We start from the raw sequence: 288358 nt of genomic DNA on the forward strand, positions 1-288358 counted from the left end.
GTGCTTCCTCTGGGCGCAAAAAGGGCAGCCCGATCATGTTCCCTATTGAGTAAGTAGTCAGCCATTGTTTCAAAACAGAAATAATTAATAATAAGGTTGTCAGCAGCACTGGCAAGTAACAAAAATTACAACTGTAAGAAAGGCTGGGGGTCGTAAGTAGCAAGTGCGCTAGTTTAGACCTAAATTAGCTATAATATGATGGCCTGCTGCTCTGGTAACCTTCCACTGATGTCCCCTAACAAACACCAGTACAAATAAACATGAGTTAGAGAATGGAAGGTAATAACAGTGCACAGATCCCAAAGTTCTTATTAAAAAGTCCAATAATTGGCAGATATAGCTTCAAATCAATTTATTGGTGACTGAACAGCCACAGCCGACACGTGTTTCGACCTATCTGGTCGTTCTCAAGGCTGTGAATTAATATACAAATGATGCATTCAAAATAAAGATAACAAAGTATAAACAATGATTACAAGCAAAGTAAAACATATAACAAAATAAGATAACATACCAGTATTTCAGTATGAGGTTGTGGCCAAATAGAAAACAAAATGGAGCTTCTAGACATTGGCATCTGCTCAAACTGGATCCAGACCTTACACCATATGTCTCAAACAGGCCCAACTTCACTTTTACCAAGGCTAATACTTCGCTACAGACTTAGTCCTCCCTTTCTGGATCCACCCAATATTGAAAGACAAACGACATGGTTGCAGAATAAAAAAGGCTTCTTAAAATGTGGTAACTGTAATCAGTGTCAACCTGCACATCAGAATTGCCAGACTTTTACAGATTGTAATGGTATTCAAACTGAAATTAGAGATTTCATCAATTGCAAAACTAAATTTGTGGTCTATGCAATCATATGTGTCTGTGATAAACTTTATATAGGAAGCACTATCAGGCAACTGAGAATTCTAATTAGGGAACACTTATCCAGTCTCAACAAAAGTAGTGGTATCTTACCATTAGCCTCACATTGGCAAACAGAACATCAGTTAGCCAACAAATTAGACATACGGTTTTTGGGTCTGGCCAGGGTATCCACTGGCAAACGTGGTGGCGATCTGTGTCTGAAACTAAGGAGACTAGAAAGCAAACTTATTTGTCATTTCAGATGCACCACATTTGGATTCAATTCTGATCATGAAATGCATGTCTTTTTATGAATATTTATCAGATGTCACTGTACTGAGATCAGCACTTTGCATAAATTGTGTGTTTGCCTTGCCAAAATATTCTTTTGTGATTTATGTTCTGATACCATGCTTTTGAATTGTGTTACTCTTAGTATTTGTAATTTTGGATACTAGTACTTGGGTACAGTGAAGTTTAACGTGAGCAACCAACATTACAATTCTTACCTAGCATACTGTGTAGATTCTTACAATGTTTAGTATTTACATCTAATAAAAGCTACATACTGCAAATGATCTAACAATTTGAGATCCCCAGTAATTGCCTTAGCAATCCCTGCTCTCCACATTCCGTATCTATTGGTACCATTGTGATTTCATTAATTAATCAGCAACTTATAATGTGCGGTGGGAACTTTCACTCTAACCATGCAGTACATGTTTTTTACTTCCAATCCAATTATAAGTATATCAACCGCCATGATTTAACTTTGACCCAATTATATGGACATTAACCATTTTCGTAACTAGTCAGTACACAAAGTTAAAAACATAAACGCAACGCGCGTACTAAATGACTCTCTCGTAATAATCTCTCCATTACGAGCGCTTCCATTTTTCAAGGTTACATCAGTCGATATCACACTGCCATCACAATACATTTAATGCAGAACTGCACATGATTTTGTGGTATTTGATTCCACTTGATGACACCGACTGACGTCAATGCAGGTGCATTCGCGCGTAACGTCCCTTGCAGAACATGCATGTGACGTCACGCACGCAGCCACATTCTCGACGGATTCCTATCATTTTACACAGCGCTTGCACAGCGGCAGTTTCAACTTGCTGAAATTCTAAAAGGTGATGGGGATTTGACCCCAGTACTATTTTGGAGCTACCTGCATGAGGTAAAGTCTAATTTTGGGGCCATTTGGCTGTTAAAGTCTGAACTGATATTTAAGCCATTCCTCACATATGGAGTTATTTCTATTTACTTTTAGATAATCCGCACTAGTACAAAGACTTATACCCATTGGAGGGTAAGTTATTTTTTGCCTTATAGATTTAACAGGAATTCTGCCTCACATGGATCTCATGCATTGCTATTCTACCATTAATAGAGATATACACTAAAAGGGTGACTTTATCATTATTTCAGGCAGCAACTGCGTTGCTTGACACATTACTCTGTCCATTATACCACTGGAATTACGGTATGTTGCAACTTCCCACAAGCACATTATATATCATATATTTAACTACGATATTGCTTTTTACATGCTACATTAGCTCATCCTAATTTTCATTTCTTTTTGTTTCATTTTGGTGCTCCATTTTGTTTTCTATTTGGCCACAAACTCATACAGAAATACTGGTATGTTATCTTATTTTGTTATATGTTTTACTTTGCTTGTCATCATTGTTTATGCTTTGTTATCTTTATTTTGAATACATCATTTGTATATTAATTCAAAAGCATGGTATCAGAACATAAATCACAAAATAATCTTTTGGCAAGGCAAACACACAACTTATGCAAAGTGCTGATCTCAGTACAGTGACATCTGATAAATATTCATAAAAATACATGCATTTCATAATCAGAATTCAATCCATCTGTGGTGCATCTGAAATGATAAATATGTTTTCTTTCTAGTCTCCTTAGTTTCAGACACAGATCACCACCACGTTTGCCAGTGGATACTCTGGCCAGACCCAAAAACCGTATGTCTAATTTGTTGGCTAACTGATGTTCTGTTTGCCAATGTGAGGTTAATGGTAAATTAGCACTAGTTTTGTTGAGACTGGATAAGTGTTCCCTAATTCGAATTCTCAGTTGCCTGATAGAGCTTCCTATATAAAGTTTATCACAGACACATATGATTGCATAGACCACAAATTTAGTTTTGCAATCGACGAAATCTCTAATTTCAGTTTGAATACCATTACAATCTGTAAACGTCTGGAAATTCTGATGTGCATGTTGACACTGATTACAGTTACCACATTTGAAGAAGCCTTTTTTATTCTGCAACCATGTTGTTTGTCTTTCAATATTGGGTGGATCCAGAAAGGAAAGACTAAGTCTGTTGCAAAGTGTATTAGCCTTGGTAAATGTGAAGTTGGGCCTGTTTGAGACATATGGTGTAAGGTCTGGATCCAGTTTGAACAGATGCCAATGTCTAGAAGCTCAATTTTGTTTTCTATTTGGCCACAACCTCATACTGAAATACTGGTATGTTATCTTATTTTATTATATGTTTTACTTTGCTTGTAATCATTGTTTATGCTTTGTTGTCTTTATTTTGAATACATCATTTGTATATTAATTCACAGCCTTGAGAACGACCAGATAGGTCGAAACACGTGTCGGCTGTGGCTGTTCAGTTACCGATAAATTGATTTGAAGTTATATCTACAATTATTGGACTTTTTAATAAGAACTTTGGGATCTGCACACTGTTATTACCTTCCATTCTCTAACTCATGTTTATTTGTACTGGTGTTTGTTAGGGGACATCAGTGGAAGGTTACCAGAGCAGCAGGCCATCATATTATAGCTAATTTAGGTCTGAACTAGCGCATTGGCTACTTACGACCCCCAGCCTGTCTTACTGTTGTTCTTATGCGTAGCTTCTTCAGAGACCTGTAAAGAGACATATTTGTATTACCACTCTACTAATTTACTTTAGTGTATGAAACATGGAGTTTTTGTGGGAACAGGCACAAATTTGCACTGGGTACAACTACATACCCCTCCTATTTAGATGGTTCTAATCTGTACTTATTGAAATTCTGTACTCACTTGAGTTTGTGTCTTTGTCACCTCTGAATGTACTGGTTTGTGCAGGCTCCTGTTCGCCTGAGGATCTGAAATGAGACACATTAAGATGTTACCGAAGTATCTATTTTTTAATCAACTTAAAGGGAGTTAAATTCATACCTGGAAAATCAGATTGTTGAGCGTTCCAGGGTGAGTCCCTTTCGACCGTTGTGGATCAATAGCTCTAATTTCACTGTTGTTTATACAGGGCAATGTGATGTATATCTCTCTCCATTACCCGACTGCACCTGACATAAATAATAAACGTTTTGATTTAGCAACATTATTTTGTTCAAATGTGCAAATATATTCTGCCATGGAGTGCGTCTCTGAGAATCCCCTTACCTTTCCTCATTAGGTCGCGTGTGATGCGTCAAGGAAATACCATCTTTAACACTTGCGCTTGATTTAAATCCACTCTATCAGGCTGTGCGTACTCCTCTGTCTCCTTGGCATTCCGTGCTGTAAGAACTCCTCTAACTTTTAATAGTTACTCTCCTGGGCGCGCGACAAAACTCGTGGTCGCTTGAAAAATACACCGTGTGTTTCTTTACCCAAGTGAAGTACACAATGGTACTTACGGGGTAATATGATTTACTTCCTGTTTACCTGCGTCTATTCCGATTCGGGATTGCGGTCATTACTACCCGTTATCTTGGATGAGTATAAAGCTATTCCATGTGGTCACTGGCCCATACCAAGGCTAAAGAAAACATTCCTTGTGGGTGTCCTATTTAGATCATATTACTCCGAATTGGTAACGCTCTGCTTAAAAGTATGTTTACATTCTATTAAGCTAAAAAAAAATGGGAACTGTACCGTTTTAAGAATATAATGATTATTCATAATCAGCAGAAACCGTGTGTTAATTCACATATACCTTGGACTACACCTAAGACATTTATGATGTTATAGTTGAACATAAGTTATGTCATAGACAGAGTCTGACCTGTGAATGCATCAGAAACAGATAAATTCCCATTTTTTACAATCTCATGATTTCACCACAACAGTAACTTGTATGAACAAACTTGACAATTGTATCAGTAGATTTAAACAGATTTCACAGTGGATCTACCTTCGGCGCTAAATGTCAACATTGCTCTTATACTTGACCAATTAGATACAATAGATTTCTAACAGGCATATTTAGTCCTTCATTGGGATATTAAGTGAGTCATTTCACATTACTCTATTGTTCCAGAATTTACATTTTCTATAAGTAACAGCTCAAGTCCCAATCTAAATTCATACCCCTGGGGTACATTGAATCGAGTTTGTCTTTCCAATATAATTCTTTCTGTTGTAACAATTTGGTGAGGTCACCGCCTCGTCTAGGCAAGTTCACATGTTCTAAGATGATAAACTTAATCTGTGCGACTGTGTGATTGTATTCTTCAAAGTGCGTGGCTACCGGGAATCTTGGTGAGGATTGTCTGATGTTTCATTTATGTTCTCCCCATTTAATTTTCACCTTTCTTCCAGTAAGACTCACGTAGAACAGACCACAGGGGCATTTTATCCCGTAAATGACATTGGTTGTGCCACACGTAGATGTATGTTTCAATGATATAGGTGATCCTCTATGGGGATGGTTAACTTTGTTGCCTTTTATCACATTGTGACAACAACTACAGTTGTTGCATGGGAGTGTACCTTTGTAGTTGTTTAGTGTTTCTTTTTTATGGCTGAAGTCCGATTTGATCAAGAAATCATGTATACTCCTACTTTTGCTGTATGCAAAGAGTGGTGTTGTTGGAAAAAGTCTCGCAAGTGTCAGATCAAGAGATAATAATTCCCAATTTTTCTTCACAACTTATTTCACTTGACTACTTTGTTGTGAGTAGGTAGTCACATACACTAGTTCTGAGCCCAATGTTTTGGTACTTGGCTTTAAAGCTAATTCTCTTGACATTCTTTTGACTTCTTTCGATTGTGTTTGAATTTTCTGGGAGTTATAGCCTCTTGCCAAGAACTTCTTGGTGAGATCCACTGACTTTTTTTCAAATTCTTCTTCTTCTGAGATTATACGCCTGTATCTGAGTAGCTGACTTAAAGGAATGCTCTCAATGGTATTTTTAGGGTGGAAGCTGGATGCCAATAGTATACTGTTTCTGTCAGTACTCTTTGTGTAAACCGTGGTTTCCAATCGGTTTTCTTTGCAATATACAAGGACGTCAAGGAATTCCAGTTGGTCTTTACTTGATTTGTGTGTTAACTTGATTCTAGGAGATAAGGAATTCATACCTTCAAAGAAATTATTAAGTTCATCGTTAGTACCTCTCCATATACCAAACAGGTCGTCGATGTATCTCACAAATAATTGTAGTTTACCACTCCACAAGGGGTTATTGAGAATTGAAGTTTCTTCCATGTGTGCCATGTAGATATTAGCATAGCCTGGTGCCATTGCGGCCCCCATTGAGGTGCCTGACGTTTGTATGAAAAAACGGTCCTCAAATTTAAAGAAATTGTTGCTCAAAATGATCTTTAACAGTTTCAGGATAAACAATTTATCCGATCTCACGCTTTGCCTTGTGTTCAGTAGTATCTACTCCACTGCTTCTAACCCACTTTGGTGTGTAATGTTTGTGCACACACTTGCGACATCCATAATGAATAGGATGTCAGTCTCCTTATTAAATGGAGTTGTACTTAGTTTCCTCAGGAAGTCATTTGTATCTTTGATGTAAGTTGTAATTGTTGGTACTAAAGGTTGTAGGATCTTGTCTACATACTGGGCCAAGGGTTCAAGCAGACAATTAGTTGCTGCTATGATTGGTCTTCCTGGGGGGTTATGTAAGTTCTTATGGATCTTTGGCAGAATATACATTACTGGCATGATTGGGTGCATATTTGTGAGAAAAGCTTTCATTTTGTAAGAAATGAGTTCATCATTCTCTGTCTCGTCCAATGTAGCCTTGATTACTTCTCTAACTTGTGCTGTAGGATCATTGTAGATTTCAAGGTAGGTGTCTTGATCGGAAAGTTATCTCTCCACTTCTGATTTGTATTTTTCTGTGTCCCAAATTACCAAGGCCCCTCCCTTGTCGGCTGGTTTTATAATTATTTCCGGATTGTTCGACAATTTCTTCAGCACTTGCTTTTCTCTGTTAGTCAAATTACACCGAGATCTGCTTTGAAATTTTAGTTTTTTCATATCGTTAAGTACTGATTTCTGAAAAGCATCCATAATATTGTTCTGAATGGTTGGCAAAAACATACTTTTTGGTGTCATCTCAAGGTATTCAGATTCTGGTCTAGTGTCTGTTATTTCTATTGTGTCTAGGAATAGTTTGAATTTCCTTTGTCTTGTTAATTTGAAAAAGGAAATGTTCTCCTTTAAAAGGGAGCTATTGTAGTGCGGAACAAAGGATATACCTTTCTGGAGAGTAGCTTTCTCAAATCTGCTCAGATTATATGATGAGATGTTGAACACTAGGTCTTCTTTATCGGTTGACTTACTTTCCTTGGTGGATTTTTTCTTTTTCCCTCGTCTCCACGGACCAGGTTTAAAAAAGAATAGCTTGTAGGTTCTGTTAAAGGTGTTTGTTTTGATGTGCTCGGTCTTTGATCTGTACTCTTTGACTCTCCTCTTTTTTCGGGTTGGTTTCTCGGTGTTGCTTCCTTATTGTCCGCCTCTGTACTGGAAGCGTCAGATGTTATGGGGGGCGATGATGGTGTTTTTCTCCCTGTATACGGTTGTCTACTGTTTGTTTGATCTTTCAACTGATAGTACTCTTTCCAACTGTGAACGATATCTAGTTTGTGGTCGAGAGTATCGCGTCTGAATTTCCTTATCTTTTTAGATTCAATTTCACTTTTATAGTCTTCCAATTTCGTGTTGACCTCTTCGAGTAGTTGTACCAATTCTTCTTTAGTTATGAATGCTGAAAGGGCCTTCTTAGTATTCTCTAAATCTACTTCCAATGTGGTCAGAGATTTTGATAACTCCTCAATTGTTAATATAATAAAATCCAACGAACATTTATTAAGTATTAACCTCCACTTTTTCACAAATTCTGGACTATCCTTGCAAAGCGTTGGTTCTAAATCGATTTGTAACCCTCTGGGAATGCGTTGGGCTCTATGATATTGAGATAAAGTGGTAGCGTGTAATCGTTGATTGATTTCTCTTCGTGTAAGTCTCTCTAACTGAAAGATAAGATCTTCTGGTTTGGCTGATGCTGAGACTTCTTTTTCAGTGGTTTTGATCAAATTTAATATTCGATTTGCGTCCTCCTGAGAGAACGCTAATGTTTCTGCTCTGTTAGTAGTAAAAGACTCAATTTTGGAAAAGGACATATCTAACTGATCTTAATGTCACTGATGGTGCAACCTCTAAAGTTGGTGTAGCACCAAAAGAGAAAAACCTGACACAGCTAGGGATAGAGGTGCACTCATTGATATTTAAATGTAAATATTGTAAATAGCACTTTATATAATTCAACAGATTCCAGGTGCTCCCTAGTGGGTCTGTGCTACCAGGCCAAAATATTGTGCAAAAAATAGGTACCTGAAATTGAGTAAAATTGATGATTTATTTGTTTAATTGAAATTTATAACTTGAGAGTTATTCTGTGTGCCCCTGGTTGTATCTTGTTTTTTCAGACAGGGTTTTATGAGCATAATGTCAAATAAGACCTGAGGGATGAGTCTAAAAAGCTACTATCACCTGCCTCACACTTGATGCTCTATTGCATGGTTACTGGTTATGTTGCTCCCCAAATGTTTTTGGAATTCTACTCCTATGATCCCTAGCTGGCACAGTCAATCTAGAAGTATCATGGGAGTTGTAATCCTAAACATCTGAAGGACCAAAATGGTACGAAGGATTTTTCTACATCACCCAAGACTTGTGAACGAGAATCACCATTCTCATCCCATCTTGGACAAGGGACTAGCTCAGCGATGGTTCCTTGTGTGCACAGCTGATGCTGTGCTGTAAGTCTGGCGCCTCAGATGCAGATCGTACCCCAAGACTCCAGGTATGATGTGATCTGCGAACGGTGTGTCGCCGCTTCCTGATAGAAGTGATGAAGCAGAAGCAAGATTGCTCAATGATGCAGAAAGATCCGAAGAAGAAGTTGAAGGCAAAGCAGCAGTCTCCCCAGGCCCCACAGGCTCAGGAAGAGTTTCCAGGACAACCTTGGTGTCGGTTAAAACTGATTTGTGAGGCGTATCAGGGTGAACAATCTCCTTCTCTTCCCCTTCGTCGTGTGGCAGAGGAAAAGGTATCTTCTTGATGCGAGCTGCGTGGATCCAGTGTCGCTTTCCTTCTACTCGTACAGCGGTCTGTGTGGCCAATAGGACGTGGAATGGTCCTTTACAGCGAGGTGCGAGACAGGATGTTCTTTCAAATGCCTTTACGAGCACCCAGTCACTGGGTTGGAGTAGATGACCTGGCCCCTCGTATTTTACTGGGAGGGCTTCTCGCATCTGTTGATAAATCAAATACAAGTTTTAAGTTAACTGGTCACAGTACTCAGAAAGGAGCAAATTCTCTACATCTTTCAGCTGCTTAGGTTTATGATTATCTCATAGGGAGAGAGCCCAGTTTACATTTGTGGGGTCATCCTCATGGCGAATAGAGCTATCGGTAAGGCATCTGGCCATTCAAATTGCTACTGGCGCAGATCTTCGCCATTTTGTTCTTCAATATACCGTTGTGGCGTTCTACAAGTCCGGCACTCTGAGCGTGTCTGGCCGAAAGGAACCATTTAATTATCTGAAATCCCGTGCGTACCTGCAGGATAACAGCAGTGATAAAATGTGGACCATTGTCCGACCAAATGACTCTCGGCAAACCAAACCTAGGAAAATATTTCTTCAGCATGGTTTTCGACGTCTTCATTGCTATGGCATCCTTCAAAGGGAAAGCTTCGATCCATTTGTCAAAGGCACAAATGACTACCAGGCTATATATGTAATTCAGACAATGCTCCATTTCAATGAAGTTGAAATGTATAACTTCAAAAGGCACAGAGGGGGGACCAAAACGACCCCTTGGTGTCGATGTACCTTTCCCCACATTATGCTGTAAGCATACCGTACAATTTTGGACCAAACGCTCAGCAGTTTTTGAGATATTTACATTCACCCAGACAGGTTCTAAATGTTTACAAATCTTTCTAGCACACATATGAGTTGGACCATGAGCCATTGTAACCATAGCAGTGACATAAGCATCGGGTAGCATCCATCTTTTCTTCTCCGTGTCTACCCAACAACCTTCATCGTCTAAACTTACTAAACCCTCAGCCCATTGCTTAAGCTCTTCTAAAGTGGCATCAGCTGAATGTCTTTTATACAACCAATTCCTTCGTCTATTACACATGTGTGAGTGGTTTCTTTTGTTATATACATTTCAGAATACAAATCGGTGGCAGTCTGTTTGGCTATCCTGTCAGCAAAAGCATTTCCTCACCGCACATCATCTGTTACTTTCCGGTGTTCTGCACACTTCATTATTGCTAGTTGAGTAATAAACGCAGGTACTGAGAGTAGCCGCACTGTCAAAGTACCATGTTGTATCTTAGTTCCATGTGAGGTCAAGAAACCTCTCTGCCCATAATCTACCGAAGTTGTGAACCACCCCAAAGGCATACTGACTGTCTGTAAATATACTCACATTAAGCCCTTCGGAAAGTTCACAAGCTCGAGTCAATGCAATAATCTCTGCAGCCTGCGCAGAGTTATGTGGAAGTCTTTTGGTTTCCACAATAGTGCTTAATGTAGTGATGTAGTAAGCAGCAGTGGATGTACCATCCGGAAGTTTGAAGCAGGAGCCATCGCAAAACAGCTCCCCTCGTGGATTTTTCAATGGTGTATCATTTAAGTCAATTTTGCCTTTAGTATCTTGTTCTGTGGTATAGAGGCAGTCATGTGACGACTTGTCACTGCAAGCAATTTCTTGCGGGAGAGGCAATATTTTGGCTGGATTTAATGTGCAACATCTCTTAATTTGGATATGCGGTGCAAATAGAATCAGCGTGTATCTTGTTAATCTTGCTGATGTGAGATGTTGCGTTTGCGTTCTGTTTAATAGAACATCTACAGAGTGAGGTACCATCACGGTTAAGGAGTGACCCAGAACCATACCCTCACTTTGTCTTACAAATGCAGCGGCAGCAGCAACAGCTCTCAAACATCTCGGCAAAGCGCATGCAACAGGGTCAAGCGTGGAGGAAAAATAACTGCACAGTCTATTCTTCCCTCCATGTTCCTGCATCAACACAGCCAAAGCGCATCCATCACAGTCATGCACATACAAAACGAAGGCCTTGTCATAATTTGGTGTGCCCAAAACTGGTGCTGAACACAACGCAGCCTTGAGCAGATCAAAAGCTTTCTGGCAATCCAAGTTCAACAGTAAAGGCAAAGAAATGCACTTCTTTGTCAATGCCAACATTGGTTTTATCATTAATGAGAAGTTAGGGATCCACTGTCTACAGTACGAAACCATGCCTATCAAGGCTCTGACTTCTTTCTGTGTATTTGGGACAGACATGCTAGAGATGCTTTTTATCCGTTCAGGTGTCAGTCTTCTCCCCTCCTTTGACAGGCGATAGCCTAAATAGGCGATCTCCTGTCGACAATATTGAAACTTTTTCAATGAAGCCTTTTGCCCATGTTCCGCTAGATGAATAAGCAGCAACACGGTGCCCTCCTTACAAGCAACTTCTGAGTCTGCAGATAAAAGAAGATAGTTGACATACTGCTACAACGTCCAAGTGGAAGGCAATTCAAGTGTATTGAGCTGTTCCTTCAAAGCTCTACTGTAAATGCTTGGACTCTCAGTGTACCCTTGCGGCACACGAGTAAATGTAAACGAGCGCCCACCTAGGGTGAATGCGAACAAATATCGACTGTCAACATGTACAGGAATGCTAAAGGAAGCATTCTTTAGATCCACAACACTAAAATGAGTAGCTGAAGCTGGAATCATCGTCAATATAGTAGTCACATCAGGCACAATCAGAAATTGTGGAGCAATGATCTTGTTGATAGCGCGCAAATCAATAATAAAATGGAAAGGAATTGCATTATCCCCTTTCTTATACACTGGTAGAATCGAACTATTGCACAAACTTCCTGCAATTTCCTCAATCACTCCTCGATGTACAAAATCAGAAACTATACTCTTTAAAGCTTGCTCGCCGTCAACTGAAATCTTATACAGTGGAATACGTGGCAATTTAACACCTGGTTTCAACACAATTTTAACAGGTTCAATTTGCAAAATACCAGCGTCATTATCATCAACAGCCCATAAACATGCCGGAACCTTATACAATTCAGTCGGTAAAGGCCTAATCAAGAATCGTGAAGCGGAAGTTCGTTGAGGTGAAATCGTTAAATGCACTGCATCTGGAGAATAGTGAATTACCGCATTCAATTTTTTCAAAAGATTCAACCCCAACAAATGTTCCCCACAATTCGTAGTCAAAAGAAATGGACATGAATTGGTGAATGGCTCCAGTGAAATCGGTACCGGCTCAGAGACCGGACTAACCACTGGCGTACCAGAGGACCCTACAGAAATGTTATTCTGCCCTGACAGTGGAAAATCTGGAACCTGCAAATGATCAACGGAACACTTCTGTGTTCCTGTATCTATCAAAAATAGATGCTTCCTATTCCCCACCTTCATTTCCATGTAGGGCCCTTTCTGATCGACGGGAATATGTACTGGTTCCAGACTCTGCTTTGGGCTGTCCTAATGGAACAGTACATCATCAAATGCAAGATCCTCAGAAAAATATACAGTCGAAGGATTGTCAAAAATGTTCCCATTATTCGCACTATGCTGCTGACTATCCTGTGAAAATGACTGTTGATGCTGAGCAAACTGGCTTCTACCAGGACCCCCTATCGCAGGACGGCCTCTGGATCGTCTACCCATAATATCATATTTGTTAATCGATAGCTGCTGAAGGATCAGGCATTGTGCTCGCCAATTACCTTCTTGTCTGCAATAAGCACATTGGTTCATGTGTACAGGACCCATCTGCGTATTACTCTGTGGAGCAAACTGCCCTCTAAACTGTGTACTCCCACCTCTGGGTCCTCTTACTATTTGCTGCAATAATACTTTGGTTTTCAAGTCTCCCTTCTTCTTTTCTATATTCTCTTTTTCAGAGTTGACTATTTTCATAATACTGAGCCATGTGCAATACTTCAGACTGCGATTTAGCTTGCCAGGTGCTTTCAGAAGTCATAATTTGTTATTGGGCATCAGGCAACAATCCACACACAAATGTGTCCACGAACAGCCTTTTCCCTCACTCTTTACTTAAGTCCTGACCGCTAAAATCTGAAAACACTTGTTTGAACCGATTAAAAAATTTGGTAGCACCCTCAGATTTCCCCTGGATGCAAGCTGAAAGCTTGACCCAAACTATTCTTCTCTCCGGAACCAAAGCCTTCCATTTTGTTACTATTCTGTCTGGCAGTGTCATTATCACCTGTGGCGGTTTCTCACCAGCTTTCCTTTCTCCATCTATCTGTACTAAGTTAACCAATGTGTCACCCAGGCCTGCCAGATCATCTATAGTTCTAATCTGTTTCCATAAATCAGCAGGTGGGATCACAGGGAACATCAAGTCTATATCACCCAGCCTGACAACTGACGAATGCAAGACAGATTTGATTTCTTTATAAAATCCTGTGGGATTCTTTCTAATATCTGGGATCGTCTGTCTAATGGTATTCCCTTCCTGTCTAGAAAATGGGACATGAACAAACTGCAAGACATAATGAGCTTCAATAGTAGCGGCTGCTGCGCCTGTTGCGGTATTAGCTGCAATCTCTACCTTAGGAACAAATGTCGGACTAACCTCCCTCATTGGCATTTGAGACGTAGGCAATTCTGAACGTTCATTAAGCAACAGGGCTAAATCAAGAGACAAAGCAGTTAAAGCAATATCGGGCGAAAATGCTCTCTTATAAATGACCATCAAATCTGTGGGACAACAAACTTTTTTCTTCATACACTCATCCTGCAGGTACTCTACCATTAACTGTAACACTTTCCTTTGCAGAGCCGAAGTATACTGACTAAACATGTCATATACTTCCATGGGAGAAATTGAAACATCCGAAATCCATCTAAGCGCGTCTCTTGTGCAAACACATGTGTCTTCACTGATTGGTTTACGAGAAGGAAGAAATAGTTTCTGCACATACTAAGCGTCTAATCTATCGCCATCCATATCATCATTCTGTAATCGATCTAACTCCCTCTTAAACTCAAAAACCCTCTCAATATGCTCATGTACTTTCTCCGCAGTGCCCCTTGAGTAAGCTAAGGCATTTGAATCCCTCAACCCTTGTGGGACATCCATGTTTGTCAAATCACTCCACATTTCAGCCAAATACATTCCCATCCCCTCCATCAAAACATTCTGTTCGGGAATACTTTCTTGGTCAGAAATCACAGTTAAGTCTTAGCGCATGCATACAATTCTCTTTTTCTAGCTTTAGAAACCGTACTACGAGTCACTACTTTTGAATCAGCACTAACCCCTTTAATTGCTACAAGTGGAGCAAAACCACTTGGAAATGAAAGTTCAAACAAATCTTGTACAACGGGTAGTGGAGATACTACCGCTGGTGGTAAACACGGAATTAAGGGAACAGCGACTGGCGGTAAGGGCAGAGATTCAGAAGGGGGACAACAACAGGAAGAAGAACAACAACTGGAGGAGGAGGAACTACAGGAGGAACAGGAACAACAACGGGAGGAGGTGCAACAGCGGGAAGAGGTAAAACAACAAGGAGAGTCACATAAGGAGGTGGTGCAGTAGCAACAGTCCTACGTTCATTTAAAAGTTTATCGATTAGTTTATCTGAGGCATGAAAGTCCTGAGACAGATATATTTTCTGTACCCCAAGTTGAAAGGCCCTATCCATGCTTCTAATAGATTCCAACTTTTTCTGTTGATCATACAATAATGCTTTCTCAGAGTTAGACATATGTCGACGTGCATGTTTCTCTTTACTCTTAAGTTGCTGCATAGCTTCCTTTCTCCAATTCCTAATTACATCAAATGCTGCAGGCCTAGCCTTTTTCTTTAAATATATAGGCCCTCATTAGGACCCTGGCGGAAAGGGGTTTACGCCGGCGTAAACCATGGCGTACCTTTCCGCCTGACTACGAGTTCCCGTAGCGCCATGGTGATTTTTACGCCTGCTTTTTGCAGGCGGAAAAATCCATGGCGCTACGGGACTTGTTGTTAATTACGCCACCGTAATTTACGGTGGCGTAATTAACGCCTTCCCCACTCCCATTATACCCTATGGGGCAAAAATGGGAATGGGGAAGGGTAAATGGGGATTGGGGACTTACCGCCCCGCCAAGGTCGGAATGGGGCGGTAAATCCGCCAACCCCCATGGCGGAGTTGGCAGCTTAGCGCCATGGACCACGGTGCAAATTGCACCATGGTCCTCCGCCAGGGTCGTAATGAGGCCCATAGACTCCAAATACTCTATACGGGCAATATCAATACTGCCATGAACTGGCCACTGAAATTTGGAAGCATGTCTAATTTTTCTGTGCCAAATATCGTATCGTTGAATACTATATTACCAAGGCTGTACTTACAGTACATAGTACAAGCCGGCGATCCCTCCGGTGGCACCAGTCGACCGTATTCCAAAGATTTTCTGTCTCTGCGGAATATATCCCTGAAACAGGCAGACAATTTCCTAGGCAGATCAGGTTACCTGGCGTCGTTTGAACCCGCGGGTGCAAATCTACAACCAAATATCAGGATACTTAGGAATCGGAGCACGACTCACCTGATTGCAAAGTCTGAGGAGGTCCGATTGGATTACAAAAGATCCTCGTGGTTGGCGATTTCAGCAAAGAGCCCGTCTCGATATGGGGACCCCCGTCAAGATGCCCTCTCAAACCGCGTGCTCACTGTTCAGGGATCGGATTGTGCAGTACTTTCGAGGTGTCGCATCTCATACAAAGGGGCCCCCTTTTTCTCACTCTCTGATACCGGTCCGATAGCGGCGTCTTCTTTTCAGCGAGGTGACATCAATCTTGAGGGTCCCTATTCGGGCGCCATCTGAAAGACCAAAGAAATATCGAGGCTTAGTACCACAAATGAAATATGCCAACCACGGGTCGAAAAGATACACGTTTTATTTTATTACTGTACAGTATTAAAGCAAAACAGATAGCTATCGGGCTACCCACAACTCGCAGTGTGTACCAGCAGACACAGTGAGGTGTGAGAGTGCTGGACATCTTAACTCAGACCTTTTTATACACTTCTCAAAACATTGTCCAGCCCCTCTCCGAACGAATAAGTTACATGCTAGTGTTTGTACCCAGTTCACATGTAAAATATTACAATATTGTACAAAGGATTAGAAAAGTTTGCATGTCCATGAAGTTAAAATGGTGCCGTTGGTTCTCTGATTCATAGTAAGCCTTGTTTCAAGAATCGCTACAATGCAGTTTGGCAAAAACACAAGATCTGAGTTTGCTCAACATCATTTCGGTGTTTATATGAGGATGAGGCTTGTGAGCGCAGACAACACTTGGATTGCAGTTCATACGAGTAACAAGGTTTCTTTGCATAGAACGAACAGTCTGCTCTTGGTCAGCCTAAATGTTGATACAACTCAAAGGTTGTTCGGCTCGGCTGCAAGTTTAAAACACAGTCCACCATTTTAGAACATGAAACAAGAGTAGAAATCAAAATGGCGGACGATTCTTAAAATGGCGGCGAAGTTGATCAAAAATCGAAACATTTCAGACGCGGTTTTCCATGCAACGCAAATGGGCTTAGGCCAATATTCATAACAAGGCGGTATTATGCAAATACAGTTTAATAGTCCAATCAGAAATCTCTTTAATCATACCAAATCATTGTTAGTTTAGAATATTAGCATACTCTTTTTTTTTTCTTGCAACTTTTATTAATTTTACCATTGGATATGAACATACAGGTGGGTACATGTTATATATTAAGAGCTATTTCACGAGAGTGTTTCAGTCCACCTTAACAACATTTATCAACATTAACATTCATTGTTCCAAAGAGGAGCAATACAAAACAAAGAACAAAAAAGGGGGAAAAGAATGAAAGCCCCGGCCCCCTCCCCCCACCCTCTCTCCCGACTCTCGAGTCTTCTTCCTTTGAGGCATTGCTATTCTGAATCGTAGTTGGCTGCGTGACATTCATCTTCGATCGTCCTGGGGTCATAGATCTCCAATATGGTTTGTGACAGGCCAGGCATTGCTGGCAATGGGTCCGTTGGCTTTCCGCCAGTGGTGGCTTAGGTTCAGTGCTAGTCTCTTTGCTGTGTTGAGTCATCCGTGGTTGAGCATGGGACATATTGTGCAGTGAAGTCGCACCAGGCTTCCTCTTGTTGTGCAGCTTTGTCATGTAGTATTGCCGTTATTTTTTCCATTGTGTAAATGTTCGTGGCGATCTGTATCCAGTCCTTTTTATCTGGTAGGCGTGGGGCTTTCCACTTTATCACGAGAGCTGCTCTCGCCGCGAGTAACAGAGGGGCTATTAGACCTTTTACCCTGACCATTTCGTCATCTTCTTCTAAGAGGCCATATAAGATCAGGACGGGTGACATTTTCCTCTCTATGCCGTCCAGCTGTTTGATCCACCCCAGAACTTCTTGCCAGTAAATGCGGACCTTGGGGCAGTCCCACCACATGTGCCAGTAGTCGGCGTTACTTCCGCATTGTCACCAGCATCTCGGGCTGGAGGCCTGGAACATTTTGGACAGCTTGTATGGATCTTACTGCCATCTGTGGAGTAATTTTATGGCGTGTAACTTATACTGGGCCGCAATTGATATTTTGGATGGCGTCTCGCAAATCTTGTCCCAGGCCCGCTGGTCAAACTCTCTGGCGAAGTCTGGTTCCCATCTTGCTTTAAGGCGGTGGTTTGGTGCGTCATCTTTGGTGATTAAAGCCCTGTACATTCGTGCTATAAGGCCTTTGGAGGTGGTAGTTGTGTCTAGGATCGTCTCAAAGGGCGTTAGTTCTCTCTGTGTGGTGGCCTTCCATTCCTTTCTGGATAAGACGCCTTTCAGTCGCAGGTACAGGAAGACTGGTATTGGCTAGATTTGGAGGGCTTCTTCTAGTTCCATTATTGAGATGAATTTCCCTTTTCTCCACAGCTGACCGACTCTCTCGAGGCCAGCATCAAACCAAGATTGGTATCTCGTGTGTCCTGGGATTTCTTCTCTGATCCCAGGGGACCAGAGATGGCTCAGGGGCGAAGGCCACGTGGTGACTACCAACATCGCTTTCCCCTTCCTCCATATGTTCCACGTTGTGCCTAGTATCGGATGGTTGCGCAGTTTTCTCAAAAGTTTTGGTCTGGGGACCCATAGCCGTTCTGCCAGAGTTACGTTGTATAAAATGTTGTTGTCCAGTTGGACCCATTGAAGGTCTTTCCTATCTCGCAGGTGTGGGATTAAAATTCTGAGCTGCGTGGCTTGATAATAGCGTTCTATGTCCGGCAAGCCCACTCCTCCTAGGTCCTTTGGCAATATTAACACATCATAGGGGATTCTGGGTTTCTTCCCGTTCCACAGAAATTCTAGTATAGCCTTTCTGGCTTGTCTGAAGAAATGCTCCGGGATTGTGATGGGCAAGACCTGAAAGGGGTACAGGAACCATGGGAGGGTCACCATTTTGATTGCGTTTAAGCATCCCATCCAAGAGATTGTCAGTGGTTTCCATTTTTTGAGATCAGTCTTGAGGGCTTCGAGAAGCGGATGGGAAGTTGGCTTCGTAAAGGTCGTCGAGGTGTCGCGTTAAATTAATCCCCAAATATCTCAGTGTTGGGCCTCCGATAATCAGCCCGAGGTGTTCAAGGGCGATTTGGTGTTCCGGGGATGGATCATGAAGTGGAAAAAGAATGGATTTAGATTTGTTGATCTTGAATCCTGAAAGTGTGCCGTATTCCTCTATCAGCTGGATCGCTCGGGGAATGGAAGACATTGGGTTCGACACATGGAGCAGAATGTCATCTGCGTACAGGGCTAGCTTGTATTCTTTGCCATTCACCCAAATCCCTTCCACTGCAGGATCCGCTCACAGTATTACGGCAAGGGGCTCCAGGGACAGCGCGAAAAGTATTGCCGAGAGGGGGCAACCCTGCCTCGTACCCCTGCTGAGGGGGAACCAACGGGAGAATTGGGCGTTCACTGCGACCGATGCTCTTGGAGATGTGTAAATTGCTTTGATCCATCGATGGAGTGTGGGGCCTAGGCCGATCTTCTTTAGTGCGGCCTCCAGGAAATGACATTCGACTCTGTCGAACGCCTTCTCGGCATCAATAGAGAGTAACGCTGGTTTGCTCAACGACGTTTGAGCCTCGTGGATTAAATGTAGGGTTTTCCGGGTGGAGTCTGCTCCTTGTCTGCCTAGGATAAAACCCACTTGGTTGTTGTGGATTATTGCGGGCATGTGTGACTCCAGCCTTGCAGTGAGGATTCGCGTATACATTTTGGCATCGATATTTAGAAGGGATATTGGGTGGTAGGAAGCACACAGCTTTGGGTCCTTACCCTCCTTGGGGATGACTGTTATCAATGCTTCAGAGAAGGATTCGGGCGCTACTCCGGATTGCAGGATATTATTGAACAGGTCGACTATGAATGGGAGAAGGGCTTCTTTGAAAGTTTTATAGAACCCTGCCGTGTACCCGTTGTTTCCGGGGGCTTTTCCAGTTGGAAGTCTTTTGATTGCTTCCTCAATTTCTTCTCCTGTAATGGGGGCTTCCAAGGCAAGTGCTGTATCGGGCGGGAGAGTGAGCAGGGGTATCTTGTCCATATATTCACTTATCGCTTCTGGATGCGAAGCAGCACGTGACGTGTATAACTCTTCGTAAAAGTCGGCGAAGGCTTTGGGGACACTGGGGGGGAGCGGTTCGCTGGAATTCCCTTCTGTTTGGATCGTGGGCAGCCACCTCTCTTGGCGTTGGCCTCGCAATCTTGCGGCTAATAGGGCGCCTGCTTTGTCTCCATGTTCATAGTGTTTCTGCTTCAGGCATTGAAGCTTGCGCGCGATGCTACCCACCTCCAGTTGTCGTAGTTCATCCCTCTTGCCGTTGGCCTCTTTAATCTTTTGTGGTCTATCTTGGTCCGCTGACTGTGCCATAAGGTCAAGTTGGGTAATTTCGTTTCGGAGCCTAATTTCTATCAATTGTCTTTCTCTTTTCTTCGCTGCTCCCTCTTTGATAAGTAGCCCTCTCTAGGTCGCCTTGCCTGCTTCCCAAATTGTGTTCATGGAAGTTTCGTCCGTGTTATTAATCTCAAATTATTGGGTGATGTCCTGCTCTAATTGGTCCCGAAAAATTGGGTCCTTAAAAAGGGTTTCGTTGCAGCGCCATTTGGAGCATCTTCGAGGAAGGGCCATCTGATAGAGGGTGACCATGACCATATCGTGATCTGACCATGAGACAGGAATTATATTGGCTTCAGTCATTGCCGCTGTGAGGTCTGCGGTTAGGTACATGTAGTCTATTCTGGAAAAGGTCACATGTGGCACTGAGAAGAAAGTGAAGCCAGATCGGTTGGGATTGGTATGTCTCCACGCATCGGTAAGATTGTAGGCGGCCATCATATCTGCAGCCGGAGGGCGTCTGGCACCCGCGAAAGGGGGCGTAGAGGTGCGACCTGATTGTCTGTCCTGTTCCGGATCCATCCACGTATTCAGATCACCTCCAAGTATTACGTCGCCTTCTGCTTCGCTCATGACTTTCGGGATTATTTTCTGCAGGAATCTGTCTTGTCCTGTATTGGGGGCGTATATTGCCGCAAGGGTGACGACAGTGCCTTGTATCCTGCCAACTAGGACTAGTGCTCTGCAACTGACGTCCATCCATGACTTCAAGAGGTCAAACTGGATCGTTTTGTTAATTAATATGCCGACTCCTGCCTTCTTCAGCAGGCCAGAGCCCCAGTATTCAGAGCCTAGCTTAGCATTTAAAACCTTCCTCTCTTCTCCCTTGCTATATCGGGTTTCTTGTAAGAAGAGTATGTCCAGTTTGGCCCTCTTGAACTCTCTCGTTACCAGCGATCTCTTGGTAGCGGAGTTGAGTCCCTTAACGTTCAGCGTACCAATTTTGAGTGTGCCCTGCCTGTCACTTGACTTGTTATGTCTGTGGGACATTGATATGTTCATGAAAATCGTTTGCAACGTCACGCTGTCCATTGTAGGAGATTGCCATGTTGGAAGTAATGTCGTAGGTGCCTCTACTTTTGAACACGTCATTTCGATCTATATCATGCTTCGCCGTGTTGGAAGTATTCTGGTGATTGTCCCACACCCAAAGGGACTGCTGAGACTGTCGGATCCCCCCCCCCCTTTCCGGGTATTGAACATTATACCCGTTGTTTTCAGTTCCAATAATCTGCACCACATTTTCCTTAGAAGGAACTGAATCCTGGATTGATGGCGTCCGAGTTAAACCTGGTGGTTACAACTGGTCTACTATCGGACCACCCATGAGGGTCGTGACCACGTGACCCCCATCACGAGTAACATCTCGTCAACATGAAGAGCCCCCCCATTCTAAAAATACACACACCAACAACTGTCATCGATAAGTAACAGATATAGTGATACATGCGGTTTCAGGGTCCTTTGGTCACCAGTGGATCGTGTGTTCTGGCTCTGGAGCGAGGTTCCTTCCGGGCCGGCTCTGTTGGTTGTAGTGTGTCGGTCTCCAAATCGTTGGAAGGTCCCTGAGCCGTAGTTCTTGAGTATGTCTCGGTGGATCTAAGAATCTGCGTGTACCACATCAGTCGGCATGTTCCGGTGTGTCGTTAGGCCGCCTGTATTTTCTGCGCCCTTTGACTTTCTTCCTTCTCGGGCCTCGAGGTCGCCATTGCGCCCCATCTCGTGATGTTTCCTCTTGTGACCCCTCTCTGGGGCTAGCACCGATGAGATGCGCAATGCATTCCCGGATCTCTTCTTCAGAGCGTAGTGTTATTTTCCTGCTGCCGTGTTCGAACGTGAGGGAAAAGGGGTAACCCCACCTATATCTCGTGCCCTGTTATTAGAGCCATTTCGTTAGAGGGCCACATAAGCGTCGCAGGGCCTAAGTGAGCGAGGATAGGTCCTGGAAGATGGTTATTTGGGCTCCTCCAAAGGTGAGTGTATCGCCTGACCTGGCTTTTGCGAGAACTCTTGTTCTTTCTTGACATCTATGAAATCTGGCCAGGACTGACCTCGGACCTCCTGATGGACTCCCCGCTCTGTGTATTCTTTCTATTGCCGGTTCATCAATGTTCTCATCCGCAGTCAGGATTCTGATGATGTCATGTATGGTGTGTTTAAGGTCCTCCTCTATTTCGCCTTCCCGTTCGGGAATTCCAAAAAATCGCAGGTTATTACGCCTTTCCCTATTTTCCAGATCGTCAATCTTCAGACGGATATCTTCCTCTCTTTTCTCTATATTGCGCATGCGGAGGTCTAGCTGGGCCTCCAGTGTGTCGATTGAAGCTTGGTTGTTCTCGACCCCTTCTAGTCTCTCTTCGATATTGTCTACCCTTTGGGTCATTCTGTCGATTTTGTCGCCTAAATTGACGCCCATATTTCTGATTTCACTCAGGAGGGCAGCGATGTCCCCTTTGATGGCTGCTGCCCCCGTCTCGGAGGGGTCCGCCGACATCGTGCCGTTAGGTCTGGGCTCTGGGTGCGACGGGATGAAGGCGTACCTGGCTAGCTTGGATTTGGTGGTCATGCGATGTATAGGTGCGAGGAGGCACTCGCCCCTAGAACGGGGGCACTACCCTCAGCACTGATGCAGTAAACTGGTCCAGGGGTATGTTATCACGTGGTCTCCGGAGTGTCTTGGTTAGAGTAAGTCTAGCATTGGAGGAGGCACACGCCGTGGGATCAGGGGCTCTACCCTCCGGCTGCGTCACCTTTCGTTCACTTTAGTGCCAGGCTCCGGGTTCAGTGCGGTGTCCGCAATGGGCTGCTGCAAATGAGGGGCAAGCCGTGGGCCTTTGTAAGTTTGCGTAAGGGAAGTCTCGGGTTCCAGGCGGACCTCAGGGGAGGCGCGCGGAGGAGGGCACACGCCCCACAAGTGGGGGCCCAACCCTCTGGATTGCCTCTGGTGTAAGGGAGAGATTTATCCTGATGTCGGAGGCACAGTGAGGGTGTCCCTTAGAGGAGGTTTAGATAATGTCCAGGGGCCAGTTCCTGTGGCCAGGGGCAAAGGTTGTGATACTCAGGTCGGGGAGTGTGGTACTCGGTCGTCTCAGTCAGCCAAATGGGGCTGGTGCCACCGTGTGGAATTCTCAGAGGGGGCGGCAGGTTCTCCCCAGGAGATAATAGGGTCGATTTATCTAGGCATCTAGATCTTGGTGCTGTGGCCTGCCCTATATCTGCTAGGTGGGGGTTGGGTCTATGGCTGTGTGTCACCAAGAGATAGCACCGGGGCATGTGAATAGCACCCTACGGTGGGGATCTGTATCTGCTGCAGTTGAGGCGTGGGACTGTGGAGCGTTGTGCTTGGCCGCGCCTCCTTTACAAATAAGTTTCTGTGGTACATAGCATGAGGGTTTTGTGGCTGCCTCGGGGGTTGCCTTAATGCTATTTATACTTTTGCGGGCATTGCGTTGGGAGTGCGCACTTTGAGCAGTGTGCAGAGGCCTGCGGGCAAAGAGGAGCCGGGGGTTCCCGTGCGGTCGCTGACGTGCGTGTGTCGCACTGTGACTGGGCCTGGGCGAGTGGGAGAGAAGGGGAGATTCCGCGCCCGTCTCCGCTTGCGTGCGGGAGCAAGGTCGGGTCTGGCTCACCAGAACCAGGCACAAAGTCGTGGGTGGGCAGAGGCGATACCGGCGGGGGGGCACTTCACCGTGTGGGATGGGCCACAGGCCGTGCCGGGCGCTCAAGTGTTGCCGCGTAGGCTGTGATGTTGGGAGGGCCGACTCCTCTGTGACAGTCCGGGGTCTCTTTACTTCGTGTGGGCTCACGAGTTGCGTTGAGGGGCTGCAGCCGTTGCTGGGGGCCTCAGCACTGCTCGATGGCCCCGCATAGAGGCGGGGGGCGGAGTCGATAGCCTCAGAGTTTTCACGGGTCGCAGTGTTCACTCGGGACTCCGCAGGCCTGGAGGGGCAGGCACGTACCAGGAGACCTTAACCAGGCCAGGAAGCTCCGATTTTCTCTGGGCTTTTGCTCGCTGCATGGGGGTTTGGTTCCCCCACCCTTGTGAGACAGTTGTTGTGTGTTGGTGGGGTCAAAAGTGGGGGCTCAGGGCACTTTTGAGGGTCGCAGGTCGGAGCTCACACGGAGGATGTCTGCATCCGTGCGCCCCCTGGTGGCCAGTACCCCATACTATTTTGTTTTTAATTGTGTTATGGTCAAAAACATATTTTGACTTTTCACAAAACAAAACAATTTACGTCTTGACATAAAAGAAAACATTGCAGATGATACTCAAAAAAGTTTTTCTTTTAAAAGAAATTAATCAAGAAAGTTTCAATAGAGGCCCTTCCATAAACATTAACATACAATAAAAACAAAACGTAGGATAGACAGAAGATGTTTTTCAGCATTATCTGGTCCGAGGTATCCTTTCCGTTATTCATGAAATGCCAATGGGATCTTAGGGCGATCTCACCAAACTCCACTCTTTGAGCAATTTTACCACTTCAAACGTTAGAAAGGCTTTGTTATCCGAAGCTTGCCTCTTCCAAAAACAATCTGTTTCCAACCACCAGTTATGACAAACAAATCTTGCTAGCCTTTGCACCCTCAGCTCTAAAGTCCCTGGACAATCGACCAGCAAGTGTCTCAGAGACTATGATTCTGCCCTATCACATTTCTGTCAGATCTCATTGGTTATCTCTGCTCCGTATCGAATTTGTTGGATTGAAAGAGTTGGCAATAAGTTCAAACGAAATCTTAGAAACTCTGCTCTACTAGTTGGGTCTGGAAACTTTTCTTCAAATAGGTGGGAATAGAGGATCCTCGGTTTGTCCGTTGGGGTCATGGAAGCAAAAATCCTAGAAGATCTCTAAATGGTTCTGATCCAATCCATCCCTTTCATGGATTCCTTTACATTTGATGGATTTTGGATCAGAACCTCTTCCGAGCACTCCGACTCCAGTAAGATAGCAGTGCATACCCCTTTCAGATTGTTCATATATGTATTAGAAAGCCCCTGCAGAGAGACTAGCACTTCTTCATAAAGAGAAGACGACGGGGGAGCCAGAATCAGCCTTAACACAGAGATCCACTTCCATTCCAAGCATGCTCTTAGTGATGGGAGTCCCAACTCATATCTCAGGCACCCTATAAGGACACAGTTGGGGAGACCCAAGACCCGTCCCCATAGTTTTCCCTCCAAACTATCCCAGTATATTAAATGGGACTGGGGATTGGTATCAAAAACATACAATAATGTTGAAATTATTTTACCAATGTAGTATCTGATAATTGAGGAATGGAGAATTTGCAAAACTTGCTTAGTATTTTGTGAGCCTAATTGCAATATTTTAGCCTCCACACTGGATATTACAAGCCCCTTTGTTGGGAAAGATGTAACCAATGAACCTAGGTAAGTTAATTTTTTCACTATGGGAATTATTTGGTGTCTAAACACCGAGTGAAAGGTTTAGTGACTCTTAATGCATGTTTAAAGACCACGATTTTAGATTTGTTAGGATTGATCTTCAGGTCGTTCAACTCTGCATATTTCTGAAGAGCAGAGAGAAGCCGTTGAAGACCAATCTGAGTGTCATCTAATAAGACAATATCATCAGTGTAGGCCAACCAATTGATTTTAGTACTGCCAAGTCTGGGACTCGCTAGGGCCAAATATTGTATCCACTTAGCCAGATCAGATAAGTAAAGATTAAACAGAAAAGGAGCTACCAAGGACTCCTGCCATACGCCCCTTTTTATTCTGATGGGTTTAGAGAGTTTCCTGGTCCTGTTCAATCTGACTTGGAGGTCTGAGTTCTTGTGCAGCTCTATCAATATGGTTAGGAGGTTTTCTGGTAGTCCCCAATCTCTTAGCTTACCCCAAAGGTGATCCCTATTGATGGTATCAAACACTTGGGACAGGTCTATCCAAGCCGCAAATAGAGGGGGACCACCTTTGGAGAAAGACCCACAGCTCACACTGCTCAAAACAAGACCGTTCAGGGATGTTGAGAGACCTCTCCTAAAGTCTATCTGCTGTTTGGTAATAATGCCCTCTGCTTTTGCCCATAATTCTAGATCACGCAGTACTATGCCGGCAAAGATTTTTCCATCAGCATCTAAGAGAGAGATTGGGCGATAGTTTGATGGAGCCAAACAATCCCCTCTCTTGTATATAGGAATAATAATCGCCCTTTTCCATGACTCAGGTATTTGTTTTGTATATATTATTCTGCCAAACAAGGCTGCCAAAACCCGGCCCCAGAGATCCGGATCCTATTTTAGGATCTCATTGCTTAGGCCATTGGGTCCAGGAGATTTGGAAGTCAAAGATTTTATTATCAGGGTTTTGATCTCCCCTTGAGATATATATTCAGGGACAACACTATATCATTAGCGATTAACAGGACACACAGCAGCATAAAGCTCAGAAAAGTGGTCTACCCAAACTTGTTCCTGGATAACTCCATCCTGAACTATATTAACAGACTCATCTAGCGACCCAATAATAGACCACAAATTGCATGAGTTCTTTTAGCCCTCCGCAGTGCGTTAACCAGGGCACGTCTCTTGAACCTGACCACTCTGTTGCCACCATTATTCAGGGTCAACTCGTGTGCAAAGCGGTCATCAGGAATCACTACTTTCATATCAAAGACTGCTTCCAGAATTGCCTGTTCACTCGGGATCCTATTAGTAATGGAAAACTGAGCACAACTATTAAACAGGGTCTTCGATAAAAAGAGGTAATCTATTGTTGAGAAACTTTCCTCCCTCTTCCAAGTGGGGGCGAGGGGAATATTCCCTTTGATATTACCGTTGACCATTAACAAGCCCCATCCCAACAAAAAATTACGCAACATGACCCCATTATTTGAGGGTAGCTTATAAATTGAAGATCCCAGGGCTCCCTCTTTTTATACATTGTGAGTTCAAGTCACCCATGACCAAAAGTTTGTGAGCGGGAAACTGCCCAGACCAGAGGAGAAACTGATCGACTAAAGTATGATGAACATTTAACAAATCAGAACTCAATGGATTTCAGTAGATATTTACTACAATCCATTTGAGGCTACACCACTCCAAACCAGATTCAACTTTCACTGCCAAGATACCTGTGACCCTATCAGACAGCAAAACAGAGTGGCAGAATACTTCATTTCGATGAGCAATGCATAAGCCCCCGAAGGCCACCCCGCCCCCTCCCCAGAGGCCAGTTGGTGAAACACTGAGAACCCATCCAAGCCATCCAACCCAAAAGCAAATTTCAACCATGTCTATTGGAAGAATATGAAATCAAATTTGTCAAAGATATAGACCCTTCTATTTTCAGTACCGAAAGATCTATGGCCCCTTGTGTTCCAAACCAACATTTTAACAGGCTCTTTCACTAGAGCGGCTTCTTAGGTAAACTCAACTTGAGAAAAAAGTTGTATTAGCATACTATTGTGAACAAGGGGTCAGTAGTGTGTTAACGCTTAGCAAAATAATGGGTTCTGCTTTCCTCCCAAAAATGCAACATGTCTGACACTTGTTTATCTTTTGTTCAATTGCTTAGCTTGTCACAATCGTATACTGCCTTGGCACTGGGTTCTAACTCCTTGCAGTTTGTCATATGCAGTTGCAAGCACCATGATTTCAGTGAAATAGGCAGGTCATTTGTGAAGCATCAACTGCTCAATTTCCCTTTGCCCTCTGTTCCCTGGTAAGCTGATGGCCCTCAGCTCTGTGAACTTGGTTTCGGTCTGCTAGTAGCATGGCTCTGAGGCTGATCTTTGGCTTCTGCATCTTTCTGATGCAGGGTGGATTGATCCATTAACAATACAGATGTTGAATGATCAAATAACTACACATATATGCCCGGAAATCCAATTTCAGAGTTTCAACAGTTTTATGGCATACACTGAAAACAAGCAGGCATTAAAATGAATAAGATCATGTGCATATTCAAATATAAATTAACAGAACAATACTCTTGGTCATGGAGAAATGTTCCATCAATCAGGGAAATTGGCAATTTTTGGCATATCAGTTTCACATTTTTCTATCCATATTTATATGAACATCTACATGACAATTCATCTCCTGGCCTCATCTATTCTCCCCTTTTTCTTCATTATGGTGAAAATAACTAAGCCCCATAACCAATTTTGTAAACAAATAACCAAATAAAATGTACATAATCTGAAGGCAATACTTTTTTAAACTTGTTCCTAAACATTTGACCCTGTCCCTTCTGGATTAATTCTATATATCTAGAGATAGCATCCTTAGTATGCTTTATAAGGACATCTCACCGCAAGACACTTTCAGGGTAATTCATAGAAATTCGCACAAAAATGGCGCACGCGGCTGGCGCATAGTGTCCCCGTGCGATACACTGCGCCAGCCGCGTGTGAAAAAATCCTTTCCATCGCACAGCGTATTCATGGATTTCAGCCTCCGAAACCAGCCGTGGCTCAGAGTGGCGCAGCGACCCTGCAGCAGCGCCAGTTACGCCCCCAAGAACGCCCTCACGCAAGGAAAAGCCTTCAAAATCCCCAAATCATCGCAAAGGGCTGCGCTAACCCTGGACCAGTTCACAGGGCTGCCAAACAGCAAACGCCAAGCGGGGAACGTGTATTTCAGTGGTTTGCGGGGAGTTCCACACGCGAATGTCCTGGGTATGTGTACATCAGGGGTGCGTGGGAAGTAACACACGCGATTCCATCAGGGCACGTGTATTCCAGGGGTGCGCGGGAAGTATCACACGCAAAAACAGCAGGGTACGTGTATTCCAGGGGTGCGCGGGAAGTATCACACGCAAAAGCAGCAGGGTACGTGTATTTCAGGGGTGCGCAGGAAGAATCACACGCGATTCCATCAGGGCACGTGTATTCCAGGGGTGCGCGGGAAGTATCACACGCAAAAGCAGCAGGGTACGTGTATTCCAGGGGCGCGCGGGAAGTATCACACGCAAAAGCAGCAGGGTACGTGTATTTCAGGGGTGCGCAGGAAGTATCACACGCGATTCCATCAGGGTACGTGTATTCCAGGGGTGCACGGGGTGCACCACACGTGAATTGCATGTGTGGGTCCTCCCAGGTGTTCCCTCTACACCCTCCATGGCCCCTGCAGGTGGCTCACACGACAGGGGCCTACCCTGCACATGTCCCACAGGCACCCCATCCACCATGGCAATGCCCCCCAGCCAACCCACATGCCACCTTGCACTACTGCCCACCAACGCATGTCCCCCTGCACCCAGCCACCAGGGGCACCCTCCACCAGGCCCCCACTCATGTCTCCCACCACCCCCACCCCCCAGCATCCAGGGGCACCCTCCACCAGGCCCCCATTCATGTCCCCTATCACCCCACCCCCCAGCAGTGCAGGGGCAGCCTCCACCAGGCCCCCACTCATGTCTCCCACCACCCACACCCCCCAGCATCCAGGGGCACCCTCCACCAGACCCCCACTCATGTCTCCCACCACCCCCACCCACCAGCATCCAGGGGCACCCTCCACCAGGCCCCCACTCATGTCTCCCACCACCCCCACCCCCCAGCAGTGCAGGGGCAGCCTCCACCAGGCCCCCACTCATGTCTCCCACCACCCCCACCCCCCAGCCACCAGGGGCACCCTCCACCAGGCCCCCACTCATGTCTACCACCACCCCCACCCCCAGCAGTGCAGGGGCACCCTCCACCAGGCCCCCACTCATGTCCAACTCATGTCTCCCACCACCCCCACCCCCCAGGGGCACCCTCCACCAGGCCCCCACTCATGTCTACCATCACCCCCACCCCCTAGCCAACAGGGGCACCCTCCGCCAGGCCCCCACTCATGTCTCCCACCACCCCCACCCCCCAGCATCCAGGGGCACCCTCCACCAGGCCCCCACTCATGTCCCCTATCACCCCCACCCCCCAGCAGTGCAGGGGCAGCCTCCACCAGGCCCCCACTCATGTCTACCATCACCCCCACTCCCCAGCAGTGCAGGGGCACCCTCCACCAGGCCCCCACTCCTGTCTACCATCACCCCCACCCCCCAGCAGTGCAGGGGCAGCCTCCACCAGGCCCCCACTCATGTCTCCCACCACCCCCCAGCATCCAGGGGCACCCTCCACCAGGCCCCCACTCATGTCTTCCACCACCCCCACCCCTCAGCAGTGCAGGGGCAGCCTCCACCAGGCCCCCACTCATGTCTCCCATCACCCCCACCCCCCAGCCACCAGGGGCACCCTCCACAAGGCCCCCACTCATGTCTCCCACCACCCCCACCCCTCAGCAGTGCAGGGGCAGCCTCCACCAGGCCCCCACTCATGTCTCCCACCACCCCCACCCCCCAGCAGTGCAGGGGCAGCCTCCACCAGGCCCCCACTCATGTCTCCCATCACCCCCACCCCCAGCAGTGCAGGGGCAGCCTCCACCAGGCCCCCACTCATGTCTACCATCACCCCCAACCCCCAGCCACCAGGGGCACCCTCCACCAGGCCCCCACTCATGTCTCACACCACCCCCACCCCCCAGCAGTGCAGGGGCAGCCTCCACCAGGCCCCCACTCTAGCCTCCCCTCACCCCCACCCCCCAGCAGTGCAGGGGCAGCCTCCACCAGGCCCCCACTCATGTCTACCACCACCCCACCCCCCAGCCACCAGGGGCACCCTCCACCAGGCCCTCACTCATGTCTCCCACCACCACCACCCCCCAGCAGTGCAGGGGCAGCCTCCACCAGGCTCCCACTCATGTCTCCCGCCACCCCCACCCCCCAGCATCCAGGAGCACCCTCCACCAGGCCCCCACTCATGTCTCCCACCACCCCCACCCCCAGCCACCAGGGGTACCCTCCACCAGGCCCCCACTCATGTCTACCATCACCCCCAACCCCCAGCCACCAGGGGCACCCTCCACTAGGCCCCCACTCATATCTCCCACCACCCCCACCCCCCAGCATCCAGGGGCACCCTCCACCAGGCCCCCACTCATGTCCCCTATCACCCCCACCCCCCAGCAGTGCAGGGGCAGCCTCCACCAGGCCCCCACTCATGTCTACCATCACCCCCACCCCCCAGCAGTGCAGGGGCAGCCTCCACCAGGCCCCCACTCATGTCTACCATCACCCCCACCCCCCAGCCACCAGGGGTACCCTCCACCAGGCCCCCACTCATGTCTACCATCACCCCCACCCCCCAGCCACCAGGGGCACCCTCCACCAGGCCCCCACTCATATCTCCCACCACCCCCACCCCCCAGCAGTGCAGGGGCGGCCTCCACCAGGCCCCCACTCATGTCTCCCATCACCCCCACCCCCCAGCAGTGCAGGGGCAGCCTCCACCAGGCCCCCACTCATGTCTCCCACCACCCCCACCCCCCAGCAGTGCAGGGGCAGCCTCCACCAGGCCCCCACTCATGTCTACCATCACCCCCACCCCCCAGCCACCAGGGGCACCCTCCACCAGGCCCCCACTCATGTCTCCTGTTAGGCGGAAACCTGTGCAGTTCCCTCTGGGACCACTGCAAAAGATTTAGGACTACAGGTGTTTGGCAGTAAACCCACTTGGTAGCAGTCTGTACCACACAAATTCACTTGGTAGCTGTGGCTGAGCAGTCAGACTTCCCTCAAGAAGAGTTAGGCAGTATGTGGAGTATACAGCATAGGGCAATTCTACACCGTAAGACAAGCAAACACGCAACAAGGCTTCAGTGTAAAGATATAAGGTATTTATTTATAACGACACATCTATAGAAAACACTCTGGCACTATTACGGCAAACACTTCAATTACAATTACTCTACGAAGAAAAAGATCAATCCCCCTAACAATAGTTCGACAAGTCTAGGTTTACCAGCATCACTTATTTGCAGACAGAGGTGTATGCTTCAATCTAGATGGCACTCTAGTATTTGTTAGGACGGGAGAGAAAAATAAGCAGGTTACGAAATCAACACGGTTCCAGTACTTTTTACGGATAAATGCAAGGCAAGAAGGCAAGAACCACGGTAGATCATAAAGTTCAGAGGCCAGCCCCACTCGTAGAGAGGCAAGGCGATATGTCCCAAAAAGTATCTCAGTGGAAATGCGTTTGAGTCTTTGAAGCAAATTGTTATCGGCAGTGTTAGGGAGAATTCTCTGTTTAGGCTGAATTTCCTAACCTAGTGAGTCCCCCAGCAGCTTTGCTGGATTTCTGGAGTTTGTTTTTTTTCCATCCTGCCAAGAGTGAGACACTTTTTCTCCCACTCTTGGACATGAATGTGTGTAATTCCTTTGATTATGTCAATGTGTTCTATGGGCTATGGGGTCTTTTACACCATAGGGTCTCATGTTTTGCTATGTGTGTTACACCGCACCCCCCGTGCCATAACACAGGGGCGTCCTAGCGGACCTCCATCATAGACTCCATACCCGGGGACTGATTACTGTCTCCCCGGGCATGTAAAGTCACCATTGGCTTTACTAGACCTAAATTTACTAACATAACTAGTACAAACCATCCTATTGTGGACGTACTAGTAGGGGTAATTCGATTACTCCTGGGTCTGTTATTCGAGGGGGCACTGTCCCGTCCCCCCTCGTCAAGTTTTGGCTGGTGGCAGTGGAAACTACTTATGTTCGACCCTGAATATAACCCTATGGGATTCTTCCCATTGTTAGAGATTGATACTGTTTCTCGTTAATCTCTAACATACCTCCGGTCTACCTATCTTAAATAAGTCTATCGGATGGTATTTTCTGCAAGAACTCGGCTTTTTAAAATGTCGTTTGTGTTCGTCTCTGTGACTCCTAAACCAAAGGTTGAGCCCTTTGTTCCACTTTTGGCGGGCTTCTGTACAGAGACCCTCCAAAGTGGTGCCATTCTGTCTGGGTTACCACAGGGGTGTGGGAGGGGGTTTAGGCACCCTGGACCTAGTTGCCTTGCCAACTCCAGTCGCACTCTGGTGTGATTGGCCCAAGTGGTGAGCCTCCCCGCTCACCACTTAGCGTGTTTTGAGTGACAGCTAGGCTGAATGAATGGGGGTTTTCTGCATAAAAGCAGGGCTTTTGGGACTGGATCTTCAGAAGTCGCCACAGGACCTAAGAATCCGACGAGGGTAAAGCTGAGGCGACCTGCAACGACGACACCTCCGGTGGAGCCCTGCTGAACCGACTCACCACTTCCCGACGACAGAGGAGATCTCCCTGCCGGAGAGTCTCTTCCCGTGCAGAGCACCTCGGCAACCGGATAGCCACTACCCCTGTACCGCGACCAAAAGGTGGTGCCTTGTGACGGAGCACTCCGCGGCTGGTCTCTGCCCTGGTGGTGCAACGATCTTCAACTTTCCTTCGACGACGAGATCATCTCTTCTCTTGGCAAAGACCGGACGTGCATCCACCACCAGGAACAACTGCCCCCGCCGGAGCTGTCTCTCCACAATCAAGGTACTGTGTCCGCCTGGCTTCCCTTGTTGCCAGATAGAGTGAGGTGTCTTAATCCTCGCCTCTCCATAGGGTCGCCTCCAAGCTTTCTCTAGCGTGTTGTTCTGAACTGGTCCAATCTGCCGATCACAATTTGCTTCAAAGACTCGAACGCATTTCCACTAAGATACTTTTTGGGACATATCGCCTTGCCTCTCTCCGAGTGGGCCTGGCCTCTGAACTTTATGATCTACCGTGGTTCTTGCCTTCTTGCCTTGCATTTGTCCGTTAAGTATTGGAACCGTGTTGATTTCGTAACCTGCTTATTTTTCTCTCCCGTCCTAACAAATACTAGAGTGCCATCTAGATTGAAGCATACACCTCTGTCTGCAAATAAGTGATGCTGGTAAACCTAGACTTGTCGAACTATTGTTAGGGGGATTGATCTTTTTCTTCGTAGAGTAATTGTAATTGAAGTGTTTGCCGTAATAGTGCCAGAGTGTTTTCTATAGATGTGTCGTTATAAATAAATACTTTTATATCTTTACACTGAAGTCTTGTTGCGTGTTTGCTTGTCTTAAGGTGTAGAATTGCCCTATGTTGTATACTCCACATACTGCCTAACTCTTCTTGAGGGAAGTCTGACTGCTCAGCCACAGCTACCAAGTGAATCTGTGTGGTACAGACTGCTACCAAGTGGGTTTACTGCCAAACACCTGTAGTCCTAAATCTTTTGCAGTGGTCCCAGAGGGAACTGCACAGGTGTCCGCCTAACACTGGTGTACAGCGGTGGGATTTGTATCGAGTATACAGTTTAGAGTGCTTTTCGACACTTTAGGATAACTAACCACAAAGCTTAGCACTATAAAGCAACTTTCAAAAACATGTCTACTATGGAAGCTTACAGTCAAGAATCCTTGTCAGGTGAAAATACAGAGAGTTTGCGAGCTCTCTGTAGACAAGAGAATCTTTCTGTAAGGGGCAAGAAGTTAGAACTAATAGAGAGATTGCTGGCGAACCAAAGTCTGGGTACTGGTTCAGAGGAACCAATTTCTCTAGCAAATGTAGATAACAGTGATGGTGTTGATCTAAATCATAATTCTGATGATAGCGATGAAGAGGCTGAAGAGGAAGGAGAGGCTTAACGAAACTGTCTCCCCTGCTCCTCTACCTGCCTTACTAGCTGTACCTACAGGGCCCATACCAGGTCCCACATGTAACCCTGCTTATTTTGAACTTGAAAAAATGAAGCTCGAATTAGAATACAAACGGTTCTTGGCTCAATTATGAACGAAACCAAGAGCTCGAGTTCAGACGGATGAATGCCCAGGCTGAGCAGAAGCAAGCTGAGTTGAGACTCAGGGAAATAGAACTTAATCATGAGTTAGAGATGAAAAAGTTGTCTATAGAAAATGCTTCTCTCACCTCTGGTTCCTCTAGGAGCTCCAGTCCCAAAAGACCCTGGATGCCGAAGGAATTAGTGGGTATGTATGAACCGAGATTGGATGTGTTGGATTGGTTAAAACTGTTTGAGTACAATCATGAGCTCCAGGACATCACCGGGAATGATTTACTTCCCTGGTTGTTCTCTAGGCTCCCTCCTGTTGCGACTGATGTGGTAATGGAGTTGGCGGAGGCGGATAAGACGGAGTACGAAAGTGTGAAACTAGCTTTGATAGCTAGATTCGGGAAGACCCCTTCCCAGTATCTTAAGAGGTTTAGAACCCTCAAAAAGCATGATGGTACCCCTTGGGCTACCTGGGTGAGTGAAGGGTTGAAAAACTTAGAGGGATGGATTAAGGGTTACAAAGTGAACACTTATGAGGGTATGAGGAATCTTTTTATGTTGGAGTCTATTTATGATGCCTGTTCTCCTGAGCTCAGACAGCACTTGGCTGATTCAAAGGAATTAGATTCCCGGAAGCTAGCTAAGGCTGCTGACTTGTGGGTTGCCAACAGGGCTACTCATAAGGATTCTGGGGCAACTCAGAAAAAGGATGAGGGAAAACAGCCTAAAAAAGACTCAAAAGAGAATTTGAATAGCTCAAATTCCAAAGAGGGCCCCAAACAAAACCAGAAGGTTAAGCCACCGGGAAAACCACAGCAGAATAGTGTGTCTTCTGGTGCCAAACTGGAAGGAGGCCAGAACAAGCCACCATTCCAGAAAGAATTCGGTAAATGCTTTGTTTGTGGCTCAACTGACCACGTGAAAGGAGATCCCAGATGTAAGGGTAAACCTTCAGGGGTCCAGCTTGTCTCCTTAGCCTTCGCTCCAGAGGAGGAAGTCCAAATGGCAAGTGGAAACTTTCTACTGCTAGCTGACAAACCCATTGGAGTCTCAGCCAGCGTTTCTTTAGTATCTCTGGGGTTATGGGAACAACAGAATTTAGATGTCTATAATTCTATCCCCGATAATACTAAAGAGTATTATAAGGACAGTGTCCAGGTGAATGGTCAGGAGACTCCTGCCATTAGGGACACTGGGGCCAGCATAACTGTGGTGGATAAAATCGTTTTTTCAGGCTGAGGATGTTGCTAAGGCACCCAAATGCCTCACCAAGTTAGCTGGAGGGCCTGTGCAGATGCTTCCCCAATTACCAGTTCTGATCCAGTGTAACGACATGACTGTGAAGATACCTGTCAGCATACAGAGTGAGGTACCAGGACGCGTACTGTTGGGTAACGATTTGAAAACTCTCAGAGTTGTATCGCATACTCCCAGACCTCCTAGTAAACAGTTACAGGAGCTAACCAGACCCGCAAGAGAGAGGACCATGCGCGGTACTCTCCAGGAGATGATGAAGAAATAAATCACTCCTGCTCCACTGGAATTGTCGGCAGCTGTCTCCAAGAAACCAGAAGCGAAAGGGAAACCTAAGACTTCTGCCCCGAAACCAGCAGCCAGCATTTCAGTGCAGCCAACACGGACTTCCCCGCGGTTGTCCAAAGTTACACCCGTAACTCCACCTCCAGCTGAGGCTGAGAGGGAGGTACAACCCTGTGTGGTAGAGTTAGACTCTGAGGAAGAGCTAATGGAAGGCCAGGAACTCATTGGAGATCTGGATCCTGTTGACCATCCTGAGCTGCAGTCTTTACTGGCAGAAGGTGGACCCAGCAGGGCAGACTTCAGTAAGGGACAGAGAGAATGTCCAACTCTGGAAGGTCTTCGCCACCAGGCAGAAGCTCAGGCTGAAGGGCAAGAGCCTGGGAAATACAGGTTGCACTGGGAAGATGGCCTCTTCTACAGTGAACCAACCGAGTCTGCACCTGGAGACTACAAACGACTTGTAGTACCCCAAGAGAACAGACCACAGTTCTTGCAGCTAGCCCACGAGATTCCTTTGGCTGGTCACTTGAGTTTCAAGAAGACTAAGGAAAGGCTCTCTCTCTACTTCTATTGGCCAAAGATGGGGGCCGAAGTGGAAAAACACTGCAGGAGCTGCCAAACCTGCCAGACCTCTGGTAAGGTGGGCTCCAAGAATGTGGCACCTTTAGTGCCTCTCCCAGTTGTGGGAGTCCTGTTTGAGAGAGTAGGGATTGACATTGTTGGTCCCCTTGATCCTCCAACCTCCTCAGGCAACAGGTTTATACTTGTTGTTGTAGACCATGCTACTAGGTATCCTGAGGCAATTCCTATGAGGACTGTTACAGCTCTGGCTGTGGCTAAGGCCCTCCTTGGTATTTTTACTAGGGTCGGGTTTCCTAAGGAAGTAATCTCTGACAGGGGGTCAAACTTTATGTCCCAATACATGAAAGCCATGTGGAAAACCTGCAGAGTTACTTACAAGTTCACAACAGCTTACCACCCACAAACCAATGGGTTGGTAGAACCGTTCAACCGAACCATGAAGAGCATGATAGGTGCTTTAGAAGAACCCCTTAAGCATAAGTGGGACCTTCTACTGCCATGCCTTCTCTTTGCTTATAGAGAAGTCCCTCAGGAGGGAGTAGGTTACTCTCCCTTCGAGCTTCTCTATGGTCATCCCATCAGAGGTCCATTGGTCCTGATTAAAGAGGGGTTGGAGAGTGCACCTTCCCCCAAGCCAGTCAGAGTGACTGACTACGTGATATTTCTCCGGAGGAGAATGTCGCACATGATGACGGAAGCAAGCGATAACTTGAAAGCTGGACAAGCATTGGTCAAGCACTGGCACGATCAAAAGGCTAACATGGTTGAGTTTGCTCAAGACCAGCTTGTTCTCGTTATGATCCCAACAAGGCAGAGGGCCTTACAAGACAAATGGATGGGACCCTTCAGAGTTGTGGGTAAACTCGGAGAGGTCAACTATCTGGTGGACTTGGGCAATCCCAAGGAGGCTCCGACAGTCTTTCACACCAACCGACTCAAAGCGTATGTCTCAAGACCCGATGTAGGAGCATTGCTTCTAGCATCATCCGAGGAAGAAGAAGAGAGTGAAGCTCTTCCGGATCTCCTCAGAGGCTTACCTTTGGACGAAAAAGTTGAAGGAGTAAATCTCTCTTCAAATCTGACACCCGAGCAACAAGAAGAGTGCAAATCTATGTTGAATCAGTTTGCCTCTCTGTTCTCGCTTTCACCAGGTTTGACCCCTTGGGGCCAGCATGACATACTCACTCGTGACTGTCTGCCGGTCAAAAGCAGAGGATACCGAATGTCAGAGAACGTACGCACCCACATCAAAGGTGAGGTCAGCAAGATGCTCGATCTCTGGGTAATAGAGCCCTCTACTAGTCCATGGTCTAGCCCAGTTGTGTTAGTACCAAAGGCCGGATCTAAAGAGCTTAGATTCTGCATGGATTATAGAGCTCTTAATGCAGTCACCAAGACTGATGCCCACCCTTTGCCAAGAACAGATGACTTGGTGGATAAATTTGGCGCTGCCAAGTTCCTCAGCACATTTGACTTGACGTCAGGCTATTGGCAAATAGCCCTGACAGACCATGCCAAGGAGAAAACTGCATTTTCTACCCCTGTTGGCTTATACCAGTTTAAGGTAATGCCTTTCGGATTGAAGAATGCACCTGCTACATTTCAACGGATGGTAAACCAGGTTCTGAATGGGATGGAGGACTTCTGCATGGCATACTTGGATGACATCGCAGTGTTCAGAAAATCCTGGGAAGAACATGTAACCCACCTGAGAATTTGTTTTGCAGGCTCTTGGACGAGCCAATCTGACCATAAAGGCGAGTAAATGCCAAATTGGACAGAGTAAGGTAGTCTATCCTGGACGTGAGGTAGGAGGTGGAGAAATAAGGCCTTTGCTCAGTAAGATTGAAGCTGTGCAAAATTGGACAACACCTACTACTCAAACCCAAGTGAGAGCCTTCCTAGGCCTCACTGGGTACTACAGGAATTTCATAGAGAACTATGGGACCATAGCTTCTCCACTGAATGTCATCTCCTCGCCCAAATTTCCTAAAAAGGTTAGATGGAACGAGGAGTGCAATCAGGCTTTTGAAAACCTGAAAAAGGCTCTTTGCCAAGCCCCAGTACTCAGAGCTCCTGATTACCGCCAACACTTCATTGTGCAGACAGATGCTTCAAATGTAGGAATAGGTGCCGTACTCAGTCAACTGGATGGGAAAGGTAGGGAGCACCCCGTTTGCTTCATCAGCCGCAAGCTGAAGGATCCTGAAACAAGGTGGGCAACAATCGAAAGAGAGTGCTTTGCCATCGTGTGGGCTCTGAAGAAGTTTAGGCCGTACTTGTATGGTTCTACTTTTGTCATTCAGACTGACCACCAACCCTTGAGATGGTTAATGCAAATGAAAGGGGAAAACCCGAAACTATTGAGATGGTCGATCTGCCTGCAAGGGTTTGATTTCACCATTGAGCACAGGTCAGGGTGTCACCACCAAAATGCTGATGGTCTCTCTAGGATGTATGTCATCGACTGGAGTTATGAGATTCGTCCAGGAGTGGATTAAATCCTCCTGTCCCTTAGTCTGGGGGGGGGGGGTGTTAGGGAGAATTCTCTGTTTAGGCTGAATTTCCTAACCTAGTGAGTCTCCCAGCAGCTTTGCTGGATTTCTGGAGTTTGTTTTTTTCCATCCTGCCAAGAGTGAGACACTTTTTCTCCCACTCTTGGACATGAATGTGTGTAATTCCTTTGATTATGTCAATGTGTTCTATGGGCTATGGGGTCTTTTACTCCATAGGGTCTCATATGTTTTGCTATGTGTGTTACACCGCACCCTCCGTGCCGTAACACAGGGGCGTCCTAGCGGACCTCCATCATAGACTCCATACCCGGGGACTGACTACTGTCTCCCCGGGCATGTAAAGTCACCATTGGCTTTACTAGACCTAAATTTACTAGCAGAACTAGTACAAACCATCCTATTGTGGATGTACTAGTAGGGGTAATTCGATTACTCCTGGGTCTGTTATTCGAGGGGGCACTGTCCCGTCCCCCCTCGTCGAGTTTTGGCTGGTGGCAGTGGAAACTACTTGTTATGTTCGACCCCGAATATAACCCTATGGGATTCTTCCCATTGTTGGAGATTGATAATGTTTCTCGTTAATCTCTAACATACCTCCGGTCTACTTATCTTAAATAAGTCTATCGGATGGTATTTTCTGCCAGAACTCGGCTTTTTAAAATGGCGTTTGTGTTCGTCTCTGTGACTCCTAAACCAAAGTTTGAGCCCTTTGTTCCACTTTTGGCGGGCTTCTATACAGAGACCCTCCAAAGTGGTGCCATTCTGTCTGGGTTACCACAGGGGTGTGGGAGGGGGTTTAGGCACCCTGGACCGAGTTTCCTTGCCAACTCCGGTTGCACTCTGGTGTGATTGGCCCAAGTGGTGAGCCTCCCCGCTCACCACTTAGCGTGTTTTGAGTGACAGTTAGGCTGAATGAATGGGGGTTTTCTGCATAAAAGCAGGGCTTTTGGGACTGGATCTTCAGAAGTCGCCACAGGACCTAAGAATCCGACGAGGGTAAAGCTGAACCGACCTGCAACGACGACACCTCCGGTGGAGCCCTGCTGAACCGACTCACCACTTCCCGACGACAGAGGAGATCTCCCTGCCGGAGAGTCTCTTCCCCTGAGTGGTGGGAACAACCAGTCCCCTTTGCTTTTTCTTCCCCTCAGGACGCAGTGGTCGAATTGCCCGTGCAGAGGACCTCGGCAACCGGATAGCCACTACCCCTGTACCGCGACCAAAAGGTGGTGCCTTGTGACGGAGCACTCCGCGGCTGGTCTCTTCCCTGGCGGTGCAGCGATCTTCAACTTTCATTCGACGACGAGATCATCTCTTCTCTTGGCAAAGACCGGACGTGCATCCACCACCAGGAACAACTGCCCCCGCCGGAGCTGTCTCTCCACAATCAAGGTACTGTGTCTGCCTGGCTTCCCTTGTTGCCGGATAGAGTGAGGTGTCTTAATCCTCGCCTCTCCATAGGGTCGCCTCCAAGCTTTCTCTAGCGTGTTGTTCTGAACTGGTCCAATCTGCCGATAACAATTTGCTTCAAAGACTCGAACGCATTTCCACTAAGATACTTTTTGGGACATATCGCCTTGCCTCTCTCCGAGTGGGCCTGGCCTCTGAACTTTATGATCTACCGTGGTTCTTGTCTTCTTGCCTTGCGTTTGTCCGTAAAGTATTGGAACCGTGTTGATTTCGTAACCTGCTTATTTTTCTCTCCCGTCCTAACAAATACTAGAGTGCCATCTAGATTGAAGCATACACCTCTGTCTGCAAATAAGTGATGCTGGTAAACCTAGACTTGTCGAACTATTGTTAGGGGGATTGATCTTTTTCTTCGTAGAGTAATTGTAATTGAAGTGTTTGCCGTAATAGTGCCAGAGTGTTTTCTATAGATGTGTCGTTATAAATAAATACCTTTATATCTTTACACTGAAGTCTTGTTGCGTGTTTGCTTGTTTTACGGTGTAGAATTGCCCTATCTTGTATACTCCACATACTGCCTAACTCTTCTTGAGGGAAGTCTGACTGCTCAGCCACAGCTACCAAGTGAATCTGCGTGGTACAGACTGCTACCAAGTGGATTTACTGCCAAACACCTGTAGTCCTAAATCTTTTGCAGTGGTCCCAGAGGGAACTGCACAGGTTTCCGCCTAACAGGCAGATTGGACCAGTTCAGAACAACACGCTAGAGAAAGCTTGGAGACGACCCTATGGAGAGGCGAGGATTAAGACACCTCACTCTATCTGGCAACAAGGGAGGCCAGGCGGACACAGTACCTTGATTGTGGAGAGACAGCTCCGGCGGGGACAGTTGTTCCTGGTGGTGGATGCACGTCCGGTCGTTGCCAAGAGAAGAGATGATCTCGTCGTCGAAGGAAAGTTGAAGATCGTTGCACCACCAGGGAAGAGACCAGCCGCGGAGTGCTCCGTCACAAGGCACCACCTTTTGATCGTGGTACAGGGGTAGTGGCTATCCGGTTGCCGAGGTGCTCTGCACGGGCGATTCGACCACTGAGTCCTGAGGCGAAGAAAAAGCAAAGGGGACTGGTTGTTCCCACCAGTCAGGGAAAGAGACTCTCCGGCAGGGAGATCTCCTCTGTCGTCGGGAAGTGGTGAGTCGGTTCAGCAGGGCTCCACCGGAGGTGTCGTCGTTGCAGGTCGGCTCAGCTTTACCCTCGTCGGATTCTTAGGTCCTGTAGCGACTTCTGAAGATCCAGTCCCAAAAGCCCTGCTTTTATGCAGAGAACCCCCATTCATTCAGCCTAGCTGTCACTCAAAACACGCTAAGTGGTGAGCGGGGAGGCTCACCACTTGGGGCCAATCACACCAGAGTGCGACCGGAGTTGGCAAGGCAACTCGGTCCAGCGTGCCTAAACCCCCCTCCCACGCCCCTGTGGTAACCCAGACAGAATGGCACCACTTTGGAGGGTCTCTGTACAGAAGCCTGCCAAAAGTGGAACAAAGGGCTCAACCTTTGGTTTAGGAGTCACAGAGACGAACACAAACGCCATTTTAAAAAGCCGAGTTCTGGCAGAAAATACCATCCGATAGACTTATTTAAGATAAGTAGACCGGAGGTATGTTAGAGATTAACGAGAAACAGTATCAATCTCTAACAATGGGAAGAATCCCATAGGGTTATATTAGGGGTCGAATATAACAAGTAGTTTCCACTGCCACCAGCCAAAACTCGACGAGGGGGGACGGGACAGTGCCCCCTCAAATAACAGACTCAGGAGTAATCGAATTACCCCTACTAGTACGTCCACAATAGGATGGTTTGTACTAGTTCTGTTAGTAAATCTGGTCTAGTAAAGCCAATGGTGACTTTACATGCCCGGGGAGGCAGTAGTCAGTCCCCGGGTATGGAGTCTATGATGGAGGTCCGCTAGGACGCCCCTGTGTTACGGCACGGAGGGTGCGGTGTAACACACATAGCAAAACATATGAGACCCTATGGAGTAAAAGACCCCATAGCCCATAGAACCCATTGACACTCAAAGGAATTACACACATTCATGTCCAAGAGTGGGAGAAAAAGTGTCTCACTCTTGGCAGGATGGAAAAAACAAACTCCAGAAATCCAGCAAAGCTGCTGGGGGACTCACTAGGTTAGGAAATTCAGCCTAAACAGAGATTTCTCCCTAACACTTGCCCCCCCCCCAGACTAAGGGACAGGAGGATTTAATCCACTCCTGGATGAATCTCATACCTCTAGTCGATGACATACATCCTAGAGAGACCATCAGCATTTTGGTGGTGACACCCTGACCTGTGCTCAATGGTGAAATCAAACCCTTGCAGGCAGATCGACCATCTCAATAGTTTCGGGTTTTCCCTTTTCATTTGCATTAACCATCTCAAGGGTTGGTGGTCAGTCTCAACGACAAAAGTAGAACCATACAAGTACGGCCTAAACTTCTTCAGAGCCCACACAATAGCAAAGCACTCTCTTTCGATTGTTGCCCACCTTGTTTCAGGATCCTTCAGCTTGCGGCTGATGAAGCAAACGGGGTGCTCCCTACCTTTCCCATCCAGTTGGCTGAGTACGGCACCTATTCCTACATTTGAAGCATCTGTCTGCACAATGAAGTGTTGGCGGTAATCAGGAGCTCTGAGTACTGGGGCTTGGCAAAGAGCCTTTTTCAGGTTTTCAAAAGCCTGATTGCACTCCTCGTTCCATCTAACATTTTTAGGAAATTTGGGTGAGGAGATGACATTCAGTGGAGAAGCTATGGTCCCATAGTTCTCTATGAAATTCCTGTAGTACCCAGTGAGGCCTAGGAAGGCTCTCACTTGGGTTTGAGTAGTAGGTGTTGTCCAATTTTGCACAGCTTCAATCTTACTGAGCAAAGGCCTTATTTCTCCACCTCCTACCTCATGTCCAAGATAGACTACCTTACTCTGTCCAATTTGGCATTTACTCGCCTTTATGGTCAGATTGGCTTGTCCAAGAGCCTGCAAAACATCTCTCAGGTGGGTTACATGTTCTTCCCAGGAATTGCTGAACACTGCGATGTCATCCAAGTATGCCATGCAGAAGTCCTCCATCCCATTCAGAACCTGGTTTACCATCCGTTGAAACGTAGCAGGTGCATTCTTCAATCCGAAAGGCATTACCTTAAACTGGTATAAGCCAACGGGGGTAGAAAATGCAGTTTTCTCCTTGGCATGGTCTGTCAGGGCTATTTGTCAATAGCCTGACGTCAAGTCAAATGTGCTGAGGAACTTGGCAGCGCCAAGTTTATCCACCAACTCATCTGTTCTTGGCAAAGGGTGGGCATCAGTCTTGGTGACTGCATTAAGAGCTCTATAATCCACGCAGAATCTAAGCTCTTTAGATCCGGCCTTTGGTACTAACACAACTGGGCTAGACCATGGACTAGTAGAGGGCTCTATTACCCCGAGATCGAGCATCTTGCTGATCTCACCTTTGATGTGGGTTCGTACGTTCTCTGACATTCGGTATCCTCTGCTTTTGACCGGTAGACAGTCACCAGTGAGTATGTCATGCTGGCCCCAAGGGGTCAAGCCTGGTGAAAGCGAGAACAGAGAGGCAAACTGAGTCAACATAGATTTGCACTCTTCTTGTTGTTCGGGTGTCAGATTTGAAGAGAGATTTACTCCTTCAATTTTTTCGTCCAAAGGTAAGCCTCTGAGGAGATCCGGAAGAGCTTCACTCTCTTCTTCTTCCTCGGATGATGCTAGAAGCAATGCTCCTACATCAGGTCTTGAGACATACGCTTTGAGTCGGTTGGTGTGGAAGACTGTCGGAACCTCATTGGGATTGCCCAAGTCCACCAGATAGTTGACCTCTCCGAGTTTACCCACAACTCTGAAGGGTCCCATCCATTTGTCTTGCAAGGCCCTCTGCCTTGTTGGGATCATAACGAGAACGAGCTGGTCTTGAGCGAACTCAACCATGTTAGCCTTTTGATCGTGCCAGTGCTTGACCAATGCTTGTCCAGCTTTCAAGTTATCACTTGCTTCCGTCATCATGTGCGACATTCTCCTCCGGAGACCTATCACGTAGTCAGTCACTCTGACTGGCTTGGGGGAAGGAGCACTCTCCAAACCCTCCTTAATCAGGGCCAATGGACCTCTGACGGGATGACCATAGAGAAGTTCGAAGGGAGAGTAACCTACTCCCTCCTGAGGGACTTCTCTATAAGCAAAGAGAAGGCATGGCAGTAGAAGGTCCCACTTACGCTTAAGGGGTTCTTCTAAAGCACCTATCATGCTCTTCATGGTTCGGTTGAACCGTTCTACCAACCCATTGGTTTGTGGGTGGTAAGCTGTTGAGAACTTGTAAGTAACTCCGCAGGTTTTCCACATGGCTTTCATGTAGTGGGACATAAAGTTTGACCCCCTGTCAGAGATTACTTCCTTAGGAAACCGACCCTAGTAAAAATACCAAGGAGGGCCTTAGCCACAGCCGGAGCTGTAACAGTCCTCATAGGAATTGCCTCAGGATACCTAGTAGCATGGTCTACTACAACAAGTATAAACCTGTTGCCTGAGGAGGTTGGAGGATCAAGGGGACCAACAATGTCAATCCCTACTCTCTCAAACGGGACTCCCACAACCGGTAGAGGCACTAAAGGTGCCACATTCTTGGAGCCCACCTTACCATAGGTCTGGCAGGTGTGGCATCTCCTGCAGTGTTTTTCCACTTCGGCCCCCATCTTCGGCCAATAGAAGTAGAGAGAGAGCCTTTCCTTAGTCTTCTTGAAACTCAAGTGACCAGCCAAAGGAATCTCGTGGGCTAACTGCAAGAACTGTGGTCTGTTCTCTTGGGGTACTACAAGTCGTTTGTAGTCTCCAGGTGCAGACTCGGTCGGTTCACTGTAGAAGAGGCCATCTTCCCAGTGCAACCTGTATTTCCCAGGCTCTTGCCCTTCAGCCTGAGCTTCTGCCTGGTGGCGAAGACCTTCCAGAGTTGGACATTCTCTCTGTCCCTTACTGAAGTCTGCCCTGCTGGGTCCACCTTCTGCCAGTAAAGACTGCAGCTCAGGATGGTCAACAGGATCCAGATCTCCAATGAGTTCCTGGCCTTCCATTAGCTCTTCCTCAGAGTCTAATTCTACCACACAGGGTTGTACCTCCCTCTCAGCCTCAGCTGGAGGTGGAGTTATGGGTGTAACTTTGGACAACCGCGGGGAAGTCCGTGTTGGCTGCACTGAAATGCTGGCCGCTGGTTTCGGGATAGAAGTCTTAGGTTTCCCTTTCGCTTCTGATTTCTTGGAGACAGCGGCCGAAAATTCCAGTGGAGCAGGAGTGATTTCTTTCTTCATCATCTCCTGGAGAGTACCGCGTATGGTCCTCTCTCTTGCGGGTCTGGTTAGCTCCTGTAACCATTTACTAGGAGGTCTGGGAGTATGCGATACAACTCCGAGAGTTTTCAAATCGTTACCCAACAGTACGCGTCCTGGTACCTCACTCTGTATGCTGACAGGTATCTTCACAGTCATGTCGTTACACTGGATGAAAACTGGTAATTGGGGAAGCATCTGCACAGGCCCTCCAGCCAACTTGGTGAGGCGTTTGGGTGCCTTAGCAACATCCTCAGCCTGAAAAAACGATTTATCCACCACAGTTATGCTGGCCCCAGTGTCCCTAATGGCAGGAGTCTCCTGACCATTCACCTGGACACTGTCCTTATAATACTCTTTAGTATTATCGGGGATAGAATTATAGACATCTAAATTCTGTTGTTCCCACAACCCCAGAGATACTAAAGAAACGCTGGCTGAGACTCCAATGGGTTCGTCAGCTAGCAGTAGAAATTTTCCACTTGCCATTTGGACTTCCTCCTCTGGAGCGAAGGCTAAGGAGACAAGCTGGACCCCTGAAGGTTTACCCTTACATCTGGGATCTCCTTTCACGTGGTCAGTTGAGCCACAAACAAAGCATTTACCGAATGCTTTCTGGAATGGTGGCTTGTTCTGGCCTCCTTCCGGTTTGGCACCAGAAGACACACTATTCTGCTGTGGTTTTCCCGATGGCTTACCCTTCTGGTTTTGTTTGGGGCCCTCTTTGGAATTTGAGGTATTCGAATTCTCTTTTGAGTCTTTTTTAGGCTGTTTTCCCTCATCCTTTTTCTGAGTTGCCCCAGAATCCTTATGAGTAGCCCTGTTGGCAACCCACAAGTCAGCAGCCTTAGCTAGCTTCCGGGAATCCAATTCCTTTGAATCAGCCAAGTGCTGTCTGAGCTCAGGAGAACAGGCATCATAAATAGACTCCAACATAAAAAGATTCCTCATACCCTCATAAGTGTTCACTTTGTAACCCTTAATCCATCCCTCTAAGTTTTTCAACCCTTCACTCACCCAGGTAGCCCAAGGGGTACCATCATGCTTTTTGAGGGTTCTAAACCTCTTAAGATACTGGGAAGGGGTCTTCCCGAACCTCGCTATCAAAGCTAGTTTCACACTTTCGTAATCCGTCTTATCCGCCTCCCCCAACTCCATTACCACATCAGTCGCAACAGGAGGAGCCTAGAGAACAACTAGGGAAGTAAATCATTCCCGGTGATGTCCTGGAGTCCATGATTGTACTCAAACAGTTTTAACCAATCCAACACATCCAATCTCGGTTCATACATACCCACTAATTCCTTCGGCATCCGCGGTCTTTTGGGACTGGAGCTCCTAGAGGAACCAGAGGAGAGAGAAGCATTTTCTATAGACAACTTTTTCATCTCCAACTCGTGATTAAGTTCTATTTCCCTGAGTCTTAACTCAGCTTGCTTCTGCTCAGCCTGGGCATTCATCCGTCTGAACTCGAGCTCTTGGTTTCGTTCGGATTGAGCCAAGAACCGTTTGTATTCTAATTCGAGCTTCATTTTTTCAAGTTCAAAATAAGCAGGGTTACATGTGGGACCTGGTATGGGCCCCGTAGGTACAGCTGGTAAGGCAGGTAGAGAAGCAGGTGAGACAGTTTCGTTAGCCTCTCCTTCCTCTTCAGCCTCTTCATCGCTATCATCAGAATTACGATTAAGATCAACACCATCACTGTTATCTACATTTGCTGGAGAAATTGGTTCCTCTGAACCAGTACCCAGACTTTGGTTCGCCAGCAATCTCTCTATAAGTTCTAACTTCTTGCCCCTTACAGAAAGATTCTCTTGTCTACAGAGAGCTCGCAAACTCTCAGTATTTTCACCTGACAAGGATTCTTGACTGTAAGCTTCCATAGTAGACATGTTTTTGAAAGTTGCTTTTTAGTGCTAAGCTTTGTGGTTAGTTATCCTAAAGTGTCGAAAAGCACTCTAAACTGTATACTCGATACAAATCCCACCGCTGTACACCAGTGTTAGGCGGAAACCTGTGCAGTTCCCTCTGGGACCACTGCAAAAGATTTAGGACTACAGGTGTTTGGCAGTAAACCCACTTGGTAGCAGTCTGTACCACACAGATTCACTTGGTAGCTGTGGCTGAGCAGTCAGACTTCCCTCAAGAAGAGTTAGGCAGTATGTGGAGTATACAACATAGGGCAATTCTACACCGTAAGACAAGCAAACACGCAACAAGGCTTCATTGTAAAGATATAAGGTATTTATTTATAATGACACATCTGTAGAAAACACTCTGGCACTATTACGGCAAACACTTAAATTACAATTACTCTACGAAGAAAAATATCAATCCCCCTAATAATAGTTCGACAAGTCTAGGTTTACCAGCATCACTTATTTGCAGACAGAGGTGTATGCTTCAGTCTAGATGGCACTCTAGTATTTGTTAGGTCTGGAGAGAAAAATAAGCAGGTTACGAAATCAACACGGTTTCAATACTTTACGGATAAATGCAAGGCAAGAAGGCAAGAACCACGGTAGATCATAAAGTTCAGAGGCCAGGCCCACTCGGAGAGAGGCAAGGCGATATGTCCCAAAAAGTATCTTAGTGGAAATGCGTTCGAGTCTTTGAAGCAAATTGTTATCGGCAGATTGGGCCAGTTCAGAACAACACGCTAGAGAAAGCTTGGAGGCGACCCTATGGAGAGGTGAGGAATAAGACACCTCACTCTATCCGACAACAAGGGAAGCCAGGCGGACACAGTACCTTGATTGTGGAGAGACAGCTCCGACGGGGGCAGTTGTTCTTGGTGGTGGATGCACGTCCGGTCTTTGCCAAGAGAAGAGATGATCTCGTCGTCGAAGGAAAGTTGAAGATCGTTGCACCACCAGGGAAGAGACCAGCCACAGAGTGCTCCATCACAAGGCACCACCTTTTGGTCATGGTACAGGGGTAGTGGCTATCCGGTTGCCGAGGTACTCTGCACGGGCAATTCGACCACTGAGTCCTGAGGCGAAGAAATAGCAAAGGGGACTGTTTGTTCCCACCAGTCAGGGAAAGAGACTCTCCGGCAGGGAGATCTTCTCTGTCGTCGGGAAGTGGTGAGTCTGTTCAGCAGGGCTCCACCGGAGGTGTCGTCGTTGCAGGTCGGCTCAGCTTTACCCTCGTCGGATTCTTAGGTCCTGTGGCGACTTCTGAAGATCCAGTCCCAAAAGTCCTGCTTTTATGCAGTGAACCCCCATTCATTCAGCCTAGCTGTCACTCAAAACACGCTAAGTGGTGAGCGGGGTGGCTCACCACTTGGGGCCAATAACACCAGAGTGCGACCGGAGTTGGCAAAGCAACTCGGTCCAGGGTGCCTAAACCCCCTCCAACACCCCTGTGGTAACCCAGACAGAATGGCACCACTTTGGAGGGTCTATGTACAGAAGCCCGCCAAAAGTGGAACAAAGGGCTCAACCTTTGGTTAGGAGTCACAGAGACGAACACAAACGCCATTTTAAAAAGCCGAGTTCTGGCAGAAAATACCATCCGATAGACTTATTTAAGATAAGTAGACCGGAGGTATGTTAGAGATTAACGATAAACAGTATCAATCTCGAACAATGGGAAGAATCCCATAGGGTTATATTCGGGGTCGAACATAACAAGTAGTTTCCACTGCCACCAGCCAAAACTCGACGAGGGGGGACGGGACAGTGCCCCCTCGAATAACAGACCCAGGAGTAATCGAATTACCCCTACTAGTACGTCCACAATAGGATGGTTTGTACTAGTTCTGTTAGTAAATTTAGGTCTAGTAAAGCCAATGGTGACTTTACATGCCCGGGGAGACAGTAGTCAGTCCCCGGGTATGGAGTCTATGATGGAGGTCCGCCAGGACGCCCCTGTGTTACGGCACGGAGGGTGCGGTGTAACACACATAGAAAAACATATGAGACCCTATGGAGTAAAAGACCCCATAGCCCATAGAACCCATTGACACTCAAAGGAATTACACACATTAATGTCCAAGAGTGGGAGAAAAAGAGTCTCACTCTTGGCAGGATGGAAAAAACAAACTCCAGAAATCCAGCAAAGCTGCTGGGGGACTCACTAGGTTAGGAAATTCAGCCTAAACAGAGAATTCTCCCTAACATCTCCCACCACCCTCAATCCCCAGCAGTGCAGGGGCAGCCTCCACCAGGCCCCCACTCTTGTCTCCCATCACCCCCACCCCCAGCAGTGCAGGGGCAGCCTCCACCAGGCCCCCACTCATGTCTACCACCACCCCCACCCCCCAGCCACCAGGGGCACCCTCCACCAGACCCCCACTCATGTCTCCCAGAACCCCCATCCCCCAGCAGTGCAGGGGCAGCCTCCACCAGGCCCCCACTCATGTCTCCCACCACCCCCACCCCCAGCATCCAGGGGCACCCTCCACCAGGCCCCCACTCATGTATACCAGCACCCCCACCCCCCAGCCACCAGGGGCACCCTCCACCAGGCCCCCACTCATGTCTCCCACCACCCCCACCCCCCAGCATCCAGGGGCACCCTCCACCAGGCCCCCACTCATGTCCCCTATCACCCCCACCCCCCAGCAGTGCAGGGGCAGCCTCCACCAGGCCCCCACTCATGTCTACCATCACCCCACCCCCCAGCAGTGCAGGGGCACCCTCCACCAGGCCCCCACTCATGTATACCAGCACCCCCACCCCCCAGCAGTGCAGGGGCAGCCTCCACCAGGCCCCACTCTTGTCTCCCACCACCCCCAGCATTCAGGGGCACCCTCCACCAGGCCCCCACTCATGTCTACCATCACCCCCACCCCCCAGCCACCAGGGGCACCCTCCACCAGGCCTCCACTCATGTCTCCCACCACCCACACCCCCCAGCAGTGCAGGGGCAGCCTCCACCAGGCCCCCACTCATGTCTACCATCACCCCTACCCCCCAGCAGTGCAGGGGCACCCTCCACCAGGCCCCACTCATGTCTACCATCACCCCCACCCCCCAGTAGTGCAGGGGCAGCCTCCACCAGGCCCCCACTCATGTCTACCATCACCCCTATCCCCCAGCAGTGCAGGGGCACCCTCCACCAGGCCCCACTCATGTCTACCACCACCCCCAACCCCCAGCCACCAGGGGCACCCTCCACCAGGCCCCCACTCATGTCTCCCACCCCCCCCACCCCCCAGCAGTGCAGGGGCAGCCTCCACCAGGCCCCCACTCATGTGTCCCACCACCCCCACCCCCCAGCAGTGCATTGGCAGCCTCCACCAGGCCCCCACTCATGTCTCCCATCACCCCCACTCCCAGCAGTGCAGGGGCAGCCTCCGCCAGGCCCCCACTCATGTCTACCATCACCCCCACCCCCCAGCCACAAGGGGCACACTCCACCAGGCCCCCACTCATGTCTCCCACCACCCCCACCCCCCAGCAGTGCAGGGGCAGCCTCCACCAGGCTCCCACTCTTGTCTCCCATCACCCCCACCCCCAGCAGTGCAGGGGCAGCTTCCAACAGGCCCCCACTCATGTCTATCACCACCCCCACCCCCCAGCCACCAGGTGCACCCTCCACCAGGCCCCCACTCATGTCTCCCACCACCCCCACCCCCCAGCAGTGCAGGGGCAGCCTCCACCAGGCCCCCACTCATGTCTCCCACCACCCCCACCCCCCAGCATCCAGGGGCACCCTCCACCAGGCCCCCACTCATGTCTCCCACCACCCCCACCCCCCAGTCACCAGGGGCACCCTATACCAGGCCCCCACTCATGTCTACCATCGCCCCCACCCCCCAGCCACCAGGGGCACCCTCCACCAGGCCCCCACTCATGTCTCCCACCACCCCCACCCCCCAGCATCCAGGGGCACCCTCCACCAGGCCCCCACTCATGTCCCCTATCACCCCCACCCCCAGCAGTGCAGGGGCAGCCTCCACCAGGCCCCCACTCATGTCTACCATCACCCCCACCCCCCAGCAGTGCAGGGCTACCCTCCACCAGGCCCCCACTCATGTCTACCATCACCCCCACCCCCCAGCAGTGCAGGGGCAGCCTCCACCAGGCCCCCACACATGTCTCCCACCACCCCCACCCCCAGCATCCAGGGGCACCCTCCACCAGGCCCCCACTCATGTCTCCCACCACCCCCACCCCCCAGCAGTGCAGGGGCACCCTCCACCAGGCCCCCACTCATGTCCAACTCATGTCTCCCGCCACCCCCACCCCCCAGCCACCAGGGGCACCCTCCACCAGGCCCCCACTCATGTCTACCATCACCCCCACCCCCCAGCCACCAGGGGCACCCTCCACCATGCCCCCACTCATGTCTCCCACCACCCCCACCCCCCAGCAGTGCAGGGGCACCCTCCACCAGGCCCCCACTCATGTCTCCCATCACCCCCACCCCCCAGCAGTGCAGGGGCAGCCTCCACCAGGCCGCCACTCATGTCCCCCAGCCAACATGTCACCACAATCTAGATCCCTGGCCCTTATGGTCAGCCTCCAAATGCCAAACACCCACCTGAGTATTGCATCCACCCACTTAGAAATGGCAAAAACATGATAGAACCCCAATTGCAAGTTTGGAAATGAACACATGTCCCTCACATACACCCAATGGGTGTCAGTGAATGTCAAAACTCATATCACGATATGCATGAAACCAATGAGATGATACTACACATTGAAGTTTGAAGAAAAAATATGTATTAAACGCAACATAAATTGAATAAAAAATAAACAAATAATAATGGATTTTTTTTTTTAAAACCATCAGGTACGTGAAATAATGCAAAACCACAAATCATAATGCAAACGAAAGGTGTCCAAAGTCACAGTCCACAAAAGTAAATCCATTGGAAAATTAAAATCGAAAACCATTGCTCCATGGTGAAATCATTAAAAAAAATGAAAATCCAAAAGTCAACTATATACAGATAAACAATCTAGGATCCATGATCCCAACCGAAGAAATTAAACCTATCGAATAACACTACCTAAAAAAAAAAAACTATATACAAAAATGTGGCCCATTGTCCAAAAGGTCCGAACTACACTAACTACAGAACTATTTACAAGGGCAGCGGGCTAGTCAGACGGCTCACTTCGGGATGTTCCAGGCCAGGGCATCATCGAACTCCTGCTCAATGTCCCGGAGGCACTCCTCCGCCATGGCCCCGAGGGTCCGCAGGGCCGTCCACATGTTCCCCCCAAACTCCATGCGGATTGCCTCGAGGCACTCGGCCCGCCTCAGGGCCCTCCGCATGGAGTTTTCCGCCCTGACCATCGTGAGCCGTGCCTCTTCCGCCTGCTGCCGCTCCGCATCTATGGCGTGGCCCAACCGCTGCCACACGGAAGACACTTCCCGTCCTGGGTCTTCCTGCCCTCCGGCCGATGCCTGCCCCTCCGATGTCGAAGGCTCCGAGCCATCATGGCTCCCACCACGTTGCTGCTGCTGCTGCGCCTCTGCCCGTGCACTGCCTCCTGCTGCCTGCACATCCTCCGCTGGCTGGGGTGCAGTCGTTGATGTGGCCACCCCTGCTGGAAGTCCGACTCCTGACTGTGGCAGGGATGCTTCCTCCACCAGCCTGGCCGCACCGTCAGAGGCAGCTCCACAGGGCACCCAGGTGACTGATGGGTGGGAAGATGGCACAGAGGACGACTGGCGCATCTGGGGTTCAGTTGAGGAGGGGGTCGTAGCAAGCCCCATCAAACGGAGGAATCCGGCCTGGGTGACCTGTCCCAGTAGGCCGACGCGGTCAACGAGCCATTCGAGATGACGTGCAGTCTCCTCATGAAAAGACTGCAGGTCACCTCGCATGGCCCGTTGACGCAACGCCACACCAGTCAGGACAGGCTCAACCCGGACCCGGATAGCCCCGTCCGCAGGCAGAGGGAGGCCAGTTGTCGTGAGCTCATCCCCTGCTTAAAAACAGGCCTGGACGTAGGCATCCCTGCTGGTGCAAGATGATGCAGTGACAGGATCAGGGACAGGATTGCACACAGGCACCTCCGCGGCGACCTGTGCTGCCTCCTGTCCCTGGTCCTGCACTGCACCACTAGCACCAGTGGAATCGCCACCTCCAGACCCTGTCTCTGTTGCTTGCACGGCCTCCTCCTCCACCAAACCCCCCACCAACCTGGATGACTCCATGCCATCTTCCCCCGTTGGGCCCTGTGGGGTCCCAGCTGCCCCTTCTGCTGCCGAGGAGTCCAACTCCGACCTCCGCCTCTTGGACCTCCCCCCAGCAGCTGCGGCCTGGGACGTGGCACCGGACTCCTCACTCCCCGACGAGATCACAACCTGGGGGGGGAGCCGAGCCTTGCGTCTCCAGCTGGCAGTGCGATCCCCGCCGCTGTGCTCCACAGCACCTTCTCCGCCCTCTTCATCAGTTGACGCTGCAGACAGGGAGAAATAAAACACAGGCATCAGGGCACTGTACAATGGACAGATACACACATGACAGTTGCACATGAATGGCATTGGCAAACCTCAGACATGGCATCACAATTGGCAACACACATGTCATTTCTACATGCACACATGAGCCATAGCACAGCCACATCGCAACTGCCAGCACCATCCATACACATACAACAGCATGAGCAGGCAAATGTGAGCCAGACATCACATGCAACACAGGGAGTGCACTACACATGCACGCACACCACCACACTTGCATGCATGTGTACAACTCAGCCAACTGTCGCAGTGTTCCGATGGGCATCCATGTCATATCTGGCAATCAGGCTTCCACATCCCGCTGTCACATGCATCCATGTTGCATCACTGTTGCACCCTTGTCAAATACACACACATGCACATGTACACAATGCTGATACATGCAGCTGAAAACAACATACATGCGTGACATCACGAACATGCCTACTTACATACACATTCATCCAAACATGTGTGCCCACACCACTGCATTTGGCATGCAAGCCTACACACACAAGCACCATCCATGTCTCACACATGACAGCGCTCGTATGTGCTAGCCTCACGGTCCTGTACACCCCCACCCATACTCGGCCCCATACAAACAGATGTTCAACCGGCACACTACTGGCACATCACCACACGCACAGCTTACAATCATGATGCATGTACACTTACCGCTCGACTCCAGACGGGTCTGCCTCTCAAGGACCTGGACGTGGAGCGCTAGGGATATGCATTCCAGGACCCTCATCTGATCTTCCGACAAGTGGCCCCTTAGCATCCGCTGCCTTCAAGAGGCCCCGGGCCTTGTTCAGGGTCCTGGACCTGAAGTCCTTCCAGCGCTTCTTGACATGTTGGAAATCGCGGACTGCCACCCCCTCCGCGTTGATGGCAGTCACGATGTCCGTCCAGATCCGAGTCCGTCCTTCCTTGTCGGCGCGCACCCTTCCGTAGAGGGCATCATACTGCCCCAGGACTTGCTCCACCAGGACACCAACTTCCCTGGCACTGAAGCTGGTGCCCCTCTGCCTCTCTGGCCGGGGGTTGTCAGTGGTGCCAGATGTTGCAGTGCCCGACATGACAACCCCAGATGCAGGAGTGGGTGGGCAACTGGGTCCTGGGGCTGGGCTGTGGAGCGCTGGACTCCCAGTCGGGAGTCTTCGGTTCCAGCAGGGGTGGTCACAGCAACAGCACCCGTGGCTGATGTGCAGGCAGCAAATGGCAGGGCACGTGGGCAGCAGGCAGTCAGGCAGCAGCAGATGGCAGGTGGGAGCGTGCTCAGGGCTCTGGGGGGCAGTAAATCGGCCTTCTGGGCAGGAGCGTGGTCTTCCGTGTGCTTACGCGTGGCCAGCTTGATACGGAGTGATTTGGCACGTGAAAAGTCCTGCACGTCTGCGTGTAATTCGAGGAAAGGCCCTTAGCGCGTAAGCGCGTCTGCACGCATACACAATTTCATTGGCCCAAAGGCCCCCATGCGCAGCTATGACGTCACGCGCATGGCCGTAGAGAATGGCGCGTGTAAAAAAAAAGATACACGTCCGAGTGTCAAAGCGTGTAATTGGTGGAAATGGCCTCATCGCGTATGCGCGTCTGTGACGTGTGTATAAAAGGTACGTGTAGAACGCCATTTCCTTGTATGTGCTTTTCGTGGAGAGCGAGTGGGTGAAATCTGTACTTCTTGTCGGTTCACACGCGATTTACTTCACAGCGTTTCAAGTTCGTACTCCCTGTTACCTCTGACAGCTTTTTCTCTTGTCCTCTTTTTCCTGGGCCTGTTTCCTCAAACAGCGTTCCCTTCTACTGTTGTCCTGTCTCCTCAGACAGCGTACAATTCTTCTTTTGGCGGGGGTGATGCCAACGCGCACATGCGCATATTTTTCATGCTTTTGTTCCTGGCAGACGGTGAGTTGCACACGTATTTAACATCTGTGCTTGCCCCGTGTGTCGCGTACCCCTTCAGAGGTCATTCTAGGCTGCGTGTGACACGCATACGTTCATTCTTGTGTTTCTGGGTGCCACAGCATAGTGCAGGTTTATTTTTCCACGCACGTGGTCTAGGAGGGGTTGCGTGCACTTTGCTTCCCTTTTTTGGGGTGCCTGTGCGTTGCGTGACCTGTCATCTTTCCCCAGGGGTGACATACAGCCTTGCTAGAGCACTAGGGTACGATTACCATCTGGTACCCAACCCCTTTGACCCCCAATTGCCCAGGACAATAGTTCACATCAACTCCCATACGCACAATAACATCAGTGCCATGGCTGGGAGGCGAACAAGCCGTAAGGGTGGCAAAGGTGGCCGAGCCCCAAGTGGTGGCCGTGGTGGATCCGGTAGGGGACGTGGCCGTGACTTGCAGGGTGCCCCTAGCCCCCCATGTGTGGAGGAGCAGTCATGGACACCCATGCCCCCCCCCCCCTGGTTGAGGTTAACATGGCTGACACCATCCATGCTCAGCCCTTGTTGGACCAGCCCACTGTGGAACCAGACCTGGCACAGGGTGACTCCATGGCTAACTTCCAGGTCAGCAGGTCTAGGCCACGTGCGCCGGTGAACATTGGTGTCATCAGGCCACGTGGATCAGGGGCAGCTAAGTCATCTGCTGCTCCGCGTAGGCAGGCTGGGGAGGCTGCAGGAGCAGCTGCGGCTCCATCCACCCCACCTCTCACACACCCAGCCAGGACAGTGTCGGTCCAAGTCCATCAGGCTGACATTCCCCTGGACACCATCACACTTGAGCAAATGCCTACACCAACTCCCATGCTGAGTGTGCAATCCCACACTCCTAGTACTGAGTCCACCGGGGCTCCTGCCCCTAGTGTCCAGAGCGGCGTAGGACACTCAGGATCCCCACCACCTTCCAAGCGGAAGAGGAAGAGTGCTGGTCCAGTAGAGGCTGATGCCCCAGACACGGCTACACAGTCCGGCCCGTCAAGGAAGCCCAGCTTCAATGAGGCCGAACTGAATGCACTTGTAGAGTACGTGTCCGCACATTACCGCAAAATGGTGATTGTTGCAGGATCCAAGACCACACCTGCACAACGTCAGGCACACTGGCAGACCATTGCGGACATCATAAGTGGCCTTGGAATCGTGAGGCGCACAGCTACTGAATGCTACAAGCACTGGAATGACCTGAAGCGCAGGGCAATGAATAAGCTGGCCTCAAGTCATGCCGCAACTCTACTGACTGGAGGTGGGTCTCCAGCAGAGGACATAGAACTCACTCCACATGAGCAGGTTGCTGGGACCTACATCACCGAGGAACAGATCCAAGGCGTGGGAGAACTGGCAGATTACGAGGCATAGTCCGGTGAGTGCACATGCATGTGTGTGTCATCCATGTGCATGGTGTGTGTGGGAGGGCTTCTGTTTGGGTGCCAGGTGAGGGTGTGTGTGCCTGAGTGGTTTGGGTCACCCATGTGCCTCATCCTATACATTCTGTGCACCAGCATTTGGGTATAGCAGCATCCCTTCTGCCAACATTAGACATCCAGCCCAACACCACGCCAGTTGCCCTTGAAGTGTCATCTTGCCACAACATTGTTGCTTATTTACCTCTATTTATTCAGGCAGATTGTTTGCATACCACCACTTGTACTCGGGATTTCTCAGTCCTATTGTCACATGTCTGACATGGCTATGGTACAGTGGACTGGCTTATTTTCCTGGACATGATTTGTTTAGACATGTCCCTGTGCTATAGGACCATTTTGGACTAGCAGCTCCAGGTTAAACATTTGAACCATTTCAATGAAAAAATCAATTTCATGAGCAAACTGGACTGAATGATCAATTGGTGACCTCCTCGCCCTCTTCACTTTATGGCTAGGGTACATGCCATCTGTGTGATGGCATGTGTATTTGACCTGCCAATCACTGGCCAATGTGTGATGCCACTGCTAGGCAGCATGCAGCAAATGTGTTCATCTTCCATCTTGGTGTCATCAATGTTTGCCATCTGCCTACCCTTCACACGCAGTGACGGTGCATGCATGGGAGTGTTTTAGTCATGTGGGACATGTGTCAATCAAGTACTGTTTCTGTAGCCTCTCAGCCCTAATTGTGTGCCATAGTGCTAATGCCTGTTTCCATTTGTTTTCTTTTATGTCTTTGCAGGGGAGGACGCACTTGATACTGCTGGGGTTGTGGAGATGGTGCAGACCCAGGAGGGGTCTGAGGGCCGACCGACCACCAGTGAGGGACGTGGTGTGGTGGTGGGTGAGAACCCACTACTGCTACAGGTCGTGCTCTCAAGGGGTGTCTCTGGCTGCACCTCCCCCGAGCTGTATTCAGGTGTCGATTCGGATGATGAGACCTATGTGCCGTCGCAGGTGAGTGTTCCTGGGAGGGATTCTGTTCTGTCCGACCCACCTGCACCAGGGTTAGAACCCTCAATGGGGATGTCAGTGTTGGCAGGTACGCCTTTGGTGGTTACGGATGCAGGGTCACACTCCGCGACATCTGATCCTGTTCCTGGGCCAGCAGATCAGAGGGGGAATGCAGTCCTGCAGCCTCAGGCAGTGCCGGCACAGCAAGGCGCAGTTCGCCTTGCCTCAGACAGGTGTGGTGCCCGCCGACGTGGTGGCCGTCCGCCACCTGGCAATACCGCATGGGAGCAATCCATATACGGTATGGCAACCCAACAGGCAGTATCATCAGAGATGATGGCTCAGGCAATGGATAGGGTGGCCACTTCCATTGTCCCCCCCGAAAGGCTGATGGATCGACTACAGCAGGCAACAGACTCCATCTGCCAGTCACACAGGGAGGACATGTTGGCGTCCGACAGGGACAGGCGGGCGGCACTGGCGACTCTGCGGGAAGCCATTTCCATAGAGTCCCAGGGCCACAGGGAAGCCCTGAGGGTGGAACTCCTTCACCTCAGGACGACTCTTTTTGAGCTTGAGGCTTCAACAAACAGAAGGACAGAACAGCAGCTGGAGCGTCTCACACGTACGCTCTCAGCTGAGATGCAGGCAACTAGGGCGGAGGTCTGGGCATCCCGTGAGTTGTTGCATGGGGACCTCCGCACAATTATACTCCAGAACGAGACCTACCACACCCGCATGCTTGCTGCCATGGACCAACAGACTAGGGCTTTGTGTGGGCTGCCTCCCATAGTGCCACTACCTCCTGATGCAGCTGCAGAGGGTGAGGAGAGCGACAGCAGTGATACTCCCACAATAGGGTAGCCGTGTAGGCCATGAGCCCATGGAGGTGTTTTTTTTCCGCAAGATCCACACAGGTGGGTTTTGGTGTGCACCCTGTCCTTGGACCTCCTGGGTGGTCTCCCCCACCCCCCCCGGGACCATTAATGGCCATTTTTGTTTGTTTTTTTTTGTTTTTTTTGGGACAGTGTGTTGCCTTGTGTGGCTCCCGTGGGCATACACTGCATTGTGGCTGGGCACATGCAGGCTTGTCATGAATTTGGTTCAGATGCTTGGGTTTTTGTGACCACACCCCTCCTGCTTCCCGTTTCCATGTGCTTGCAAAGGGTGTGCCCAAGTGACATTGATGTACATGGTGACATTGGACTCCCATTCAATGTGTGGGCAGTCTGTAGTCAATACTGTGTATACATTCATAGTGCATATTGTTGTTGTATTGTACACTGCATGGTGTATTGATATGTGCCTCTGCATCCATCTCATCCTCCAAATTTGCAGCTCCATTTCTCATGTCTTCACAAGGCGGTCCACCTTGGAACTGGAGTCCCTGTTGTAAGCAGTGCACCTACACTCTTGCGTGGCGCTAACACTGTAAACTTGGAAGTGTTTGAAGTGCTGACATCATCAGGTAGTGAGGCTAGCACATTTCTAAGTCTGTTATGTCATGTTTAAGGTAGGTTGGAGGTTGTGTAGGTGATTGGTATTCTTGGTAAGTATTTGGTAATGTGTGTTGTAGGTCCTACATTACTGTGAGCATTTCATGTGTGGCCATGTTTCCATTAGGCACACTGTAGCTGGTGACACTTAGGACATGTTGTGTGGATTAATTTGTTTGCTCTCACATTGCATGACATGCCATGGTGTGTTGTGTGGCCGTGCCGGGGAGGGGTTGGGTGACATGGCACTGTTTTCATGTAGTATTTTGGAAGTGGGTATTCATTTCTGTAGCATGGAAGTGTGTCTTTTGATGACACTGCATTGGTGGTGTTTGTGTAGGTAGGGATGCACACATTGTGACACTTCCAGATGAACAATCTCAGGCTGCTATGGTTCTGACAGTTGACTGTCCCTTTGTTGGACATAATTGTCAGGTCGAGTCATCATTGCTTATCAGATGGTATGTGCCAGGGCTGTGTGCACTCCACAGGGGTGTGATTTCTATGCGAAGTAATTAGCCACCAGCTGCGTACGGGCTGCCTCACCCGTGCCCTCTCCCCTCCCATGCGCAGCGGGCGTGCATGTGGTTGGGGATGTGGGGGCACCACCATGTCCACAGCCAGGCCCCGGCGTGTTGCAACATTGTGCAGGACACATGCTGCCACTATGATCCTGCACACTACTGGGGTCGCATATAACAGCTGCCCGCCAGAACAGTCAAGGGAGCGAAAGCGTGACTTGAGCACTCCGAATGTGCGCTCCACTATGCCCCGGGTTGCAATATGGGCTGTGTTGTATCTTACCTCTGGAGGCGTGATGGGGTTCCGAATTGGCGTCATCATGTGGGTGCTCAGAGGGTAGGCACTGTCCCCTGGTGAGGAGGTGATGGGTATCATTAGTGGGGTTGTGACATAACTCTGCATCTGACATGCATGCATGTGCAGTGGCATTCATACTCACCAAGCAGCCATGTATCGCCATGCCGCCCAGCTTCTAGGTCCTGGCTTAGGGTAGACATTCGGTAAATGAAGCTGTCGTGGGTGGACCCTGGATGGTTGGCATATGCTAAGGTGATGATTCCCTTGGCATTATATACTACCTGCACATTGGTGGAATGCCAGTGCTTGCGGTTCCTATAGATGTGCTCAGATGCCCTGGGGGGACGTAGTGCCACATGGGTGCAGTCAACGGCACCTAACACTTTGGGGAATTGTGCCACACCATAGAAATCGAGGGCGGCAGCCTGCCTTTCTGCAGGTGTCCTGGGCAGGTATATGTGCCTACGGACTGATGGGAGTGCAGTGATGATGTTCAAGACCTGGTTTAGGCAGCGTGACTGCGTGGCCTGTGACACCCCACCCACTATGGCACTTGTCCGCTGAAATGATCCTGTGGCCAGGAAGTGCAGTACATTGAGGACCTTCTCCAGGGGGCTGAGTGCTTGGGAGCACAGGGTGGGTGATGTGAGGTCATCCTCCCACTCACTGACCAGGTCCAGTATTATGTGTGGTGGAAACCTGTACCTCCCATACACATGGTCATCAGGCATCCCAAAAAGGCTGGTTCTGGGAGTGAAAATTCGGGCCCTTACTATCCTCCTCCTCCTCCTTTGGTAACCCACGGCCACTGCTGCTAGGAACGGTATATTCATCCTGGCGTCTGAGCTTGTTTGTTGTTTGCGCGCACTTTTATGCTGCGCGGGTCGACGTACACCAGCAGGTGTACGTGTTTCAGGATTGGACCATTTATTTTTCGGCGCGTCGTAGGCGAACGTGTGAATCTTCCTGCCCACCCCAGGAATACACGTAACACGCTCTCCCAGGCCCATTCGCGAGTGAATATTCCCGCCCACCCCTATAATACACGTACCCCACTCACAGGCCCAGTCGCGTGTGGAAGTTCATGCGCACACCGAAATACGCGTACCCAGGGCAAACGCGTGTGGAACTTCCTGCGCACCCCGGAGTACACGTACCGAGGCCAATCGCGTGTGGAACTTCCCGCGCACCCCGGAGTACACGTACCCAGGCCAATCGCGTGTGGACCTTCCCGCGCACCCCGAAACACACATACCCAGGCAAATCGCACTGCTGGGGGGTGGGGGTGCAGGGAGACCTGAGTGGGGGCCCGGTGGAGGCTGCCCCTGGTGGCTGGGGGGTGGGGGTGGTGGGAGACATGAGTGGGGGCCTGGTGGAGGCTGCCTCTGGTGGCTGGGGGGTGGGGATGCAGGGGGACATGAGTGGGGGCCTGGTGGAGGCTGCCCCTGCACTGCTGGGGGGCGGGGGTGGTGGGAGACATGTGTTTGTGATCAGTAGTGCAAAGTGACATGTGGGTTGGCTGGGGGTCATGGCCATGGTGGATGGGTTGCCTGTGGGACATGAGCAGGGGTGCAGAGTAGTCCCCTGTGGTGTGGGCTGCCTGCAGGGGCCGTGGAGGGTGTAGTGGGAACACCTGGGAGGACCCACATGGCCAAATCACGTGAAGCATTCCCCGGCACCACCGAAATACACGTACCCTGCTGAAATCGTGTGTGAATCTTCCCGCACACCTCGGAATACACGTACCTAGGCCAATCGCGTGTGGAACTTCCCGCGCACCCGAAGTACACGTACCCAGGCCAATCGCGTGTGGTACTTCCCGTGCACCCGAAGTACACGTACCCAGGCCAATCGCGTGTGGTACTTCCCACGCATCCCGAAGTACACGCACCCAGGCCAATCGCGTGTGGTACTTCCCGCGCATCCCGAAGTACACGTACCCAGGCCAATCGCGTGTGGAACTTCCCGCGCACCCCGAAACACACGTACCCAGGCCAATCGCGTGTGAAACTTCCCGCGCACCCCGAAGCACACGTACCCAGGCTAATCACGTGTGGAACTTCCCACACAGCCCGTAGTGCACGTACCCAGGCCAGTCACGTGTGGAACTTCCTGCGCACCCAGGGACACACGCACACGCTATTTTTCACACAGCGGGTGTCTGTGTTTGTCGGTACCCCTTTGCACCTCATTTGTCCTAGAGGGCCACTGTATGGACCATTCATAATGGCTGTATATGGGTGCTTTTTGTTATCGCACATTTTGACGCACATTTTTTTCATGCGCAGGGACGCTACCGCCTGCTTTCTTGTGGCGTACTTGTTTGGCCCTTTGCGCGTCTTTGACCGTGCGCTGGTTTGCCCTATTCGATTTCATGAATGCGTGTTGTAGGCGAGCGTGTGGGCGTTCCGCGCACTTGCCTCCTGTACTTCCCCCGTGACGCCCATATTTTCACGCGTTGTTCCCCATTCCGAGTGTTACGCCCCGTGTTCCGCCTACTTTTGTGATGTGCGCCGCGCTATGTGTGATTTCGCAGTGGCCGTGGCGCACGCTGTTGGATGACCTGTGCGCCGGCGTGCGCGGCGCACATTTTCAGCGCACATCCAATGTTTTTCTCGCGCACGGACTTCCATGAATCGATGTGCGCTGGTTTCCCTGCGATTTTCGCACTTGCACTGCGATTCGCACGTTTTGGCACCTCTGCGCAGGAATTTTCGGCGCACATTAATTCCATGAATCAACCCCTAAGTGTGAAGTCACTAATACTCTTGTTTCACTAAATGTGATTGCTCTGTATACTTCTATTAAAAACATATCTGCTATCTCAGCTGAAAATCATTCTTTAAGCACAGAGTTTGGTGGTGCTCTTCTTTACAATGAGACGATTTTAGAATTGTTAAATTTCAATAAAACACAACATTTTCATGTTTAATAATAACATATCAAAATGATTGTATAGCAAAAGGTGCTTAATATTCTCCACCTCTCGCTAATATCTTCACATCCTAATTGGAATAAACATATTTCAAAACCAAGGTAAGAAAGATGTTACAAGAATATGTTAATCTCTATTTAACATACATATATGACATCTAATATGGAATGGTACTACTGACAAATGAATGTGAATGACCAAGGAAGTGGATTGATTTATAACAGCAGGGAAACTAACATAGAGTATTTAAATGTGGACATTTATATTGAAAAACACACTTTTAAAAGTAAAATCTGGCCCAACTGAGAGACCGCCAGGGGGCGCGGAGCATAAAGGACCTGTGAGCTCGCGCTCTGTCTGCACCGCAGGGCCTAGTGCGCTTTTAGGATCCCCGGCTGGGATTTCTAAGCGGCCCCGGATGAGACCCCAGTCCTCCGACCAAGCCCCACCCGCCCAGCAGCCCAAGAAGTCAGCCTCCCCCGGCGCAACCCCAGAGAGAGCCACCGTGAGGGGGAGAGACACAGCCCGCCTAACGTGACCGCGTTCAAGGCTGGGGAGACACTTTCGCGCCCTTTCCGGGCGGGCGCTCCGGAGGTCCACAGGAGCCGCCAGCGGGGCAGGAATCACCACCCCCTGCATCTACCAAAATAGCGTGGTAGCCAGGCGTTGGGGAAGGCACCCCCACTACCGTTATCTGGAGGGAGACACCAGGTGCCAACATCAAGCACACAGGACCCCGCGACATGGGGAGAAAAGTCGAGCCCGTCCAGGACCCACAGCGGCCCCCCTGGCCAGAGAAGATGGGCCAGCTCCGCGCCGTTTCAGGCGCTCCTCGTCCGTCCCCCGCATGAGCTCCCAGGTGCCCGGACCACAGAGGACCCAGAGAAAGCAGGCCCCGGAGGGCCGCGCACGTGAGGGTACCCGCCCCAGCTGACCCCAGCCTCACGGAGGGGCCCGACCCGACGCCAAGATAAGGTGAGGAGCCGGAGGGGGAAAGCGATTTGTTGTCGTCGTGGTCTCTTGAGCCCCCCTCCCGCCCTCAACCCAACCGCTCAGCTTCACACGGTGCACGGACGGTGGGGCCCAGTGGGGAGACGGCGAGGCGAGGGAGCGCGGAAGTGAAGGTGGCAGGGGAGAAGTTTAATACCGGACGCCCAGGCTTTGGCACCAAACCAGGGCCCCTGAAAAGAAAGCCCCGGCCCTGAACACAGAATTCCCTTGGTGTCCCAGAGATAATACCACCTAAAGCCCCGACCTGAGCTTTTAGGTCTATACAGGGGGAACCGGCACAGAGACACCACCTCCCCGGTGCCCGGTCTGGCCTTGATCCGGGAGCAGGCCCCACTCCCTGGAGCGATCAGCTCCCTGCAGCAGTTTCGCCGTTGGCCCCCACCCCAGTCCAAGCCACCATGCCTGCCGTAGGGGATCCACGCCCAACCCCACTCACTAAGGACGACCTCAAAGACATCCTCCAAGAGATTAAGGCGATCCGCACAGATATACAAGCCTCCATTTTAGACCTCAAGGGGAGAGTGGAAACCCTGGAAGACAAAATGGAGGGAATGGAAAACCATCATCTCCAGGTGGACCTCCTAGATATGAAGTATGAGGGCAGGTTAACAGACCTGGAAATGAGAGAGGAGGACATGATTCTGAAGATGGACGATTTAGAGAACAGGGAACGTCGAAATAACCTGCGCATTATGGGGGTGTCCCAGGAAAGAGGGGAGACACCTGCGGACGTGGGGAGAAAAGTTCAGGGCCTGATTAATCAACTCTTCGCACTGGAGGGGAGCAAAGAGGTCCAGCTAGAAAGGGCGCACCGGGGTGGAGGAGGCGCCGGAGGTGGCCCAAGGTCCATCGTGGTGAGGTTCCTCCGCTATAGGGAGAAAATTGAAGTTTTGGAGAAGGCAAAAAGGCTGGGGAGCTTCGTCTTTGAAGGTTACACCATTAAGATATACCAAGATCTATCTGCTCTTACGCTCACACGCAGGAGAGAAAGCCACCCACTCACACAGTGGCTAACAAGCCAGGACATGCGATACAGATGGTCCTTCCCGTTCGCCCTATCCTTCGAACGAGCGGGGGTGGACTACAGAGTGATTAGCGGTAAAGAGGCAACACAAGTCCTACAGGTGCTTAAAGGAGACCCTCCGGAGGAGCGAGAAGGAGCAGGAACACAGCCTAGAACAGAAACTGATAGGGGACCGGTTGGCCCCTGGTCGACAAAGAAGAAAACAAAGGGCAGGAGAAAATTAAAAAAACCTAACACCCCTCTGCCGGAAGCGCGAGGTGACTGACGGAACGAGAACGAGTGGCTGGAACGCATCAGGACTCTAGCGACGCAACCCCAGCCGGGGACATGATTTTCGACTAGGAAAACTGCAGTGCACAACCATGCTTTTGCCCTGGCGGCTTGCCTGTTGGCAGGCGTCACAAACAGGGGGGGAGGGGGAGGACGGGTTGGGGGGAGAAGGAATTCTCAGGCTCTCCTCGGATACAGCGTTAATGGGGGACAGGGCAGCCCCCGCCGAATCAGGAAACTAATGGATTCCAGGCATATGGGTAATGGCAGACAGTGAAAGAAAGGGTCGGGTCGAGACAATCAGACTTGGTTCACTCAACGTCAAAGGACTTAACTCCCCAACTAAGCACTCCCTTCTGGGGCGAGAAATGAAGAAATGAAGAAATGAAGAACTCAGGGGCAGATGTCCTCTTCGTGCAGGAGACCAGGTGTTCTGGGCGTCCAGCTCCACCAAGAAAGCCGGGGTCGGGATCTTGCTCCACAGGCACCAAAAACTGACTGAGATTTTGCACTGGGAGAGGGAGAATGGGAGGGTTCTGGTAGTGTCCGGTAATCTCCACAACTCCAAGGTCTCCCTAGTATCCATATACTGCCCCAACATAGGTCAGAAGGAATTCATGCAAGAGGTTATGGGAGAGGTGATGTCCAGGTTGGAAGGTCTCCTGTTATTGGGTGGAGACCTCAACATGTGGGCTGACTGGGATTTAGACCATAGCGGGGGGGGGGTTACTCGACCAGGCAGTGCACAGGGAGGTCAGGGATGGGGCCTCAGGGACCTGATGTGGGAAAAGGGTCTGGTGGACATTTGGAGGGAACGCCACCCGAGGGCAAAGGGGGACACATTTTATTCAGCAGCCCACGGAACTAGGACAAGAATAGATTATCTCTTCACGGGTCACCAATTCATGAGTAGAATAGACGTGTGTGATATTCGTCCCGTCAGTTGGTCAGACCACGATATGGTCTGGTCAGACCTAAGCATCTCTGGTTTAAGGGCCAGGGAATCCCTGTGGAAGTGCAACGATTTCCTATTGAGGGACACCGTCTTTAGAGAAGAAATGTCATCAGCAATTAGAGAATTTTTTGATCTAAATGACACGGGCGAAGTGGCTCAGGAAACTGTATGGGAGGCGGCGAAGGCAACCTGGAGGGGTAGGCTGATAAGTGAAGGAGCCTAAAAAAAAAGGGTAAGGACCCTCCTAGCTCACAGGTTAAGGTCAGACATACTCTCCCTAGAAAGATCTGAGGGGAAGGGAGAAGGAGAAAAAAGAGAGAGACCTAGATTTGGCGAGAGAGAAGAGACAGGAACTCAGGGACCTAGAATTGGGCAAAATAGTAGCCGGCCTCCAACACCTGCGCCAGAGGTACTACAAAAAAGGGGATAAGGCCGACGCCATGCTGGCGGCCACACTCCGAGGCCAGAGAGCGGACAGGTGGGTCCAACGAATTGCGAACGATGCGGAGGAGGAGAGTACAGACCCGGAAGGCATAGCAGAGAAATTTGCTAGTTTCTATGAGACCCTATATGGGAGAGAGGGAAAAGTGGAGAGGGAGGCGCGGGAGGTATACCTCGAGGGGGTCTCTCTCTGGACCCTGGGAACGTTGGAGTCCGCAGCCCTCGATGCCCCATAACAGAGAAGGAGGTGCTGAAAGCCATTTCGGGCCTGAAGGTGGGAAGGGCCCCGGGGGAAGATGGATTTACCACAGGCTTCTACAAGACCTATTCGGGCCTACTGGCGGGCTTCCTAGCGGGCCTATTCTCGAACATAATGAAGACAGGGAAGGCACCCCCATCATTCGGTAAAGCATTGATCACAGTGATCCCGAAGGAAGGGAAGGACCCAGCAGACTGCCGCTCTTATAGGCCTATCTCCCTCCTCAACGTGGACGCAAAGCTATTCACGAGGATTATAGCAACGAGGCTGGACGGCCATATGCCGAACCTAATCCACTCTGATCAGGTGGGGTTTACACAGGGGAGGCAGGGGGCTGATACCCTGCGTCAAACTCTACACCTCATGCGGATCGCAGCCCCGATGGGTGAGAACCCAGTCTTAGTGTCCATCGACGCCGAGAAGGCGTTTGATCGGGTCGACTGGGAGTTCCTACATGGGGTCCTAGAAATGTTGGGGTTTGGAATAGGGATCAGACAGGCCATCAAAGCCCTATATGTGTCCACATCTGCCAGAGTCACAGTCAATGGTCGCCTGTCACATACTTTTGGCCTCCAGAGGGGGACGAGGCAGGGTTGCCCCCTCTCACCCTTCTCTTCGCTATGACCATGGAGATCCTTGCAGAGTACCTCAGGGGTTCCCCTATGGTGCGGGGCATAGTGGTGGGAGACCGCACCTTTAAACTCGGCCTGTACGCTACACCTGAGGGAACCCACGCGCTCAGTCCCGGCAGCCCTTCAGATAATCGACCAGTTTGGTCGTTTCTCAGGCTTTAAGGTTAATGTAGGCAAGTCGATGATCTTCCCATTTGCTACAGACGCCGATAGGTGCATAGCTGAACTGCCCCCTCTAGGCCTCCAGGTCTGCGTGGGTGGGATGAAATACCTAGGGATCAACATTGTAAGACCTAATGAAGACCTGACCCAGGCAAACTATCCCCCCCTGTTTGAGAAATTGTTCAGGGAAATGGATGGTTGGGGGAAGGGGCAAATCTCATGGATGGGTAGAATAAATGCTATAAAGATGAACCTGCTCCCTAGAGTGCTCTACCTCTTCCAGATGCTCCCACTGGAGGCCCCTGAACAGGAGGCGCATAGTGAGGTTTGTATGGCAAGGCCAGAAACCCAGACTAAGTTATGAGACCCTCACCCTTCCCAAAGAAAGAGGAGGTGTTGCACTCCCAGATCTCGATACATATCATAGGGCCACCCAATTCAGAGTTCTTGCCCCCCACCTTAGAGAAGACCCCAACAAACAGTGGGTCTACATAGAGAACTCCCTCATAAGCCCAGTTACCGTAGGTGAATGGTTGTGGGTCCCACTAAAAAAACTCCCGAGAAGGATTAGGGACCACCCGATTATGGGCAGTATGTGGAAGGCACTAGCAGGGAAGGGACACAAGGAAAGAGTCACAACATGGCCCTCCCCACTCAGTCACATATGGTCCACACCAGTTCTGGAAGAGATCCCAGGACACGAGCATTACCAGTCCTGGTTTGAAGCGGGGCTCTGCAGAGTTGGCCAACTGTTTAGGGTGTACTCCTTCATACCTATCCAGGAACTAGAGGAGGCTTTAGGTATCGGCAGACTTTCGCCACTCCTGTACCTCAGACTTAAGGGAATCCTAATAAACCCAAAACTGAAGGAACGCATACAGAGGAAACTCACCCCGGTGGAAAAAATATTGGACTCCCACACGGAAATGAAGGGCCTCGTCTCCGTCCTGTACACTGCTCTTCTGACCCTCCGTGAGGGAACCACCAGAAACCTCAGGAGAAAATGGGAAAGGGACCTAGGCTGCACCATTGGGGATGGTCATTGGGGGAAACTCTGTACTCGGGCCTTCAAGACGTCGATTTCATGCCAATACAAGTCCCACGCTGTCAAGCTCCTCCACAGGTGGCAGTACGACCCGATCTCTCTTTCTAGGATGTTCTCAGACATAGTCCCAATGTGTTGGCATGGATGCGGGGAGAAAGCCGACTACTGGCATATGTGGTGGACGTGCCACAAGGTCCAGTCCTACTGGTCAGAGGTGCTTAGTTGGATTAGGGAGGCGGGGGAGGGGGACTACAGTTTGGACCCCATACTGGTGATTTTCGGCCTGCAACACAGAGATGAACACTGGGAAAAGTTACCAGACGTGACACACTCGCTATTGCTAGCAGCTAGAGCGGCTCGAGCCAGGACCTGGAAAAGACCAGCCCTTCCAACAAAGAGGGAATGGGTGGCAGTGGCCAAGGACATCTACTTTATGAACAAACTATCGGCCGCAATACAAGGCTCAAGTGCGCAGATTGAAACCGACTGGCTGCAATTCATGGAGGCGTTTGCCAACACAGAGGACAAGCCCTGAGGGTAGCCGAACTTCTCCACCCGGCCCGAAACTATTTTTTTTGGTGTTGACCCCTTTGCATGGGAATCATAGGAGGCGATTGTATATAGTTGGCCACTGGCCCGGCCGGTGCTGCCCGAAGAGAAGACTCTTAAAATGTGATCACTGAGTCCCGAGAATGGGGGGAAGAGGGGGTTGAAAGCATTTAAGCCTTATGACTCCGTTATATTTTGAAGTTGTTATGGGCGTGCGCCCAATGTATACTATATGCATAAGCTTGCTTTTCTTTTTCTTGAAAACGAATAAAAACTGAATTTAAAAAAAAAAAGTAAAATCTGTCAAAAAACAATTGCAGTAAACTCTATTGTGCATGCCACAAGTGGACACCTAAAACGTGTAGTTAATAACATGCTCAAAGGTGAACTTCTAAGAGCCAAAGGAAATTGCAGTAATTCATCAGATTTTGAAGCAGAAGCACATAACATGATTGGGAAATTCAAATGTAGAGATAATCCATATAAAATACTCAAGAATGCATTAACCAAAGTCAATAATACATTTAGGAAATAACTATTACAACCCAAAAGAAAAGACCCTAAATCTCATTCATATCGCTCACAAGTATAAGGTAAGAAAACAATTTCATAAATATAAAGATATATTATTAATGGATAAAGAGCTAAAGAATTATTTACAAAACAACCTGCTGATGCAAAAGTTCAAAAATTGAAATCCAAACAATTTTTTAATTTATTTAACATTTATAAAGCGCTCACACAGCCCACAGGCATCGAGGCGCTGTTACAGGAATTGTTTGTTTTTCTTAGTTGTGTTGTTTTTTTTGTCTTAGTTACGTATTTATAACACGCTTAAACACCCAGAGGTTTCTAAGCGCGGACCCGGGGATCGAACCTGTTGTTGCTTCGTGTAGTCTTGTTTCCAAGACGCGCAGGCTGCCGCTGAGCTATCCTCCCGGGACAATGAAGAAGAGCAAGGGATTCTATTGCTTTCACAATTGTAGTGTGTATCAATTTGCACTCCACAAACAATTGATGTGAGTATTGCCCCAAACTTCAAGAATTTACTAAAAGAATGTATCAGTTGTAGAACATTATATGTGTGTTATTTAATGCCTCTGTAGTAAAAGATATGTGCACAGTACAATTAGAAACCTTAAAATCAGAATTCTTGAACATGTCAGAAATAGAGAAAAAAAATATCCATTGAAGAGGCATTGAATAGAACACCATGAAAATTAAAGATTGCAAATTAACTTGTTTATATGAATTGAAATACATTCAACAAGAACAAGGGGGAGGGAATCAAGAATTGAGACTGGGGCAAGCAGAAGCTAAATGTATAGTTAAAATGGACACAATGAAAATTGGACTTAATTTTTTTGATGAATTGACAGTTTCTTTACTGATGATTTTCGGAGATGCATGCTTTTTCATTTTTTGGAAATAATATATCCTTTTGAAAACACGTTTTTTTTGCTGACTGGCAGAACTGTTGCTTAATCAATTAACTCTGTTTTTACAATAAACATCCTAAATGAAATATTATTTGCTCTAACATTAACACAATTGATTAACCAATCATGCTTGGATACACAAAGGAGTCTGTCTATCCTTGTTCTCCATAGCAACAACAGAGGAAATCTAATTGAACATTATGGGAAAAAAATTAGAATGGGGATCACGACAATATATTGTTAACAATATATACACATAACATAAATACATAAATAATGATGAGATGATTCTTGATCCAAAATTTATTTATCCCAAACCAATATCGTAGGCAGATTAAATACATGACATATAGTTATATAATTCGGATTTGAAATTAAATAATTTCAGCAATTGTCATCAAAGGTATGAATACATATACTGAATATGTATTTCCATCTGTGTATATGTAAAAGTAAAACATACCTTTGATTTATATATTTATATTGGAATGATTCAAACTCATTCAATTGAAATTCATTACCAGTACGTTTAATGCTATAGAATCTACAACAAGACGATATAACTCTCACATTTTGTTACATAAACATACTAGATGAACGTTGCATGTCCAATTTCATTTTCTACTGTTAAATAAAAGCAAACATTGTGCTGCATGAACCCATCCTCGTTGCTAACATTAACACAGTGCTGAAAAACTGCATCACAAGGTATGGGGCAAGCCAAATACCAAAACTGTCAGTTAAATTTTCCAATTGAATCCTTTTGGAATCATCATAAATACTTATAAGCGCCCTTGATCTTTATTTGAAGCTATTTGAAGCTGTGAACAAAATAAGTGTAACATAAAAGACACAGCATGGAAAAAAAACTAATTTAGTTTCTGAAGTAAGAATAACAACAGTGCATTTATCAGCCTTTAAAATAGATAAGTGTGTCCTTTGTAGGAGGATCAAAGAAAGAGAAAAATAAACTATCCAGAGGAGGTTTGCTGAGGAAGTGATACTGTACAGAAAAAACTAGTGAACGTTGTGGCGGTAATAGCAGTACCGCCCCTGGAGCAGAGAGGGGAGGAAGGGGGTGTCTCTGTGGCCACACAGGCGAGAATGGCAACGGTGTGGGCAGACAACGTGCAAGAACAGTGGGAGGAGGGCAACAATGCATGGGACCCCAGTGGCAAAGAAGACCTACAAGAGGACGAGGTGGGTCCTGGGGACCAAGGGGGAAGGGGATTTGGAGGACAGGACTACAGACGCGGGAACCAAGGGCAATGCTGGTCGTACGGGGGGTGGGGGCAGTTTTTGCAGGAATGCCGCAGCAGACAGAGGGGAACTATCAATAGAATCAACCTTATTAAAACCAGCAGCTAGCCTTTAACAACAATTCTTAACCGAAACATGGAATCTTTGAGTATTATAAAGTGACAATGAAAAATTGTTTTCGCCATTTTTACCAGGTATACAAAGTTCAAACGAAAATGTCAAAATACCATTTACATTATTGAAGGATTTTAGGCCTAGGTGTAAACGAATGGTGAGCATTAATATGAAAACCACTCAGAACTGTGAAATGATATTTGAAGCAAATAGAAATTGAATTAGAGACCTTGGTTGATGGTAACAATCAAATGAATTTATTATTTTTAAAACAGTTCTTAAGTATAGCTTCTTCTCTCTATTTTGGCCTGAAGAACAACACTTGTGAAATATATTTGAATATACATTAGCAATCAGCTCATATATTTGAACAGAGTTTGGACTGAAAATCAAATAGTATATTATTGTGTGTAAGAAATGTATAGACAGCTATGCACAAGTAGTTAGTTATCTTTCTATTTTCTATCCTCTTGCTTCATGTGATCCAAGGTCACACTGTATCCAATTTTGATGACGCATGTTTTATATTCTGATTATACAATTCCTTAAGTGATTTGAACGTACTTAATTTGTAATTTTTAAAAAGGCAAACACTTCAGACTTGAAAAAAGCATTCATGCGCAAAACACAGACCACATGTCGGCATACAGCATATACAAACATTTCATTATTAAAGTGTGAAATACATTCAAGTCTTGTGCTTTACTTTACTTTTACTTTATTGCATTTGTACTGCGCAGCAATGAACCCGTGGGCATGATGACGCAGACGAGACTAGACAACAAGAAACATATAAGCGCAGAAAGAGCTAGGGGAGAGAACCGAGGAATCAACTGGCATTTATTAAACATGTATGACAAAAATGTTACTGTTTACTAAGTGCATGTTCACAAATGAGCTTGATACAAAGTTGTGATATTCATTCCTTACTAAATTTTGTTTTTTGTTGAATCAAGCATAACACTTCTGCCACAAAAACGTATGGGGAAAGTGTTACAGGTCAGTATGTAGTGGTCCACAAATGTGCTAGATACATTCGTATATATGTGTTCTGTTTAAAAATGCCGTTTTGTGCAATTTTGAATTAGTATTAGTATGCCCTGATGCCTGCGTGCTATGGCGTGTTACATAAGAAAAATACATTTAAAAAAAATGCATATTAGAATAAATAGGTGTATCTTAAAAAGGTGGGTTTAATCTAGTTTGTTTTTATGCTCTTTCCAGGTAGCCTCTGCCACCAAGATATCTTCTTGGAAGCATTGTGTTTCTTTCCACTCACCATCAATGAAATATACAAGAGACTGAAAGGGGCCTAAATGGCATCTGTTTAAGTTGAAACACACCTTCGTGGGTTAAAGTAGTTAACCTTGTTTCATGTTTTTAATCAGAGGTTAGGAGTATCTGGTGGTACACAGATGCCAAGTCCAACTTGATTAAGTCTTTGCAGTGCACATTTGTGCATAGCAACTCATTAATGTTTTGCAGTGGATGTCTTTCAACTTTTGCACCCTTGATTAGCTATCCAGTGTCCACATGTAGCTGCACAGCACCATTTGCCTTTTGAGCGACCACTGATGGTGACAACTCCTCAACCCCATTGGTTCTTTAATTATTAATGCCTTCATCTCACAACTATTGTCGTTCTTTTTTTTTACCATACCTTTCAATACAAAGGGGGCACTTCTTTTGACATCTCTCTGTCAGTTCTGGCAGACGCTTCAATACACTTTCAGCCTAATGAGCCAAAACAATACATCAACCATGCTGCCTTACTGTCAACGCTGAAGTTCCGCCTATGAGCTGTCTTAACAAAATGGAGAAAAATGTTTTGGTTTGGGACCTAAACTCTGCAAACAATAGACTGGCTTTGCAGAAGGCAGCTGCAAAGGCTGTACCCAGCAAGGATGATGTTTTGCCTCCACACTCCCTCCCTGTCGATTTTGAGGGTGCCACCCCTGCGTCCCCCACTCACCTCAGCAGACTCCAAAGTCTTCCGGTTTCCCTCCAGTCCACGCCACCTACAAACAGACATACAGGATCTTGCCTTCTATACTTCTGTATGCAGCCTTCCATACTTTGTCCTGTAGGTTACACGCTCTGGAGACCAGAATTGATATTTTTCTAGTGTCCCCTCATAACGAGCAACATCAAATAAAGTAAAAAATCTTTCTGTTTCCAGTTGCGGGTCTGAAATATTACCCTCCTCTTCCTGAGCCTGCACAATAGTACCAAGCTCACTACACATGTGCTTTTATGGCTATTTTGGCGCAGACTCGTTCACCTTCTGCATTCCTCAGGCTCACATGTAACAGTGTTTTCACACTAGCAGCATGTCTGCCTCTCCTCCACACTGGGCATATTATCCCGTTGCGAGGGCTCTCCTGCACTTTGGGCGTTTACTCTAGCAAAACGATGCTGATCCACCTAAGATGGCTGCATGTTGAGATCACATAGATGCTTAACCCAGTAATGGGACATTCCTTCCTTTTGATAGTAGCATGTAAGCGTCACACAAGCAGTACTTTCATATGGCTTCGCACAGTAAAATGGCGGCATTCCCATGTGCTCGACAGCATCTGTAGGTCATTTCCTTCAATTTAGCAGCAGATAGGACTTGGCATGTGCTTGTATCCCACCATTATCTGCACTGTTGTAAAGAAACTCGAAGGCTTCCTGAGACTTTAACCAAGTAGGTTCATTTTTGAAGGCACAAGCGTACAGGCAATACTCTCACACCTTTGAAGTGGTGTGATGCGACTGTCATAACTGGCTACAGAAAAATGCCATGGGTACACCGTGATGTTCCAAGCTAGGTATCTCACAGGATCAATCAGAGATCATAAATCAGAGGGGAGGTTTGGTGGCCTGTTAAAAGGCCCACCCCTTTATTCTCTGTGCGTTGTGCTTGGCTGTTCATGGGAGGAACATGGATGATCAAAAATAGGACAGCACAGGAAAACTGGTGCTATAGCCACAGAGGGCAACACATGTATCTATCACACTCTGTGATAAATTTGTTGTGCAATATACTTGTATTGTGAACGTCATTTATAGTAGACCATTGAGAAACCTTTTGTGATTTTTTAAAAATCCCTTTACCTTCCATGTCGTCCGTTCGTCCTAAATGGAACAAACATTCTCTGAAAACGAAAACCCTTTGTGAATCCGTTTGGCTTTTTTAAAACATGATTTAAAGAAAATCAGGAAAATCTTTTGGAAACCATTTTGTGAAAACCTTAGCAAATGTTGCTTTACTGCATCCATTTCCCTTGCTCTACTACAAAGACAGAAAAAGGGAAACATGCTATGAAACCCTTTGTAGAAAACATTGTGAACACCTTTCCCTCTGTACCCCGTGCTACTGGTACCATGAACAAAGGAAAGAAATCAGCAGATTCCTTGGAGCATATCACCATTGGTTATGGAGGAGGGTCCGCGGGTGTTGAACATGACAAGACAGAGATGGGGGACCTTTGGAGATGCACGTGGGGCAGGAAGAAGAGGAACAGGAGGGGGTGGCTGCAAGGCAGAAGGGAGAAGACATGGGTCAGGATGATGAGCAGGTAGGGGAAAGGTACCAGGCGGTCGGAACCAAAGGTAGGCAAGATTGTTGCATGGCAGTAGGAAGAGGTGAAGGAAGAGGTGAAGAAAGAGGAGGAGTTGCATCCAGAGGAGGAGGAGGAGGAGTGGGCAGAATGAGCTGATAGTGACGGCCCCTGTACTCTAGAGGCAGAAGAAGGGAGCAGAAGATGGTGCAGATGAAAGGCTACTACTCTAACACTTTCTGAGCAGCCCCTCCTGGGTGTGGGAGTACTTTCCCATGACTGAGCAGAAGGTACAGGCAGAGGGACATGCAGTTGTGGGGTGGGGCAAAAAGAGTCAGGATTGGTCACTGGGCACAATAGCAATGTATAAGCACATTTCGTAGGGCCACGAGCCAACGTTTTGACCCTATGTTCTATCTGCCTTGCCCACCGCCAAGGAAATAACCTCTAGTGGTGCCCATCGATCATCTGCCATCACGTATTTATTTATTTATTTATTTATTTGGATTTGTATAGCGCACATCTGCCCAGGGGCATCGTGGCGCTGAAAGCAATCTTACTTGTTACAGGCATACATGGTATATATATGGATACAATGCAGAACATATTTGCATATTTACATACAGTTATGCTTATTTACATACAGTTGTGAAAATACAGTAGGATAGGTAAGGTAGGGTGGAGTTAGTTAAACAGCGTGGTTTTGAGTATTCTGCGGAAGGCATGGTATGAGTTTTCGTTCCTAAGCGCGGTGGGGACTGCGTTCCAGTTTTTGGGTGCTAGGAGTTAAAAGCTAGACCCCCCCGGCTTTGCTTCTTTTGAATGTGGGTACGTAGGTCTGGTTAGTCATGTGTGACCTAGTGGGTCTAGTGGATGTGTTAAGGGTGATTCTTTCAGAAAGATAGGGCGGAGCCTTGGCGGAAAGGCATCTGTGGGTGATGGCCATGGATTTGAATAGTATCCGTTCTTTTATTGGTAACCAGTGGGCTTCTTTTCTGGCTTGGGTGATGTGCTCCCTTTTAGGGATGCTTAGGGCTGCTCTTAGAGCATTGTTTTGTGTGACTTGCATTTCTTTTAGGTTTTGTGCAGACGTGCCCAAGAAGAGAGCATTGCAATAGTCCAATTTGGTACCTACTGTGGCTCTAGCTACTGCCAGGAAGTTTTTAGTGGATAGGAAGGGTTTAACAGCGTTGATTATCTTAGTGGTGAGTGCGGCAGAGGAGGCTATGGCATTGACTTGCCGTGTCATGGAGTGGAGGAAGACTGCTTCCCACCACAATGTAAAAAGAGACAGTGACACTGACTGCATCTATCCTGCCTGTTTTGCCTCTCTTACCTCAGCTGGTGCCTAACCACCCTGTGGTAGAAAGGTTGGCAGAATTATTTCAGGGACAACAGGGAACTCCGACAGACCCAGCTGTTTACCCGTCAACCCAACTTCCTTCACTAATAGAGCAAGGGGAGAGAATGACTGAGTAACATTCCATATGTTTACACTAACTCATTCTTCAATCCAGAACCACCCACAAACTATCTGTCCCTCACTCGCCCTGTGCATCCTCTTGCTTCTGCTCCTTTTCCCTTCTTCCACCAGACCACCCAAACGCTGTACAGCACCACCTATATATTTGCATTCCTGTTGTACACCAAACCTCCTACATTTGGAAGGAGGGTGCACACTTTCCCAGCACACCCTTGCCCCTGATCACCTCTGCATGTGTATATTCTTAATGGCATCTTCCTAAAATTACACTTCATTGTTACTCTATCTCTTCTCTGTACCCAGTTCATGTCGTAACCTTTGCCTAGCAACACCAGGAAGAACCAGAGAAACTTGTTATGTCTCTGACCCCCTTGCAGGAGGGAGAACCCAAACAGTTCTCATATTGGTGGGACTCAGGCAATGGGGAGAACACACACAATACTCATGTTAGCAGACATTAAACTGTTTGGACAACCTGAAACAAATCTCATGTTGGTGGGTCTCAGAGAGCAAGGCGAGACCAGACGATTCCCACATTGGCAGCTTACATATAATGGGGAGAACACACCAAAAGAATTCTTGTGTTGGCAGCTTCCAGTTTGCCAGGAGAACATGAAAAATACTCACGACGACGGCTTGCAGTTTGCAGAGAGAACCATTAAGCTTCTCTTGTTGGTGAATCTTGCAACCTTTGAAAGGTAGCACTCATCTCCACTACTGCAGATTTGAAATAACAGGAGCAGCGCTTAACATCAGAATACTAGTATCTCAGTGGCTAATGGAATCTTGTCATGACATGACTGTCGCACCATACCGACGAGCAGTTAGACAGGGTCTATTTCATGGCCAGAAGTCCCACTAAACAACCCTATCCACCCTTTCATTGTGTGATTCAAAATGGAAAAGCTAATGTGTGGGGTTACATGTGATTTTAACGAATCACAAAACAACGAATGAATTTTTAACGAACCAAAACCATCTAAAAAATAAATATCACATTTTTTTCTTTGTTTTTGTTTCCCATTCAAGCCCCCCTTTTCAATTAATGTTTTGCCACGCCCAAAACTACTATTCCCATTCCCACCTACATATGTATAACACAGTTGTTATTTTATTTTAGATGTTTTCGGTTGGTAAAAAAATCCATTTGTTATTTTGTATTCGATAAAATCACTGCATACCAGTGCAGTGTGTTGTCTATGGTGATGTGTCTTGCTAAAGATTTCACCAATTTCGCGCAGGTTCATTTAAATGAATGTTGATTGTTCAACATGGGGAACTGCCAGCCTTCTTCTACATTCAGATATAATGACCCGCAAAGCACTGAAGACGTCTCAGACTGTGCAGTGGAAAGGGCCAGTTAAGGATTTTATGGCAATTCTCAATTGTGCTGCTGGCCAGACAAACTGCTTCATGAACCAGCAGTGTATGGAATCACCATCTACCCATGTGGGGTGCATCAAGCAGACATGCCTCCACCACCTGCGGTACCAAAGGTCTGCTCTATGTTCTTGTAGACATATTTGATTGAGTAAAGAGTCTATCGCACAGGCTCCGTGTCTCCAACATATCACCATAGCGAGTATTGTTCACAGAAGATGTGTAATGTGGTGGTCTCACGAAGCGCATTGTACTTCCTGATGGTGAAGAAGACAATGTTCTTAGCATCTCAGGATGTGTATTGAGCACAGGGGTTGTTGAATGTTATTCCTGGCTCTGATATTTATGCAGTTTCATTTCCATGCACTGCATAAGTGCAACTTTGCACATTTTAACTGTGTCTCAGTTCCCATCTGACAGAAAATCATCCACTTCAATTGTAAAGCATGGGTTTAGAAATGACACCACCAAGTTTTCAATGCTACCTCTCATTGAGGCTATGTGTGAATCACACATAAGGCCGAGAGCTCATCCCTCACTAGCTGTGCTGCATTCACCTTGCCAACTAAATCATGGGCACTTATCATATTGGACAGGTGGAGTTCTAGCAGGTTCATCAGTGGGGGTGCCACACTGAGTGTTGCACTGTTCTGTCTAACAACCTTGATGGCCTCCACAAAGGGCATATAATACACCAGATATTAGACAGCAAGTGCCACTGTAGTGGCTTCGAAAATGCACCATCTAATGCTCGGCTAATGCTCGGCTCTGACTACTGCACTAATCAGTGATGAAACTGCATTGTTAAATTAGCTGATCCAACATGTACAGTATGTGGCAACTGTAGTCTTTAAGTTGTGCCTTGCCAACTTGTGAAGTACCTGTAACTGGGGCACTAAATTTCTGCTGAAGTGTGAACTGGTCTTCTGGGCCATGGCCATCTTTTCCTTTGCATGCTGGCAATTGCTAATGAATAGGTGAAGGACATGTGCAAAGCAAAGAACACACATTGTCTTCATAGAGCAACAAGGGTATTCCACCCATTGCCATCAGCAACACATCTCTGCTGTAGGTGTTGCAGGCTTAGCAACTTCACCACTATCTTCCCCACCTTCTTCTAGATGTCAAGTTTCCTGCGGCCTCTGCCTTTAAATGTTTGTATACACCTAGAGGTCTGGTTTGAACAGCACATGGCTTGCTGTCCTATGGGTTATTTAGGGATCAAGACCCCTCTTGGCTGGCAAGTGAAGAGAAGGTCATCTACACTGTGGTCCTAGCTATGCAGTTAATGCTCTGTCCTCTGGTCCACATGTCCAAGAAGAAGAGGACTTGCTACCCCTGAAGCATCAAAGATACAATGCAATGCCACCACAAATTATTTCATCAGTCACAGCCGAACACCAGCACAACTTTTTTATAATTGTCCATTGCACACTTAGGTGTCTGTGTGACTGATGGGAAAGGTGAGCTATAAACTGGTGTGATGCTTGAAACCCTGAACATGTGATGCATGAGGGAGTTATAGGAGTGTCAATTGGAGCTGAATTTGAAGATGAGATGACGGTCCAGTGACTTATAATTTATAACCCGCAACCTGATGAACCAACCATTAATAATGAAGAATAACGCATTGAATACTAAGTAAACCTGTTCTAACGTATTCACTGTGAGGCACAGACTTAACAGCATTCTTTACTACAATACACTAACTCTAACTGCCGGCCTGACGTCTTTTCAGTGCTATGGCCTATTGAGTAGGCCATTAAGCTTGCCAGATGGCCCAAGGCATTACCCAGTGACCTGCTGCACTGATATCCTTCTACATCTGGAATTGACCAATATGCTAAGGGTGAAGAAAATGCAACACGTCTGTTGATGGATGGGCCCTCGACTTTGAGCAGTTGTCCATGCGTATCATCAATCAAAGGCAACATTGATTGCCTCCTGGAATCATTTCTTAACACGTTTCGAGAATAAAGAGGCTGCTTTTCAGTTACGTGTGGACAATGAGGACTCAGAGAACATAAACTCACTAGCATAAAATACTGATACAATGCACAAAGATGAACTTATGCAGTGCTTGGAAAAAGAAAAGAAATTGCATGAGGCACAGAGATAGGGATACAATGCAACTACCCCTATACTGAACACACTGCCAGAGGTGTGAAGAACACTGCCTATTCCATAATCAAAAACTATAGTACCTTTACCTTGTCACTGCACCATGTTGGCCATCTTCTGTGAGCAATACTGGCAGGATGGCGAGTATGTGGACACACTGCTCACTGAGCCAGTAATTATTTATAGTTTGTGTTTTTTTACTTGATTTCATTGTAGAAACCATTTTTACAAGTGTACAAGAACATGTCTAAGTACATATGTCCCTGTCCGATTAGGGCGAACCGGTGAACGGCGTCACCCTTCCCTCTTTTTTAATTTTTTCAAATTTTTTTTTCCGATGTTACAAGGTCTTCGTAGTTAAAAGAAATGGCTCCAAGTGTGACTATTAGATGCCCTCTCCCGACCTTTATATTTCAAGTTCCTCTGTAGCCACCTGGGGTTTGGCAAGTCTGTCTAAGCCAAGCTTTTCAAAGAAGCGAACAGCGGCTATCACCCAACTGTTTTTTTCTGCACTCATTAATCTGGCCCACCATTCGTCCTCGTTGTAACAGTGAATGTCCTTGAAGAAATTACCAAGATAGGTAATGCGGTTCTCTTTGGTCCCTGTGCATGATAATAAGAGGTGCCTTGTTGTTTCCACTTTGCCCATACCATTGTAGAATCGACACTTGTTCGAGCTGGATTGGTTTCTTATGGCTAGTGTTTCGTTTGTGTACAGCAAGCTTAGACGCATCCGTAGATAGTTTTGTCACATTTTTTTATCTGGACACTTTGCCAGATATATTCTTGTTTGATTTAATTTCATGATGTTTGGTGGGAATTTTATGATGAGTTTGGATTTAGCTGCTCCTTCCAGTGTTTGGATCCAATCGTGCTCAAGAAGGCGCCTTTTTACTTTAGATGGATTTGGCGTCAGTTCCTCTTCCGTACTTCCCAGAGATTTCAACAGGAGCCTGTTCTTTGTTGACCATTTTGTTAGCATCCTACACTTTCCTCTATTTCTTTTTTTATAGTATCGAGGATCAAGGGTGGAGAGGAGAGGATAACTTTTCTTTACAACGTGAGGCTGTTGCATGCGACCATCGTGGTCAGTGACGTTAAATTTAATTCACGCCAGATTAATATTGCAGGTAGTGATTGTGGCAGGGATAATACTTTCCGCCAGAACAGGCCTTCTAGTTTTAGCCAGAGATCTTCAGGAATGTTGTGCATAGCTTACGCTTCGTTGATTAGACCAGGAACAACATTTGTTTTGTAGAAGGTTAGAATTGGAATGAGTGAAAAACGACCAAACTTTCTATCGATGGCTTTCGTCTGGGCTATTGATGTTTTTATTTTTGTGTGCAAACTTTCCTGCATTGGAGTTTCAGATGGGCTGTTATTCAAAGTAATGCCCAAGTATCTGAAGCTTTTCACCGTTTCAAAGGGACTCCCTAAATGCTCCAGTTTAGGTGTTCTGACCTTTTCGTTGTTTTTTCGAACAACATTATTTTAGTTTTCTCTTTGTTTAATTCGAGATGGTTTTCCTTTAAGTAGGCTAACAGGTTGTTTAATTGCCTCTGTAGGCCTATAGCTGTCTGATCCATTAAAATAATGTTGTTGGCATAAAATAGCCTCAATAGTTTCAAGTTACCCAAAGTAGGTGGAAAAGCTCTTGTTTTCCAGAGTTTTTGAAGTCTGCTATGTAGGAGTTGTAGAGAGCAGGAGCCAAATGGCACCCCTGCTTGACACCTTGTGCTGCGTTGATTAATTTAGATTGCTCCATAAGATTTCACGGTTGACCTGTTCAAAAGCCTGGACCAGGTCAACAAAAGCCATAAAGGCACAAGGTTTACCTTCCGCGGCCTTCAAACTGCTCAGGGTCAAGATGTTTGCAGTGGTTCCCAGATTTATAACGAAACCCGCTTGAAGATGATCGTAACAAGTTGTCCGTTTAGTCCATTCTTGTAAGTTATCCAATGTGAAGGAGCCAAAGATTTTCCCAATTGTGTCCAAGAGAGCTATTGGTTGATAGTGGTATGGGTTGTCTTTGGCTCCCTTTTTAAAGATGGGTACAACTAGGGCCATTTTCCAGGAGGGAGGTATGGAATTCTTTCTAAGGCAATTCTGGAAGACTTCACTTATAAATGCCGCCCAAGCTTCCGGATGTTTTTTATAGGTCTACATTCGTTGTCCCGTTGGGGCCCGGAGTTTGTGAGCAATTAAGGTTTTTAATGTTTGTTAGTATGGATTCCATGTCGTGTGGAATTAGCAAAGAGTTGCTTGGATGTTGAGCTTCAATTTGAAATGACCCCTCTGGTTTTTTGTATAGTTCCGTGAAGTGCTCCATCCACCTGTCTTCACCCACGTTATTCTGTAAAGTTGTATTGACACCTTTTGCGCTACCCTTTATCAAGGACCAGAAATCTCAAGATTTTTTTCCCCACAAACCGCGCGTAGCGTTGTCTCAGAATCTTCTTGGTAGAGGTGATGTGTGTAGTGTCGTACCCAGGATTTGTAATTTTGCTCAGCCTCCTGTACCTCTATTTTCTTTGCTTTTGAGTGAGAGTTTTTTGCGGCTTGTTTGTCTTGCCTTAAAATCCTGCTTTTGTCGATCATTTTCTGATTATACTCGTGGGTAGATGGTTTTGCTAGTTGTAGGGCCTTGCCCTTTGTCACTTTATATACAGAGAGCAGTGTTAGATAATCCACTCCTTTCGGGATCTCCTGTTGGTATAGAGAGTGGTGACCCGAGTATTGCTTGGTCAGGCAATCGATCACTTTTTCAGTTAGTCTAAGGCGGGTGCCACCGTCGCAACTATCAACCTCTAATGTCATCAGCTTGTCTGGCGGCCGGAGGGTTTTCCAACTTGTTATCAAGATGTTGTGGTCGCTTTGATTAGCTCTTTGGATTGCAATGCTCTCTACTAAAGACAGAAGCTCTCGTGACACGTACGTGTGGTCAATTGTGGCACCACATCCATCCCTCTCCCATGCAGGAATGCTTGGATGCATTCTGTGAATCATCCAATGCATGTTGTATGGTCTCTAGAATCCATTAGGGTGGACCATTGGCACACTCTCTCTCTTGATTGGGCCGAGCCCAGGTGGCAGTGCTTTGTGAGGCCTATGTCACTGCAGGTTGCGTTCAGGTCTTCATTGATGATGACATGTTTTATCGAATGTTCGTCGTTCGCCTCTTCAATGGTTGTTTCCATCAGTCTCAAGAAGTTCTCGTTAGTTATAAATCTGGGGTTCCAGTTTGTGTTCACCAAGAGCATTGTTTCTATTGAATCCTTATTTTCCTGATGATTTGGACGGTTCCAGATGACCAAGAATGCTTGGACAAATTCCGTTGATAGCAGGATATTTTTCAGATGTAAGTCGCTGCCTGACCGTAGTGCTGTAAGGAGTCTAGACACGGGGCGGCCTTTGAGGCCTTTTGACGCTTGAGTAAAGACTAATTCATAGCCGTCCATGGCGGGTTTCGACCTCAACCAAGTTTCCTGCAGGCATAGGACATCAAAGTTGTCCAGGTTGACGTTACTCTGAGAGGTAAGGTGGCCGGAGCCTCGAGTGTTCCAGAAACCCATAGTTACCTTCGCTGCTTGGAGTTGGAGTGGGACAGGAACCTTCATTGCAGTTCGAAAATGTGACCAGTTGGTCGTTGGTGGCTAGTTAGTTGACCGGGGCGCAAGGGCCTTAGAGATCCAAGTCAATTTTCTTTGCTCGGATTTCTCATTTGGGGGCTCTCCATTGTCGAGTCCCTTGGCCAGTTTCTAGTCTGCTAAATTTTGGGTAAAGGTGGTTTTTAGATGAGGCAAACGGACTTTGGGCAGCCTCTCCAGGTCCCTTCTAGTTGGTGAATCAACCTTGTCCCTCAAGGTGAAGGAACCAAACTTTCCGGGGCCGGTTTCCTTTGCATCCTGGTTTGTAGACTGTTTATATTCCGATCTTTTTGGATACTGCGGTTGACTTGTGGGACGGTCGGCATGAGGTGTCTTATGTGTGGAATTTTCGTGTCTGCCGGCTGCTCCAGCACGGAGCTCAAGCCCCATATAGAGTCTCCAAATTGATGGTTGTGTTCTTTTTCAGGTCGAGCTTTCTTAACGGCGCCATCAGAGTTTGTGTCTCTGAGATCGAATCCCAGAGCCTGGAGGTTCTCTGTTGCCTCTAGCAAAGTACTTTTGACCTTCTGGGAATCGATGTAAAGGAAAGAACTGTCATTGCGCACATTTGGGTTCGGTTCCACAATTTTAATGTCCATCAAGGACAATCTTCTCAAGCTGGGACGTGCTCAAATAATTTTGTTCTAGTTCTTCAGTTCAAAATCAGATTTTGCTCGAGGTCCAGAATTCTTTCCAGCTTGAGGGTTCGACTTGAGTGAATTTTAGCTGTTCTTTGCATTTGGGTCTCTCTGGTCATTCTTGTCTTGGTTCCAGGAGGCTCCCGTGAGGTTTTTCCATTGTCTCGTGACTTATGGTGCTTTCTTTCGCGTGATTCACGTAAGTCAAAGCTTTTAGTGCGCTGTTTACATTAATGAGATGTATATGCTTTCCCATGGTAGGGGGAGTCCTGGGCTTTGACTGTCTTCCTCCCCAATCTTTTATTTGGTGAGTCGCTTTGGTTGTAAGTCGGTCGTCTTGGGGTTGTAGATCTTTCCCGAGATTTGCAAATAGGTGTTTTTGTCATGTTATGAATCAATTTACGTTTCTCATCCAATGTTAAAATTGTAGGGAATGGCAAATCGATTATCATATTTTCTTTCTTTGGTTCATAGGCTAAGGACTCGTCATGCGGGTCATTCACTTTTCTTTTTTGGTTCTGTAGGTGGATCAGTTCCGATTCTGAGTCTTCTATTGTGTAGAGGCTCGGGTTCATTAAGTCAGTAGAGTTATCCGAGGGCACGTCATCCGCTGAAGTAATGTGATCCTCTACTCTTTCTAGGGATTTTGAACTAGAGGGCTCTTTAATTTGTAAGAGTGGGGGAGGGGGCATTTTTCTAGGAATATTCAAAGCCACGTCCCTCTTTCCCTTCGATGGTGCCCTTATCAGAGCTTCTGGCTATTTTGAATGAGTCACTTGCTTGGCTTTTTTCTAAGTTCTTCCCTCCTGGGTCTTATTGAGTTTCTGCAAGAAGATGCCAAAGGTAGGTGGATAAATACCTTCTAACCTCGCTCGATCGTATTGATTTAAGTCTGAGGGGAGTAGAGTTGGCATTTGAACTCTTGTCCACGGAATCCGGGTCGATGTAACCGTTTCGCTTAATTTTGTCGAGGGTCTCTTGCTTTACCACAGAGGTAATATCTGTTTCGCCATTAAATCGATTACTTGGGTTAAGATGGACAAAGAGTTGGCGGAACATTGTGAGTCCATGGTGTGGTTAGCTTGTACTTCCAAGCCTGATTCCCTTTGATTAACAGGAGTCGTATCCTTGCTGAGTTTTGTGTCCAAGGTCTGTGTGCTGACTGAGGTTAAAGTCCCTTTAGATACTTTCAACGTTTTAGTGGGAATCGTCGGTAAAGGTATTACCCATATTGGACCGTCCGTGGCTTGAAATTTAGTAGATGGCTTTTCAGTTATTTTGGATGTGACATAGCCTTCTAAATAAGACAATTTTGTGTGCATGAGGGCTATCATGGTAGTGTGATCCTTTAAGGTAGCGCTTCGTACAGCTTGCTAAACGCTTGCTAAACGGAGCCAGAGCTATGGTTACTGTTGACATTATTGTTAGTAGGTCAATTTTTTTTATGGAGAAACCTTAGGAGTTGAAATCTCACTTAACTGCCCATTCTAAGGTGGAGTTTTCTGGAGTAATCATATTTTGAAGTACTGTCAAAGTTAATCGTGGACTTAACTGGTGCAGGACCCCTTCTGGGGCTTCCGTGGAGGTGGTGGTGTTTCTACACTGAGAGCCCATGCAACCGTGTGGGATGTTATACGGTCAGAGCGCAGGAGCCTGCCTGTCTCCTGGGGGGCTGGTGTAGAATTTGTCCACCAAAGATCATCACAATCTTGGTTGTTTGGTTGTTTGAGTCGTTAAAGGAGGATTTCCGTGGGGTGTGATTCAAACTCTTTAATCCTGCGGGCAGATCTGGAGTAGCCGAGGGACCTGGTCGAGGTCTTATGGGATCTAGATGTTTCGCCAGTGCATTTCGAAGAATACTGGGCGGTTTGCCAAAGTGCCATCTTTGGGGAGTCAAATCGGCCACCATCCATTTTCGAGTCCGGTCTTGTTCCCCCTCCAATATGGCTGTTGATTTTTGAAGTTGAGGTGTAGCCAAATCGAATCCTGTGGTGCATTCTACTTCAGCCAAAATGTCAGCGTACGAGCTTTTGTCCACAACTCGACCAGGGGGCAAGAGCTTTTTCTTAAAGAACTCCTCCAATACGTTTGTTCGAAGCGGCAAATGCCATGATTGGGCTGGTGCTGCTTTCCTATTGGGTCCTTTTAGTCTTGGGACTATTCGCACTGTTCTTCTCTGGTTTTTGGATGTCATTTGGGATTGTAGGTTAGGGAAATGTTGCCCCCCTTGTCTTTGGAGATCTGTTTGTAAATGTTTTAGAGAGGTATGCTGAGTCTAAAGATATGGCTGCCAATTTTGGTTTTGAAGAAGTGGAGGTTTTGTGGTCAGCTGTGCTTGACACCAATATGCAGGCAGTGGTTGTAGTTTGTAAGTGTATGTCCATGTGGAACAGTCCAGATGTAGTGGTACTGCATTGGAGTGCTGTCCATTCGGGATACATCGGTGCTCCTACTTTGTTGAGTGCTCTTGAAAAATTGGTTCAGGCAGTGATGGTGGTTCTTCCAAGTGCCAATGTTATTTTTTCTTAAATGCTAGGGTAGTATGGGACAATTGTAATGTTTTTTGTCCCCAGCAAAATGGGGCAAGGTGTTTGGTTAACAAAGGCATGTCTGTTTTCTTGTTTAGAGCTGGGATGTTGTCTTGTAATTATGAGAATATTGATTCTATTAATGTTCATTATTTCAAAGCAGATGGCATTTCTTTATCCATACTGTGAAATACCATGTTATTTAAAAATATAACAAATGCTTTACAGAGGATAATGTAAAGAAATCTGGAGGAAAATAAGTGAAAAAACAAAAAAAAAACAAAATGAAAGGTGTTTCTCTAGAAGCACCTTTTTTTTTAAAAAAAGGCTTGTTTCTGAGCCACCATCAAAGAGGAAAAGAAGTACTCTGATTGCAATTTCTTTCCCCACCCTCACAGATTGCATGATATGTCCACGGACACCGTGGTAGTCCGCGGAGTGCATGTGTCACAACCAGGGATTTTGAGGCTGGCAGGCATTGAAATGGGACTGTGCAGGCCAGGGGATTGGTCAATAAGGTTTACTGGGTGTGATGTGTAAGGAGAGACTTTGGCAGAAGGTCTGTTTGCTGAAAGGAGAGCAGATGGCTATGGCTCTGTCTTTCAGGAGGCAGAGTGTCTGGATTTTGGGTGACTCCTGGATAAATTGGTTGGAGGTACATGCAGAGCACTGTGGAGTGGCTGCACATCTTGGATTCCCTCATGTGGATGTGCAGTGGTAAGGAGTATGCGGAATGAAGTGGGTGGATTTGGTTCCTCTTTGTGCCACTTTGATGACACAGCATCATCCAGACATTATTATTATTCATTGTGGAGGGAACAGTTTAAAATATATTACTGGAATCTCCTTGCAGTTTTCAATGAAAGAAGGATTTGGGAAATCATGGACATGTTTCCAAACTGCAGAGTAATTTTTTCTTGTATTGCGCAGAGACAAATGTGGCTGCGTTCTTCTTCATTTGGTCGGCAAATGGAGAAAGCGAGGCGCAATGTCAACAAGGCTGTTTGTGCTTTTTTGAGAGATGTTGGCATGTCCTCATTTCACAATGAAAATATTATGTTTCGTAGCACAAACCTTTTTCACAGAGATGGAGTCTATTTTACTGATGCTGGGAATCAGATTTTTCTGCGAAACATACAAAATGCATTGCGACCCTTTTTGGAAGTATAGCAATCCTTTTTCCAGTAGGTGTTGACCACTTCAACTTTTCGAAAAAAAACAAAAAAAACACTACAAAAAGGCTCTTTTCAGAGCCACTACTTCCTCCCAGAGAAAAGTGCAACGGTTTTGATAGCGCAACACCACAAAATGTTTAAAAGTCCACAGACTTCTAAAAATACCCCAGGCCCTGAACTATTTCAATAGCACTTCTATTTTTAAAACGTGAAACGTGGCTCTGAAAATAGCCTTTTTGTTTGGTTGGTTTTTGTTGTTTTGTATTTTTGTTGGGTTTTTCAGACATGACACATAAGGAAAAGAAGGCAAGGCAGGGGAGGGGCCCCAGGGAGGGCCCATCCACAGGGATAAGAAAGGGCAAGTGGATAGAGGAAGATGTTTGGTGGGCCTCACTTGGGTAGGTGGCACTCTTTCTTATGCTCCCGTGACCGAAGCTTAGAAAACACTCCGAAATTGTTCCCCACTGCAGAGCATCACATTGCAGTACATACACAATACACTGACCCCCGAAAGGTAAGGGTCTACTGCTTCGCGTAAGGCCTGCAAAGCTGGCTCTGGGATGCGCTGTCCCACAGGAGTGTCTCTTGTGGTGGCAGGAGCAGATTTGGAGGAAGTTGTAGAGGAACTCAACCTATTACTTTCTACAAAGGGGATGACCTTCCGAACTGCTGCCTTGTGGTACGACGTCAGGTGTAGCCGCATGGATGTGGTCCCGTAGCTGTACAAACCCGGTTTGCCATGACTGAGCTCCATGTGGCACTCAGTGCAGCGTGCCTTGTGTGCATGTGCCTTGGATGCCACTCCAACGGTGGTAAAGAGTCTCCACACCCAGGACTCATGCTGGCTGTCAGTAGTAAGGACTTCCACTATCTCTTCATCCCTCTCTACATCTCCAGGCCTGTTCCCCTCTCCAGGCCCTTGGGAAGGTGGTGGTGGTGGAGGGGGTGGGGGTGGTGCTGAGGCAGAAGTAGCAACAGCAGCAGCAGCCATCAATGCCATCAGAACAGCTGTCAGGAATGAGGAATAGCAAAAGCTGAATAGTCCTGGTCAGCAGAAAGGAGCCAACAGAATTCCTGGTAGTTTCCAAAAGGAATTAATGTAGGAGCAAAAACAGGTTCAGCAAGGATTGGAAGAACCACCAATGTGCACTAGTGCTCTGTCTTGGACAGAAAGACAGAATGAGGAGCAGCTCTGGGGTGTGTCCTTTTATAGGGGTTCTGGGGAGCACTTCGCGGACAACCGCACCGTCAGCTGACACTTCAAGCACCAAAAAGGCCTCAAAAAGTTCTGAAAAGTATCCCGATCGGTAGGGGCATAGACTGGACCTCTTCAATGGTGAAGTTTCATAGAAAAACATCTTGGATTGCTCAAGAAAGTGTTTTTTCGGTGTCCAGGGCCCGAACCCTGTCCACGGTCAAGGGCCTATGCTCAGCGTGGGTGCAGTCACATGATGACACCGCGTACATGTTCACGAATGGGACAGCTGTCCTTAGGACACCTATTGCGCGGGATCGGTTGTATGCATGCGGACAGGGTTTGGGTTCCCAAACTAATTAAAAGTGTGACACACATGCGACGGACAGTTCCAGACTGGTGCAATGTTCGTGGGACCTTGAGGGTGGGATGCGCATGGGCACAAGTGTCTGCCGGACTGGGCTGGGGTCCCCTAACTAATTAAAGGTGCGTCACAAATTTGCGAACATGCGGACAGGGCAGGTGTTCTGCAGACACTTCCATTTTGATTGCGCACAGACCAGACAGGTTAAGTGTCCGTAGGACACCCCCATTTTGGTGAATTGCGGACATTCTGGACAGTCGCGCTGTCCGTGGACACGCAAAGGGGCTGTTAAAAAAAAGCAGACAGATACAGCCAGGGGCGTTGCTAGGGGGGGGCTAAGGGGGCTATAGCCCCTGATCTTTTGGTTGTAGCCCCGGATAGAATCTCAGGAGCTACAGCCAAAAGACTAGCTAGCCCCCAGTCCCAACAGTTCTGACATCAGTTTAGCCCCGGGTCTTTTCCAGACCTAGCAACTCCCCTGGATACAGCAACAGTATACATATAACTTTATTTATATACAAAAATACACAAGAAAGGGAAGCAGAAATGGAGACATATACAGGGGAATTAGGGTTTTCTAAGGTGTTAGGGGAGAAGGGATTGAGGTCTCAACGTAACATTTTTGGTGATGGGGAATCTTTGGGGGTGGTTGACTAAGACAGGGAGAAGGGGTACAGGTGTACGTGGGGCAGTGATATTTAATTTTCTCCATGATATGTCTTTGTACAAAGTCTTTCAAATCAAGGAAATGTTTTAATAATTGATCCATTTTTTCTTCTAAGTGCACTAGATGATTTTCCACAATGTCAGTTTGTTGTTTCATATATTGTTGGAGTGCTACATGATGCTCTGTTTTTGGAGCATTGTTGTTATTTTCCATATGTAGTGTTAAAGAAAGAAAAACGTGTTAAGTACATGTGCAATAATGTGTATTAATTGGCTTACTTTGGAAACTGCAGTGTGTACCAGTAGTATCACTGTCTTCAATCATTTCATCCCAGGGAAAATTTTCTTCAAGCCACTCCAAGGTGCTAGCCATTTCTGTGTAAAAAAAAAAAAGATACATTATTTTTTAGTGTATCCTACTAAACAAAGTGTATAGCTATTGGTTAATGTAGTGTACTTACCAGTTTGTTTTTCAGTTTTGCTGTTAGTGCTTTGTAGATGTGCTGTTGATATTTGCTGTGCAGTTTCTGTATAAAGCAGCAGTGAGGTAATTCTGCTGGAGGCATAGGTTATATTTGTTTTTGGTATGATCCATTATGCTGTACATCCTATAGAACTGCATTGTTGGTTTCTTACGTATACACTTTGTACTTCTAGTTTATTTTTGTTTGTAGTTCATTTATGTGCTGCTCTTTGAACATGTTTAGTGTGTTTGTTGTATGCTACAAGAATGTAAGATACTCCCTGAGCTTTTGGACTGTGTGGATGTTGCCATGTCCACAGACAGTCGCATAGTCCGTGGACCTTATAGCTAATAGCATGGGCTAGGGGATTCAGTATGTGGTATGGTATATGTATATAAAGTAAGGGCATACTGGTAAAAACCTATGAAATTCAGTCAAAAAACATTGTTAAAGGGACGTTATGGTTACAAGTAAAACCGAAAAAACCCTGAAATTCGCCAGTTATGGTAAGCTAAGCAACCATAACTCGTGCCACCACCGTGCACTGCTAAGACTAACACCCATGACATCAAAGATGACATCAGAAATGTAATTATTACATCACTGATGACATCGCATGTGCATTTAGTTTTTATGCACAGCCTCTACAAGAGATTCTCATTATAATGTTGGTAGACAAATATCAAAAATCACTGGAAGAATTGTCATGCGGCAAGTAGTTCATTAGGTGATGCATTGCTTTAAACATCATTGTGTTACTGACTTCAATCCAGTACATGAACAAACTCTTATACAAGTGTAGGCATTCTCTGCAGCATGCGCCATAGAGCTACAATATTCAAAACCTTATTATGTTGAATAGTAAAATGATGAATCCTTTTGTTTCAGAATTTTGTGTACTGTGAAACATGTAATAAGTACCTAACAATGTCTCGCTTACTGCATAATTGTACTATTACACACAAAACATAAAGAGACCACAATGCATACAAATACGAGCATATACAGGGAAAGTAAAGTACACAAAAAACTAGCAGCATTACCAGAAAGTGTTCATAACCTATTTAAGTTCATGCACAGACATGATTGCTGGGTCTCAAGGCTGCTTCTTCCCCTATGTATTGTATGATGTGAGTGGATTCTAAGGAAAGTAGTGTAAGTACATATGAGAAGTGTAAGGTCTACGAACAAAGTACCTTTTGCATTTTTACTTCCTGACTGTCAGTGAAGAAAACAACCTAACCTAGATATGTTAGTGAACAAAAAAGAAGGGGTAGTCAGACATATGATGTCATTAGTGATGTCATGAATGACTTTTGTGATGTCATCTTTGATGTCATGGGTATTAGTCTTAGCAGTGCACGGTGGTGGTGCGAGTTATGGTTTCTTAGCTTACCATAACTGACGAATTTCAGTTTTTCTTTGGTTTTACTTGTAACCATAACGTCCCTTTAACAAGGTTTTTTCCCTGAATATATACATGCGTCTCGTAGTACAGTGTGCAGTGTATCCCTGAAGCTGCAAATTTGTGTGTTTTGCGCAAGAGTGGTAATCTAGGTGGGCCAAGAGTGAGCCGCGACCCATGATTTGTTGCTGTGCTGGGAGGGGGGCGCTCAGCATGGCTCAAAGGGCGATGCCCAAATTTTGTCTTATGTCACTGGCTGGCTGATGCTCAAGAGGAGAAAAGGTGCAGAAAAGCACGTCCACAGAATTATGGAACTGATAGAGGGTTATAGCAGATCTTTGGGGAAATGGGATAGTTGGTGAGAGTGGGGAGGAATTGCTGGAAAGGTTGTCTGATGGTTGTGCTGAGTGTTTGAAAGTACATGAGTCAGCCGAAAATGAGGATGGAAACGAAGGAGGTCATCCCTGACATAGAGCAGGCAGGATCACATGCGGGACCAATCCTTCAAAGGAGGAACGGAATGGCCTTCATTCAGTACAGGGGTAGTCTACCTGTGACCCACTCGATATTCCGGCCTGCCGCATTCCAACAGAACACCGTCCTCGTCGCTATGGCGACGTTGGCACTTTCCTCGGCGTGTTGCTCCTTCACATTTAGGATGAATCCGCTTTAGCAGTCTAGTACTCTATTCAATATGGCGCCTTCCTGCAATACACGCCACTGCATATATCGTGGAAAGAGACGGCGAGCAGACGCGTCTCAACTTCGTGTCTACCGGCGCTTTGTGGAATCTTCTAATTGCTTGTTCCTTCGCTCCTTTCCAATCTCATGTTTTTCTTGGAATTCCTATTTCCACTCTTTTGTCCCTAGTTCCTGATTTTCTTGACTTCTTTCCATGTTAATAATTTTCTTCCACAAATCGGATCTGCTGTTTTGTCTTCTTCATTTTTTTTTGTTGCCCAGAATCATTGTCATCGATCATCCACATTCTGGAACTGTTTTGCCTTCTTGAACACGAATTACTGCAAGGGTTTTTCTGCCATTGCCGTTTCCCTCTTCTCTTGGTTCCACCATTGTGTCTTTGTATCTGGTACTCTGTTACCATCCAGAGACCAGAGCAAGCACCAATACGCTGGTTCTCAATCATCCAGAGCCATCATGATATTGGAGTCCGGCGGTAAGTGGGTTTACATGGTCTTTAACTGGGAATCTGACACATTCAATGATCCTTCACCACTGACTTTGCTGGCTGGGCAAGATAGGAATTGAGGCGGCCCCCAGAAGGTGTACGAAAGGTTTGATGAAGACCTACGGCCCATGAGGTAAAGGAAGTGGCAGGAGTTCAGGGAGTCTGACGTGAGATGCAGAGCTCAGGCATTAAATTAAGAGGCCCACATTGCATGCATGAAACCCAAGGGTTAAGGGGAGGGTCCGATAGTCTAATGAAGGAGTGTTGCCATGTTCCTAGAGGGATAGGTTGAATGGTTTTCTGCATATGGGCAATGTTTGAGGCATCCTACTTTATAAGACTTAAGGGCAGAGTGTACAGATTGTGTATATTACAAAACATCGCTCATTAAAATACGATTTTTTATTAACAACAATTTTGTGTTTCCATCTTTTGCCCTGCTCCTTACCAAGAGCCCTAACAGTGCAATATATTTTGCGCCTCATCTAACTCTCTTTTCTTAGTCTAAACCAGTATGAAAGACAAACATGCAACATAACGCAAATAGGAATTAAAATGAGTATTTTACAAGCATGGTCTAGAACAGGTTGTGTTTGTTACTTTAACAGCTGATACCTCGTGCCCCTCCAGAGCAGGAGAGTGCTACGACCAAACGTAATGTTATATGAATGTGTGTTTACAACAAACTAAAAATATGTAGAGGGGTTTTATTAGCTTTAAAGAACAGTAACGTCGGCAAACGGTTATAAAATGCGCCAAGGTGATGCGGACTGTCTGTGCTCCAGTTGAAATTACATTTTTGTGACGGCTGGCTGCTATAAAAACACTCTGCGTACTCTTATGCACCTCCTGCCTGAATGCAAAGCCCATACAAATGTGTTTTATGATCAACGTCGTTTGTATTAGAAACTCTACTAATACAACCAATTTGGTGCGCAAAAATGTAGGAGGCGTAAGAGATAGAAGCCATTTCGAAAGCAGTTGGAAAAATAATTATATCGTTCAAACTATTTGCATGGCTCGCAGACATGTCGGGAAAATCTCTCCAATTGGAATTATTGACCCATTTTGGTAAAGTTAATCTAGGACGTGCAATTTGTCTCAGGGCTTTTGGCAGCAAGGTAATCATTCCCAGCTGCCTCGGCCCCTAATAAGTGAATCTGAGAGACAGGTTTGATCCATTGATGGGTGCTACCTCATACGTTCCCCGAGGCACCGTTTCCCTAAATCTATTAGACGTTTACAGTCTTTCAGGAAGTGCAGGCCGCGACGCTCCATCACACTGTATTAACTTGACAAGGTAATATACAGCTATCTTTTATTTTCATCGAAAGCACTGTGGTTGACCTTGAAACTACAGTACTTAAAGCAATTTATTGTCCAACACACCCCACCTTTACTATACAGTTTCCTTCTGTTTGTGAGAGATACTGGCTATTTCCCTGACAGATCCTCGCCGGCTATTTTGGTGTTCAGTGTTCCAGTTTCATCAGCACCTCACTCTAACTTAGTCTTTATTGTTCAAACAAGCCAGGCCGTGCTATTTTGTTTGGCTGGTGGCATATTTCATTACATATGCTTACCTGTACAACTTAGTCAGCTAAGAACAAACCACTAACATAGAGTTTCAACAAAGGGGGGTTCTTTAGCACCAGTGGCGTATTTAGGATTTCTGCTTCCCTAGCCCCAACTAAGTGCATGCGCACCCTCTTGCAAACTTTACTTCACGTCTGCCAGATTCTGCACCGTCACCAGATTCTGCCCCTTCAACAAACTTTATCTGTCTTGACCAATCTACACCCAGTCACCACCATCTATGCAGATGCTTACCCACATGACCACAGGCACTTGTCCCGTATTGGGATTTTGTTCTCTAATTATATATATATATATATTATTTTTTCACACTGAACGGTCATAGCTAATGTCTCTACCTCTATGCACATGCTGTATCCCACGTTTTCTACATCCACTGGACCTCCCCAACCCTCTGTACCCCAACCACCCACCATTCTCCCTCCCTCTTTATTCTCTCCCATCTTACCTAACCCTGACTACCCTACCTAGATCGCTTGTGCCACCGTCGTATCCCCACTATGTCTTTCCCCATCCAGAGACTCCACCCACAACCTCTCTACCCTTACCCAGCCTACTCCCAGCTTCTTGACCCCTACCCACCCACTGTATCGCTGCAGAATCTATTCATCCTTCTGCACCGTTCTCCCATTACCTCTTATACTGTATATATCTCAAAATACAACTTCCAAGGACTACTGAATACACACACATGCATACAAATTAACAAAAGATTATATTGCAACAAAACCCTGGAAATTCAAGAAAAAAACATTAGTTGGAGTGCAGAGACATTAAGGTGAGAACAATGCAAGAAAACCCCTGATATTCAGGTTAAGCCACCTTAACTTCGCTCCCCTGTTGCACAGCCCATGACCACAATGGTGTTTTTTTCCTTGTATATAAACTCTAGATTTTCCTTGATATTATTATGCATATATATATATATATATATATATATATATATATATATTACACGGGCCTCTGTAGTGGCCGTGTAGTTATGGTTAAGTTGCTAAACCCATAGGAAGAGCACTTTTTGGGCGGCTTATAACTTCGCTCCCCCTGGACGAATCCACACCAAACTTAAAATAAAAAGTATATGGCCCACTCTGAATTTTTTCTGCAAAGTTTGGTGAGGTTTGGTCCGGGGGGGGGGAAGTTATAGGGGGGTCCCAAAAGTAATTTTTTTCCCATAGACTGAATGGGAAAAAAACATGCGCCTACAGTCCAAAACCGCTGGACGGCTTTTCACCAAATTTGCAGCAGGAGCAGTGGTTTGGTCCCGAAATTTGGTGAAAATCCATCCAGTAGTTTTTTTAAAACAACCAAAAAGTAGGTCACAAAAAATGTGTGATATCTATGTCTGCTCCACCGACACACCTCCCCGTTTGCTCCGCGGACAGGACACCGATTGGTTAATCGGCTTGCGTCATGTCCACGGACATGCAACGTGTTCGCTGATTGGATGGTGAAGAGCGTGAAGTGCATCAGATGTTTGGGAATGCTGGCCATCTTGGATTCGCAGACAGCGACCGGTGTCCGCGGACATTGCGGTAAAAACATATTAAAAAACACAACATTGCACTTGTCAAACTGATCAAATAATCTCTGGGAGGTGAGGGGTGATGAGGATGGGATGGATATGGCTGCAAGAAGCAAAAAAAACGGGTGTTTTTTGCCGCAAACAGTTCGGATGTTCGTGAACAGTCCTGTAAAGTTCGCAAACACCTCAGCATTACAGGGTTGGTGAAATGCAGTTCTTGGATGGCTTATAGCTTTGGCGCCACTTAATGGAACTGCATGAAATTTTGCATGTATATGTCTGACCTGATTCTGAGTGAGCATGCACAGTTTGGTGGGATTCTGTCATGAGGGGGCAAAATAAGAGGGGGGTCCCAAAATAATGTAAAGGCTTATAAATGAGGCGCCATCTGACGAATCTACACTTAATTTGGGAAACTAATAATAGATTTAGATATGAATGTTTTTGCGAAGGTTGGTGGGATTTTGTGAAGAGGGGCAAAATTAGAGGGTGGTCTCAAAATAATGTAAAGGCTTATAAATGAGGTGCCATTTGACGGATCTACACTTCATTTGGCAAACTGATAATAGATCAAGATATACATGTTTTTCAAAGTTTGGTGGGATTCTGTCAAGTGGGGGATAGGTAATATGACGATTGTATGTGCATACATTTGACACTTTCGAAAAAATAAAAGATGGGTGGATTTCCAGCAAACTTGCGTAAGGAGCATTGGCAAGGACCTACAAGCATGGTTTTGCAAATGTGCCAGTGTTTTATTATTTAACAAGTATCATAATGTAGCTACAAAAAATAGCGGTATACCTTAAGTCACTGAGGGGTAGCCATGGGCACTGGCCAGATTGTCAGGGTCATGGAATAAGATCATAATCCGGACAATCTGGCTACTGGCCATGACCACAAGGTACAAAACATAGGATGAAAGTGGCCATGTCCAGCTGGGACTGACTTTGTGGTAAAGTTATTCGAAATTAGGATAGATCTGAAAGGGAAGAACAATGTGCTCATGGTAATATGGTCATACAGTTCTCTTTTTGTCTTCTGCAGACTGCCATGGAAAGCAAAGAGGGGCCCTGTATGGAACCCTCGCCTTCCCTTTCCATGGTGGACATCTTGGAGAAGGATTTTCCTTCCTACACAGGGACGCCGCAGGAAGTCCCTGTGTAGGAAGAAAAATCCTCTTTTTTAGCACCCAAGGTTCCCGCTTTGGGAATCTAGGGTGCTAATGGCCTTCATCCCCCATTTCAGAGGCTGGAATGGGGGATAATGGTACAGAGACCTTGTTATCCACCCTCGCTTCGCTTAGGCTGATAACTTGGGCTGCTGGGCCTGTATCCACCGTTCCAGTCCCTGGAATGGAGGATGAATGCCACAATATTCCCATTAGCATAATACAAAATGCAAATAGAAATGTTGGAAAATCTTATTGAGTCTATGTACTTTACTGAGAAATATAAAGTAGATGGAGTTTATACATGTTTTTTTTAGCTCTATTTTTTAACTGTGAAAGGTGGTTCCTAAAGGAATATGTCTTGTTGTTTTTGGATGTATTTTTTTTGGCAGGAGAGCTGAGAACGAAAGGTGGGGAGGGAAATGAGGGAAGAGGAACCAAACACTAATATGGAGGGGTAGGTGGACAAGGGAAAATGTTGTGCGTGTGTTATTTCTAAGCTAGGGGGCAGTGTTTCTCATGCTCCTTGATTACAGCGGTGGTGGAGGCTCTTGGGGAGGAGGGATGGCATTAGCTGATGCCATTTTAAGATAAATAGCAGTTTTGCTAAAAGTATGTACTGTGTACTAGATTGTTAATGGATAATGAGTAGGAATAGGTGTTGGAGTTGTGCAAGGAACATTTTGAAGTTGGAAGTTCCTAGATCAGTAGAAAATGCAGTTCTGAACTGTCCGCGAAGCAGAGATCTTATCGTGAAGTGCGGACGGGTTCTCGGACACGTCATCATGCCGCGCGCCAGCGTATGGTGGTCATGTGGCACTGTCCGTAAGGTCCGCTATGAAGTCAGATGTTCGTAGACGTCTACGGATGCAAAACTAGTTGAAATAGTTGCAAAATGTGTATGGAAGTGTTAAAAATGATTCTAGAAGGTGGGAAATGGCAGAGATTTAAGGTGACACTTTGTAAATTGGACACAACCATTGCTATATTGGGTAAGTATGATATTAGTAAGTTGTAGGAAAATAGCATGCACTGGTAAAAAACTATGAAATTCAATGAAAATTAAAGGGACGTTATGGTTAAGTTGCACTAATAAAAACATTTTAAATTCACTGAAAAAACCTTGTTAAAGGGACGTTATGGTTATGTTGGACTAATAAAAACCTATGAAATTCAAAGAAAAAACTTTGTTAAAGGGACGTTATGGTTTATGGTTAAGTAAAATCAAAAAACCCCAGAAATTCGCCAGTTATGGTAAGCTAAACAACCATAACTTGCGCCACCACTGTGCACTGCTAAGACTAACACCCAGGACATAAAAGATGACATTGATACAATGTGTCCCAAAATGTGTGGTTTTTCCAATAGACGCAACAGAAAAAAAATGTGCTCATTTCTATAGCCCAAACCGCTGGAGGGATTTTCACCATATTTGTGCCAGGAGTCGCGGCTTGGTCCATTTTTTGTTAATCTGCCCAGTAGTTAATTTGAAAAAAAACAAAAAGTAGGTACAAAAACATTAGTAATATCTGGGTTAGGTTTGAAGACCCACTTCTCTGTTCGGTCCATGGATGGGCCTCCGATTGGCCTAGAGGCCGACATGAGCTGCGCGGACATAGGATGGTGAAAAGCGCGAAGTGCGTCATATTTTAGGAAATACCCATCCTGCTGGATCCACCGACCGCCTGTTGTCCGCGGACATAGCAGCAAAAACATATTGAAAAACACAACATTGCGCTTGTCAAACGAATGAAACAATCTCTGGGGAGTTAAGAGGTGATGAGGATGGAATGGGACATGGCCTTAAAAAGGCAAAAAACTGGCGATTTTCTCCTCCGATGTCCGTGAACAGTCTGGGGCAGTCCTGTGATGTCTGCGATTATCTTTGATGTTCAGGGGCATCTATGCTTATTTGTGCATCACAGGGTTAGGGAAAAGCAGTTTTTGAATGGCTTATAACTTTGGCGCCACTCAATCAAACCACATGACATTTTGGAATTTCATTCTAGACTTGATTCTGAATGGTTTTGAAAAGTGTGGTGCTGTTTTGTCCAGAGGGAACACAATTAGAGGGGGGTCCCTATTGTAAAGGCTTAAAAATGTTGTGCCATTTGACGAATCTGCACAAAGGTTTCCAAAAAGATTTTAGATCTGGATACACATGCTGTTGCAAAGTTTGGTCGGATTTTGTCATGAGGGGGCAACATTAGAGGGGGGGGTCCGAAAATATTGTAAAGGCTTATAAATGTGCTGCCATTTGACGAATCTGCACAAACGTTTGCAAAATGATTGTAGACCTAGATTTACATATTTTTGCAAAGATTGGTGGGATTTTGTTAAGAGGGGCTAAATTAGAGGGGGAGCTCAACATTTTTAAATGGCTTATAACATCGTTGCCATTTGACGAATGTGGACAAATGTTTTCAGAAAGATTAGAGACCCAACCTTGAATGTCTGTGCAAAGTCTGAATGGATTTTGTCAAGTGGGGCCGGATTTCCAGCAAACCCATGTAAGGAGCATTGGAAACATCTGAAAGCATGGTTTTGTAAATGTGTCTGTGTTTTATTTTTTTGACAAGTGTAATAATCTAGGTACCAAAAATAGTGATATACCTTTGGTGACTGAGGTTTAGCCTGTGGCCATGGGCAGTGGCACGATTGTCCGGGTCATGACATAAGGTAATGACCCGGACAATCTGGCTACTGGTCATGACCACGAGGGACGACCAATGGGGATATAGTGGCCATGTCCACCAGGGACCTGCTATGTGGTGATGTTTTTTTAAATTGCGATGGAAAGGGAAGACGGGGCTCTGTACAGAGCCCCGCCTTCCCTTTCCATGGTTGCAATCTTGGAAAAGGGTCTTCCTTCCTACAGCAGGATGCCGCACACGTACCGGTGTAGGAAAAAAAATCCTTTTTTTTTAGCACCCTGGATTACAGGCTTTGGCAACCCGGGGTGCTAATGGCTTTCATCCCTCATTGCAGGGGCTGGAACGGGGGATAACAGTCCTGAGCCCTCGTCATCCGCCCTCGCTTTGCTTGGGCTGATAACTTGGGCTGGCTGGCCGTTATCCCCCGTTCCAGTCTGTGATACGGCGGATGAACACCACATTATTCCAATTAGCATAATGTGGGGTACATTGACCCACTCAGCAGAATTCCCATCCATAAACAAGCTGCCCTTCAGCAGTTAACGGCAAAATGGCTGCGCTGGCTCCTTTGAGCACCACTGCCTCGCAACAAAACTGCATTTTGCAGCTACAAAAGGATGGCTGCACTGTTTTGCCAAGCACCATTGGGCAAGTTGGAACAGGGAGCACCCAGAGAAAGGCTGACAGGGTGTGTTCTTGTGTGTACCAAAGAAGCGAAGTGAAAAGCTGCACTGCTTTGCTGCTAGCCCAAAGGATCCCATGGGGAAACATTTTACATTTAAAATGATGCTGCTCTGATTCTCTTTTCATCTGTTCTACAGTACTCTGCTTTTATCAGTAAGGCCCTGCTATACCCATCCATATTCAGAGTGTGCCCCAGCAGTAGAGAGCATTATTCCTGAATGGCAGGCTGTGTCAGACCAAATCTGAGAAATCAACAGAAACTTCATTTCAGCTGCACGGAAAAACGCTTGACTTTTGTGCTACAAAATGTCACAAATCACTTCTTCAAAAGAGGCCCTGGCTCTCTGGGCCTATGTCGATTTCAGTGGATCTGCGTCTTAAACAGATTGCTGTTTGAGAGAAACTGACTAGGGCTGCAAAACCATGTGGGAAATTCAAATGGAAGAGAAAACCTTTTGAAAGGGACAAATCAGCAGACTTCACCACATGTTTAAATGTGCTTTTACAAAGTAAGAAAAATACCTGTTTTAAAAGTGTATGTTTGATAAGGCCCTGTCCTGGCCTAGCAATGTAAAAGTTTTTTTTTGCTGGGAAACATATGGGATATTTTATTTTAATAGTCTTGCTTCTGATTCAGAACAAAATTTTAAAAAATAAAGAACGAAATGCATTGGTTTGACTGAGGAAGCTCCCGAACAGGTTTTTCTGCTGGCTAAACTGAAGCCTTCCCCCAAAAGAAGCCACACTAGATTCTGGGACACCTACCTGTTACTGCTACCTTTGAAAACTTTGAATGGATCAAGACAACGAAATATCACACGCTCGTCAGACATCTGTCTGGGCTTCAGCTTGAGACAATAGATCTGGGTCACCCATGTGTGAAGTAGGGGAAGTGTCAATACACATTCAATCAAACTGGGAAACCCCCATGGCCACCCTGGGCTGAAACTGACAGTTGGTGGTAGCTGAAGAAAAAAAATGGTCCCAGTTGAAGAACAAAGGCTGACCATCTGTCTCAAAATACTATTTGATGAATAAACTTTTAAGACTGTTAATTCTGTAACCGGAAATGTAAAAGTTGTACAGTTTAAGTGTGATTTTCGTGTCTTCTAAACAAGATATCGTGGCCGTCCATTGCATATAGCATGTGTGGGCCACAAACGCCAGGAGAATGTAAATAATGGGGAAAGTACACATGGTGGAATGTTAATTAATAGAAATATGCCCTATGATAATATGCACACACACCTAAAGTTGGGGGATTTTGTGTGAAGCGGTTCTCACTAAAATAGCGAAAAACTATTAGAAGTGCGAAACAATGGCGTACAGACCTGGGAGTGGGAACACCATGCTCTGAGTGAAATATGTAATCTGCCTATGTAATTTGTTAAAGTCTCACAACTGTACAAATGAGTGATTTATGTGAAGAATGATTTTTGGCAAAAAGGAAAGTGGGAAGGCTTTGCACCTCATAAAAACACAACCCCATAAACTGAGTACCCTCCTAGAGGAGGCAACCAACATTGGCTGACCTATCCAGTTCTAGCTCAGTTCTGCCCAACAATAAATCGGTGATGTCACCCACTTTTCTGTAAAGGGCGGGAGTTCACAGGGACAACACATACTCTCTCCAGAATTTCCAGCCCTGCATATCCTGATATTCTACATTCATCTTGCCAGATTCCAGATTCTACTGGAAGGCCAAAGCATAGCTGACCCTATCTCAGCAAGGCCTAGATCCAGAAATCCCTCTAAAAACCCCAATAACAAAGGGGAAAAGCTGTGACCAGACCGGAGTTTTGCCCACTAACTGCATGCCCGCTGTTCCCCTGAATCCAGCTGTACTTGCTATCCAGTGACCAGACAGGCCCAGCTGTTGTTCTGCTAGGAGAGTCTGTCGCTACCTGGTGACCCGAGCCTTGGAGTCCAGAACCCGGTTGACTGTTCCTAAACCTTAATTCAAGAGCGGATTGTGAGTATTCCCCATCCCATAACACATAGCCTACCCCATCTCGGCCCTTTGTCTTTGTTCTACTCTCTAAGTAATCCTATCCATACCCTGGTAACTTGTCCAAAACTGTTTGAATTTTCTGTGCAAATCTCATCCAATTCTTCAGCTAAAGCCATCCTTTCACTTCTATATCGTCCCTGTGATGTGCATCTATTCCCCAGCCCAAGAACCGCATTCCGATTTTGAGTATTTCACCCGTTTTTCTTAAAAAACGTTTTTGACATTTAAAACTGCAATTGAGAAACATGCAACTTTCCAACATGTGATTCGGCTGCATTGTGTTCTTACTTTCAGCCTGCTTTTGAACTGTATGCCTTTTGTTGATACCTTGCCTTGTGGTTGCTAGTGTTTATACATTCCTGCTATTGTGAGAAATCATGTTTGCCTCATTGATTTAACCGCACATTAATTAATTGTCAAATTCCGAGTGTCATTTCATGCCATTGCAAAGGGCTTTTAAATCTGTTTTGCCTCTTATTTTGTGAGGGAAGGTCGGATTTTTATTCTGTTTGCTATCTCATATCCTTGACTCCCTGCTGCCTCTTTCTATACACTCCAAATTCGATTGATTGGGGTTTTGGAGAGCATTGCAGGGGGAATTCTTAACTCAGGTGCTATCTACCCATATTTCAAAACTGCTCCTATTCATTTGTGCTTTGAATATGTTCTTGTAGAAGGTTAACCAAATGTGTTTCAGTGGTTCTCATTGTAATTATCACTCCATTGGTGATTGCTTCCCAATATTAAAATGTGTGTGATTTCTTTGAATTTTAAAATAAATAAATATTGCATTTCCACCAACCGGCCTGGTTCATGGTCCATTGTGACACAGGGTATTTGTAAAAGGGGATGTGAGACGGGTTGTGTGCCATCTCAATTTGAATTCGCAGAAAATAAAGAGAAAGCATTCCAATTGCGCGCTACATCCAAGGCTAGGGGCAAGGGTCCTGGTTCAGTGTTTGTCACCCGATTGAAATCCTTAACAATAACACAAAATGCTAATGGAAATGTTGGAAAATCTTATTGAGTCTATGTACTTTACAGAGAAATATAAAGTAGATGGAGTCTATAAGATTTTTTTTTTTCTATTTTTGAACTGTGAAAGGTGGTTCCTAAAGGAACATTTTTTATCTCCACAGGAGAGGTTAGAACATAAGGTGGGGAGGGAAATGAGGGAGGAGGCACCAAGCACTAATATGGAGGGGCAGGTGGACAGGGGAGGATGTTTTGCCTGTGTTACATCTTAGGTAGGGGGCAGTGTTTCTCATGCTCCTTGATTACAGCTTCAAAAGCACTTCATAATTGCTCCCCCCTGCAAAGTGGTGTGTTGCAGTATATATAGAGGACTGTTGTCTTTCGAAAGAAATGGATCAACAGCCTCTTTTATTGCTTGCAAGGTAGCTGGTGGGATTTTGTGTGAAACAGAAGTAGGCTGTGTGCTTACAGTACTGGTTGAGGAAGATGAGGTGGAGAAAGACAGCCTACTATTGCTAAGAAAGGAACAGCCTTTCTGAGAGCATTGCAGTGGTGTGGCGGTGCATTGAGGTGGTCCCATAGGAGTACTGCCCAGGTAGTCTGTGACTGAGTACAACGTTACACTCAGTAGATTTCACTTTGGTAGCTCTAGCCTTCGGTACATTCCCAACAGTGGTAAAAACTGCCACACCCATGATTCTCTCTTGGTGATGAAGGTAGGCACTTCCTCTACCTCATCTTCTTGGTTCTCTTCATTGTCTTTGGAAGTACTGCGCTTTTTTGTTTGTGTAGGTCCTCCAGCTGGTGCTGGTGGTGGTTTTGGCTCTTCGGGAGGAGGGATGGCAATAGCTGATGCCAATTGTAAGATAAATAGCAGTTTTGCTGATATTCTTCCGAATATGTGCTGTGTACTAGATTGTTAATGGATAATGAGTAAGAATAGGTGTAGGAGCTGTTCAAAGGGGAACATTTGGAGCTTCCAGGTTCCTAGGTCAGTAGAAAATGCAGTTCTGGACTGTCAGTGAAGCATGGACCCGTTCGCGAAGTGCAGATGCGTTTGCGAACACGCCATGATGCCGTGCGTGAGCACATGGTCATGTGACACTGTCCGGAAGGTCCGCGATGACGTCAGACATTTGCGAACGTTGACGGATGCAAAAACAGTGGAAAAAGTTACAAAAAGGGTTTTAAGTTGAAACTTTGTAAATTGGACAAAAATGTTGCTAAATTTTGGAAAGTATGATATTAGTAAGTTGCAGGAAATAAGCATGCACTGGTAAAAACCTATGAAAATCACTGCAAAAACTTTGTAAAGGGATGTTATGATTAAGTTGCACTAATGAAAACATATGAAATTCAATGAAAAATCTTTGTTAAAGGGACGTTATGGTTACAAGTAAAACCGAAAACCCCTGGAAATTCGCCAGTTATGGTAAACTAAGCAACCATAACTCGCGCCACCAATGTGCACTGCTAAGACTAACACCCAGGACATCAAAGATGACTTCACAAATGACCTTTTTTATATATGGGAAAATGAATGGGAAGTAGGCTGCAGCTCTGTATTTGTTTTTTTTGTTTTGCTTTCTTAATAATTTTGATAATTTTTTAACAAATCTTTACAAAACGTTGCCATCTCTGGGAGGAGGGCGCTCGCCCCTAATTGACAGCAAAATTTCATCCAAATCCGTTGCACGAGTCAAATGTTATTAGCAATTCATTTTTTCGGGCTTCCTATGGGATTCAGATTCACCTTAACTACAGGCCGCCGAAGACAGCCCTATAATATTTATTCACTGAAAATAACCTCTGTTAAGGTGCTGTTAAGTTGCATAGATTTAACAAAACAAAACCCTTGAAATTCAGCTTCTGTTGGTGTTTGTCATAATGCTATGTCCCCCATAATGCCATTTTGTATCTCATTGTGAATCCCTTCTCTTATAATATGTATGTGATCTTGGGCTTTGCAATGGGACTGCACCAAGTTAAATTGGTCATGACTTCCCATATCCGCAGAATTTTAAGTGTTTTGTTGCGTTATATCTATGCCACTTAACTGCATCTTAAGTAAGGATTTTTCAGAACATTTCAGGGGATTTGTTATACCATTGTTTTTTAAGGGCCACTGCACATGTTCTCCCAATATGCTTCTTTTGCACCCATTAGATGGCCACAGCCTTTGGCCGTGCACACTGCATATTTTAAAACACTACCGGGCCAGAAGCAATGGCTTTTGGCCATTCCCACAGTACATGTTGCCCCAATAGGTGTCTTTAGGACCCATTCGGTGGCCACAGACTTTGGCTGTGTCCACTATACATGTCCTTCTGGCCCAATAGCCAGGACCGCACGGCCTTTGGCCATGCCCAATGAATATTTTAGAACACTACTCAGCCACTGGCCATGGCCTTTGGCTGTGTCCACTGTACCTGTTCCCCAATATGTTTCTTTTGGATCCACTAAGTGGCCAAATTGTATATTTTAAAATATCACCTTTCTTTCTTACTCACTAGCCATGGCCTTTGCCCATGACCATTGTCTCCGGCCTTTGGCCATGGCCCCTTTATATGTTACCCCAACAGCTTTCTTCTGGTCCTGCTAGCCGTGGCCACTCTACATAGTGCTCCAATAGGTTTCCTAAATGGAACCACTAGACATGGCCTTCGACCGTGGCCACACCACTAGGTTTCTTTTGGGCACACTAGCCATGGCCTTTGCAGCTTAACATGTTGCCCCAATAGGTTTCATTGGTGCCACTTTCCATATTGCACGATTTGGTTCCTTAAGGTAACCCAGTACTCATTTCCTACGACCACACTCCTTACCACCAACATCACTGTAGCTGTAAAATTCCTCATTTTCTGATCTTTCTCTTTAAAAATGTATTTTTTCCCATAATTGCAGTTTCATTTGCAATGTATTACAAATAACCCTGGTTATTCGTAAACACCCGTGTAACCCCAGTTATGTGAAACTGTTCCATCCCTGAACTTGATCCCCAGCCCTCACCAACTCCCTAATTTCTCATGGTGTCCTCTTTCCCCCTCCCCACATGTAGCCTCATGCGATTTCATCAATTTGCCTCCTCCAAATAGCATTTTTTCCACTTTTCATTTTTGGCTGACCCTAGTTATACCAGTTGAAACCCTGGTTATCTCTCGCATTGAACCAAAAAAATGGCTCTTTTTCATTTCTGAAAAGCCTAGCTGATGCATTGTGGGACACATAATAGCTATAATTTTGGGAGAAGGGGACACTGCCTTCCCTGTCAAATATTTTAACAACTACTGGATGGAATAACCCCAGACACTTTCATGAAATCGAGTAAAAGCTTTGTGCCGAAGTTGTTTCCTACCTTGTCCAGTTCCATCCAGTGTTTTTTGCTGTGCACTGTGCAGAAATGTGAACTTGTTCTCTATAGGGAAATGAATGGGAGTAGGCCGAAAAATGCATTTTTATAACTTTTTCATTTTTTAACAGATCTGTCTCAAAATATCCAGTATCGGGAGGCCTGTGACAACATTAGTGCTTGCAAAATATAAGCCAAATCCATCATGCAAGTCAAACGTTATTAGCAATTCGATTTCCGAGTTTTGTATGGAAATTGATAGTCAACTATGGTGTGTTAAATATATATATTCACTGAAAAAAACGTCAGTTAAGGGGATCAGATTTAATGCAACAAAACCCTTGAGATTCAGCAGATGTGGGAAGTGATGATCATCTTAATTCAACATGACCCCTAGGATCTAATGTTGTGTTATTTAAATAGCACTTATGCCTACTCGCTTTACATAGAACACATACACATACAATATCAACCAACCAGAGTTTTTACTCATTTAATGACCTTGAAAGGAAGATAGGCTTAGCTCGCTTTGTAGGGATTCAAACCTGCGACTTGCAGATCACACACACATCGCAGAGGTGAGCGCTCAACCTACTGAGCTATCTTGGCAGTGTCTAATTTTCTATGTCATTCTTAATCCCATCCGTTATTTATGTGCCGATGGAATTTTCAAAAAAGGTGGACGCCAAGTTAAAATGATCATCACTTCCCACATCTCCTGAATTTTAAGAGTTTTGTTGTATTAAATATGATCACCTTAACTGTCCCTTAACTAAAGTTATTTCAGTTAATTTTTTCAAGGGTTTTGTTGTACCATAGTTTATTCAAGGGCCACTAGCCATGGCCTTCACTCGTGGCTACTTTACCTGTTGCACCAATAGCTTAATTTAGGACCCACATGTTCCACATATAGGTTTCCTTGGGACCCACTAGCCATGGGCTTTGGCCCAGGCCAGTTAGCACAGCCTTTGGCTCTGCCCACTGTATATTTTAAAACACTAGGTTTCTTTTGAGCCCACTAGTCATGGCCTTCAACCATGGCCGTTGCACATGTTGCACCAATAGCTTTCTTTAGGGCCCACCAGCCATGGCCTTTGGACATTGTCAGTGGACACGGCCTTCGGCAATGTCCACTCTACATATTACAACAATAGATTTCTTTGGGGCCCACAAGCCATACCCTCGGCCATGGCCAGTGGGCCCACTAGCCTTTGTCTTTGCCACTGTATGTGCTGCACCAATAGCTTTAGTTGGGGCTCACTAGCCATGCCACAGAGACCCATTACCTCCTGCCTACTAGATGTGATCACTGTAAAATGTTTATTTCTTATGAACTCTTTTCTGATTCCTGTGGGATTCCCCCAATAATGTCAAACAAACCACACATACAGCGACAATGAAATACCCATGCATGGGGTTATACCGCAATAACGCATAAAAGCTGAAAAAAACAAATACTCTGCCCTGCCCTCACACGCACGCACCAAGGTCCCCCTCCTCTTTCCATGGTTCTCCCAATCCCCTCAGATGCATTTCCCCTCCCTAACCCTCTACAATTACCCCCTATAAATTTTTGTTTCATGTGACAAACTTTCATTCCCAATTGCATCTTCTGTAGTAGCCGTGGTTATCTCGCTGGATTCCCCCATTATTACCCCGATAATGTGAAAACGCCTGAACTGTAACTAGCTCCCCAGACCACCCTCAACTCCCCAACTTCACATGACGTCCTCTTTCCCCCTCCCCAGCTCTAGCATGATGCGATTTCATCCCTTTTCCTTCCTAAAATAGCTTTTTATTACTTTTCATTTTTACATTCCCCCAGTTTTACCACGGTAATCGCTCGCATCGAGCACAAAAAAAAATCTGATTTCATTTCTGAAAAGCCTCTCTGCTGCAAATCACCATGGGAGATATAGCTATATTTTTGGGAGAAGGTGCACCCGCTTACATGTCAAATATTTTAAAACCTACTGTTTAGAATAGACTCAAATCTGTCCCGAAAATTAAGTCGATTCTTCTTGACCAAGTTGGTCCTTATTCGGTTGAAGTCCCTCCACAGTTTTTTGCGCTTCGGCTTGAAAACATTTTGACTTTTTCATGAATGGGCTTATGCTGAAAACAGCATTATTTTGGTTTCTTAATAACTTGTTAATTTATAAATTAATCGTACCCATCATTTCCTTGTCTGGGGGGCCCGTGACAAGCTTTTCGTTTGGAAAATTTCAGCCAAATCCGTAATGCAAGTCAAAAGTTATTAGCAATAGAATTTTGGGATTTCCTATGGCTCATGCTACACACCTTAACTATAGTGTGGCGAAGGCCACACTATAATATATATTACAATGTCTGCGGTAGGACCCCGTAGTTAATGGTTAAGTTGAACTTCCCATAGGAAGAGCTTTTTTTGGGCAGCTAATAACTTTGGTGCCCTTCAACAACTTTGCACAAAACATTGCAGACAAAGTATAGATCCAGCTCTGAATCTTTATGCCAGTTTTGGTGGAGTTTCGTCAAGGGGGAGAAAAGTTATAGGGGGGTCCATAAACCTTTGAACTGCAGATAGACAAGAATTGAAAAACAATTTTGGACGCGGCTACAGCCCAAACTGCTTGATGAATTTGTTCCAGACTTGCTTGAGGAGCAGTGGCCTGGTCCCAAAAGCTTGCTTCTGCAAATTTGGTGTTAACCCGTCCAGTAGATTTTTTAAATGAGCAAAAAGTACATCCCAAAAATATTTGTGATATCTCTGTTCGGTCCTGGTTTGGTGTCCACAGACCTAATCAGGGAGTCGCGTAATGTTCATGCACCTCGTAATCTGCTGATTGGTCAATTGAGAACATGAGATGCATCAAAACCTTTGAAATGGATGCCAATTTGGGTTCACAAATTGCACCCATAGTTTCTCAACTTCACAGTAAAAACATATTCAAAAACTCAACATAAGACTTGTAAAACAAATGCAACTGTCTGTGGGGAGGTGAGCGGTAATGGGCATTGGATGGTTTATGTTCAGAAAAAGCAAAACATCTGGTATTTTCCTTCTCTGATGTCCGCAAACATTGCCTTGATGTTCGCAAACTTGACAAATGTTCGAGGATATTGATGCATATGTGTGCGTTACAGGGTCGGTGAGAAGCAGTTATTAGACTCCTTATAACTTTGGCACTGTTCATCGAAACTGCACACAATTTTGCAATTCAAATCTATACAGCAGTTTAATGTAGGAGAGCATGCGCGGGCCAATTCCCATTTTCTCCAGTTACGCCCACATGTATTGCCAGGAGATCATATCAAATGCTTTTTGGGCATCAAGTGTGACGGCCACCGTGTTAGCTTTAGGATCGATTCTAGAGATGACATTAAATAATCGTCGGATATTTAAGGCAGTGGAGCAGGCAGGGACGAAGCCGCTTTGGTCTGGGTGGACCAGGTGCGGCATGTTAGGGAGGACACTGTTCGCGATGGCCGTGGCGAATATTTTGGTGTCTGTATTTATAAGGGAGAGAGGTCTATAGGAGCCACACTCATCCGGGGGTTTGCCCAGCTTGGGTAGCACAGTTATAATGGCCTCGCGCAGGGATTGGGGGGAGGTGGCTAGGCGGAGCGACTCAGTCCAGACTTCATGCAGGCACGGGATCAGTAGGGCAACATGTTCTTGATAAAATTCAGGGGTGAGGCCATCCGGGCCGGGAGCCTTACCCTTAGGGAGGGCTGAGATGGCCTTGGTTATCTCGTCAGAGGTGATGGGGGCATCTAGCTGCTCTTTGATGGAGTGGGATATATAGGTCATGGGGATTTGGTCCAGCAGGAGGCTGAGGTCCTGTGGGTTGTGCTTGCGCTGTGGATCATAGAGGGCGGTGTAAAATTCCGCAAAGTTCTCAAGGATGGATTGGTCAGACCAGAGCTGTATACCGCTGCCGTCCCTGATACTGTTGATTCGGGTTATGCCCCCCTCAATTCGGGCCAGCCTGTCCATGGTACGACCGGGTCTTTCCCCCTCACCATATTTCCGTGCCGCAGTGGGTCGGGCATAGTAACGCACCTCCCTGAGGGAATGCGACTCAAAGGATTCTAATTCCGACCTTATTTGCGTCAATATGGATGGGTGGGGGCGGAGATGTATTGCCGCTCAAGTTCCTTGAGTTTGGTTTCGGAGCGTTGTAGGAAATTCTTGATGTCTTTTAGGACCGCTGCATCCCTGGTAAAAACCTTGAAGGCCTCCCACCGGGTCCCATCAGTTGTGTCATGACGCTTGTTGCTGTCTAAGAATGAGTTAATGTCCCAAAGGATGTCAGCTCCGAAGACTATGTCCTGCAGTGCCTCTGATTTGAAGCGCCAATTGGAGTGTTGAGGGCGGGCAAGTCGCAATGTGACCTCGAGTGTCACTGCGGAGTGATCCGAGAGTGTGCGTGGTAGTATCTGCATGTCAGAGGTTTTCCCCATTAGCCCAGTTGATATGAGGAATTGGTCTATTCTAGAGTGGCTATCATGCACAGAGGAATAGAAAATGTACTCCCTAGTAAGTGGGTGGAGCGCTCTCCAGGCGTCACATAGGCCAGCGGAGGCCATGTGTGCGTTGGAGTCAATGGGCGGCTCTGGACATATTTCTGGTTGCGGTGCCCGATCTGTCTAGCACATCATCTAAGATAAGGTTCATGCCCCCCCCCCAAATGATTGGGATCCCAATATACCTCATAAGTAGGGTGGCCACGCAATGAAAAAATTCGGGGGCATCGGAGCGTATGTGTTCACCAATAGACACTCTGTGTTGGCTAGCATGCAATAGAAAATCACGTACCTACCCCCTGGGTCCATGTGGCTTGAGCGCAAGGAGAATTCCTTGACCATGCGATAACTGCCGATGCACTAATGCACCCTTCTGCTCCCCAAGCCACAGTTTCCTTGCCATTTTCTGCATAACATCCCACAACCGTACCCCCCCCACCCTCACTGCCCACCCCAACCTAGCAGTGTAACAGTACCCACCCAAGAGCCAGGCATGGGTGTGCCGGGTGTGCCGCACCCAACAGGGCAACGCCTGCCTGTTTGCCCAACTGGGGCATAACCAATGATAATAACCTGCCGAACTTGGCATTGCAGCTGCAGCGGGGGTCGCTACTGCCGTTTACCCAATTTAGCTAAAGGAATGGTGTGGTTGCACCGTAGAGCGTACAGCGGTAAGTAAGATCACAATTACATAGGAACCATTGTGTCGGATTGTGACTGGCTAAGTGAAAACAGGATGCAGAAGACAATGAGTTGTAACAATGGTAAGATAAAGAGCGAGAAGGAACCATCAAGCTATGCCACCACAGAGCGCGGCCCCACCAGCGCAGCCGAAAGGTCCCCTCACGAGAAGGGAGATGGACGGTGCAAGTGGTGGCGCACCGGGGGCCCATCCACGGCAGTCGGCACATGTAACCTCAGTCATCTATTGGTTCATCCACAGGGTCAGAGAGCAGAACGTGTGCTTCAATAAACTTTACTGCCTCCTCCAGGACCGTGAAAAAGTACAGTTTGTTGCGATGGGTGAATATCAATCGTGCCGGGAAGAGCATGGCGTATTCAATTTTCCTTTCCCTGAGCATCTTCTTCACGCCATTGAACTGCCTGCGCTCCATTTGTACGCTAACGGAGAAATCTGGGAAAATTCGGATGATCTGCGACTCCAGTCACAGTTTTCCCTTCTCGCGGGCCAGGCGCAGTATATGGTCCCTGTCCCTGTAGCTGAGGACCTTGGTGATAAATGGCCTGGGGAAGTAACCCGGTTTAGGGCGGGGGGCCAGTGCCCGGTGAGCGCGCTCGATCGTGAAGAACGCCGAGAGTTGGGGGTTATCCAGGAGGTCTCTGAGGAGGTTTTCAACAGCCTGTTCCATTTTACCTTTGAGGGCGGACTCCGGGACCCCCACAATGCAGATGTTGTTTCTTCAGGATCTAGACTCCAAGTCATCGCATTTCGCCTTAACTTGTTTCATGTCACCCACCAGATCAGATAATGTGTTCTGGAGAGAGTGTACCTCATCTTCATTAACCCCGATTCTGGTCTCCGCCTCCGTTAGTCTGGTCCCGTGTTGATCTAGTTTGGTCCTCATGGAGGCCACGCTTGCGTTGATGTCGTCTAGCTTCTCATGGAATGAAGCGAACTTCTTTGCCATGGTCTCCATTAGCATTGTTAAGTCGGGCTGGGGGGGCTGGGGGTAGACCAGAGTCATCGTGGTTCGAAGCAGACCCACCCTGTTCTTGTCTGGGCACCGACCTGGCATATTTATCCATTGTTCCAATTTTAGTGGCGCCGTGTGACCTGTTTGGCATATTGCGAAAGTTCAATGGAGTAGGCCAGGTCCACGCGTGGCAAGGGGTATGGTCGGGGGCCCCCGAGTCCTATAGAGGAGTCTGTGTCCAAACGGATGAGACTGGGGCACACCGAGTCAGCAGTGGTCAAGTCGAGCGCAGAGGGGGTCAGCAGTAGGTAGGTAACTGGCCTGCCTTGTTCCGGGGCTCCTGTTATATTGCCTAGAGGGGACTGCCTCACCAATTGTACTTGCGGAGCTGTCGTGGGCCAAGTGGGGAGCAGGCCAGGTGGGGCGATGAGCCAGGTGGGCTAGTCCACATTCCGCTGGGGCCTCCCACCACAGAGGTCTAGGAGAGTCTCCGGCTGTATATGTAGCAGTAACAGTTATTGCAGCTGTTGGGTGAGGAAGAGGGACGGTGTAATGCCAGGTCCGGGCAGGCCGCAAGATAGGGGGGGGGAGTAAGTCCCCGGGGCCCACCAAGTGGCGCAGCACAGGATGTTGTGGGGGGTACCCCTGTCCACAATGAATTGGTGAAGTTGTTGCAGTGCCCCAGGTGCAGGACCGTAGTACAGAGGAGATGGGCAGATCTCGCCCTCGGCGCTTAAAGGCCAAATGGCGTCGTGGGGATCCCCCGGCGTGTGAGTGCACTCAGGTCCAGGCACAAGGGTCTCTGATGGGTGCGGGCCACGCCGGGGCACCCACGCCCCAGGAGAGGAGGGGGGCACAGCCCTCCGTCGCAGGATGTCAGGGGCCAGTTAAAGCTGGAGTGCAGTGGGGCCAAACCTTGAGATGGGGGGGCGCGAGACATGCTGCAGTCCAACCCCCAGCTCCTCACCTGCAGTGGCATAGTGTAAGATCCAGAGCCGCGGTCGGCGTCTCTGGCTGCCACTGGACCGCAGTCTGGGGAGGAAGGGCCCAGTCGATCAGCCGAGGCAGGGGGCCGCAGCGAGCGACGGATGGCCCCGTAGGACGGGAGGCGAGCCGGCCAGGCGCAGGGTGGAGGGCTGTGCTCACATCCAGAGAGGTGGTCCCATCTCCGACGGCTCCCACGGCGCAGCAAGGGGTCGCATCCACACCCGGAGCGGGGGCGCGGCTCCGGCGGCCCCCGTGGCGTGGCCGAGGGCCGCCCAGGTACCAATTGAGGCGGCTCCAGCCGCTATGCAGACGAAGCCCCTGGGGCACTCGGGCGAGGGGGGGCAGCCCAGCGTCGTGGCGGTACCCAGATGCACTGCGCCCCAGAGAGCGCAGGGTCCAGTACAGGATATAGAGCCCGGCAGCACTGGAGGGACGGGCCCGTGGCGACAGCGCCCGGCCCGGCAGGCAGCAGCAGGCGAGGCAGTCAACCGGGGAGAGGAAACAGGGTCCCAGTACGGCTTTGGTGCTCCGTTTTTCCCCAGGAACGGGTCTATTTGTTGCCCTGGATTTTGTGCACAAGCCACACCAGTTCCAGTCGACGGATACGGTAATAGACCGCTGATGCTGGCGGATATCTGTCAGTTCGGCACGGAGCTCTAAGCTAGGCAGCCATCTTGCAGGCTGCTCAACAGCGCCCTCCCCTTGCAATTCAAATATAGACCAGACTTTAAATGCTGTTGCAAACTTATATGCCAAGAGGGGGCACAATTAGTGTGGGGGTCCCCAAAATGTTTGATGGCTTGTAACTTTGGGCCCGTTTGACAAATCTGCACAAAACACTGCAAACAGATTGTAGACCCAACTCTGAATGTGTGAAGGGATTTTGTCAAGAGAGGGAAAAATTGTAGGGGGGTCCCAATATTTTCAAAATTGCAAAATTGGGATAGGCATGAATGGGAAAATAAGTCTGCTTGCGGCTACAATCCCAAGTGCTGTTCTGGTTTGCAGCAAACGTGAGTGAGGAAATTCAGTAAGGACCTGAAAGCATGTTTTTGCAAATCTGTCCTGTGATTTATTTTTTCAAAAGTGCCAAAATGTAGGTACCAAAAATACTGATATAACTTTGGTGCCGGGGCAGAGGGCTGGCCCCGGCAAGGACACATGTTTACTCTGATTTTATTATTGGGGCCTGCAGCATAGCCAAAACTCATGCCACATGGATTGTGGACAGTGGCCCTGGCTATAAGCAATGCAACCATAACTCGCGTCACCACCATGCCCTGTTAAGACAAACACCCAGGACATCAAAGATTACATCACAAATGGCATCTTTGATGACATCACTGATAACATCACATATGACACCACTCCTCTGTAACAATCCTGATGGAAAGGGTTGAGTGTTGCTAGCCACATGTGAAGGGTGATCGGGAGGCCTCTCATGAACTATCCATGTATCCTAAAATGTACTTATTGGAACACAAACATCCTAATGATGTTTTGTTGTTAAAAGCAATCTAATAATACATACACAAAGGCAATGACAGCAGCATGGATCATAGAAATAGAGTATTCTTAATCTAGTATGTTTGGCCAGTAGAATCATACATTCAAGCCTATCAGAATCTTGAGTAATGTTAAATTTTGAATGAACAGCTAACAGTACAAAAATTACCTCACATTTGTTAGTACAAATATATATATATGGACAGCATCAATGCATACAAATCTGCGGCACATGCAGGCAAACTCTAGTATGGAGGAAACAAATACTATGACCAGATAATGACACTAAGATTAGAGTTCAATATCCTATATAAAAATTGTATTGTCTGCCAGGGGCCATAGCCCAAGGTTAAGGTCTACATACAGCACCTGTTTAGGCAAATTCATATTGTGATTTGAGATTTGTGACTTTTTCCTCTTTCTTGATTATTTTTTGTGTTAGAAATCCTAATACTTGGTTAAATCGCTGTGTTGATCAGCATACCCATGTATCAAAAATCTTGCAAGTGTGTATCAAAAAATCCTACATGTTGAAATGAATTTGGAATAAAATAATAATTTTTTTATTTTATGAATATGCTTATTGTTCCATTATTTTTCAGGACTTAGCATTTGTTTTTTTAGAGGAATCAGCTGCCAATACTTTTGTTTATTTGATCTCTTTCCTCTTCGTTATACAAGTATACACTATTGATCCCAGGCAGTAGAGAAAGTCTCGGGAAGATGGCTCAGGGGTATCGCGCTTGCCTTGGAAGCAAGATGACATGGAGCAACACAGGTTCAGTCCGGGCTTAGAAACCTCTGGGTATTTAGTGTGTTATAAATAACCAATTATAATGTATAATTACTCCAGGTTTGGGGTTGACTCTGGAAGTAGTTACCTGTGTTATAATATTGTTATTTAATGCAGTATGACCAAATCAAGTCCTCTGCTTGAAATTCGTACTGTCACTGAACAAAAACAGCCCCGGATATGTGATGTCATCAATTATGCCATTTCTGTTGTCCTGTGTTTGAGCCTTAGCAGTGCATGGCGGTGGTGAGAGTTATGGTTGCATGGCTGCATGCCAGAGCACGTGTTGTACGTCCACATGTCTGTGTAGTAGGCATGTGTGTAAAATCAGCCCTAACATGCTCCTACAACACATGTTCCTACAACACACATGACAAACAATCTTACGACACACGCTCTTACAACACAGAAACTTACAACACATGCACTCACTACACATACATATACTGTTATGAAACATGCTCCTATGCCACACAATCACTTATATCACTATGCTCTTCCAACAAATGCTAGTATTAAATCATATAAAACCAATAATCATGTAAATGTAAACAAAAGTTGAAATTATTTGAATTTCTTTTATATATGTGTGTTGCAAGTGCGGGTGTTGTAAGTTTATGTGTTGTAAGAGCATGCGTCATAAGATTGTTTGTTGTCTGTGTGTGTAAAGTTGGCATGTAAAATATACATTTATTGCCCCGCGAAAAACTAACATCATAATTAGAGTGTGTCATAAGAGTGTGTTGTAAGAGCGTGTTTGGTTGGAACATGTGTCGTAGGAGCACGTGTTGTATGTCCACATGGTATGTGTAGCAGGCATGTTTTTAGTAGGTGCACATGTCATAGGAACATGTATCATAGGAATGAATGTGTGTCGTAGGAGCACGAAGAGGAGCACATGCTGAAGGAGTGCATTATTAGAGTGTGTGTTATAAGAGGGTGTTGTACGTTTGTGTTGTATTATGCTCATGCATTGTATGCCCACTATAAATAGGAAAGCTCACATTAATGTAAACTTTAATTTAAATATGGGTTTTTAATACGTACAAGAGGCATATATAGTTGTTCTCAGGAGGATAGCTCAGGGGCAACTCGCTCACCTTGGAATCAAAACGACATGGAGCAATACAGGTTCAAAGTAAGCTGGCTTTCCTGTCAGTTTTCAAAAGAACTGTGAAAATCATACGCCCCTTGGTACAGTTTGTATCAAAAATGTACATATATTACATCCCCTGAACAGTAACATAAAAATCAGTCCTTAATGATGTTAGTTTTGAAACGTAAACTGTGAAATGTACGAACTGTGAAACTCATACAACCATTGGTACAGAAAGAATGAAAAGTGTTTATGTATGAACGGTAAAACCCATATGCTCTGTGCACAGTTTGTATAAATTGCCTTTGATGTGGGTTTTCAGGAGATGTTAATTTTGTAATATACCAACTGTAAAACTCATACGTGCTGTGAATGTGATTGCAGCGCATGTTGTAGAAGCCTGTGTGTAGGAGTATGTGTTGTAAGAATGTGTGTGATAGGACCATGTGTTCTAGGTGCACATGTCGTGGGAGCTCAGGCTGTAGGAGCATGTATTGAAGGAGTGTGTGTGTGTGTGTGTGTGTGTAGTAGGAGCATGTGTTGTAGGTGCATATGCTGTATTGTGCATTTGTCATAGCTGCATGTGTCCTAGGTGTATGTGAGAGTATGTGTTGAATCTCCACATGTTGTGTAAAGTAGATGCGTGTGTCATAGGAACATGTATTATAGGAGTGTGTGTTCTAAAAGTGTGAGTTCTAAGAGAGTGTGTTGTAGGTGTGTGTGCAATTAGAGTGCGTGTCATAAGAGTGTGCATTAAGTGTGTGTGTGGTAGTAGCGCCTGTCAAAGTAGCATGTGTCATAGGTGTATGTTAGAGCACATGTGGCACGTCCACATGTTATGTGTTAAAGGGGTGTGTGTAAAATCAGCTGTTACTTGTGTTTTCAGATGTAAAATGTGAAATGTACAAACTGTAAAACTTTAACTCCTCTTGCTACAGTTCCTGTGCAACGTGTACATTTATTCCATCACCTTAAAACTGACATTAATATCAGCTGTGACTTGCCTTTCATGTGAGATTTTAGGAGATGTTAATTGTGTAATGTACAATCTGTAAAACTCAGATACTCTGTGTATGGTTGATATGACTTGCCATTGATGTGATTTAAGAGTGTGTGCTAAGTGTGTTCATCATAAGACTGTGTGTCGCAAAAGTATTTGTGTTGGAACATCTGTTGTAACAGCATGTGTCATATGTCCACAAGTTATGTGTAGTTGATGCACATGTACGAGAGCATGTTATAGCAGCATGTGTCCTAGGAGCACGTGTTGTAGGAGTGTGTGTCATAGAGGGTGTGTTGTAAGAGAGTGTTGTGAATGCGTGTTGTAGGAGCATGCGTTATAGGAGCAGGTGTCGTAGGTGCATGTGTCCTAAGTGCATGTAAGAGCACTTGTCATATGTCAGAATGTTCTGTGCAGTAACCGTATGAGTATTAGGTGCATGTGTCATAGAGGCACATTTTGCAGGAGTGTGTGTCATTAGCGTGTGTGTTGATAGGAGCGTCAGTGGTAGCAACATGTCTCCTAGGAGCATGTGTCATAGGAGCATGTGACATCAGTGCTTGTGTCATACATGCATAGTTCATAGGTGCATAGGTATGTGAGATATGTGAGAACACATGCTGTACATCTGCATGTTATGTGTAGTAGGCACATGTCTACTAGGTGTGTGTGTCATAGGAAGATGCGTCATAGGAGTGTGTGTCGTAGGAGCACTTGTGCCAGCTGTGCGTCGTCACAGCAATGTGTGTCATCACAGCAGCGTGTGCCGTAGGAGCATGCTTCATCGGAGTGTGTGTTATTGGAATGTGTTTGGGTTAGAATGTGCAGTAAGTGTGTGTTGTAAAAGTGTGTGTGGTATTACCGTGTGGCATAGAAGCAGGTGATGAAAGAGGATGTGCTGTAGGTGCATGTGCCATAGGTGCATGTGAGAACACGTCTTGTACATCCACATGTTATGTGTAGTAGGCTTTTGTGTAAAATCAGCCATGACTTTGCCGTGTTTTCAGATGTAAACTGCGTAATGTACAAAATATGAAACTCATACTCCTCTTGCTACTGTTCATGTATAAAGTGTATATTTACTCCATGACCATCAGACTCAGCTGTCTTTTGCCTTTGATGTGAGTTTTTAGATGTTAATTGTGTCATGAACTAATTTTAAAATGTATACTCTCTGTGTACAGTTTGCATGAAAAATGTACATTTACATATAAAAAGTGCACATTTTCGTATGAAAAGTGTACATTTATTCCATCCCTTTAAAACTGACACCAAAGTCCGCTGTCACTTGCCTTTGATGTGAATTTTTATAAAACTTGTATGCTCTGTGCACAGTTCATATGAAAAGTTTACATGTATTCTGTGAGAAACCTGAAGGTGTCTCCCTGTCTATTCCACAGGGATCTGTCATCCAGTTGGCCAGGAGACTGCCATCACTTTGGGATCCAGTTCCTGGGGGTGGAGCAGTGTGGGAGGATCACTTGGAGGTGGGGGGGTCATTGGAGTGTGGGAGTGGGACACAGATGGGAGTGACACGTATCCCCCTTCTTTAAACACCTTTTCCCCATTCTACCAGTTAGAATATTCCAAAACACTGCCCTCCCCTTTTCTGACATGAACGCTTTCCCACAACATGAAAGGCAAAGGAGTAACACCAGAGCCGTTTAACTGACATGTCCCAATACAAGGGTCAGGCAGTTGACCAGAAACACACACCTGGCGGCCCTTTCCCTTCCCCACAGGGATAAAAGGTAGAGCATGACAGCACCCTATGAGCAAGGCAGACTGCACAATGTGAGAGCTAACTCAGCACGGCAGTTCAAGAGGAGGAGAAAGACGGCACAGGCTGAGAGGGCGAGAAGGAAAAAAGCGAGCTTGCCCTTCTGACTAAGGGCTGTTAAACCTCCACAAAAGCCATTATAAGTCTGCAAACAAAAGCCAGTGTTTGTTGCAACAGATGTCAACGGTACACGAGACCCTTCTCCGTTGATTACCAAGCCGGGGAGAGACGCTTGTCTCTGTGCTACCAACCTTGACTCCAAGAAGAAAGAAAGCAAAGCAGCGCATCACAGCTGGTGAGATGAGGGAGGTATCAATAAGAACTCGATCTGTGTTAAACAAAAAGTAGCCAACGGCTAAATTGAACTTTGAAAAACATAAAGATATTATTGAGGAAAGAGGGTGAAATCCAGCAACAGAGGAGTCCGGCACCACGTGGGTGCTCATGCAGGCAACTCTGGGCGATTACCCGTCGGTAGAGTCTACCGTAACCAGAAGGCCTTGGGAAAGGTGGAAGAGGTCAAAGGGGTCATACAGGGGTCTCGTAAAATCCTCTGTCCCATCAGAAGTCTTTGACCGACAGAGAACTGTGAAAGCTAAGGGAAGGGAATCCTGCATGTTGAAAAATAGCGTATGAACAGTGTGTTGCAAAGGTTGGGAAGAGTGAACTCAATCGAAGGATGTCCACACTGAATTGTTTGAAAAGACATTAAGATTCTTGGAAACAAGGATTATTCCAACACAAGGAGAATAGAACTGTCCCCTTTGTCATTTGGGGCCTGAGCCGGACTAAGGGAGATCCAGGGGTGAAAAGTCATCACTCAAAGTTCATTGACAAAGGAACTGTTTAGTTGATTTGTTGAATATGATTTGTGAGAGGTCTACGCCCAGAACAGGGGGATCCAGGGGTGAAGTCTTCACCCAAAGTATACGTGGAACAGAACTTTGTGTTTCTTTGTCGAGAACATCCAGCCTCGAAGGCAAGAGACTTTTGTTAAAGGAGACTTGGTCATCAAAGAACCTGATAATGGATGCAGAACTGTCGGCTCGTGCTGGGAAAGCTCAAGTGTGTGCTGTGCTCAGGAGACCCGCTTTGTCCAATGCTCAAAACGTGGGGAAGGGAGAACCCGAGCAATAACATCCTGACTTATTTTTTGTGAACACTTCTTTCTTTATTGAAAACCCTATCCCACACTCTTTCTGTAATTAGTTGTAAGGATTTGGCAGTAATTTCTTTTTAGTATAGGCCTTTTTACTTTGACCAGACACCACAAGGACATCCTTATTTTTCATTTGTTGGTTGACACTTGCTTCCATCTTAGATTTAGGTTTAGCTTAGGTGTTTTTCCAACCTGCATTTACAGTTTAACAAACACCCTTGAACTGTGATCATGTGTGTCTGTTTTTACTGTTGCCACCATGAGTTCCTTACAATTCCATCTCCTTAAAACTGACATCAAAGTCAGATGTGACTTGCCTTTGATGTGAGTTTATAGGAGAGGTTAATTCTGTAATGTACGATCTGTAAAACTCATACACTCTGTGTACAGTTCATAGGACTCACCTTCAATGTAAGTTAAGAGTGTGTGGTTAGTGTGCATCATAAGAATGTGCATTGCAAGTGTGTGTATCGTAAGTGTGTGTGCAGTTGGAACATGTATAGTAATAGCATGTGTCGTATGTCCACATGTGTAGTAGGTGCATGTGTCACAGTAACATTTAGTATGTTAGTAGTGTGCGTTGTAGGAGTGTATGTTATAGAATCACATGTCATAGGAGTATGTGTCATAGGAGTGGGTGTCATTAGCATTTGTGTCATAAGTGTGTGCGGTCTGTGTCATAAAAAAGTGTGTGCTAGGAGCCTGTTTGTTAGGAACATGTGTCGTAGAGCATGCGTCATAGGAGTGTGTGTCATTGGAGTGTGTTTGGGTTAGAATGTGCAGTAAGTGTGTGTTGTAAGAGTGTGTGTGGTATTACCATGTGGCATAGAAGCAGGTGGTGAAAGAGGATGTGCTGTATGTGCATATGTCATAGGTGCATGTGAGAACACATGTTGTATATCCACATGCTATGTGTAGTAGGCTTTTGTGTAAAATCAGCCCTGACTTTGACGTGTTTTCAGATGTAAACTGCGTAATGTACAAAATATGAAACTCATACTCCTCTTGCTACTGTTCATGTATAAAGTGTATATTTATTCCATGACCATCAGACTCAGCTGTCACTTACCTTTGATGTGAGTTTTTAGATGTTAATTGTGCCATGAACTGATCTTAAAATGTACACTCTCTGTGTACAGTTTGCATGAAAATTGTACATTTTCATATACAAAGTGCACATTTTCGTATGAAAAGTGTACATTTATTACATCCCTTTAAAACTGACACCAAAGTCCACTGTCACTTGCCTTTGATGTGAATTTTTACAAAACTTGTATGCTCTGTGCACAGTTCATATGAAAGTGTGCATATATTCTGTGAGAAACCGCAAGGTTTCTCACTGTCTGGTCCCTGGGGATCTGTCATCCAGTTGGCCAGGAGACTGCCATCGCTTTGGGATCCAATTCCTAGGGGTGGAGCAATGTGGGAGGATCACCTGGAGGTGGAGGGGGTCATTGCAGAGTGGGAGTGGGACACAGATGGGTGTGACACGGTATCTCCCTTCTTTAAATACCTTTTCCCCATTCTACCAGTTGGAATATTCCAAAACACTGCCCTCCCCTTTTCTGACATGAACGCTTTGGCACAACATCAAAGGCAATGGACTAACAAACAACAACCATATAGAGACGTGGAGCCAATTTAACGATGTGGTGACCAGGCCCCTCACACAAAAATGGCGGACAATCCTTCAACAAAAGATCAATTCACGTCACTGGTTACCCCTTTGGGTTTCCCCCAAGTCAGAACTACCTAGTACTTGTAACAAATAGGTACTAAGTCAACACACCATTTATACATCACAATTTTAATTACATCAACATCACATATCATTGTAACAACTTATAAAACACATTTTCTAAAATTACAAAAATTTCTAAAAGACCTTTTACAAAAATGTCTCATAAAAACCATTACCATACATAAAACAACCTGTGTTGTGCTTAACCCTGTGACATCCTGCCTATACAAAGCTAAATCCTGTATAATATTTTGAAGGAGAACACTCTGCCTCTAGACACACAATGGTCGGTAGCTAACTGGTTCCTTATTATTAAAGGAGACCACTCATAACATCTAACATTGATTCAATACAGTACCACCCCATCCAGTGCTACCCAGGGGTGAAATCCAACTAAATTTGTACTAATTATACTGTATCATCACAAAATCACAATACCATAATTGCCCAACATGTTTCGTTCACCAATATAGTTCAACACAATGTTAAAGAACTTCATCAGGGGGACCATCTGTACCCTTCAACCATCTCTCTTCATTTTTGGTTGGTTCAATCCTGTCAAACTGTTCACTCTAAAAGATGTTCACAAACTATAACTGACCCTACAATATCTGAAAAAAAAGAGAGGGAAAAATAACCAGAAACAACAGTCAGTAATGAAAACATTCTCTGTTGGTCAACTTAGACAGTAACTAAGTTTACTGAACTAAGGTTTACCGTGTCGTGCTTCCACAAAGTCACTCGACAACGGTTACTTAAGGGGAGAACCCCAACAATTATGTTGGACTACTCAATTCCTGAAAAACACAAAAAACAGAACGCTCGATCGGTGTATATCCTGAGCAAAAATTCCATCCTATTACCAAAACAGTCAACATATATGAATGGTTTATTCTTCATGTTTCCTGGTGTTAACCCGGAGGTTACCCAGGATAACGCAGTTTGTCCATCTATCTGTGGTGCAACAACCTAAGATTATAATATCAAAGTTGGTGAGTAGACTACTGTCACTTATCATTAATAACCATCGCTATATGTCAACGTCTGTAACAGTGTCGCTCTTAACACTCTCTGTGGGGCACATAATAAAGTGTACAATTAACTCACACCATATGCACAACGCTACACAATGTCTTTACCTGATGTCTATACGGAACTGTTCCCCTTGGAAACTGACTCCTGTGTTCCTGAAACCGGCTCACTTGCTGCCGCATTCGGGAGTAAGCTTCCGCGTAGAACCAATAACGCTTTTACAGACGAAAATTCAGACACATCAGCGACCACAACCAAGCGTCAGCAGCACGCTTACTGTCTCTTTCTGCCCTGCTCATAGCGGAGCGGTATGAAGTAGACTTACGCTCTCTGTAGCCAGTATCAATCCTGTCGCTGTCCTGCTTCAATGTAGCATACTCTGTTGTTGCTAATGGAACATCGTATATCCTTGTTCCCCCTAATCACGTGAACGGTATCAGTGTCACGTGTCTTACAAACCATCACGTGACACCTAGACTGTCACGTCTCACGCATCACGTGTTCCACGTCTGGCCCAGAACGCTAGGTACTTTCAACTCCCCCGTGTCCTGCAACAAATGTTAATACATCCATTGCTACAAGGGGCGGCTTAATCTACAAACCAATTCCCAGACGGTAAGTCCAGCCACTGTATACTCCAGCACTCGTGCATATTACTAATAGTCTTATCCACGGAGCTAAGTGTCACATGACGTTGTCCCGTACATCACTACCTGCTCCAATCATTCCTTATCTGACACTTTAATTGGGCTTCGCTAGCTTCAGCTTCTGAGTACCTCACTGCGTAGATTCACCGCGGTAGTACAATTTTATAAGGTACGCTTCCAACTAGATAACTAGTATGATTATACCACATGTCATTGTAGGTATGCCAGTAAACGTAAACACCATAGAAAGCAGGAAAAGAAAAGAACCCACTGTACGATGTTGTCTGAAGTTGCTGTCACAACGCATACTGACACATCCAAGTGTCACAGTGTTGAATGGGTCCGGGAAACTCAATCAGTGTTTCCAATTCTCAAATTCATTGAGTCCTTTAGTAACTGAATCTGTAAGAACAATCAACCATTGTTCCTTATACTGTAATTTCCTTACGTCTACATCAGGGTTGCTTGTTCTGTTTAATTTCCACAAGACTGTCCATTTCAATTCATCTGCATCATGGCTCATGATCGAGAAATGGTTTACCATTGGGGCTACTGTGTTGTGGTTGCGAATGCAACACCTGTGTTCACCTATACGTGTGGTCACTTTACATTCAGTCATGCCAATATAAATCTTATATCATGGACACCATACTGCATATATCACATGAGTTGAGTTACAATTGGTGAACGTCGATTGATGCCACAATTGAGGAAGTCCCAAATCTACCTCTCTTGTTCTGCTAGTGAATTTACAATTAACACATTTACCACATGGGGCATGTCCTACTAATGTCGGTAGACCCCATGATTGTGTGATACTAATTTGTTCTTTAGGTCTTTGAGAAATATCATTTCTGGTTATTAATTCTTTCAAATTAGGTGCTCTCTTGTACGCACATAGTGGACTTTCCAAAGGACTTTCTCCCCCTGCGAGTACGTGCCAATTCTTTTTAATGATTTTGATGACTTCATTCGTTCTTTCGTTATAGGTACTCACAAACACAATATCATTTCTATTCTGATTTTTGGGACGATATTCTAATAGAGCCTCACGATGGTTATTAATTGATCTTTTGTATGCTCTTTTGACTATTTTTTTGGGGTAATCCCTATTCATCAGTTTCAATTTCAGTTGTTTAGCTTCTACATGAAAAGTAGAATTCAGCGTGCTGTTCCTTTTCAGCCGAATGAACTGTCCAAATGGTAAATTTTCTCGCGTATGTCTTGGGTGGAAGCTATTAAAACTTAACAGGGCATTCTTATCTGTTCTTTTGTGAAATGGTTTTACTTGCAATTTGTTCTGTATTTTATCAACCCAGATCGTTCTATCTAAGAAATCAATTTTCTCTGAACTCTGTGTACAAGTAAACTTTAAATGTCGATTCAGTTGGTTGATCCATTAAAAAAACTCCACAAAAGAACTCACCGTACCATTCCATATTATCAGGATGTCATCGATAAATCTCCGCCATAAGGAAATTTTCAAAAAGTAGGGATTGGTGGTTTGATAAATATGTTCTATTTCAAAATTCTCAACGTAAAGGTTAGCTGCCGTGGGTGCCACTGGGGAGCCCATGGCCGTGCCATGTATCTGATGGTATAATTCATTGTTAAACATGAAATAATTTTCTGTTAGAGCCATTTCTGCACACAACAGAATAAAACTGTTGGGTGAGACCCCTGAACTTCTCTTAGTAAGTAATACATTCTCCAATACTTCAAGTGTGTCTTGTTGGGGAATACACGTATATAAAGCCACTACATCTAGGCTAACGAACAATTGGACTTTAGGATCAAAAGTCATATGTTCAACACTGTTTATAACATCTGTGGTGTCTTGTAGGTATGAAAACATATTTAGGACAAACGGTTTCAAAAATTTGTCAGCAAATTTTGCAAGTGGTTCCAACAATGACCCTGTTCCGGAGACTATTGGACGGCCTGGTGGATCGAGCAAAGAATTATGGATTTTGGGCAAAGTATAAAACTTTGGAACCGTAGGTCTGGGCACTATGAGACAGTCATATTCCTGTTTACAGATCCATTCTCTCGAAAAAGCTTTATCAACTTTTTCTCTAATGAGGAGGGATAGTTTTTCAGTAGGGTCCTCTGTTAATCTGCAATAGTAAGAACTATCACTAAGCTGTCGCTTACATTCGACAATGTAGGCTTCCCTATCCTGAATCAGCACTGCCCCTCCTTTGTCTGCTTTGCGTATAATAATGCGTTGATTCTTAGCCAAAGATGTTATAGCTCTCTTCTCAACATTGCTTAAATTTTGAAATTTGTAAGGAATATGTTCTTTCTCCAGACAGCTAAGGTCGTGCCATACTCTTTTAGCAAATACTATGGCCTCTGGGGTGTAACTCGCTACTGGGGGATCAAAATTTGATTTCTTCTTTAAGCCACTTTCATTCACAGTTTTATCAAACTCTTTATCCATAAAATACTGTTTCAGGTGGATCTTCCGGAGCAACTGTTCTATCTCAATCCTCGTCTGAAATTTGTTGTAATGCGTGGTGGGAACAAAACCCAACCCGTGGTTCAAAACTTTACTCTCGACAACACTCGGACTATAACAGGATAGATTAACTAATAAGGATGATTGCTCCGAGTTCTGCGTTCTTCTGATTCCCATTGGTTCACTTCCTCTCGCTCGTCCAAAAAAGAGACCGTGGATGTGGAGGATTGTTGTTGTTGTGGTGGTAGGCCTGAAAAATATTGATTGTTCATACCTCTTCTTCTCTGTGTACGCCTGTTACGATAGTTCCCTCTCTGTTGTCTGCCCCTGTTCCTATAGGATCTTTGGCCTTGTTCACTTTGAAAGCTCCCGTCATTTGAACTACCCGAGCTGTACGACGTGTACCCTTTCCTATTTTGTTTTTGTTGTCCAAATCTACCTTGTTGTTGTTGTATTCCAGGAGGTATATACCCATCTTTTGTGTATGGAAAAGCATTCTCATGTGAGAATTGTATCAAATCCTTCTTCATTCGTGCAATTCTGTCCTTAGTACAAAAACTTTTAAAATCCATCATGTCGCGAGTTATCTCTTCTAGCCGTTTTTTGTATGTATCTAATGGTACCAACTTTTTGATGGCTTCTCCCATTGCAATGGACTAACACCAGAGCGGTTTAACTGACATGTCCCAATACAAGGGTCAGTCAAAGTCAGGCAATTGACCAGAAACACACACCTGGCGGCCCTTTCCCTTCCCCACAGGGATAAAAGGTAGAGCATGACTGCACCCTATGAACAAGGCAGGCGGCATGATGTGAAAGCTAACTCAGCACGGCAGATCAAGAGGAGGAGGAAGACGGCACAGGCTGAGAGGGTGACAAGGAGAGAAGTGACCATGCCCTTTCTGACTAAGACCTGTGAAACCTCCACAAAAGGAATTATAAGTCTGCGAACAAAAGCCAGTGTGTTTTGCAACAGATGTCAACGGTACACGAGACCCTCCTACGCTGATTACCGAGCCGTGGAGAGACGCTTGTCTATGTGCTACCAACCTTGACTCCAAGAAGAAAGAAAGCAAAGCCATTCATCACAGCTGGTGAGATGAGGAGAGTGTCGATAAGAAACCGATCTGTGTTAAACAAAAAGTAGCCAATGGCTAAATTGAACTTTGAAAAGCATAAAGCTATTATTGAGGAAAGAGGGTGAAATCCAGCAACAGAGGAGTCTGGCACCACGTGGGTGCTCATGCATGAAACTCTGGGCGATTACCCAATGGTAGAGACTACCGTAACCAGAAGGTCTTGGGAAAAGCTGGAAAAGGTCAAAGGGGTTGTACAGAGGTCTCGTAAAATCCTCTGTACCATCGGAAGTCTTTAACCGACAGAGAACTATGAAAGCTAAGGGAAGTGAATCCTGCATGTTGAAAAATAGCGTATCAATAGTGTATTAGTGTGTTTCAAAGGTTGGGAAGAGTGAACTAAATCGAAGGATGTCCACACTGAATTGTTTGAAAAGACATTAAGATTCATGGAAACAAGGATTATTGCAAGACAAGGAGAACAGAACTGTCCCCTTTGTCATTAGGGGTCTGAGCCCGACCGAGGGAGATCCAGTGGTGAAAAGTCACCACCCAAGTTCCTTGACAAAGGAACTGGTTAGTTGATTTGTTGATTATGATTTGTGAGAGGTCTACGCCCAGAAGAGGGGGACCCAGGGGTGAATCCTTCACCCAAAGTATAGGTGGAACAGAACTTTGTGTTTGTTTGTTGAGAACATCTGGCCTTGAAGGCAAGAGACTTTTTAAAGGAGACTTGGTCATCGAAGAACCTGATAATGGATGCAGAATTGTCGGCTAATTCTGGGAAAGCTCAAGTGTGTGCTGTGCTCAGGAGACCCGCCTTGTCCAATGCTTAAAACGTGGGGAAGGTAGAACCCTAGCAATAACATCCTTACTTATTATTTCTGAACACCTCTTTCTTTATTGAAAACCTTATCCCACACTCTTTCTGTAATTAGTTGTAAGGATTTGATAATAATTTGTTTTAGTATAGGCCTTTTTTTTGTTGACCAGACACCACAAGGACATCATTATTTTTCATTTGTTGGTTGACGCTTGCTTCCATCTTAGATTTAGGTTTATTTTAGGCATTTTTCCAACCTGCATTTACAGTTTAACAAACACCCTTGAACTGTGATCACATTTGTCTGTTTTTACTGTTGCCACCATGAGTTCCTTACGATTCCATCTCCTTAAAACTTACATCAAAGTCAGCTGTGACTTTACTTTATGTGAGTTTATAGGAGATGTTAACTGAGTAATATACAATCTGTAAAACTCATATACTCTGTGTACAGTTCATAGGACTCGCCTTCAACGTAATTTGGTTAGTGTGCATCGTAACAATGTGCATTGCAAGAGTGCTTATCATAAGAGTGTGTGTAGTTGGAGCATTTATAGAAAGAGAATGTGTCGTATGTCCACATGTACACTAGGTGCATGTGTCACAGGAAAATTTAGTATAGGAGTGTGCATTGTAGGAGTGTATGTTATAGAATCACATGTCATAGGAGCATGTGTCATAGGAGTGGGTGTCAATAGCATGTGCGTCATAATTGTGTGCGATGTGTGTCATAAAAAATTGCGTGCTAGGAGCCTGTTTGGTAGGAACATGTGTCGTAGGAGCATGCGTCATAGGAGCATGGGTTGAAGGTGCATGTGTTGTAGGTGCATGTGTAGTAGGTGCATGTGTCGTGGGTTGATGTAACCTAGGTGCACATGAGAGCACTTGTCGTATGTCTACATGTTATGTGTAGTAATTGTGTGTGTGTGTATTAGGTGTCCGTGTCATAGGAGTATGTGTCGTAGGAGTGTCTCATTAGAGTATGTGATATAACAGTATGTGGTAGGTATGTGTTGTAGGAGTGTGTGTCATTAGATCATGTGTCATAGGAGCGTGTGTCATAGGTGCATGTGTCATTGGAGCATGTGTCTTAGGTACACATGGCATAGGTGCATGTGTCCTGGGTGCATGTGAGAGCATGCATCATATGGGCACATGTTATGTGTTGTAGGCACATGTGTCATAGGTGCTTGCATCATACGTGAATGTGTCCTAGGTCCATGTGACAGCACGTGTTGTACACTCATATGTTGTGTGTAGTAGGCATGTATGTAGTGGGTGCATGTGTCATAGAAACATGTAATGTAGGAGGGCTTCTAACAGTAGTACATGTTGTAGGAAGACTTGTCATAGAATTGTGTCGTTTGAATGTTTGTCTTAAGAGTGTGCGGCAAGAGCATAGCACATGTTGTATGAGTTAAAATGGTCATCACTTCCCATATACTGAGAATTTCAAGGGTTTTGAGGCATAAAACCTGATCATCTTAACTCTCTCTTAACTAATGTTTTTTCACGGAATTACAAGGGTTTTGATCTATGATAGTTTCCTCAGGGCCCATTAGCTATGGTCAAGCTTGGCCATCGCCACTGCACATGTTGCACCAGTAGTTTTCTTTTGGGCACACTAGCCATGGCCTTTGGCTAAGGACAGTGGCCATGGCCATGACCAGTGGCTACACCCTTCGGACGTGGCTTCTGTACCTGTTGCACCAATAGCTTTCTTTTGGGCCCAATTGCCATGGTCACTGACAACATCACGCCATTCATTTGTTACCAAACACCCGTTGCGACCTAGCCCAGTAAATGTAGATGCTTCAGATGTCAAACCTTTTTTGCTAACTGCTTATTCCCACAATAATTTCACAGTAATCATTTACAATAACAGAAATTCCTACATAGTATGGTGGTTGCCTATTCCAGTGAGAACAGGAAAAAGAATTCAAAATAAAAAAGTTCTCCCATTCTCACAGTCACTCAACATGTGCCCCACTTCTTTTTTCCAGGTACCCTCAATCACCTCAATTGCTTTTTAACCCTCTTTCATTACCACCTGTCACTCATCTCCAAGTGTGACGTATATTTTTTGTCCGAGCGTGTCTTGTAGTGTTACCATGGTAATCTTGTGAGATTCCTGTATTCTTCCCCAGATATATACCGAAAATGTTCTACCCGTAAGTGGCTCCTCAGCCCACCCCCAAATCTCCAGCTTAACATGGTGTCTTCTTTCCCACTTTAGCCTAATGTGATTGCTAGTGTTATTAAAATGTATAAAACATCTTCAGCCAGGGCATCTACAGGTTCAAAACAAACATGGTTCCCTAAGGAGTGACTCCATAAACAAAAGAATTTCGAGTCTCTTTCTACAGTTGAGAAGGTTATTAGACTCTCTTTGGTCATGGGGGAGTTCATTCCAAAGTTTTGTGGCATCCTTTTTCCTACTCCAAAAAGTACTTTGAGCACTTTTCATCGGCTTCCGGCATTGTCGGGGGAACCCTTGCATCGAGCAAACAAAAAAATGGTGGCTTTTCTTTTCAGAAAAGTCTCTCAGCCTTTCTACTGCAAACCACTGATATATATTTGAAGGAGCAGGGGATACCCCTTTCTATGTTTAATATTTTAAAAACTGCTGGACGAATTACCCCAAACCAGTCAAGAAAATTAAGTCAATGCTTTGTGCCAAGTTTCCTATTTGATCCACATCCACAGAGCGGTTTTCCCACGAAGGCTGTTCACAACCCACACTTTTTCCTCTGTGGGAAAATGAATGGAACTAGGCTGAAAATCATGTTTTTGTGATTTATTAATAACTTTTTCATTTGTTAGCAAATTTTTCCCAATGTTTCCAATTTGGAGGGCCCGTGACAAACGTTTTGATTGGAAAATGCCATTAAAATCCTTCCAGCAAGTCAAAAGTTATTAAGAATAGAATTTTGCGAAAAATGGCTGTAATTTTCATTTCTTAAAAGACTCTCTTCTTCTTTGCTACAAAGCACCATGGGAGATATATAAAGCTTGTTGATAACAGGTTCCATCCACTTCTCCATTGAATGTTTACACATTATGGACGGAAGTACCCCAAACCAGTCAAGGAAGTTATGTCAATGCTTTGCATCCAAGATGTTTCTTATTTGGTCCAAATCTGTCCAGCAGTTTTTGTGCTACAGCTTCCCACAAATTGCCCTTTTTCTGTATAGGAAATGTATGGGAGTAGGCCAAAAACTGCTTTTTTTGGTTTCCGTTATAACATTTACATTTTTTAACAAATCTTTCCAAGATTTCTAGAAGGAGAATGCCATATGAGTTTCCAGGTACACCCAGAACTGCAGGGCACCCTTCATCATGTGTTTCATATATGTACTAAAAAAAAGTGAAAAACTAGAAAGCTATTTTAACCAATGTATTTGGACTAGCAGGAATGACCACATATCAAGAAAATAAATATTCATGGTATGAAAATGTGGGGTAGCAAGATCAGAATTTCTTCCTTAACATGCCATCTAAATTCTTGTCATTACAATATTTATATCTGCATGGTATGCTCTATACAGACGGATCCAAAAAACTATTTGACATGTTATGGACCACACATATAAAAAAAAAAAACATTTCAAACTCGTGCAGGGCATGGCGAAAGTATGGCTTGACATTAAGATGATATTTAAAATCCTACAATTAATTCATAATGCTCCAGTTTAGGGAAAATCAAATCTTTGCAGAGAACCTTTCCAAATACGAGCCAAAGATGTTCCAATTTAAAGAATGAGTTAGCTATGCATAAAGAAGATTAATTTTGCTCATGTGTACAGTTATATTTGCTCTGCCACATCATCACACTATCCATGCTCTTATATTTCCAGTTGTGCACTTGTTTCACTGAAGAAGTGGCAGAACTAAAGATATTGGAAATACAATAAAAAAAAAAGAACAATTGAAAACCCTTTATGCATAACACAGTATCTAATAGGAGGTAACCTGGGCCAAAGGTGAGCTCAAGAAGGTGTTGCAGCTTGTTGCAGTCCAATCTAAAGGTGGGAATCCCCTTCTTCATAAGCATCTCGGGTTAAAACTATCAAATACACGCCTGAGATGATGCCACACGGAACAAAATTGGTTAAACGCAATTACTTACTTCTTACAAAATAGAAGAATTCCATGCAAGAGAACTGGGGTTGGGGATAGTGTATGGCAGATAAGACCAAAATAATTTCATCAAAAAACTTTTTCCATTTTATTAAACATTCTAATATAAAAACATCATATACACATATATGATTTAATATAGCAACATTTCAGCATACAAAAATTATTTTTACATTCAAACTTCTATTTTTCTTGCTTTTCATGTAAACATCATACATATATCTAGGCTAGGCCTCTAATCATCTAATCGTCAATCAACATAGAGAACCATCTAATTGTGCAAAATGTCCAATAAGAGAGTTAGGACCTCATTAAAAATGAGGGGCAGGTCCTAGTGGACCTAACTCTCTTAGTAGGGAACTGAAGTTTATATTCAAGACAGGCGCTTAATATTTCTGCGTAATTTTCACTGTCTGCGTTATTTTGCACATGGAAATTGTGCACAATTAGATGGTTCTCTATGTTGATTGAAGATTAGATGATTCGAGGCTTAGCCTAGATATATGTATGTGTCCCGTTCAATGAATCAAAATACTGATCCAAAATGACTGCTATGGCTATAGAAAGCGAGGCGCCACATGGAGCCCCTCTTCGATAACCATGGCGGCCAGAAAATGGAAACTGCTGCAGTGGCAGCAGGCGGCCACCTTCATAATCAGGTAAGTGGGGATGGGGAGGAGGGTGGCGATATAAAAAAAGAAAAGATAATGGTGGCTGGGGGGAATAGAAGGGAATGGAAGGGGAGTCGATGGTGGCCCATAACAGGGAGCCAGACTCCGGGTTCTGTGTAATGCGGGCTGAGATTATAGGTTTCAGCCTGCAATCCACAGAACCTAACTGGCTGTGCCCCCACCACTCTGGGTGCTTATGCTGAATAGCGTCCACACGATGCCAGGCTGAATTAATGTGGAAGAAATCATAATCAGGGGTGAGTACACAAGGGAAATCCTGTACTCTAAGCAATTCCTCTGGCTTAAGGTTTGTCACCATGGGAATATTCAGTTTATTGACAACCTGCTAGAAAAAGTTGAACCCATGGAATTTGATGAAATGAAGAGAAATGTGCCATAAATGCGCAGGAGAGGGACATCTACTATGAGCCATTATGGTGATTACAGTAGTATCATTAGCATGCCCTACCTTAAAAACTAGAGAATTGATGGATAATCCCTGCTATTTGAATTATAATCTTGGATAGGTATATAATGAACTAATGAACTAAAAAGTGCACAGGAATCATCCCTTGTCTAAATTAAGGAAGGATGCCACAGGGAAATACAGAAAGTGCTTACTGATGGCCAATGCAGTACCACTGTAGGAGTGTAGGCTCAGAATTTCAACATCCATGCTCCGCATTCCAACATTCACATTTTAGCAAAGGTTTGAATTTTATCTAGGGCCAAGGTGTGAGACTCATATATGTGAATCAAGGGTATGAGACTCAGGCTGACTCTAAATAGATGCCAATGCAGAGAACACATGCTTGTTACACCCACCTGGTCTCTGTGGAGGCGTTGGGGCACGGTTGCAGCCCTCCCTGAACTTGAATAACCCCCTTCAGGCCTCTCCCTCACTAGAAAAGCTGTGAGTGGTGGTAATTGGTGATACTGCTCCTGCATGGAGATAAGAGTGTGTGAGTGCGCCAATCTGTGACTGTTGTACCTCTCTAACCCTTCACCCCAAAAAATGGTTTCTGTGAGCATACGCCAGCCCATAAAGCTCACCTGTAAATTATGGAAGATAAGCTCTCCTTCCTGCTACATCTGGCAGGGGCGTGTCGAATGGGATCTAGTTCCTTCACTGATCCCTGATAAAGATTAGTCCAGTCCAGCTGCGACTATGCATCTCCTTATGATTGGAAGGTCTTTCTTGAGCTCTTGTGATGCTGTTTGTTCTGTTTAATGTCTTTATATGTTGCTCCTATTTATGCCTGCAATAATGTCTCTCTTCCCTTTTCTTCCCTTAGATGGAAATGCGGCCTCAATGCAGCTGTGAGACGCGAGACGGGCCGGATGGAAGATGGATGCTATCGCAATGTTCGACAGCAGGTAAGGGATGGTTTAAGGAAAGCGTGAAGTACGGCGTAACACAACCTTAAATTGTTTTTTTGATGTCTAACCTTGTCTTCTGTTTTTCCTTGCAGGCGCTGCTGTCGACGATGGAGCGTGTCGTGCTGTGGTGCCAAGATGAAGATTTTGGCGTTCCAGAAAGTGTAAAGATGAATTTTCGGTTCGCCCAAGAGATGTACAGGTAAGAACAGCTTCCCCCAGTTGGTAAGTATGCTGGCAGGAAGCCGGATGTCCAGGAAGCAGGATCTTCAAAGGTAAGTTGACCTCAGGTGACGGTGAGCGTTGCGCTGCTTGCAAGTGCAGAATAACGCGAAGCGTCTGTCTTGAGGATCGGGGCAGCTTATATAGCCGAGATCATGGCCAAGCCCATTAGGGCCGGCTTACCAGCCACACCCTGCCACTCCTAGAGAGTGAGCGGGTGTGAATGCAATCCATTAGCAGCCACACCCAAGAATACACTTGGGGCTGCTTAATGGATGGAATGTTCAAGGTTAATGCATCCTGCTTAATGGATGGAATGTTCAAGATTAATGCATCTGAAGTGCTGTGTCCATAATAAAAGCTTTTTGGTGTTAAATGGATGTTCTTGTTTACTTTGTTTTGTTCATGAGCCTGGTATCCACCCAGGTCTCCTGTCCATGAGACACCTGCATGCTTGTGCACCTGACTTCATGACCATGACAGCACTCCCCCTCAAAGCCCTGCTCAAGGGTGGTTCTCCTCCCAAGGGTGGTTCTCCTCCCGGTCCTGGTTTGGTGGGATTATTGCGATCGAAGTGTCTGATTAAACGCAGAGCATGGACGTGTTCACTGAGTTCCCAAGTTCGGTCTTGAGGTCTGTAACCTTTCCGGTCCATTAGGTTATACAATTTTGATCGAACCACCTTGGAGTCCAGGATGGATTTGACTTCATATTCTGGTTCTCCATCTATTACTTCAGGCTCTGGCAGAGAACTAAGCCATGTATTGGACTTCATTGGTTTGAGGAGAGAGACATGAAATACGGGATGTATTTTCATATGAGATTGTAACTCCAATTTCATGGCGACAGGATTGATTTTGGACTTTATAGTATAGGGACCCAGGTATTTTGGGCAGAAAGCTCTTGGCCCCTTGAGGGGAATATGTTTGGATGCTAACCACAACTTTTCTCCAATCTGGTAGGCGGGAGCTTCCTTCCGATGTCGATCAGCAAACAGTTTTTGTCTTTCCTTAGCCTTGGTCAGATGCTCTGTCGCCTCCTTAAGAACCTGACTGATGGATTTATGCACGTTTTTTATGGCTGGCATTTCCAGGGTATCGGTTGGATCAAATACTGATGTCCTTGGATGTCTTCCATGCACAGTGTAGAATGGAGTTTGCCTTGTACTTGTGTGAACTGAGTTGTTGTTTGCATACTCAGCTATCCAGAGTATATTTTTCCAAGAATTCTCGGACTGTTGCAACCTACACCTGAGATATTGCTCTAATGTTTGGTTGGTTCGTTCAGTTTGCCCATCAGTTTGAGGGTGATGGCTTGTGGACAACCGGAGAAAGGCAGAAACAAATTGCATTCTACGATCAGATACTAATATTGATGGAAATCCATGCAATCGAACAATTTGCTCTAGGAGCACAGAAGCTAGAGTTGACGCAGTTGGGAGTCCTTTCAGAGGAATAAAATGGGCCATTTTGGTGAATAAATCCACAACGACTAATATGGTGTTGTTTCCATTGCAGGGTGGAATATCCATGATGAAGTCCATCGACAGGGTATGCCACGGTGCTGTCGGTACTTTTAGGGGATGTTGTAATCCAGCAGGGTTCTGTTTCTGAGACTTGTGTTGTGCACAGACACCGCAGGTTTCTATAAATTGGGCAATGTCTTTTCGCCAGGTTGGCCACCAGTAGTTTTGTTTTACCTTAGCCAGAGTTTTGGCTATTCCTGGGTGTCCTTCCACTAATGAATCATGGTAATTTGTGATGATTTGCTTTTGCAGTTCTTGGTCTTGGACATATAATCATCCTTGGAAATATGGTCGATTGATTTCGATGGTCTACTGGTCACCTTTTAACAGCCATTCCTGGTGTGTTGATTGATCCATCGGGATTGCAAACTGGTTCTTTGGTCAACCACACTCGTGGTGGCAGCTATTCTGGGTTGAATCCTTTCCTCTGGAATTATGGCCATGGGGTTGGATGCTGTAAAAGCCTCTTTTTCTTCACTCATGCGTGATAAAGCGTCTGCTTTCCCATTGCGTACTCCAGGTCTATAAGTGATAATAAAATCGTATTCCGTGAAAAAGAGAGCCCAACGAAGTTGACGTGAGGATTGTGCTTTGGCGGTTTTCAAGTATTGCAAGTTACGGTGGTCCGTGAGGATCGTGACCGTATGTCTCGCCCCAAGAAGGTAATGTCAAGGAGTTCCCCCCTTCTCACCTGGGTCCGGTGCTTGCCGGTGTCTTCGATCGCTGCCTTCTTGCGAACACTCCTGGTCTTGAACAGTGCTGCTCGAGTCTTGTATGGTTCCAGGTTGCGTTTAGTTCCGGGAACGCGGAGTCCAGGAATCCGGGAGTCATGGAAAAGCTAGTAATGCTCGGAATCACGAAGGGGGAAGGGTCAGGAGTGGGTAATAGCACTGGGACAAAGGAAACAATACTGTGAGCTATGAACACACGTCTGAGGCTACTCTGCAATAGCATTGAGACGCGCAGAGCCACGGAAGGCGTGGTCTATAAATAGATCACGCCGCGTTCAGCGCATGGAGCGAGCAAGGGCTTCAGCTCTGGACGGCCATGTTGGAAGTAGTACGGAATGTAAGCCCCGTTGAGACAAGGACCAGGAGGTCCAAAAGGGGCGTGATCTGAAGTTCGTGACAGCATGCCTCCTCCGAAGGCCTTTTCCTCCAGGTTTGCCCAGGTGTATTAGGTGAAATCTTCTGAGCAACCGAGGAGCCTTGATATTTGAAACAGGTTCCCAGGTCTTTTCGCTCGGAGGATATCCTTTCCACTCCACTAGGTATTGAAGATGGCCCCGCTTATACCTGGAGTCACAAATCTGGGACACCTCATATTCCAGTTGGTTGTCAACCAGTAGAGGAGGAGGTCTACTGGATTTTCGAGAGGATTGGTTGTAGGGCTTCAATAGGGATGTGTGAAAAACTGGATGAATTCTTTTCCAGGAGTCAGGTAGCTTGATTCGATATGAGACAGGATTGATAATCTCCTTGATGGGAAATAGACCATACTAGGGGGAAGCCAGCTTGTTTGGTCGCAAGTGTCGGGGAATTAGTTTTGATGACAACCACACTCGGTCATCGACCGTATAGGAAGGACCTGGTCTTCTCTTGGAGTCTGCATACCTCTTGGTCTGTAATCTGGCTTTTCCAAGTGTTCTTTAGCCTCCCGGTGAAAGTTTTGGTTCAGGAGTCAACAGTAGGTACTGGTGTAGGGTAAGGAAGAACTGAGGGTAAAACCGATGGATGGAACCCCTGACTACAATGAAAGGGGCTGGTCTGTAGCGCTGAGTGTTCGGAGTAGTTGTAAGCGAATTCCGCAACGGGTATCAGGAGAGACCAGTCATCCTGGACCTTGGTGGCGAAACATCGGAGATATTGTTCCAGGGTCTGGTTTGCACGTTCTGTGGCTCCGTTGGTTTGGTGGTGATATCCTGAAGAGAGGGCACGTTGGATTCCTAGAACTCGACAGAGGTGTTTCCAGAATTGTGGTCTATAAATAGATCACGCCGCGTTCAGCGCATGGAGCGAGCACGGGCTTCAGCTGTGGACGGCCATGTTGGAAGTAGTACGGAATGTAAGCCTCGTTGAGACAAGGACCAGGATGTCCAAAAGGGGCGTGATCTGAAGTTCATGACAGGTAATGTCTCCAGGCCATGAATGCTGCTTTAATCACCCGTAATTGCTTATCTGTGGTTGCGTAGTTCAACTCGGGGGCTGAAAATTTGCGGGACCAGAATGCAACGGGGTGTAGTTGTCCTGTTTCAGGCTCTAGTTGTGACAATACTGCTCTCCTGGCTATTTTTGAAGCATCTGTCTCTACTATGTAAGGTAGGTCTGGTCGTGGGTGTCGAAGGACTGGTGCTGTAGTGAATGCTAGTTTCAACTTCTGGAAGGCTTCTTCAGCTTCTGTCGACCAATGGAACTTTTGATTTTTCTTTAACAAGGAGGTGATTGGATGTACAATTTGTGAAAACCCAGGTATAAACCGACGGTAAAAGTTGGCGAATCCGAGCACGCTTTGCACTACTTTCATGGATGTTGGTGAGGGCCATTGGAGGATTGCATCCACCTTTTGTGTATCCATATGTACGCCTTGTGGTGTGAGCATGAAACCGAGAAACTCAACCTCAGTTACATGGAAAAATCATTTTCCCAACGTGGCATACAATTGGTGTTGTCGAAGTTTCTCTAAGACTGCCCGGACATGGCCTACATGTTCTCCTATGGAATTTGAGTAGATAAGAATGTCGTCAATGTAAACAAGAGCGCAAACATGCAGCAGTTCACAGAGTACACCATTCATAAAGAATTGGAACACCGCAGGGGCATTGCATAGCCCAAAGGACATGACCTGGTATTCAAAGAGGCCATACTTCATGTGCAATGCTGTTTTCCACTTGTCTTTCTCTTTTACTCTTACAAGATGGTATGCTCCTCTTAAATCCAGTTTTGTGTAGATTTGAGTATGTTTTATTTGGTCCAAGAACTCTGGTATAAGTGGTAAAGGATATCGATTTTTTTTTACTGTGATTTGATTGATGGCTCTATAGTGGATGCAAATTCTTAAGTCCCCCTCCTTTTTAGGCACAAAGAATAAGGGCGAGGAGGCAGGTGACTTGGACGGGCAAATGAAACCGTTTGCCAGATACTGATCCAGGTAAATTCTAAGATGCTGATTTTCCTGTTCTGTCAGAGTGTAAATTCAGCTGCAAGGGATCTGGGCTCTGGGTACAAAATCTATTTGACAATCGTAGGGTCTGTGCGGGAGCAGAACGTTGGCTTGCTCTTTTTTGAAGAAATCCTGGTAATCTTGGTTTTCAAGCGGTAAGGAGCTGTTGAGGCCCAACACGATTCCTTTCTTCGGTTTCAGATTGGTGTCATCTTTTTTGTAACATGTGTCGGCACAATCATGAGAAAATGTCAGAACTTGTTTTTGCTATTCGATCCTAGGATTGTGGGTCTCCAGCCAGGGCATTCCCAATATCATCTGGAACTGAGGAGTACCAATGAGATCGAAAGTAATGTCCTCTTGATGCCCGTCCTGACACAGAAGCTTGACTTTCTCAGTGTATTGTGTCACCGGGCTAGATGATAGCTGAAAACCATCCACAGCAGTGACGTTTTCCGATTTCTGCTTCTGTCGGAGAGGAAGGCCTATTCGGAGAGCCACATCTTGGTCAATGTAGTTACCCACAGCTCCACAATCAATATATGCCTCCAAGGCATGTATTTTTGATGGTTGCTTGTGATTCACCAAAAGCACTGGAAGGACTAGTTGTGAGGTCTGTATGGATTCCTTTTTCATGCTCGACAATCGTACCCCTACACTTGCCAGGCATTGGCGTTTCCCGAGTTCTATTCTTCTTCTTCATCAGTTTTGTCTGTTGCCCCAACCGTTTTCTTGGGTGGTTTTACCGGGCAGTCACGGAGGAAGTGACCTGCTTGTCCACAATATAAGCAAAGCTGTTGTTGTCTTCTTTTTTCCCTTTCTGCTTTGGTAAGGGGACTTTGTAATCCACCAATTTGCATTGGCTCAGACTGTTCATGTGGTTTAGTCTGATTCTCACAAGCTCGTACTTAAACTGACCGTCCCTCTGATCTAGCTCGATCCATTTTCCAATTCTGCAACCTATGATCGAGTTGCACCGTCAGGTATATGTAGTTCGCACACCTCTCAGGGGGATTCTCCACTTGCGCCAACACATCCTTAAGTTCCCCACGTAACCCTCGGTAAAAGAGTGTAGTCCTCTTCTCTTCTGGCCAGTTGGTCTGGGCTATGAGACGAATGAAGGTTGCAATATAGGTTAATAGATCTTGACTCCCTTGTCTGAGTGACACCAACTCATTGTCCAGAGCTTGTCCTTGAGTATGACGGGCAAACAATTTCTCCATCTCATGTTGGAAATTCCCAAAGTTCCAGAGTAAAGGGTCATCTTGATTTACCAAAGGTATAGACCAGTCCGCCCAACTACCTCCTAAATACGAGAGTACAAACACCACTATGGCTTGGTCCTCAGGAAAGGCTCCTGGTCTGCACAAGAAATGAAGGCGATATTGGTTCATAAATACAGCAAACTTGTTTGGGTCACCAATGAAGCAATCCGGAGGGGCTAGAGGCACTGCTCCTGGAAGAACCACCTGAACCGGTGTTGATTGTTGTGGTGTGGAAGAATGAGAAGAATGGGTCACTCTCCAGGCAGTGGAACCTGTCCTGCTTGTGCTTGAGCATTTGTCTTGCCAATTCGTCAGTTCTCTCTCGAGTTACAATAAGATCCCTCCGTAATGCATTGGATTCCTGTCTTGAAGCATGCACTTCAGCCCGTAATTCCCCTAGTAAGAGGGCTAACTGATCTGTTTCTGGAGTTTCCATAATGCCCAGGTAGAGAGTATTAGAGGCTTTGCGTTCTGTTACGCTCACCTGGTCCCTGCGGAGGCGTTGGAGCACGGTTGCAGCCCTCCCTGAACTTGAATCACCCACTTCAGGTCTCTCCCTCAGTAGAAAAGCTATGAGTGGTGGTACGTGCTGCTCCTGCGTGGAGATAAGAGTGTTTGAGTGCACCAATCTGTGATTGTTGTAACTCTCGAACCCTTCACCCCAAAGTACAGTTTCTGTGAGAATACACCGGCCCATAAAGCTCACCTGTGAATTATGAAAGATAATCTCTCTGTCCTGCTACTTCTGGCAGGGGGACGTCGAATGGGATCTAGTTCCTTCACTGATCCCCGATAAGGATTAGTCCAGTCCAGCTGCGACTATGCTTCTCCTTATGATTGGTAAGTCTTTCTTGAGCTCTTGTGATACAGTTTGTTCTGTTTAATTTCTTTCTATGTTGCTCCTATTTATGCCTGCAATAATGTCTCTCTTCTGTTTTCTTCCGTTAGATGGAAATGCGGCCTCAATGCAGCTGTGAGACGTGAGACGCGGTCGGATGCAAGATGGATGCTACCGCAATGTTCGACAGCAGGTAAGTGATGGTTTAAGGAAAGCGCAAAGTATGGCGAAGCGCAAACTTAAACTGTTTTTTCAATGTCTAACCTTGTCTTCTGTTTTCCCTTGCAGATGCTGCTGTTGACGATGGAGCGTGTCGTGCTGCGTTGCCAAGATGAAGATTTCGGCGTTCTGGAAATTGTAAAGATCAATACTTGGTTCGCCGAAGAGATGTACAGGTAAGAACAGTTTCCCCCAGTTGGTAAGTATGCTGGCAGGAAGCAGGATGTCCGGGAAGCAGGATCTTCAAAGGTAAGTCTGACCTCAGATGACGGTGAGAGTTAGGCTGCTTGCAAGTGCAGAATAACGTGAAGCGTCTGTCTTGAGGATCGGGGCAGCTTATATAGCTGAGATCATGGGCGCACCCATTAGGGCCGGCTTACCAGCCACACCCTGCCACTCCTAGAGAGTGAGCATGTGCAAAGGCAATCCATTAGCAGCCGCACCCAAGAATACACTTGGGGCTGCTTAATGGATGGAATGTTCAAGGTTAATGCATCCTGCTTAATGGAGTGAATGTTCAAGGTTAATGCATAAGTGCTCTGTCCATAATAAAAGCATTTTGGTGTTAAATGGATGTTCTTGTTTACTTTTTTTTCATGAGCCTGGTGCCAAAGGTGCCAGGACAGTGTCCACCCATGTCTCCTGTGCATGCGACCCCTGCATGCCTGTGCACAGGACTTCATGACCATGACATGCTAGACAATGATCACTTTGCTCCATGATGCTATCGTAACGGGCTGAGTTGCGCTAAAAAAATTAAACTAACATGAACCTAATATACTAATTAACCCAACCCCATTAAACATGTAATGGACTCCCATAATAACATGTAATGCACACCAGTTCATGCTATAAGGTGGATGCAGATTGATGGAAATGCATGATGCTGGAGAAAAAAAACCACTTTAAACATGCAGGCTCAAAGCTGCGCTGTGTTGTAAGATGTGGAATGTGTGATCCGTTATGCTAAAGACATGGCATTGTCTCGGGCAGGAAGCGCTGGGGAGATGCAACAAGTTTTCTTCAGCAATGCAGTTTGTATCTCGAGTAAAGGCACAAAGGAAATCACATGCTATTTTAATGGGATGAGTTATCAAGGGGAGGTGATTTTTGACTGACACATAGGTTTCAGAAAAAGGTTTGAGACAGAGAGGGCTGGGTCATTCTCTCACTCACTGATGAAGGGAACAGAAAGCTGGTTCCTGAGACACTAGGGCTCATTACGAGTCTTGCGGTCGACATGCCGGTATAATTGGCAGGCTGCCGCTGGACCCATAGTGATTTACCAGCACCGGACTTGCTGGATTTACCGTGGCATTAAAGCCCCAGTGGTCAGTTAAATCCAGCACCGGCAATTCTGTTAATCCCCATTCCTGTGGAGTCCCATAGGACTCCATGGGATAAGGCACCACGGAAGCACCGGCAGCGTTTGACCACAGTGCCATTGTTTCTGTGAAACTCTGTGGTGGGTGCCATTACACCGGCTAGGTCTGACCTGGCGGGTGGGACGGCACCCACCCGCAGAACTCGTAGTTTGCCGGTCTGGAAACAAGCCTACCGGCACCGTTGTTTCCGGACCGGCAAACTTGTATTGAGGGCCACTGTCTTTTGGGCTGTCTGTGTCCTGGGTTGCCATTTCTTAGAAGAGCTGCAGTCTCGAGGAACTGTATCTGTGATTGACCCTGCGTGCGGCAAGCAGAATATCTGGGGAAAGATTGCATGGGTTACTGCCAAACTGAGTCGGGGAATATCGCCAGCTTACCCTAGGTGATTATACTGTTAAGTGAGGGGCGTGTAAAGTGAATGTTTGAAACTATGTAGCTGTAGTGATACACAAAATTGCAAATTTGCCAATCAGGGCTTTAGATGACAGCATTAGCTGCTGAAAGCCAATAGTTTATTCAAAGTATGTGCCAAAAATGCTGACAGTAGTCTGTTGTAGCACTTCCATTATGCAGTAGTGAGCTACAAGGAATATGCAGGCCTAGTAGGGGTGGTAGGTCACATTATGCATTGTAAATAAACAGACAGGGCGAAGGCCCCAGCTCTGTAGCTAATAGACATTATTGGAGTGTTTGGAACATTATGGCACCTATATAGCACTTAGATAGCCAGTCTTAAGCGCTATGAACACTAAGCTATGAGTGCATGCCTTTTAGAGCTTGCTCACATGGGGTTAATTCATCTCGGCTTCTCTCAGAATATTCTGCCTTTCTAACGGTAGCCCTGCATGGCTTCATAAACAAATCCTCTTTCTCTGAGAAGGCACTGATAAGACATTCCTGAGCTTTCGCGCAGATGGGCTCCAAGCAGGGAGGGGCACAGAAAAGGAGCACAGTGGAAATTCACAGAGTTGGGTTTTTCCATGAGCAAGCCTATATTTTGCACAGGGAAAGTTCTGGAACTGTGCGTCATGGACTGACAGCATGAGATTATAAAACTGCATGCCCACATGACTCAGGTGGGAGATCGATCTGTGGACTTGGTTCGAGCAAGATCAAGTGTCCGGAATGTATGGCTCTGTCGGCACCCTGCAGCGATGTCCTCTGAGCGGGGCTTGTTACAGCTAGCTTATGAGGGCCAGGGTCTCCCAGTGCTGATTGAAGGGGCGTAAGACTGTGTTTCTCTATGTTTTTCTAAGTTCTATGTTTCTCTATATTTTGCATTTCTCGAAGTTTTGTGCTTTGTAATCTTCTCTAACTTGAATCCCAAGATGTTGCTGAAATTCACTGTTTAGAATAAAATACTAAAACTTATTGAAGGTGTCATTTGTCACTAGCATGAGTTCACTGCTCGGCACAATAGAACCTGTATTTTGGGCTGAATTGGGTAATTTTTGCTCCCAAGGGCTGGTCCCGAGGAAGATTTGCCCAATATCAAGACATTTGGTGGCAGCTTGGGGATTTGTGCAGAGCAGTGCCTTGCTGTGAAATGACAAATTGTGTGAGAGAACACAGTGCAGAGTGATAAGCAGGCTGTTGCATTTCCTTAGTGGTCTCACTGCAGCTCTGAGACACAAAAGACAGCAACGTTGTGTCGGCTTGCCGTGGCCGATAGCTTGTGTGGTTAAGACTCCCTTCAGTAAATCAGTCGTGACTGACTTATTGCTTGGGAATGGAGCCAGGGAGCACATGGCGATAAACAAGCGGGAAATGGCTTTGTTTAAAGCGCTCCGATGAATGGTCAAGAAAGATTTATGTTCAATTAGGAAAGAATTTTATCATGCGGTTTCCCCAAGTTTAAAGTTGTAATTTGAAATGCAAATGAGACGGAGTTCTCAACTCTATTCTGTCATGAGGGCAGGAAAATAGTTGCGAGGATTTGACATGCAAATTGTGAATAGTAATTCTAACCATTGATTCAGTCCCAGTGTGCTAGCGAGTGGGGGGCTGTAATGTAAGGAGGCGAAGGTTCGCTTTTTTTTAATGTATGCTTTTGAAGTGCTCACATTCCTGAAGATAACGTGGGAATGAGCCGTGTTTAGGAGAAAGAGTAACATCTGTGTTGAGAGCCTAAAGGGTTTGTTTTTCTTTTGGCAACTGTAAATTCCATGTGCTGGTGGTGCATTCTGTTTAAAGGAAACACACTAAAATGGCTACATTGCATTTTAGCTGTGCCATGCTTACAATGGGTGAGAGACTCACTTAAAAAAGAAAGTGAGTGAATGGTATTTGGATTTCCGTTTTTTGTGTATTGATTTGGAATTACAGAATCAGTTTGCAATGGTTTGGGAGGAAAAGACAATTTATATTTTTGTAAATTGCCCCTAAATTGCCCCTGGAGTATTTTTGACTGTTCCCACACTATGCCATGGATTTGTACTGTTGCGTTATAAGTGATGTATGTTTTGGAAATAGTGACCTGTTGACTGAGGTACATGGTGAAAAATGTTGTTGACACATTAACAGCCCACAAGCAATATAGAGTGTGGGTTGCTCTTGCAGAGAAAAAAAACGTGCAGGGAGCTGCACTACACATGGCATGTTTTAAATGCACTGAAATAAGTGGTTATATTCTGGCAATGGTACAACAGAATGAAAAATCTGTGTGTGATAAGACAGCACAAAGATTTAGTGGGTTGCGGGTTCTTTTTAAAGATCGCACATTGCATTGGAGTGAGTTTGTGAAGCCAAACTACAAGGTTATGAGGAAAAATAAAAATAAAATGTATGCCTTTAAATGGAACATTGATCAGTTTCAAAACAGGCTAAAAGACGCTTTGACATTTTGCAAAATTACATGGAGTAGAATCTGATGACAAGAAAAAGTGCCTCTTTTGAAAATAAGAGTCTTGCTGTGTAGAGCTTGTGCCTTGAAGATAACTTGCACTGTCTTGGGCGAGGTGCGCGAGGAAAAACAAAACTGTTGGAGGAAGGCAGGAAACAGTTAATCTGGATGAACTGTCTGAAACCAGTGCCTTTCATTGAAGCCGCCCCAATTTAAGAGTTATAGGCAAAGAGATAAGTTTTCTGCGTGCTCATGGCGCTGCCATGTGCACATGAAAGATAAACAATGACATTCCTGCATTCCATCCCCTGTGAGAGACACCGTCAGTGTGAGCAAAAACTGAGGAGGGGGGTGCAGAGACAGAATGCTGAAACAGAACTGAAGGCAATAATTGCTGTGAGTGAGAAATTGAAAAAGAGTGCAATCTACCTTACATGCTGATGTACGTATGCTTTCTAACACCGGCATGCAATAACAAAGCTGATCAGAAGTAAAGAATTAGCCCAGTATCAACACTGGAAGGAAAACAAATGCTGCATGCAGGATGGCAGACGGGCACATCGCATCTGAACATTTGGGGAACCTGTGCATCTGTGAATGGACTAAGAAAAGACAGCTGCCCATTTCAAGAGACATTGCCGTGCAAGCTGCATCCCCATGCGCCATGTGATGTGATGTGAAGTAAAGCAACATTGCCGTGCAAGCTGCATCCCAGTGCTCCATGTGATGTGAACTGAAGTAAAGCGCTGTGCACTGGAGAAGAAACCTCTAGGCGCTTTGAGAAGTGAAAATACACAGCTGGCAAAATGCAAGCTACATTGCCAGGGCTGGAGTAACTGACAAAGACATTATGGTGTTCCAGATGGAATCAAACTGACAAAGGTAGCCGTTTTGCAAGAGACAACATGCAGAGCGGGGCTTTGGAGTATAACATGAACACTGTACATTAGCCATGATCCAGAAGCCTCACGGCTTAGTGCAAGAATGAATGATTTGTTGAAACAAATAAAAGGAACTGATTCAGACTATCGCTCTCAAAGGGGTGGGCCAAGAAATCAGCAGACACCCTTTGGGAAAATGACACGTGGAAAACCAGAGGCTTGAAAGACACTAGCTGTATGGAGAAAAATAAACAAAGCTGCTTGTGCAACTAACTGCAGGCGGTATTGGACTGGAAGACTTTACCTTTGAAAAATGGAGTGATGCCAGCAGGGCAACCTAAATCAAGATCATGAAACACTGGAAGCAAGTTGGCACCTGGCATTCGTGATCGCTCTGGTGACAAAGAAAAGCATTGATCCATTGAGAAGTGCGACCTGGGTACTTATTATATGGCTTTTGTAAAATCACAGATCAGTCTGAGGTACCATTGACCAACTATGATCGCATTGCACAAATGAGTTTGTGATTAGGCAATTACACCCCGTATGGTTGAGTGTAAATAAGCCCCCAGTAACATGCAGAAGGGTGACCAATAATTGTGGTAGCAATGATAAAGTGTGTAGTTACCTGATGAGACTTCTGATGGTGGGGGTGGTGTTAAGGGAGGGGGTGGATAACTCTGATATTGTAATTTTGATGACATCCTAACATGAAGAATAATGACATTGTACTTTTGATGAAATCCTAACATTTCTGTTTGTATTTTGCCTAGGCAAAAAACCAAGACAGTTGCGTGCCATGATTGGGGTAGATGTGTGCAATTTGCGGGTGACACTGATCAGTCAAGCAGACGCATTCTCAGAGAAAGCGAGTCACTGCGAGATATGTGAACTTTGAACCTGTCCTGTACCGCACTCAATGCTGCTAACATGCATGACGTATGAGGACATTTGTTCTGCAACCTGTGAGAAGGTGTCCAACAGAGTAATAAATTTTGCTGAACTGGCATGGTGCAGACTTGGCTAGTTATCAAACATTTGATGCTGCACATTAAAATGATTTAGTTGCTGGAAATAACTTGGTTGATATGTTTTGCCTTTTTGTTTAAAGGACTGTGGACAATGGATTGTGGACTGTGACATCATGCACCACAAACAGCTGTGTGACACAGCACTTGAATGCTAACACATTGAAAAATGGTTTTTAAATGCATTTTTGAGATGAATCTGAAAAAACGAAATGTTTTGCTCTTCCAACTGAATTGCTTTAACCAGAGATGCTTTGCTTTGAAGAAAAAGAAAAACTACTACGTTGCACGTAGGCAGGAAAATGATTTATGAATTGTGTGGGCAGCAGGATTATGCAAGCAGGAGCGTACTTTATTTTGAGATAAAATGAGTGCGCACACCAAAGTCAACTGTGCGTAGGTTAAGGTCCTTAATTTGAAGTTATGCTGCCAAGTGTGTGAGCTCTAATTTGAGACGGTAACCTTTGAAACACTGGATACTTTTACAGCCAGCCTTAAGGCGGGTAAAATGAAACCATGACGGACTTGATATTTGATTTTATAACACAGTGTGTGACACGGTTTTTGTTAAACCAACCAGTTTCATGTTTTTGTGGGGACAGTTGTCTCCAGCACACTAATGCAAAGAGTCACCTTTTGATTGTAGACATGTAGAATAATTCTTTGGAAAAGCGCTACAAAAGAGTATCCACATGGAATTGCTAGCGTACTGGCCTGGCACATTGTCGGGCATCTTTTGTCACTGACTCATATGACTGAAATCCTCAGCCCAAATGTTTCAGTGAATGGATCCAACAATTTGTTTGTTTTATGTTTTTTCTGACCAAGAACTGCAGCGAGTGTTCTCGCCAAGATTTTATGGACTATAATTTGACTAAATGCATTTCACACAATGGTGTGATGAAACAAGCCACTGCCGGATGGGAGTATGGTGTTTGTACCCAAAACTGATATTGTATATGGTAGGCATCCCACTTGGAGAAGGGTATTCTCCAAGTCACACAAGGTAGAAACTGCGAACATATTAGATTTTCCAGTAGTAAGGCAACATTTAAATTGTAGGCTGGTAATGCACAGCTCTATTATTACAGTGATACACTTAGACATAGATTTATTATGAGGCAATGTTTCCTTAGTACTACCAAGCTGCTACAAATGGAGTCCATTTATATGGCCCAACACTAGATTGCGCGTAGCTAGGGAGCTAGATTCATTAATTGCGGGAGCAGCGGGGGGTAACAATGAGCTTTAAACGATTTTGACATAGAAACTGTGCACAATAAGCTAGCCACTTTGGGTTCTGATGCCAGCTCTGCTATAAAACTTCTGGCCTAGTGGGGCCCATTGATACGCCCAACACTGCTACAAGTATTGGCCACCACCTCAGATGGCAAAACTTTAGTTATAAAGACACTTTTTCTGCCATAGGGCAGGTCAACAAGACTGCTAAATACGCACAATGCATTTTATGGCAAACATTGTTTAATCAGCAGGTGTTGGCTTTTTACTGAGTGGGGGCGACCATCCTCAACCCACTGGCACACAGAGCTACAGTTACCAGCAAACACATGGATCAAACCGCTTGCTTTTGATTGCATGAATAACACATGCCATGCTTTAATGCAAGTTAGTAGAATTGTTTTTATTTTGATAACCTGGTGCCCATGGGTTCACCTTGCTCATGAAATTAGATAGTTTTTGGTTGGGTTCCACATACATGGGGGAAGTGTCTAATCACACAGCCCACAGTCACGTTTGAATGCCCTGGGATCAGGGGGAGGGTAGGCCCTTAGAGTGAAAGGCTGCCAGGTCTTAGAATTGGTAACCATACATAAATGCAATAGTGCATTGTAGATTCGACTACACCGGATTGCCTTGACATTCTAACTGCATGCTACTTTTTAGCTGACAATCAGTTATACAATAATTATTTAGGTATTTTTGTGTAGGGCAGGTTTTGGCTAGAGTAAATGTCCATGTTCACTTTGTGTAGGTATTTTTTGTGTAGGCCAGGTTTTGGCAAGGGTATATGTCACTGTTCACTTTGTGTACATTTTTGTTTAGGTAGTGTTTTTACTAACCTTGCATGCCACGCTGACTAACCGCTAGAAGATAGTTTGCTTAAACCTCTTGCAAAGCCCCAAGGTCTTTATCACTGCACTACATACTATGTTGATGGGTATTAGTCAGCATTGTTGCACACACTTTGAATAGGGGTGGAGTGTAGTGATACACAAAATTGCAAATTTGCCAATCAGGGCTTTAGATGACAGCATTAGCCGCTGAAAGCCAATAGTTTATTCAAAGTATGTGCCAAAAATGCTGACAGTACTCTGTTGTAGCACTTCCATTATGCAGTAGTGAGCTACAAGGAATATGCAGGCCTAGTAGGGGTGGTAGGTCACATTATGCATTGTAAATAAACAGGCAGGGCGAAGGCCCCAGCTCTGTAGCTAATAGACATTATTGGAGTGTTTGGAACATTATGGCACCTTTATAGCGCTTAGATAGCCAGTCTTAAGCGCTATGAACACTAAGAAGTGCATGCCTTTTAGAGCTTGCTCACATGGGGTTAATTCATCTCGGCTTCTCTTAGAATATTCTGCCTTTCTAACGGTAGCCCTGCATGGCTTCATAAACAAATCCTCTTTCTCTGAGAAGGCACTGATAAGACATTCCTGAGCTTTCGCGCAGATGGGCTCCAAGCAGGGAGGGGCACAGAAAAGGAGCACAGTGGAAATTCACAGAGTTGGGTTTTTCCATGAGCAAGCCTATATTTTGCACAGGGAAAGTTCTGGAACTGTGCGTCATGGACTGACAGCATGAGATTATAAAACTGCATGCCCACATGACTCAGGTGGGAGATCGATCTGTGGACTTGGTTCGAGCAAGATCAAGTGTCCGGAATGTATGGCTCTGTCGGCACCCTGCAGCGATGTCCTCTGAGCGGGGCTTGTTACAGCTAGCTTATGAGGGCCAGGGTCTCCCAGTGCTGATTGAAGGGGCGTAAGACTGTGTTTCTCTATGTTTTTCTAAGTTCTATGTTTCTCTATATTTTGCATTTCTCGAAGTTTTGTGCTTTGTAATCTTCTCTAACTTGAATCCCAAGATGTTGCTGAAATTCACTGTTTAGAATAAAATACTAAAACTTATTGAAGGTGTCATTTGTCACTAGCATGAGTTCACTGCTCGGCACAATAGAACCTGTATTTTGGGCTGAATTGGGTAATTTTTGCTCCCAAGGGCTGGTCCCGAGGAAGATTTGCCCAATATCAAGACAGTAGCATAGATTAAGTAATTCAGTACATTTTTATGCGGATTAATAATAAGAATTTAAATGTGCATGTAAAACTGTGTTTATATGTCTCCAAGTTTTGCTGCAATTCCGAGTGACATTAGGCTGGCAGCTTTGTTGCAAAGTCAAGGGCGACAACAGGGAGAGCTCTGCACTTTATCACAGATGAAACCTTGTTTATGTTTGAATTTACAATGTGGGCGCACATGTCATTTTGTGTAACTTGCTTAGTTCTAGTTGGTGATAAAGAATAATAATTAGAAAAGGTAATTTGGTCCCATGCGTTTATTCTGCATTGATTCTCATTGAGTTGGCATGCATAGAGATGTAAAACGTGCAGTAAGAAAAATCTCAAAGTAAAGTTAGTCACAGTAAATAGTTTTACTCTGAAAGTCTGAATGAATGTTTTGTATTTCATTTGCATGTTTAATGTATTTTTGAAACACAGCCAAAAGGGCATAAGATAAAATATTGCAGGAGAGCATGATCTAATATTCTGAGTTTACTAAGTCCAGTATTTGTTTACTGTTAGTGACCCTGGTGAAATAATTATCAGGCAGTGTTCTGAAGTTAGTCTCACCACTATAAAAAGACCCCAAAGAGTTTACCCCAATATATTACCAGGAGGTAGGAAAATACTACCAAACCAAAATACCACTAGATATCAAATATAACCCAAAAGATCTTCTACATCACCCACTTGACATGAAAATGAGGTGGATGCAAAAAAAGTCCCTCTTCCTATTATAATGACCCTCAGAAGGAATACAAACCTTGGCCATCTCTCACACTGAAAACGGACCTGCCAGCTTGACGCACATTTGATCTCCAGCCAGATTATTGACAAAGGTATGCCATTGGTTCTGGGGGCCTCATTAGAAATCAGTTTTCAGACCATTTTCTTGGGAGTTACTTCATGTGTGAGAAATTGGTAAACTGGACAGGTGATGAGCCTTGGGAACTATGTGTACAAAGTGGGAACTTCTGAGAAGTTAAAAAGACACTTGGCTGGAGGCTCTTTGTAACTTAGAGAACATAGAAAGTATGGCCATTATCAAAGAGGGTAATATGAATTAAAGGATAGTTCCGGGACTTTTTTTTATTGCCCCTACGGTTCGGCCATGTGTTTTTAAGCATAAATCGGTAGATCGTAGAAAACTTTCCTATGGACCTTACCCGACTTTTCGTCCATTAACGCACTCGAAATCAGCCGCCATTTTCTGATAATCCTATCATTTCCCCCCATCGACCTGGCTCACCTGCTTTTGCGGCACTAAATCAAATCCCCCGCCCCTGAAACAGACTTTATCAAAACATTCATATTCCCCGCCTCTATCCGTGACGTGACTGTGCTGCGTAGGCAAACACGCCCAGGCGTCTTCTACGCGACTCCACACAGAACCCGGAAATCAACACAGATCAGCTCACAACACAGCGCGCCACAATTGGGAATATGAAACTGTACTTTTAAATCAAACCGCAAGATTGTAAATTTGGTAAAGTACATTTATTTGACATCAAATGTTTAGAGAATATTCAGCGATTTTCATTTTTATTTGCTCACGTTCCAAAAAGTTCGTTTTGAGGCACGTGGCGTTCCTTTGCTGTACACAGGGTCTTAGATCATCTCACAATACAGCGCCACAATTCGGAATATGAAACTGTGGTTTAAAAGCAAACGGCAAGATTGTACATTTGGCAAAGTACATTTATTGGACATCAAATGTTTAGAGAATATTCAGCGATTTGCATTTTTCTTTGCTCTCGATCCAAAATAGTTCGTCTTGAGGCAAGCGATGTTCGTGTGCAGTACACAGGGTGTTGGTTTACGATAAAATAAGCTCTTCGGTCGCACTGATAATCGCATGGCTGTTGCAACAACGAGGCACTAGGCCACCACAATGGTCTGTATGTTGCATCTAGCTGTTAGTACCGCGTAAGGGCATACTTGTACTTGGCGATCGTCCCATAAAATGGTCAGGGTGGTAACGTTGTTCACGCGGAGAAGCAACTGGCAGTTGAAAAAGCCATCCGCCGGTGTCTGGTACTCGTGACACATACAATAATGAAGGATGTACCTGTTTTAAAAACATAAAACATGAAATTAGTCTCACCATCAGATCTTTATTAAAATTATTCATTTTATATATTAGGTCGGGAAATTATTTCATAGCTAGGACAGTGCAACTGGGTATTATACGTCAAGGGGGGGCTGTAGGATACTGAGACAGTCCCCCAGTGCAGGGGTTGACAGGGAGGCAGTGCAGGTGGAGAGTGGAAGGGCCCAGGACCGAGGTCGCAGACAGTGGACCAGTTGTAGCAGGGGAGAGGGAGAGAGAAAACAGGAGCAAAGAGGAAGGTTTTGAGGTGCTTCCGTAAAAGGAGATGGTTCTCCTCAAGATAGTGCGCGGTACAAAACAATATGCCACATAGAACGAACAAGTACAACTTAACCCGTCTTTAAAGCTACTGTATAGTAATTAAATTGCGGTATAAACTCATCTAAAGAGTTACTTACATTATATTTGCATTTTCCATTGTGTCTGTGTGTAGGGCAGCCCCGAAATACCACTCCTTCTATGCCGACGTTATTTCTTCTAATGAACGAATATTAAATGGCTTTCGTTTCTGAAATTATATTCATTATCGTTTCTTACGTTATTGCCCCACACCCCCAAAAAGAAGTCTTTCGGGATGGTCCCGGCCTGTCAAGGTCAAATAACAATAGAACCTTATACTGAGTCGTGGGCCATTCCGGCACCCGAGAAAAAATCAAAGCAGCTGACCTTCACTTTGAACGAGCACACATTCCTAGTTAGCTACATTCAGTGTAAGGCCATCTCACAGGACTCACAGAGCAATCACTTTTATTTACACAATACATAGCTACACATATTCAATGGGCCTGCGACATGAGGAAACTCGAGAGAACAGACAATCAAATTACAATCATTTAAACCGTGATGTGTATTTCTCAATGAGCTCTTCTTTAGGTGGACATGGAACAGAGGCAATGTTGGGTGGCAATGCAGTTGTCCCCTGCACAGGTTCGTTCACAACTCCATGTATGTGCCTATCTAGGACATCAACAATAAGTCTCTCAATAAAGTCATATTGCATATCCTCAAACACTGGTTTGATAACCCATTGTTTACTTCTTTTAGTGAAGGCCTTATTGTAGCGAAGCGTCCCTAAAGTTCCGGTCGTCCTACTTCGTTGACGGCCAACATTATGGTTATGTGCCAAGACCGCTAGAAGAGTCCGATTTATCATGCCCTCCATGCCAAAATGCAATCGTTTTGGCCTGTACTTTAGGCACATATTGTGGAACACCTCCAAATCTCCTGTGTGGCAGAATTCCGTGAGTCCCCTCAAATCTCTTGTTATAGTTTTATCAAATACAATCTTTTCAATGGCTTTGTGAGTGGGTGATGAAGGAATCAACCACTTCTTCTTCCGTGCCTCCTCTGTGGACAAATGGCCATGTTCACAATTGTGGAAATGTTGGTTTGTGGTCCAGCGGTGAATGTTGCTACAGTGTAGCATTACTGACCGCCATTTTTCCAGTAGAATTTCCAACGACCCTCCACATGTTTTTGAGCTCCACCAAAGATGGTTGCTGATTGACTTGGACCACTGTGAAATACCTTGCATATCTTTTTTTTTACCTGCAGCCGACATTTTTTTATTGATTGTTTTTGCAAGATGCCAAACGTCAAATTGGTGATTTATATTTTTGTACTCTTCTCTCATTGTCTTGGCAATTGAAACGTGTCTGTCCATGGCTATCAGGTCGATCACCATTCCCCGCGATTGTAGTTCTTGCAATGATGCTACAAAGCCAACTTTCTCCATGGCCACTGAGGATGTACTTTGTGACACCTGCACGACCACCGAACTCACAATTTTCTTACTTTCCATGTCCTGAAAGTGGTAGGTGCAGTACTTGGCTGAAAATCCTGGGCTGTCGCACTGTCCATCACCGGCTAGCCTGAACCGTTTGCCCGCGAATGTACTATCAATAGACATTTTTTCCATTCTCCAAGCTTCGCTGATGGCTGGAAATAGATAATCGGTTTGGTATTTGTAGAACTGAGTTTTCGCAATGAAATGGATTCCCACAAACTGAAAGAAAGACTCTAACTTTTTAAAACTTGAACCACTAAAAAGTGCAGCCGCTGCACAAAGTAGATTGCCTGCTGGCAGTTGCCCCAGCATGGGTTGTGCAGACCATGAGAAAGGATGATATTTTGTACAGGTGGCATGTATTTTAAGGTTAGTGCCTCGAATTGCACGAGTCACATTAATCAATGGCTCCCCACATACTTCCCCACCAACCGAATGCCCACATTTCATCCGAATAATAATATCAATCAAACAACTATCGAATACAATGAATTTGGCCTCTTTCCTTATACTGTCACTCTGCATCCCAGCTGGTTCGGCCTGTAACGTTGAGGACATGTCACTCACATGAAAGGTAGAATCTCTGATATCGTCTTCAGCTATGTTCAGTGATATTGATGGTGTTTCATTGTCGTCCACTTCATTCTCTTCCATTGCAACATCTGTTCCTTCTCCGGCGATGGGTGAATAAAACAATTTCTTCAACTTTCTCGCGGTCTTAGTTTTTGCGGGTGTGGATTCTGTGAATTGATCTCCGACTGCATCCGAACTACCAGGAGGAAATTCACTATCAATGGCTGGTGGTGGTATAGCTCCGTTGTCAATCACTTCATATTCTTCCCATTGGCACGATGCATCTCCAGTCTCAAGTCCCTGCCAAAAGGTTTGACAAGCAACATCTCTCGTTCGCTTCACTGTCTGTGTAGATCTAGTTCGTACACCCGCTCGCAACTAGAGGACAGATTGGAAAAGGGATGTTCAGTTTAAACACAACTTACAGTATTGAACTATTAACAGTGAAAAACAACATAATATAGTGACCAGGACACTAACCTTCTTTTGCTTTCTTTTCTTTGAAACTTTCTTGCCTCGAACTTCAACATCAGGACGCTGTTGCTCCGACTCGTGTGTGCATGTCTCCACTTCCTCTTGCGCTGAAACGACTATATTTTCATGATAAGCACATCCATCACGCACTGACGCTCCATCGACTCCCTGAAACATAGAACTTTCATTAGTATGTATAATAATATCGAAAACACAAAATGTACTTGGGGACCAATACCCACGTACATCTCAATAGCAAAACACGAATGAACGCTTTGTGTAGAACATTCAAACGACAATTATTCACGCATTGTTGATCTAGTTAGATGGAACTGTCAAGATCCATACCTCGGGCTCCTCATAGACTTCCATTGATGATATTATTGAAGATGATGCTTCAGTAACTCCCTGAAACACAGTAATTGCATTAGTATGGTTTTCTATTTTGTTAAAAAGAACATAAACTTTGTGCAGGCGTCAACGGCTCATCTAAATAGACCTGCACAAATGATCAGTTGTCTAAAATAAATAATGGATATGTAAATATGATTCGATTTGCTCGATCGTTGGAAGTGTCACCACCCAGAGATCTGCATCAACTACTAGGGGTGATGTTCTTGTAGAAGAAGCTCCGTCATCTCCCTGAAACATAGTACTTGCGTTAATAAAGAAGGAAGTATAGCGGATGTAATCACGTCATATGATTTCGCTTGATCGAACTGTCAGTATCCATACCTCGAAATGCATAAGAACATCAAGGGACGATGTAACTGCGGTGCACACTTCTGCAAGCTGTTGCGCCGACCCGTAACTGCATGCTCCCCCTTCTTCTTGGACTAATGCTCCATCGACTCCCTGAAACATAAGACTTTCATTAGTAATGAACACAATATTGAAAAAAGAAGACACATAGGAGGGCGACGACAGAAGGACATATCTATGGCTAAAAACGAAAGAAACATTGTGTGTAACAATCACGCTACAAGAATGCAAGATCTGATGATCTCCATCGATGGAACTGTCCGGAAACGTACCTCGAGCATCTGAGTGACATCAACGGTTGTCGTCAATACGTTGGACTCCTCAGCATCTCCCTGAAAGACAGTACTTGCATTATTTTGGATAACAATAATTATAACTGAAAACAAAGACTAGAGGACGAGTACAAGGGTGTACCATTAGGTAAAATAATCACACGATAAATTAAAACTATTGATTTACATGCCTAAAACAAGTCAGTGGCAGAATAGCTAAGTAAGATTACCCGATAGGCGCTTGAAGTGGCTGATGACTGCAATAACGACACGGATGGAGAATCTTCCGCCTTCATATTGAGTGGATACATAAATGGGGAAATTATTGTTAGCTAATGCTACAAACTACCGCAAGGCCGAGAGCTAAATCCGTAAACTTGACTCACCAGTGGAGGGATGTGGACGAATAGAGAGGGAATAGCGGTTGAGAGCAATTTTCGCCTCGCTCGCGGTGTGTTCTTCTTTATTAGCAATGATGTGGAGTACATGTCTGAGCTAAAGTGCCTGCTGCAGATGCGGTATCGATCACCCCTCTTGTCCGCAAAGACTTCTAGGACTCTACTTTCAAGCTCAGACGGTGGATATCCGCAATATCGGACCCATTCTCTTATCTGATCTATTGTCTTGGGGAAAACATGCATTATAGTACCTTCAGATTTATTATGGGTCTTCGAAGGGCAACCGCCAATGGAACAGGCAGGCATTGTGGAAAGTTCTGAAAAGTAAAGATCAACAATTCTCTATCAATACCAATGTGTTAAAAAATTAAATGACACATAAAAGGTTCAATGCAAGGTTCGTTTTGGTTCTTGGAACTATACACGTTATTCACATGCGGATAAGTATTTGAATAACTTTAAAAAAATAGAAAGATAATTTGACTAAACTCAGAACATGTGACTAGTTCCTTGCATGTACTGTCTTGAACGAAAAGAAATTGGACGCAAAATGATTATGGTACATGGCCTTACCTCAACGAACAAACAGTTAGATGCAGGGATCAGAGTAGTTTCTTGTCGTAGAACAGGGAGCAGTTCACAGGTTGCAAACTGACGAGTTTCCTCGAAGTGGTCACGGAAGTTCATAGAGACGAAGAGCAGATAACCAGCACCTTCACGGGTTGACTAGCAAAGCGCAAAGAAGTTCTCATTAGAAATATGAAGTGGGTTATAAAGAATTCGAAACAGGGGTGTGTTTGTGAATGAATGACGTGTATATGTCGTGGCATTATGCGGTTTGCAGGGGGCCGTCCAGCGTGAGGGGGGATGCTTGGCAGGAGACACGGGGTCTGGAGGTAGACATGGGAACAACAACCCATGCTCTATAGACCACTTTGAAGTGTACATGGTCTTTGGCACCTCTTGGCCTTTATCGCTCCATGACAGCTCCACTTGCCAGCACAAGTACCCCGGTGCGAACTGCCTTTGATAGGGCGGGGGGGTGGATTGGGGCGGTGGTCGTGCAGACAAGAGACAGGAAGACTCGTGAATGGAGACACACTTATGTGGATTGCAGGGGGCCGTCCAGCGTGAGGGGGGATGCTTGGCAGGAGACACGGGGTCTGGAGGTAGACATGGGCACAACAACCCATGTTCTATAGACCACTTTGAAGTGTACATGGTCTTTGGCACCTCTTGGCCTTTATCGCTCCCTGACAGCTCCACTTGCCAGCACAAGTACCCCGGTGCGAACTGCCTTTGATAGGGCGGGGGGGGGGTGGATTGGGGCGGTGGTCGTGCAGGCAAGACACAGGAAGACTCGTGAATGGAGACACACTTATGTGGATTGCAGGGGGCCGTCCAGCGTGAGGGGGGATGCTTGGCAGGAGACACGGGGTCTGGAGGTAGACATGGGAACAACAACCCATGCTCTATAGACCACTTTGAAGTGTACATGGTCTTTGGCACCTCTTGGCCTTTATCGCTCCCTGACAGCTCCACTTGCCAGCACAAGTACCCCGGTGCGAACTGCCTTTGATAGGGCGGGGGGGGTGGATTGGGGCGGTGGTCGTGCAGACAAGACACAGGAAGACTCGTGAATGGAGACACACTTATGTGGATTGCAGGGGGCCGTCCAGCGTGAGGGGGGATGCTTGGCAGGAGACACGGGTCTGGAGGTAGACATGGGAACAACAACCCATGCTCTATAGACCACTTTGAAGTGTACATGGTCTTTGGCACCTCTTGGCCTTTATCGCTCCCTGACAGCTCCACTTGCCAGCACAAGTACCCCGGTGCGAACTGCCTTTGATAGGGCGGGGGGGGTGGATTGGGGCGGTGGTCGTGCAGACAAGACACAGGAAGACTCGTGAATGGAGACACACTTATGTGGATTGCAGGGGGCCGTCCAGCGTGAGGGGGGATGCTTGGCAGGAGACACGGGGTCTGGAGGTAGACATGGGAACAACAACCCATGCTCTATAGACCACTTTGAAGTGTACATGGTCTTTGGCACCTCTTGGCCTTTATCGCTCCCTGACAGCTCCACTTGCCAGCACAAGTACCCCGGTGCGAACTGCCTTTGATAGGGCGGGGGGGTGGATTGGGGCGGTGGTAGTGCAAACAAGACTCGTTTGCCGCAGGGCCTCACCAAGGAGAGGCCATCTAACTGCATGTAAGAGGCAGGCTGCAGGATCTAGTACATGGAAGGCAGGGGGGTGAGTTTATAAATACCTCACCCTCCCAGGAGAATATATGGGTGCAGTTCACCCTGGAGACCCTGGATGCCTAGGCAGTTAGTCAGCAGCAGGCTGGCCTGTGGTGGCAAGGCGGCACGGGCCAGAGGGGGTCATCTCTGTACCCGGTGCCCAAAAGGATGATTTATTATGATCAACCATATGGATTATTTACCTATAACCATGTTTTGTATCAATAAAATCCAACGGCCTTCCTTTTATTGCCAACGCTTGAACAAAGTGGTGTGGTAAGTATTTTTGGGGGAGGAGGCAAGGCCGGGAGGCTTGATGCCAACCCGCAAAATAACATATGTATGCCTGCTGCATATGGGTTCAACGGTTATGTGGATTGAAGGTGGGCGGCCAGCGTGAGGGAGGATGCTGGCCGGAGACATGTGGTGTGACAAGACAAGGCACAGGAAGACTATTCAATGGAGACACACTAGATTCATTTAAAAAATCAAAACAACCATTGTTAAAATATATGTTGGGTTTTATTTTAGATCTTAATTTCAATTGAACATAAATAATAAACATTACACATTGTAAAGTTCCGGTTGCAGCACATCCAGGGAAAATCCGCGCTATTGTCCACTGTCGCTGGGGAAATGTTTTCTAATGGCAATTACCGCACAGGCAGGTATTACTCTCCGAACGCAGTGTCCGAGCCTCCCGTGAAGCCACCAAGTGAAGCAATGATAGGCCACCAGCCTGTACCACCTGTGAAAATGAAAGATGCAAACTGTATTAAAATGACAAAACTTTCTTATCACTGTCGATTCAGGTAAAAAATGTCATTCTGCTTTGAAAAAAATTCTATCTAGAAAATGCACAATATGGAACCAATTTACATGCATTCGAATGATATGTAGATGTAATTTTATATGTGGGAGACGACCATGACATAGTAGTGGCATCACTGACATCACAACCAGAGTATACTTACTCGTTACTCGGATTACGCGGACGAACAGTGCCGCGAAGTTCGTGCATAAGCACCATCATCATCCTCAACACGGTCCGTGAGAGGCAGGCTTCCCTGAACTCTGGCAGCTCGGTGATGCATTGCGGACTTGGCTCGCCTTCCGAAATGTAGGCCAAGCACCCGGAATTTTCACGGCAGCAGCAGTTCTCCTCCTCAGTTGGCATTAGCTCGCACCGATTGCACGTGCACCAGGTGGAGACGCCGTCCATGCGACATGGTCCAGGCTCTTCATCCGTTGACTGGTCCTCCCAACTGCCGTCCGAATCCCCATCGTTTTCGCGTGCTTGCCTTTCCAGTAGTTCTTGCTCGGTGTACTCGGGCTCGTACATATACGGAATTATTGTAGCCATTGTGTGGTAAAGAAAGTAAAATAATTTACAGAGATGGTACAGGTGTTCACAAGGCCTAGAAGCGGCGAAGGTAGCTGACCAGAGCACAGAAACGAGTCACAGAATACTCAAAGTAACACAGAGAGAGTAATGGAATCGAAAATCTGCTGCTGTGTGTTGTGAAACGGTGTGTTTATACTTATTGAGGAAAGAGGCGTCCTGCCATTTCCATGGCGACACTTCATTAGCTGAGGCGCAGCGATTGTTGACACGAAACGTGCTTTGGCGTTGGGAAATGGGCGGTACGCGTCTGCTGATGTCAGGCTCAGGGGCGGGGGATTTGATTTAGTGCCGCAAAAGCAGGTGAGCCAGGTCGATGGGGGGAAATGATAGGATTATCAGAAAATGGCGGCTGATTTCGAGTGCGTTAATGGACGAAAAGTCGGGTAAGGTCCATAGGAAAGTTTTCTACGATCTACCGATTTATGCTTAAAAACACATGGCCGAACCGTAGGGACAATAAAAAAAAAGTCCCGGAACTATCCTTTAAAACAAACGCATCTGGCTTAGGGCTCTGAAATTCTATAACATTAAGGGATTGTGTACTTTACTTGCATACGAATTATATATTATGTCTTAGATACAAACCCGACCCCACCCTAGTTCAGCCTTTCTCTCTCTTTATGATTGTATTTGTCTTTAGAATATTTTTGGGAAGCCATATACATCTTTTAGTTAGAAACTGAGGCGCTAACCTTTTATACACCTGATGTTACAATTTTAAGTATAGCTAATGCTGTCGCTCAAATCTCTCAGTGGTACTTCAGAACATGCAGTTTACTTGTACCTGTTGTTCAATTGGCCACTAGAAACTTTTTAATATAAAGGGATAGCTGTAGGAGTTGAGTACTGTGTCTCTCTGTGCTGTGTATTATTTGCTAGGCTAATCTGCACAATAGCTAGGAGCTTTGGATGAATCGAATAACTTCTGGCATTGCTCTGGACAACCCCTCTAGACCATGATTTGTTAGCAATTACAGAAGGAGAAAGACCATGTGCAAATGAGACTTGATCAGACTGCCACAAACGGCTTGGCCACATCCCTTATGCAGGAACTCAAATGTTACCCCACACATATTTCGGCCTCATTGGGCGTCACCAGTGAGGTGCAGCTGGGGTCTCTAGGCACAGCAGGCTCAAGGCCCATGTCAGGGCATTCGCGTCCCTGTCAGGGAAACTTTAACAAAACTGAAAGGTGATGGCTGCAAATCAGTTTGGACCATGCAGTAAATAGAGTAATTCAACCCCAGCTGCAAGCAGCTTCCCCTTTGCATGTTAAGAGAAGAAACTCAGTCTCAATAACGAGGTGTCAGTCCCCACCCGCTCTCTTTCTGGTTGCTATGTAATGGACATCCCTTCCCTCATGACAATGTTCTGCCTTTTAAAGATGTCCAGAATCAGAAGCAGAAGCAGGATGACCAATGGTTAAAACCTCTGGCTTGAGGAAAAAGAAGCAGGCAGACAAAACCCTCAGCCAACAGACATCTCTCTCTTCAGCCAACAGACATCTCTCTCTTCAGCCAACAGAGATCTCTCTCTTTAAGAACTACTCTAGGAAAGACCAAGTGAACCCCAGCACTCTGGCAATCATGCAGGCGATCCACAGGAAGGGCTGTGCTGTCTTCCTTCTTGCCAGTGAATGGTCTATAATGTGTTCAAGACACTGGAAAGAAAGGAAGTTCACCTTACCCATGTTGGTTTGGAACACTGCCAGCCATCAACCTGAAATTAAAGCCAAACCCTGAATTATTGCAGACATCTTAGAATGGAAAACAACTGACCATAAACAGAAGGCCTACATGTCAGCCTCCAGATCCAGCCATACAAACGAATACTGCGTTTCGATTCCAACACCCACGCCCTGAGGCTGCTGTAGTCACTTCTTAGTAACTGAATTGAATATACATCAGCCTCTTTACATCATTTTTGGTTTCGCTCCGAGGGTAGAACTACATTTTTATTTTCGGTACAGGGGCAGAAATTCCCACAGCGAGAGAAGCGAGGGAGACATATCCATCAAAGGTCCAAACAATGCATTTTACTGCACATTCAGCAGTTGGAAAATTCCATAGCATTTAAAGACAGGTCTAAACATAAACAAATTTCAGAATCCACATGGGACAGATAGACACTTCTGCCCCCGTTGTTTTTAAAGAGAACGCGGGAGAGGTAAAAGTGGCCCCTGTGCCCCCACGTCGTCTGTGCCTCTGGCTGGGAGCCTGTCAAACATATCTTTCTGGAGTGCATGCCCGAGACTAATGGAGTATGCGTCTGACCAGGCCATCCTTTGCACTTGCACACAGCCCGCTGTAAATGCGCAGCCCTCTCTGTTAATAAGATGTTCTGCTTGTTCCCAAAGAAAGGGCATCCAACGCTTTCTGAATGAATGCTGAAGGCAGTCAGTGGAATGTTATGGAATGTTCTCCATTACTCCGTTTAGTCAAAGTCTGTGGCTTCGAAACCTTGATGAGGAGGAATTAAAATTCAGTTCAGTAAAACATCTGCATTTGATATTCACAATTCCTGTAAACAACATGGCACTGAGGTCAAAAATTGTAGATCACTTATATGTGCCTCGTTGAGGCTCGAGGACCTGATGACATGGTCACTGCCCGTTGTACTGCTGTTGTAATTGATGCAACAAAATGTCTGCACTGGCAAATGAAACTATCCTGGGTAAAGCGATGCTACGGGGCTTCCCCCCTTTCACAGTCGAGCACGCTGAAGTCAATGAACCTGGAGCTTGGAAAGAGGATGTACACGGTTCCGGCACTAATGCACCCCAGTTCGCTATGTGGGTTTAACTCTGGCATTTCCATCGGGTGGAAATGTCAGTCATCTCAACACCAGAGGTCGCGTGTGCTACTTGCAATCGCATACCTGAACAGAAAAACAATGCTGTGCTGAACTATTGGCTCAAGCACTTCCACCCTTATTCGGTGTTTCAGTCAATTACTTATGTTAACATCTGGATTGATTAAAAAAAGAACAGACCACCTAAGCACATACAAGTGTGAGAGACAAACCAAAGGTTCAAGGAAAGAGGATTTAAAATCAGTTTTTCATTTTGCTCGTACACTATAAAGCTCTTGAAAGTTCCAAAATAAATGCTACATCAATTAAAAGTCAAAGTTTTGGTTTTTAGTTCCTGGTGGAATTCTAAAATATGTCTGAGCACGCCCTTGTCTATGATTGCGCCAGCAGAAAGACTGGGGCACACTCTGACCGCTCCATGGCAACGCAGAATATTGGCGATGCACCTATACTGATGAACCAAGCGTCTGTGTTACATTAGAAGAGTGCATGCACTGCAACAGCTGTGGCCGCCTTCTCCGGTTCTCTCCAGCTGATGGTTCCTCCAGGCTGGCAACCGAGCAAGGAGTGCGCGCCATTCTGCAAAGGCTGCGCGTCGCCTGCCCCAGCTGTTGCCGCTACTGCCTTAAAGGTGCAAATCAAATGCAAATCAAATGCAGTTCCAGCTGGCAGTCTTAACTAATTACTTTCCTTATAATACTCTTCTATTCACCTGCCAGATAAATATCACTCTATGTAATTTTCCTTAAATAGATGCTAAATAGTACAATAAGGACTTTAAAAAGTGGATCATCCCTGTATCAGTTGGGAAAGGTTTGGACAGTCCTTAATTTTTCACTGACATGTCTGTGTGTTTTTTTGTTCTTTTATTTTAACTTTTACCTTTCAAATGGTTGAACCACAAGCAAGAGAATGCAAAGGGATGCAAGCTTAAAAGCAAGTAATAGTTGAACAGTTCACAACCAATATACGGTTCCTTGATTAGGGAAGTAGGCACATCAAGATCCTGCCCTGCACAGCAGCAACAACGTTGCAACCTCCCGTGTAGTCCTCCATCTCCCCTCCTCCCCTGCATATATTGAAGAAAGGCAGCTTTGTTCTGGTACAGAAAGAGCTGCTTCATTTAAGGCAGTCCAGGCAGCCACATATCTACCCCATTCTGGTCAGCCTTCCAGGGAGCCTGGAAGTATCACAAATCAAATCTTCGCAGCTCAAATCCGTGTTTCAACATGAAAGTCCATCATTCCTGGCCAGGGTAATCTGGAATTGAGTCACTTAATTTATACACCAAATTTCAATTTCCTTGCGATGATGTTGTCCACTTTCTACATTGATGAATCTGTGGCCTTTTGTCAAAGCAGATCCCCTGTTACATAGCTTGATATCAAGCAGGTGCTAATACTCTCGGCCATTGTACATGCCTGCAGCCTTCTGTTGCAGGAATGTCTGCCTCATCATTTGGAAAATGTCTCCAGCCTGGTGAATATTAGGAACTGCTTGTGCTCCCCACTGTAACCCTGCACTCGTCAAGATGCTGTTGAACCCCTGTTATCCTGCATCAACTTTCTTAGCACATATGAACTGCTCACTGTCCACTAGGCACGTGGCTCCAATATGGAGTTATCAATCAGTGAATTCACTTTAAAGAAATCTCAATTTTATTCCCAGATGTTGCTGCAACCACCGCTCAACCCTCAACTTTCCAAACCTAACCAAACCACTGGGGAAGGTTGTGATGGAATGACTGTGAGCCTTTATTACTTCCTATCATTGGCTGGGCACACACGTGGGATCTCTGGCTCAGTGGACTAATGAATCCACTTTTTTTCATCTATGTTTGACTTCATGGCCACAGGTTCAAATCCCATCAGGTCTCCCTAGTTCTCTAGCCTTCGAGGTCAATAAAATGAGTGCAATTGAGTTGATTGACAAATCGTGTGTGCTGGCAGGTCCTAGGTGCCCCACTGCGCTGAAGTGTTCGAGGTATCCGTGCCCATTGTGGGTAGTGAGTTGATATTTCTATAGATATTGATATTACTATCAGCTGTCAGTGATATCGGACTGGAGTTGTATGATAGCGATAGTGTTTGTGTGCCCCATACCTCATTGCACTTGGTTGCGGCTACCTACACCATGGACTTTGTTATTCTACTTATGTTTCTTGAAGCTAGAGGAGTTACAAGCTCAGCAATAGGTTCATATCAGTCATTTCATACCGACAGAGAAATATCTGTTGGCGTTCACGTCTTACTCCTCACCCTAGTCTCTGACATGGAGATTTCATTAGCGCTGCTCTTTATTGTCTCCATCATTGGTTGTGTATGGGCAACATCTGATTGGGTTCACGTCTTACTCCTCACCCTAGTCTCTGACATGGAGATTTCATTAGCGCTGCTCTTTATTGTCTCCATCATTGGTTGTGTATGGGCAACATCTGATTGGGTTCACGTCTGACTCCTCACCCTAGTCTCTGACATGGAGATTGCATTAGCGCTGCTCTTTATTGTCTCCATCATTGGTTGTGTATGGGCAACATCTGATTGGGTTCACGTCTGACTCCTCACCCTAGTCTCTGACATGGAGATTGCATTAGCGCTGCTCTTTATTGTCTCCAACATTGTATGTGTACGGGCAACATCTGATTGGGTTCACGTCTGACTCCTCACCCTAGTCTCTGACATGGAGATTTCATTAGCGCTGCTCTTTATTGTCTCCATCATTGGTTGTGTATGGGCAACATCTGATTGGGTTCACGTCTTACTCCTCACCCTATTCTCTGACATGGAGATTGCATTAGCGCTGCTCTTTATTGTCTCCATCATTGGTTGTGTATGGGCAACATCTGATTGGGTTCACGTCTTACTCCTCACCCTATTCTCTGACATGGAGATTGCATTAGCGCTGCTCTTTATTGTCTCCATCATTGGTTGTGTATGGGCAACATCTGTTGGCGTTCACGTCTGACTCCTCACCCTAGTCTCTGACATGGAGATTTCATTAGCGCTCCTCTTTATTGTCTCCAACATTGTATGTGTACGGGCAACATCTGTTGGCGTTCACGTCTGACTCCTCACCCTAGTCTCTGACATGGAGATTGCATTAGCGCTGCTCTTTATTGTCTCCATCATTGGTTGTGTATGGGCAACATCTGATTGGGTTCACGTCTGACTCCTCACCCTAGTCTCTGACATGGAGATTGCATTAACGCTGCTCTTTATTGTCTCCATCATTGGTTGTGTATGGGCAACATCTGATTGGGTTCACGTCTGACTCCTCACCCTAGTCTCTGACATGGAGATTGCATTAGCTCTGCTCTTTATTGTCTCCATCATTGGTTGTGTACGGGCAACATCTGATTGGGTTCACGTCTGACTCCTCACCCTAGTCTCTGACATGGAGATTTCATTAGCGCTGCTCTTTATTGTCTCCATCATTGGTTGTGTACGGGCAACATCTGATTGGGTTCACGTCTGACTCCTCACCCTAGTCTCTGACATGGAGATTTCATTAGCGCTGCTCTTTATTGTCTCCATCATTGGTTGTGTATGGGCAACATCTGATTGGGTTCACGTCTGACTCCTCACCCTAGTCTCTGACATGGAGATTTCATTAGCGCTGCTCTTTATTGTCTCCATCATTGGTTGTGTACGGGCAACATCTGATTGGGTTCACGTCTGACTCCTCACCCTAGTCTCTGACATGGAGATTTCATTAGCGCTGCTCTTTATTGTCTCCATCATTGGTTGTGTATGGGCAACATCTGATTGGGTTCACGTCTTACTCCTCACCCTAGTCTCTGACATGGAGATTGCATTAGCGCTGCTCTTTATTTTCTCCATCATTGGTTGTGTATGGGCAACATCTGATTGGGTTAATTTTCTTCCAAAGTTTGATCTTTTTTCCGATATTGCATGACGCTGATACACAAATGGCCACAGTAATAACCCTGCACTAAAATGTGTCTCCAGACCCATGGACATTGGCCACTGAAAGTGTTAACTACTTCGTTCAGGAAACCTGGACCAATCTGAGGTTGTCATTATGGCACTAATACCAATTTTCAGACGTCACAGAGCTGGTCGTTTTCTATCAGCGCTGTTCACCAATGACATTCTGATTGTGAGGTGTAGTTTGTGTTGCTTTCATTCCTGCAGAGCTATGAGAATCACTGCTCTTGCGGCAGTTAGACTTGACTGTGCAGACCGGCATTATCCGGTCATTGTCCAAAGAGTGACCGCCGCGACTTATTCAACATATGCCACATTGAAAGCACCATGTCCTCTGCTCTACATATGCTCCTTTGGCTAGCAACGGCCAAAGCAGTGCAGCCTAAGGTACTATGCTTCGCTCACTTTCCTTTGTATAGTTTCACTCTGTGGAGATGAAGGGAACCTAAGCGCATTCAAGTAAAGTGTGAGATGCTGAGACGCTGCACTGCTTCCTTCAAGCGTGTTCACTGATAAAGCAAGCATATAGGTGTCGCCTTATGCAATGGAGAACAGCGAACATGATATATGGAGCCTGCCTAAATTTAAAATAATAAAAAAAGTTTCTCTTTTATCTTTTTTCTCCTGATGGTAAGGCAGAAGGGTGGCCATACCCTCACCCTCAAGGAAGCCCCGATTCCCCAAACAAAATGCTCCTTGTTCCCGTTGTGCTCTTTCACTCATCCCTCTTCTCTATCAGCCAGCACATGCTGTTTCTGCCCCACAGTCAAGTGTTGCTTCTGCACCTGCCTCATTCTACCCTCAGCCGCCGCACTAGTCCTCCATAAGAGCTTTGCCAGTACTGCCTACAGCCCAACGCCAGTTTTTTTCACTAGCAGAATCTGTGGCAATGCCTGCACCCATTGTTTTCATTCCCTTGTGTCCCTTTCTGCCAGTGTAGCACACCCATCTTCTGCATCCCTCAACCAGAGACATGCACACAGCAAGATCAATTGCCTTTGCCAGTATTTGTGATGCTTCATAGCTTCCTGCTCTAACAAATTCAGCAAACATTGGATATTTTAAAGTCATCTTATTGATATCCTTAAATGTATGCAGATTCATTGTGGCAGCCACTCTTTATCGTTCTTCTCATTCAAATTATGGAAGGAAGTGCAGGTTTCGTAGTCATTCGACCCAGCTGTTGGTCTGGTAGCTAACATAGAGCAACAAGTACACGCATTCAAAGTGGACCAAAAGTCCAGGATGGGACAAAGGTGGTCCTTGGCCTACATGATCAATTGGCATATGTGAGGAACTTTGGCTCGTTTAATTTTTTTTCGTTTACTCTATAAATGATTTGCTTCTGCAACAGCTTTGTGCACCTGTAATCACTTTTGGAAATAGGCTCTCTATGGTGCTGGATGCCCCTATTTTAGGAGGCATTTAATTTGGAAGCCAGACATAAACCTTGCAGAGATTTCAAACAGAATGTGAGTAGCAGTGCTTTACGTGGCATTAAAAGGGGTGACAGGGGTAACCTAAGAAGTGTAGGGGCCAGCCTAAGCAATTCCTTGTAACAGCACGTTGATGCCCGAGGCTTTAGTGCACTATATAAGTGCTAAAATAAAAAAATAAACATTCAGTATTTCGTTCATGTTCTAGATATCATTTGTCCCAGCATCACCACAAGTTTCAACCCTGGGATCCTTGCCCATGCGCATTCCCAATTCACAGTGTTTAAGTGAGCCTCTAAGTACAGTGGTGCACAGCTCACAACATAAAGCTAAACCATCCCTACACTTTGGCAGGTGCAAAAGAAAGGCCCAATTCTTGTTACCTTTTAGAGCACTTGGGCCCTGTTTCGTGGAATTCTTTGCAGGGAAAATCAGGACTTTGCAGGCCAATCCGCGCCCAAAACCCTGTTCATCAATTCATGGAATTCGACTTCGCAGGAGTTTGCCGAGACTTGCACGGAGGTCGCGCAGGCTCGCCACATCTCTGTGAGTGGTTGAGCGCCTTGTGCGAGACTCCTCACAGGGTGTGGGTTGGGTCTAAGCAGAGACCTAAATAGGGGGTGAAATATGCAGAATGAGGAATACCAAGGGAAAATGTGAGCATCTTGAGGGACGGTCCATGCAAAGCAATCACACACCCATTCCACTGCAAACCCAAGCAAATTCATTTATTTATTTACGAAAAATTCTTGTATCCGCGCACCACATGCCCATAGGCCTCATGGATTCATGGATTCCAATGTGCAACCTTGCGTCGGGAAAAGACACAAGCGAACGATGTGATCCATCTGCCACATGATAGCAGGTGTAAAGTTCTACATGCATAGGACCCAATGCATATAAAGCATGCATGCACATCAAACTAATGTGGACAGCTACGATGAGCCCAGCAATAGCAGGAGCTATCGTACACTGACACCAAAGGAGGAGGAGGATGCCCAGGGTCTGGATTTTCGCACAAAGCACCATGTTGTTTGGGATGCTTGATGACTAGGTATATGCTAGGTACCGGTTTCCTGCGCATGTAATCCTAGACCTTATCAGGGAGTGGGAACATGATCTATAATCAGCCACCATCTGCTCCCAGGCCGTTATCCCCCTTGAAAAATGTGCTGACTGCACTACATTTCTTGACCTCTGCCTCCTTCCAGCATAACACAGCCATACTTGGTGGGTTATTGCACGCCACACAATCCCACAGTCTCCGCCAGGTATTGGCCTGCATAACAGCATGTGCAAGTGTGCACAACCACATATATATGCCCCGAACACTGGTGGAAAGGCAACGAGTGTGCCAGGAATTGTATGAATTAGCACACTTTCCATGTGTAGTAGGTGAAATAGACTGTAGATATGTTGTGCTGTGCCCCCCTTCCCGATTGATAGAGCACATATACTGCAACCGCATGCACTGGCATTCCATTAATGTGGAGGTAGTCTGTGATGCTAATCGACTAATTATGGAAATGTATGCCAATTTCCCTGGCAGCACACACAATAGCTACCTCCAGTTACCACTCCACCGGGCCCTGGCATCTGGAAAATATGGCAACACCTGACTCATCAGTGAGTATGAACTGTCATGCACATGCATGCGCGTGACATACTAAATAACAGACAGGACAGAAATTGCAGGGGACTGTGCCTACCCACTAGCACCTTTCATGATGACACCATACCGGAATCCTGCCACACCAGCTGAGGTAAGATACAATTCAGAACATGCAGCCATGAGGGCCATAGTGGCGGGCACATTCAGGGTGCTCAAGTCACTTTTCAGCTCCCTTGAACACTCTGGTGGGGTTTTGCTATGTGCCCCACCAGTAGTCTGTAAAATCATAGTGGTAGCATGTCTACAGAAGAATGTCACCACACAGCGTGGTGTACCAGTGGAAATGCAGGAGGGACAGCCCCCTCAGCCACATCCACCTCCCTTGCCCTTGGCTGGCCACAGGGCACATGGAGAGGCTGCACACACCCAGCTAGTGCAAACATACTTCACCTAAAAACCTGCCTGCACACACAGTGAGGCCACATCCCAGGTGCCATTCAATGATAAATGTGGTCCTATCCTCCGTGCCCATAACAACACTTTGATAATGTGTGTCTGGGAGAGGCAAATTGTGTGCATCCATTACACATAAAATAACATGCACAAAAAGTGCTCCTGGTAACATTTGTAAGTGGGAGCATTTCATTCTCTGTAGGAAGTTGGGAGCAAAATCATTTTTCAGGGAGTAAAACTGTAAGTACAATTCCCAATGAGAGCAATTCATAAACGAGTAAAAATAAGTTTTAAAATAAAAACTGTATTGTTATTGGTCTTATATATTCCTTTGCCATAGTCATATTTGCTCATCCAAAGATACATGTCTAAGACTTCCAATCAGGCAGTTAAAATAGTATATTCCACCTGTGGTATTATGTGCACTACTGGACCAAACCTATCCATGTCGCTCTGCTGGTGAAAGCAGGGGTGCAAGATTCCACATGTCTTATTTCATATATTTTAGTTGGGAGTATTTGTGCTCCCTATTTTAATATTTTCTTGTGAGTATTCCCCAATATTCAGGGAGTAAAATTGTTCAATACACCCCTAATTTGTAGGGCTCTACACAAATCACAACCCAATCACAGCAACTGTAACCAACATTGCCCATGTATCCCACCCAAAAGCACTCAACACAATCAACAAAGTCCCTGACCACCATCACATGGACACCAACCACTATTCTGCATGTAGCCCCCAAACTACACACACGAGTACACATGTAGGAAGGTACAGTGCAAAATGGAAATTAGCAACTTACGCATGTGAGGAGTGTCCTGGACCCCCTATGTGTGTGCCCCAACAATATATAGGTCGAGTGGCCAACCATTCCCTGACAACAAGTATGCTCACAATACACATTCACATCAAAACATTGATGCAGACTTTGAGAAATGCAAGTGCACTGCATTAAAGAAGCACATCTCACCTCACACCTTTTCCCTTGTGAGCCTACACCATCTGTATCCTGGAATGCATGGATGTCTCCATTTGTAAGTGGTGCAAGGAGGACACTGGATGGTGGGGAGTTGAGATGGATATGTCTGACATCACAGTGGGTGAGGGCAGAGAGAAGGTAGCCACGAGAGAAATACATAGACATGCACACTTGTAAAAGAAGGACCCTGATCACAGAGCCTGGCATGCACATGCATAAAAAAGTAGCAGTAGTGGGTGAGTAAGGACAAAAGTGGTTGATGGAGAAGGGAAGACTGGAATAGGAAGGTCACTTGTGGAAGGTCATTCAGCAGCTTCAGATCAAATCAACAGCATGCACAAGCCATCATGGCATGCAATGCAGAAAGAGACCCATGTCTGCAACATACCTGCAAATAATTGCCTACAACCACATACCCATAGCCTGCACCATCCACCACCCTCCTGCCCCGTTGGACACCACTCTGTCCCTGTTGGACACCACTGTAAATGGACCCAAGGACATACACACATATGCATGTGGACAGACATACATCTGCATTGACATTTATTGTGACTCAATGATAATACCCCCAGTTAGCAAATATGTGGAATGCATGCAAAAACTGTGGTGACTAATAATACAGACAGAACACAAGAGACAGTGCAAATCCTTACCTGCTGAGAGAGCTGGCCTGATGTGATTCCCTCAGCACCTCCAACTGAAACTGTACCTCCCAAATTGTGAAAGGGGGGGCCAGTGCCTGGCAGAGGGCATGAAGACTAGGGACGTAAAATGGTGCAGGGCAGAACTCCCATGGAGTGCAGTCACTGGATTAATCAAGATCACTGCAACGTTATGGGGCACTCATTTTCACCAACCATAGTCGCTAAGAAAGCATACAGCACATATGTGTCAATTTTCCATCAACCCATTGTTACCTGCACATGCCATCCTGTCGTCCTCAAGGTAACCATGGCAGTTGACACCACTGTGCATGACTGCATGTCCACTACTGCATTCATCATTTCTTTGAGAGGGCAACAGCACATCTCTCAAGGAAAGAAAAAGAAAAAATAACGAAAAAGAGTCCATCTTGGATTGGGTGAAAAAACAACGCATGCCTATGTCCTGGACAGGGGTATAACAAAATAAAAAAGTGTCCATCCCGATTAAGGGGTAAAAATGAAACAAAATCAGACCACACTGGTCATGTCAAAAAGAATCCCCTCCATAGGCTCATAGACATTACAACAAAGGTGGTTCAGGAGGCATGGGTGTGCTGGGACCCCCATCCTGCGGTTGACCTGCTGATGGTTGTGGTGGTGTATCCAATCCCTGCAGTGCCAAGCCTTGGTCTTCATTGGCCACGGCCAACCATGGACCGGATGCATGCACCAGCATCCCAATGGCGGTGAGGTCTCGATGCGCTTCCTCACTAATGGCAATAGAGTCTGTATGCCCACTCACTCGTGATGCATCGAGTTGCTGTGACAGTGTCTGTCTCGAGGAAGCCATCTCCTTGTGGAGATGTGTTCTTGTGGCAGAGAGTTAATCATGCATTGCAGTCTTCAAGGCTTCCATCTCATGCCTCAGGGCCTCTCTATGTGCCTGAGCATCTGCATGCAGACACTACTGCAGACACTACATATCAGCCTGTCGGCCCTTGATGTTAGCCTCCATGCTCAGTCTGTGAGAGCGGCTTGAGGACCGCATGACCTGCAGCTGTTGCACTTCCCTGGCCACTGGTGTAGTCATGTTGTTGGCCATTTTATCCATTCCCTCTGCAATTCTGTCTAACACATTGCCATGTTGGATGGCGACATGCAACATTTGCTGCTCCCAGACTGTCTCTCCAGCCTGCACACATCCACCACATGTGCAGGTATCACTGCGGCCTGATAAAAAGGGACCATGCCCGTTGCTGCAGTGCCCATGTCATTGGCTGCAGGTCTGCAATCCTCCGTTGGACATCACCCCCAGAACCTGAGACCAACTTATTGGAGGGTGGCCTTGCAGCCATAACCACCGCAGACGTGGGGCCCTCCACTGACTGGCCTTGTGAAGCCAGATGCACAACTGCAGACTCAATGGCCCCATCTGATCTGTCCGTTGGGGCAATCAGCTTCTGCCACTGTAAGGCAAACACATCTGGTTCTGCAGCCAAATCAGCTGAGTGAGAAGAGTGTGAAGTGGGTCCTGCGTGACTGATGATCATCTACATGACTGATGATCATCTGTAGCACCAGTGGAATTTCATGGCGAATGGCACAACGGCCTCCACTGGTGGTCTGAAGTACCAACGTCTCTTCTTTTTCCTCCTCCTCTGCTGCATCCTCACCGGCACATGGACAGAGAATGACATTCAGTCATGTGCCTCCAGAAAAAAATACACATGTCAATTAAAGTGTAGACCTACACAAAATGGCAGGACACACAAGCAATTGACATTGTGACTTCCCACAATATGAGCTGTAAGGCACAGATCATGTAATTCATGTAATTGGTTATTTATAATGCGCTTAACACCCAGAAGTTTCTATGCGCGGACCCGGATATCGAACCTGTGTTGCTCCACGTTGTCTTGCTTCTAAGATGAGCTTGTTGCCCCTCAGCTATCCTCCCGAGACAGTATGGCTTTTGCTGATATGCGACACCCAGCTGCCCCGCTGAGTCCTGTCCATGCCATCAGTGGACACATTGATGCAAGAAAGTGGCATACACATTGACTGATGGAATATGCAACTGTTATGTCAGCACACAACAAAGGGACAAGTTCTGTACATGGGGCATTGTAAAGGTGAAGGCCATCACTTGGCATCAGTCAGATACCCAAGTCCACAGATACTACCACATAAAAACATGACACACAATACAACATTTCAACTGGGAAGTGGACAACAATGTCCAGTCAATATACACATGTATACTGTTTAACCATTTAGCACCATCACTACATATGCTGCATGCCTGAGATGGTGAACCGTCAATTCCTTTGGAATGTGCTCATGTGGCTATATTGGGACAAGGCGTGTATTGGGACGTGGCATACATGCATTCCTTCACCATTGGCATCCACTGCATCCACCCAATATCACAACCACTGCCAACATGTCACCTTCATGCAATCAGGCCCCCTGACCAGGACAGCATGGTCCATTTCATTATTTTGCAAAGCGTACTCCATATACAATGAACAACATGATATGTGTACAGCACAGATGTGTGCTCTGTCCAAATAACAAACCTCTCATTGTAGGTCTCCCTGTGTTTAGCAGCAAAGTGACCACAGATATGGCTGTTTCTGTGTGCTGTTTGCTGGGCCACATCAATGTCAACATCATGTCTCCCGGCACCCTGTGTGTGGCTCCAAGTCAGCATGAGTACCCTACAGAGTACTGTGCTGTATGCCTAGCAGAAGTCAGGAATTTGCATTGTAAATTGACATTGTGTGTGATGACAGTGCTGTTGTAGAGGCCTCAAAGCCTCCCCCAGCATTCCACCCAGATGGCAGATGCCAATCACTGAAGCAGCCCCACAGACCATAACTGGATGACATCACCAAAGTAATCATGAAGAGGCGACCTGGCTGAACACACACACTAGAGGCATTAGCTAGTTGCAAAAGAACACACATGAACTGCTTGTTGATGCCTTAAAGCAACACACACGAGCAGCCATGAAAATAAAGATGAAAGCCACAGCTGCATTGAAATGAATGGAAGGCACTGGAAAGGCGCAAAACATGGGGAAGGGGCCTGACACACTGATTTTCCTGAGAAATGCAGACAGAGCTGGCAGTACAGTTACTGTGCCCAACCCTGAGAAGTAGGCTGGGAGAGAGTGTTTCGAGTCAACAGAAAAGATAAAACAACTGCAAGGTTTGGGAGCTGACATTCTTCATAAATGCAAGAAGAGAAACTCAAGTCTACGGTCCCTACGTTCACGTGATCTGAACCTGGGAGCAAGGCCCATTCATCCGAGGCAGGCAGAAACTGTTGTTCCCATCAAGCATAAGACAGAAGCTGCAACATGTAACACAGCATGATGTTGGAGGCTGGAATGTCCCTGCTCAGGGCCAGAGGAGTCAGAGAAGTGGTCACCTCAGTGGGAAACATGTGGTACCATGAGGCCACTCTCCCCACCCTTCATTTTGCTCACATGCTGGTAATTTTCCTCCCAAGCTGAGAAGGCTCATGCTGGCCTCTTGTGGCTGGTCCAAGGCAGAGCTACCTGATATGACCAGGCCAATTAAATCATTTATCATCTATAAAATATATGGTTACCTATACTGCTCACCCAATCCGGTTCCACCTGAAGGCTCAGAATGTATCACTTGGCTGTGATGTCGTCATGGAATAAAACCGTGCTACCAGCCTGTAATGAGTTGTGAGTGCATTGGAAGCTGGAGAAATCTTTGTGCCTATCCATGCTTTTGAAAATGTTTTAATAAAAGCATTAGTTTGCTAAATTTCTGGACTCCTCTGTTTCTTGGGCATGGGGGATTCCCTTGATACTGGCCTCTGGTTATTCACTCCGCTTCAGTGCCAATCACATGATATTGTCATATGAAGCGTCAGTTGATGACTGGCCATGAGTGAGTGACTAACAGTCATTGAGTGTCATTTTGTATGACACTGTCAGGCAACGGTCACTCTCATCTCATACAATGTTAACTGCTACTGCACATCATGGGTGTATGTTGAGCACCATATTTGTCCTTGCCTTGTGTGGCTGCACAACTTGGTATCCCCCTGCACCAGCACTACGCCAATAGGGCCTTGAATAGTGATGTGGGAAAGTTCACATATGCATCTACCACGGGTGTGCCATACTGTACACAATATATATGGCATGAATCAACCCCAAGTTCTCCTCAAATGCAATACTCCACTGTGACACATACCCTTGCTACACCACCACTACATGGGATTCACTGGCTGCAGGCCAGCACTGAGTAGAGACACAGATTCCAGCACTGTCAGTAGAAGCATGGCCCTACTCTTTTGGTCATGCCCCACCCTTGATACTGAGGAGGCTGTCTCTGTGCAGATTTGGAGCCCTTATGACATATCCTGAGCCATCTTTGTCGGACATACTTATGATGGTTTTACAAGGTCCAGGAGTACCATGTAGTAGAGACATTTGGGCCCTAGGCTTTGACTCAACTTGCGCTGCACTTGAGGATTTCTGGTGTGATTTGGCTAGTTGGCTGCGAGGTCACGGGTAGGGGAGGTGTTACCCACACCTCGTGTTAGGATTGGGATGTGTCTGTACCCAGATACCTTGCACTTGAAAAAAAGGAGTACCCCGTAGGTGCAACAGTCATTCCCTACAGTAATGCCTTCGGGGATAGGAATCATTGTTTGTGAATAAATTCTGTCTATGAACATCATCCCAAGATGGTGGGTCATTGTTCATGACTGGGCATGCTTGGTCTGAGAACTTGGACTGAGAACCTGCACCTCCTGAACTACATCTCACGTAGCACAAGGAGCAACAGGGCCATCATGCCACGTCTGAGTGGGCGATGTAGCTGTCATGTCTTTCATGTGGGCAAATATGCACGTCTGAAGTACACAAACAGGCCAATGTCTGTGCGAGTGTACAGCACAATAATGCGAGTGACAACTCATGTGTCTGTCCTGTATCAACTGATGGACAAATACAGGCCTTTCAGGTCAGACAGGTGCTTCTGATCTCAAGTGGATAAACATGTCTGAACTACTACCATGCACATACATGTAATGGTATGCAGACAGGCACACTCATTGGCATGAACATTGCCCGTTACTGTTCACATGGGGCTGGCTACAGATTATGATTTTCAGATTGCTAGAATGTCAATCTCTGCATGATGACCGACCATGTGCTATTATTCACCATGTAGAGTATAGTGTAACCCCTTACACCATACAAGTGTAATTGCATCAACATCATGCCTGCTACTCAGGGCAGTGGTCTGTGGGCACTGATGCACTGTCAGTCTGATTACACCACAGGGTGTCATGACAGACAGCTGTGATATGCATCATGACAAGGCATTCCATGGAAGCAGGTGACAATTTGAACATGCACCTCTGCTTCAAATGATCTGATTGGTCAACCTCTATTGCATATACCTGTTGAGCAATGAAAAGTGACAGGCCGCAAGAATGTAGCATACAACAGTACATGTGGCGGTGTCATTAATTGACCATGGCACAGAGGAGTACCCTGTGGGTGATGTGTGGCTGCCAGGGGGGCACGTCATGGGGTCTGGCAATTTGCACATGTTCTTGACATTGATACCCTGCATGCATGTACTGTAACTGCTGTGTAGGCCAGCAGACAGTGATGTCTACTGGCAGAGGTGAGGGGGCCTGGTGGGTGGTGTCAGGACTTGAGGGGGCTGACTGGGGTAGTGGCTGAGATGAGGGGGGCTGGTGGGTGGTGTCAGGACTTGATGGGGCTGTCTGGGGTAGTGGTTAAAGTCAAGGGTGTGTGGGGAGGGGGTGTTCTGTCAGGGTGCTACCTGGGGCAGTGGCAGAGGTGAGGGGGACTGGTGGGTGGTGTCTCTCTTTAGGGGTATATGTTGGCAGTTTGGGTGCCATGAGAGTAGGGGGGAGGGTTCACTGTTCCGCTGGGGTGCAGCCGTTATTTACGTGGGAGCCCGCACGATTTCCCAGGGGTGCAGTCTTGACTTACGAGGGGACTTGTACGGTTTTGCAGGTTTGCAGTCTTGACTTATGGGGGGCTCGTGCATTTTCACTGGGTCGCAGTATTGACTTACGAGGGAGCTTACACATTTTTGCAGGGGTGCACTCTTTACTCACGAGGGAGCTTGCATGTTTTCGAAGGGGTGCAGACCTGACTTACGAGGGGGCTCATGCATTTTCTCAGGCATGCAGCCTTGATTTACGAGGGTGCTTGCACAGTTTTTCATCGGTGCAGTCTTGATTTATGAGGCGGCACGCGCGTTTTCTCACAGGTGCAGTCTTGACTTATGAGGGAGCTTGCACGGTTTTGCACGGGTGCAGTCTTGACTTATGAGGAGGCTCGTGTGTTTCCTCAGAGGTGCAGTCTTGACTTACGAGGTGGCTAGTGCGGTTTCACAGGGGTGCAGCCTAGGACTTACAAAGAAGCTTGCACGGTTTTGCATCGGTGCTGGATGGTGGGTCACGGGTAGATGCGGAGGTTTGTGCGAAGGTTGGTCTATTGCTATGTTTTTGGTTTGAGTGGGGGTGTGTTGTGGGCATTTATCACGCAGCTCAGTTTTCTTTGTGGGTCGGGTTGAAATGCGCTTTGGAATCCATGAATACCCGGAGCACGCTGAGGAAAGTTTGCGAGTAGAGCTGTGCAGAGTTGTTTTCGGCACAAGGGACTTTACACGATTTATGCGTGGATTCCATGAATGGGAAACTTGGTGTGTTATTACAGGAATGGTGGTAAGGGTAAACCGTCAGTCGAGCGTGAAACGCGTTATAGGCAGGTCGTGCCTATAGGTGTCCTGCCTCTGTTTGTTTGCGGTTTCCCCAGCCGTTTGTTTTGCACATCATGTGCTGTTTCCATTTAATATGTTCTCCAACATCCTCTTGTGAGCTGCGCTTTTTTCCTCTTGGATTAATTTACTTGATTGGATCAGCGCAGAGTGCGGTCTTCCCTCTCTCCTCCTTTTTCTTTAATATGTATATATATATATATATATATATATATTGAGAAACCAATTTGGCTAAAAGATGGCGCTCTCCCTCATTCGGTGGCTGGTGCTAGAAAAACGAATTTAGCCAAATCCGTATATGTAGGGAAAACACACAGGCCCCTGAACGGTTGTAGCACTTCAAAAAACCGCTCTGGTAGGCATATGTAAAAAAATATTCCAGCACACAAGACTTTAGCTATTCTAAAATATCAATTTATTTAGGCATAATACAGCACAAATACAAAAACAGGGAGTAAGTAATACATCCCTGTGACAGACACAAAGTGCTACAAAGCACTCACCCCACGGGTGGATGTAAAGTCACGCGTTCCGCCTGAATGCTCAGGCTTCCTCAGACCTTCTAAAATCCAAATGCGGCTAACACATCATGAAATAAAAAACCACTAAGCAATTCCAGAGCACCTCCGTGCGTTACGCATCACGTGCCATGGGAGTCATATGACTACTAATAGAATAGGAGAAGTAGTCTCTTTGACACAATGACCTCCATATTGGAATGGTCAAGCGTCTATGTGGTCAATATATAAAGGCATAATTACCGAAGCATATCTAAATAGACATACTAGGACCAATGATAGGCTACTACAGTGCAAATCGCACGGAGGAGGTGCCCGGAACCGCTTCTAATTAAAACATTGTCAATGTAATCAGATGTGTAACATCTACGCACAAGTGTGCTCATGTATCATTCAGATGACTAACAGTGGCTCAAAATGGCCACTCCCAGACATCCGCCCCCCCAATAGGGTGAGTGTTCCTCAGCCTAGAGACTGCGAACTGAGCATCAGAAATATCCTAAATATTAGAGTAAATACCCTATTGTGTTATGTATATACATAAAATTATTATTATCATCGTGTACCAGGCAAGTGCCTGTAGTCTAAATAAAGACCAGCTACAACTTAATAAGACATATACTCATATCTAACAAAGTGCAAGTGAACAATCAGCCTTTCCTATGTCAATACCTCAGTGTAAACAACAGCAATTCTATTTAGACTACTATAAAGTGGATATTATAGATGTTTCTGTTTCGAAAAAACTTCTAGCAATGAATAAAGCATGTAAACATTTGTTATAAAGTGCGAGTTAGCAAACAACATTTCTTATTTCGGAGATATGAGTATATGTCTTATTAAGTTGTAGCCTCCGTGCGATTTGCACTGTAGTAGCCTATCATTGGTCCTAGTATGTCTATTTAGATATGCTTCGGTAATTATGCCTTTATATATTGACCACATAGACGCTTGACCATTCCAATATGGAGGTCATTGTGTCAAAGAGACTACTTCTCCTATTCTATTAGTAGTCATATGACTCCCATGGCACGTGATGCGTAACGCACGGAGGTGCTCTGGAATTGCTTAGTGGTTTTTTATTTCATGATGTGTTAGCCGCATTTGGATTTTAGAAGGTCTGAGGAAGCCTGAGCATTCAGGCGGAACGCGTGACTTTACATCCACCCGTGGGGTGAGTGCTTTGTAGCACTTTGTGTCTGTCACAGGGATGTATTACTTACTCCCTGTTTTTGTATTTGTGCTGTATTATGCCTAAATAAATTGATATTTTAGAATAGCTAAAGTCTTGTGTGCTGGAATATTTTTTTACATATGCCTACCAGAGCGGTTTTTTGAAGTGCTACAACCGTTCAGGGGCCTGTGTGTTTTCCCTATATATATATATATATATATATATATATATATATATATATATATATATATTCACTTATTCACTAACAAAAAACGTTGTTAAAGGGACATTATGGTTAAGTTGCACTACTAAAAAACCTATGAAATTCAATTGAAAAACGTTGCTACAGGGACATTAGGGTTACAGGTAAAACCTAAAAACGCCAGAAATTTGCAAGTTATAGTAAGGTACGCAACCATAACTTGCGCTACCACTGTCCACTGCAAGGACTTAACACCCATGATGTCAAAGATGACATCACAAATGTCATTTATGACATCACTGATGACATCACCGTTCTGGCTTCCTCTTTTTTGTTTAGTGACGTATCTACACTATGTGCTTTTCTTCACTAACAGTGAGGAATTACAAAGTGAAAAGGTACTAGATTTGTACACCTTATACTTCTCATATGTTCTTACACTGCTTTCCTTAGGGTTCAGTCACATCATATGGCACATATACATATGGGAAGAAGGAAGTTTGAAATACAGCAATCATTTCTGTGCATTAAGATAATCAGTTGGGTTATTAACACTTTATGGTAGTACTGCTGCTTTTTTGCTTACTTTACTTTCCCGGTATATACCTATATTCGTGTGCCTTGTGGTCTCTTTATGGTTTGTGTGCAGTAGTACATTTATGTAGTAAGTGAGGGATTCGTAGCTACTTATCACATGTTTAACAGTCCACAAAAGTCTAAAAGGAAAGCATGCATCATTTCACTATGCAACATGGGAAGAATTTGGATATTGCACCTGCTGCACACACTGTTTACGTTTGTACATGACATTGGTCATGTAATGGAAAGAAATGTGTAATGCAATACTGTTTATAGCAATGCCTTGTCTTATGACCTGCTTATGTAATGATAGTTCTCTCCATGAACCCTGATAGTTTTCTGCCAACATTACAATGACAATCCCTTCTGGAGGCTTTTCATGACAACTAAGTGCACATGTGATGTCATCAGTGATGTCATCAATGACATTTGTGATGTCATCTTTGATGACATGGGTGTTAGTTCTTGCAGTGCACAGTGGTCGCACAAGTTATGGTTGCGTACCTTACCATAACTTGTGAATTTCTGGTGTTTTTAGGTTTCACCTGTAACCATAACGTCCGTGTAGCAATGTTTCTCCATTGAATGTCATAGGTTTTTTAGTATGACATGTGTGCTAATAAAGATTGATATGTTAATTTGTACTGATTGTGTATGTCTCTTTTTTTTGTATAACAAAGCCATTGTAAGTTTGAAGGGCACAGCACTAGTGGGGATGATTGCAAGTAAGAAAAATTGAGGAGGCAGACGACCGCCGCACCTGGGTTCCCTATGCGCAATCACAATGAAACCATCCGTAGTACGGCACTACGGGCCGCATGTTTGCAAGCACACAACTGCCTGTAAATAGTTGCATGAGCATTCGTTTATCTATGGCACAACTGTGCACATGCGTATATCGCCCTGTGATGACTGGTAACACAGTCCGGTAAACATATGCGAATAAACGTGTCATGTAGTTGTACTAGCTGGAGGCGTGCACCCACGTTCTGCGAGTATTTATGCATGTAAACAATCCACCTACTGTATCGTGCTCACAGCAAGCGTGGGTAGAAATGTGCAATGTGCGTGTTGCATATGTTTAAGTAGTCTGGGGATGGCAAGAGTACCAATAGGAGAACTATACACGTGGCCACAAAGTATAACAGGCAATGTACGTCCGGCAGACAAGCTTGCAAATGTAGAACAATGGCGATGTCACCATGGTAACGGATCAACGGTGCGCATGGTCCCTTATTTGGCGGACATGACCCAGATCCGTACACATTAAAAGAGGACATTTTTCTGCACTGTATGGAGTGTTACAGTGATAATGCACCCTTAGAGATATCCTCCACTCTTCCTTCTACATGTAGATATTGTAGGGAAAGAGTTAGTGCCACTTTGCAGTGTCACATGCTCCACATCAACCCTATAAAAGGGCGCACGGCACAAGTGCTCTGTTTGGCTTTCTAGAGAAGAGCACCGGTGGACATTGGTTGGGGCAGAAATTGCTTTCTCACCAATTGTGTGCCTGCAAACTACTTCTGCAAGTAATGGTCACCAGAGCTTCTGCTACTACCTCTAACTCAGGAGCACCCACACCCTCACTACCAACACCTCCTTCTGAAAGTCCTGAGCAAGGGGATAGGCATCATCGTGTGGAGGTATATCAAAAAGGAAACGAGAATAAAGTAGAAGGAAACCCCATTGCCTACAGCCAGCATCAATCCTGGGTGTGGAAACTATTTAGGACCATTGGAGATGCGCCAAAATCTCGTGCAAACTAGGTGCAGTGCACTGAGTGCAACATAGTACTCAGTCACGGAAAACCTGGCTTGTACAGCTATGGTACCACCTCCATGCGGCGGCACCTGAAAACTAACCACCAGGCAGCTATTCGGGGGGTAGTGCCCTTCCAAGCAGGCAGTAGGTTATTGTCCTCTGCAGCATCCTCCGCATCTGCTTCTGCCACCATTGGGGACACTCCAGTGGGCCAACGCGTTCCGCAAGCAGCCTTGGACAACATACACAGTGCAACAGACCCCTACCTTTCAAAGGTCACTATATTGTGCATATACTGCGATGCAGTACTGTGTAGGGGAGAACATTTACAATGTGCTTTTGAGGCTTCAGTCTGGGAGCATGGCAAACACTGCCCCCTACCCAAGTAAGGTACACCCCACATCTTCTGCTCTTCATGTACGATTTCTTATCCCTGTGATTGGTACCCTTTGCCAAATCTCCCTTCCACTGCTGGCTTTTCTGGTGTGTCTTATAACATAGGAAAACTGCTACACAGCCAGAAGGTGGGGGGACAAAAAGGCTCTTTTCAGAGCCACCTTCCACGGTTCAGAAATAGTAGTTGAATGCAAGCATGCAGGCGGTGACGCTGCCTATAAGTGACGCATACAGAGATGGCACCAATGGCTGGCGGGACGCCATCAAAAACATTGCACGCATTTCCTAAAAGAAGTGGTGGCTCTTAAAAGAGCCTTTTTGTGCTGGTTGTATTTTCAACGGTAAAATATCACAACCACTGCCAACATGTCAACCACAGGCAAAATGCTTCTTACACTTGCAAGAAGCGCTGCACAGCATTTTTGATATTGCACAGAAAGATCTAATTGCCAGCATCAGTCAGATGAACTCCATCTGAACGAAAAATGTTTGTACTACTAAATGTAATGTTTTCATTGTGGAAGGAGAACATGACAACGTCGCGCAAAAAAGCGCATACATCCTTGTTCTCACTGCGCCATTTGTGGGTCACAGAAAGAAGAACGCAGCCACATCTGTATCTGGGCAATGCGAGAAAGAATTATGTGTGATTTTGGAAACATTTCCATGAGTTGCCGAAATGTCTCCTTCATTGCAAACTGCAATGAAATGCCAGTAACACGCCCTATACTGTTCCCTGCACAATGAACAAAAATAATGTCTGGATGAGCAAGCATCACCAAACTACCACAAAGAGGACCCACATGGAGCCACTGCATCCCAAGTATTCCGTACCAGTGCACATCAACATTATGGAAACCAAGGTGTGCTGCTAGTGTACGACGTTCTTCGTAAACTTGTGCCCAATGTATCCTGGAGTAGCCCAACAGCCATATAGTCCGCCTACTTAACGGCACACCCGTCCCCGTAGCCATGTCCACTCCTATTGGCAAACAGACTTTCTGGCACAATCTGTTGCTACACACCACACCCACAAATTCATATTGACCAATCCCAACTCCTGCACAGTCCCATTTCCATTGCGGCCACCCTCAAAAGACCCGGATGTAGTACATGCGTGCCCCAAAAGGCACGGCTTTTGTCAACACATTGCCCTGTATTCGGGGCTGCACAAACACATTTTAAGCATCATAGAAAGTGGGCGTCTTCGTAGAAGTTGTGAAAAGTGTTTTTTTCTAATTTTGCTAAAGGGACGTGTAAAGAAACACCTTTTTGTGTGTTCCTTCTTAAGGGTTGCTCTCGGCTTGTTCTTCGTACATTAATACACGTGTGTCTGCAGCGTATATTGCACATAGTGCAACAGATTACTAATCTTGTCACCACCACTGACAAACGCCGTTCTTCAAGCACTAACGTTGTTATGGGCACAAAAGAACATCCTACCATAGAACACAAAAGCAGATACACACGTCAATCGCTAAACCGCAGTCCCATTTCCATAGCAAGCACATTACAAAGGACAGCATGTAGCACGTGCGATTTTCCCAACTACCGCGAGGGCCGCGGCCCAGTAAATCAGGGCCAGTCCTTCTTCCCTTTCAAGTACTCTTTCAGCAACACTCCCTGAATGGCTACTGTCAAATTATTACATATGCATCCACCAATTACATCTAAAAACTGTGCATGTAATGCTATCACATCTATTGAACAGTGCATAACAGCCATTAAACACACAGAGGTAAAATATCCTGTAAATCAAAAGCACATGCACGAGAAAGTACTGTACAACGATCTACACATTCAGCACCCACAAACATCAGCATCGCTACCCATCACCACACCCAGTAGCTATTACTATTTTTTGTATAGTACAGTGCCAACTGTGTTATACATGCGTAGCAGCAGTGTACCTAGGAGTAAATCTCCATAACGTGCTCAAAATGTGTACTGTTAAGTCTCCCATCACCTACCATTAAATCGCTCCTACAGTGGAACGTGGTTCCGAAGGTTCCATTTGCCCACAACAGACATTGGTGTATGAAAAAGGTTACTCTGTTCTTTTGTTCCGTCATTTTTACAATGCTTTCCCCCATTAAAACACCTCCTAGCAAATTTGTACAAATCGCACACAAAACTATCAGTCAGCCTTTCCGAATAAACTATACAAAGTGCATACATTTCAAGCATAACAACAGTTTCCACCCGCACGTTATACATAGCAACAGCAGTTAAGCAATAAAAAAAGTTTTTGCCACATTCACAACAGTAACATTCGTAAATGCGCATAATGAAATTAAAACCCAAAAGCAATGACTGCACTCATGTACTAAGCATACATATGCAAAGAATTGCATGCAAATGTACGCCCGAAAACATTGTGCTTTGCACTCTGTACATCATTCCGCACCTTTTGTCTCATCCTTCCACAATGCACACTACTGCATTTGTGAAATAAATAGGCCTACACTAATACACACATGTTTTTCATAAGAAGTGATATACTAAACTCCCAAATAGCCTGCCTAATCCCTTAACAAACATGTCCCTGGAAAGCCACTGGAGTGTGCAATTCAAAATACAGCCTACAATAAACCTACTCTCTGCAATCAACAAAGTAAGTACAATACCAGAATACTCTTGTATGTCTTACTAAACCAGTGCACTATTGTTGTAATGTAGCATATAGATGTGTGCCCATCCAGCAGTATGTACTTCATTGTTACTTATCACACCTCTACAGGTGGTAAGTGTTTGTTATGTTGCCACCATTAGAATAATGCCCACATAGTAACATAGTCTCCCCAACCTAACCTTCCACACCACTGCACAGCCACACAATTGCAATTAAATAGCTGCCTAACCCCCCATTCACCCACTGACTCACATTACACACATATACATGCGAAAATGTGCACACCCACACTTCCCTTTCTTAACCAACAGCTACTACACAATGCCTACCAAACAGCAATTCCGTAGACAGCAACGCAGAAAGAGAGCCACGCAACCTACAAACACTGAAAGTAGCCATCCACTGCAAGCTCAATGTGAACAGAAACGTGAAGGAAAAGAGGTAATTCAGTCATTAAGGAAAAGTTATGCATCTACCAGTAAAGACAGTGTAGGCGATATGGAAAAATGTGAGAATGTAAAGAAAACCACTACATACAGTGGAACACACACTACTGCTAAGAGAGCACATACAAATGGTGATGTAATCACAAGCAGGCATTCTAAAAAAGTAATTGTACAAAAAATGTTCCACCACAGAGTCCTTCAGAACCTTACAAGTAGAGGGCAGAAATCACGCTCAACCCTCAAAAACTACCGCAGAAAAGTCATCCTAGAAGCTCTTGTAGACAGTGCTATAAGCGTGAAGCAGAAATTGTTAATAGTAATTTTGAAGAGAATGAAACCACTAACAATATTAATTAGTAAATTGCAATCACAACTTCTAAACAAACACAACGTGAACATAGATACCTTTGACCAAATCTGTACAGGTGAGTGGAGTCCGACCACCAAAACAGAGCCATACTTCAATGAAGAATCATACAAACAACAAACTAACCAAATTACCTTACATCGGTGTGGACGAGGGTATGAAAAGATACACAATACCATAATGGAAGAGGAAACACTGCTTTCAGAAATATCCCCATCAAACTTGGATGTCACTCTCCAATCCAGCAAACCAACACGCCTCACCTACAAATGGCCTTGCACATCAATGTGCAATGTTCGCCAAAGACTAATCAAAAATGTGCAGCAATTTCTCAATCAGTATGTCAATGGCTACGACAAAAGAAAAATAAAAATACTGCAAACTATGGACTTCTGTCCAGTGCACAACTACACTGGAATGCAAGGACATTCCTTAGCCTGTATTTCTGGACCAGCTTGCAAAAGCACCTTACACCATTCAACAGTCAGAAATCTAGTGTGCAAACTGTGCTATGCAAAAACTCCAGCTTTAGCACTCCAACATTTAAATGATATTCTCCTGCATGGTACAGTCAAACAAGTGCTCGATGAAATTCAGCACATCCAAAGGAAATACTGTGAAACTGAAGAGCAGTTACACACTCCAACATTTTCAGACAACAGTACTGACAACAGCACAGCTATCAACTTTTTATATCACACATACAGAAAAGAAATACAAACGTTCAAAAGCTCTTCTGCTGAAATGCCAAACCAAGTATGTGTGTGTTGTCTTAGAACTTTCTATTAAAAGAGCACCAAAACTGTAGATTACATGCAGAAAATAGAAGGCAATGAACAATCCCCATGCTTTCAATTATCTCTGTACCTTCTAGCAGAAAACAAGTGCGACATTACCAAAACCTCCATACTGTGCACATACTGCACTGCAAAACTTGACAATAACCAAAGGCCTTCACGGGCAATTAGTAATAATTTGGAACTATTTCCACTGCCAAACACACTGCAGCAGCTTAATTTGAATGAGAGCATTATAATACAAACGGTGCACCCATTTCAAGCAGTAATACATCTTCAACCAAAAACTGCAAAATTACCTCCCACTAAATTACTGAAAGGCATTTGTGGTAAAGTAGTCTATTTACCGTTAGATCTCAAAGAAAATGTTGCCACTCTACGAGTGCAAAGGCCATACATGAATCTTTGATTATCCTGGTGAATGGTGTACCTACAAATGACAACAAAATTTGGCAACACCTAGTGGACTTAACCAAAGTTAGAGAGCGTTGCAGTACCTTAAAGAAAACAATTAATACTACAAGGAAATAAACGTTCAAGAAAACCTGAGAGAAACAACCAAAATAATTCAGGACTCCTCAACAAGTGACCAATTTGAACGGCTAGATCACAGTGCAGCCTCCAGTATTTTCGACCACTATACAGTTCACCCACTGCACTCCAAAGACACCATAGACGATGCACTAGAAACATATTAAATGCGGCAAGCCAAAGGAGCGCCAATCAGTATATGGGAAAAAAGTGTGGCAGCACGAGCCTTTCCTCTACTCTTCTGCAGTGGAAAAGGTGGAAGATATGATGAAAAAAGCACACAAATAACAGTATCAGAATACTGCTGTTTACAAATGTATTTTGAAGACCCTAGATTTAGACAGAACGTGGAATACATATTCCACCTGCTCTTTGAAAGGGAACTAGCAATGCTATGTTATGGAGTTGCCCACACATTAAAAACTGTTTTCCATTTCCAAAACATGTCTGCTACACAACTACTTCAAAAGGTGCAAGAGAAGGACGAAGATTTACAGTTCAGTGTTACAAATCTCTTGGTAGACATGCGTGGTACGAAAGAGCACTGGTTCTGATGGCTCGCAAATTTACGGTGTATGCTACACACCCTTGGCCCTCTCACATGGTTTGTCACTTTAAGTTGTGCTGAGTATGCATAGGAAGACTTGCGCACTTTCCTATGCATAGCAAACAAAAACAGAACAGGTGAAAACATGAAAACACCAGGAGAGCTGTGTTCTCTCGATCTAGTAAATGTTTCACGCTACTTTCATCATCGCTTCCGTGCCATGCTGCACTTTATTTGCAATAAAGCCCTTCATCCCCTCGGAGAAGTGGAAAACTTCTTTTGGAGAAAAGAATATCAAGCCAGAGTAGCACCACACATCCACATGCTTTTGTGGATTATAAATGCTCCTAAATTTGGTGAGGAAAGTGATGAAACTGTTTTGCAGTTCATTCACCAGTATTTCACTTGCGAAATCCCTTCGGAAAATATCCATAGTGACCTACGAGCACACATTTTGCAATTCCAAACACACAAGTCTGGCAAGTATTATCGACGCAAATATAAGAACAGAGGCAAATACTACACCAAATGTCGCTTTGGTTTCCCTAGACCAGTTTCAACAACAGGCCAAGTAAACAGTTTCATGTCTTCGGTTCGACATAGTGTGAAAGGAAAATCTCCTAAAAACACATACTGCATAAAAAGGAGCAAAGCATCAAAGTACATCAATGATTACAATGCAATTATTGCCCTCTTAGGGCATGCCAAAGTTGATGTACAGTACATTGCAGACAATTCCACTGCTGTAGCACGATATGTCACCGCCTACTTAACCAAAGCAGAGAAAACAGAGCTCAAAGACCTCTGGGATGACATATCCTCTGACAAAACACTGGCACAAAAATTGCACAGCTTTGGCATTAAAATGCTGTCCCATAGAGAATGTGGCAGCTACGAAGCCGCTGACCGCTTAACCAGCACAGCCTTATATGGGAAATCTGACAACATAGTGTGGCTAAGCCTTGGGCCTGCTGCATCCAAAAGAAGAGTACTTAAATTGTACGATGACATACAAACAATAGCCAAAAGTGATCCCAACAGCTAGGATGTTTTGAAGAACAATTTATTGGACACATACTACCCAAACAGAAGTAGTACATTAGATGCCTTGTGCTTGTACCAGGTAGCCCGAAACTTTCCATACAAAAACAACATTACACCAAATGAGAAAAAAGGTAGACACAGACTGGAATGTTGTGAAGGCAACCTGGTGAGACTTACCAAATGCAGCCTAATTAATCATATGAAGCTGTCCTTAAAAACTTCTCAACACAAAGAACTGTACTACATGGTTCTACTTGTCATGAGCACTACTCCCGAGGAGCCAGGACTGGCCCAGCGCCCCCGGAAGCAGACCCTTCTTCCACATTTCCGGACCCAGCAGACCCCTACAGGGGCCCTTTGGACCGTGTCCTGGCGCTTTTGGCGCCAGGCTCGTAAAGGACTTCAGTCCCGGCGCCATAGGCGCCGGGCTCATATTGATAAACTGTGTAATAATGCTTGGGTGGACTTACCTGAGGCAGACCATGCTGCATACTTACCCAGAACAATCCAGTCTGGCTGAAGTCCCCAGCCATCAGGGCTGGGAGGAACTATTTCCTCTATTCAGGAACTCTTTTCTTACCTGGGTGGGGCCGGTGGAAGAACACACACCTGAAGCACTTCTCTGCTATTTAAACCACGCCGATGGAATACACGTGCTTTGCGCTATTCTGCATCAGCAGCAGGACGCTCACCAAGTCGGCTCCTGCATCCTGGCTCCTGACACGCCCGCCAGCACCCGGAACACCTGCAAACAGACAAGAAAAGAGAAGGCGAGCATTAGAAATTACTTACCGGAATCCGGCCTCAGCAATCCTACCTCCGACGATCCTGCAAAGGAAAGGTACAAGATTAGCAGCGCTCTCAAACGCTCGCAGCCACGCCGCCTTACCTTACCCATCCGTGGCCTCGCCGAACTCCACCGCAGCCACGACGCCGGCAGTATCTCGCCACCTGAAAAACAGAAAAAGACAGTCATTAGAGGTGCCCGCTCTAAAGCGGCCACATTTCTTCCACTTACTTACGTGCCTCATCACGCGTGACAGTGGCTGTGTCGCCGACTGCATCTCGGCACCTGTAAGCAGAAAAAGACAATCATTAGAAGTAAGCAGTCGCTTTTCTTTCACTTACCTTCCTCCACCGCTGCTACGACGCCAGCTACATCCCAGCACCTGCATAAGAGGAATACATGGTGAGCACTAACTAAGCACGGAGAACAAATACTCACCAAGAGACTTACCAGCTTTAGGTTTCTGGGCCCTGGCTCCTGTGGAGAAAAGACACTCATACTTACGGCTACCGCAGGAGAGACGAAGGACACAGTGTCCGCAACTATTTCCCATCCAGTGACGTAACTGGATTCTACGCACCCCTGCACCTGAAGCAGGATGGAGAGCTCATCTTTACAATACCTAAGGTGAGAGCTCGCAGAAACCAATTTGGGGGTCAAGAAGAGTGAGAAACGGGAGATTGGTGGGAACACATATCCACTCCAGCTGGTAATCAATCCCTTTTCTTCCACCTGCAGAAAACTTACTCTACAAGCCAGGCAATCCAAATTCGGAGGCCCCGTCCAGAGCATCTTCCGGGCCCTGCGCCTCACGTTAGAAGAAACGGTAGCAGTCCAGTTCGGGTCAGCGTCTCTGTGGGAATCAGGTGAGCGTTACACTACTACAACTTTTCAAACCATGGAAAAAAGAAGAAGATTTATTGGCCACCTACCCCTCCTATGGAGATGCTTTCAAAGCCATTGGAAGTACAATTACATATGGAAACTTTACACAGTACAAAACCATATTGGACAGTGAATGCCAACAAGAAGAAGAACTTCAAGTACATCTAACTGTAGACACTTCTGAGAGCAGTGAACCTTCGCAAACAGGTAGCCAAGAACCACTTGGATAGCCACTCATAGCAAATTAAGCAGAATTAGTCATGATGGAGGTAACCACCACTATGCTTCAGTATGAGCACTCTACAGAAGAGTTGGAACTACTTAAATCCCAAATAAATGATGAACAGCGTACCATTTTTGTAGAAGTAAGTAAAACCATTGAACATGGTATACAGCACAAAAGTAAAACTTGCACCTGTTACAAGTACAAACCTGTACTGCTGTATGTAAGTGGTGAAGCTGTGTCAGGTAAAACATTCTTAATAAAAATTATCAGTAAATACCTCCAACAATTAACAAACAACAACCTTTCTGCAGTTATAACCGCACTACGGGTTTGGCTGCCTACAACATGGGTGGAGTCACTCTACACTGATTGCTACTCCATCCAGTAGAACACCAAAACAAATTAGAGTACTGTAAACTTTCTGCAGAGTTTTGAAACAAATGAAAATGCTCCTAATAGTTGAGGTGTGAATGGTCTCCAACCTAATGTTGGCTTAGATTCACCTCAGATTGCAAGAGGTACTTAAAACAGACTACAAAGAACTTTTGGGGAGGAAAACATGGCATTGTTTTTGCAGAGATCTCCTTCAATTGACACCAGTCAAAGGAGAACCTATCTTCAAAACCTTAGGACACAAACAGTGCCATAAAAGTCTTGGAAGCATTGGGAATGTAAATCTTTGGCAACATTTCCAATACAGAGAATTTGTCATGAACCGTCGTCTACGTCCTTTCTGGTCCTCCTGGTCCCTGACTCGCAGAGGATTGCATGCAGTATTCCTTCCAACATGGCCGCTCGGAACGGAACGCTCCGGATCAGTCTATGCTTTCCACGCTGCTCATCCTACAAGAGAGACACGCACCTGCGGCTCTGCGCATCTCAACGCTACCGCTACCTGTAGTCGGACGTGCTTTGCCGGAGTTCGATCGGGGCTCTCGCTTGATTCCTTGTTCCCAGCTCCTTGATTCCCTGTCCTATTCCTACCCTATTCCTCCGAGCGTAACTTGTTTGCTTCCTGGTGTTACCTTGAACTTTCTGAACACTCCTGGAAACTGAACCGCTATCCTCACGCTGGACGCCGAAGATCAGCGTTCGGGTCTATACAAATCCCAGACTGTAAAAAAGAAGAAATCCCAGAAGGTCGCAAGTACCCAACAAAAACAGGTGAGACGGGGAGAGACTTGTGACAGAATTAATTCAAAACATGCGTCAGTCTGCCAAACTCACCTATGCCAAAAATTTTAAAAACATACGGATTGGTGTGCTATCAAAGGAGGCACAGTCTACCCTCAATAGTAGACGCATCCATGAGCTGTACAGGCGTAACACATGTGCTAATGATGTCATGGAACAATTAGCTCAGAAAAATGTCAGCTGTATGGCCTTATTGCGAACTCTAGCAAGCTGTGCAAGATTTAATGCAACAATGCTGCAAAAAGAAAAACACCCACTAGTGCAAATTCATGCCACAGACAAACTGGATGTACAGGGTATGACAATACCTATGTGTCAACAAGGCATAGCACGGCTACAAGCCTTGGAGAACTCCATCTCCAGCACAGCTGGTTTGGAGAAAATGTTAACTTTATCTGTCAACTGTAGAGTTATGCTAAAGCGTAACATTGACGTAGAGCAAGGTTTAGTTAATGGAGCACTTTGTACAGTTGTTAGCTTCCAGCCATACCCACGGGACAACAGCATTCAGTTTGTAAACATCAAGTTTGATAAACTTTCAGAAATCAAAAATATAGGATGCACAACTGCGAGATTCCTTCTTTTCAAAGACATGTATGTACGCAGAGAACAGTTTTCTCTCTCGCTATTTTATGCAGTAACTATTCATAAATCGCAAGGTCTAACCTTAGATGAAGCATTGATTGATATTGGCAACACAGTTTTCAAAGAAGGCATGAGTTACGTAGCACTGTCACACCTATGTACACTGGAAGGACTCTATCTAGTTCAGTTTGATGCAACTGCAGTCAGTGCAGAAATTCCTTGCATTTTAGGGTACAAAACACTATGTGCACTGTACACACCCCATCTAAAAATTTACCCTATTCCTCAAAAACCAAAAGGTTTGAAAAGAACGCTCATTCTATCAGAAGTACTAAATGATTTTGCCACACCTCCATCAAAGAAATTGAAAGAAACTCATACTACAGCAACAACCAAAAGCACATACAAAAGGAGTAAAATAGACAAACCATACCCAACTCCACCCACAAAAAGAATGCCTCTGCAAAGAAACCACGTACCCTTCCATCAAAGGACTCAGACACAGAAGCACCTGGACCATTCAAATTTTCCAATACAATAGGTGTTAATTGCTATGCAAATGTAATAATCAATGTTCTATTCCAAATACCAGCAGTGGTTGAAAACCTTAATTTGAATGGCACAGACCAGTTGTGTTTTCAAATGCTCGTCCTTCACAGAAATGCAATAAGTAATCCAAACACCATTTACACTGTCTCAGGAATAAGGCAAGAATTGGACTACAGTGCAGGAATTGTTGAATTCATTTTAAACTGACAAGAAGATCCACAGGAATTTCTAATGTACTTACTAAAAATACTGGAAAGAAAAAAAAATACTTATAAATGAAATCTTTCAAATTTCCTACATGTGGAAACATACCTGGACTCTTTGTAACCATGCCTTTGAGGAGCAAGTCCCTAACAAATTCTTTGTGCATGTAGCAATACCTAACTGTGACTTCATTCCATTTCAGCAACTGGTGCAAAATGCAAACCATAGCATGTGGTGTACATCGTGCAATTCTGATATTCGTTCGACGCTACACTCACATAGTCAATATGTGATATTAATGCTCTTAAGTTACAATGCCGACGGTACCAAAAACAACTGCAAACTTACTGCATTCACACACAGACAGGTATCACTTGGCAAAAAAACCTTCACAATGTAGCCATAATCTACCACACAGGGGACTCCACCAATGGAGGGCACTATACTGCATACATTAGAGAGCAATCGTCATGGTGGGAATGCAATGATACTTCCATCAGTCCAAAGCACAGACTACCTGCACATCTTGCAAATGCCTACTTAATATTCTTGAAGACAAAATGTACTTGTTGATGTACAAACCTACTATACCTTACTCCCCAGCACCAACCAGTACCTTCGTAAGTGGACAGAAAATGTTTCTCCTTCCACACTTTCAACCTAAAGCAACGTGCCATACTAGAAGCATTGACGAAATGCACTACAGTGTGTGTTGGACAATTTTATCCCCAATGAACCCAAGGAGTACAGTCACATAAACAGTACGTGTACAAAAAGCACAGTACCAGTATTTTCCACTGGCTATGTGGAAGGGAAAGTGCTAACTATGAGGGTTCAAAACTATCCTCACTAACCGCTAAAATCACCACTTACGCAAATGAGTCACCAGCTCTCCAAGAATAGTCATACAACTCCAACACATATGGACATATCACCATGTAAATCAACAATTGGACAGTAACACTTCAAAATGTACACAGATGTCCAAGTAACCACAGGAATGCACAAGCTTCTCTACGTACCCTTTACAAACGGTACACTGTAAACAGTAAGAATACACCACCTGGTATCTAACTGCAACCTGAATACGACAATGTTATTTGCAGCATCAAAACTACCCATCTCATCCTTCTACAACTACTGTGCAACAAACATAGCGTCAAACACTTCCAAAGTATGAGCAGTTACAGTACGCCAACAGGTACTTAACTACCGTCAGAATTCTGCACTAGCAGGGACTCCTCCAATGGAGGCCATTATACTGCATACATTAGAAAGCAATCGTCAAGGTGGGAATGCAATGATACTTCCATCAGTCCAAAGCACAGACTACCTGCAAATCTTGCGAATTCCTACTTAATATTCTAGAAACTTAATTTTACTCATTGATGTGCAAACATACTAAACCTTACTCCACAGCACCAACCAGTACCTTCGTAAGTGGACAAAAAATGTTTTCCCTTCCACCCTATCGACCTAAAACAACGTACTATTCTAGAAGCATTGCACTACAGTGTGTGTTGGACAATGTTATCCCCAATGAACCCAAGGAGTACAATCACACAAACAGTACGTGTACAAAAAGCACACTACCAGTATTTTCCACTGGCTACGTGGAAGGGAAAGTGCTAACTATGAGGGTTCAAAACTATCCTCACTAACCGCTAAAATCATCACCATGTTGCTCCGTAATTGGACAGTACGACTTCAAAATGTACACAAATGTTGAAGTAACCATAGGAATGCACAAGCTTCTCTATATGCCCTTTACAAACGGGGCACTGTAAACAGTTAGACTACGCCACCTGGTATCTAACTGCAACCTGAATACGACAATGTTATTTACAGCATCACAACTACCCACCTCTACCTTCAACAACTACTGTGCTACAAACATAGGGTCACACACTTCCAAACTATGAGCAGTTACAGTACGCCAACAGGTACATAACTACAGTCAGAATTCTGCATTAGCACAGAACAATGTCATGATACTTGCAAACCACCAGCAGCTACCAAACGCATAAACAAACTGTGGTACAAAAAGGAAGCAGGAAAACATTTACAAATCACCACCTGGTATACACCGCCACCCATCCTACCAACTTGTATAGTCCAGATATCGTACACACTTACATTTCCTCCTACTTGAAGAGTGCACCTTACAAAGTGCTCTAACCACTTCAAACATCACTATCATTCATTGTGCACCACAGTAGCAACAAAATGTCAAAGGTTTTTTAAAAAATCCAACATGTTTTTTTTCCCCACAGACCCAATGATTATGCAAAGAACCACAGGAACTCCGCTGATTGCACAGTACACTGGTTCAAAGCATAGTACTTACAACATACTAGTTATGAGGATCCACAAAATAAAGAAATGTATTCTATGTAGTGGACTGCAAACTAATGAAATACTTGCGCTAACATATTCTGTTCTCTTTTCCCACAGATAATGGAGCAACCAGTACCTCAACATTTTACACTCCATACACAAAACACAGTGCAGGCCTTCCTCAGTCCAAACAGTAGGTCTGCAACAATTGCTATTATACTTCTGTACAATATCCACAGTGCAATAGGTGCACTTATTTCTGCTATACACATACCAATACCACCATTTACAATGCACCTTGCGCCTACGCCCTACACGCTCCACAACACCCTGTACATTGTAGGGCCTCCAGCCATACACTAAATATTGTACACCCTGCCAACTATTTCCGCTGCACTGCAGAACTATACATAGAAACATCTATCCACGTACCACTAACCCCACACTTAACACAGTCAACTACCCCTTAGCCACTACAGTTGACATTGGCTGCTATTTCTTCCACAAAATACATAACCTGTTTCCTACGTAAGCTGATCCCCTTAGCCTATCATAAGTGCACACACTGAATAACAACCCTACAGTAACCTACCCTATAATATGCACAATCACAACAATGCATCAAAACATCTTACATAAGTCATGACTGCTACAACATTTGGCTCCTTGCTTTCCACTGGCACTGTGTAGGCCATTAGGTCATTTTAATTGTTATGACCACCATTTCCAAGAACGTATCCAACCCATATTTCACTGCAGCGCATACATCATAGCTCCCCAGCCATATTGCAACCACTGCCTTTCTGCTTAACATTTTAACTTCTGTTTCCCTTTTGTATTGTGTAAAGGAAACACCATTTAAAGCCCATAACCACCTTACAATGTTAGACAAACGTTCACACTACCTGCTTTCCTTTCCTGAACTGTAGCCCCAAACAAGGTCATATAGCACGACACCAAACTGCGTACGATGGACCACCCACCCACGTCTTCTGAAACAGCAAACACAGTCTGGCAGTACCCACTGTTGCCTGTTAACACACTGCACATAAAACTGGTCCTTACCCACTGTAAAAGCACATGTTATGTATTCTGCCATCTGTGCATTCACGGGACCATTTGTACGGCATAATGACACTACCAACATTCGTAAATAAATGCTACAATCGAAACACGTTGCCGGTTGATTACTTCCTTTTTTTCCTGCATTGTCTCCACCATTCCCAGTAAATTGCAACTGTCATTGCACTTTCTTTTTCTGCCATTCTTCCCCACCCCCTCCAAATGCACACATACAAGGCAAGACAAACATGGAACGCAAGCCGTACAGTAAAGCACCACACCTTCTGCGCACTCGTACACTGCTACATTCCCTGTTCTGCCCTTTGTATGCCCTTTCACACAATTACTACGTATCCGCACCCTCGGTGTACTGTACGTTATAATGGCCAAAGGTGCACGAAGCGGTCAACCGGCAAACAACATCCACAGCTCACATTTCATTGACGCACTTCTTACCAAAGCCACTCCTCCATTCTCCAGCAATCTGAGGGGAGCCCCATTACGTTTCTTATTGTATTACATTCTTTGCAGACACACAAACACATTGTGCTATGGGTCCAACTACACTCGCTACCACTGTCAACTTTTGTAAAAAGGAAACACATGAAAACAGCATCTAGTCCCAATGGTTCCAAAACATGTTCTTGTGTGCAACCATACAATCACGAACCAGCAGTGGGTTAACCTATGACGCACTAACACACAGTTCATGGTCCATCGGGCATGCATCTATTACTGCATTATCCTTCCCACAAAGTTTGGTCCTGTACGCTGCAACTAATACCCGCTACTTACATCTACCCCCTTTCCTCTTTCTACTCAGATATCTAACACCTCATTGTGCATGCCACGCCTTCCACTTTCCAATAGACGGCTGGTGGACCAACCATTGGAAGATTACCATAAGCAATTTATTTTCCATTGTTATTATCTGGGCCGACCGATATGGCCCGGTATGTCCACTTGTGGTTCCTGCTATAAGAACCAACCTGCAAACCTTTACTCTGTAAGCCATCCCAGAGGCACCAGATGCTACCTTTGCTACCTTCCAAAGAAAATGTATTCTTCCATACGGGCCAAAGCACCACTATGTACTCCTTTTCCGACTTTGCTAGATGAGAACAGAAGTACAGAATTGCACAGACGGCATTGCCCACTGAATTTTGTTTGTGAAATAAAAGAGTGGTGGATGCACCAAATGGCACATTGTTGTTTACATTCGGTGGCAAAATAAAGCATTTCCAACCACTCACTGTATTGTTAGTAAAGTATGGAATGTTTTGGAACCGTATACTGTGTGCGCATATCCGCTTATGCTTTTGTTCATGTTGTTCCTTTCCACAGCTAAGTGCTCACATGACAGAGTGCGCTACACTTGGCACGCACATAAAATAAATACCTGGGACTGCACGCTGTGAGGAACGACTGTCCACAAGTGAAGTCACTGATGCCAGTGGCTGCTGCGATGGTGTATGCGGCACACAGACATGGCTAACGGAGGCGATGCACGCATTTAAATTGCACACACTAACAGCTCCACCCTCTTCCGTTGACCATTTCAACAAGTACGCCAAACAAAGGTAACAGTCTGATGGCCTGTCATCCTATATATAGCTGGACTTCACGGCGTTCATGATGTTATCGGCTGCAAATGTATGTATGTTCGACTGTACATTATCCATACTTTACATGTGTAATGCTAATTAATTTGTGTCATGTCGCACTAACTTCCTTCGATCTCAAAGTACACAGTATTACGAAAGGTATACCATATCGTACATTAATTGTGGCATCTCAGTATGTGAATGGCACCAAGGTCAATGACGTTCACCATATTCAAGTGCAGTCACTTCACTCCACCTCTACTGGTGTGCCAACTGCAAAACTTCCTCCACAACCATACTGTCACAGTGAGCACCCACAGGAGACATACATATTTCCAACTGTGTAAACTGGAGTTACATATCAGTATAAGAACTGACCCAAAGAAGGCAACATTCTGAAACCTACTTCCGAACAATGTCCACATTGCTACTTCAAACACCTGTAGCCATCCATACACAGCAGCAGGTGCTTGCCACTCCCAACACAACATTATTTGTATTTGTATTTGTTTATTTATATTGCGCGGCCTGCCCACGGGCATCAGGGCGCATGTTTGGAAGGGTTACAATGAGAAGTTACAGAAAGGCAGTTACAGGAAGGCAGTTACATATTACAAAGTATAAATATACATAGGGCAAAGAAAATATACATATATTTACAAGGTAGTTAGCCGTCCAAATATATACAGAAGTTATAGGATTGGTACAGCATGCAGTGAGTGTTTACAAAAAGGAGGCTGAAGCTTCGTCTTGCTCATAAAGCCATTGTTTTGCTCTATTTTTGAAGGATTGAAGGGAGGGGACATTCCTGAGATCATTGGGAAGTGAGTTCCAGAGCTTGGCTGCCAGGACTGGGAAGCTCGAGCCTCTGGCAGTCTGGAGCTTGAAGCTAGGAATGATGAGTGTAAGCTAGGAAACATGGTACGCCGATTACAATAATCCCTATATCATCTGCAATACACTCTCCATCCCGAATAGCCTCTGAAGGTTGTCGCCTGCGCACCTACCCCAAAACTCTTTATATGTTAGTATCTCCGTACATGGGCCATGTCGCAAACGTTACGCAGTGAAACAATCCTTTCATGTCCCACTTTCTTACTACACTCCCTGAAGCGAAGCTCTGTTCACGCCCACACCACTTCTACCGCAAATAGTGTCATATCTTACCAATGCTCCATTACAAACTGGACCATGTCCTCCACAGTGATTCTGCAAAGGCGGAGACCTTACAACACTTACATATTTACAAGTGTACTGTATTGCACAAGGTATGCTTATAATAACAAATGACCTAAGGCAAAGTGAAAGAACTCTTTGTACATATGTCTGCAATCCACTTACCAATATCACAGTACTCCCATACGTAGCAGCATTGCGTTGCCGGTTTTTTAGCAACAGGCTACTCCTTCGCCACTCCCACTGCAAAGCAATAGACCCATGCATGGAAACATGTCACCACTTACCTTTTCAGTCCACACGTACATATCGATTCAGTAATGAACCCAATCAAGGCAACTTTCTGTAACCTACTTCCAACCAGTGCCCACACTGTTATGTCCGAGGGCCTCACCATGCACACAAGCCAGTATGGATTTTGCAGGAGCAATACAACATAGCACTTCGACTGCAAATATCCTCATATTGTCTCCAATGGACTCCCCATCCCCAATGGAGTCTGCCTGCACTCACCAAAAATGATAGTCACCTCTACAAGTACCCACCGATAAAGTATATGTGATTACCTGAGAACAAATTCCTTCCATGTGCCAATGTCTAACTGCCCTCCCTAAAACAAGGTTGTGCCCAAGCCCTACACTCTTAGGTACATACACCCAATAGCCTACTCCTTCAACACACCTACCAAAATGCATTATAGACATGCATGCTACCATGTGGCCACGTACCTTTCCTGACTACCGGTATGTATGGGTACACTAACAAACTCACACAACACTACATTCTCCAACCTACTTCCAACCAGTGGCCAAACTGTTACATCCAATAGCCCTAGCCATGCACACAATCCAGTACACCTTTGCAGGCACAACACGCCATCATACATCAACTGCAAATAGCCTCATATTACCTCCAATTCACTCCCAATGCACTCTACCTGGACTCAATGCACTCTTTCTACATATGTGTGCAATTGACACAGCATTATCACAGTCTTCCCATACGTGCCCACATTGCGTTTCAGGTATTGTGCCAAATAGCCATGCTGCTCTTTGTACATATGTGTGCAATCCACATACCATATCACAGTACTCCCATACATTGCAGCATTTCATTGCAGTTTTATTGCCAACAGCCTACTCCTTCGCCACACCCACTGCAAAGCAATGGACCAATCATGGAAACATGTGAGCACTTATCTTTCCTGTGCACAGGTACATATTGGTACAGCAATGACCCCAATCAAGGCACCATTCTATAACCTACTTCCAACCAGGGCTCACCCTGTTATGTCCAACGGCCCAAGGAAACATTCTATAACCTACTTCCAACCAGTGGCCACCCTGTTATGCCCAAGGGACCCAGCCATGCATACAAGCCATTAGGGGTTTTGCAGGCACAACACAACATAGCACTCCAACTGCAAATATCCTCATATTTTCTCCATTGCACTCCCCATCCCCAATGGAGCCTGCCTGTACTCACCTAAAAATTATAGTCACTTGTACAACTGCCCACCGATACAGTATATGTGAGTACCTCCATACAAATTCCTTCTTTTTGCCAATGTCTGACTGCCCTCCCTACACCAATGCTGTGCCCAAGGTCTACACTCTTTGGTATATAGGCGGAGGCATACGGCCTCCACCCATGCACCCAATAGCCTAATCCTTCAACACATCCAGTAAAATGCAATAGAGGCATGCATGGCACCATGTGGCCATGTACCTTTCCTGACTACCAGTATATGTGGGTACACTAACAAACCCAAACAACGCTACATTCTCCAACCTACTTCTAACCAGTGGCCACCATGGAAACATGTGACCACTTACCTTTCCTGTCCACAAGTACATATCGGTACAGTAATGAACCCAAGCAAGGCGACTTTCGGTTACCTACTTCCAACCAGTGCCCACCCTGTTATGTCCAAAGGCCCCAGCCATGCACACAAATCAGTATGGGTTTTGCAGGCACAATACAAAATAGCACTCCGGCTGCAAATTTCCTCATATTGTCTCCAATCCACTCCCCATCCCCAATGTAGTCTCCCTGCACTACCAAAAAAGGATAGTCGCCTCCACAACTGCCCACCATTAAAGTATATGTGGGTACCTGCGAACAAATTCCTTCTATGTGCCAATGTCTGACTGCCCTCCCTAAAGCAAGGCTGTGCCCAAGACCTAGGATCTTCGGTACATAGGCAGAGGCCTATGGCCTCCGCCCATGCACCCAATTGCCTAGTCTTACTGCACACCCACTGGAAGGCAATAGAGGAATGCATGGTAACATTTCCCACAGTGCTTTCCTGACTACAAATACGTATGGCTACACTACAGACCCAAACAAGGCAACATTCTCACACCTAGTCGCAACCAGTACCCACACTGTTACGGCCACGGGCCGTAGCCATGCACACAAGGCAGTATGGCCTTTGCAGGCACAACACAACATAGTACAGCGACTGCAAATATTCTCATATTATCCCCAATGCACTCCCCATCCCCTATACAGTCTGCCTACACTGACCAACATATGATAGTCCCCTGTGCACCTACCCACCAATGCAGTGTATGTCAGTAGCTGCGGGAATGGTCCACATCGCAACAGTGTGCTGCCACAGTCCTTCCATTTCTCCATGTCGTTATGGCCTCCCTTGCAGCAACGGTGTGACCAGACTCGGCCGCATTCCTAACCGCTAAGTGCTTCACTGATCTCCCATGCATGGAGGCATTACATTGCGAGGGTGGTGCCCAAGCCCTTAGGCTCTTTGTACATGCCATGGCCATGCAGTAAAAAGGCTACACCTTACCCACAACCACTACAAGCCAAGTCAGACAAGCAGGTGAACATTTTGCCACAAACCCACCACCGCAAAACAACGCAAATGCACTAAGTCACCATAACCACTGGCTGCCGTGTGCTACAGCAGAAAACAGTGCCAATATCTTCGCTTCACCCTCTTTCACCCAGCCAATCCTGAAAACCATGTTTTCCAACGCCTTTCGGCGCGCCACTATCCTCCGATACACCATGGCGGCGTTTCCCAAAAACATTCATGCACAACACGCTTCCCTCCAGCCAACCACCGGCTGCGTCCAATGTTCGTGACATCACAGCGTACCGCAGGCCAACGAGACTTGGGTCCGTGAAGCGAACAGGGAAATGAGCTCACGGAGTGGACCCAGACATCACTGATTTTTTGGGACGTTCATTTCAGTGTTTTGCAAAAGAAGTACTTTTCCGATTTCCACCAAACACACAAATGCACGCTTTCTGACCCAAGCCCCCACTCCTGCCGCAAATCTGGTGAAAATCCGTCCAGCCATTCGGGCTGTAGCTGTGCGCAACATTTTTCCCCACTCAGTCTATGGAGAAAAAAAAAAGTGGAACACCCCCCTATAACTTTGCCCCCTCCACATGAACCCGAACCCAACTTGGCAAAAAAATTCAGAGCCGGCCATATACTTTTTTTGCAAGGTTTGGTGAGGATGCGTCCAGGGGGAGCGAAGTTATAAGCCGCCAAAAAAGTGCTCTTCCTATAAGTTTAGCAATTTAACCATAACTACATGGCTGCTACCGTGGGCTGTGTAATATATATATATAATTCGAATTTTTGAATATATCTGCCTTTAATAAAATGTTAAATACACATTCGGATTGCACAGAATAATCATGGCATGGGTTACATAGAAAGGGTCAATAACCCATATTTAAATATAAGAGGGATTTTTAAAAACACACACGTTTTTACTATCAGCACCACACCTGTAATATGTCCCATAATTGTTAAGAGTAGTCTTTTTTTGGGCACTTCTTGTTTTGCCACGTAAGGATATTTGCAGAGAAGCACGCAATATCGATGTTGTGCGGAAGACTGCATTGGAACCTGAGTCTTCTGTCTCCAAATTCCACATTTCCCCTTGCAATAGTTTTATACAAATAATAAATTGCTACAGCAGGCATAGTCAAAAACAAGCCTCCGACCACCCCCCTTCTAATACATGGAACATGCAGCCAGAGGTATTTTAGGCCACATCTGTGTTCTTTAAACACTGCCTATTAGCATCCTGGCAGAGGGAACCAGTCTATCAGGTGGCTAGGAACGCGGGCTTGAACTGCCGTAGAAAACTAACGTTCCATGCTGCCTAATGGCCGGCTACCCACCCTGCCATCATCCCCCTACCCGCCATCCCTTTATCTGTGTGGTTTTTTCACCCTCCAACCCCCCACTTAGCTTATTTCTGCACCGCCGGAGCCGCTCCTTTTCCCCGGCTCCTGCTGGCCACCATGGAAAGGGAAGAGGGGCTCCGTAGAGAGCCCTACTTCCCTTTCCATGGTGGGCCATCCTGGAAAAGTATTTTCCTTTGTTAAAGGGGACGCGTGCAGAGTTCCATTGAACGAAGGAAAATACTTGTTTTTAGCACCGTGGGTTACTGCTTTGGCAACCCAGGGTGCTAATAGCCTTAATAGCCTTAATCCCCCATTTCAAGGGCTGGAATGGGGGGTAACGGCCTGGAGCCCTCGTTCTCTTCCCTCGCTTCACTCGTAACTTGGGCTGCCAGACCGTTACCCCCTGTTCCAGCCCTTGAAACAGGGGATTGACGCCATAGTAACATCAATGTATGCTTAAATGAATGGCAACATGAAATTCTGCTTTAATGATATGCCACCACACACTGCAGAGTTGTGGAGGAATTAATGTTTTGCACATTATGCATAAATGCAAAACGCAGTTTAACAATGCAAAAGGAGGTTATATGCACAAGTGCACTTTTGGAACGAGATTCTTACAGGGGGCATATTTCCCTGACATTAGCAGCTAAGGGTCAACAGAGAAGACGACCTATAGCTAGCTTTATCTATCCTTTCTTTGGGCCAGAGAGTGGGTAGAGTGGGTGGGGTAGAGGTGGAGGTGGTTGGGTTTGTGGGGTAGAGAGAGTGAATAGGGTAGGTGAGGTAAATAGGGGGTAGGGAGGGTGAAGTAGAGCGAGAGGTGTAAGGTGGGTGATGTATAGAGAGATGGGTAGAGTGGGTGTGGTAGGGAGAGGGGGCAGGGTAGGTGGGGTAGAGAGGGAAGGGTTGGGTGGGCGGGGCTGAGGGAGTGGGTAGGGTTGGTGGGGTAAAGAGAGGGGATAGGGAGGTTGCGGTAGAGAGAGGTTAGTGTGGGTGTGGTGGGTGGTTTAGAGAAACAGGGTAGTGTGGGTGGGTTGGAGAGAGGATGTAGGATGGACAACAGAGAGATAGGGATACATTTTTCCAGGGGCGTTGCTGGGGGGGGGGGTAAGGGGGCTATAGCCCCTGATCTTTTGGTTGTAGCCCCGGAAAGAATCTCAGGAGCTACAGCCAAAAGGCTAGCTAGCCCCCAGTCCCAACATTTCCGACATCAGTCTTTTCCAGACTAGCAACACCCCTGCATTTTTCTCAGTCATAGCTATGATCAATGATAAACTTGTAGCAAGATTAACAGGTTTTTGTTTTGGGCTCTCTCTCGCTCATGGCTGAAACTGACACATACACAGATCTGCAACCATGCTATGTATGTGCAAGAGCACAACACAAAAGCGTTATTTCTTGCAAAGAGATTATTAGCGGGTAAGCACCAGAGGTTAGTGTGGCAACATTCCTGAGATGGAGGCATGCTACCGGCCTAGGGCTTGCTCGCCTTGGCACCACATTGGTGGCTCAGATTGGTTCCTCGTCACAGTCATGAATCACTGACCCTGCCCTCAGGCTGCTCTCCTGTTCACAGGTGGCGGTCCTGCCCTAACTGCAGATTGACAAGTTTCATTGGCTCTCAAACTGACAATTAATTTTGCTGATGTGTGTGACTGACTGATAGTCACACTTCAGTGACCAATTTAGCAGTTAAAGGGCTCCATGCAGACTGCAAAGGAATCGTTTGTATTGTGGGATATACCACGCATGTGCAGGGTCTGACTAGGACAAGAAATAGGCCGGGACACCCAAAGAAAGTGTCCCACCCCTCGCCTCAAAAAAGTGGGCCACCCCTTGCCTCACGACCCTTGACCTCTGATGACATCACCAAAAGTGCTGTCATTTGACCCCACCCCAAAGTGACATCCTGGGAAGTGATGAAACACTACCTTTTACCCCTTGACAAAACTGGAAGCGGCATCAAATAGCATTGTTCCTAAGTACACTGCCAACAATATGGTTATGATTTCACTACTGTGATATAACTTTCATACAAAAATGGATCACCATATGTATGATTAATATCTGTGTGTATAGATCCATATTGTCATATTACTGTGAATGCAAGCAGACGTCCAAGCCCAAATTATAATGTTATTGTTAGCACTTACGCTTAAGCGCTTTTTTATAGAACAAAAATGCATAAATATCACCCTGCCTGTGTTGGTACTCATTTAGTGACCTAAGAAGGATGAAATGCTGATATGGCCTTGCTGGGATTCGAACATGCAGATCACACACACAATGCAGTAGCAGCGAGTGCTGAACCCACTGAGCTATTATATCGGATATAGTAAAATGAGAAATTATTCTGTAGTGGAGACCATTAAACTGGTAACTGAGATTTAACAGCAGACCAGTTAAGTTCATCTGCTGGTCTGGTGCAAAGTTGGCAGGATGTCAAGCCTGCATGCATCTACTTTCAGGCTTCAGAGGTTGGCAAAATAGGGAAATCAGCACACTCACATGACATCCCATACTCTGAGCACTCGTTACCTCATACATGCAAACAAACATCCTGAACAGCATGCCAGTGAGATGGGAAAGATAGACATATTACAAAAAAGCATTCATTGTGGCACAATGAAGTCAATGGCCACTTGATGTGCTATGGTCAAATATTTCTACACTGTACAGAAGCTTTTAGGCACAAGGATTTTGTCAAGTGACCGAGGACACCGAGATGGAATGTCTTGTGATGATCGTAATAGAGACAACGGGAGAGAAAAAAAAATGCTATTACTATAACTTGCCAAAGGCAAAATACATAGGGGGTCATTCCGAGTTTGGAGGCAGCCCTGGTGCTATTAGCACCAGGGCTGCCTCCAAACCTGGGTCCGGGTCCGGTCTGGCTGAATGGGGATTTACCGGGTCATTCCGACCTTGGAGGACCCGGTAAATCCCCATTCAGTAAACCATTCCCCATTCCCATTTGAGCCCCCATAGGGATCAATGGGAATGGAGAAGGCGCTAATTAAGGGCCTGCAAATAGCGGGCCCGTTATTAGCACCCTGGTCCCTTAGTGGGACCCGCAAAGGACGTGTGGTCAGACCACACGTCCTTTGCGGGTCCCGTTAAGGGACCTCGGAATAGGGCGGTAAGGGTTTACCGGCACCGGCTTCCTTACCGGTGCCGGTAAACCCTTACCACCCAACTCGGAATGAGGCCCATAGTCCGAAATGAATGCTTATACTACTCTAAAATTGGCTGTTTATCACTAATATCACTAATACATATTTATCACTAATACAACAGCACAGCAACTCCAGGGGCACTGTGCCCCAAAGAGTGGCGGCACGGTGACAGCTGCCGGCCCGGCGGCAGCCCCGGCCCCTCAACTTTGCATGCTGCAGCAGCATGTGAATGATGCATGCATCATAATGTATGATGCACACATCATGCATGCAAATAAATTATCAAAGCAAGCTAACATTTGTTACCTTGCTTTGATGAATTATGCTGTTGCAGGTTTTTTTTTCACAAAATATATACAGGGTAATTCATAGAATTTCGGAGAAAAGTGTCGCAAGCGGCTGGCGCAGAGTGTCCGCGTGCGATTGTCTGCGCCAGGCGCGTGCGCTAAAACCGATTTCCGCGCACAGCGTATTCATGGATTTTAGGCTCCCAAACCAGCCGTGGCGCAGAGTATCGCAGCGACCCTGCAGCAGCGCCAGTAACGCCCCCAAGAACGCCCTCGCGCAAGGAAAAGCCATCAAAATCGCTAAATCATCGCAAAGGGCTGCGCTAACCCTGGACCAGTTTACAGGGCTGGCAAACAAGGAACGCAAAGCGGGTAACGTTTATATCAGGGGTACGCGGGAAGTTTTACACGCGATTAGCCAGGGTACGTGTATTACAGGAGTACGCAGGAAGTTTTACACGCGATTGGCCAGGGTACCTGTATTACACGGGTACGCGTGAAGTTTTACACGCGATTAGCCAGGGTACGTGTATTACAGGGGTACGCGGGAATTATCACACGCGATTTGGCTGGGTACGTGTATTACAGGGGTACGCGTGAAGTTTTACACGCGATTTGGCTGGGTACGTGTATTACAGGGGTGCGCGGGAATTATCACACGCGATTTGGCCGGGTACGTGTATTACAGGGGTGCGTGGGAATTATCACACGCGATTTGGCTGGGTACGTGTATTACAGGGGTGCGCGGGAAGTTACACACGCGATTAGGCTGGGTGGGTCCTCACAGGTGTTCCCTGTACACCCTCCACAGCCCCTGCAGGCAGCCCACAAAACAGGGGACTACCCTACACACCTGCTCATGTCCCCCAGCACCCCCACCCCCCAGCAATGTGGGCCACCCTCCACCAGGCCCCCACTCATGTCCCCTTGCACCCCCACCCCCCAGCAGTCATGGGGCAGCCTCCACCAGGCCCCCACTCATGTCCCCTTGCACCCCCACCCCCCAGCAGTCATGGGGCAGCCTCCACCAGGCCCCCACTCATGTCCCCTATCACCCCCACCCCCCAGCCACCAGGGGCAGCCTCCACTAGGCACCCACTCATGTCCCCTATCACCCCCACCCCCCAGCAGTGCAGGGGCAGCCTCCACCAGGCCCCCACTCATGTCTCCCACCACCCCCACCTCCCAGCCACCATGGGCAGCCTCCACCAGGCTCCCACCCATGTCTACCACCACCCCCACCCCCCAGCAGTGCAGGGGCAGCCTCCACCAGGCCCCCACTCATGTCTCCCACCCCCCACCCCCCCAGCACTGAGGGGCACCCTCCACCAGGCCCCCACCCATGTCTCCCACCACCCCCACCCCCCAGCAGTGCAGGGGCAGCCTCCACCAGGCCCCCACTCATGTCTACCACCACCCCACCCCCCAGCAGTGCAGGGGCAGCCTCCACCAGGCCCCCACTCATGTCTCCCACCACCCCCACCGCCCAGCAGTGCAGGGGCAGCCACCACCAGGCCCCCACTCATGTCCCCTATCACCCCCACCCCCCAGCACTGAGGGTCACCCTCCACCAGGCCCCCACTCATGTCCCCTATCACCCCCACACCCCAGCAGTGCAGGGGCAGCCTCCACCAGGCCCCCACTCATGTCTCCCACCACCCCCACCCCCCAGCAGTGCAGGGGCAGCCTCCACCAGGCCCCCACTCATGTCTCCCACCACCCCCACCCCCAGCAGTGCAGGGGCAGCCTCCACCAGGCCCCCACTCATGTCTCCCACCCCCCACCCTCCAGCACTGAGGGGCACCCTCCACCAGGCCCCCACTCATGTCTCCCACCCACCCCACCCCCCAGCACTGAGGGGCACCCTCCACCAGGCCCCCACTCATGTCTCCCACCCCCCACCCCCCCACCCCCAGCACTGAGGGGCACCCTCCACCAGGCCCCCACTCATGTCCCCTTGCACCCCACCCCCCAGCAGTCATGGGGCAGCCTCCATCAGGCCCCAACTCATGTCCCCTTGCACCCCCACCCCCCAGCAGTCATGGGGCACCCTCCACCAGGCCCCCACTCATGTCCCCTATCACCCCACCCCCCAGCCACCAGGGGCAGCCTCCACCAGGCCCCCACCCATGTCTACCACCACCCCCACCCCCCAGCCACCATGGGCAGCCTCCACCAGGCCCCCACTCATGTCTCCCAACCCCCACCCCCCCCCAGCACTGAGGGGCACCCTCCACCAGGCCCCCACTCATGTCTCCCACCACCCCCACCCCCCAGCTGTGCAGGGGCAGCCTCCACCAGGCCCCCACTCATGTCTACCACCACCCCCACCCCCCAGCAGTGCAGGGGCAGCCTCCACCAGGCCCCCACTCATGTCCCCTATCACCCCCACCCCCCAGCCACCATGGGCAGCCTCCACCAGGCCCCCACTCATGTCTCCCACCACCCCCACCCCCCAGCCACCATGGGCAGCCTCCACCAAGCCCCCACCCATGTCTACCACCACCACCACCCCCAGCAGTGCAGGGGCAGCCTCCACCAGGCCCCCACTCATGTCCCCTATCACCCCCACCCCCCAGCCACCATGGGCAGCCTCCACCAAGCTCCCACCCATGTCTACCACCACCCCCACCCCCCAGCCACCATGGGCAGCCTCCACCAGGCCCCCACTCATGTCTACCACCACCCCCACCCCCCAGCAGTCATGGGGCACCCTCCACCAGGCCCCCACTCATGTCCCCTATCACCCCCACACCCCAGCCACCAGGGGCAGCCTCCACCAGGCCCCCACCCATGTCTACCACCACCCCCACCCCCTAGCCACCATGGGCAGCCTCCACCAGGCCCCCACTCATGTCTCCCACTACCCCCACCCCCCAGCAGTGCAGGGGCAGCCTCCACCAGGCCCCCACTCATGTCTCCCACCCCCCACCCCCCCCCCCCAGCACTGAGGGGCACCCTCCACCAGGCCCCCACTCATGTCTCCCACCCCCCACACCCCCCAGCACTGAGGGGCACCCTCCACCAGGCCCCCACCCATGTCCCCCTGCCCACAGGCCCTGACAATCCTCAAGCATGGGCCTCATGGCCAGCCACCACAGCCCAAAGACACAACCAAGTATTACATGCACCCATGATACTACTCCAATGGAAACAATGTAAATCAACACATGTGTCTCACACACAATGGTTGCAAGTGAACCTGAAAACCCATATCATGACATGCATGAAAACAATGAGATGAAACCACACATTGAAGAATTAAAAAATCCAAATAATGTATTAATAACAACAGTAATGGCAATCAAAATGAAACAAAATACACAAGTAAAAAAAAAACAAAATCAAGCTGCCTGTCCCTTTTCAAATTAAAATCAATAAATGATAATCCTAAAAAATGTATTCCAAAGTTCTAGTCCATAAAAAGGAAATGAAGGGAAAAAAGAAAATGAAAACCATTGCTCCATGGAAAAAAATATCCATAGTAAAAAAAAAATTCAAATCCAAAGTCCAACTATGTACAAAGTATTCAGGGTCCATCATCCCAACAGAAGAAATGAAACCTACCAAAAAACCTATTTAAAATGGAAATATATACAAAAGGTGGAGCAGTGTCCGTCGACTCCAAATAAAAATAAACTATAAAGGAAACCTATCACTAAATAACTATATACAATGGCGGCGGGCCAGTCCAGTGGCTCACTTAGTGGTGTTCTGGGCCAGGGCATCATCGAACTCCTCGTCTATGTCCCGGAGGCGGTCCTGTTCCATGGCTCCGAGGGTCCGAAGGGAGGCCGACATGTTCACCCCCAACTCCCTGCGGATTGCCTGGAGGCACTCAGCCCGCCTCAGGGCCCTCCGCATGGAGTTCTCCGCCCTGACCATCGTGAGCCGCGCCTCTTCCGCCCGCCGCCGCTCCGCACCTATTTGCTGGCCCAACCGCTGCCACACGGAAGACACTTCCTGTCCAGGGTCCTCCTGCCCTCCGGCCGAAGCCTGCCCCTCCGATGTTGAAGGCCCCGAGCTATCGTGGCTCCCACCTACAGCCTCCTGCTGCTGCAGCTGCTGCTGTCCATGTGCCCTGTCCGATGGTGCCTGCACATCCTCCTCCAGTTGGGGTGCAGTCGTTGATGTGGCCACCCCTGCTGGACGTCCGACTCCCGACTGTGGCAGGGATCTGTTGTCCACCAGCCTGGCCGCACGGTCAGAGGCAGCTCCACAGGGCACCCAGGTGACACATGGGTGGGAAGATGGCATGGAGGACGACTGGGGCATAGGGGGTTCCGTGGAGGAGGGGGTTGGAACAAGGTCCAGGAAACAGAGGAATCCAGCCCTGGTGAGCTGTCCCAGTGGGTCAACGCAGTCAACGAGCCATGCGAGAAGACGTGCAGACTCATCATGAAAAGACTGCAGGTCAGCTCGCATGGCCCGTTGACGCAACGCCACCCCACCCTGGACAGGCTCAACCTGGTGCAGGATAGCCACATCCGCAGGGAGAGGAAGGCCAGGTGTTGTAAGCCAATCCCCTCCCTGAGAACGGGTCTGGAGGTAGGCATCCCCGCTGGTGCAAGATGATGCAGTGACAGGAGCAGGGACAGGATAGCACACAGGCACCTCCGCGATGGCCTGTGCTGCCTCCTGTCCCAGATCCTGCTCTGCACCACTAGCACCAGTGGAATCCCCACCTCCAGACCCCGCCTCTGTCGCTTGCACGGCCTCCTCCTCCTCCAAACCCCCCACCAACCTGGATGACTCCGTGCCATCTTCCTCCGTTGGGCCCTGTGGGGTCCAAGCTGCCCCTTCTGCTGCCGAGGAGTCCAACTCCAACCTCCACCTCTTGGACCTCCCCTCGGCAGCTGCGGCCTGGGACACGGCACCGGACTCCTCACTCCCCGACGAGATCAGAACCTCGGAGGGGATCCGGGCCTTGCGTCTCCGGCTGGTGGTGCGACCCCTGCTGCTGTGCTCCACAGCACCTTCTCCGCCCTCTTCATCAGTTGACGCTGCAGACAGGGAGAAAGAAAACACAGGCATCAGGGCACTGTCCAATGGACTCATACACACATGACAGTCATACATGAGTGGCATTGGTAAACCTCAGACATGGCATCACAATACCCAACACACATGTCATTTCAACTTGCACTCATGAGCCATACCACAGGCATATTGCAACAGCCAGCACCATCCATTCACATACAACAGCATGAGCAGCCAAAGGTCATCCACACATCACATGCAACATAGGGAGTACACTACACATGCACACACACCACCAAACTTGCATGCATGTGTACACCTCCGCCAACTGTCGCAGTGTTCCGATCGACATCCATGTCACACCTTACAATCATTCCTCCACATCCTGTGCCATGCAAGCCCACACACACAAGCACCATCCATGTGTCACACATGAGACCCCTCGCATGTGTCACCCTCACGGCCCTGTACACCCCCCCCTACTTGCCCACATAAAAATACATGTTCAACCTGCACACTCCTGGCACACCACACGCACAGCTTACAATCAGTATGCATGTACACTTACCGCTCGACTCCAGACGGGTCTGCCTCTCAAGGACCTGGACGTGGAGCGCTGGGGAAATGCGTTCCAGGACCCTCATCTGATCTTCCGACAAGTGGCCCCGGCGCCCCTTAGCATCCGCTGCCCTCAGGAGGCGCCGGGCCTTGTTGAGGGTCCTTGACCTGAAGTCCTCCCAGCGCTTCCTGACACGTTCGTAGTCGCGGACTGCCACCTCCTCTGCGTTAATGGCAGTCACGATGTCCATCCAGATCCGAGTTCGTCCTTCCTTGTCGGCGCGCAACCTTCCGAAGAGGGCTTCATACTGCCCCAGGACATGCTCCACCAGGACACCAACTTCGGTGGCAGTGAACCTGGTGCCCCTCTGCCTCCTTGGCCGGGGGTTGCCACTGGTGCCAGATGTTGCAGTGCCCGACATGGCAACCCCAGAGGCAGGAGTGGGTGGGCAACTGGGTCCTGGGGCTGGGCTGTGGGGCGATGGAAAAGCAGTCGGGAGTCTTCGGTTCCAGCAGGGGTGGTCACAGCAACAGCACCCCTGGCTGATGTGCAGGCAGCAAATGGCAGGGCACGTGGGCAGCAGGCAGTCAGGCAGCAGCAGATGGCAGGTGGGAGAGTGCTCAGGGCTCTGGGGGGCAGTAATTCGGCCTTCTGGGCAGGAGCGTGGTCTTCCGTGTGTGAACGCGTGGCCAGCTTGATACGGAGTGATTTTGCACGTGAAAATCCTGCACGTCTGCGTGTAATTCGAGGAAAGGCCCTTAGCGCGTAAGCGCGTCAGCACACGTCTGTACATTCATTGGCCCAAAGGCCACCAGCGTATGAGGGTCTATGAAGTCACGTGCACGTTGAATATGGCACACGTTTGAAATGTTGCGTGTTAAAAAAATGAAAGACACGTCCCAGTGTCAAAGCGTGTAATTGGTGGAAAAAGCACGTACACGCGGAAGTGACAAAGCATGTAATTGGTGGAAATAGCGCGTACCTGCGGAAGTGACAAAGCGTGTAATTGGTGGATACAGCGGGTACACGCAGAAGTGACAAAGCTGTAATTGGTGGAAATGGCCCTAGCGCGTACACGCGGAAGTGACGCTGGACATGTGGGCCTGCATAAAAGGTACGTGTAGAACACCCTTTCCTTGTACGTGCTTTTCGTGGAGAGCGAGTGGGTGAATTCTGTACTTCTTGTCGTTTCACACGCGATTTACTTCACGGCGTTTCAAGTTCGTACTCCCTGTTACCTCTAACAGCTTTTTCTCTTTTTTCTCTTTTTCTGGTTTTCCTGGGCCTGTTCCCTCAAACAGTGTTCCCTTCTACTGTTGTCCTGTCTCCTCAGACAGCGTACAAATCTTCTTTTGGCGGGGGTGTTGCCAACCAAACGCGCTTCTTTTTCATGCTCTTTTTCCTGGCAGACGGTGAGTCACGCACGTATCTAACATCTGTGCTTGCCCCGTGTGTAGCTTACCCCTTCAGAGGTCATTCTAGGCAGCGTGTGACACGCATACGTTCATTCTTGTGTTACTGGGTGCCACAGCGTAGTGCAGGTTTTTTTTCCGCACACGCGGTCTAGGAGGGGTTGCGTGTACGTCATCTCCCTTTTTTGGGCTTCCTGTGCGTTGCGTGACCCGTCATCTTTCCCCAGGGGTCACATTCAGCCTTGCTAGAGCACTAGGGTACAATTACCATCTGGTACTCAACCCCTTTGACCCCCAATTGCCCAGGACAATAGTTTACAGCCACTCCCATAGGCACATTAACATCAGTGCCATGGTTGGGAGGCGAGGATTCCGTAAGGGTGGCAAAGGTGGACGAGCCACAAGTGGTGGCCGTGGTGGATCCGGTAGGGGACGTGGTCGTTACTTGCAGGGTGACCCTGTCCCCCCATGTGTGGAGGACCAGTCAAGGGCACCCATAATCCCCCCCCCCCCTGGTTGAGGCTGATGTGGCTGACACCATCCATGCTCAGCCCTTGTTGGACCAGCCCATTGTGGCACCAGACCTGGCTGACTCCATGGCTGACTTCCAGGTCAGCAGGCCTATGACACGTGCGCTGGTGCACGTTGATGTCATCAGGCCACGTGGATCAGAGGCAGCAAGGTCATCTGCTGCCCCAAGTAGGCAGGGTGGAGAGGCTGCAGGGGCAGCTGCGGCTCCATCCACCCCATCTCTCACACACCCAGCCAGGACAGTGTCGGTCCTAGTCCATCCTGCTGACATTCCTCCTGACACCATTACACTTGAGCCAATGCCTGCACCAACTCCCATGCTGAGTGTGCAATCCCACACTCCTGATAGAGAGTCCACCAGGGCTCCTGCCCCTAGTGTCCAGAGCGGCGCAGGACACTGAGGATCACCACCACCTTCTAAGCGGAAGAGGAAGAGTGCTTGTCCGGCACAGGCTGATGCCCCAGACACGGCTACACAGTCCGGCCCGTCGAGGAAGCCCAGCTTCACGGATGCCGAACTGAATGCACTAGTCGAGTATGTGTCCGCACATGATAACGAGATGGTCATTGTTGCAGGATCCAAGACCACACCTGCACAACGCCAGGCACACTGGCAGACCGTTGCGGACATCGTAGGTGCCCTTGGAATCGTGAGGCGCACAGCCAATGATTGCTATAAGCGCTGGAATTACCTAAAGCGCAGGGCAAAGAATAAGCTGGCCTCAAGTCATGCCGCAACTCTAGTGACTGGAGGTGGGTCTCCAGTAGAAGACATGGAACTCACTCCACATGAGTCAGTCGCTGGGACCTACGTCATGGAGGAACAGATCCAAGGCGTGGGAGATCTGCCTGATTATGAGGCATTGTCCGGTGAGTGCACATGCATGTGTGTGTCATCCATGTGCATGGTGTGTGTGTGAGGGCTTCTGTTTGTGTGCTAGGTGAGGGTGTGTGCGCCTGAGTCGTTTGGGTCACCCATGTGCTTCATGCAATACATTCTGCACAGCAGCATTTGGCCATAGCAGTATCCCCTCTGCCAACAGTAGACATCTATCCCAGCAGCATGCCAGTTGCCCTTGAAGTGTCACCTTGCCACAACATTGTTGCTTATTTTTCTCTGTTCATTCAGGCAGATTGTTTGCATTCCACCACTTTTACTAGGCATTTCTCAGTCCTGTAGACACATGTCTGACATGGCTATGGTAAAGTGGAGTGAATTTGTTACCTGGATATCATTTGTTCACACATGTCCCTCTGCAATCGGACCATTTTGGACTGGTAGCTCCAGGTGAAAAATCAGACCTGTTTGAATTAGAAAAGCTATTACATGCGGGAACGGGACTGAATGAATAAGTGCTGCCCTCCTCTCCATCTTCACTCAATAGCAATGGTACATGCCATCTGTGTGATGGCATGTGTATTTCACCTGGCAATCACAGGCCAATGGGTGATGCCACTGCCAGGCAGCATGCAGAAAATGTGTTCATCTTCCATCTTGGTGTCATCAGTGTGTGCCATTTGCCTGCCCTTCATACGCAGTGAGGGTGCATGCATGGGAGGGTTTTAGTCATGTGGGACATGTGTCAATCAAGTACTGGTTCTCTTGCTTCTCAGCCCTCATTGTGTGCCATGGTGCTAATGCCTGTTTCCATTTGTTTTCTTTTATGTCCTTGCAGGGGAAGATGCACCTGATACTGCTGGGGTTGTGGAGATGGTGCAGACCCAGGAGGGGTCCGAGGGCCGACCGACCACCAGTGAGGGACGTGGTGTGGTGGTGGGTGAGAACCCACAACTTCTGCAGGTCGTGCTCTCAAGGGGTGTCTCTGGCTGCACCTCCCCCGAGCTGTACTCAGGTGTTGATTCGGATGATGAGACCTACGTGCCGTCGCAGGTGAGTGTTCCTGGGAGGGATTCTGTTCTGTCCCACCCACCTGCACCAGGGTTAGAACCCTCAATGGGGATGTCAGTGTTGGCAGCTACGCCTTTGGTGGTTACGGATGCAGGGTCACACTCCGCGACATCTGATCCTGTTCCTGGGCCAGCAGATCAGAGGGGGAAAGCAGTCCTGCAGCCTCAGGCAGAGCCGGCACAGCAAGGCGCAGTTCACCTTGCCCCAGACAGGTGTGGTGCCCGCCGACGTGGTGGCCGTACGCCACCTGGCAATACCGCATGGGAGCAATCCATTTACGGTATGGCAACCCAACAGGCAGCATCATCAGAGATGATGGCTCAGGCCATGGATAGGGTGGCCACTTCCATTGTCCCCCCCGAAAGGCTGATGGAGCGACTACAGCAGGCAACCGACTCCATCTGCCACGTCCAACAGGGACAGGCGGGCGGCACTGGCGACTCTGCAGGAAGCCATCTCCATAGAGTCCCAGGGCCACAGGGAAGCCCTGAGGCAGGAGCTCCTTCACCTCAGGACGACTCTTGTTAAGCTTGAGGCTTCAACAAACCAAAGGACAGAACAGCAGCTGGAGCGTCTCACCCGTACGCTCTCAGCTGAGATGCAGGCAACTAGGGCGGAGGTCCGGGCATCCCGTGAGTTGTTGCATGGGGACCTCCGCACACTCATCCTCCAGAACGAGACCTACCACACCCGCATGCTTGCAGCCATGGAGGAACAGACTAGGGCCTTGCGTGGGCTGCCTCCCATAGTGCAACCACCTCCGGATGCAGCTGCACAGGGTGATAATAGCGACAGCAGTGATACTCCCACAATAGGGTAGCCGTGTGGGCCATGAGCCCATGGAGGTGTTTTTTTTCCCCCAAGATCCACACAGGTGGGTTTTGGTGTGCACCCTGTCCTCGGACCTCCTGGGTGGCCTCCCCAACCGCCCCGGGCCCATTAATGGGCATTTTTTTTTTTTTTTTTTTCTTTATTTTTATTTTTTTTGGGACAATGTGTTGCCTTCTGTGGCTCCTGTGGGCATACGCTGCATTGTGTCTGGGCACATGCAGGCTTGTCATGTATTTGGTTCAGATGCTTGGGTTTTTGTCACACACACCCCTCCTGCTTCCCGTTTCCATGGGCTTGCAAAGGGTGTGCCCAAGTGACATTGACGTACATGGTGACATTGGACTCCCACTACATGTGTGGGTAGTCTAGTCAATACTATTTATACATTCCTAGTGCATATTGCTGTTGTGTTGTACACTGCATGTTGCATTGATGTGTAACTCATCATCCGTGTCTACCTCCTAATTTGCAGGTCCTTTCCTCATGTCTACACAAGGCCCTCTACTTTGGAGATGGGGTCCATGTTGGCAGCAGTGCACCTACAACTCTACATGGCGGCAACACTGTACAGTTGGAAGTGGTGGGAGTGCAGGCATTTCCAGGTGGTGAGACTACTAATTCCTTACATTCGTAATGTCATGTTAATGGTAGTTTTGAGGGTCAGTGACTGATAAGTGTTATTGCTAAATACCTGCTCAAGTGTGTTGTTGGTCCTGCATTACTGTGAGCATTTCAGGTGTCGCGAGTTTCAATTAGGGACACTGTACATTGTGACACTTGTGTCATGTTGTGGGGATTACTTTGTTTACTTGCACATAGCATGACATGGCACGGTGTGTCGTGTGGCGGTGCTGGGGATGGGTTGGGTGACATGGCACTGTCCTCATGTCGCATTTTGCAAGTGGGTATTCATTTTAGCTGCTTGAATGTGTTTTTTCACGAAACTGCATTGGTGGTGTCTGTGTAGGTAGGGATGCACACATTGTAACACTTCCAGGTGAACAATCTCAGGCTGATATGGTGTTGACGGTTGATTCTCCAGACATTCAGGATCAGTGTCAGGTTGAGTCATCATTGATTGTCAGATGGTATGTGCCAGGGCAGTGTGCACTCCACAGGGGTGTGATTTCTATGTGAAGTAATTAGCCACCAGCTGTGTACGGGCTGCCTCCCCCCGTGCCCTTTCCCCTCCCATGCGCAGCGGCCGTGCATGTGGTTGGGGATGTGGGGCCACCACCATGTCCACGGCCAGGCCCCGGCGTGTTGCAACGTTGTGCAGGACACATGCTGCCATTATGATCCTGCACACTACTGGGGGAGCGTATAACAGCTGCCCGCCAGAACGGTCAAGGGAGCGAAAGCGTGACTTAAGCACTCCGAATGTGCGCTCCACTATGCCCCGGGTTGCAATGTGGGCTGTGTTATATCTTACCTCGGGTGGCGTGGTGGGGTTCCGAATTGGCGTCATCATGTGGGGGCTGAGAGGGTAGGCACTGTCCCCTGTGGAGGTGGTGATTGGTATCATTGGTGGGGTTGTGACCTTGCTCAGTATCTGACATGCATGCATGTGCAGTGGCATTCATACTCACCAAGCAGCCATGTATCGCCATGCTGCCCAGCTTCTAGGTCCCGGCTTAGGGTGGACATTCGGTAAATGAAGCTGTCGTGGGTGGACCCGGGATAGTTGGCATATACTGAGGTGATGATTCCCTTGGCATTACATACTACCTGCACGTTGATGGATTGCCAGTGCTTGCGGTTCCTATAGATGTACTCAGATGCCCTGGCGGGACGTAGAGCCACATGGGTGCAGTCGATGGCACCTAGCACTTTGGGGAATCGTGCCACACCGTAAAAATCCTGGGCGGCAGCATGCCTTTCTGCAGGTGTTCTGGGCAGGTATATGTGCCTGCGGACTGATGGGCGTGCAGTGATGATGTTCAAGACCTGGTGTAGGCAGCGTGACTGCGTGGCCTGTGACACCCCACCCACTATGGCACTTGTCCGCTGAAATGATCCAGTGGCTAAGAAGTGCAGTACATTGAGGACCTTCTCCAGGGGGCTGAGTGCTTGGGAGCACAGGGTGGGTGATGTGAGGTCATCCTCCCACTCACTCACCAGGTCCAGTATTATGTGTGGTGGAAACCTGTACCTCCCATACACCTGGTCATCAGGCATCCCGAATAGGCTGGTTCTGGGTGTGAATATTCTGGCCCTGACTATCCTCCTCCTCCTCCTTTGGTAGCCCACGGCCACTGCTGCTAGGAACGGTATATTCATCCTGGCGTCTGAGCTTGTTATTTTGTTTGCGCGCAAATTTATGCGTCGCGGGTCGACGTATGCCTGCTTCCTACTGGCGTACGTGTTTCTTTGCGCGTGTTCTAGGCGAGCGTGTGAAACTTCCCGCGCACCCCTGAAATCCAGTACCCAGGCCAATAGCGTGTGGAAATTCCCGCGCACCCCGGTATACAAGTGCGCTGATGTACTCGCGTGTGTAAGTGCCCGCGCACCCCTGAAATACACGTACATAGGCCAATCGCGTGTACGCGCACGTTTGTCCAATTACACGCGATGACACTCTGACGTGCAGTCTTTCCACGTGTGCTCCGTCATCACGTGCTATGAGTGAAACACCCGTGCGGATCACGTCACAGATGCGCTTACGCGCTGAGGGCCTTTGGTCCAATAGAATCCCGTATGCGTGCTGACGCGCTTACGCGCTAAGGGCCTTTCCTCGAATTTCACGCTGACGTGCAGGATTTTCACGTGCCAAATCACTCCGTATCAAGCTGGCCACGCGAAAACACACGGAAGACCATGCTCCTGCTCAGAAGGCTGAATTACTGCCCCCCAGTGCCCCAAGCAGCCTCCCACGTGCCATCTGCTGCTGCTGCCTGCCTGCCTGCCTGCCTGCTGCCACCGTGCCCTGCCATTTGGTGCCTGCACATCAGCCATCTGCAGGGGTCCAGTTGCTGTGTCCACCCCTGCTGGAACAGAAGACTCCCGACTGGGATAACATCGCTCCACAGCCCAGCCCCAGGACCCAGTTGCCCACCCACTCCTGCCTCTGGGGTTGACATGTCGGGCACTTCCACATCTGGCACCAGTGGCAACCCCAGGCCAGAGGGGCAGAGGGGCACCAGCTTCACTGCCACTGAAGTTGGTGTCCTGGTGGAGCATGTCCTGGGGCAGTATGATGCCCTCTTTGGATCGTCCCGCGCCAGCAAGGAAGGACGGGAGAGGATCTGGGCCGACTGTGTGGTTGCCATCAACGCGGAGGGGGTGGCAACCCGCGACGTCCAGAAGATCAAGAAGCGCTGGGAGGACTTGAGGTCCAGAACCCTCGTGAAGGCCCGGCGCCTCGTGGAGGGGGGCCGGGGCCGCATGAGTTCCATCCAGATGAGGGTCCTGGAACGCGTACGTCCAGCGCTCCACGCCCAGATCCTTGAGAGGAAGACACGTCTGGAGTTGAGCGGTAAGTGTCCAAGCATTGCTGTTTGAGACAGGGCATGTTGCAGTGTGCTGGTTGTCTGATACTTGCCTGTATGTGTGACATAGGCCATGTATGCATGTATGTGTGCAGGGACATCATGGTAATGCATGTGCGACCAGTGATGTGTGAACCACATGGTTGTTGCATGTGTTTAAATGCCACATGGGGAGCCCTATGCAGATTTTACACATGAGAGCATGCCAGTCTCTGCTCCTGGACATGGGTGGGGGTGAGGGATGGGTGCTGATGCCAGGTACATATATGGTAGCCATGTCTGTGTGCCTGACCTGCGTGTCTGTGACTTGTGAATGCCATGGATGCATGACACATGTGTGTGACAATGCACAGATTCACAGATTCACTGATGAAGTTACCCTTGTATCCGCTGTGTTTGGGGTGTATGAGGCCAGATGGATGTGACTGAGGTGAAGTGTGTGCATGTGATAGGCATGACCCATGATGCATGTGAGTTCCATATCATTGTATGTTTCAAGAGTCCATTGGATATGTATGGAAATGTCCATGGCATGCACCATGCCTGTTACTGTGTGTGTTTTGCCTGGACTGACCCATGTGTTGTGGAGGGACATGATGGAAGTGTACTTTGACAGTGGTACTCATCTGCTATTGCTTCCTGTCTAGGGGACCATTGAACAGTACCCTGATGCTTGTGTTCTATGTCTCCCTCTACGCAGCGGCTAGTGAAGAAGAGGGCGGAGACGGCGCTGTGGAGCAAGGCGGCGGGGATGCCCCCACGGCTGCAGCGGAAGGGGTGGGTGAGCCCCCACAGGGGCCTGCTACGGCGGAAGACGGTGAGGAGCCATCCAGGTTGGTGGTTTCCACAGAGGAGGAGGAGGCCGCCACTGAGGCACACATGGGGCCTGGTGGGGCATCCCTGCTGGTGCAAGTGGTGCAGTCCAGGGGCAGGGGCAGGAGGCAGCACAGGTCACCGTGGAGGGGCCTGTGCATGTCGCTGTCCCTGACCCTGTGAGTGCACCACCATGCACCAGCAGGGATGCCCCATCCCAGGCCCGTCCGCAGGTAGAGGGGATGTCCATGTCACCTGACTCCCCTCCACCTGCAGACGAGGGGACCCGTGTCCGTATGGAGAAGGTCCTGATTGGGGTCGCGATGCGCGCGGGTGCAATTCGTGATGACGTGCGTGCTTCCCGGGAGAAGCACGCACATCATCACGAAGAGCACCGTGCCGACGTGGCCCAATTGGGATCTTCCATGTTCGGGGGTTTCCTGCATGTGTCGGCCAATCTGGAGGCCCTCTCCTCCTCTGTGGAGGCTATACGCCGGTCGTTCTCCTTGCCGTCTTCCGGCCCAGATGCCACCAGGGCCCCCTGTGGACCTGCCCTGACCAATGCAGCCAGCTCGGTGGGGATCCCATCCCTGCCACAGTCGGGAGTCGGAGGTTCAGCAGGGGTGGACACCACAGCAACTGTACCCCAGCAGATGGAGGATGTGCCGGCATCATCAGGCAGGGCACGTGCACGACGGCGTCGGTGGATTCCATCAGCCTGGATGCCGTCGTGCTGGCAGAGGCAGTTGCGTCAGAGGCAGCAGCAGAGTCAACGTGGGAGGATTCATGGCTCGGGGCCATCAACATCGGAGGGGCAGGCATCGGCCGGAGGGCAGGAGGACCCAGGACAGGAAGTGTCTTCCGTGTGGCTGCGGTTGGACCAGCAGATAGGTGCGGAGCGGCGGCGGGCGGAAGAGGCGCGGCTCACGATGGTCAGGGTGGAGAACTCCATGAGGAGGGCCCTGAGGAGGGCCCAGTGCCTCGAGGCAATCCGCAGGGGGTTGGAGGAGCAGATGGCGTCGTCCCTGCGGACCCTCGGGGCCATGGAACAGGACCGCCTCCGGGACATAGACGAGGAGTTTGATGATGCCCTGGCCCGGAACACCACGGAGTGAGCCGCTGGACTTGCCCGCCGCCTTTGTATATAGTTCTTTAGTTTTAGGTTTCCTTTGTTTCTTCTTATGATTTGGAGTCGACGGACACTGCTCCACTTTTTGTATATAGTTGGATTTTAGTTAGGGTTTTTTGTAGGTTTCATTTGTTCAGTTGTGCTCATGGACCCTTGGATGTTTTGTACATAGTTCTTCATTGGATTGTTTTATTTTTTTATTTTTGATTTATTCTCCATGGAGCAATGGTCTTTGCATTTATTTTTATCTCTCGGATTGATTTTATTTTTAATGTGACTTTGAACAACATTTTTTTGGATTTGGATTTGTAGTTTTGATTTTTTTGAACGGACATGCAGCTTATCTTTTTTTCATTGCCATTGTAGTTTGTTTCATTTCATTTGCATTCAATTTTTTTTTAATACAATTTTGTTTTCATACTTCACTGTTTGGTATCATCTCATTGGTTTCATGCATGTCATGTTGGGTGTTTTCCCATTCATTTGCAACCATTGTGTGTGACGGACATGGGTTCATTTGCTTTATGAACATTGGGGGTGTAACATGTAATTTCCATTTCCATGTGGGTGAATGGGTTACTTGGTAGGGCCTTTTGGCTGTGGAGGCTGACCGTAACGCACATGATTGGGGATTGTGAGGACCTGGGTGCAGGGGGATATGAGTGGGGGCCTGGTGGCTGGGGGGTGGGGGTGGTGGGAGACATGGGTGGTGGCCTGGTGGAGGGTGCCCCACACTGCTGGGGGGGTGGGGGTGGTGGGAGACATGAGTGGGGGCCTGGTGGGGGCTGCCCATGGTGGCTGGGGGGTGGGTGGGAGACATGAGTCCCCCACTCATGTCTCCCACCCACCCCCCAGCCACCATGGGCAGCCCCCACCAGGTGCCCATGGTGGCTGGGGGGTGGGGGTGGTGGGAGACATGAGTGGGGGCCTGGTGGTGCAGCCCCTGCAATGCTGGGGGGTGGGGGTGGTGGGAGACATGAGTGGGGGCCTGGTGGTGCTGCCCCTGCACTGCTGGGGGGTGGGGGTGGTGGGAGACATGAGTGGGGGCCTGGTGGGGGCTGCCCATGGTGGCTGGGGGGGTGGGGGTGGTGGGAGACATGGGTGGTGGCCTGGTGGGGGATGCCCATGGTGGCTGGGGGGTGGGGGTGGTGGGAGACATGAGTGGGGGCCTGGTGGTGCTGCCCCTGCACTGCTGGGGGGTGGGGGTGGTGGGAGACATGAGTGGGGGCCTGGTGGGGGCTGCCCATGGTGGCTGGGGGGGTGGGGGTGGTGGGAGAAATGGGTGGTGGCCTGGTGGGGGATGCCCATGGTGGCTGGGGGTGGGGGTGGTGGGAAACATGAGTGGGGGCCTGGTGGTGCTGCCCTTGCACTGCTGGGGGGTGGGGGTGGTGGGAGACATGAGTGGGGGCCTGGTGGAGGGTGCCCTTGGATGCTGAGGGGTGGGGGTGGTGGGAGACATGAGTTGGACATGAGTGGGGGCCTGGTGGTGCTGCCCCTGCACTGCTGGGGGGTGGGGGTGGTGGGAGACATGAGTGGGGCCTGGTGGGGGATGCCCATGGTGGCTGGGGGGTGGGGGTGGTGGGAGACATGAGTGGGGGCCTGGTGGAGGGTGCCCCTGGGTGCTGGGGGGTGGGGGTGGTGGGAGACATGAGTGGGGGCCTGGTGGGGGCTGCCCATGGTGGCTGGGGGGGTGGGGGTGGTGGGAGACATGAGTGGGGGCCTGGTGGGGGCTGCCCATGGTGGCTGGGGGGTTGGGGTGGGTGGGAGACATGAGTGGGGGCCTGGTGGGGGATGCCCATGGTGGCTGGGGGGTGGGGGTGGTGGGAGACATGAGTGGGGGCCTGGTGGGGGATGCCCATGGTGGCTGGGGGGTGGGGGTGGTGGGAGACATGGGTGGGGGCCTGGTGGAGGCTGCCCCTGGATGCTGGGGGGTGGGGGTGCTGGGTGACATGAGCAGGTGTGCAGGGTAGTCCCCTGTGGTGTCGGCTGCCTGCAGGGGCCGTGGAGGGTGTACAGGGAATACCTGGGAGCACACAGCCAAATCGCGTGTAGAATTTCCCGCGTACCCCTGAAATACACGTACCCAGCCAAATCGCGTGTGGAACTTCCCGTGCACCCCTGAAATCCATGTACCCTGCCAAATCGCGTGTGGGACTTCCCGCGCACCCCTGAGATCCACGTACCTAGCCAAGTCGCGTGTGTAAATTCCCATGCACGTACCCGGCCAAATCGCGTGTGGAACTTCCCGCACACCCCTGAATTCCACGTACCCTGCCAAATCGCGTGTGAGACTTCCCGCGCACCCCTGAGATCCACGTACCCAGCCAAATCGCGTGTGTAAATTCCCGCGCACGTACACAGCCAAATCGCGTGTGGAACTTCCTGCGCACCCCTGAATTCCACGTACCCTGCCAAATCGCATGTGAGACTTCCCACGCACCCCTGAGATCCACATACCCAGCCAAATCGCGTGTGTGAATTCCCGCGCACGTACCCGGCCAAATCGCGTGTGGAACTTCCCGCGCACCCCTGAAATCCACGTACCCTGCCAAATCGCGTGTGAGACTTCCCACGCACCCCTGAGATCCACGTACCCAGCCAAATCGCGTGTGTGAATTCCCGCGCACGTACCCGGCCAAATCGTGTGTGGAACTTCCCACGCACCCCTGAAATACACATACCCTGCCAAATCGCGTGTGAGACTTCCCGCGCACCCCTGAGATCCACGTACCCAGCCAAGTCGCGTGTGTAAATTCCCGCGCACGTACCCGGCCAAATCGCGTGTGGAACTTCCCGCGCACCCCTAAAATCCACGTACCCTGCCAAATCGCGTGTGAGACTTCCCACGCACCCCTGAGATCCCGCGCACGTACCCGGCCAAATCGTTTGTGGAACTTCCCGCGCAACCCTGAAATCCACGTATCCTGCCAAATCGCGTGTGGGACTTCCCGCGCACCCCTGAGATCCACGTACCCAGCCAAATCGCGTGTGGGACTTCCCGCGCACCCCTGAGATCCACGTACCCATCCAAATTGCGTGTGAAAGTTCCCGCGCACCCCGGAATACACGCACACGTTATTTTTCAGTCAGCGGGTGTCCGTGTTTGTGGGTACCCCTTTGCACGTCATTTGTCCTGGAGGGCCACAGTATAGGACATTCATCATGGCTGTATATAGGTGCTATTTGTTGGCGCACCTTTTGGCGCACATTTATTACAGGCGCTGAGACGCTACCGCCTGCTTTCTTGTGGCGGTCGTGTTTGTGCCTGTGCGCTGGTTTGAGCGTGCGCTTTTTTGCCCTGTTCGATTCCATGAATACGTGTTGTAGGCGAGCGTGTGGGCATTCCGCGCACTTGCACCCTGTACTTCCCCCGTGACGCCCACATTTTGGCAAGTTGTTCCCCATTCCGAGTGTTACGCCCCGTGTTCCGCCTACTTTTGTTGTGTGCGCCGCGCTATGTGCGATTTTCGCTGTGGCCTGTGCGATTTTCGCTGTGACCTGGCGCACGCCGTTAGATGGCCTGTGCGCCAACGTGCGCCGCGCACTTTTTTAGCGCACATCGATGGTTTTCTCGCGCTGCTTTTCGTGCGATTTTCGCACTTGCACTGCGATTTTCGCTATTTCACTGCGAATCGCACGTTTTTGGCCACTTGCGCCGCGCTAATTATTCCATGAATCGGCCTGATCATTTTTTTTTTCTAAATATTTTTTTTTTTTGCGAGTCCAAACCGGCCCAGGCATGACCAGAAACTGGCCGCCACTCCCCAGGGACGATTTCGACCCGGCCACAGGCCAAAAGGCCGAGGGGCCAATCCAACCCTGTGCATGTGCACCATGTAACTATCACGTACTCCAGCCCAGAATGAATTAGTTATTTATGTATCCACCTCAAATGAGTTCTTAAAGAAGTAATCCTTCTGCCTCGTGGATTCGCGATGCCTGCAATGTGCACCTGCCTGCGTTACACCACTGCTGGCTGCAGCTTGAGCTGACCAGGTAATGGGGGCTGCGCCCTGCCACCCACCCTAAGCAACAAGCCATTTTCACAGAACTGCTGTTGAAAGTAGCCCACAATAGTCCAACCCACACACACACAGAATTTCCCACACAAATGGTTTCGGAGTAGCCCAATTGTGCAGGATATAGCCCAATATGGAAACCCTGCATATCACTGCACGGCTGGGAAATGCAAAAGTCAACGCCAGACTTTCCTGAATGGAGCAAACATTGTTAAGGAACTCATTATTGAGTAGTATGGCGGAGGAGTTTGGAAAAAGAAACTAGTGATTTCATGCCTCGGCGTTGCCAGTTGCTATGGAAACCAAATATTCTCACGTTAAGAACCCAACTTCCCTCTCTGTTACTGTAACAATGGTTTTAGCAAGCACCATACAAATTCGCCAAAACAAAAAAATGATTAAACTTTTTAATGTAGAACTTTCATGCTTTTGTGCATCGTGTTTTAATGTTTGTTGACATTTGAAACATTGAAGAACATAGAAACTCCCAATGAAAAATGGCAGAATTTTGTTACACTGCTAATCAAAACTCACCTAGGCCCGTCTGCAAAGTCATTTTTCTGTCTGAATGCCATTAGCCAGCATTTCTGGGAGGACTGTGCTGAAGGGACACACATACCACTTAAAGCCCTGGGAAAGTGACTTGATGCTTGTAGTAAGTCGTTTTTACCAATCAGTTGCCACAATGGCTCAAATATCGGGAATATAGTCTATTTCAACAGTCAACACAGCATAGCCATTGGTGCTGTAAAGTATTAGTAGAAAAATGGATACATCATTATTACATCTTCAAAGCACATCAGCACTGAAAATAACCCTTTGGCACAGAAGTGCTCAGAAAACAGGAAGCCGATCTTCATTCTACCTCAAAACAGAAATTTGGTGATCCATTGAAGGGTGACTCCAGGGACGCCATTTCACGAAAATGCCAGGGGTAGCGGAATTGACATCACATGACCTTTGACTGAGCACGCCCCAAGTGACATCACGAGAAGTGATAGCACACAACCTTTCCCTCCTTGACAAAACAGGAAATGGCATCATATAGCATTGTTCCTCACTACACTAAGAAAAATATGGTTTTCGATATCACTGTAATATGATATGCATTTCAAGCAAGAATCGATCACCATATGTAGCATTAATATCAGTGTGTAGAGGGCTCATATTACCAAATTACTGTGAATGTAAGCAGGCGTCCAACACAACAACCTAGACTATTGTACATCACTCAGACTAGACTGTAAACAGACAGAGCATCTCGAAGAGGCCTAAACCCCAAAGCATGCCAATTGTCTGGCCACAGACTGGAAACCGCAGCTGACCAACACAAGTTCAACCAAGAAAACGATGGCCAGGAGGGTTGCCCAGAGCTGTGCCAGTGGTTATGACTGATTTGAAACCTTGCAGCCATCACCTTTCTGTTTTGCTTATTGGGTAAGCAATCCACAGTTTTTTTGTTGTTAGATGGGAGATAGAGAGGAAGGTTGTGTTGCAGGTCACAGTAATTGCAGGTTTTATAAAAAATGTAAACAGCAGCAGCAGCTCCAACACATAACCGCTTTCTTTGGTCCTTTATAGCTTGCATTATGCCAGCTTCTTCCAGCTTCTAAGCACTGAAACAGGAACTGAACCCATGTTGCACTGCATCCTCTTGTTCCCAAAGCAAGAGCGCCCCCTAGCTATCCTTCCAAACATATACGTTTTGCGTCTTTCTACAGTGTGCCTCTGAAGCAGGTCTGGCAGATCTGGGTCAGGTCACACAGTCTACAGGCAGGCTTGGCAGCAGAAGCCACTGGGGCACACCCTTCTCATCACAGGCCCTGAGGCTCACTGGATGTGCAAAGCAGACAACGAGAAACACTGGTGAGATCTGCATCTCTGCTGTGCTGTCACTGAGTCTTGCAGGCTGCTCTTTCCCATTCCCAGATAGCTAGACCTAGCCCCCATACCCTTCTTGTTGGTACAGTACCGGGTATGAGCTGCACAGACAGCCCGCTTCTGAACCCAACCATTCAGGCATTCTTCACGAATGGACTGCCAACCTGTTAATGAATGCGGATCCATAGTTTTTCCTGCATGCCTGTTATTGCTCCAGCTAACGAGATAAAGATTCCAGGTAAAAAAAGCTGTGGCACATTTAGCTGCATTTACAACCACCTTTTCCAGGTGCAACAAAGATTTTTGCTCTTGCCACTGCCTCTTTGTTCAGTGGCCCAGGGGTAGCAAGGGCAGGTCTACGGGTAGCAGAGGGGGAGCCGGGGGTAGCACCTGCTACTCCTGGCAACCCACAAATGATGTCCCTGGGTGACCCCTTTCTCATCTCACATATCTGTAAATCTGCTTCACATGATCAACAGTGCCATCAGCCTTGTAATCCATAAATACTCCTTTGTCTGCCAAGTCTATGATCAACTGTGTCAGGAGGAGCAGAGCACTTCACAAACAACAAGTAAGCATGCAAAAAAGTTACATCGATATACAGCGTATGTTATCTGATGCTTTGTGATTTGTGCCTCAGATATCGACTGTGTCGAACTACGGTCTATGGGCCCGATTCATGGAATTATTTGCGCAGTAAACAGGTGCCTAATCCCATTTGTCTATCCATAGAATGGAATGTGTTGGATTTTCCTTGGACTTGCGTGGATTTCATGGCAGCCCGGCATGCCATGCGAGTGACTGAGTACCTTGCACAAGACACCACACAGAGCGTGGGCATGGCTTGTACAGAGGGCGGGGACGGGGCAGAACACAAAAAATGCGGAAGAACATGCAAAAAAGGGGGCGTAACGAGGGACGGCCCAGAGGCGGTCCATCACACGCCCACTATTGCATGGAACAATACGTATTCAGGGATACAACTGCGCAACCTCCCGGCACGGTAGAGCCCTCATATTATCCCCCACCCGAAGGCAGGCGTACAGACATGCGCATAGGAATCACCACGCAGAGGTAAGATTGGGTGTGGGATTTAGAGGTGCGTGCACGCAGTTGGGGATACAATCTAACTTAGGGGTGCTCTTACACAGTGTAGCGGGGTGCAGACACGGTTTATGGGGGTTTGCATGCATATTTTCGGAGTTTTATCTGAGTTATGATAAATTGTATACATGTTGTTGGGGTGCTGGTAACAGTTACAGGAGACCCCGCACAGTGCCCCCGAGATGCAGGCCTGCTTGCAGGGGACCCCGTGCACTGTTTTGAGGGTGCGTGCATTAGCACCTGGAGAACACAGAAAGGTGGCTGTTTTCTGGCTCTTTTTCATTTGCGTGGGGGTGTGTCGGGGGCGTTCCGGCTGCAACTTGCGTGCACGATTACTTTGCGTGAACAATTCCATGAATACGTGGAGCGTACAGAAAAACGTCTGCACGCAGGCTTTCACAGTGATGTTCTTGGCAGCAGACATAGCAGGATTTCTGCAAATTTTTACAGGAAACAGGCCCTATGTATATCATTTTAAAAAATATATACAAATGCAATTTACATAAGTCTCTGTAGCATAGGGAGGGCTAATATATACAGGGAATTCTTCAAATAGGTCGATTATATGTATTCAGTGCTTGTTATGGGGTCTAAAAGCCCACCACTGGGATCAGGGAGACCACGAGCTCAGCAAAATAGTCTTCCCTTCAGGGACGTCATTTCACCAAAATGCCAGGGGTAGTGGAAGTGACATTATGTGACCCTTGACCCCCTGATGACATTACAGGAAATTATGTCATTTCACTCCACCCCAAAGTGATATCGCGGTAGCAATGGAACACAACCTTTCACCTGTTGACAAAACAGGAAGTGGCATCACATAGCATTGTACACTACGAAAAATATGGTTACGATATCACTATAACGTGATGTACATTTCATACAAGAATGGATCACCATATGTATCATTAAGATCAGTGTGTATAGGCCCATATTACCAAATAACTGTGAATGCAAGCAGACGTCCATGACCAAATGATAATGATGTATTATTATATAGCACTTACTCTTAAGCGCTTTATATAGAAAAAATATACACCCAATATCACCCAACCTGTGTTGGTACTCATTTATTGACCTCAGAAGGATGAAAGGCTGAGTTGAGGCGTTTAAGAACAGACTAAATCAGGGACTCACCCCCTGAAGTGTGCCTGAAATAAACCTTTAATGAGTCTAGCAATTATTATATAGAATTCCAGAAAGACACATTGGGCCTCATTACAAGCGCACCAGTCTGGAATTAACGCAGCCGGTCTAACCATACCGGCACCGTTTCCGCGACTGCCTAATCATGACCTGCGAACCCGGAAATAGCACCAACTCCAACCGCCACCGCGGAGTTAAAGCTCCCGTAAACTCCGCCTGCACGGAAACTCCTCCGTTGCCGGCAATACGAAACACCGCGAGCATCACAACTAGCGCGGACATGGAAACACCAACAACAAAATGTCGGTAAAACCATGATCACGGTGGCGGTACCGCTGCCACAGCGAACATGACGTTAAACTGTGCCTGGTGTCCTGAATCAGGCCACAGGTGCACCAAATCAGCCCAGCTGGACCCAGCAGGCCACTGGGTGCGTACAAAAGGGCCACACCCAGCCCAACTCAAAACAGAACCATGCAGGCAGCAGCTCTAGTAGCATTGGGACTGGGCCTACTCAACCAACAGGCAGCACTGCACATGATGGCAGTAATGTTGCAGAGGAGGAGGAGGTGGAGGCGTAGGAGACGCAGGCGGCAACCAGCTAACCCTGTACCCATGGCAAACCCCATTGTCCAGCCGGAAGCACCCCGCAGGCAGCCTGCAATACCACGCATCAGGGCCTCACCCTGGAACCTCACCCCAGGACAGATCCACACATTATACCGGCTGGACCGTCCAACAATCCTGTACATCACTGGCCTGATAGAGGACGACATCAGCAGCCACATAGACACCCCCACGGCAACCCCCCCCTCCTGAAGGTCGAGTCTGTACTGCACTTTCTTGGCACCGGTACCTATCAACACACAGTCGGTGAGCTGCACGGCCTATCACAAGCCTGTTTCTCAATAATCCTGGTTCAGGTACTGGATGCCCTGTTGCGCCATGTGTCTGAACAGATTGCCCTACCCCGTACCCTCCCCCAGGTGATTGCCACCAAGTTGGCCTTCCATGCCATAGCAGGCATGCCAAATTGCATAGGTGCACTCGACTGCACCCACATTGAGCTGCCATGACCACGTGCAATTGAAATGGTGTTCTGCAATAGGAAACAGTACCACTCACTGAATGTACAGATGGTATGTGATGCGACGCTAGTGATTACACATTGCTGCGCACGTTTCCCAGGCTCAACCCATGACTCAATGGTACTGCGGAATTCAACATTGCCACGGTACATGGAACGCTATGCTGGACAAAGTACATGGCTATTGGGTGAGTACAGCTACCAATGCTCCGGACCTGTGTAAGTGGGGTGTGTGACCAGGGCAATGAGCTACGTGAGTGGGCTGCTGCGACTGCACATGCATCACCCCCCGCCTATCCACTGAATAGACAGCAGAACCCAAACTCCACAAAGCAACACATGACAGGTAGCCACAGTGTGGCCGTACACACCCTGCCACCTGACACACACAGCCTGAACTCCCGCTGGCACACACACCTGGAGCCACAGCAACCCCCCCCTCCCCATAATATGCAACACAGCACTCACAATGCACATGATGGCTGTACATGAGACGTCCTGCATCTACTACATCATCACTGTGGAGTGACCCTGCCATGTGTGCACATCACTGCACAATGCCACATGCACACCAATACATTGGTCAATGTCCAGCTGCCAACCCCCACTCTGATGGCCATAAAAGATTAACACCCATCAGTGAAAACACTGCATGACACATACGCATGAATGGACAATGACACAAGATTACACTGCATCTGATGAAGACATGATACTACCAACACTGACATGTCTCCCACATCTGCATCCCATGTAGGAGATTCCGGATATGCACTCACGCCATGGCTGATGACGCCTGTACGGAGGCCAAGGAACAGGCATGAGGATGCGTACAACAGGGCACATGTCCGCACACGTGGCATGATTGAGAGGACATTTGGACTACTGAAGGCCCGGTTCCGCTGTTTAAGCAGATCTGGCGGATCACTGCTGTACAGCCCATTGAAGACAGGTAAAATTACGCTTGTTTGTGCCATGCTGCACAATCTGTGCCAGCGCAGGAACATTCCAATGCCCCCAAACGGAGATGATGAAGATGGGGATGGTGACAGAGACGGAGATGGGGATGGGGTTGGGGATGGGATGGCACAACCACCTCCTGGGGGTCCACTAGATGGACAACGAGCACGGGATGCACTGATTCGCATTTACTTTTGAGAGACAGCACATCCACAGCATTTCAGGCATATGGTGATGCCACTAAATGAGTAAAGGGCATTTCCGTGACCAAATTCTAAGTGTCCCTACGGGTCCGCCATGTGTTTTCTGGCATGGATCTGTCGATCGTAGAAAAATTTCCTATGGACCTTACCCTACTTTTCGTCCACTAAACAAACGATAAATCAGGCTGCTGTGCGCCGACATTAGGTGATAATCCTATCACTTGCCCCATCGCCCTGGCTAACCTGCTTTTGCAGCACTAAATCATATCCCCCGCCCCTGAGCCTGACATCAACAAAGCATTCATATACCCTGCCTCTCTCCGTGACGTTACTGGGCTGCGTAGCCAAACGCGCCCAGTCGACTTCTACGCGACTTCACACAGAACCCGTAAAACAACACAGATCATCTCACAACACAGCGCGCCACAATTTGGAATATGAAACTGTGGTTTAAAAGCAAACAGCAAGATTGTACAATTGGTAAAGTACATTTATTTGACGTCAAATGTTTAGAGAATATTCAGCGATTCGCATTTGTCTTTGCTCTCGATCTGCAAAAGTTCATCTTGAGTCACGCGCTGTTCCTTTGCGGTACACAGGGTGTTGGTTTACGATAAAAGAAGCACTATATTCGCACTGATAATCGCAAGGCTGTTCCAACAACGAGGCACTACCCCACCGTAACGGTTGGTATGTTGCTTCTAGCCGCTAGTACCGCGTAAGGGCATATTGGTGCTTGCCGATCGTCCCATAAAATGGTCAGGGTGGTGAAGTTGTTGACATGGAGCTGCACCTGGCTGCTGAAGAACCCGTCAGCTGGGGTCTGGAAATGATGGCATTGACAGTATGGAAGGATGTACCTGTATTAAAAACATAAATTAGTCTCTCCAGCCTATCTTCATTAAAATTATTCATTTTATTTATTGTGCCTGAAACTATTTGCTACCGAGGATAGTGCAACGGAGTATGTTACGTTATTCCCACTAACCCACACCCTCTGCTCTGCCTTTTTCAGAGCCGCCTGAGCACCAGGGGACCACTTCGGCGTTGATAGTGCGCGGTCCAAAATGCCACATTGAATGAACAAGTACAACTTAACCGGCCTTTAACGCTATGTTATTGTTAATATATTCAGGTATAAAATCATCTAAAGGGTTACTTACATTAGATTTTCATTTTCCATTGTCTAGGCGTAATGCAGTCCCTAAATACCACTCTGTCTGTGCCAACAATCTTTCTTATCGGTCTCGTTTCTGAAATTTCATCCTTATCATCTCGTACGTTACAGCACCCCTCCTTCAAAAGAAGTCTTTAGGCACAGTGCCTGTCTGTCAAGGTCAAAAAACAATAGAACCTTATACTGCGAGTCGTGAGCCACTCCGGCCCGCGAGCAATAAATCGAAGCAGCTGACCTTCACTGTGAACGTGCATACATTCTTACTTTGCAACATTCTGTGTAAAGCCATCCCTGAGAACTTGAATTTTACACTCCATCTTTGTATATTGTCCGCATGCTTTGCAGCCCTAGAGAACCATAAATATGGAGATAATTGTCTATTCATGGAAAAGTGAGATTTTTCGTCTGTTTAGTGGACGAAAGGTCGGGTAAGGTCCATAGCAAATTTTACTACGATCGACCGATTAATGTTTAAAAATACATGGCCGACCCATAGGGACAATAAAAATTTAGGACCGGAAATACCATTTAATTGTACTGCATATGATATGACAGATGTCCACTCATTATGGTACTTTTCAAAGGTGTTGTATTTTCGATAAACCAGGTAAGAAAGTGCATTGGGTAGGTAAGCTGTACACCCATGCCCACCCACCACCCAAACGTACCCACCCCCCTACACCCATGGTGTCCCCAAATGTCATGTTGACTGGCATCCCCACATGCCACTATTTGCGGGGGTGCTTATGCGGTGCCGTGTCCTTGCTGGCGGCTGCAGTCACCCGACTAGAACGCCTCCGTGTCCTGGCAGTGGCAGAGCTGGATGGGGTGGTGCTGGCTGAGATGACTGTCAGTGTAACTGTGGGCAAGCGCCCTTGGAACGCCTGCTGGGCTACCAACATTGACTGAGCAATGCTGGATTGCACACTGTTCCATTCCCTGACATGGCGTGCCAGGGTGACAATGGTGGCCGCAAATCGTCCAATCGACCTGGAGAGCTGCCGCACCGATGTAGCATTGCTCTCACGCTGCAGCCTGGCCTCCTCCCGCTGATGCACGGCCTCCTCACCCTGCAGCCTGGCCTCCTCCAGCTGACTTTCCACCAGCTGCGTCAGGGTGGCCTGTTGTTGCTCAAAGTGCTGCAAGCGTGTACTGAGCTCAGCCATGGAGGGAGTTGGGGAGCGCATGGGGCTGTGCAGTTCTTGGGGGCTGAACTGTAGGCCATGGATGGGTGACACCTCATCCATGTTGTCCCCCTCACCCTGTTGTACTGCTTCGGCCTGCTTGGCCGGGGCACTTCCATCACTTGATGCAGCCTCCTCAGCTGTGCAGATGGGCTGCGAATCATCATCCGGGGCTAGCGTGGGTGCCTGCATGGGGATGGTGGCGTATGCTGGTGTGCCTGATGTAGCCGGTGTGCCTGATGTAGCCGGTGTGCCTGATGTAGCCGATGTGGCTGATGTAGCCGGTGTGCCTGATGTAGCTGGTGTGCCTGATGTAGCCAGTGTGGCTGATGTAGCCAGTGTGGCTGATGTAGCCAGTGTGCCTGATGCAGCCGGTGCTTGTGTGCTGGAGCAGCTAGCATCATCCTCCTGGGCAGAAGTGCTGAGTTGGGCGTGTGCAGGTGGCCGCTGCGTTGCCTCTTGGCCGTCGCTGTCACTTGTCTCGACTGTGGGGATACAGAGGGCATGCTATTAGTTGTGTGATGTTACTACATGTGTCCATCACATGCATCCAACATGATAATCCATGACCACTTACATGTACATACTTGTGACTATTGATGCACTCAGGTGTGTGTGTGTCTGCTTCCAGTCAGGCACGCACTGTGTGCATTTCCAGGGTTCATGCTTTGGGGATGTGTTACATGTCATCTGGCCAGTCAGTGGGTCCATTGGGTCACTTCTGCCCTGTTGGGGAGGAAGGGGGCATTGTGAGTGGGTCCATTGGGTCACTCCTGCCCTGTTGGGGGGGGCATTGTGAGTGGGTCCATTGGGTCACTCCTGCCCTCTGCCCTGTTGGGGGGGGCATTGTGAGTGGGTCCATTGGGTCACTCCTGCCCTGTTGGGGGGGGGCATTGTGAGTGGTTCCATTGGGTCACTCCCATTCACACTTATGGCTTTGTACTATGTGCACTTACCAGCATGTGCATGTGGGCTCACTCCTGTCTCTGCCTCTCCTATGCCGTGGATGCCTTCGAGGTGCATGACACTGCTGCAGCGCTCCTCCCACGGTTGCAACTTGAGAGGGGATGCAGGGCCTCCACCAGTGCCAGTGCTGTGTTGGCAGTGTGCAGTCATGAGGTTGCGCACCCGGAGCCTAAGGTCATCCCACCTCTTATGGCAGTCCTTCACAGAGCGTGTGGTCACACCGACCGCTGTGCACTTGCGTGCTGGCTCCGCCCACACCTCCTTGCGCCGTTGCTGAGTATTGCGCCGCTGATCTGCACTGAAGAGCATTTCCGCATGCTCAACAATGTGGTCCACCAGGACTGTGAGCTCAGCCTCACTAAAGCGCGGCTTTCGCTATCTGCGTGCTGGTATCCTGGATGCCTTTCGATGAGTTGTCAGTCTCAGGGAGGTAATCTGACCTGTGGTGTCTGAGGATGGCAGTGGATTGTGCTTTATATAATGGCCGCCTCTCTGTTTCCGTTCTTTTCCCGCGGTCATGCTGTCTCCGCTTCCGGTGTTGGTGTTTCCGCTTCCGGTGTTTCCATGTCGACGGGGGCGGACACGGGTTTAGCACCGTTTTCTGTGGCGTAAAGTCCATGTGCGTGGGTGTTTACATGACGGTGCTGACTCCGTTTACGCCTCGGTGTGTTGCGCGCGACCCAAGTGCCATAATCGGCCCTTCTTTCCGCAACCTTGCGGTCGTGGAAGTGGAGTAACCGTCGTCACGGAATCACCGGATTCCGCCACAGCACACTCGTAATGAGGCCCATTATTTGGTATTCCTATTCTTTATTATTTAGGGTCAGTGCTGAAAGTGTTAGACTTGTGGCACTCCTGTTCTTATTTGTTGTTTTTTTTTTTTTAGGGGTCTGAACAAGAAATCCAGCCACTCCAAAAGTAAAGAGCCACATGGTGATGGCCATAGCTCAGGAGCTTGCATTACTAAAAAAAAAAAAAAATTAAAAAAAGAAAAATGTTAACATTTTTTTTAAAAGGTAGCAAGGGAGACCACAGAGGTGGCAAGGGAAACCTCAGAGGTCGCAGTTGGGACCTCTGGCGACCCCTAAATGACGTCCCTGCTTCCCTTTCTAGTTGGGCAAGGAAGGATTATAAAACCCCAACTATTTTGTTTTAAAAATAGGGCCTAGTTGCACACTTTAAAAGCCCTTTTTCAAAGGATTTAACAGAAAAATGGTTAGGTTTCAGTGACAAGCCGGCATCTTTATCGAGACTCCAAGTGAAACTTGCTTGCCCAGTGCTCTTTCCCAAACACAGACACATCTGCTGACCGCCAGAGCATGAAGTGAAGGAGAATACCCAAAATATTGGAGGTGGGCGTGTACCGAAGATTTAGAAACGTAATTATATCTGTAATACTGTTAAAACTTAAAGGGGTTTAAAGACAACTTGACGTGGGGTGTTTAGCCACCCTCATCGAAGGGAAGTTTAACCAACAAAAAAAACACACTTCAGAACAGTGCATTTTAAAACAAATTGCTAATAACATTGATCATAACTTAAGAGAAAATACCCCATTGCTTGGTTTGGTCGATCCCTTAACAGAAATATGAGGAACATGTGGGCTATGCGTTTTTAAAACACATTTGGCAAGTAATATTGGTATGAACGTAACACTCACAGCGATGAGGATAAGAAAAACATGTTGGCTACTCGGGACCCATCCCACTTTCTTTTATTTGGGGGGTAATGCAATCGGAAAAGCACAATTTCCATATAGCATCCGTCATGCAGATATTAACAATTTTCATAACCACCAGTAAATCGCATATTGCCAAGCCAATTTACAGAATGCTGATAATGCATAAGTCGGTCTCGGCCTGTGTGACTGCAAAGATGGACGCCCAGGGATCAAGTTATCCACTGCAAGGTGCCGAAGCATCATTTCATATCATACATACATCAATAAATGCTTATACAGGCTCATATTTTAGCTCCTACGGCCTAACCAGTCCAGTAACTCATTGGTTCAATTGCGAACGCATGGCGCAAAAGACTGAAGCCATCAGAATTGGTAAGAAATGCAGTAAACATTGTTTAACTTTCTGGCACACTTTTTAGGTGTGGAGAGCTGAAACGCAAGTACTTTGCATTGTGCACTTAGTACGGCATGAAGCAAACAGTAATACATCCATTTCCTCTCCATCCTGGAGTCAGAAGGCCAGTTTGGCAATGTGGCAGCCTTTTAGATAATTTCTACTCAATGTTCATGCCCCAGGCAAGAAATACGAGGATCTCAGGGTCATACCGATAGCGAGGTGGGGGAACATTCTTACATTTTTACAGGAGAACAGGTTGAGAGAGGTAACATGATGAAAAGATTGGAATCTTTTGCCTGGGAGGGAGCTGGAGGACACATTCCGTGACTTCGGCCCAGCAGAGTGTTGAAATTAATTAGTGCACGTTTTATCCTACAATGCATGGAAAACGGCAAGCAATGTTGTTAGCAACGTCCCATGTGCAACCAGGACATTCCAAGTAACCAAATCCTCTTTTTGGTATGCAATGCAAATTCTTGACCCTGCCTGCAAAGGCAAATTGGGCCGCATTCCAAGTATGGCAGTCCAGAAATAAGTGTGCCGGTAGCAACGTACAGGCACCCTTTTCGGACTGCCATGCTACAACAATGCCAGTTGGAGCTACGGTTCCCCCAGCGGGCCTGACCTGCTGGGTTTCTGGCACCTACCGGCATGGTTGTCACAGAAGCACCGGCAGCGATGCCGGTGCTTCCATGTCCCCATTTCCCTGGAGTCCTATTGAAACCATGGAAATGGGAGTAACCATTACCACCGCCACTTGTGATATCCCAGTGGCACCGGGATAACAGGTGGTGGTAACGGTGTTATGGGGTTCGGAGCAACCCACGGTAGCACCGGCGGGTTACCGCCAACCTCGTAATGAGGCTGGAATTGTCTCCTAACTGGGTGATCCTCAGGCTATATACATCCAGTTTAATGCGTTTAATAGGCTGTACACAAGAAGCCATACTTCGAGGTACAACAGCACTGGCTGGATAAATTCCAACAGTGACCTGAGTTATCATTTGATCCTTTACGTGCTTTGGCCATGCCAGTGTCCACGGCAAACTAGGAAAGGTCTTTTTGACAGATTTAGTGGCAAGGATAAGCAAAGAGTCACTAAAAAGTACCCAGTGATTAATTTCAAGAAATTCCATTTATAAAAATATAAAATGTACCGTGCATCTTTAGCCTGAAGAAAATGCATCCTGTTCCATTCGTATGCTGTGATATTTCTGCCCCAAAAAGTATGCATTTTATACATGCGCCAACAAACACATTTTTTTCGTGCACGCTGTTGCTCTCAATTATTAGCTGTGAAAAATGAATAAACAAATATATAAAATGATTTTAATATTTGACACTGAAAATACACCTTACACCACCACCACCAAACAATCAAAACCTGAACGCATTGATTATCAGCACCATATTACAGCATTCATCACTGATCAACTTGCACTCATTCGTCATCATGATCCTATGCCCGTTGATGTACATTTGGCCATGTATACATGAACACTGCATTCTCTCCATGTAGGACACAGCCATCAAGCTGGCAAGAGTGCACTTTAAGGATGTTGTAACAGATGCAGGAGTATAAATATGCCCCAAGAAGCCATCGTGACAACAAAGCTGACTAGATTTTGACCAATTGTTTTTAAATTATTTTATTTTTATTTAAGCATTATATTAGTTTACATCTAAACTGTTTATGCTTAGGACAATGAAAATTAAATAAATAAAATAAAAGACCAGTTAAAAAGAAGAGAAGAAAAAATATATAAAATAAAAAATAGAAAAAAATAAAAAAATAAAAAGAGAGAAAAGAAACAACCATATCTTCAGCATCAGTCCATTTTTCCTTAGATAGTCTCTTTTTCCGTTATTTTCAAGAAAATGTCTTTAACAAAAGACAATAGTGTTAAAATGTCAGTACTCCTCCCCTGAGTCAAATACTCCCAAAGATCCCTGGATGAAAGTGTCATTAAGTGCTGGGAAAGTGGGCTCAAATATTTTGTTCTCAGTACTGTCAGTGCTCCACATTCTGTCACCAAGTGTGCAAGAGTTTCCCGATACCCCAGACAAAGCCTACAAGTGTAGACACGCTCCACTGGTGGGGTACAGGTAGAGGTTGAAGCGTAGTCACATAAAGTCTTGCCTCGTACTTAGTGAGGGTGATTTAATTAAGTATCTGGGTAATTCACCTCATTTCCTGTTGTCTTGAGAAATCCCTTCCCCACTTTTCATGGTGCAAATTTTTTCCCCTGTGGAGATCCAGTCTAAGTCAAACAATGTTCTCTTTACGTGAATTGGATTTGTCATTAAGGAATCTTCATTTAGAGCAAGGCTTTTTAAAATATCAACACAGGTGTTTCTCCATTCCTTAAGAATCTTTTCACAGTTAGAGGACATAGCTTTGGTCAGAAGCGTGTAACCTCCTTTTTCCGGAGGGATCAAACATTTTCTTAGGAAAGAGAGTGATTTCCACACCATGATAGAATAGAGTGAGGTTAGGCCCATCTCTCGCCTTATCACCTCTATTGGGAGTGATTTGGGCATTATTTAAAACCCTTCGCCAAAATAGTCCTTCCACTTGTGACCAAACTGCACCTGAAAGTTGCAACTGAGCTTCTGAGCCATAGGTGAGGATCGGAGTCACCTTTAGAATATAGAAATGAATCACCAGTAGCAGGGAAAATTTACCATACTTCAGGTTGATTATTCTGGCCTGGGTTGCCAAGTTTGTTGATTTTAATTTCACATTGGCTTCTCCTTGGGAATCAGTCATGCTCGTGCTTAATGTTAATCCTACGTACTGCATGGACAGTACCTCAGGGATTCTCTCCCCTTGAATACACCAGATTCTCTTCAATTGCTGCTGTAGTCCTATCTCTGTTTGGTCAAGGAGTAAGAGGTCATCCTCATAGAGGAGTCTTCCCACTGTTGTTCCTGCAATCTTCGGAGGAAAGCATCTTGTATCTTCAAATGCCTCTCCTACATCAGACATGTATAGGTTATAAATTGCTGGCGCCAATCGACAACCTTGTTTAATTCCCTTGGAGGTACTGATTTTGTTAGTCAAGGTTCCAACCGTATCCAGCCGGATTCTTATTGTTTTCCCCGAATGTAACTGCTCCAATGCCTCTCTCAGGGCCTCTCTCTGGACAGTCCCAGGATCTCAACTTCTTCCATAACATGTCTCTATCGATTGAATCGAAGGCGTGAGCCAGATCTATTGAAGCAATATAGATCTTAACGTGGCCAACTGCCTTTATCCTGCATTTTAACAAATTAATAAGGAACAAATTCAGTGCTGTACCCGTCCCCTTTTTAAATCCTGACTGCCATTGATCCTGGTGATTATTTGTCGATGACCATTCATCTAGCTGTTTCAAGAGAATTGCTGCAAACAATTTACTCACTACATCCAAAAAGGCGATAGGTCTGTAGTTTGTTGGATCCGACCTATCGCCCTTTTTGTAGATTGGCACAACAATTGACTTAGTCCAGGATTTTGGATTTTTTTAACGTTTCTTTATTTCCTCAAATAACAATACCATGAACTCTGCCCATTCCTCTGGATTCTCTTTTAAAATGATGTTTGTAAGACTGTCTGGACCGGCTGCCCTAGAGGAACTTGCTTTTTTTATCAGTAACAAAATCTCTTGTTTATCAAATTCAAAGTTGCAGGTTAAGTTGGAAGATGTTACCATATTATGACCTTCAATTTTTGAACTTAAAAATAAAGTTGCAAAGTGAGTTTCCCAAGTGGAGGCTGGAACCGAGTTCTCAAGAATAGCATCCTGCGGGGCCATGGTCTTATTCATTAGCTTCCAGATCTCCACCGTATTTTTGGTAGCTAGGAAACCCATCATTCTCTTCCCGTCCAACTGGAGCATCAGATATCGATAGAATTTAATCCAGTTCTTGTACGATTGTTTTTTCCGTCTGATAACTTCTCTTGCCTCCGGTGTTCCTTTTTTTTCTGTTGAACGAATGAATTTTTTTAAAGGCCTTTTTTTGAATCAACAATTTCGTGATTATATGTATGTTGTCCCGTGTAGAACTGTCTAAGGCCAGTGACTTTCTTGTTCTGAAGCTGCGACTCTTGACCACTGTATCTGTCTAACAGCATTGACCTAGTGATGCCTGTAATGACCTCGGGTGTAATGCTAAGCCGATTAAGGCTGGGTGTAACCTCCAACCTTGGGTTATAAGGCCTTTGTACCCCTTCCTGTGGCCCTCCCCTCTCTTCCCTTCCCCACATTTCAAACAGGTTATGGTCACTATTAGCAGAAGCAACCACCTCAATATAGTCTATCTGATCAAAGAGTGTCTCAGAGGCAAACACATAGTCAATTATTTTAGACTGTTGGCCTCTCTTCCATGTTGCTTTTGGCGGAATATCCCCCTTTTTGTTGCCATTTATTAGATTAATATTTACTTTTTCCAGTGCTACTCTTAAGCGAAGTCCTCTTTGAAGTTTTGGGTTGACATTTTTTGGCATATTAACAATCTGCTCCTTCATTGAATTGAAACATTCCATGTTCAAATCCCCTCACACCAAAATATCCACATTCTTATAGCTGACTCTGATTTTATCAATGCAACTCATGACTGTGTCTGGAAAACTTGTCGCCTTCGGGGATACAGGGTTCCAGTAAAGATTACAGATGAGTAAATACCACTTGTCAGATTGATTTTTTTTTCCAATAACACAAGTTGAACAAGAGGTGAAGGATTTTGTGAAAAACTCTTTGTCCATCCGTTTGCTCTTGTGTCAGCTATAAGAAGGCCCGCCACTGGTCTCCCTTTTGGCCCTTTTGCTGCTGGGTTTAAGAAAATGTTGTACCCCTCCAGGGTTGGTTCAGCCATCAACCAAGTTTCCTGGAGGCATAACAAATCAAATTTCTCAATTTTCATTTCCCCCTGCCCAAAAAGGTGCACAAAACCCCCAGTATTCCAAGAGCAAATATTCAGATTTCCAAACAAAGAGGGTTCTTTGGTCTATGAGCGCTATGATTTAGTGGCTAGGGTCTTTGCTAACCAACTCCAGTCCTCACTTTCAATGAAGTTGGATACTTCACTCATCACTCAGGTATTGTTTTTTTTCTGTCTTACATCCAAATCAACTTGCGAGGTCCACCTTAAAGGAGGGTTTATCCCTCCATTAGTTTTCCCCCTTGTTTTAGATCTTGTACATAATCCTTTCCTCCAGTCGTTCTTTTTTCAGGGTTTCTCTTTTTCTCCTGTGAAAAGAGTGCTTGGGTCGGCCCTTCTTGGGCCTCCCTTTCTAGAGTTTCTTGTTCCTTAAGCCAAAAGTCCATAGCTAACAATGTATGCCCATACTTGTGTATAATCTCCTTAGTTTTTTTCTCCAAAGTGAATCATCACTTTATCTAATCGAGTTTCGGCAGGGAATTCTATCCAAAGTAAACCGTTTGATTGAATGTAACTTAGTTCGTCAACTGTTCCCAAAAGCCTCTTGACGTTGGTACGGTTCAAAATCAAGTTGTTATTAATTTTTAAGACCCTTTTAACAAAAATCAGGAGGCAACTGGATTGTCGCTTTTCCCAGTTATTCGTGTGATCTTAATGTTGTCATTTACCTTTGTTACTTTCCTCTCTCCAGGTGTTTGCATTACTTCAATCCTTGTCTTAATACCTTTTCTTTTCTGTTCCCAATTTTTATATTCTTCAATTGCCAATAGTTCAGGATCCAAGATATCATTCTCCCTTACCATAGTCAAACTTTTAGAGGAGGGCATCTTTGTGGTGGTTTCTCTTATTGAGTCCATAGATGTCACTAACCTTTCACTATTTGAAAAACTTACCATTACTAACTTTTTTTTTTGCAGGTGCTGGATTTAAGTCTGCCAACCTTGGCTCATCTTCTATCTCTACAGATATCCCATCTGTTACTTCGTTTGGGCCTTTTCTTTCGGAACTCTCATTCCCAAAATCGGAGTCAGGAGTATTAGATCCAATTACTTCTATGTCATCCGAGTAAGTTGACAAATTGAGTAGGACTTCATCAGTGTTGTCTTCTTGTATCATGTATTGTTCTTGAGTTTGCAGTTTAATAACCACAAGTTTCCAACCTGATTTTGACCAATAGGTACACAGTGCGGGCACAGGTTACCTCTTACAGGCACACAGTAGTGGCCACTCTGGACTTTCATTGGCCTACACTTGCTTTGGAGGAGGGATATGTCACGTACAGACTGACAGCCAATCTTACAGCACCCTGTCCTTCACACACCAGATGTCGGCAATGTAGACAGAAAGTACTGTAATCTTATGTACATGCTTGCCTGTTTATTCAGTAGATGCCTCTATTCCCCCACTGCCTCTTCCGAAGGTGCCATGCTGCCTTCAGCAGCTGTTATGTCCCTTGTAGCACTGCCCGCGCTCGTTGGTCAGCCAAACTCTAGTTCCGGCACTATTTTACATCCCCACAGTGCTTTTACAGATATCTGGAGGTACGATGGGCTATTCCCAAGGCATTTATATTGGACCTAAGCACCGGCCAGGGCATATTCCTGACACTAACGAGTGGACCCATATGCCGACAGACTGATAACATAACCTGGGTGTAAGAAAACCATACCCTTCCCTCGAGGCGATAACACGAAAATATTGGGTGAGTGTTGGCAATAAAAGGCTGTGGGATTTTATTGCACAGTTATGGTCATAACAAAACATAATCATAATTACAGTAACCATAATATGCTGTACTTTTGGGCATCGGGCCCCGATGCCCCCTCTTGTCCGTGCCGCCACTCTTGTCCTTCTTTCTCTTTTTTTTCGCCCTTTTTCTAGGGTTGGAGGGTTCTGAGAAAAAGAAGAGAGACTCTGCGTATGCAAAGTACTGTTTTGTTTGGGTCCCCGTGCAGGGATCCAAACTGGATCACTTGGGTCCCTGTGCAGGGACCACAAACTGATTCTGTTCTTCTGCTGCAAAGGCAGCTCCTTATATTGTACCCAGCGGCTGCCCCTGGGTCTTTGTTGTGCCTGTGTGGAGGGCTGTGTTCCCAGCCCCCGGCCGACTGACGCAGATGGCAATTACACCTTATGATGCCTAACACTGTTGGCCCCTGGCTCCTTCATGCTTTTCCTGTTACTGGTGCTTCGCACCCCTTTGGGAGGAAGGGCGAGGTGTTGATTAACACTCTGCTCTTCCTTATTTGCTTGCGGGGTCGGCGACTGCGTTGTCGCCTTGTAGTTGTGGTGAGGGAGAGTGGAGAGCACTGGCCCATTTTTTGGACTGTTGTTGGCCCCTCTCCCCTGCCTGGCTGCCATGGGGCACGGGTTACCCGGCCTCGCTTGGTGCCTGCAGCGTTGCTCAGAATGCTGGGCCTTGCTCCTTGCAGCTGAAAGAGATGGCTCTCCCGCTCTTCCGTGTAGTACACAATGAGGTCCAGCACTACAGCAGAAAGTTCTTGGTCCTTCTACCCTTTTCACCATGTTGGCCACACTGGCCATTCTTGGAGGCCATTCTCCTGCTCCTGTGCTCGGTTTTGGACTTCATAACACCTGCACGGGTGAAAACAGGAGCTAGGAGGTTGCTTTCAGCTTCTGAATCACTTGGAGCTTATATTGTTGTTGCCTTCCAAGCAATGCACGCGTTTTTAATGCAACGTGATGTGTTTGACAATATTTGCGCATAAAACGTGCACATCTAATGGATACACAAGAAACATGTGCATTGTGTTAGATGCACGATCCCGATTCATGGAATCTTTTGCACGGTTCAAAGGGATTTTGAAATGCTGAAAAGTGACTTTGCACTGTCGACACAAACCCTGACTCATGGAACTGTGCAAAGTGTATTTTTGCAGTGCGAAACTCAGTGCAAATTAATTTTGTATCGCAAAAATTACTTTGCACAGACTTTGCATTGCAAAAATACATGTTGTACAGTTCCATGAATCAGGGTTTGTGTCGGCAGTGCAAAGTCACTTTTCAGCAGTGCCAAGTCACTTTGAACCGTGCACGAAATTCCATGAATCGGGTCCTAAATGGCACCTTTTTACGCATCTTTTAAATAATTTGTGCTGCCTTGCGCACAGTGCATTTTAAAGGGTTTTCTTTGAGATTTCCTGAGTTGCGATGAAATGTGTGATAGTGCAGTAGTGTCTTTGCGCAATCTTGTATCTTACTGGCATCTGCATGTTTTTTGAGACCCCACCTTAACATGTCTATCTAGCACTTATACGGCCACTGCTTACATGGATTTCTTAGCAATCATCCAGTGCTATTTAGACCATAATTTAAATGACCCGTGTAACACAGAGCTTAGACAGGACAAGGGACAAGGGTAAGGTTCTCCTACGCTATTGCTATACTTTTAAGACAAAAAGAGGAACACAAGTTTTACTGGTGGGTCATACAGCTAAGTAGAATGGGTCATTACGACATGGGCGCAAAGGGATACCGGGCACCGGTAATGACACTGGTGCCGGTAATCCCTTTGCGCCCTATTCCGAGGTCCCTTTGTGGGTCCCTCCCTTAACGTGTGGTTTTGCAAGGCTTTATGGACGGGACCCGCAAAGGTATACCGGGGTCAATAACGGTACCGCAATGTGCGGTACCGTTATTGACACCTTCCCATTGAGCCCTATGGTGGCTCAAATGGGAATGGGGAATGGCTTTTCAAATGGAGATTTACCGGTCCGGCAAACATCGGAATAGACCGGTAAGTCCCCATACCACCAAGTCAGTGGCGATACCGGTATTGGTGCTAGTCATGGCACTAATAGCGCCATGACTAGCACAAACCTTGGAATGAGGGCCAATATGTTTGTATTTCCTTTCAAATGTGAGGTGCACTTCTTGTGCTCCGATTGCAAGGTATCTCACACATGTGGGTCTGCACGATAGAGGCCATCGCTAAGGGCTCTGTCGAGTTGGCCATGACACTCAATTACTAGCCATTAATAATTTGTAAGTTTTCAAGTAGCTTTGCTTGCCAGGTAAATCTGTTCAACCTTGTTTTCAGAAAAACATTAATTTACCAAACTGTGAACCCAAAAATGACAAGGTAAAATGGCGGACACTTTCAACCTATCCAGTGTCCTTCTCCTGTCCAGAAAGAACTAAACCCGCTGAAGAGAGAAAATACAGTGGAGGACCATTAATCCAACAAATCAGTATTCATCTCATGATCGCTTTTTATTCGAGAAAGTGGTTTGTCTTGAACTTCATGGTTAGCTCACTCTTGAGGCAGACTTGGACTGGCTGACAGGTCAATATGGCAAAGTTTAAAGGCTACCTCAACTAGATAGTGTGGCCCACTATTGGGGGACAATGTGAGCCAATTTGATGAGTTAATGGACTGTGCAGATAATCGTTTTGAACAATGGTAATGACACAATATATATTTAAACGTTCTATTATGTGCAGAGTTTACCCAAATGTGGCCCCATGTACTACTCAAACAGTGTGTCGCAAAATGTAATGCAATTTTACTTTGCGAGCCACATTTCGATTCCTATTTGAGGCTAGTTTTTGTCCCGTCCAACCTTTATTTTTTTTATTATTTATTTGCATTTATAAACCACACAACAGCCCTTGGGCATCGTGGCGCTGTTACAGAACGCTTACTTAGTTACATAAGTGCTTGCAAAAGGAACTGGGACCTCCAGGGAGGAACAGCTCTCAAAGCATGCGCACCCCCGATGCGGTTTCGATCACCCACTTTCATACCAGCAACAAATAAACTAATTTTTATTCCCACCATCTCAAAACCCAAAGTGAAATATTTTGATTTCCTGGAATAATTCTGCAGTGTCTTCCTGCTCTTTGGACACTCTCATTTGCCACCCACGGAATAGCTGACGTTTTGTGAAGTAGAATAAGGTGCCTGATGGAAAAGGTCTAAACATATGACTGTTTAGGGCTGACCACACATTGCAAATCCGCCATTTCCAAACTTGGATGCAGATTGAACATTCCTAATTGCCATTATTCCAACACAGCATCGATGAGCAGCAGGAATGCGAATATCTACAGGCTGTGGCTACAAGGGGATCAGGCCCATTCTGCAGGCCCAGGTTATTACAAAGCAGTGAGCCGCGCCTGTTTACTTTATCCTAGAAGAGCGTTTTCTCTGTGAATATGGTAACATGATGTCTAGTACAGAAGGGGTTATGCTGTCAGTAAAGTCGTTCCTGCATCTGATGCCATGCTTGGCTGGGCTGGCCTGAACTGCAGCAAAGGGTGCCTGGCAGTAGGTGGCAGTAGGATGTCCCCAGAGAGGCAGGAAGGGAGTAACTGTATCTTAGTGATTGCATGACTGACAGTGGACTCGACCTATGAATGTGAGGACTACATGACAGGAAAGGGAGAGTGTTATTACGTGATGTCAAAGCTATGCTGCTGCAGTGCTCCAAATAGAATGTAGGGGTATTGGAACGTTGTCAGTTGAGAAGAGTGGTTGCTGTATAGGCAGTGTTTTACTTGTGATCCACACATCTATGTCCTGGTGACTCATCCTTTCCTTTGGTGACAAGTCAGAGGATGTGCAGGGGGCAGACGGTGCCTGTGGATTCCCCTGTGTCCGAGGAGTGGCACAGTAGCGTGTCGGCCTCTGCACGGAGAATGGCGCTGGTGCAGACCAAGCAGGATTGGTGCTCTGTGCCATATCGGCGGTGCCGGGAGTCGTGAAATGTATGCTGTGCCCCAGTTGATCCACGATTTGTGTGTGGAGGAAAGGTCTTGGGAATGCAGAGTATGTGGCGGCCATGCCACTATATCTTCGGCATCCATAGTAACTGGACGCAAAGTTTCCAGCGCAACGCGCACTATCTGCCAAAATATTGTGACAGCAGACCATTGATGGTGGCATTGCTGGATTGAGCGCGGCTTCTACAAGGATACGTGAAAGATAAATTAACTACTTTTAATCTGTGGCAACTGAGATTTCGCCACAAGGGGCAAAGTAGTTAAAACACAAAGTCACACAAAAATGACATTTGCCAAAGCCAGTAGCTTTAATCTACAATGTAACTTGTGCATTGTCTCGGTTATTGAATTGACTTGAATACCCCAGCAGCTTTTGCAGCAAACATGGCAACGGCTAGTATGGCTCCTCCTCCTCAGTTCCTCGCAGAACCTGGTGTGCCCTCCTATACATTGGGATGGGTGGAAGCGCATGTTTGACACCTATCTGGTGGCTATTGGTAGGGACACATTTGTAGCTGCAAAGAGCAGGCTGTTTTACTCCATAACCTGGATGCAGAGGGGCACAGTGTATATGATGGGCTGCCAGAACCTGTGTAAGGTGAGCGTGATGAGCTCTCTATTGCAGTTCAGAAGCTTCAAAACCATGTTGGTCCAAATAGGAAAACAACCTTTGAGGGACGTACATTTTTCCAAAGGGCTCAGTTACCGCAAGAGCCCTCTGAAAATTATGTGTCCATACTCTGAGACCAATCTCAGACCCTGAGTCACACGTGTGGTTTTGGACCTCTTGCCAGTTCACTTATTAGGGATCAATTGGTCCATTGCACCAACAATCCCAGGGTGCAGGAGAAGTACCTGATGAAAGAATTGACCTTGTAAGAGGCCCTGGATGTGACGAGGGGTGTCAAGCAAAGGGCACAGTATATGAAACAAAACAAAGGGGAGAAACAGGAAGTGTGTGCCCTCAAGTCTGAGAGGAAAACCCAGGAAGTTGTAAAGGATATGAAATGGTTTAAATGTGGTAGCAACAGCCATTTATCCACTAGTACATTTTCCCTGCGAAGAATGCTATATATAACAAGTGCAGAAATAGGGGTGATTGTATGCACATGTACAGGGAAGGGGGAATGAATACAGTGGAGGTGTTGGTCCCTGACAAATGCGTGGTGTTGGAGGGCATATAAACTCAGGCTTAACCTGCTCAGACTCAGGTTAAACATGTCTTTGCAATGATGGCCATCACAGGTGCTAGAAAGGGTCATCCAGATGAATTTCTGATTAACAGAAAATAGTTATTCATGAAGGAGGACAGCGGATCTCCTTGGACTATCATTTCGAGGGAGACATATGAGGCGAACAATCTGGCAAGATGGAAGACTTAAGGGAGTATGTTATCAAGCCCTATGCCCATGGGGAGATAGAAATTGACCTGGTTGTCAAGTTCGAAGGCCGGATTAAATACAAAGGCTAGAAGTTCATGGTTTTGATTAATGTGGCCAACAAGGGGTCATCCTTGTTAGGCTGGGATGAGCAGGATGATATGGGCATTAGAATACAAGCAAACTCCAAGGAATGTATGACCGTAGCAGAGATTCAGAACTAATTGGTGGAGCAATTACCTGATGTTTTCTTTGAGGAGCTGGGAAGGCTGAGATCAAAGTTTAGGTGACACAGTTCCAGTTATAGACAAAGTCAGATCGGTGCATCACCACTAGAGGGAGAAGCTTAAACTGGGACTGAATGCCATGCTTCAGAAAGGGATTACAGAGAGAAATGAGAGCGCAAAGTGGTTTTCACCCATTGTTATGGTGTCCAAGCGCAATGGGGAAATTGAGAGTTTGTGTAGACTGAAGAGATTTCAATAGGAACATTTGGATTGGCAAGTATCACTTCCCATCATCTCAGAAATGTTGGTCACCTTGGGGGAGGCAAGGATTTTCACATGTATTGACTTATCAGCAGCATACCATCAGGTGCCGTTGTCATCTGAGTTTCAGCACCTCACATCATTCATAATTCCAGGGAGGGCATTGAAATATTGCAGGATGCCTTTTGCCCTAGTTTCTGCAGCTGCAGTGTTCCAGCAGGTTATGGAGAAGGTTTTGGAAGGGGTATCTAATACTTTGACTTTCCATGATGATATGCTGGTGCATGTGGCCTCGAGAGAAGAACATGATGTCCTGTTGAGGGATGTCCTGAAAAGACTCAAAAATGCTGGATTGATGGTTCAGTGTAGTAAATGTAACACAGGGGTTGAGAGTTTAGAGTAGTTGGGCCACTGTATGTCTGCCAAGTGCATGAGTTCAAAGTTGAGTTTGAATGAGGCAATAAGTAAGCCTCCAGCCCCTACAGATAAGGAACAGCTTAGGTCATTCCTCGGTCTCACAGAATATTACCCAAATTTGTGAGAGACTTTGCTATAAAGTCCACTCCTCTTAGGTCCCTATTGAAGAATGGAATGGAATTTGAGTGGTCAGACGAGTGCGACAGGACATTCAAGCTAATTAAGGCTGATATTGTGAGTGCATCTTCATTAGGAAAATTATCTGCGTGTTATTGTACCATGCTGACAGTTGAAACCAGTGGGTTGTGGACAACATTGACTCAATGCAATAAGGGTGAGGGAGAGGGCATGGTGGCTATCGTTTCCAGATCACTGAGAGTGGCAGAAAAGTACTACTCACTGGTTGAGAGGGAGGCATTTGCAGTTTTCTGGAAAATTCTACATTTCAAGTTCCTTTTGTGGGGTCAGCAATTTGTGGTTAAACCAGACCACAAGTCATTGGTCCAGGGAATGTCGAGTGTGGGGTGGAGGTGTGCTTTGCTGAGAATGTTCAGGTGGTTGCTATGTCTGCAGGTGTATGATTTTAAAGTTTGTTATCTTCCTGGAGGGAAGAATGCAGTTGCTAACTGTCTGTCGCATCTTCCTGTGGGGGCAGCGACTCCGGGAGAGGAGTTTGGTTTGTATGAGGTGGTGATAGCCAGTGCTGATCAGGCAGCAGTTGGACTGCAGGAGTGGAATGCAGCAGAAATGAGTGATGAGATTTTGACATGTATTAGAGAATGGATTGTGTCAGGTTGACCAGAGAGAGAGAAACTTTGGACAGGAGGTATGTGTCTTGGTTTGAGATGAAGGAAGAGTTATCGTTAATGGGAAATAGGCTCAGAAAAGGTGTCAAAATAATACTGCCTGAGGAGCTTAGGGAAAAGTCGGTTGATTTGGCTCATCAGGGTCATTTAGGTGCTGGGGGCACCAAGAGAAGGTTGAGGCAAAGCTATTGGTGGCTGTCTATGGACATCTGTGTTGGCATGGTTGGCTAGTGATAAAAGTAAAGTTGTTTGAGAAAGGACCCTGGCTCTAGTGAGTGTTCAGTCTCAACCTTGGTGCAGGGTGGCAGTGGATGTCATGGGGTCTATAAAAGGTTTGGGTGGCGGCTTCAAGTTTGTGTTTGTGTTGGTTAGATTACCACTCCAAGTTGGCTGAGTGGAGGCCAGTGAGGGAAGCGACCACTGTGGAATTATTACATTTCTGAAGGATGTCTTTTATAGGGAAGGGATCCCCCAAGAAATCGTGACTGACAATGGGGGGCCAATTCTGCTCTGAGGCTATGAGGAACTCTTTGGTTGGAAACTCCATAAGGCATACCTGCTAAGCACTTTATCATCCCTGGGTTGACAGGTTGGTCGAATGAAGGAATAGGTGTATTACGGGTGATGTTCAACCTGCCAAACCAGCGGGTTTGCCTTGGTGTCAGGTGGTCTGTCACATGATGTGGGGGTACTGTGCTACACCTCATTCGTTTGTGTCTCTTAATTAGAGAGTGTCGGCAGCACGATTATGTCCCATTGGTCAAGAATGGCTATATTGGTGCAAATGGACAGGGAGGAAATTGTTAAAGTTATTAAGCAGGGACAAGAACATTATAAAAGGATTTTCGATTGTGACAAGAAGGTCAAGACAGATGAATGGTCTATTGGGGATTTATTGATAATACGGAACCCTAGGCTTGGTCACAAGTGTCACGAGAGCACATTTCTGGGTCCTAAGAAAGTCATGGTGGTGAGGAAAGGTGTTGTGATTATTGAAGGAGGGATGGTGTGGTCGATGGGAAGGTTGGTGCCATATTAGCGGTAAGCAAGTGAGAAGGGAGTGAGTGATGGACAAGGAGTGTGTCAGAAACAGGAAGGTGAAAATGAGGTGAGATTGAGCAAGAGAGTGTGACAACCTCCCTTCTGGTATCGGGATAAGGACATTGTTGCTTTCAATAGTTAGTTGCATTTTTCTTTTGTTACTGACCATTGCTACTTTGCAAGAGTGGTAAGCGACATGTTTAGGGTGTTGCTTCTGAATGTTAATGACAGTATGAACTTGCTAGTGCAACTGGCCTTGTTACCTTTGATCAGTGCAAAATGTGTCAAAACCTTTGTTGTTTAATTACTTTATGCTGGTTTTTTCTTTGCTATTGTTTTGTTTCTTTTTGTTCTCCTTATAGGGGTATTGCCTAGCATAATGGTTAATTTTGTTATTGTTGGAGGAGGGGAGACATGTAATGACGTGATGTCAAAGCTCTGCTGCTGCAGTGCCCCAAATATAAATTATGGAGATTAGAACAATGTCAGTTGGGAAGAGCGGTTGCTGAGCAGGAGAGGGGATGTGGGCGGCAGGTGTAAACACACACTGACAGAAACCCTGACAATATGTGGCTACTAGAATTTATCAGCAGATCACCTGAGAAGAGCTAGTTAATTAATTTAGGCATGGATGAGGTACCTGGTAAGGAGTCTGATATCTTTCTAGGAAGACCTGTTGACTGCTGGCATTTTTTTTGGTTGAGAAGTGACTTTAGCATGAAGCAAAGTGGTGCCAATCAGAGCATGGACCCTGTAATCCGCTGTCCTCCTGTTCTTCAAACAGTTAATTTGAAAGATAAGGTTACTAGCATAAAATAATTAGGGAGTTTGTCAGTAACATGTCTGAGTCCCTGATGTAATTCATGCCCCACATGTGTCCCCAGGGGTTGTGAGGGAGAGAGAATGTTATGATCTGCTTGCCCCACTGGTATCAAATGTTTAACTTAGGATAAACATTTATTTATACTGGTGGCAGTCAGGTTTAATTTCTGTGATCAAATAGCTCATGGTTATAGGTTGCCCCATAGGTATCCCTCTATGAGTAAAATCAGGTTGTTTCGCAGGTGTCCTACTAAGTGTGGAAAAAAGGTGCCCCACCGGTGTCTACCATTATTAGGAATTTAGGACTAAGGCAAACTCAACTCAACAGGGGTCAGGCAGTTCTGGGCAGGAGGAGGTGGAGAGCACAGTCCTATGGTGCTATATTTCCAGATACCAAGTCACAGATGTATCTAGGGGTGGTTAATGTCCATCCTTATGGAGCCAGCATGATGTGCCCATGTCTGGTGACCAGCCACTATTTATTACAGAAGTCATTACTAGTTGTATATGCCAATGGGCTGCATTATATTTTCAAACTATGAGCTATCTGAACCTCTGATTCATCATCCTTGCCTGAACAAAATTTGCATCAGATACAAGAAATACATAGTGCACAAATCAAGTTTGTATGAGGTATTGTCCGCTCATGAGTGAAACTGAGGGGCCTATTCTCAACTTGGCGCAGTGAAGGTGCCAAATAGCACAATTCACTGCGCCAAAAGAGGACGCCCAGGCTCCACTACTATTTTCAAGTGGGCCTGGGCGTCCTCGTAGAGCGCGACAGTGCTCTGTGTGGATTGCGCCTGTTCTAAGGTGTTACGGGCACAATCCAATCTCTGCAGCATTTTTGTAAAATAACGACATATTCGTTATTTTACAAAAATGCTGCCGAGAACACAGTTCCTATACACCAAAGTGAGCAGCTTCTAAATTGCAGGATGTTGAAGCTGCTTAATTTGGTGTATAGGAAAGTGTTCATATACACCCATATGGTGTATATGAACACTGAGGGCCCGATTCTCATCATGGCGCAGTGAGGGTGCTAAATAGCACGACTCACTGCGCCATTTCTTGACGCCCAGGCACCACTGCTATTCTCATCTGGGCCTGGGCGTCTTCGCAAAGCACGACAGTGCTTTCCCTGTAATCCGCCTGTTTCTATTGGAAACAGGCGGATTGCAGAATCTCGGCAGTATTTTCGTTAAATAACGAGGGAATCGTTATTTAACGAAAATGCTGCCGAGATGAAAACAAAAAAGCACGTGCTGTTTGGGTGTGCAGATGAAGAGAGGTGTGTCCTGGACTGCATTTATTTATCTTTGTTTGCAGACGACTGCATACTGCCATCCATAGTAGAACCATGGATGGCAGTATGCACTCTTCTGCAAACTAAGACGCAGTCCAGGGCCCACTTGTCACCATCTGCACACCCAAAAAGTTGTGTGCTTCTTGTGGCACTACTCCTGTGCATGTGCTTCTTGTGACACTCCTACTGTACGACACCAATTTGGTACCGTACTTCAGCGCCAATTTCAGGCAGTTCCCAAATTGGAGGAGTGCCACAAGAATACCCATGCAAAAGGAGAGATAACGAAAGTGTCGGTTGCTAGGTCGGTTTTCAACCCTTCCTAGCAAGCGGCACCCATATTCCGAAAGTGGTGCAATCAGTCCGACTTCGGAAGATTGCGCCACCTTCAGAATAGGCCATAATCACCGAAAATGTCATTAGCACTTTTTATGACATTTTCGGTAATTAACACCAACTTGAGAATCGGGCCCTGAGTGTGAGCAGCCCTGTAATATTACAGGGACCTTTTGTCTTTACAATAGATGGAGACACTAAACATGTAACTCATGAACTTATATGGATGTTCATTTTGTCTTATCTGACCGGTGAATACGGATTATTAACCCCTTTCTCCTGGTATTTGCAAATAGTGCCACAATCCATCAAAATAAAACAGGCGGAGCTAGCGGAGCAGATGACACGTGTAGATGATGCGTTTAAAAACACCCCAGCGCTTTTCTGTGTCTTGCACCTATCCGGGGTGTCGGTGTGACGCAGTTCTCAGTGTTCCGGAATTGCACTGCCTGTGTGTTCTATCTGCATTCTGCGACACTGTGATTCAGTGTGGCACTGGCTCGGCATCTGTAGGCCACTGACGAGGGCAAGTTTTAGCTATTTGTGGAACAGCAGCTGGGTATGGGTGATCATCACTTTGGGCTCTGTGCTTCTCGTACATGTGCGCAAATCATGATTTATGGAGCCTGGTGTGCCCAAGCCTGTCGTCTTGCTGTGAAAAACGCGGGCTTTGCAATTTCCCCCTATGTTCCATATGAAGAAGTTGCTCAAGCAGCAACACATTTTAAGTGTTTTTTTTTTTAAATGAGGGGGATTGCAGGGTTGCCTTTGCTCTACAATAATGTGGATTAGGCTTTCAGCGCACATTGAAGGAGACAGGACAGCTCTGTTTCTATTTGTTTTTGATGCTATACATTAAAAGGGTGTAAATTGCATTTAGGTGGCCGTGCACATTCACAAATGCTTTTTCCTCTGCACAGGCTATGAGGTTTCTTGCTCCCATATTTGCATTACACAATGCAAGCAGCTGGTCCCCAAAGCATGCGACTGACAGATACACAACTGGAAAATGTGCAGATGGTCCCAGAGCTGAGATTGAGACAGCAGGCAGGGACATACATTGGGGCTGGTCATTATCTCAAGCGATAATGACCCCCCTCGAGGACCATAAGGCTATTAGCACATGGAGGCAGTATCAATAGATGTTTCAGAGTTTTGATGGTGACGTAAAAACAGTTTCTTACATTGTGAGTAAATAGACAAACTGAGTTAGTTAGTTCAATGTCATTTTATTTTTCAGTGATTAAATAGCTTGGTTGTCTTCATACGTTAAGCACTTTAATTGCAATTCAGTCTAACTGCAAGAGGTTAACATGAGCATGAATTAGGGGTCATATGAACATAAGAACATTCTCTCTATGTAAGTGACAGCTTTTCCAATGTTCTAGCTTTCTGTTTGTTGTGTCAAACAGCATATTGCAGCAAAAAGGCGCCCTACAGAGGAAGTCTTTTGTTGAAGATAATCTTGCCTGGAAATTGCATTTATGTTTTCCTGTCTGTTTCGAAAGACAGAATGTTTGAATGTATTCAATACCAGTAGTTAATGACTGCACTCTAAATATTCTGGGTGGCTGAGAGTAGGACAATAACGATTTATATGTGCTAGAGCTTTTTAAATACAAAATGCACCCATGCCAGGAATTTCTAAGGCTATGTGGGCTGCCTTGTCAGAATTTGTTTGGAATTTGGGGGTAAGAAGCAATACATTTCTCTGGGTAACTTCTCCAGAGCCTAAAATGAAGAACTAGTTTGCAAAGATATGTAGGATATAAGAAGATGCTCGAACCATGCTGGTCCCATTAGTATATGCATTGAGGGTGAGTTTACCTTCTGCTGGTGGTCTCTGGCTGGTGCCAAGCCTATTGCCCCGTGCATTGCTTCTTTGGTGGACATTGTGCTATGGGAAAGGAAAGCTGCCAGTCGTAGTAAGGGCTGGTGAGCGTAGAAGAGTATGTCAGTGACCTTTTTGCAGATCTGATACAATAGTAGGTGTCAGCAAGATACCTATGCCATAATAAGTGATGGATACAAAGACAGGTGTAGTTGCAGGCTTTCTTTCCATTTTGTAGGTCACTTGTCATGCGTACATGACTTTGAACAATCCATCATCTTTTGACAAGACCTCAAAGAACTCAAAGGTCATCACAGGAGTAGAGGGAGGTGCTGCCCAGGAGGGAACTGTTTCAGAGAGCTTGGCATGTCAAGTCTCAATCTTTTGGGTCAACCATTGGTGGAATTAGCCTCTAGGGTAAACCATCTTCCATGTACCTCTCAGAAATCCTGAAGCTCCTACTTTATTCCTCCCTGCTTGCTGAGTACAGGGATGTAAGGTATCCAAATTAGGGCAATATGATCCATTCATTTTTATGTGGATTTCTTGTAGGCAGGTCATGCACTCTCTTCAAGCTCAAGAGTGGGTATGAGGGAAATGTATCAGTGAAGGTGGAGTGCTAACTAAGCCCTGTCAAGATGTGCAAAGAAGAGCTTTAGCAGGAAACCTTTGCTGATCCAAGTAAAGTATCATGTATAGGCAGTCAATGGAGTGGATGGGTTGAGAGCTTTGATGGTAGAAGAGAATGGTTAGGTCACATCAGATTGTCAGGAGACGAAAGAAGCAATTAGGAACAGGATTAGAGACATGGATAGGAAGCAGGAGACGGCGGCTGCTTTCTTTTCTGGGATGCAGAGCCAAACACCAGGGGACAGGGTGGTTGGACACGGGATGAGGGGGATGCAAGGGACAAGGCCATTGCCCAGTAGAAAACCAAGTAGTGTTGGAGGAGTGAATACAGGATTGCCCATATGTGGGCAGAGATCCTGAGAAGAGCAATAGGTGAGAAGAGCTGGGGCTACCTAACCAGTATCGAAAGGTATATGGTGGGCCAAAAGGGAGACCCAGAGGGGAGGGCTCTGTCCTGAATTGGTTTAGCCACTACCCATCAGGCAGACATCAAGCTGTTTAAATGAACTTGTGTTCTAACCAGCTCCAGGTCTCCTGCAGAGACTGCCAAGGCTCCATCCTCTCACCAATCCTTTAAAACCTTTATATGAAACCTCTGGGCACTCTCCCCAAAGATCCCAATATAGCCATCCACCAATATGTGGATGATACTCAGTTGTACATGAGAGTAAATAGTGCACAGGACATAATTCATCTCCGGGATTACCTAGCCATCATCCAGTCCTTCATGTCGACTGCCTACCTCAAACTAAACCCATCTGAAACTGAATTTGTCCTCATCAATTCACCCGCTAAAAAACAAGTTGTCTAACAATGACTCAATAACATGTGCCTATAAGCATGTGATCCACAACTCTCGACTGAGCAGAATCCTTAGGCTTCACCATTGACAGCAGCCTCGCCTTCCAGTAACACATAGCCAAGAAGTCCCAAACAGCCTGGCTCAGAATCTCTACCCTTTGAAAAATCAAACCCTTCATCCCGCCGCAGGACTTCAGGACTGTAGTGCAGGCCCTTGTGGTCTTGCACATTGATGGGGAAATTCTCTACTGACGGGGCTCTTAGCTGCTCACTTGGTTCCCCTAAAAGCAGTCCATCACGCAGCAGCACGTTTTTATAACAAGAGCATGGAAATTTGATCAGATTACCCCCATCTTACACAAACTACATTGGCTTCCACTCCAAGCCAATGCATCTGAATGTATCATCTTCAAAGCAGTCACGAGTAGCACACCAGCATACCTGGCAGCCAAGCTCCACGTATCTGGTGACAGACGCTCCTCGCACAGAAAATTGACCAACTGGCTTCAATCACAACTTGCCGGCAAAGAGAGGACCTGTACACAATCCTTCTCTTGTCCTACTCCCATCCTCTGGAACTCGATCCTGCTGTTGGCTCGGCATTACCCCACAATTCTCCAATTTTGAAAATCTCTCACAATATGACTCATTCAGCAACACCTAACCAAGGTCAAATTCCAATGGAAGCACATACCGATGCACAGAGCTCACAGTGCTATGCTACTGTTAAAATATGGCAGCCCAAATGCTGGCTACCCACACTCTGTCCAGCGCTCTGCTGCTCACGAGCTAGGTCTGTGCTTTAAACAATCAAAATAAATTAAAAAAATAGGGTTTGAGGTCAACAGGGGTTTAGACCAGCCACATTAAATTTGTATTGATATATAATTACTGCAGCAAGGTGTTTCAAACAGAAACCCAGACAGTATAGAGCAGAGTTTGGCACATTTCTTTGGCCAGGTGCTTTAAAATAGGGGAGTTGTAGTATAAAATAAAACTCAATGAGAGCTGTAAACGTGCTGCAAAAGGCAATAGCTTTAGATCTCGGTGAATGGAAAGGCAAAAGGATTATAAGACATTTGTACTTTCAATCCAAATAGGCTACCTACCATCCAAACTCAAAAACCCAACCAAGACGACCTGCCCTCCAGCTCTGCTCCCTTTACGCTCCTCAATATTGCCATATATTCGAGTTGACCTACGTAGACCATCTGGCATTGGACATGGTTCCAGTGTGAAAAGATTGCAGGCCAAGGCAGACAATGAAGCCCAGATTCTCTTGGGTACTGATGACTCACTGCAATAAAGTATAGCACACAGGAGAGGGCTTCTTTAAAAACATGTCCAGCCATCTCCTCCCATATCATTTAGGTCTGGCCACGAGGTGTGGCGTGTGAGCCCATCCAATCAGTATTGTTGATTTCCCACAAGGTCTGCTGAGTGTTCCTTGAGCTCAACTATGCCATGAAAAGTTTGCTGGGCCATGGCAGGTGGTGCGGCAGACCTGGTCTCCCGCTTGTTTGGCAACCCATGAGGATAATGTCTAGCAAACACAGGAATGCTTGTTTAAAAGGTTTTCATTGGACTTCCTGTTTCACTGTGTCCTGGGAACAAAGATTGTCCATTTCCTGCTGTGCCTGCTGGCCGTTTCTTGAGTGCAGCTGGGGTTGGAAAGGTCTTTGGGCGTATGCAGTTGAGGTGACATGAGGTCTCAGTTAGATCTGGTGACATAAGGCAACAAAAGGTTGTGCACAAGAGGAGTGCTTATTTTAAAAGCTTTCAGGGTTACTCCTATTTAAGTCCGACCTGGTGACCAGGTGCAGACCTCTCCAATTCCAGGCAGGTGATGTGGCCTGCGCCGCCACTGGTCTTTGGGAAAAATATTCTGAGAATAGGAATGAAAGAAACAAGATGGTTCTGTGGGGGTGTTGCATAGAGCACCTGAGGAACACGAATGGAGAACAAAGGTGTCATGCATAGGTTATGGCGTGGTGCAGGGACCAAGGCAGTGACAAGGTGAGGATTCAAAGGGTGCAGTCTATAGAACCTAGGGTTAAAGAAAGAGAGTTCGAGAGAGAATGAGCGAGAGAGACAGGGATAGGGACTGGGGTGAGCGAGGTGTCACACATTAGGACCTAAAGGTCATGGTGTTAAACGGGATATCATATTATGCCTCCTTTATTGTATATATTGGACTGAACCCAGTCGCTCTGAGAAGAAATCCGCGTTGCAAGGTTCTGACCTTAGATTGACCTAGCCGCCATTTTTGGAACATCCGCCATTTTGATTTCCACCTCAAAGCCACTTCTATTCTAAAATGGTGGACAGTGTTCTCCTGCTCGTAACCTTAGCCGTCCTGACCTTTACACAGGTTAATGCCTAAACTGCCTGTAGGCTAAATGTTTGGGTCGTCTAATAAGACCATGGGCCTCATTACGACCCTGGCGGAAAGTGACTGACCGGACCGCAACAGCGTAAATAGCGTTTCCGCCATTGCACGAAGGAGCAAAGTGCGGCTAATCACGACCCATCGGGCACGAGCATTACGCCATGGCGGAATCCGAAAGGCTGCGATGGCGGAAATGACCCCAAAACGGCCCTTACCGCCGCCGTACGCTGCACCAGGTGCAATACCGCCACCCATCTTAGCGGTCACCGTAATGAGCGGTCACCGTAACGAGCGGGCACCGCAAATTACGGCCACCGTAAATATACGGAAACGGAAGTAAAAGCATGTGGCCGGAACGGGAAACAGCACGCCGCACAACTATAAAATCCGAATCCCAACACAACCATTAAAAATCCGACCCTGACACACATCCCAACCCGTTAGCAACCCCAGTTAAAAAAATAAATATGGGAAAGGTAGCCAAGAAAGCGTGTGACCGCAAGCGGCAGGTACACTTCTCCCGAGAGGAACTGACCGTGCTCACCGAGACCCTCCAGGAAAATGCCGCCGTCGTCTTCTCCAGTCAAATGACCAGGACGGCCCTTGCCAACAAGAAGGCCATATGGGCCCTGGTGGCACAGCGCGTAAGTGCGGTGGGGACAACACCCCGCACGCCACAGCAATGTCGCAAGCGGTGGGACGACCTGCGGATCCGCGTACGCAGCATACTTTCTGCGAACAGGAACATCGCCACAGCTACCGGGGGGGGTTCAGAGTCGCCCATCAAGTTGACCCCCTGGGAGGAAATCTGCGCCTCCACCATAGGAATGGAGAGCATAGAGGGAGTCGGAGGGATGGAGAAAGGAGTGCCGACATCCGGAGAATCAGGTAGGTTGGCCAAGAGAAACAATGCGAAATCCACAAACCACGAACATGTGCAGTACCATGTGACCCCATAGTGCAATACATACTTTGCCCTGACAGCGCCCTCTAAAAGTCAGAATGAACAAACAAATCAATCAAGAAGCCATAAACAACCCCTACATGTGCAGCATGCACCCCCTAACTGCAGGCAGCCAAATGAATGCATCCTCAATCCACACGAAAATGAGACCACCTCCAAGGCCCAATCCCAAATCAGCCTCATGTACCACCCCAATGCATTTGATACGTTGCCATTCCAAATCCGACAGACCCATAACTAACGCTCGCCCCTCTTTACTCCACCACAGGGTCCGATACCAACGACGAGCTGCAGGACACCCCTACCAGCACGCCTGCAAAGAGGGCCAGGACCAACGTCCCAAGAGCCTCCACCTCAGGTGCAAGGATCAAGACACGGCAGCAGCAGGAATCAAGTGGCAGCACACTGGAGGGGACTGCAACAGGCACCCCAGCAGCCAGCAAGTCCACAACCCCAGCACCACAGGTCCCCCCAAAGAACGTATCTGATGGCACTGCCTCTGGTGGTAGCAGCACCATAGGTGACACAGCTGTCATGCCAGCATGCTCCGACACGGAAAACAGTGCTGGCGACGTAGGTACCATCCATGACCTTTCCCAATCCCCCTGCATGTTCCATCCCCTACACCATGACGAAACCACGCAGGGGCACCCTGAAGACGACGACTGGCCAACCCCCACAAGTCCTGTGCCAAGGCAACATGTGTTGAGCAGCCCCCCTGTCACACCACCGCAAATGTCCATGGCCCAGCAGAGGCAACAGTCCCTCGACCTGCTGATCGAGCAACAGCAGGAAGTGTCCACGCTACTCAAGGACCATGCAAATGAATGCGGGGGTTCCAGGGCAGCCATGGAAACATCCACCGAGACACTCAGGGCACAAATAGAGAAAAGTAGTGAGAGCCTCAGGGGAGAAATGGAGAGAAGCACCGAGAGCCTGAGAGCACAAATGGAGAAAAGCACCGAGAGCCTGAGAGCACAAATGGAGAAAAGCACCGAGAGCCTGAGGGGGGAACTGCATGCGACGTCCAAAGACGTTTGTGCTGAACTTGCTGCTGTGCGCCGTGTGCTCTCGGAGCTCTCACAAACCCTCAGAGACATGCATGGACGCGAGCAGGCAGAGACATCATCCGTGGCAAGTTCCGTCCAGGGCAGCCCCCAACGCAGATCTGGCAGGAACCTGCGCTCCACGGGCAGGGGTGCCCCTGATACCCGTAGAGGGGGCTTGCAATAGCGTCCAACCACGGACAGCATGCATATTTGGACACTGGTGTTGGGGGGTGAGGTAGTAGGGTGGAGGGGGTGTGTTGGGCTTCACTGGGTGGCGGGTCCATAGGGTGTATAAATCAAATCACATTAACAATACAGCACCTCATAATCATCCAATGACATGTGTGGACATTGATATTTGCGTACGAGGCCTTCATAGGCGTACAGTCCACAATGTGCCTGTACTACACACACACAGTGCCACAGGTCCCCTTTCCGTGTAATAGGCACCATGCGTGGTTGCTAGAAGCATGCATCTATGATGCTCTGTCGGATTGCACGTGCATCCTGTGCCTCATGGACTCCTTGAGGTGCCTCCACATCCCCACCCTCATCATCATCATCATCTTCAGGTGCATGCAGTACAGCGTCAGGGGGCATGGGCACATTCCTACGTATGCACATGTTGTGCAGCATGACACATGCCATGACCATCTTAGAAACCTTCTCATGGCTGTACATGAGTGCCCCGCCAGACCTGCTGAGGCTGCGGAAACGAGCCTTCAGTAGGCCGAATGCCTGTTCAATGACCACACGGGTACGTGAGTGGGCATGGTTGTAGTCCTCCTCATGCTCGTTCTGTGGGTTCCGGATTGGTGTAAGGAGCCATCTCTTCAGTGGATACCCGGCATCACCTGTATGAGACGAATAAAGGGTGTCAGTGGAATGATAGTGCTAAGTAGCCCCCCCCCCCCCTGCAAGGTCATTGACGCATCAAATGGGCCACGATGTCATGCATGGAATGAGACTCACCGAGTAGCCAGGATCTGTGCCCTGCGTGTCGCTCCATGTAGCGTGGTATTCTTGTGTTCCTCAGGACCATAGAATCATGGGTAGATCCTGGAAATCTGGCACAACAATGCGTAAATATCTTGTTGGAGTCACACACCATTTGCACATTGATTGAATGAAATTGTTTCCGGTTGCGGTACTGGACCTCCATGGCATGTGGGACAACCAATTCAACATGGGTGCAGTCGATGGCACCAATGCAACCCGGGATGCCGCCAAGTGCATGGAATCCCACTTTAGCGTTGGTAATCTCCTGGTACGTGCGTGGTAGTGTGATGTGGTCGTCGGCGTGCTTCAGGAGGGCATCGTGCACTTGGAAGAGTGTCCGTGAGAACAGTGGCTGTGAAATGCCATGCAACTGTCCCACTGTGTGCTGATAGGTGCCTGTGGCCAGGAAGTGGAGTGCAGACACCACCTTCAGTAGGGGTGGGATGGCGGTTGGGCTATCTATCATGCTCACGAGGTCAGCATGTGTCATGTCCACAATGGCGATTATGGTGTCCCGGTCCAAACGGTAGAGGGTGTGGATCTGCTCAGCAGTGAGGTTGAACGGATCGGCTCGGAGGCGTGGGATTGCGGGCCGCCTGCGTGGTGGTAGTGGCAGTGCTTGTGGGCCTTGCTGACCCTGCCTTGCCCTCCTCCTCCTCCTTCTCCTCCGTCTCCCCTGTGCGCCCGGTTGTTGTACCTGTTGTTGTTCGTCGTCTTCTTGTAGTTGTAGCACTTGCAGTGCTATCTGGTCCCCCAGGCCCAACATCGCTAGTCCTGCCGGTAGCATTTTGGAGTGGGAGTGGTTGTGGGAGGGGTTTGGGTCTGCAATATATGTGCTGTCGGCCTGTATGGCCTCCACCTGTGCTGATTGAATGAATCTGTGGCAGATGCAATCCCTTCTGGCCGAGCACGTCCCGCACGTAAGGCTGCATTTGGCCGCATGGCATCTTGGGATTGGAATCATGTATCTAATCCCGATGGCAGTGTGATGTACTTTGACTGATCTTCATGGTATGCTCCCATTGTTACACATGCTATGATTGCAGCCGCTTACATACCTGTGAAGAGTCAGTGGTATGTAGGGCTCGATCGATGGCCGACCCTCATGCAGCACAGTAACGTACTTCACCGACGGGCGTGGCGTCCCATTTGTGATTGCAGCCAGTTAGCATCATGACACACAGCCGCACTACATTGATGTAATTGTGAATGCAAGCGTTCACAGAAGCCTTTTCGACGTAATGTTGCAAGTGAGGAATTCGAAGGCCAGCATTTTGGGTTTTGAAGTAGCGGCGAGGATACGCCCACAGGTCTGGCTGGAAATGTAACGTTCTATTGTAGAATGTCCTTGGGACATGGCCCATAACGAGCAGGCAATGAATGATGTGAATTGAATGGGATGCGCAATAGCGTAGTGGACGATAAGGCAGGACGTTCCCAAATCCATCTTGCTTCACAACACTACAGATCCGGCCAGGGGCACAGTGGTTTTTGCGGACTGCATTACGCACAGACGCGATGGAAGTTTCACATATTATGTGAGTGAATATTCATGCGTTTTCATTGCGGGATGAGGGAATGATGAATGGATGCATGGACTGATGATTCCGTTTAGGGTCTGCCATGTACATGGGTTTTTTGAATCACTCCCCTTCCCCTGCGCTATGTGATGCAAGGCTGCCATAGTGGGACATACGTCTATCTGCCCTTGTCGGATCCTCCCTGTCTCGACGCGCCTTCATACACTTGTGTCTAGGCACGTTACTAATCCCATGTCTTGGGTTCTATCTTGACGGACGCATGCACAGTAACCGACGTTGCCAATGGTGTATTTACCTCGATTGATTTCGTTATGAATCGATACTGATTTAGGGGTGTGTATATTCCTTTGGAGTGGGCTAGCATGCATATGGGTGTGGATTTGGTGTGTTGAATGAAGATTGTAATGCATCATGAGTCCCGTAATGCAATCGGTTAATTTGTGTTTCTTTTGGGTGACAGGTATCTCCTGCCCTATTGCAGATGCCATCTCTACGCCACTCCTCCAGATGGTTTTTACTCTCGACTCCTGCAGCTTCGGGTGAATCAGTGGAGCACCATTTCGATCTTATGGGACGATCGCCAATGGGCCACATGCCCTTACGCTGTACTGGTGGCTAGGTGCAACATTTCGGCCTTTCAGCTCGACTAGTGCCTGCCTCATGGGACGGACCTGCGGTTCTTGCCGCTTCCATGTTGCCTTTTGGAACGTTGATGTAGGCCCTGTGTGCCATGATGGTACAGGGCGTCACACAAGTGGAAGCCGGTCAATTATTGCAGATGCAGCCCTCGGTGATGATGGTTGTTTTGGTGGTATTTTGCAAATTGCTGTGGGGCCTTTGTCATTTGGATGTGCATTTAAATTGTATTCCGATATTTGTCGTGTTGCGTTGTTCTTTGCAGGTGATGTGGCGATTTTCGCTTTGTGGCGGTATGTATTGCGAGATGATCTGCATTGTGTTCCGCCTTCTGAGTTGAGTTGTGTGGTACAGTACTGGCCGCGTTTGCCTACGTAGCACAGTATGGTCACGGATAGGGGCTGCCATTGTGTCTGTTTACATGATGTGCTGTTCAGGGGCGGGGGATTGGCTTTTGGCCGACTGGTGCCTGTCAGCCAGGTCGATTGGTGGAATGATGGGTTGTTCAGAATGTGGCTGGTCACAGGTGACTGTGTTTGCGTGCGTTTGTTGGAGGGGGACTGGGGTCATGTCCATTGGAATAGCTTCTGTATTGATGCCATCTGTGCCCTGCAGCTCCCATCGGCCCCTCTTGGGATGAGCCTGGCTGCTCAGTCACTCTGCCGACTTGTGTGGTACATGCTTCTGCTGATGGTTGGTTTGTTTACTGGCATGAGTACAGGGCTGGTGCAATCCCCCTCAGGATGCTGTTTTGGATGTTGCCTTGCGCTGGTGGCAAGCGATGGGGGACTACTGTTGTTTTGTGTCATGTGTTCTTGATTTTCATTTTGATGTATTGTACCTTCGCATGCCTGTGCTGCGTCAGTACGGCTATGGTGACATGCCGTACATGGATGCCCACTCACGGGGCGCTTTGAGCCCCTGCATGCTTTTCTACGTTGGCATGCATGGGTGAATTGTGGATTTCACTGGTTGCATAGTGTGAGTACATTGCGCCTGCCAGGAGTTGTGCAATGAGGCCAGGGAGTGGAGTACAGGCACTCAGTGGGCCATTTACGGTTGGTTCACGTTGCCGTATTTCTCGCCATGGCGGAATGGTACTTTACGACGTGCTTGATGGCGTTCAGTACATGTCCGCTAGGGTCAGAATTCGCGTACCGTTGCGCCATGGCGGTGATTCCGGTTTTGCAAGGCGCGCGTGCGCGTACTTGGTGCAGTTAGCGTTGCCGTTCACTGCGGTGTCGCTAATGGCATCGTACTTTACGGTGACGGGTCATGATCGCAACGAGCGGTGTTCGATGGCGGTATTGCATTTCCGCCATCATTTTTCCATTTCCGCAAGGGTCGTAATGAGGCCCCATGTCCTATGTTTGACCTGAAGATCAAAGGATTACTCGCGCCAACAAGTCTGATCCTCGGGCATATATTGAATACAATGTTGTTTAAATACTGAATGTGAGCACTTGTTGAACTACATTGGGGGTCATTACAACCCAGGCGCTAATTGCGCCAACTTTACCACCATGGTGTAAACTATGTTTACACCATGGTGGATGGCGGATTTACCGCCCCATTCCAAGGTGAGTGGGGCAGTAAATCCCCATTTACCATTTTCCCTTCCCATTCCCATTTTTGCCCCATAGGGCATAATGGGAGTGGGGAAGGCGCTAATTACGCCACCATAAATTACGGTGGCGTAATTAGCATCATGGCAGGTTAGCGCCATGGATTTTAACGGCTGCTAAAAGCAGCCGTTAAAATCAGAATAGGCGTTAAGGGTTAACGACGGCGTTAACCCTTAACGCCTGGGTCGTAATGAGGCCCATTGTATAAAACATGTACTAAGGCTTAATGTCAAAATCTAAGATACACTGTTGCCATTGTGACTTGTTGTTTAATAAACTAGATGTAACCCAAATGCATATAGTTGGACTAACTAGAGGCGAACTCGGCACAAACCCTAGTCCGAAAATAATTAACTTGCAGAGGGGCTGGACATTGTGATTGAGAATTGTATAAAAGATGAGAACATGTAGACGTCCAGTACCTCTCACTTCTCACACCGAAAGGGCTGGTATTCGTTGTGATGTACTGAGGGCCAGATAGCTATCTGATACTTCGTTTCTTTGTAAACTGTACAGTTATTTGAATAAAGATCTGAGAATCTTTATAAGCCTGTGTTTGATGTATTTCCTTTTGTGGTACTCAGCCTCGATATTTCTCTTTTGCTTTTACAGACCGCGCCCGAATAGGGACCCTCAAGATTGATGCCAGCTCATTGAAGGTTGACGCGGCTATCGGACCGGGATCGGACGGTGTAAAAGGGGGCCCCTTTCTTGGATGAGATGCAAAACCTCAGCAGCGCTGCACGACCCGATTCCTGGACTGTGAGCCCGCGGTCTGAGTCGGCATCTTGACGAGGGTCCATATATCGAGGTGGGCAGATTTGCCGAAATTAGCAACCACGAGGCACCTTAGTTAGAAAAATGTGTATTCCGATCGGACCTCCTTAGGATTTGATCAGGTGAGTCGTGACCCGGTTCATAAGTATCCTGATAATTTGTTTTGGCGCATTACACTTGCAAGTGCAATTATGGACCAGGTAACACCAGCATTCTGATATGCCTGAGAAATTGTCTGCCTGTTTCAGGGCGTTATCCCGCAGTGACAGACAATCTTTTGAATTTGGCTGACTGGCACCAATGGAGGGGTCGCCGGCGGTACAATGTCCTGTAAGCACGGCATTGGTAGTATAGTATTTAACGATATTTGGCACAGACAAACTAGACATGCTTCCGAACTTCAGTGGCCAATCAATGGTAGTTTTGAAATCCCTCGTATTGAATACTTAGAATCTATATTATTGAAGAAAAAGGCTAGACCTGCAGCATTCGATGTGTTACACAACTGGAAGAAAGAAGCTATGCAGCAGCTTAAGAGTAGAGAAAAGCACGTGCGCTGCCATATGACGAACGCCGAAAAAGCTTTGTTATATGACCAGAGTAAATAGTCTGAGTCAGTCAGGAATATGTGGTATCCAGAAAATGTATCCTTCTAAAGACTTTCATGTATCGGATGAACTTATTGATAAAGTGTTAGATGAACGAAGGCCTGGTGCCACCGCGCCACCTCTGTATGTTCCTCTTCCCGCTGTTATTCCTCCTCCCGTTGCTCCTCCTGCTCCTCCTATTGCCCCTCTTAATGTTCCTCTTCCTCCCGTTGTTCCTCCTCTTGTCGTCGCTCCTCCACCTGCTCCTCCACCTTTGCCTACTGTTACGGGTCCGGTGGGCTTGCCTGCCGCGCCAGCGATAGTACCTCTGTATCCGGTTGTTCAAAATTTGCCTACTCTCCCTCTTCCAAGTGGTTCTAGACCGCTTGTACTAGATCAGGGAGTGGGATCGAGGGTTGTAACTCGTAATACTGTATCTTCAGAGAAAAATGTGAGTTAACTGTGTGGGCTAAGCATTGCATGGAGAAGGGTGACCAAGCTGATATTCTTGCCACACTTTATAACCCCATAGTGTTTACATTTTAATTAAGTGTCGGAACGTTATATCTTTTACTAATTAAATTTCTTGACTCACGAACGCATATACTCTATGTGGCTGGTTACAGATATGTCCTCTAACACAAACAACACAGGGTTCCATTGCTTACGAGAAAACTCGAAGTAAATGGGCAAACGGCAGCAGTCTTGTTGGCATGACAACAATAAACAACAGGGCACGTAGACCTTCGCGTCACGAGTCTTCCGGGGTCACGTGCTCCAATCAGGTCGCAGCACACAAGTGGGCAACTCCATAGTAACGAGTCACTCGACTCAGAGAGGACGCTGCAATAATCTAACACAGACACACAGACAGCGCATCTGCATTGAAGGACTGAACAAGGTAAGCGGAGCGTAAGCACACAGCCCCTCACAGCCCATAACGGGATACACCCTGAGTCACCAGCTGTGGAAAACACTCGTATTCACACACGGCAAATGTTTGAAGTAGCATTCTGCACTTTTCAGAACAAGGTAAGTGGAGCGCAATCGCACAGCCCCTCACCGCCCTCAACAGGACACAGTCATGTGCCGTGGAAAACACTTGCATTTACACACAGCAAATGTTTAAAGTAGTATTCTGCACTTCTTGGAACAAGGTAAGCGGAGTGTATTCACATAGCCCCTCACAGCCCATAACGGGACACACCTTGAGTCATCTGCCGTGGTAAACATTCGTATCCAACCACGGCAAATGTATAGAGTAGTATTCTGCACTTTTTAGATAAAATATGCGTGGCTTTACACACGCACCAAATGTACTTCCAACAAATTGTCAGTAATGAGGGTCATATATTTTACAGGCCCGCAGACTGCAGGGGACCACACCAGAACGGCCACGACAGTCCGAGGGTAACGTGCCCAGACAGCTATTCATAGGCAGGTACAGTTTTGACCTGCCTTTTTGCTTACCTCGGATATATGCTCTATACCAGCAGCTGTATGTAACACACAATGACGCATGAGTTTTTTTGTAGACCTGCAGGAGTACACCTCTGGACCTTTTTCCAAGTAGGAGACGACACCTTGCAATACCTGGGACATCTTTCCAGCAACCTCCCCTGACCTCTCCCCGGGGGGGGGTCTTTTGAAGCCGGGAGCCACTGCCAGGTAACTCACACAGGCCCACAATTTCCGAAATGGCGCCACCTCTTTTCCTAAACGCCTTGGTTATCCTTAACCAGAGCCCTTTCTGTCTTTTTTGTCTCACCACTATAGGGATAGGAGTCACAAGAATTAGGACAAGGGACTCTGGATCACCCATTTGAGAACTTTGGACGCCAGACCAGATACGACCCAAGACTTGGGTTTAAGCTATCTGCAGGTAAAAAGATACTACCGATACATTAGAGGTTCTTTATTTTTATTTTTACATCATGGAGTCAGACATACACTGACTTACGTTGAGAGAGGGAATCCCAAAATCTTTTTTCTTTTATATCTATACAGGGTCTTCAAATAAGATGCCCTGATGAAGGCGGACGAACAATAAAGTAGATTGACCACCAAAACATGGAAAGTTTGGTTGAAAACCAAGCCCCACGTAGGCAAAGAATTCTTTTACCAGATAAGACCCAGAAACATGGCTAAATCAAAGCCCCAGAACAATTCTTAGAACCCTCACTAACCCCTGCCTCGTCTTCCACAACAGAATAATTATAAGGAAACAAAATATGGAGCTCTTTTTCAAGATATCTACTACAGGGGGTCAAATTAGGGAACTAAATTCAAGTTTTTTCCCTTTCTAAACTCACTCTGCATGTCACATTTTGAAATTTTAATTTTGTTTGTCAGATTGTGTAATGTTTTTTCGTGATGAATCATGAAGATAAATGTTTTTTTTGTTTTTTTTTGTTATAAAGATATGTCCACTATAGAATTCATCAAGGATATCTATGTTGAGCACTAAGTATTTTTGTATTTTTATTTACATTAATTAAAAAGCACACATTATTTAAAAATGTTTTCTCTCTCCAACCAGCTCAATTATTCTAAAATGTTTATAAACAATTCTACTGGATGATTGATGCAACCTTAAGGTCACCTGTAAAGCAATAATTGAGTGATTACCCCAAATTTGCTTTTTCTACTGAGACAATAGGGTGGGATATATCTTTATGTATACACTTTATAATTTAGACAATTCTCCTGAGAAAAACGTTTTTTATTGAGGGATTAGGAATTTATTTATGTGTAATGTGGAACAAACTAAGTGATACAGATCTCCCACAAGGGTTAAGGGATCTGAATACTTTAGCATTTTCTACAGATACTGCGGAGAAGGTACAAGAGCATGTTGAGAGGGTTTTTGGGTATAGAAAGGAATTGGAAGGGCTAAAGAATGAAGATGTAGATGGTGATAGCTTGGATGTTATGTTCGTACAGAAACGTTTTTCTCCTTGTCAAAAATCGATAACTGAGGAAACACGAGTTTGTACGAAAGATGCGATTAGGTGGATCTCAGATACATCGATAACTCCCGTTGAAGCGTATGACACATGTAGTCAGTATATGCCAGAAATGCAGAGGAAAGTGATACAGGCAATGATAGAGTACCTACAGGATGAGTGCGTAAAAAGAAAGATTTGTTGTCCCGCAGAGATATTGAGTATTTATAAGAGGACTTTTTCATTTGACACTTCTTCAGCTGCTTTAGTGCTCGATTTAGCTCTTTTGCTTAGTAAGCGTTCGGAGTTGCCTACTTCTCAGTTGCCAATGAGAGAGGTCCCTCCGACATTTATCCCAAAAGAAGAGGTTCCAGCTAATGCTGCCGCAGGTACTGCTGCTCAAGAAATTCCTCCACATTATGTGTCGCAGTTCGTTCACGTCCCGTTATCGAGACAGGAAGTGAACACCATTAAACAGTCTATTCCCGATATTAGGAAGAATCTGACGGGTTCTACAAAGAAATAGAGTCTGTTTTACAGTCTTCAGTGTTCACCTTAAGTGATATTTATCTGTTGTTTCCTGTTCTCCTGCCCCTTGATTTGTGGAAACAGATTTGGACTATAGATGATGTACCAGGGTTAGGAGATTCATGGGATACTATGACTAGACTCGATAGAGAAAGACCGGCTGGTGAGAAACCACCACAGGTAATACTAACTTTGCCTGATAGAATAGTTATGAAATTGAAAACTATAATTCCTGAAAGAAGGATTATTTGGGACAAGCTTACAGCCTGTGTCCAAGGGAAATCTGAGGGTGCTACCGAGTTCTTCAACCGGTTCGAACAAGTATTTTCAGATTACAGTGGACAAGACTTAAGCACAGAATCTGGGAAAAGGTTATTCATGGACAAATTTGTGCGTGGATTGCTGCCTGACATCCAGTTACTGATCATGTCCTCTGAGAGCGCTTGGCAAGCGGAGTCTCAGTCAGAAGTACTGCACATGGCTCAGTACAATGAGAATCATGTCAATAATGAAAAGGAAAGAGTTGAAAAGAGAAAAGGTGACTTAAAGACAAAAGTACTATTGCAGCAAATTGTTAGAGGCCCTAGAGGTGGTAATTCGCAATTTAGAGGTCAGTACGTTCCACAAGGAAATGCGCCCTTGGGTCCTGTAAACATTAACTTGCTTATTGTAGACAAGAGGGTCATTGGCATGCACAAGGGCCGATCCTCCAGCAGAGGTCTAATAACACATTTGAGAATATGGGTAGACAATACAGAGGCCGCCCAGGAGTAAGGGGCCCTGGTAGAGGTCAGTTTTCACAAGATTCACAGCAACCTTTTTCGCAGGACTATCAGGCATCAAGTGGATAATAGGAACATTTTTGACCATCCTACTGCTGCTTACCTCTCTGAAGTACTTCCTTTCAACAACATTCTGTTTTGCTAGGATTGCCCGAAGCAGGGTTTGGAACCAACGCCTATTCCCGTTAATCAGAAAGGTCCCTACCTTGAAATGTTAGTAGGTAATAGGAAAAATCTATTCTTGATAGATACAGGGGCACAGAAGTGTTAAATTGACCATTCACAGGTTCGAAACATTCCACTGTCAGGGCAAACCAATGTTTCTGTAGGGTTTTCTGGTACACTAGTCATCTGTCCGCTTTCTTCGCCGGTACCTATTTCTTTGGGTCCATTTACGGACCACTGTCCATTCCTTTTGACCACGAATTGTGGAGAGAATTTGTTGGGGTTGAACCAGTTGAAGGAATTAAATGCGGTAATTCATTGTTCTTCTGACGGAGTGCGTTTGACGATTTCACCACAGCAACTTTCTGTCGCTCAATTCTTGACCAGACCTTTGCCGCCGGAATTTAGAGATGTTGCAGAGTGTTTGTGGGCAATTGACAACAATGATGTCAGTGTTTTGCAAATTGAGTCTGTTAAGATTGTTTTGAAACATGGAGTAAAATTGCCACGTATTCCCCACTATAAGATCGCCGTCGATGGTGAGCAAGCTTTGAAAAGCATTGTTTCCGATTTTGTGCATCGAGGGGTGATTGAGGAAATTGCAGGTAGTTTGTGCAATAGTCCGATTTTGCCGGTGTACAAAAAAGGCCATAATGCGATTCCGTTCTGTTTTATTATTTATCTACGTGCCATTAATAAGATCGTTGCTCCACAAATTCCCATTGTGCCTGATGTGACAACAATATTGTCCATGATTCCGGCTTCAGCTACTTACTTTAGTGTTGTGGATCTAAAGAACACCTTCTTTAGTATCCCTACACATAAGGACAGTAGATATTTGTTCGCGTTCACCTTAGGGGGAGGCTCGTTTACCTTCACCCGTGCACCACAAGGTTATACGGAAAGTCCTAGCATCTATAGTAGGGCTTTGAAAGAGCAGCTCGATACCCTTGTGTTGCCCTCTACTTGTACACTGCTTCAATATGTTGATGACCTGATTTTAGCTGCTGACTCAGAGAGCGCTTGTAGGGAGGGCACTGTGTTGCTGCTTATTCATCTAGCTCAACATGGACACAAAACTTTGCTTAAAAAATTTCAATATTGTTGACAGGAGGTCGCCTATTTATGCTATCTCCTGTCAAATGAGGGAAGAAGGTTGACGCCTGAACGGATAAAAATCATTTCTAGCATGTCTGTCCCAAATACACAGAAGGAAGTTAGAGCCTTGATAGGTATGGCTTCTTACTGTAGGAAGTGCATCCCGAATTTCTCCTTAGTGATTAAACCAATGTTGACTTTGACGAAGAAGGGCATTTCTTCGCCATTGCTGTGGAACTTGGAACACCAGCGAGCATTTGATCTGCTCAAGACTGCATTGTGCTCGGCACCAGTTTTGGACACACCAAACTATGAAAAGGCCTTTGTGTTGTATGTGCATGAATGTGATGGATGTGCTTTGGCTGTATTAACGCAGGAACATGGAGGGAAGAATATGCCGTGCGGCTACTTTTCTTCCGCCCTTGATCCTGTTGCATGCGCTTTGCCAAAATGTTTGAGAGCTGTTGCTGCTGCTGCTGCGTCCGTTAAACAGAGCAAGGGAATGGTCCTAGGCCATGCTCTAACCCTGATTGTACCTCACTCTGTAGATATTCTATTAAACAGAACACAAACGCAACACCTCACCTCCGCAAGATTAACGAGATACGAATTGATCTTGTTTGCACCGCACATCCAAATTAAGAGGTGTTGTGTCCTTAATCTGGCTGAACTTTTACCTTTCCCGCAAGGTACTGCTTGTAGTGATGAAGAGTCACATGACTGCCTTTACACCACAGAACAAGAGACTAAAGGCAGAATTGACCTAAAGGACACTCCTTTGAATAATCCGCTGGGGGAGCGGTTTTGTGACGGCTCCTGTTTCAAACTCCCGGATGGTACATCCACAGCTGCTTATGCAATCACCACATTGAGCACGGTCGTGGAGACCAAAAGAATCACGCATAACTCTGCAAAGGCCGCATAGATTATAGCATTGACCCGAGCTTGTGAACTTTCCGAAGGGCTTACAGTAAATATATATACTGACAGTCAGTATGCCTTTGGGGTGGTTCACAATTTCGGCAGACTTTGGGCAGAAAGAGGTTTCTTGACTTCACATGGTACTAAAATCCAACATGGCTCCTTGATAGTACGGTTACTCTCAACACTCGCACTCCCTACTCAGCTAGCTATCATGAAGTGCGCAGCGCATCAGAAGCGCATAGACAATGTAGGAAAAGGTAATGCTTTCGCTGACCAGATAGCCAAACAGACTGCAACTGATCCCTCTTCAGAAATGTATACTTTAAGGGAAGTCACAAATGCCTGTACTTTGGACGAGGGTATTGATTCCGTAAAGAATATTCAAGCCGATGCCACGTTAGAATAATCTAAGAAATGGGCTAAGGGCTTGGGAAAACTGGATGATGATGGGTGCTGGATGAACAAAGTTGAAGGGAAATGGCTATTGCCTGACGCATATGTTATGATGATGGTTGTTATGGCTCATGGTCCCACCCATATTTGTGATCCTAAGGCCACTAAAATGTTGCAAAATGTGTGGGTAAATGATAAAATCCCTAAAGTAGCTGAACAATTCGTTCGGGGATGTCTGATTTGTTTGCAACACAATGTGGGAAAGGGCACATCAACTCCTAGGGGTAGTTTTGCTCCACCTTCTGTCCCCTTTGAGGTGATTCATTTTGACTTTATCGAAATGGGGCATTTTCACAATTTCAAGTACGTATTAGTTGTCATCTGTGCCTTTAGCAAATGGGTTGAAGCTTTTCCCATCAAAGAAGCCACAGCCATGACCACGGCAAAGACCATGCTAAAGGAATATTTTCCAAGATTTGGTTTGCCAAGAGCCATCTGGTCGACAATGGTCCACATTTTATCGCTGCTGTAATTCTGCAGATATGTGCGGGATTACAGATCGATAAATGATTCCATTTGGCCAGACACGCACAGAGTGCTGGACTAGTAGAAAGACACAACAGCATCATCAAAAACAATCTCGCTAAAACATGTGCCGGCACTAAACTAAAATGGCCGGACGCCTTACCGATCGGATTATTGCCCACGAGGACGACTCCTCAAACTAAAACTGGGCTCTCTCCCTTTGAGGTGGTCATGGGTAGGCCAGCTAATATTTGGGATGTCCCCAGGCCCGTTCTTTGCACGAGGTCGAAACGTACTTCTTTCTGACTATTGTGGCCAGTTAACTTAAAATCTGTATTTGATTTATCACCAGAGGCATTACCTATGAAATACGAGGGCCCCGGCCACAGCATACGGCCGGGTGACTGGGTCCTTACAAAAGCATTTGAGCGATCCTCTTGCCTCGCACCTCGTTGGCGGGGCCCGCATCAGGTCCTCCTGGTCACACAGATGGCGGTGCGGGTAGCAGGAAAGAAGAATTGGATCCATGCGTCACACGTCAAGAGGATTCCACACCCTGTGCCACATGCTACAGAAGATACAGGACCCCTCACCAGTACTGCAACTAACGATCACAAAGCAGTAAACAGCATAGAGAGTGCATCGGAGACTCTCCCTTAGCCCGTGAGGCCTGGGGAAACAGCCATCTCACCTCCACACTCTCTAACAGTTTTGTCTTTTGAATTTGTTCCGGATCTTGCATCAGATCCTGCTTTGGATTCGTCGCTTCCAATGGGAAGTGACGACACGTTGTTCACAGATCACTCAGTACCAGGGATCACAAGGTACGATCTGCCTCTGAGGAAATAGACCTACTGCAAGGTTCGGCTGTGCCTTCGAAGAAGAAAGAGTCATCAAGGGCTTACCTTTTTGGCCTGATCATTTGTGTAGAAGGGGATTCTGTTGGCTAGGGTTTGTGAAAGGACTAAGAAGACGCTCGGCCTGGAGGTCGCCAGCAAAAAAACATTGGTGTAAATCCTTTGAAGAACAATGCCTGCAACCTCTCCGGCTCATACGGAAAAGATAAGAGACTATGTGACCAGCTACGGAAATGAACATTCAAATACTTGGGCCCCGAAAACGTATTGTTGCTTAGTGATAATGTTGATTGGTTTTACAATAGTCACTGCCTTAGGATTTTGGTATCTGGAAGAAGTACATCCGCTCGAAAGTGTGTTACCCACTGAAAATGTACCCACTGTTCCTACTCGTTTTGTACATTTGCATACTTTATCTCCGAGAGACTCTCAGCACAGAGTTATCACAACAACACTCTATTACTCATCATGAACGCTACACATACCATTCTTAATAGGTCTAACTGTTGGGTTTGTTCGAATTTACCGCAACACGGGGATAAGGGGCTGGGTTGGTATATTCATCCTTTACCTTTGACAACTGCTTGCTATGCTTCTCTTAGAGCACTATTCTTTGGCCAATGGAACGATAGCATCTCAGGGAACTTTGATGGGAAGAACTTAAACGATTTTGAAAGACGTGTTCTGACGCCCCTGGGATGCTCACTTTTTGCGAATAGGAGCAAGCCAAATGTTGCTTCTATTAGGCCTTCTGACAGACTGTCCCGTCCTTTCCAATCTTTGATTTCTTTTAAGATGGCTCCTATAGGCAATAGGGATGCCACGCCACCTTCTTATACTGTTAACCACAGCCCTGATTCAGTTTCTTTCTGCATACAAAGTAATGGTACTGAGTCAATGGGTGATTTTAAAGGTTGCGCCAACGTTGTGAATTTGACTAGTGAGAACAGACCTTTATATGTAGGCGAATCTGTCTACTTTGATTGCGGTAATGTAGCATTTCCATGGTTACCCAGGCATTGGCAGGCAACTTGGTATTTAGGGATTCTGTTACCCGGGGTATTTATTGCCAGCACTGCAGAAATTTCAAAGGCTCATCCACGGCGGGACGAGAATGGCGATACTTCAGCACAAGTTCTGGGCGATGTAGCTGGCAAATACTGAACTCAGAAGATATCAGGAGACTAGCGAGAGTACTGGAGAGGACCATCAACCGGACCACTGACATACTCTATGATATGACATTAGAACAGAAAGCAATAAGGTTAGTGGCATTTCAGAACCGGATGGCATTAGATGTCATCCTGGCTGAACATGGTGGGGTATGTAAATTAGTGGGGTCCGCTTGCTGCATTTTCGTGCCACATTCCTCCCCAACAATCTTTAGGGCAATCCAAAGCCTGCATGTCCTTAGTTCAGAAGTGCATGTTCCAGAGGGAAACTGGGAATTTAGCGCTTGGTTCTGGGACCTCCTACGATGTTGGGGATGGAAGTTACTTTCGGTCTTGATGATTATTTTAGGTATTCTGTTGTTTCTTTGCTGCTTTATAAATTGTCTTCCTGGTATATGTTCGATGTTAGGAGGATGTTGTGCACAAGCGATGGGTGCATTAGGGCACAAAGTATACGCCCCAGAGAAGATCTCCAATGAATTTGTGCTTAAAGAAATCTTAGTATCCGACCTCATGGCAATTGATATTTCCGATAGTGATTCGGGATGTATGGACATTGAGACGTGGAGTTACTCGTAAAGTGACTAAAAGTAGTTTAGCGCTTGGCTTAGGCCAAAAGGAGGGCTTGTTAAACGGGATATCATATTATACCTCCTTTATTGTATATATTGGCCTAAGCCCAGTCGCTCTGCGAAGAAATCCGCTTTGCAAGGTTCCGACCTTAGATTGACCTAGCCGCCATTTTGGGAACATCCGCTATTTTGATTTCCACCTCAAAGCCACTCTGTATTCTAAAATGGTGGACAGTGTTCTCCTGCTCGTAACCTTAGCCGTCCTGACCTTTACACAGGTTAATGCCGAAACTGCCTGTAGGCTAAATGTTTGGGTCGTGTAATAAGACCATGTCCTATGTTTGATCTGAAGATCAAAGGATTACTCGCGCCAACAAGTCTGATCTGCGGGCATATATTGAATACAATGTTGTTTAAATACTGAATGTGAGCAGTTGTTGAACTACATTGTATAAAACATGTACTAAGGCTTAATGTCAAAATCTAAGATAGACTGTTGCCATTGTGACTTGTAGTTTAATAAACTAGATGTAATCCACATGCTTATAGTTGGACTAACTAGAGGCGAACTCGGCACAAACCCTAGTCCGAAAATAATTAACTTGCAGAGGGGCTGGGCATTGCGATTGAGAATTGTATAAAAGATGAGAATATGTAGACGTCCAGTACCTCTCACTTCTCACACCGAAAGGGCTGGTATTCGTTGTGATGTACTGAGGGCCAGATAGCTATCTGATACTTTGTTTCTTTGTAAACTGTACAGTTATTTGAATAAAGATCTGAGAATCTTTATAAGCCTGTGTTTGGTGTATTTCCTTTTGTGGTACTCAGCCTCGATATTTCTCTTTTGCTTTTACAATGGGAGAAGGCAGACACACTGAAGAGGATGAGAGAGATGAGTGCTGAGCTTAAACCTGATGTAACAACCCCCACAAAAAAAATGCTACTACTAAGACTAGTACCTGATCCCCAGTCGTCCATTTGCACTGTTTTACTTTTGTTTTACAAAAGATCTGCCCTGGGTGCAGGTTGGCCGTAGAACAGAAATGGCTTAGAGATGGGGCCTCATTACAAGCTTTGCAGTATTCCAGCAGTAAATATGCTGCAAACTGGCAGACTTAATTACCGTTACTGCCATTTGGTCCTTTGGAGTTACCACAGGATTACAAGTCGTGGTAATTACCCATTTGTGGAGTCCATGGGGGGAATTTTGGTGGACTTACTGCCAGCGGAATCACTGTGTGGTAAAGTGGATAATTTATTTCCAGCAAAAAGGTGAGGTGAATCTGCTACTTTATTCAGAAAATCAGCAAATCTACCACACAGTCATTCTGCCAGCAGCAAATGTACCAAAATTATAATTTGGTGGTGTGGGAAAAGTGTTGGTAATGGAATTACTTCTGCTTTTTTCCCACACCACCAAATTTGTAATGAGGTCCCATGCAATGTAAAATGTATTAAGGCTTTTTCCACTCTCCCTGCCCCAATAATGCAGCATGTTTTCAGGCCACCTTACCCCCTCGGGAAGAGACCACCCACCTGTGCGAAATTGCAGGAAGGACATTCTGAGTTCATTTTAAGTCATACATGAGAAGAAAAAAAAATGGAAATCTTATGTGCTACTCAGGTCTAAAGAAAAAAACCTTTTGTGTTCATTTTGTATGCCTTATGGCATATTTATCCTAACACCCTCAAAAAATACATCCTTTCATAACAGTAGGAACTCCCACTGCAGTGATCATGAATAGACGTTACATTTACCACTGTACGTTTGAAAGTTCATGAGCTAACGGAGGGCAGGGATCCACCCCAGAAAAGTACTTCCGGCCAGCCTCAACATCTGTTTAGAAAAGGAATCATCCTTTCTGCAACCTCTATTGAGTGCTGGATCATTCCAATTGGTGTCTTTCATCAATTCATCTGAATCGTAGACCAAAACATCCATAGAGTTAAAGGTTGCAAACCATTGTGGTACCATATCAAAAAATTTAACAGACTACCTCCCAGCAGCAGCTGCCACTTAGCCCATTCCACTGACTTACCTGATATCCATGCTTACTGTTTTAAAACTTGATATATCCAGCAAGCTGCACAACTGGTACAATAAAGTTCATGTAGATTTGTGTCCAGGTCACCCTTCACAAAAAGATGGTTGGATAACACAAAATGTAGGTTTTTTGGCCCCTGTTCCAGTAATAAGATTCTATGGAATCACTTTACAATGCGTTTGTCAAACTCTCTTGACAGTGTTCAGTGAGACGCATGCGCGCTGTACATAAAGTGCCTTTGTGTAGTCAGCACTAAAAACACATGTCACTGCTGGCCACTCAGACCACGTTGATATTGTTTTCAAGTGCTGCTTGTGTACTTGGCTCTTTGCAACAGACTATAGAGAGCCATAGAAGTGCAGAGTACATGGCAAGCATCAGATGCCATGCTGCACAGTAAGGACAACAGATTACAGAATCAAACTAGGGGTAATTCTCTTCTAAGTGGATACTTTATACAATGATACCACTCACTCAAACTCAGCCAACGAGAGTGCTGCACAGAAGACTGGAACACATAGTAATAACAATGTAAGTATTACATAGCGTCTGTTTTTGGGTTTGATGCTTTGCAGCATTACAATAACAGATATAGCTACAGCCTAGCTGAGAGACCCTCGATTTACCAACCAAAGTAGGATGCCCACTCTCCTGTGATCCGAACCTGCGGACTTCAAGCTGCTTGCATTTCCCTGCAGCAGCCATGTGAACCCACTGAGCTATCCCTGCTTATGTCACTGATCATCTGACATCCCTTTAGTCAATAAGAGTATTCATTATCAAAGGAAACACATGCACTCGGTGCTGGGCACTATGTATAGCAAATCACGGAAAGCACATCTACGTGGCATGGCACAACAATGCATTAACAATACAATTGTTCGGGCATTGAAATGTATTCAGCGATGTCCCGAACGCGATGAAATATGGCAACAGCGCAGATGTGTAGGCTAACTAACCCTTGCCCTATTAGCAGCACCTACCTTTGTACACGTGCTACAAACAACCACTTTGCTTAGTATTATCACTTATTAGGCGCTGCAGTGTACTGAGCACTCTATAGTGGACCATGAATGTTAACGCAGAGAAAGCCTAGAATGCCACTGGATGTTTTGCCATAGAAGAACGCCATATTTTAAAAGGTACACATTATGTTGTCTTGCAGAATCATGCAGCCTGCAGAGAATGGGGTGCTGGTGGCTTTGCGAAACAAGTCCCCCTGACTGGTAGTCAAAGAAGGTTGCAGGTTCAGTTGTGAAGGGATTCACACAGCAATGAAAGGTGACAGGAAGCCAGGAGTGCCGTACATTACTGGCTGAAAAGTGAGTGTTGGGAGCTGACCACAGGGGTGTACATTGAAGAAGGTGGGGGATTATCCAAGAAGGGGTGCGCTCAGCAGATGATGGGTCTGGGGTGGAGGAGCCGGCCCATGGTTCTCTGCCTTTCTCCTGATGCCCTGTTGTGCAAGAGAAACATGTGAGGACCATCAGCCTGCTGTGAATAAGACCAGGTTTACTAACCAGAGCCCATAGAGCCCTGCTCAGTTGCAAACCAGGATTTGACGAAAG

This window comes from Ambystoma mexicanum, chromosome 2q (genome assembly GCF_040938575.1).
Source record: "Ambystoma mexicanum isolate Mex_15411 chromosome 2q, UKY_AmexF1_1, whole genome shotgun sequence".
NCBI lineage: Eukaryota > Metazoa > Chordata > Amphibia > Caudata > Ambystomatidae > Ambystoma > Ambystoma mexicanum.